At 58.3% G+C, this 274285-nt stretch overlaps 17 protein-coding genes and 6 non-coding genes across 34 annotated transcripts in view; 6 read left to right on the forward strand and 17 right to left on the reverse strand.

The window, feature by feature from the left end:
• Window positions 1–4355, reverse strand: part of LOC117650041 (desert hedgehog protein) — a 27578-nt gene extending 23223 nt beyond the window's left edge. The window contains exon 1 of the mRNA XM_034393303.1: window positions 3806–4355. Within this exon, the coding sequence (XP_034249194.1) occupies window positions 3806–4135 (330 nt within the window). The 5' untranslated portion in view covers window positions 4136–4355. The remainder of the gene's footprint in view (window positions 1–3805) is intronic.
• A 16964-nt stretch (window positions 4356–21319) lies between these two features.
• LOC117650043 (innexin shaking-B) lies at window positions 21320–41884 on the forward strand. Its single transcript, XM_034393307.1, has 6 exons — window positions 21320–21538; window positions 28397–28594; window positions 37801–38020; window positions 39404–39723; window positions 39823–40082; window positions 40276–41884. Exons 1-5 carry the CDS (start codon window positions 21365–21367, stop codon window positions 40060–40062), a joined length of 1152 nt encoding a protein of 383 aa, XP_034249198.1. The 5' UTR covers window positions 21320–21364; the 3' UTR covers window positions 40063–40082; window positions 40276–41884.
• A 1729-nt stretch (window positions 41885–43613) lies between these two features.
• On the reverse strand, window positions 43614–50639 carry LOC117650022. 6 transcript variants are annotated; one of them, XM_034393272.1, is made up of 13 exons: window positions 50421–50639; window positions 49628–49768; window positions 49204–49557; window positions 48920–49107; window positions 48595–48830; window positions 48274–48502; window positions 47463–47669; window positions 45775–46038; window positions 45494–45698; window positions 45241–45413; window positions 45062–45159; window positions 44717–44978; window positions 43614–44633 (listed from the first exon to the last, which is right to left on the reverse strand). In XM_034393272.1, exons 1-13 carry the CDS (start codon window positions 50437–50439, stop codon window positions 43884–43886), a joined length of 3126 nt encoding a protein of 1041 aa, XP_034249163.1. In that variant the 5' UTR covers window positions 50440–50639; the 3' UTR covers window positions 43614–43883. The 6 variants fall into 6 exon arrangements, with proteins under 6 accessions (XP_034249163.1, XP_034249162.1, XP_034249166.1 ...); XM_034393271.1 differs by lacking the exon at window positions 47463–47669 and adding an exon at window positions 46716–46934 and having other exon boundaries at window positions 50421–50636; XM_034393275.1 differs by lacking the exon at window positions 47463–47669 and adding an exon at window positions 46716–46934 and having other exon boundaries at window positions 50438–50635.
• A 174-nt stretch (window positions 50640–50813) lies between these two features.
• On the reverse strand, window positions 50814–54071 carry LOC117650035 (probable 4-coumarate--CoA ligase 2). Its single transcript, XM_034393295.1, has 9 exons — window positions 53921–54071; window positions 53680–53817; window positions 53053–53257; window positions 52532–52868; window positions 52175–52349; window positions 51825–52103; window positions 51426–51656; window positions 51161–51329; window positions 50814–51073 (listed from the first exon to the last, which is right to left on the reverse strand). Exons 2-9 carry the CDS (start codon window positions 53797–53799, stop codon window positions 50934–50936), a joined length of 1656 nt encoding a protein of 551 aa, XP_034249186.1. The 5' UTR covers window positions 53800–53817; window positions 53921–54071; the 3' UTR covers window positions 50814–50933.
• Window positions 54072–59627: 5556 nt separating this feature from the next.
• Window positions 59628–91460, forward strand: LOC117650042 (mothers against decapentaplegic homolog 6-like). 2 transcript variants are annotated; one of them, XM_034393305.1, is made up of 5 exons: window positions 59628–60231; window positions 70291–70344; window positions 77831–78028; window positions 87378–87620; window positions 87705–91460. In XM_034393305.1, exons 1-5 carry the CDS (start codon window positions 59787–59789, stop codon window positions 88037–88039), a joined length of 1275 nt encoding a protein of 424 aa, XP_034249196.1. In that variant the 5' UTR covers window positions 59628–59786; the 3' UTR covers window positions 88040–91460. The 2 variants fall into 2 exon arrangements, with proteins under 2 accessions (XP_034249196.1, XP_034249197.1); XM_034393306.1 differs by lacking the exon at window positions 70291–70344.
• Window positions 91461–91601: 141 nt separating this feature from the next.
• Window positions 91602–99412, reverse strand: LOC117650025 (E3 ubiquitin-protein ligase SMURF2). 2 transcript variants are annotated; one of them, XM_034393279.1, is made up of 15 exons: window positions 99257–99412; window positions 98659–98697; window positions 98465–98573; window positions 98230–98363; window positions 97886–98141; window positions 97264–97491; window positions 96842–97095; window positions 96477–96765; window positions 95970–96387; window positions 95658–95876; window positions 95403–95581; window positions 95181–95318; window positions 94915–95098; window positions 94692–94830; window positions 91602–94577 (listed from the first exon to the last, which is right to left on the reverse strand). In XM_034393279.1, the coding sequence occupies exons 1-15, from the start codon at window positions 99309–99311 to the stop codon at window positions 94393–94395; spliced, it is 2826 nt and encodes a 941-aa protein (XP_034249170.1). In that variant the 5' UTR covers window positions 99312–99412; the 3' UTR covers window positions 91602–94392. The 2 variants fall into 2 exon arrangements, with proteins under 2 accessions (XP_034249170.1, XP_034249171.1); XM_034393280.1 differs by lacking the exon at window positions 97264–97491.
• Window positions 99413–99488: 76 nt separating this feature from the next.
• On the forward strand, window positions 99489–102969 carry LOC117650030 (protein-associating with the carboxyl-terminal domain of ezrin). 2 transcript variants are annotated; one of them, XM_034393287.1, is made up of 12 exons: window positions 99489–99679; window positions 99807–100158; window positions 100240–100425; window positions 100513–100604; window positions 100693–100856; window positions 100935–101127; window positions 101204–101343; window positions 101427–101611; window positions 101695–101850; window positions 101947–102022; window positions 102100–102239; window positions 102326–102969. In XM_034393287.1, exons 2-12 carry the CDS (start codon window positions 99976–99978, stop codon window positions 102755–102757), a joined length of 1947 nt encoding a protein of 648 aa, XP_034249178.1. In that variant the 5' UTR covers window positions 99489–99679; window positions 99807–99975; the 3' UTR covers window positions 102758–102969. The 2 variants fall into 2 exon arrangements, with proteins under 2 accessions (XP_034249178.1, XP_034249177.1); XM_034393286.1 differs by having other exon boundaries at window positions 99489–99671.
• On the reverse strand, window positions 102961–105339 carry LOC117650037. 2 transcript variants are annotated; one of them, XM_034393298.1, is made up of 7 exons: window positions 104966–105339; window positions 104515–104861; window positions 104249–104425; window positions 104019–104160; window positions 103676–103842; window positions 103492–103592; window positions 102961–103241 (listed from the first exon to the last, which is right to left on the reverse strand). In XM_034393298.1, the coding sequence occupies exons 1-7, from the start codon at window positions 105113–105115 to the stop codon at window positions 103042–103044; spliced, it is 1284 nt and encodes a 427-aa protein (XP_034249189.1). In that variant the 5' UTR covers window positions 105116–105339; the 3' UTR covers window positions 102961–103041. The 2 variants fall into 2 exon arrangements, with proteins under 2 accessions (XP_034249189.1, XP_034249188.1); XM_034393297.1 differs by having other exon boundaries at window positions 102961–103415; window positions 104966–105336.
• A 179-nt stretch (window positions 105340–105518) lies between these two features.
• Window positions 105519–107722, reverse strand: LOC117650040 (protoporphyrinogen oxidase). Of its 2 annotated transcripts, none has more exons than XM_034393302.1 (7): window positions 107588–107722; window positions 107268–107398; window positions 107079–107196; window positions 106676–107002; window positions 106434–106592; window positions 106193–106356; window positions 105519–106108 (listed from the first exon to the last, which is right to left on the reverse strand). In XM_034393302.1, exons 2-7 carry the CDS (start codon window positions 107387–107389, stop codon window positions 105580–105582), a joined length of 1419 nt encoding a protein of 472 aa, XP_034249193.1. In that variant the 5' UTR covers window positions 107390–107398; window positions 107588–107722; the 3' UTR covers window positions 105519–105579. The 2 variants fall into 2 exon arrangements, with proteins under 2 accessions (XP_034249193.1, XP_034249192.1); XM_034393301.1 differs by having other exon boundaries at window positions 107512–107669.
• A 368-nt stretch (window positions 107723–108090) lies between these two features.
• Window positions 108091–133320, reverse strand: LOC117650017. Its single transcript, XM_034393262.1, has 61 exons — window positions 133261–133320; window positions 131311–131778; window positions 131041–131199; window positions 130656–130955; window positions 130389–130572; window positions 129861–130105; window positions 129162–129348; window positions 128888–129080; window positions 128320–128603; window positions 127810–128003; window positions 127460–127633; window positions 127117–127263; window positions 126960–127035; window positions 126265–126884; window positions 126037–126195; window positions 125617–125904; window positions 125196–125539; window positions 125008–125089; window positions 124754–124934; window positions 124098–124299; window positions 122841–123115; window positions 122550–122728; window positions 122276–122455; window positions 122060–122194; window positions 121851–121923; window positions 121226–121773; window positions 120774–120932; window positions 120310–120609; window positions 119868–120223; window positions 119703–119784; window positions 119439–119625; window positions 119082–119280; window positions 118442–118722; window positions 118118–118296; window positions 117749–117922; window positions 117532–117675; window positions 117329–117404; window positions 116605–117242; window positions 116370–116528; window positions 115983–116282; window positions 115494–115837; window positions 115330–115411; window positions 115069–115252; window positions 114713–114908; window positions 114310–114587; window positions 113626–113810; window positions 113356–113523; window positions 113011–113154; window positions 112731–112806; window positions 112091–112662; window positions 111818–111976; window positions 111439–111741; window positions 110971–111332; window positions 110795–110876; window positions 109991–110382; window positions 109626–109912; window positions 109359–109543; window positions 109109–109276; window positions 108881–109021; window positions 108708–108783; window positions 108091–108599 (listed from the first exon to the last, which is right to left on the reverse strand). The coding sequence occupies exons 1-61, from the start codon at window positions 133278–133280 to the stop codon at window positions 108198–108200; spliced, it is 13917 nt and encodes a 4638-aa protein (XP_034249153.1). The 5' UTR covers window positions 133281–133320; the 3' UTR covers window positions 108091–108197.
• A 1747-nt stretch (window positions 133321–135067) lies between these two features.
• LOC117650019 (integrin alpha-PS2) lies at window positions 135068–184208 on the reverse strand. 2 transcript variants are annotated; one of them, XM_034393264.1, is made up of 19 exons: window positions 183818–184208; window positions 158251–158372; window positions 155200–155297; window positions 149998–150118; window positions 146735–146796; window positions 145197–145245; window positions 144220–144297; window positions 143207–143382; window positions 142740–143055; window positions 142078–142312; window positions 141827–141993; window positions 141592–141740; window positions 141316–141506; window positions 140620–141036; window positions 140071–140432; window positions 138125–139811; window positions 137814–138003; window positions 137500–137730; window positions 135068–137380 (listed from the first exon to the last, which is right to left on the reverse strand). In XM_034393264.1, the coding sequence occupies exons 1-19, from the start codon at window positions 183985–183987 to the stop codon at window positions 137288–137290; spliced, it is 4914 nt and encodes a 1637-aa protein (XP_034249155.1). In that variant the 5' UTR covers window positions 183988–184208; the 3' UTR covers window positions 135068–137287. The 2 variants fall into 2 exon arrangements, with proteins under 2 accessions (XP_034249155.1, XP_034249157.1); XM_034393266.1 differs by lacking the exon at window positions 144220–144297.
• Window positions 184209–184677: 469 nt separating this feature from the next.
• Window positions 184678–184769, reverse strand: Trnar-ucu. The gene is given in 2 exon segments: window positions 184678–184713; window positions 184732–184769. It is a non-coding gene; the product is annotated as a tRNA-Arg (tRNA).
• Window positions 184770–184835: 66 nt separating this feature from the next.
• Trnai-uau lies at window positions 184836–184927 on the reverse strand. The gene is given in 2 exon segments: window positions 184836–184871; window positions 184890–184927. It is a non-coding gene; the product is annotated as a tRNA-Ile (tRNA).
• A 66-nt stretch (window positions 184928–184993) lies between these two features.
• Window positions 184994–185085, reverse strand: Trnai-uau. The gene is given in 2 exon segments: window positions 184994–185029; window positions 185048–185085. It is a non-coding gene; the product is annotated as a tRNA-Ile (tRNA).
• Window positions 185086–185309: 224 nt separating this feature from the next.
• Trnai-uau lies at window positions 185310–185401 on the reverse strand. The gene is given in 2 exon segments: window positions 185310–185345; window positions 185364–185401. It is a non-coding gene; the product is annotated as a tRNA-Ile (tRNA).
• A 66-nt stretch (window positions 185402–185467) lies between these two features.
• Trnai-uau lies at window positions 185468–185559 on the reverse strand. Its single transcript is given in 2 exon segments — window positions 185468–185503; window positions 185522–185559. It is a non-coding gene; the product is annotated as a tRNA-Ile (tRNA).
• A 65-nt stretch (window positions 185560–185624) lies between these two features.
• Trnai-uau lies at window positions 185625–185716 on the reverse strand. Its single transcript is given in 2 exon segments — window positions 185625–185660; window positions 185679–185716. It is a non-coding gene; the product is annotated as a tRNA-Ile (tRNA).
• A 2496-nt stretch (window positions 185717–188212) lies between these two features.
• Window positions 188213–195781, forward strand: LOC117650036 (sodium channel protein Nach). Its single transcript, XM_034393296.1, has 10 exons — window positions 188213–188314; window positions 189006–189164; window positions 189335–189529; window positions 189620–189767; window positions 189879–190012; window positions 192400–192490; window positions 192570–192855; window positions 194771–194936; window positions 195151–195248; window positions 195452–195781. Exons 2-10 carry the CDS (start codon window positions 189070–189072, stop codon window positions 195748–195750), a joined length of 1512 nt encoding a protein of 503 aa, XP_034249187.1. The 5' UTR covers window positions 188213–188314; window positions 189006–189069; the 3' UTR covers window positions 195751–195781.
• LOC117650028 (WD repeat-containing protein 75) lies at window positions 194955–205063 on the reverse strand. The gene is made up of 16 exons (XM_034393284.1): window positions 204882–205063; window positions 204432–204633; window positions 204177–204343; window positions 203913–204035; window positions 203630–203817; window positions 203386–203544; window positions 203107–203306; window positions 202822–203006; window positions 202593–202735; window positions 202329–202512; window positions 202071–202249; window positions 201819–201982; window positions 201519–201713; window positions 196149–196234; window positions 195777–196042; window positions 194955–195101 (listed from the first exon to the last, which is right to left on the reverse strand). The coding sequence occupies exons 1-15, from the start codon at window positions 205010–205012 to the stop codon at window positions 195817–195819; spliced, it is 2532 nt and encodes an 843-aa protein (XP_034249175.1). The 5' UTR covers window positions 205013–205063; the 3' UTR covers window positions 194955–195101; window positions 195777–195816.
• On the forward strand, window positions 200406–201505 carry LOC117650051. Its single transcript, XM_034393320.1, has 2 exons — window positions 200406–200820; window positions 200977–201505. Exons 1-2 carry the CDS (start codon window positions 200626–200628, stop codon window positions 201088–201090), a joined length of 309 nt encoding a protein of 102 aa, XP_034249211.1. The 5' UTR covers window positions 200406–200625; the 3' UTR covers window positions 201091–201505.
• A 252-nt stretch (window positions 205064–205315) lies between the features above and the next one.
• On the reverse strand, window positions 205316–235291 carry LOC117650018 (myosin heavy chain, non-muscle). The gene is made up of 24 exons (XM_034393263.1): window positions 234664–235291; window positions 219277–219433; window positions 218792–218922; window positions 215042–215065; window positions 213720–213812; window positions 213480–213642; window positions 212714–213396; window positions 212381–212629; window positions 212026–212299; window positions 211680–211942; window positions 211340–211585; window positions 211024–211254; window positions 210827–210936; window positions 210533–210752; window positions 210307–210458; window positions 209900–210209; window positions 209254–209799; window positions 208788–209168; window positions 208332–208706; window positions 208027–208244; window positions 207804–207946; window positions 207409–207716; window positions 207164–207327; window positions 205316–207073 (listed from the first exon to the last, which is right to left on the reverse strand). Exons 1-24 carry the CDS (start codon window positions 235018–235020, stop codon window positions 206932–206934), a joined length of 5940 nt encoding a protein of 1979 aa, XP_034249154.1. The 5' UTR covers window positions 235021–235291; the 3' UTR covers window positions 205316–206931.
• Window positions 235292–251087: 15796 nt separating this feature from the next.
• On the reverse strand, window positions 251088–252045 carry LOC117650049. The gene is made up of 2 exons (XM_034393316.1): window positions 251576–252045; window positions 251088–251479 (listed from the first exon to the last, which is right to left on the reverse strand). Exons 1-2 carry the CDS (start codon window positions 251911–251913, stop codon window positions 251407–251409), a joined length of 411 nt encoding a protein of 136 aa, XP_034249207.1. The 5' UTR covers window positions 251914–252045; the 3' UTR covers window positions 251088–251406.
• An 11616-nt stretch (window positions 252046–263661) lies between these two features.
• On the forward strand, window positions 263662–272687 carry LOC117650026 (monocarboxylate transporter 14-like). The gene is made up of 9 exons (XM_034393281.1): window positions 263662–263825; window positions 264161–266256; window positions 266392–266665; window positions 267128–267139; window positions 267715–267886; window positions 267997–268114; window positions 268217–268438; window positions 268513–268798; window positions 268908–272687. Exons 2-9 carry the CDS (start codon window positions 264865–264867, stop codon window positions 269066–269068), a joined length of 2637 nt encoding a protein of 878 aa, XP_034249172.1. The 5' UTR covers window positions 263662–263825; window positions 264161–264864; the 3' UTR covers window positions 269069–272687.
• The last annotated feature ends 1598 nt before the right edge of the window (window positions 272688–274285 follow it).

The raw sequence follows: 274285 nt of genomic DNA on the forward strand, positions 1-274285 counted from the left end.
ATCGACATCTGATAAGCCCCGCCGCCTCAAACGACTCCCCGGCCGGCGGTAGTGGCGGGTACTCCCTCCAGTGTAGGCCCGTGCAGGGCACTACGGCGTGGCGGTACCCCGCGAGGCTCCGGGCCAAGCAGCAGACTGATTCATCGCTCTCTCTCTCTCGCACCCATACGGGACGCCCCATGAGTGCGAGAGAGACAGAGCGACGAAAACGGCTCTCAGTCTGCGGGCCGACGGCGTCCCACTGTGGCGGCTAGCAGGCCGTCCCTCGGAGCAGAGGGTCCCGAGGCGTCCATTTTGAGGCCACATATATATGCGCTCGCCATGCTGGGCTGTGGGCCGGCCGCTGGGGTCGCAGGAAATAACGATTTGATACGCGGGGCGGCAACGCCGCAGCGAGGCCGTCTCCTCTCCGGGGCCGTGGCCGCCGTGCCGCCGTGGCCGCCGTGGCCGCGCAGCGTTAGCGGCCTTAGCGCGGCATTGGTGGATTACGGGCAGGTGGGCCGGCCGGCCTCAGCCAAGACGCCTCACACCAATCCTCCACACCAAATTGAATTAATTTTTCTACAATGACGCGCGGTAACTTTGAACGGCGGGCGTAGTGAGAGGGAGGGAGAGGGGGACGGGAGCGAGAGAGGGAGTAGTAGTTAAAATTTAGAAAGTGGCAGGTTTTTGTCTCGTTTCTTTCCCTTTTCAGAGCGTTGTCCAGAGACTTGACGCCGGCGGGGCAGGCGGTCCGTTTTATGGCGTCTATTTAATCCTGTTTAGTCACCTGTAATGGCGGAGTGTCGGAGAGCGGCCCCTCCGGCGCACCGAGGCCTCTCTCTCTCTCTCTCTCTCTCTCTCTCTCTCTCTCTCTCTCTCTCTCTCTCTCTCTCTCTCTCTCTCTCTCTCTCTCTCTCTCTCTCTCTCTCTTTCTCTCTCTCTCTCTCTCTCTCTCTCTCACCCTTACGGCCCCAACGGGACCCCGCGGCGGCAGTGAGGCGGCGTACAGTGTGCCCGCCGCATTACTTGTTGCAGCAGACGGATCCCGAGAGTCGTTTTCGTCGCTCCGTCTCTCTCACACCCCTACGGGACGCGCCATGAGTGCGAGGGAGACAGAGCGACGAGAACGACTCTCGGAATCGGCCGGCAGCAACAGGTCGCCTCCCTGGCCGCCGTCCACGGAAAAAAAGAATTTGTTGTGACAACGAAAATGTATGTTGATTTTAGGATAGCAAAAAAAAAGTTGTTAGACGTACTATAAATTTGTTGTGAGAACGAACACTTTGCTCTCACGACAAATTATTCGTTAGGAGTACAAACATTCATTTTTATTGTGTTTAGTACTCCTGACGATATAGTTCGTTGTCAGAACGAAATGTTCGTTCTGACAACAAATTGGTAGTACGCCCAACAACTTTTTTTAGCTATCCCAAAATCAACATACATTTTCGTTGTCACAACAAATTCTTTTTTTACGTGTCGGCCGCCGTTCCGCGGTTCGTTTTCGCAACAACCCTTCCCTCCCGGTGATTTGTTTGGACGGGGTACTATGGCTGGCCGTGCCGCCCGCGCCGCGTGTTGGCCAACAAGGCCTACAATGCCCCCCGCTGATGCGCGGCCTTTGTCACTTTTGTCACCTGCCCGATGTGATTGACACTCGCACCCCGGCCAGCCGGCCACGCAGTGCCACGCACCCAGCGGCCACCAGAACGGGGCTTGTTAGGCCAAAATGGAGAGCAATAGGATAATTTGATTACGCCGGTCCCCGTGCTACCGGGCCTGCTTGGCCTGCAGACTGACTCCGAGAGTCGTTTTCGTCGCTCTGTCTCCCTCGCACTCGTGGGGCGTCCCGCACAGGTGCGAGAGAGACAGAGCGACGAAAGCGACTCTTGGGTGCAGCGAGCGCGACAATGCCGCGGCCGTCACGCCCCATTCGTCAGACAATCACCCACACTCTGACACCGTTTTCGATCTATCGATCTCGGAGCAGCAGCGCTCTCTGCCTCTCGGGTGCGTTCCTGAAGTCAGTCGCGCGAGTCATTCGGGCGGCCGCGGTGCTCGCAAGTGGTCGAAATGAATTACACGTTATTGAGGGGAGATAAGAACACGCGGACGGGGCGAGTCTGTTTGCAGACGTGTCGGGTCGGACTGCGCTTATCTCATTGGGCGACACTGGCACGCCACTGGCACGCCACGCCACTGCGAGCAGGGCCCCGCCGTGGCCCCGCCGGCCAGTCGCGGGTGTCGGGTTCGCCTACCAGCGGATGTTGTGGGGCCGCTCTACCGTGCTACCCGCCGGGGAGACGGCCAGGGCGGCCGGTAGAGTCATTCTCGTCGCTCTGTCTCTCTCGCACCTGTACGGGATGCCCCATGCGAGCGAGAGAGACACAGCGACGAAAACGACTCTCGGAATCAGTCTGCGGGGCGGCCAGGCCAGGTAGCGTCGCGCCGGCCGCCCACGCCAACACAACTTGACGCCGGCCGGGGCCTCGACAAATACTAAGATGGGGTAACCGGAGACGAACGGTTCTCTGTCACTCATTTGACGGGCGCTACGATGCAGCGCGCTGCGGCGGGAGTTTGGACCATTTGTTTGCATTCCGTTTGGAGGCCCGGTAGTGCCCACGACCAAGCCACGGCGTGTGACGGGGCCGCCGTGACGGCCGCCGTGACGTTGTGACGCAACACGGCGGCGGGCGTCGTCACACGCGACATTTGAGACGCGTGCGTCGACCTCCAGTGTCCGCCTCGCCTGGCGTCCGCCCGCCGTCCGCCAAATGAGATGCAAATCCCTTCGCTCTGAAATCAACACTCTGCAAACACCGTCGACGCCGCCGAGGCGTCCACCACACTGTCCGCACGGCCGCAGCGGCGAAACGCGAGTCCGCCGCGTTGCCCAACAGGTCTCCAGCGCCACGCCACGAAAACGCCTTCAATTTGAATAATGCGGACCGATTTCCACAGGTTTCATTTTTCGCCCGGCACCGAGCGAGCAGGTGAGGAAATTCTCCCAGGCATCATCGCGTCTAGTCGGGCGCGCCAGAGGGATTCCTTCAAACCGTGTTTGTGGCCCCGGCGGCCCCGGCCGGGCCCCGCCGGTCCGGCCCGCCGCCCCGCGAGGACGAATGCAAACAGAAAACGTACAAGGCCCGCGCGCTCTCCGCTCTCCGAGTATGGGTGTTTGCTCAAGAAAAACCCGGTCCTCTCCACGCTCTTCCCAGTCTTCGAACTAAACGCCGAGGCCGTCAGGAGACTGATTCCGAACAGTGCGACGCCGTGGCTCTGTCTCTCTCGCGCTCTCCTGCGGAACGCCCCCGGAGTGCGAGCGAGACACAGCGGCGAATAAAGTTCTGATCGGAATCCGCCTGCAGGGAGGGAACGCCACACCGCGCTCAGAACTCGAAAAACGGGTACCTCAGGGTGGAAAGCGAAATAAATGAGAAAATGTTGGAGGTGTAAAAGGCCGAAGCGCCGCGCTGGCACTGCCACAGGCCGGGCAATGTCACCGCATACAGTGTCACGCCGGGCAACTGTCACTGAGGGTTACTGAACTGTGCGCGCGGCCCTGGCCGCCCTGGCGGGGCTGGGGCCTCCCCTCCGGACGGCCGCACTGATTCCGAGAGTCGTTTTCGTCACTGTGCCTCTGTCGCACTCACGGAGTGTGCCGTGTAGTGGCGACAGAGACAGAGCGATAAAAACGACTCACGGAATCAGTCTGCTGGCGGCGCGCCGCGGCGGGGGCGGTTGTTGACGCGGAGCTCATTGAACCGCCGAATGAATGACCGCCTCGTCGACGGCGTGGCCGCGCAGACACTGCACTCACCTGCGTCATGAGCCTGTCCGCGCCGGTGCCCTCCTCGTCCTTGAAGATGATGTCGGGGTTGTAGTTGGGCACCAGGTCCTGGAAGTGCTTGTCGTCCCGCGCGACGCGTCCCTCCGTCAGCCCGCTGGCGGCGAGCGTGTTCTCCGACACGTTGGGCACGTGCTGCTTGAAGACGAGGGGCGTCAGCTTGCGGGGGCCTCGGCGTCGCCCGGCGCCCCGGCCGGGGCCACAGGCCGCGGCGAGGGGAAGGGGCGAAGGCAGGGCAGCGCACAGCGCCAGCAGCAGGCAAAGCCTTTGGCAAAGCCTTTGGCTCAGCACCCGCACCCTCATGTCACTCGCGGCTCGGCGGGCTGCGACCGGCGCCGCATGCCTTCACTGGAAGTTACACTGCACTGTACACTGCACCGCACTGCACCTCACTGCACACGGAGTGCCACTCAGTGCCTCCACTGCACTCGGAGTGCACACTGTGAGTGCACACGCACGGCACGGGCGAGACGCTCTCTGTCGCTCTGTCCTGCCGGCACGGCGGCGCGTCCACGACTTGCGAGCGGAGCGGCCCGGGCAGCGCCACCTTCCAGCCATGGCTATCGCCGCTCCCCCTCCCCCCCCCCCTCCCCGCCGGTCGCGCCCCCCGCCATCCCCGCCACCTCGAGCGAGCAAGCCACAGGCTTCAACAGGTAGGCGGGCCGGGCGAGGCGCGGCGGCGCGGCGGCGGCGGGGGTTGGGGTGAATGGGGTGGAAGTGGCCGCACTGGAGTGAGCAAGACAAGGATGGGCAAGGACCGACAAGGACAGCACAGGTGCAGCAAGCGCCAACCAAACATCGTCTTCACACCTGCACTGCAAGTGACTCTCTTCCTTCCCGTCCACTCGCCCCATCCTCATCCCACCCGGCCCCAATTACCAACCCCCGCCGCGCGAGAAAACGGCGCGCCGGGACCGGGACTCGAACCCGTGCCATCGCCGACGCCGGCTTTTAAATTGGTTTTCGCGCGACCTGAGGCGGCAGGCGTATGCGGCGCTTGGGTCCGCTGCTCCTACACCGCCCCAACGGCCGGCCGGGACGCCGGGACTCGGCGGGACGATGCGTGGTGGGCAGGAGCCGTGCATCCGGCGGGGATCACGCACAGGAAGATGGAGGCCGAGACTCCGGGCCGAGGGCCGGCAGGGCAGGGCCGGCAGGGCCAACGAAGGGGTCATTGGTCAAGCGGCCGGGCGTCCGGGCGGGCCGACGGCGGGCCGTGCCTTGGCCTTGGCCCTCGAGCGGCCACCTGATTCCGAAGGGTCGCCTCGTCGCTCTGTCTCTGTCGCACTCGCGGGGCGTCCCGTAGGCGTGCGAGAGAGACGGGGCGACGAAACCATCCCACGGAATCAGTCTGCAGCAGCAGTCGGCACCTCCACGGGCACCTCGAACCCCGGGCGGCGTGCGGCGAACACAAACTTCTCTGTCGGCGGGCGGGGCGGGGCGGGGCGGGGCGGGGCTGGCGGCGGCGTCCTCTGTCTCTGAGGCCTCCCGCCGAACGAGCAGACAACGCAAAACGCAACAAGGGTCGCAAAAAGGCGAAAAGGCGCGCCGCCGAAAGTCACAACTCGCAGCTGCCGCCTCGGCCAGACGGCTCTGACACCGCCAGTGCGCGCCACTGCGTCGGCGAGCTCAGGCTCTGCTTTCGGTCGGCTCGGCTAGCGGCGTCCACCGGCGCCTTTTTAGGGAGGTTCCTAAACGCGCTGCGGCCTGATTCCGAGAGTCGTCGTCGTCGCTCTGTGGCTCTCGCACTCATGGGGTGTTCACTGTAGGTGCGAGAGAGACAGAGCGACGAAAAGGACTCTCGGAATCAGTCAGTGTCCTGGGAACGGGGACATGGACGCCGGCGTCGGGAGGCGCTAACCGAATTTGAGCGACGGAGTACCGCTTGGCGGCTTGGCCCGCACCGCAACCCTGCGGCCCTGCGGCGGGCGGCGCGGCGCCAGGGAAACGAACCACGCCCCGCCAACGCCCCTCGCGGTGCTGTCTGTGTGCTGGCCGCTGGCCGCGCCGTGAGAACGCCTCGAAGTGCGTCACGGCGGTGACGGACGGACGCGGACGAACGGACGGACGGACGCACGGACGGACAGACAGACGGGGGTCTTGATGTGCGAACGACCGCCAAAAAGTCGCCGGTTCGTAACCGATACGCTACCTGAGCCGAAAAAAATCCAAGGGAGGAGAAAAAGGAAGAGGATCACCAGCGAGGCTTGTGAGATCGTTTGGCCCAAGTCGGTCATCAAGGGGCGGCGGGGCGGGGCGGGGCGGGCTGGAGTTACCCGGGCACACGTCGAGGTGTAGTTTTCACGTTGGTGGTTCCAAAGTATCGCCTTACCGGAGGTAAATGATTCGATACAACACCAGACGCCCACACTGGCGAGTCGCTGCCCTGTTTACCCTATCGATAAAAATTCACCGCACTGCAACACGAAATGAAACGAACTAAATCGGGGTCCGCAGCAACCTAACCTACATTACCCGGGACTCTACGCAGCAAATGGCATGCGTCGGCCGCACCAACACACGCGTGCGTTGAGGTTGCCTAGCCCGCGCGGCGCTCGGCCGTCAGTCCACTGGTACTTGGGGTGCACGTGCACTACGGAGTGGAGTGCTGCCGCACTGAACGCAGCTCTCGCGCACGAGAAAAGCTCTCGCCAGGCAAATGCTGGCAAATGCTTTCGGGCACAAGAAATGCTCTCCGGCACAAGAAATGCTCTTGGCAGAAAAATGCTCTGGGGCACAAGAAGTGCTCTCGGCAGAAAAATGCTCCTCTGGAGCACCTGGAGGCCTTCTAGACGCGGCTCCAGTCCTGCTCCAGGTGGTGGCCGTGCCGCACGAGCCGCCGCGGGCAGTATCGATTCGAGTGACATTCTCACGCCTTGCTTGACCGCCACGGCCGCCACGTGACAGAGGACGTCGCCGCGGTTCCCACACGCCACCGGAAATGTTTCCATGTCTGGAGTCAGGCTGGACCGTGGACCGGGTTGGCTGGGGTTTCAAGAAATATGAAGCAAATGGAGGCGTGGGCCCCGTGGGCCCCGTGGCAGGGCTGGCGGGGCGGGCAGGGCTGGCAGCACACTGATATTCCGGGGGTCGTCTTCGTAGCTCTGTCTCTCTCGCACTCATGGGGGCGTTCTCATGGGTGCGAGAGAGACAGAGCGACGAAAACGACTCTCGGAATCAGTCTGCAGGGCAGCACGACGGCGACGTGTCGGTGTGGGAACGAACGCTTTGGGCCTTTGGGGGCATCGAGCCAAAGCCAGCCAAAGCCAATCCGGGAGTGGCCCTCCTCTCCTCCCTTCCCTCTTCCTCCGCTTATCTCCTCCTTTTCCATCTCTTTAATTCATCCTTTGTCCCATCAACTTTCTTCGTCCCTCTGCCTACCTGTTGCAGCAGGGCGAGCAGGACCAGCCAGCCGGCCGGCCGGCCAAGCAGCCCGTCTTCCAGAGCCGCCTCGCCTCGGCCGCTTCGCCGCGGTGCCGGTGGAGGGGGGCGCGTCAAGGACCCGCCCGCGCGCCGCCTCCCCGCCCCCCGCCACGCCCCCCGCCCTCGGCCGCGACCAATGAGCGCGCCGCCGGGCCCCGCCAGGTGTCGGGGTGGGGGGCGGCGCGGAGGGGGGCGGGGAGGGGGCAGGGCGGCCGCAGCAAAAGGACGGTCGGAGCCTGGGTGCACTGGTACAAAGATAGGCCCTAGAGGGGGTTGGCGGGGACGAGCAGGGGAGGCACCCCCATCACCCCCCGCCCCCTTCCCCCGGCGATGCTGAAGGCGACTGGCCTGGCCGGGCGATGCGATGCAGGATCTTCAATGAATGCCAGTGTTGCCGCCTCGCCGCCTCGCCGCCCAGCCCGTCCGATATGAAACACCTTTTCGAACCGGGAAGGCGAGGGAACGCCGATTCCTGCAGGAGCCCCCTCCTCCCCTCGCCCCGCCACTGGTTTTCCCGCTTAAAACCTACGCCGCGCCGGCCAACCCATATCCAGGATCTAGCGGCCAAGGCCGAAGAAAAGAAAACCCTTTTCTTTTTGGCCGCCACTTAGCGTTGCTCCTTACGGGCCAAAACATGCCCCGATGGAATGCTTCTGTGTGCGCTTGTGTGTAAGTCGACCGCCGTGAATGTCGTGCGTGTGAATGTGGCGTCGGATTTCACGCTGTGACGGGAGCGCGCTGCGCGTCGAGCGACGTAACGCCCGTAAAGCAGGGGCCCGTTTTCCACCTTTCTCGTCAAAATTTGTAACGAGGCACTAATAGGGTCTCCCCTCTCCCTTCCCCCTCTTTTCCATGTCATATCCCGGCGTTATTATCAATTCCTGGAATTCGAACCGGCGGGTGGGTAGCGTTGTAAAAGTGGCAGCGTGGAGCACGTGTGTGCGTGTGTGTGCGTGCGTGTGTGTGAGTGTTCCTTAGCGGTGAGAGATCAGACACGCACACACACACACACTCACACTCGCACGCACGCACACTGACCGACATGCGCGGGGGTGATGCTCATCCGACTGAACGTAATCAAATTGTGTGCGAGACGCGTTGTGATTCTCTCCACCTTTTGTTCTGCACGACTTTCGGCTCGCATTTCCAATTTTACGATTCAATGTTTAATTTCCAAATCAAGGGATGATAAAAGGAAAAGAAGCGCCCAGCAACAACAACAACTCGCGGTGTGGGCGCTCGTCCGGCACCTCGACCGACCGCGGCGGCATGCAGCCACACAGGCCATTGTGAATCTCCCCAGGAATATATGGATACTCTCTCGAGGCACCCTGAGCACCCCGATGGTCCTAATTTCGCGTCGCCGGCCGAGGCCCCGTGGCCCCGTCAAAGGCGCGCAGCGCGGCCAGCGCGCGGCAGCATGTGAGTCACTGTCAGCGCGCGCACCGCCTGGACCATTGGCCTGCAGACCGATTCCGAGAGTCGTTTTCGTCGCTCTGTCTCTGTCGCACCAACACGGGACGCCCCACGAGTGCGAGAGAGACAGAGCGACGAAAACGACTCCCTGCATCAGTCTGCTGGACCGCCGTGTGGGAACGGTATGAGAATGTTGCCTTCGCACATTCCGCACCCCCTTTACCTTTTTTCCTAACGAGTGCGAGGGAGACGGCAGTCCTTTCCGAAACGCGCAGCGCGCAGGCCGTGGCGCGGCGCGGCGTGCCGAGGCGGCAGGAAGCCATATGTTCTCGGAATCACCTGTACACGCAGCGCCGCGCCGCGCCACGCCGCGCCCCGCTCCAGGCCACCCCACGGCAGTAAATGTCAAAGCGGTGGGTAATGGCACTCATTCCCACAGAGGGACCGTGCTGGTGCACTGCTGCTCGTATTTGTCTGCCATTACAAGCGCGGGCAGCCAGAGGCGGCGCGGCCTGCGCGGCCCGGCCGGGCGAGGGTTCGAACGCCGCCACCGCCGCACAGTGGGCCAGAAGACCGGTGGCGGCGGCCAAAACTCTGGACGCGTTTTGAGCTCCAGAGTCGCTAAAAGGAGCACGAACCGAACGTGTGACCCCACCAATGGATTCCTCGTTCGGAGAGCAATCCATTGGTGGGGTCACACGTTCGGTTCGAATCCTGTTTGGCGACTCTGGAGCTCAAAACGCGTCTAGAGTTTCGGCCGCCTCCACCGGTCTTCTGGCCCACTGTGCGCCGGCGGCGCGCGCGGCGCGTTCTAAATCTCGGCTGATCCGCTCGCGGTCTGCGCGGCACGGCGTGGTCTACCCGTGCGGGAGCCAAGACTCGCCAGCAGACTGATTCCGAGAGTCGTTTTCGTCGCTCTGTCTCTCTCGCACCCTTACGGGACATTCCATGAGTGCGAGACAGACAGTCATGCTGCAGCCGTGCTGCTGCACTGCAAGTTGCAAAACACGCCGGCCGACTTACACCGCGTAAGCGCGGCGGACGTCGCTGCTGATCGTCGCCAAATCCGGCCAATCCGACGCAAGCCCGCGGACGCCGGACCCGCCGTGGACACGCCGGAACGGACGCTCATGTCGACGTTTCTGAGGAATCACACGCGCTTACGGACAAAGTCACGGACGGGCAAGTCACCGGCAAAGTCGCACACGCTCCACACACTGGCGCGCGTCATCGCATTAGCGCCGCTTGTTCGACGGCGTGCTCCTCGACGGCGTGCTCCTCGACGGCGTGCTAGCTCGTCTTGCACGCCGCGCAAATCCGCCTAGTGCGTCCCGATAGCGCAGTGCGGTGCGCACCAAGTCCAGCCAGGGCAGCCAGCAGACTGATTCCGAGAGTCGTTGTCGTCGCTCTGTCTCCCTCGCACCAGTACCGGACGGCCCACGAGTGCGAGAGAGACAGAGCGACGAAAACGACTCTCGGAGTCAGTCTGCTGGCCAGCAAATCTCATTAGAGCTCCATTGCAACTATTTCCCTGCTAACGGTGTTCGAGGCAATCCCCCATGTCATCGGACAAAGGCCGGCCTGGCTTCGCTGGCTTACGGTAATTGTTACAGGGTTGCAGCACGCTGCGGGGGCGGGAGGGGCAGGAGGGGCGGGAGGGGCAGAGCGGGCGCAGGGCGGAGGCGAACATGCCCTGGCCTGCACTTCCTTCCCAGGGCTTGATGCCTCTAAGCCTCCGGGGACACATGTCAGCGGGCGCGGCCTTCTTCGCCGCACCGCGCCGCCACCGCGCACCCCGGCCACCTACACTCGCGAGGCGCTAGCAGACCCATTCCGAACTCTGTTTTCGTCGCTCTGTCTCCCTTGCCCTCGTGACGCGTCCCGTACGGGTGCGAGAGGGACAGAGTGACGAGCCTGGACTTTGGGCTTAAGTTAATCTTATGGATAGCAACTAGAAACCAAAAAGACAATCATGATGCCACAATTATTTTGAAAAGTGATATTTCACAGCTTTCCACTTTACAGTAACCTTCATATTTATGAAAAAACCCACTGTGGCTTAAAAGGAGGGTAGATGAAATTTGCTGTGAAATAGTTTGCCTCGAAGTACAAAGGTTACAGCTAGTTACGGTCGCTGACCAGACCAGCGCTGACCGACGGGGAGCGCGCAGCCGCTGAAGCAGACGACGCGAGCGGCGCAGAACACCACTGCGCATAATAGTCAAAATGGCCGCACCAATCAGGTGCCGCGACGCGGGTCGCGTTTCTCCCACTACTCCAGGGCTCTAGCCTGGACCAGCCTGGCCGTGGACGTCGCGGCGAAGGAGGCCGCCGGCGACGTGCAGCTTCCGGGACGCCGTCAATGAAAGCAGCGCGCCGGCCGGCCCGGCGGGGCAGCCCCGGGTGCGATTCCGAGTGCAGCACGAGTGCAGCGGGCACCGAGAGTGAGGGGCGTCCCCGGAGTCCCAGTCGCCGTCGAGGTCGCCGAGCGCCTCGTGAGCCTCCCACGCCAGTCCACGCCTGCAGACCGGGCCGCAGATCTGGGATGAGAGGTTCCCAGAACGGCCAGGGCCGGGCCGTGCAGGCGCAGGGCGTGCGTGGCGGCGTCGCTCTGTCTCACTCGCACCCCCGCGCGACGCCCCAGCAGTGCGAGAGAGACAGAGCGACGAGGGCGCTGCTGTTCGGAATCGAGCAGCCGCCCCGGCGTGATCTGCTTACGGAGGCTCTTTGTCTTCTAATACGTTGACCCGAGGCAGGGACGGCACACTGCCGGCACTGGGCCCGGCCGGCTAGCCCGGTGAAAGTGGCACCGCACTGCAGCGGCGCGGCGCATTCACCACCCCCTCGACTGCCTCGACACAGCCTCGAGGTGTGAGGCCAGGAAGGCTGCAGACTGATTCCGAGAGTCGTTTTCGTCGCTCTGTCTCTCCCGCACCTGTAAGGAACCCCCCATGAGTGCGAGAGAGACGCGGCGACGAAAACGACTCCAGCCTGCAGTCTATTAGCAGCGCCCAGACTCGACTCTCTGCGAAGGTCGAAGGTGGATGACTCCCGGAGTCGAGCCAACGTGTGTGCCAGTGTACCGTTCCCTCGCCATCATACATTCTTGCCTGATTTTGCCTGCTCCGTCTCGTCCGAGACATAGACGCAGCGGCGTGTTCAGTGGCATCACTGGTAAAACTTAGGCGTAAAATCACACTTCGAACAAGGGTGAACTGGTCGTACACCTTTCTTGAGGCGTCCAGCGAAAACCTCCCCATGCAGTTAGAGAGGAGGAATAGGATGGTTCTGCTGCAGAACACTTGAAGAAAGACGTATCGTTACGATTTACTCTTACCGGTGATTTTGAAAGCGACGAGCCGCCAACGAACAGTTTGTGCAGAAGGCGACACGCAAGTTGAAATCTCAAACAAATCAAGCAAACCGATAAAAGGCGTCAATAAATATGACGACGCGGCCGTGTCAAAAACCTCGTAAAACCGCGGCGCCCGCATCGAAGCCACATCGATGAGCCGATCGGCGATACCCCACGCCGCGAGGCGACGCGGCTGGCTGCCCCGCAGTCCCTCGCCCGGGGAGTATCCGCAGCGCGGGGGTGAGGGGCGAAGCGGAGCCGGGCAGGCCGCCGGGCAGGTAGGCAGCCCATGTGACGCGGCGGTCGGAAGGGCAGCCGGCTGCCGAGCCTCCGGGCGCTTCCTGGCGCACAGTGGGCCAGAAGACCGGCGCAGGCGGCAAAACTCGGGACGCGTTTTGAGCTCTACAGTCGCTGAACAGGGCTCGAACCGATCGTGTGACCCCACCAATGGATTCCTCGTTCGGAGAGCAATCCATTGGTGGGGTCACACGTTCGATTCGAGTCCCATTGAGCGACTCTGGAGCTCAAAACCCGTCTATAGTTTTGGCCGCCTCCACCGGTCATCTGGCCCACTGTGTAGCGCCCCTCTCTACTCTCGCATCGCCCCAAGCTGCTTGCTGCATGAACCTCCACTTCCACCTCCACCAGCTCGGGGACTCGGGCGGGCGAGCCAAGTTCTCGCGTCTACCGCACTTGAAGTTGGGACCAAAGCTCGGCGCCGCGCTGCCAGAGGAGGCCAGCCTACCTGTAATCTTGTGGTACAGAGTGCCAGGTCGGCGCCTCGCCTCCATGCACGGACGGCTGCCTTGATTAATCATTGTTCGCGCCTATCTCTCTCTCTCTCTCTCTCTCTCTCTCTCTCTCTCTCTCTCTCTCTCTCTCTCTCTCTCTCTCTCTCTCTCTCTCTCTCTCTCTCTGCGACGCCCTGCCAAATCACTGCGGTTTTCCGCGGAAGAGCACCCCGTTGCACAATGCAATGAAGGCACGCGCGACGCGGCGGAAATGGACCGAATTTCTGGGCCGCGAGACGGCATGTGTATCACTAATAAACCAAACAACAACAATAACAACCAGCGGCGCGCGGCTGTGGCGTTTTTGTTGTTGTTTCTGACAAGTCGCGGCTCCCCCTCTGCAGGCCTCTGCAGCGGCGCGTGGCCGCGTCACGCCGCAGCCCCGCCGCACTCGTCAGCCCCCATTATTTGAGAGGGGCAATATGACATGCACGTTGGCCGCTCGCTGGGCGAGGCTGGGCGAGGCTGGGCGACGCTCGGCGAAGCTGAGGCGTGACAAAGTCTTGGCAGCGAGCGCAGTCAGAGCGGGGCCCGGCCGCTGCTGCAACCAATTCTACATCAACGACCAAAAAAAAGAATACGAAAAGAAGACTGAAGATCAATCGGCTAAAAGTGTCGCAATCACTATTGCTCCACAATACATGTTCAAGGCACTGGAGGACATATCGTTGAGAACTCGAAGGTGAGAAATTAAGCCACCCCAGAGGTCTCACCTTTCTGTATGGCGAGAATCGAAAGTCTCACCCCCTGTAGCGTTGGGAATCGATTCTGGCCATGAAGTGGTGAGAGTGTTTTCCCTCATCACATAGCGTGGTAGACCAATGAATCCCAAAAGTGAAGCCAGAATTTTGATTATCACCACAAGACGGTGAGAAATTGACAAACTTTTCTCCCCAAAACAGTTATCATCCCTCAATTTTCAGGGTAACGTAACAACGTATCTTCCATGAGTTTCCGAGATGAATTACAGCCCAATGCTGCCCAACGGCCAGCGAAGTGCAGCCAACCCGCGTGGGCGAAAAATGACAAACATCTCGGTACACTGTACGCCGCGCTGCCGGCGTGCGCGGCCACCGCAACAGGGCGTAAGTGATGGCCCGGCAGTTTCTCATAACTGCAAACAGCAAAGGCGGCGACGACACGCCCTGCCCGGCCTGCCCACCCGGTCAAATGAAGAATGGAGTGCGATGCACGGGCGATGCTCTCGCGGGCCGCCTGCTTCAGTGTGACCTGAATTAGCAAGCTATTTTTCCATCTCACGCGGCGGCGTTGCAGGGTTTACGTACCTCGTGTGCGAATCGTTGATGAGATATGGCCACGGAGAACAGGCAGTCAAAATGAACCCTCTAGTAGCGTAAACCTGCACCATTACTTGTTGACTAGTGAAAACTCTGCTTCGATTCGGGGTGATTTTGACCTCATTTTGACCTCATTTTGACCTTTTTCTTTTCTTTTCTTTTCTTTTCTTTTCTTTTCTTTTCTTTTCTTTTCTTTTCTTTTCTTTTCTTTTCTTTACTTTTCTTTTCTTTTCTTTTCTTTTCTTTTCTTTTCTTTTTCTTTTCTTTTCTTTTCTTTTCTTTTCTTTTTGGAGTGTCCTTCTGTTTTGCCGCCCCCGCGGTCGCGGGGTTAATGGGCCGCGGCACCCCGCGGTCTGCCGAGGGATTCGGCTGGCCGCGCTACTCGCTCTGTCTCTCTCGCACTCATGGAGCGCGCCGTAAGGGCGTGAGAGAGACGGGGCGAGGACCGCGGGCGGCGGAATCTTTCCGACAGGCCTGTCAGCACCGCGACGCGCCGCGGCGTCCCCGCGGCCTGACGGCGCGACGGCCTGACACGAGGCGTGCTGGGCGGGAACACCGCGCCGCGGCACGGCAGTCGCGTCGACCGGCCCCTCCGGAATCCCACTCATCATCATCAGCGACACCGTCATATCCACGCCCCTCTCGCCGCAGCGCCGCCGAACGGGCAACACATCCCCGCGACTCATCCCGTTGGGAATGCAGCGGCCCGCAGCCTCGTGGTCGCGAGGTGCACGTGCTCGACGGAGACGACGCCACCCGGACGGCAGCCCGTGTATCCGTCACCGCGATGGCGCCGGATTCCGGCGCTTCACCACCCAAGAGCACTTCCACAACCAAAGACGCACTTCTTGTCCCTGTTATTCAGCTAAAAACACGACTTGACCGCCTTCTTTGGAAAAATCCGGAATCGGCGCACAGTGGGGCAGAAGACCGGTGGAGGCGGTCAAAACTCTACACGCGTTTTGAGCTCCAGAGTCGCTAAATAGGAGTGGACCTCACGAATGGATTGCTCTCCGAACGAGGAAGCCTTTGGTGGGGTCACACGTTCGGTTCGTTTCACACTTAGCGACTCTGGAGCTCAAAACGCGTCTTGAGTTCTGGCCGCCTCCACCGGTCTTCTGGCCCACTGTGCCGCGCCTGGTTCTGCACGGGCTGCCCGCGGCGCATCCGCCCGTTTCCCGGCCGGCCGGACGCGACGTCGGCCACCTTATCGGTCCGACGGCCTGGCCTCCGGCGTCCGGACAGGGTTCGGACGTCCACACTGCCTGCAGCCCTGCAGTATGGCCCACTTGACCGCCTTGATGGCTGACGGCGGCTGTAGGCGCGGACCAGAAGGTGGACTCCGAGTGGAAGGTGTCTCTCTCTCTCTCTCTCTCTCTCTCTCTCTCTCTCTCTCTCTCTCTCGCACTCATGAGGTGTCCTGTATGAGTGCGAGAGAGACAGTCCGCCTGCAGGGGCCAGGGCCAACGACGTCTCAAAGCAGACTGATGCCGATCATGGCTCTCGTCGCTCTGTCTCCCTCGCACTCAAGGAGCGTCCCGTGGTGCGACCGAGACCGCGACGATTGCAGTGCGCGGAATCAAACCCACAGTCCCACGTCTCCATCCTCCCCTTCGACGGCCTGCAGACTGATTCCGAGAGTCGTTCTCGTCGCCCCGTCTCTCTCGCACCCGTGCGGCCTCCCTTTATGGGCGGAGAGAGACAGAGCGACGAAAACGACTCTCGGAATCAGTGTGCTGTCTGACAGTCTGACGCGGGGACTTATTGGCGCGATAAATCTGGGCGCGGCGATGGAGTGCGTGCAGATGCACAACGTGCAGCGCCGCCACGCCGCCACACGTGCATTGGCCGATGAGACAACGGCATGCGCCTCACGCCTCACGCATCGGCCGACTCGAATATTCACTCACTCGAGCAGACGACGAGGCGGGCCCGCGCCCCGCGCCGCCTCTCTGTCTCTCTCGCACTCATGGGGCGTCCCGTAGAGGTGCGAGAGAGACAGGGCGACGAAACGCTTCTACAGCCGTCTGATTCCGAACACTGCTTCGTCACTCTGTCTCTCTCGCACCCCTACGGACCGCCCGAGCGCAACAGAGACAGAGCGACGAAAGCAGTGCTCGGAATCAGACGGCAGAATGGCTCGGCTGGAGGACCCCTGCGAGGTAGGCCGGCCCGGCGCGCTCCGGTGCCGCCGCGTTGCCCACCTGCGCGGCGCTAGCCGGCCGGCCGGCGAGCAGCTGCCCGATCCCGAAGGATTGTTCGCTCTGTCTCTCTCGCACCCCGATGGACGCCCCATGAGTGCGACAGAGACAGAACGTGTGACCCCATCAATGGATTGCTTTTCGAACGAGGAATCCATTGGTCACACGCTCGGTTCGAGGCCTGTTTAGCGACTCTGGAGCTCAAACCGCGTCTAGAGTTTTGGCCGCCTCCACCGGTCTTCTGGCCCACTGTGCGATGCTTCGGAAACATTCGGCGGGGCGAGGACGCCCCCCCCCCTTCCCTCTGCCTTTCCTTCCTCGAGAAGCTCGTCTTCGCAGCGCGACGCGGAAGTATGCAAGTGGCGGCCGCCTTCGCCTTCGCCTTCCAAATTGGCTTATACGAGCATCGCTGTTGTCGGACCGAGTGCACCGAGGGCGGGGCGGGGCGGGGCGGGGTGGGGTGGACTCAGCGCAGCAGGTACGGTACGCCCTCCTCGGCGCGCGGGCAGCACGCTCGGCGTCGTCGTCGCTCTGTCTCTCTCGCACCCTTACGGGACGCCGCACGAGTGCGAAAGAGACAGAGCGACGAATGTGTGGGCTGGGCGGGCTCGCTCCGTTCCACCGGCACGGCACGGCGGTCCCCAAGGACCCATACCAAGTTGTGATCTCCTTTGCAGAGTGTCCCCGCGACATCACAAACAGTTTATCAGCGGGAAATTGATTGTATACGGTGGCGTGCCACGCGGGGCGGGACGCCGGGGCTGGGGTGCAGTAATGACAGCGCGGCTGCAATTCGGCCGAACGGCGGGGAGGAAAAAAGCCAATCGACAAATAGGAGTCAAGGACGTGTTTTCAATTGTGCCGAGTTCCGAGGACACCTTTTCCGACCATGCACCATGGTTGCACCGTGGTGGAGTGAAGGCATTACTATGCTTGAAAACCATGCACTCTTAATGTATTAACGATGAAAGGCTGCACCAAAGATATGGTGCGGAGATTTTTTCCGTAAAACAAAAAATATTCCACAAAATGAATTTTTAGAGATCAGTTACAAAGAAAAGCTGCACCAGCACTATACCCTAGGAAAAATATTCACTAAACTATGAAAAACCCTCACCCACAACAAGGCTTTCAGAGGGTGCTCGCAAAAAAAATGGGAGTAAAACGTTTAACGCGTTTTCTCTCTCCCGACTGCAAAAAGCTGCGCGAAACAGGACACGGCCATAAAACGGCGAGGCAAACCGAGGCGATATTGGATCCGGAAAGTTTGGATCGTTCGACAAGAGATGCGCCGAGATGCGGCCTCGCTGCTCGCACACACGGTATCGGTGACGACTTTTTAAATGCCGTGCACTTCTCTCCCCTCGACGTCGCGTCGCCTCACTCCCTCTGCCCTCTCTCTCTCTCTCTCTCTCTCTCTCTCTCTCTCTCTCTCTCTCTCTCTCTCTCTCTCTCTCTCTCTCTCCGGCGACGCGACTCGGCCATAAAACATAAGTGGCGGAGAGGAGGCCGGCCAGCAGGCCAGGGGGATGCATCGCCTTGCAGCGACGTGCAGTGCAGAATAGAACAGGCTAAGTATTTGCCAAACACTGCGCGGGGCAAGCCGCGCGCGGCGCAAGGCGGCGCACCATGGGGCTTCGGCCGCGCCGCGCCGTGTTACACATGTCGGGGAGGCGTGGACTGCAAACTAAATCGCGGCGGCGGCGGAGGGCGCGCGGTGCGGCCTGATGTATTGCAATATATACCCGAATAAGCCGCCGGCGAGACTGCAGCCGCCCCGCCGCCGCGAAGCACCCCTCCCCTCCCCTCCCCTCCCCTCCCCCCCCTCCCCCTCCCCTCCCCTCCCCCTGCCCCTCCCCCTCCCCTCCCTCCGCGGTGCAAGGCGCATCCCTCCAATCCTTGTCGCCGGGCAATAAGACACAGCCCGGCACGCGGGGCGCGGGGCGCTAGGCCCGTCTCGCGGTGGATTGTGCGTTATGTAGTTTTGAGCCGCCAGAGCCCCGCCGCCGTCGTCGCCGTCCTCCTCCTCGACAGTCTCGAGGGCGCGGAAGCGCAAACGCGTGTAAATCAGTTCGGCGGAGAGCGGCGCACAGTGGGTCAGAAACCGGCGGAGGCGGCCAAAATTCGAGACGCGTTTTGAGCTCCAGAGTCGCTAAATGGGACACCAACCGACCGTGTGACCCATTCCTCGTTCGGAGAGCTATCCATTGGTGGGGTCACATGGTCGTTTCGAGTCCCATTTAGCGACTCTGGAGCTCAAAACGCGTCTCGAATTTTGGACGCTCAGGCGGTCTTCTGGCCCACTGTGCGGCGCAGGCCGTGCCGCCGCTGTAAAAACAAAACGCTAAGATACTGCGCGCGCAAAGTGGCGCGGGGGGAAACCGGGACTCGCCCGTGTGGCCCGAGACCTGGTAAAGATGGTGTTATTTTGGCGTTCTTCGGACTCCAAATGTACTTCAAATTAACACCAAAAGGACCCATAAAAGCACGCTAAAATAACTCCTATTACATCGAATGCATTTGGGGTCAACCGGCGTTTTATGGAGTTTTTTTAGTGTAAAAAGGTCGTTTTTTTCACCAAAAGAACGCCATAAAAACCAAACAGAGGACAGCCCTAGAGAAAAATGACAAAAAAGAGACGGGAGGTGTTGATCCCCGATCTGCGACTCGGAAGTTTCGTGCGGGCCGCTTGGCCAGAGCGAGTCCGGGGGGACGACCGCACGGCAGCTATAGTCGTGCGTTGTGCCGCGCTCGGACTTAGCCCGAACCCCCCGGCTGGAGCCCAATCTTGTTTCTATAAACATGAACTCGTACAGTGTAGCAGACCATTACGGGTCCTGTCATGTTTATAGAACATAAACTGGAGCCCAATCTTGTTTCTATAACATGACGGAACCTGTAATGGTCCTACACTGTACGAGTTCATGTTTATAGAAACAAGATTGGGCTCCAGCCGGGGGGATTCGGGCTAATCCGGCGCGGCACAACGCACGACATATAGCTGCCGTGCGGCTCATCTTCTCGGAGTCGCCTGGCCAAGCGGTTCCGCACGAAACTGCCGTGTCGCAGATCTGGGGATCAACACCTGCCGTCTCTCTTTTGTCATTTTTCTCTATGGCTGTCCTCTGCTTTGGTATTATTATGGCGTTCTTTTGGTGAAAAAACGAGCCTTTTTACACTAAAAAAACTCCATAATAACGCCGCGTTGACACCAAATGCATTTGATGTAATTATGGAGTTATTTTAGCGTGCTTCTATGGTGTCCTTTTGGTGTTAATTTAAAGTACATTTGGAGTCCGAAGAACGCCAAAATAACACCATCTTTACCAGGTCTCGGGCCACACGGATCCGCTGGGGGTCTCGCCTGGAATGCCCCCCTGGAGGTGACGCAACCGGGGCGTCTGCCGCGGACCTGTGGAGTGCGCGTCGGCCTCGCGGGGGGCGGGCCAGATGCGGGCCGTGGATGAGCGGGGGAAGCCTGCTGGAAAATCGCAGCCAGGAAGCTGTCATGCGAACGGGGGCGAGCCGCTGTACCGTCCGAGTGGAGTGCAAGGGGCGTTACGCCGTTACGTAATACGTGGACCGGACGTCGCACCCCTCCGCGCCCCACCGCACCCCGCCCCGCCCCGCCGCGTTCCCACAATGCACTAATGCAGGCGGGTTGCCGCCTTGCTGGCGGTGCAGGCCGACGCCGCGACCCCGTGACCCGCGCGGGTAATTTTAGCGAGGCGTTTTCGGGTGAACGCCGCGGGACAAGTTTCAAGAACAAGAAAAGAAAAGGGCGGGAAGGAGCGGCGGGCCGCGGGCCGCCTCGCAAGCACGGCGGAATATGAGAGAGAAAGATGCGCCTGGCTTGTCTTATGTTTTAAATAGGATTGTGTGTGTGGTACGGTTTCAGGGGCCGAACGAACCGTGTCGAGCCGAGCGGAGCCGAGCGGAGCCGAGACGAGCCGAGTCGAGCCCGGACCAAGACGCGAGCGAAGGAGGGACTCGGGTGGGGGTGGCGGGGGCGCCGGTGGCGGTGGCGGAGGGGAGGGGGGCGTCCACGGCGTCCAAGGCGGGGGTGGCCACCTGAAGGAAGCGGGCTACACGCGGGCCACGAGGAAGGGGGAGGCTACTCGGGGCTACGACAAGCCGCCGAGGAGCCCAAGTCCACCAGAGTAGAGGTCCGCGAACCCTCACAGCCCCACAGTGCTCCCCCGGCCGGCCGGCGCAGTGTCGGTGGCTACATCGGTGGCAACGTCGGTGGCAACGTCGGCGGCGTCGTGCTTCGAGACGCCGGTCTGCGCGTCTGGTCGTCTGGGCGGGGCGTCGCGAGTCGCTGCCGAGGCAGAGCGTCGCGAAGCGCAGCGTGTGCAGTGTAGGGAGAGCTGTGCGCCGTCGCCGTGCCGTCGCCGTGCAGTCGCGGACGCGCGGATATTTGGCGTTCCGAGTGAGACGCCGGTCGCTCCGCGTGGCCGTCGTTCCCCCGTCGTGGTGCCCGTGTGCAAGTGAAGTGCAAAGTGCGATGCGTCGGCGCGGCCGCGAGTGAGTGCCGCGTGCCGCGCGCCGCGAGTGCAGCGTGCCGAGCGTGGCCATGCGGCCATGGCCGGCGCAGTGACCGCCGCGCCCACTCGGACGACGCGGACCTCCGCAAGGGCAAGGGCCGCCAGGGCCGCCAGGGCCCCGTCGAGGGCCTCGTCGAGGACACCGCCACGGCGAGGCAGGACTCGCGCAGGCCTCCACCGGCAGCCGGCCCTCAGGACGACGACATGACGGCCGTGGCGGCGGCGTGCCCGGCTTGCCGGCGGAGGCCGCGGTCCTGGTGACCCGTGCCGCCCCCGCCCCGACCCGCCCCTGGCGCGCTGGAGGCGCTGGAGGCGCTGGAGACACTCCGGCGGCTGGCCAAGGCTTGCTGCACCTGGCTGCAGCGACAGGCGTCGCGGCTGCGGTGGCTGCGGCGCGCGGCGGCGGGTAGCAGCAGCACCGCGTCGTACCGGAGGGTCGCCGCCCCCTACCCCCGCCCCTACCCCCACCAACGCCCTCTGCTGTGGCTGAGGTGCGGCGACATGCTCGACATCTTCCGGGGACTCAAGAACCTCATCAAAGTGAGCCACATCCACATCGACGCGCCCGTCTTCCGCTTGCACTACAGCATCACCGTCATGATCCTCGTCGCGTTCAGCCTCATCGTCACCACGCGCCAGTACGTGGGCAACCCCATCGACTGCGTGCACACCAAGGTACGGGTACGGATCTTGATCCCCCCCCCCTCGTTCCCGATGCCGGCGACGCCCCCCCCCCTCCCCGCCCCCAGAGCACGTGGCGCCGGGGCATGACAAGTCGCTCCGCAGACACGTCTCTTCCGACCGACGGGGGAAAGTGAAGCTTAGTGGGGCACACTGCAAAGTGTTTCCCCAAATCAGGCAAAGGGGGATTAAATCACGTTTGGCGCATAGCGAGAAGTTGGGGACTGTCGTCGCCGCCCACGCCGCCACGCCGGCCGCAGTGCGTTTGGCTTTCTGCTTTCACTTCCACCTGCCGACCGGTGCGCCGCCCCCTGCCGCCGCCCCTCGCCCCGTCAAAGTGCCAAACGTCATCCAGATTACAATCACTGCACCAAGTCTGGCCCGGTCTGGCCACCGCCGCGGCGGGGCGGGTGGGGGCGATTCGCCTGGGCTGCGTCGCGCGTGGGTTCAACACCCCGCGACGCCAGGCCTTCAACTATTTTTTTTCCGCAGTGGGAATTGAAAATAACACGGAATCGAGCTATCGAACTCGCACGGCGGCGAAGCCCACGCGAGAGGCGGAAGCCTTTCGGCTTTTTGGCACCAATTTTTCTGCCAATTTATCCCGCCGCAGATAAACAAAGATTTTATGATGCGGGAAGTAAAAAGAAAGGCCCTGCGAGGGGGTGGGCGTCGTGGACGTGGTGGCCGTGGTCGCGGACACACTGATTCCGAGAGTCGTTTTCGTCGCTCTGTCACTCTCACACTCATAGGGCGTCCCGTATAGGGGCGAGAGAGACAGAGCGACGAAAACGACTCTCGGAATCAGTCCGCTGGACGCGTTCTGGCGCGTGTCCAGCGCCTCTCGTCCGCTGCGCTCGTTTGCCCTCAAATCGACCTCAAATTTAATTCATTCCATGCTCCATGCTCGGCCCGGGCCATCGCGCCGTCGCGCTACTGACGGTGACGGCGTCCTCGGGGCTGGCCACAGTGGGCCAGAGCGAGGCGAGGCTTCGGCTCAGCAGGGCCACCACCACGACGATGGTGGTCTGGTGCTTGGGTAGGAGGCGTCGCACAGTGGGCCAGAAGACCGGTGGAGGCGGCCCAAACTCTAGACGCGTTTTGAGCTCCAGAGTCGCCAAACAGGACTCGAACCGAACGTGTGACCCCACCAATGGATTGCTCTCCGAACGAGGAATCCATTGGTGGGGTCACACGTTCGGTTCGAGTCCCTTTAAGCGACTCTGGAGCTAAAAACGCGTCCAGAGTTTTGGCCGCCGCCACCGGTCTTCTGGCCCACTGTGCGCCGGTCCTTCCGGGATGAGAAATGACACCGGACACGATCCCGGTGCAGCGGCGGCAGCGGCCAGAGGAGGTAGAGAGGGTGCCGAAATGAGGGATTGCGGATTTGATTGATCATTGTTTCGGTCTTTTTTTTTCGTGAGTTATTTTTTTTCTCCGCGGTCAGGGTTTAGGGACGAGATGACACCGAGCAGTACGTGACGTGAACTTAACTGTACAAGGGGCTGTGACAGAACAATCACGAGTCCTTGCCGTCGCCAAAGCGCCAAAAAAAAAATCGCTTTTTTCATCGTTTATTTTGCCGAAGCAGCAATCTTTGTTCTTGCCGGACGACAAAACAAACGGCTCTGGCCTCTTGCTGGTCGTGTAAAGTCAAGGCGGGCACAATACAAAGTGTGAAAGCCGCACTCCCGCGCGGCGCGCAGCCTATGCACCGCCTTGCACTTCGCGCATGGTCACGCGGTCCAAGCCCAAGCCGGCGGGCCACTACACTGCACGTATTTATAGTGCCGGCTGCCCCGCCGCGCCGCGCCACGCCCCCGCGCTCGCACGCCGCACGCCCAGGTCTGCGCCCATCAGGACCGTCAGGACCTTCACCCCGTTGGGAATGAATCCAACGGGCCGCGCCGCGCGGAGCACAATCCTCAGGTCTTTGCGAGCGCGGCGCACTCACACACTTCCTTGCCACTTTTATACTTTTTCTGCCGATATTGCTGCATCCCCCTCCCCCCCTCTCTCTCTCTCTCCTCTCTCCTCTCTCTCTCTCTCTCTCTCTCTCTCTCTCTCTCTCTCTCTCTCTCTGTCTCTCTCTCTCTCTCTCTCTCTCTCTCTCTCTGTCTCTCTCTCTCTCTCCCCTCTCTTCTCTCTTTTCTCTCTCTCTCTCTCCCCTCTCTCTCCCCCTCTCCCTCTCCGCGGTGGCGGCGGGGCGACACTTGTCGTGCGGCCACCCCAAGAGTCCCCCAGGAGTCGGCGGCGAGCGGGGGCGGTGCGGGGGCGGTGCGGGGGCGGTCGGGGTCGCGCGCCGCGCGGAATACAGAGTGCCGGGGAAAGTGGCGGTCGCGGCGTCAAGGTCGCCGTCAAGCAAAACACACGGCGCGGCCGCCGCGCCACCGGGGCCGCGGACCTGCACACTGATTCCGAGAGTCCTTTTCGTCGCTCTGCCTCTCTCGCACTTGTGGGGAGTTCCCTGATGTAGCTGTGAGAGAGCCAGAGCAAAGAAAACGACTCACGGAATCAGTCTGCTGGCTGGACCGCCGGGTGTGTGCGTGGGGGGAGGCAAGTGCGCGCAAGGGCGGATCCAGAGACAGGTCTGGGGGGGGGGGGGGGAAGCTGACAGCGGCGAAGTGCGAATCCTTGCGACTCTTCCAGGCGGCCTCCTTTCCACGCCGGTGTGCGCGGCCCGGCCAAACCCCGCGCAACTGACTTCGAACACCTCACGGCGCGCGCGGGGTATCCCCGGGCCTTCCCTTTGAAAGGCTAGGCCCGCGATAATGGCGAATGGCGGCCCCACCGGTAAACACGGAACCCGTCATGCGTTTGGAGCGACACTCTGCGCCGCCGGTCTGATCCCGAGCGTCGCTCCGTCTCTCTCGCACTCACGGGGCGTGCCGTAAAGGCGCGAGAGAGACGGAGCGACGAAAACGACTCTCGGAATCAGCCTGCCGGCCGCGCCGCTCCGCATCGCCTCCATGATTTACACGACGGCAGGCCGCGCTGGCCGGCCGGCCGGGCCAGGCCGTTGGGGCTGGCAAAACACTGTGCAGGCCTGCCTAGGCTGGCCTAGGCCCGCCGCGCCAGCCCCATGCCGCCACGCCGCCCTGCAGGCCCTGCAGTGCACGGCCTAGGCCAGCCTATCTGGGCCACTCGTGCCGCCGAGGTGGTTGTGCGTCAGGGTGCAGGTGCACGCGGAGTTTCCCTTCCGGAGGGAATTTCAACCCCGCGCGCGAAATCCATCAAACTAACTAACAAAGCGTGCAGCGGTGCTGGTGTGCTTGGGTCAGCGAGTGGACGGGAAATTTCTCATCTTCCGCGCGCGAGAGCGAGTCGACTCAATAAAGCGCGCATTCTCGGAAGATGTATCTTTGTTCAAACAAAATCAATCATTTGACACGACTAATTAGTCGCCCCTGTCGGACGCAATGAAGCGGCGAAGCGCGCCAAGAGGCCGTCCCCTTTATTCCTCTTGGTTCGCCCCATTTCTGCGTCTTTCTTCACACACACACACACACACACACACACACACACACACACACACACACACACACACACACACACACACGCCGTTCCGCTCCGTTCCCCGGACGCCGCAGCGGCGCGCCAAAAAAATGAATACTCCACGCTTATTTCTGTCCGACAATGACCGGCATCGGCGGCGCGAGCGGCGCGTCCTCCTCATGCACGCCGTGCTCGGCGTGCTGGCGCTGGCACGCCGCGGATCCGTTCCACAAGGCGAGCGTTGTGAGCGTTGCGAACGTTGTCTGAGTTGGGAGTGTCGCAGGCGTTGTGAGCGTCGCGCGTTGTGAGTGCTGTGAGCGTTGCCAGTGTTGTGAGCGTTGTGAGCGTTTGTGTGAGTTAGGAGTGTCGCGGGCGTTGTGAGCGTTGCGCGTTGTGAGTGCTGTGAGCGTTGCTGATGCTGCAAGCGTTGCGAGCGTTGCTAATGTTGCGAGCGTTTCGAGCGTCATGCACGCTAATGAGCGTTGCGAGCCGCGGCCCGGCGAACAGCCGCGACAAATTGGCCAAACTTGCTCCATGGCCGCGACCCGCGCGGGGGCTGCGGGTCGACGAGCTTGTCGACCGGGGTGCGACGCTGGCGAGGACGCCGGCCGCTGAAGTAGACTGATTCCGACCAGCATTCCGTAGCGCTGCTGTCTCTCTCGCACCCTCGCACCTTTTCGATGCACGCGCCATGAGTGCGAGAGAGACGGAGCGCTCTGCGGAATCGCTCGCTGGGCGGCTGCTGCAGCGACTTCCTGCCCCCACCCCTCCTTGATTACGGCCTCGCTGGCGGAGGCGAGCGCGGCGCCGCACGGCACAGCAGCCACGGCAGGTCCAATGAATCCATCAGCAACAGGTTATTGGCCGAGTAACACAGCGAGCCCCTCGCCCCACCGGCCCCGCCAGCCCCACCCCACCGCATTGCCACCCCCGCCGTGTTGGCCGTGTTGGCACGGGCCGCGCTGTGTACGCGAATCATAGAATCTCGTGTGTGTGTGTGTGTGTGTGTGTGTGTGTGTCTGTCTGTGTGCCTGTGTCTGTGTGTGTCTGTGGGTGTGCGGACGCGGGGGCGGCGCCACTTAGCGCGGTGACTGTACTTCCGGTCGGCCCGCGGGGAAGCAGACGAGAATGACTCAGTAGAATTTCGCTGATGAGCCAGCAAATGGTGTCCCGGGCAGGTCCCAAATGCCGCGCTGCAGCCGGCAACGGACGTGAAAAAAGAAAAAAAAGAAAGAAAAAAGCAACAAGGGAGAATATCGATGATTCCACTTGCTTTGAATTTAAGCACGCACTGGGGAAGCGGAGCGGAGGGGGAGCGGGTAAGAGAGGGCGTTAATTGTTTCTCTGTGCCAGCCCTCGGTGTGTGTGTGTGTGTGTGTGTGTGTGAGAGAGAGAGAGAGAGAGAGAGAGAGAGAGAGAGAGAGAGAGGAGTGAGTGCAATGTGTCTTTCTGCACGCCGCCGCAGAGTTAGCCCACGCCCTGCCCCTGCCCCGCTCCGTCCAACCCCGCCCGCCCGCCCCGCCCCGCCCCGCCCCGCCCCGCCCCGCCCGTAGCCGCAGTTCCTCGTTCAAAACGCCCCCCAAACGTTTGGCCCGGCAACATTTGCCGGCCGCGCCGCGCCACCGAGCACTTTGCAACATTACGTGCTGCAAACGGCGGCCCTCTGTTCCGGGTCAGAGTTAGAATGGGGGGGGGGGAGGGGGTCGCACAAACGGCGGCGCCACGACACTGGCAAGGCGGCGGCGGCGGCGCTGTGGACTCGAGGCGAATGCAGCGGCACTGCCACGGCACTGCAGCCCCACATGTGCAGCCACGCCTTGTCGCGCCGAGCGGCCGCGTGCTCCAAGAGAGGGGGAGGGGGAGGGGTGCGACCTGCAGCGCTGCCTTGGCGGCCTGCACTGCGAGGCGCGCGGCTTATTGGAAACGGAACGATTGGCAATGGGCATCGCAATCAGCTCCTCCACTGGTGGGCGTGGGCGGGCCGTGTGGGCGGGGCGTGTGGGCGGGCCGTGTGGGCGCGGCGATCGAGCATCAGGTGAGGCGGTGGGCGGGGCGGCGGGGCGGCGAGGGTGGAGCACCCCGTCGACGCATTATCGCTGCCATTCCGAAGCCGCGTCACATCCGGCGCCGGCCCTCTCCGCTCCGCCCCGCCCCGCCGCACCCCGCCGCGCCCCGCCCCGCTTCGGGCCCCGGGCCGGGCCGCTCACTAACTGCATAGCGCCACGTCGCAAGGCCCTTGTTACATCCGGAAGCCCGCGGGCACTGCCTGCTGCAGAGTGATTCCGAAGAGTCGTTTTGTCGCGCTGTCCCTGTCGCACCCGCGCGGCGTTCCGCAAGGGAGCGAGAGAGACAGACGGCGCGACGAAACGACTCTTTGGAATTCCCCGGCAGGCCCGCTGCTGCCGGCCGCCCTGGTGGTGCAGTGGTGCGCGTCCTGGCCGTCCTGGCCTTCCCAGCCGTCCCCACGACGGGCGCCGGGCGCCTCTGCAAATTGAGAACACGGGGCGGGCCGTCTGCCCACCGGGGAGGCGGGGTCGCCGATAAAGAAGGGTGAAAGTGTTTGCACTCCGTGCGGCGAAGGCACTCTCACTTTCAGATCCGAGTCGGCCAAGTCCGATACCTCGATACGTCGTCGACGTGCACCTCGGACTCGCAAACTTCGGCGTCGGCGCATGCGGGCGCTGCTGAAAGATTCGGCCGCCCGCACTCCTCGTTCTGTCTCTCTCGCACCCTTGCGGAACACTCCACGGGTGCGAGAGGGACTGCGGTGGCGGAATGGATCGACAGGGGTGCGGGCCGTGGACTCCCTCTCCCTCCACGGCGTGGAGGGGTGGAGGGGCGCGCGCGCCGTCACGCAGCGAGCCCGCTGGAGCGCCTGGCGGGTAGGCACTGCGCCGACACGGACGCGCTGCCACCCGGCGGCTGCCTGCCGTCACGGCGCGCTCCGCCGCCGCACTCGCTCGCACTCGCCGCGCTGCGCTCCTGGAAAGGGACGCTGTCGTCGCTCTGCCTCTCTCACACTCACGCGGCGCACAGTGGGCCAGAAACCGGCGGAGGCGGCCAAAATTCTGGACGCATTTTGAACTCTAGAAACGCCAAACGGGACTCAAACCGAGCGTGTGACCACACCAATGGATTCCTCGTTCGGAGAGCAATCGATTGGTGGGGTCACACGTTCGATTCGAGTCTCATTTAGCTACTCTGAAGCTCAAAACGCGTCTAGAATTTTGGCCGCCTGCGCCGGTTGCTGGCCCACTGTGCGGCGCCCTGCATCTGCATGGGTGCGAGAGAGACAGGAGCGATCGGATCAGCCGCGACAGCCCACTGAATCCGTCCTGTCTGTCTCCGCTGTTCCAGGACATTCCAGAGGACGTCCTCAACACGTACTGTTGGATCCACTCCACCTACACCATCAGCACGTCCTTCAAGAAGAAGCTGGGCGAGGAGGTGCCCTACCCCGGCGTGGACATGTCGGCCCGCGGGGAGGGCCGTGAGGGCAAGGACCGGAAGTACTACGGCTACTACCAGTGGGTGTGCTTCTGCCTGTTCTTCCAGGTGAGCGATAGATCCAGTCCGGCCGAGGCCACATAGGTCTCGTGGTAACGGTTAGGTCGTCTACAGTCCAGGCCCCGCACTGCTCAGCACGCACGCGGGCATGACGTCGACGATGACGTAATAATTGATGCGTCCCAGGACCCAGGACGAGCGGGAGCTTCGTCCGCGTCCCATTCGGCCCTCGCGCTTGAGCTATTGAGGTTGCCGCTGTAGCCAGGGTCACGTCCACCCCAAGCCGCCCCAAGCGCGCGCGCCGACCTGTCCCCCGCGTCCCCGCGCCCCCCGAGGGGCTCCGCGTAAGGCCCTTGGGGCAAGGCGGCAGGCGCGACTTCCCGCTCCGCGTCGCCTCCCTCGCAGCGACAGCGACGCCGGGGAGCACCCACAAGTGCCGCTCGCTGGCCAGCGCTGGCCTGCGCTCAGCGCGGCACGGCCAGCACGGCCTGCCGTGCACCCATAGCCGCCGCCAATGCGTCGCTCTCAAGCCGGAACTCGAAACTCGCGACGTTCTCGGCCGTGGCTTTGCTTCAGCATGTCGCCTCGCTCCTAGTGCGTCTGGACGCTCCTCCACGGCGGCGAGGGCGGCGAGGGCCATGGGCATGAGCAGGCCGGCCTATTCATAGGCCTAGACCTAGACGCGCCGCCACGCCTCGGCGTCGCGGCCCGCCGCGGGGGGCGCGCCCCGCCGGGGCCCGGCCAGGGAGGCGTTATGTGCGTTTTATGACGCGCGGTGCCCCACAATTTGACTGATGGACAGCAGAGATCCCCGCCACCGCCACACCGCGCCACACACGAAACACGAGTCAACCCCAGGGCTGCTCGTAAAGCGGTCGCCCGCCGCCCTTCCCCCCTCCCCCTTTTCACTCTCACCTGCCCGCCGTCGTCCGTCGTCGTCCGGGGGAGAAAAGCGCCCCGCGGCAGACCGATTCCGAAAGTCGTTTACGTCGCTCTGTCTCTCTCGCACCTAAAGCGGTCGCCCCATGAGTGCGAGAGAGACAGAGCGACGAAAACGACTCTTGGAATCAGTCCGCTGCCAAGGAAGCTGCAGCGCGACTCAATCCGTCAGCGACAAAGCGGCCCGAGCGCGCCGCCTCCGATAGAGCCCACGACGAGCAGCCCGATGAATCTGAACCTGAATCTCGAGCCGCGGCACAAGCCGGCCGCCGCGATAACTCAATCCGAATGTGTCTGGGCTGAGTAACGGGCTGCATGCGGTGGCGGCAAGGCGCGCCGATCGAACGGCGCGGAATATGAACGACCGCCCCGCCAGGAGGCAGTCCGAGCAGCGCTTTCGTCGCTCTGTCTCTCTCGCGCGGCACGGGGCGTCCCGCGTGGGTGCGAGAGAGACAGCGCGGCGACGGGTGCCAGCCCCGCGGCATCCGTCTTCATAATGAGCGTTCATTAGGACGACGCCTTTTCCACGCGTCTCCACAAAGGCGGCAAGCGGCGCGGCGCGGCACGCACAGTGGGCCAGAAGACCGGTGGAGGCGGCCGCCAAAACTCGAGACGCGTTTTGAGCTCCAGAGTCGCTAGATGGGACTCGAACCGAGCGTGTGACCCCACCAATGGATTGCTCTCCGAACGAGGAATCCATTGGTGGGGTCACACGTTCGGTTCGAGTCCCATTTAGCGACTCTAGTGCTCAAAACGCGTCTCGAGTTTTGGCCGCCTCCACCGGCCTTCTGGCCCACTGTGGCACGGCGCGGCCAAACGTGGAGCGGTACCACCAGGAGGGGCTCCCGCAGCGACGCGGGGACAGGTGGCCGCCGTCGGCCGCGAGCAAATCAACCCCGCGCACGCTGATTGGCTTGGTTAGCGCGTCCGCCACGACGGCGGCCTCGCGTCCCATCGCGCCGCGTCGCCGCTGCCGTCATCGGCGCCGTCATCGCGCACGTCCAGCCGGGCGGCGACGCGGTGACAGGTCGGCGACGGCGTCGCGCTGCCTTTCATTAGAGGCCCTTCGGCAGCCGGGACGGGCCTTTCGGCCGGACGGTGATAGCCATCGCCAGATGCACGCCGCGGCCCAGGCCGTCCGCACCCAGCAGACTGATTCCGAGAGTCGTTTTCGTCGCTCTGTCTCTCTCGCACTCGTGGGGTGTCCCGTATAGGTGCGAGAGAGACAGAGCGACGAGAACGACTCTCGGAATCAGTCTGTAGGCGGCGGAGACGCGCGGCACCTGCCCTCCACTGTGCCACCAACATCCCCGTGACACTTTTATGAATTATCGGCTCCGCCTCGGGCTTTCGCTTTTCACCCTGCTGCCGGTCGTTGTTGCCACACAAAGCAGAGTTGAAAACTCGCGCGATGCACCGACGTCGGAAGCGTTTGCCTTCTTGTTTTCGTTTTTGTTGCGTCACTACGCGCGTGCGCTGCTGTCGGACTTTGACCGCGCACCTCTCCTCTCCTCTCCTCGCGGCGTGACGGCTTGTTTAGCAGCGCGGCCTCAAAGAGCACCACACTGTAGGGGCGGGTCTTGTTGAGGTGGCCGACACGACGTCTAGACGTGGCAGGCTTCGAGCGGCATTTTTATGACAGCGAGTTATTGTTCAGTTTGCTTTTACCTTTCATAAGGGAGGGGAAAAAGGAAAATCGGAACCGGAAAAAAACGCCCGCGCTCTCCATGCCGGGCATCAAAGAGGAGGCCGCCGTCGAGAAGCTCGAGGTGTTTACGGCCGCGGGGTGAAAAAGGGGGGGGGGGCAGCGTCCAGCGATAGATTGATCGACTCATTGGACTCGCAGGGCGAAGGGCGGCAGGGCGGCCACCATTGAGGCTCGGCACGCTCCGTCTCTCTCGCACCCGCAAGGAACGCCCCATGAGTGCGAGAGAGACAGAGCTATGTTCGGAAATCGCTTTGCAGTGCAGGCACACCGCGGCCGCGGCGCCGCGGCAGGTGGCTCGCGGCGTGGCACGCGTGGCCCAGAATGAGAGTGAGGTTAGGAAAGTCCGCGACGCGGCGCGCCGTTTTACGATTCCCCCCCCCCCCCACTCCTCCTGCCTGCCCCCGCCCCGAAGCGTGTCGAAGCGCGCGCTCCCGATCGGACAGACAGGTCTCAAAATAGTGTGACGTCACACCTCTCTGGGGTGTCGTCCACGAAGCGCGCGCGGCCTCCGTCTACCTACCCCAACGGTCCTCGCATTCCCGTCGGAAGAGTGCAAAACAGTCCCGGCATGAAAGGCCCTGGCTTGAGGCTAGCCAATTTCTCGAGCGATTCTTCGACGGAGAGAAGGGAAGGGGGTGAGGGAAGGCCTCACTTTCAGAGACTGCCTCTGCGAATCTGTGTGGCCACTCTTGCAATTTCCATTCATCGAAATGAGGAGGAAGAGGAAGAGAGAGGCTGGGCTGAGGAGAAGCAACCCCCTCCCCTCCCCCTCTCTTCGCTTCGCGGCTCTGTTTGTTGTGGAAGACTCCCGCGCGGGGGTCAGTAGGTCAGCCGCGCTGCCGTCTGATTCCGAACACTGCTTCGTCGCTCTGTCTCTCTCGCACCCCTACGGACCGCCCCATGAGTGCGAGAGAGACAGAGCGACGAAAGCAGCGCTCGGAATCAGACGGCAGCCCAGCGTGTCGTCGCTCTGTCTCTCTCGCACCCCGTCGGAACACCGCACGAGTGCGAGCGAGGCGGGACGAAGGGAGGCTGTTCGGAAGGGGCCTTCAGGGCCTTCAGCCCCGCGCGCTGGCCGGCCGGCCTGGCCGCTGCGGCTCGCGGACGGACGCCACCGAGGGGGTATGCACTCGCGTAATAGTCGGTTCACTCTATCTGTAATAGCACGCGTAATAATACGCGTAATAGTCGCGTAATAGTCGCGTAATAGCCGAAATTGTCAAAATTTTATCAATTTTGGTGTGTTTTAGGCCGTTTTCAGCTAAATTTCGATTAATTTGTGGCGTAATAGAGCGTAATAGCGTAATAGTCGGTACACAGGTTCAGAGAGCGCATACCCCCTCGGACGCCACGCTTGCCCTGTTGCAGCCGAGCGATTCAGAAGAGTCCCTTCGTCGCCCCGTCTCTGCAGACTGATTCCGAGAGTCGTTTTCGTCGCTCTGTCTCTCTCGCACCTATACGGGACACCCCATGAGTGCGAGAGAGACAGAGCGACGAAAACGACTCTCGGAATCAGTCTGCTGTCGCGCGCAAACGGCACTCCATTGCAGTGCGACAGAGAAGTACCGCCCAGAAGTCGGGTATGAGAACTATTCGTGTCACTGCCTTGTAACCCTGATGTCCCTACTATGCAACTAACCTATGAATAATAAATCTCTCTCTGGAGTATTCCCCTTTGGTACTTGAGTCTTTGTTCTTACCCTGTGATCCTAAATATTAGAATAAAACTATTCTGACCCAAGAATAGACAGAGACAGTGAAGAATCGCTCTTCATTCGGGAGCACACGGCAGCACGCAGGGGGACTGTTTCGAGTTTGAAGGTCCGCGCGCTGGCGCGCTCCAAGCCACCCTACAGCTCGCCCGCGACACCTCGACGGACACCCCAGCAGGCCGATTCCGAGAGTCGTTTACGTCGTTCTGTCTCTCTCGCACTCATGGGGCGTCCAGCATCGGTGCGTGAGAGACAGAGCGCGACGATATCAGTCTGCAGCACCGGTGGCGGCTCGCGCGCCGTCCGCGTGGCGGTCGTCGACGTGGTCCTCGCCGAGTCGGCGGCCACGCGCACCTCGTACGTTAACGCACTGCGCGCTGCGACGCGCCGCGTGCATGCAGGCGCGTGGGGGCGGCGCGCACAGTGGGCCAGAAGACCGGTGGAGGCGGCCAAAACTCTAGACGCGTTTTGAGCTCCAGAGTCGCTGAACAGGACTCGAACCGAACGTGTCACTCCACCAATGGATTGCTCTTCGAACAAGGAATCCATTGGTGGGGTCACACGTTCGGTTCGAGTCATGTTCAGCGACTCTGGAGCTCAAAACGCGTCTAGAGTTTTGGCCGCCTCCACCGGTCTTCTGGCCCACTGTGGCGCGGGGGCGGACTAATGCCAAATCGGCGCGGGGGTGGAGGGGCGGCGCGGGGACGGCGAGGACGGGCCTCCCGAGGCATACAAATGGCTGCGTTTATAAACCCTCGTGGAGGCGGGCGCGGCGGACACGTGTGCTGCACGCTGCACCGCATTGCGGGGGCGGGGCGGGGCGGGGCGGGGCGGGGCGGGGCGGGGCGGGGCGGGTCGGCGGCAGCCTCTAAATGCATACGGCCGCTGGGTCGCCGTCACGCGCGGCGCCGTGCGGTGGATCTGCATTTTGCACGCTTTTATTTAAGCAGCCTTGCACTTGTCGCCGTCTTGGTGGGGGCGGTGGAGGCGGCGGGGGCGGCACCAGGGGTCGCTCGGGCCTGGCTCGGGGCAGCGGCACCGTCCCACTGGACCCGCCGCTTTTCTATTTGCGTGCCAAGGACGGAGGACGCGGACTTTCTGTTTTGTAGCCTTGACTCCACTCACCCACACACTTACACATAACACACACACTCACTCACTCACACACAATCCACGCACAATAGCGATCCTCTTAGCCCCGGCCGGCCGCTCCTCGCGAGCCATCACCCTTTTCCGCCCACACACGCATATACACACACGCACGCACGCACGCACGCACGCACACACACGCACACGCACACACACACACACACGCACGCACGCACACACACACACACAGCCTCACGCACGCACGCGACGACGGTCTCCACCCGGCCGGTTTAGTCGGGCAGGCCCGAGGCAGGCCCGAGGCAGGCCCGAGGCAGGCCCAGGGCCCCGGCCACGGATCGGGTCACAGTAACGTAAATAAGCGATTCGTTGAGGAACGGCTAGCCACAACAGCCCTCTTGGAGGTTGGTGTCTTTGTCGTCAGCGCGCCGCGGATAGGACACCTCAAGGGGTTCGGGTGAGAAGTGTGTGAAAGGGCATCACTCCCAAGCAGTGTCGCCACGTAGGCAGTGGCGTGCGCAGAAAATTTTTAAGGGGAGTGTCACTGAAATTTATCGCAATCCACCTACTACCTGTCAGTGCCAAAAGGGCAGCGCGCTGAGGTTGGCAAACCTGACGGGTGCTACATACGTCCTTGAACCTTGAACCCTAAAAAACAGGTTTTCCGACACACAATGGCAACTGCATCGGGTTGGCAGCAGACCCAGAAAAGCCAAGGAGCGCGGGGTTGCCAACCGAAAACAAAAAAGACTACAGACTACGCCTTGTATTTTTAACGGGTGACTCTTTTTTCAGGCGCGACACTTCGCTGCAGCGCGACTTCCGGCCGCGAGTCGCGACACGAGGGTGGGGTGGCTATCCTAGTCGCGTTGGTCTGTCGAGCGATGCCGCCGCCCGCACTTCTCGCTCCGTCTCTCTCGCACTCATGGAGTGTGCCGGAGGGTGCGAGAGAGACAGAGCTACAGACTGGTTGCGGAATCGAACTGCAGAACAGGGCATAGCGATTACGCCCGCGCGTCCACGGCATGCCAAAGACAGAGAGGGTTTGCTTGGCGTGCACGGGGGCTTCGGCTGGGCTGCACTGAGAAAAACATCTAGAGCGCAGCGCTAAACAAGATTTCAGCCTGCACCGTTAACGCAGCTACCTGAACCTCTAGCTGACAGGGCTCCAAGCTGAACGCTAACAGTGCTAGTGATTATAATCACACTCTAAATGTTGTACAGTGAAGATTCTCCATATTATGGTGAAAATGTTCCATATTATGGTGGTGCAGCTGACTTCGTAACATACCATTGAAAATCCACTGTACCTTATAGATGTTTTGACGAATTTCGTTGGTATTATGGAGAAAATCTCCACCATAATATGTTGGTGCAGCCTTGCACCGTAAGACATTTACAGTGCATCTAATGCCCAGCCCTCAGCGTTCTTCAATCGTTACGGTTTAGTCAATCGTCACCGATTGTTTCAGAGTGCCCCCGCCTAACGGTACGGCACTGCACTCTAAACAATTTAAATAATTTTTTTCCCAGTGTAAAGACCTGAAGACCGGCAGGCCGGCCTGAGAACACACTGAGCACGGCAGCACCGCGGCAGCGAGGGGCGAGGCGCAGGGAGCAGCGGGCGTGGCGCGGCGTGGCGGCGGAGAAAGCCTCACAAGCTCTAAATTTAGGTGGATGAGGCGTGATGCGAGTCGACCCGAGTCCGAGTCCGCGCTGCAGCCCGAGCCTAGCAGTGTGCCTGCTGGTGCTCCCTCCCTTTGCCTTTGCCCTCTGTCCTTAGTGCCCATCCCTGTCGCGCGTAAACCTTTCGTTCCTGGTTCGAGCCCCGCCAGGGCCAGGCCGCCGGGCCCAGGGGTGGGGGTTGCGGGTGTCGTAATACTCGCATTTTTCATTAAACATGAACCGGTTTGGGGGTCTGCTGGGTTGCCGTTGCCCAGCTCCTAAAAGGTCGTCGTGGAGGTGGAGGTGGGCCAGGGGCACGGGCCTCGGACGTGGCCTCCTCGACCACCGCCAGTGAGCACGTGTCACAACACGGGCGCGGCCGGGCGCGGCCGGGCACGGCCGCGAAAAAAATAAAAGTAACATTATTCCATCGCGCCCATAAGTCATTTGGGCATCATAACAGACGTGAACCAAAACACACACACACACACGCGCGCGCGCGCGCACACACACACACACTCACTCACAGACTCGCGCGCGCACACACACACATGCAAACACACACGCAGACCACGGCGGCGCCCGTAGTCGACTGCCTCTGCCGCTCCTCCTCCGCTGGTCCGAGTGCGCGCGGTTTGGGAAGTAAATAAAAACAGAAATCGCGGCTCGCGCGCCGCGTCACTCCAAGTCACTCCTGTAGACAAAAGCTTTAACGAGGGTCGGGCCCGAAATGGCATACGATCATGTGTGGTCCAGCCTCTAGTGGCAATGGTAAAATTGACCATGCAACCCGCTCGACGCCGCAGTCGGGCGGGCTTGCCTATGCGCTGGCCGTCGGGCGCCAGGGCGATTATGGGTTGCCACGCCACTGGTGCAGCTGGGTGACGTCCCCCACCCCCTCGCCGCTCCGGACGCGCTCGGCTGGCCCGGTCACCGGTCACAGGTGGCGCCAGCGCTATCTATCGGCCAATCAATCCACCTTGGAAGATGTCGTCAACCACTGACTGGCGAGTGTTTGCGGAGCTAGCGACATCTTCCGACGTGGGGCTGGGCTGGGGCCTCCCAGTGTCGTGGAGCCGTTCGGTGTGCAGGGCGTGCGGGGCGTGCAGGGCGTGCAGGGCGTGCGGGGCGTGCAGGGCGTGCGGGGCGTGCAGGGCGTGCAGGGCGTGCAGGGCGTGCGGGGCGTGCAGGGCGTGCAGGGCGTGCAGGGCGTGCGGGGCGTGCAGGGCGTGCAGGGCGTGCGGGGCGTGCAGGGCGTGCGGGGCGTGCGGGGCGTGCGGGGCGTGCAGGGCGTGCGGGGCGTGCAGGGCGTGCGGGGCGTGCGGGGCGTGCAGGGCGTGTGTCAGCAAGCCCCGCGCCCTGCCCTGCCCCCTCCGCTTTGCTCCGCACTCCGCACTCCGCATCCGCTGGCACGCCGCCATGCTTACACGGCCGGCGCATTTTGAAAACATTTTACCCCCATGAAAACGGGCCGGGCTGGTTTACATTGACGAATATCTGTCGTGCCGTGCCTGCCGCGCCGGCCACTGCCTGCCCGCGTTTATAGGTCAGTATAAAAGGGAACGCGATGGGTAACTCGCCGATCTTCGGGGAGCGCGGCGCCGCGGCCGGCCAGTGGCGCTGACGGCGAAGGTAGGGCCGCGCTCTTTCGGCTTGATTCGGCTCCGCGCCGACAAGTGCACCATGTTGCAAAGGGGCGCCGCGGCGAGGTCAGTCAGCCTGTGCTGCTCCACGCGCTGCTCCACGCGCTGCTCGGCCGCTCGGCCGCTCGGCCTTTATGGACTCGTTTCATATTTACGGTCCGTTCTGAGTGCGCTAATGTACCCAGACCCCTCGGCCGAGCGGACCGCGCACCGCCCAATCAGACGGCGCGCGCGTGCGGCTCTTGAATTTGCGGGAGAGGGGGGGGGGGGCTTTTCTAGTGCCGGGATCAAAGGCTGGACGCAATAAAGGCGGCGTTGCAAATGCAGACGTCGCGCGGGAATGACGGCGCCGTCCTCTCAAAGGCAAAGGCCCTCTCTCTCGCACCCTCGCGCCCCAGTGGAGCGTGCCATGAGTGCGAGAGAGAGGGACACTGTCCGGAACCAACCTCCTCACACGGCGCGCTGCCACGCTTGTTGCAGGCCATCCTCTTCTACACGCCGCGGTGGCTGTGGAAGAACTGGGAGGGCGGCAAGATCCACGCGCTCATGATGGACCTGGACGTGGGCATCTGCTCCGAGGTGGAGAAGAAGCAGAAGAAGAAGCTGCTGCTGGACTACCTGTGGGAGAACCTGCGCTACCACAACTGGTGGGCGTACCGGTACTACCTCTGCGAGCTGCTCGCCTTCGGCAACGTGGTCGGTGAGTACGGGTACACGTCGGCGGTCGGTTTTGTCGGTTTTCCGCCCCGGCCGCGGGGCGGGCGCGAACCCACGCCAGCGCTGTCGCCTCTGAGACGGTCCAGGGCGAGGGCGCCGGCCCCGCGGCGCTACGCGTCTGCTAAATTTCGCGTTTCGCCGACGGCGGCGTCGCGCTCCGCCACGGCCTGCAGACTGACTCCGAGAGTCGTCGCGCTGTCTCTCTCGCACTCGTCGGGCGAACCCTGCAGGTGCGAGAGAGACAGAGCGACGAGAGCGCTGCTGGGAATCAGCGTCCCCCCGCTGCTTTACACGTGTTGGATTGTTCCGCGGCAAAGACGCAAAGAAGCGCTTCGCGATAAATCCGCGCCTTCACTGTAAACAGGCCGGCCTGACGGCATTATTGTGTCCCCGATCAAACGCACCGTCGCCGTCCTCGTCGACCTGCCCTCCGCGGGGTGTTTGAACCGCGCGCCGGCAGACTGACTCCAAGGCCTCTCTTTCTCGCACTCACGGGGCGTCCCGCGAGGGTGCGAGAGAGACAGGCCGACGAGGGCTCTGTCCTGAACCCCTGCCCTGGCCGCCAGCGTCGTTTGTTACTCCGTGGCCTGCTGGCGGAGCGCGGAGGGTGGAGGCCGCGGGGCTGCCGCGCTGTGGCGCACGCGTCTGGCGGGAAACAGACTGCCGAACCAGAGCCGCGGCCGCGGGCTAGGTTCCCCGACACTGTCCACCGTCCACCGAAAACATGCTCTTGAAACGGGTGGACGGTGAATACAAGAAGAATGGGCCCCAAAACACGACACCCGTGACGCGGACACTCGGAAACGATTAAGTCAGCCGCGTCCGCGAAACCGCGCCGCGGTCCACGATCCACGACGCGGTGGTGTCGGCCAAGAGGAGCAGGGATTCGGCGCGCCGCCGGGCCTGGCCGGCCTAGCCGGGCGGAGCGAGGCGCGACGAGGCGCGGCGGCAGATTCCTCGAAATCAAAACAAAGCCGGGCCTCCGCCGCCACGCCGCGAGGGCCGAAGCGACCGAAGCGGCGTTTCGCGAGTCTATAACTTTGGCGCCGTGACAGATACAAAGCGGCGACACATGTCCGCGCGGCGCGGTGGCGGCGGCGGCGGCGGCGGCGGGGTGCAGCCAAGGCAGTGGCTTCGCCACGCCGGGCCGCCTCCACGCCAGGCGCGGATCCAGAGGGGTGTGGTGGTGGTGGGGCGTTAGATACACATGCCGCCCGGAAGGTAGGCAAACATCAACACTTTGCCCTGAGTCGGCAAAGAGCACTTCATTCGCCCTGCAAAAGTCCTGCTAACGCGCCGCCACGGCACCGGAAAGCGCATGCCTGCCGTTCAAACCGTGCTCAAGCAAGCCCTGTGCGTGTTGCAGGCCAGATGTTCCTCATGGACAAGTTCTTCGACGGCGCCTTCCTGCGCTTCGGCATCGAGGTCATCGAGTTCATGGAGAGCGACGAGGAGACGCGCATCGACCCGCTGGTCTTCGTCTTCCCCCGCATGACCAAGTGCACCTTCCACAAGTTCGGCGTGTCCGGCGAGGTGGAGCGCCACGACGCCGTCTGCATCCTGCCGCTCAACGTGGTCAACGAGAAGATCTACGTGTTCCTGTGGTTCTGGTTCCTCATCCTGGGCGCCCTCAGCTTCCTCACGGTGCTCTACCGGCTGCTCATCATCTCCAGCCCCAGGATACGGGTGAGTTTCGGCACGCTGCTCTTATTGGCGAGAAAAGAACACTTTGCCCCTTTTAGACGGCAAAAAGTGCTACTTTCCCCCTTCGTCCTCGTCTTGCAGGTGTACCTGCTGCGGATGCGCTACCGCCTCATCAACCGGGACGACATCGACGCCATCGTGCGCCGCTCCAAGATGGGCGACTGGTTCCTCCTCTACATGCTGGGCGAGAACGTGGACTCGGTCATCTTCCGGGACGTGATGCACGAGCTGGCGCAGCGGCTGGGCCACCACCACCAGCACCACCACCACCACAACCCCCTGGGCCGCCATCACAACAGCAACCTCATGGAGACGGCATAGCGAACGGCCCCGCGCTCCGCGTGAGTACCAAAGTACACCACACTGTAAACTAAAGAGAGTACTCAGCCCACAGTACACACTTCAGTTGACAGTGTGCTTCGGCCTCGTCATGGTGGCCTGCCTAGGGACTTCTCTGTTCTACTGTCCACCTGCCTGGATGGAACGGTATCACTTAATGGATGTTGTTGTCGTTGTTGTTGCTGCTGGCCGCAGGTGGCGCTTGGACCGCAGCCCCATCCAGCAGAAGGACGACTCCTGTCCTTGCTGAAGGGGGCCGTGTCCAAGCGACGCGCTGGAGCCCCGCGGGGCCCTTCCACACCATGGTGCACTTCAACGACGAGGCGTCATCACGACGTCACCAAGACGCCGCCAGGACGTCACCAAGAGGCCACGGCGTCACCAGGACGCCACCAAAGACGGCAGCAAGATGCCGCTTGGACGTCACCAAGAGGCCACGGCGTCACCAGGACGCCACCAAAGACGGCAGCAAGATGCCGCTTGGACGTCACCAAGAGGCCACGGCGTCACCAGGACGCCACCAAAGACGGCAGCAAGATGCCGCTTGGACGTCACCAAGAGGCCACGGCGTCACCATGACGTCACCAAGACGCCGGCCCGTTCCCACCCCACGGTTCCCTCCTACCCTGGAGGGCGAAAGTGGACGTAGTGCGAGAATCTCCTCAGAGTCGTCAAATGCGGCCGCAACGAGGTGCGAACCAGGCGCCGTCGTCGGGCAGGGCCGAGTCGAGCAGCGGTTGCTAGTGAGAGGACACATTAACTGGTGCTCGGTGCTCACAGTGTTGGGGAAAGTGCTTGCTGAAGACTTCCACGCTGTCGCCCACAACCCGCAGCCACGCCGTCGGAGCCCGACGAATTGCTGCTTCATTCAACCGGTTCTTACCACTTTTATTCCAATGATACAAAACGCGGACCGTGCCGCGCACAGTGGGGCCAGGCCCAGGCCCATACAAAGACATTTATTCGGTTAGATTGTTCCTAGTATTGTTCCAAGGACCAATAAGTAGTTGCTAAGGTGTCCGGCCGGCGGCAGCCCTCTCAGCCGTTGCCGGCATGGCATTTCGAAGGCGCGCATTTGTACAGTATTGCGTGCTTCTATGTGGTTAAGTTTTGTGTGAATGTGAGTGAGTGTATGAGGGGGGAGGGGGTGGGGGGCGCTGTCAGTCTCGTGGGGTTGAAACCAAGCTGCGGGCCGACATAGGAGTCAGTTGGCGGTTGCGCCGAGATGGCCAAGATCGATGCAGTCAGTGAGAGTGCTGTCGATAGAGATTCCGTTTCAGCGGCAGAGATGTATGTTAATTAACGGGGAGTCTAAACGATTGGCCGGAATCGAGGGGGACTGGCTGGCCGCTACTGGCCGCTAGCCAATGGAGTGCCTGGGCCTCCCGTTCGGCGGGCCATTTGAAACGGGGGCGTGTGATTGGCCATGATTGGTTGGCGCGGGGCGCCAGGCTCCAGCTCGAGACAGAGAGAGGGGAGGCCATCCTGCCCGTTAGGGGGCGTCATACTCAGGCGACCTTCGATTTCGGCTTGCGGGTGTGACTCAAAAGTTTCGTTTTTTAGTGCTGAGTTCAGATTCGTGTCGGGTTTTGCGATCGGACTGCGTCTTGATCACCCTACCCGACGATTTATGTCAAAAAGCGGCGAAAATTCGTTTTTTCCCATTGTTTTGCCCCCTTGAGTTCGGGGTGGCGGTTTCTCGACTGGATTGCCTTCACTCACTCTAGACACGACTTTTCCAACCACCAGAGCCCATGTGAGCCACCCCATTTGGAGCCTAGGCCTCAAAACATGCCAAAATTTGGTGAAAAAATGAAAATTTTCACCGTTTTTTCGACATTTTTGGGCCATTTTGAGCCCCACATCGCCCCCTTAGGTGACCTGTATGGATAAAAAGGAGGAAGGGTGTGTAGGGAAGGCAGCCCAGCGCCGGGGCATCGACCGGGGTGTCGTGGAGGGCGGCGTTGAGTCGGCAAAATACAGGATTTTTTCGAAAAATTGAAGAAAATGGTCTATGCAGCCGCTGTAGCTGTGGCAGCGAATGTGCAGGTTTGAGCTCGTTAAGCAAGTTTGCTGTGCCTACCCAGGGCCCACCACGAGGAGGTGCCTGCACGTCGAGCCCCGCCCGCCCGTCACCCCACCCGTTAGCTGCGTTTAACGCTGTTTTTTCGGCCATCGAAATACAAAGCTTCTGGTTGAGAGCACTCCGCCAGACCCGCAGCATTGGCTCCTCCCAAGACCCCCCATTTTCTTCAATTTTTCGATAAAATCCTGTATTTTGCCGACTCAATGCCGCCCTCCACGACACCCCGGTCGATGCCCCGGCGCTGGGCTGCCTTTCCTACACACCCTTCCTCCTTTTTATCCATACAGGTCACCTAAGGGGGCGATGTGGGGCTCAAAATGGCCCAAAAATGTCGAAAAAACGGTGAAAATTTTCATTTTTTCACCAAATTTTGGCATGTTTTGAGGCCTAGGCTCCAAATGGGGTGGCTCACATGGGCTCTGGTGGTTGGAAAAGTCGTGTCTAGAGTGAGTGAAGGCAATCCAGTCGAGAAACCGCCACCCCGAACTCAAGGGGGCAAAACAATGGGAAAAAACGAATTTTCGCCGCTTTTTGACATAAATCGTCGGGTAGGGTGATCAAGACGCAGTCCGATCGCAAAACCCGACACGAATCTGAACTCAGCACTAAAAAACGAAACTTTTGAGTCACACCCGCAAGCCGAAATCGAAGGTCGCCTGAGTATGACGCCCCCTACTGCCCGTCTCTCTCACTCTCCTCCCATGGCTCCAGTCCACCGCAGCTACCTATTCCATGTATAGTATGATGTCAATGCAATTCTCGCATTAAAAAATGTTACGCCACTCTAATCCTGTTGATGGGTTCCTGTGTATTGTTATTATTAAATATTGTAAAATTAAATAATGAACATAACTCTAGAAGGGAGGAGACTTCCTGTCATGTGAGAGTGTACAGTACTTGCATGTCCATGTGTGCATTTTATAAAGTATTTGATTCTATCAGATTTTCTTATGAGAAATAAAACATATATCTGTAGGACTGAAATAAAATAAATAGCATCTTATTTAGAACTGGTAAGTAGTGTCATCAAAACAAAGCATCAATTGCATTTTTTAAAAAACAAGACTTTTATTTTCTATTAATTGTGTCAATATGGTACGGGCCACATTTCTTTGTACTTTTCAACATAAAAGCTGTACAAAGCAAACAACACTATTACTAAACTATGAAATGAAAGACATCAAAATAATTTTTACATGTTTTTTCATAACAATTTTCTTATGTTAAAAATTCTTCCCTGACTCTCCTAGGTGTCAGGCCCACAGTCTATATTGACATCCTCCAGTACAGAGGCCACAGATCCCACTCTGAAAAGGAAAAAGTGGGAGGGGGTCTGGGGGAACTCGCCGCCAAATCAGATCAATGATGTTCATCAGAGCGACTCGGCACCCCAACGACGGGACACGGTCTAGACATGACAAACTAATGAAGAGAGGGTTCGATTTTGTGGTAACAGTATCTGACGGGAGCCTCTCAAACTAAGAGAATATGAGTAAAGGGCAAAACAAGAGCAATTAAACAATAAAACAAAAGGGGACCAAATGGAAAACGCAGGCATGCCTAACACAGTGCATCCCTCTCCCTGTGCACATTAATTATTGAAGATAAACATAAACTTTACAAAACACATTATTTATTAACAAATAGGCACAGAACACTCAAAATAGTATACTCAACATAAAGCTAGAACAAAGGAAGATGCTTACCTAATAACTAATTAATAACAGTCCATGGCATTGCAGTCGTCTTCACCTTCACATGGAATGGCTCTTGCTATTAACATATCATCCAAAAGTGTTTCGAGATTGCCCTCTGTATCTTTAATCCAGCGAGTTCTCTCCTTCACCAACTCATCAACTTGCAATGTGACAAGCTGACGTAAAAATTCATCAGAGTTCAATATGACCAAAGGCCGAATGGGCTTTGATATTTTGGTTTCAGGACCTTGACGGCCAGGTAACTCAGTTCCAGTTCCTAAATACACCTTTGCTAACAAGTTGATGTCTCTATCATTAAGGATGGAATCAATGACTTGATCCTGGTCTGCAGGCGTCATGTTGGGAAAGTCCAATCCGAGTTCTTCATCAAGCACTGCAAAACCCATCCCTTGGGGATCTAAATCTAAAATAGACTTTGCAGGCTTATCACTGTTCTGAAATGAGTTAAAGTCTTGGGACTTTGCTGAATCAAAGTTTGTATTAAAATCACCAATGCTTGTGCTGGTAATATCCTTCTCACAGAGAGAATTAGGAGATTCTGAGGTGTAATTTGATTGGTTTGATGGAGAGGACAAGTGGTTGAGGTTGGAGGCTGGTGGTGCTTCTGATGAAGTAGGGGACGGTGCTGAAACATTCTTTGGTTCCAAAAGACCATGTCTCTCTAATACCCCCGAAAGGGATGTGATAATCTGGGACGCTTTCTTGACAACTTCCAAATCCTCATCCTTTTGTATAGTTTCCAGCAAGACCTGTAACCAAAACAATAGCATAAGTCAAACAATATTCCAAAACATCCATAACATCAAACAGAATGATGAAGTAAACCACATACATGAAGGCATCCATTTTGAGACAGCTCAACCAGAACCTTTCTGAGGCGTTCCTGAATAGCAGCTGGAGTAAGGTTAATGATCTTTCTGTGTTCTTTGGAAAATGTGACTTGGGGAAAAACTCCATCAATCATTCCTTGGTCATTCATACGATGGTCTATAATAAGCTGCCAAAAGTTCAAAGCATTGACTTTTACTTCCCAGTGAAGATCTGACAGAACTACATTTGCCATTGTGATACACATTTTGTGCAGAAGATCTGACCTGAAAATATTCAGTAATGAATAAAATTACATTTCTATCGCACTTTTCAATAACACATGGTTTTACCAAGTAACTGAACTTACTGAACTTTGCGATGTTTGAAAACTTCACAAAGAAGTAGGGAGGCTTCTCTTCTTAAGACCCCTTCACTCTCACCATTCAGCAACCCAATCATTTTATTCTGAAAGATCAAGTAAGACAACATGATTACAATTGGACTCTCAGTTGAAATAGCTTCTTAAGAAATTTTACGACCACTCACCACCAAATCTTTGTCCATTAATTCTTCATTCCACAGACGATCAACCCGAACCATGGCTGTAAGGCACTTTGTAGCTGAAGCACATACATAGCTCTCTGCATCATTAAGTGCCAGGTGAACAACAACCTCGCACAATTTATTATCCAGGATAAGATCTTGGAATAGTGGGTACTCTAGGAGAAAAATAAAAGAATTTATGCAGTTTTAACTGGAACACACAAATTCATTCATAAATCTTCATAGGGATACATACTAGAGTTTGAAATAGTAGCAAGAGTGATTAAAACTTCTAATGAGCTGTCACGAACTTCCCAATGTGGATCATGCAAACGCTTGAAAATAAGTGTTCCAAGTTGATCAAAACTTGTTCCGCTCAAAGAATTTGTTAAAAGTGCCAAATTTGGGGGCATGAAGTTTTCTATACACAGCTGAATGAGATGCAATGCTTGAACGACCAGCTGAAAGACATGTGAGATTTATAAGAATCAGTAAGTATGTGTAAGTAAAAGCAAGAGTTAAGAAAGTTCTACTTACCCCAACTTTACTGGAAAATGCTGGATTATCAAGGAGCTCCTGAGCAAGGGTGAGCAAGCACAGCGACTCAACACTTTCTCTCCAAGTAATACGATGGGTGCGAACCAGATTAGCTAAACCATCCAAAATTGCGACAAGCAATGTTGAGTGATGTGATTGACGAAATTCCCCACCCCATCCGCCTTGCTTGGTTTCAGATTCAGCACAAAGAACAAAATGTTTCAAAACATATATGAATGACTGAAAAACCAAGACAGCCCGCTCCTGCAGAACAAATAAGATATTACAAATGTGACAAGTTGTCTGAAGCAAGATATAATATATATTTAGAAAACAAATGCATGCTTTAAAAAAAATCAACAAAATAATTTAAAATAATAGCAGATGACGTTACCCACATGCGGTATGCATGCTCATTCCAAAAATTAGTGCAATATAAGGTCATGCAAAAATAATTCTTTAAAAAATAAATGGAAAAATAAAACAACTTAAACTATCAGAAAGTGAATGGCAAACAGAAATAAAATGAAGCATAAACTAAATTGCATGTACCCTAATATAAAAGTTGTGTAGTGCCATCTAACAATAACATCAAAATTATTTCCTGCATATCCATTATCTTTGAGAGTCACAATACAAATAAATGGATGAGTATGGTCCTACCATAAGCTCTTATAATACCTTACCCTAACATGCTGATAACACCACAGATTACACCTCAACCAAAAAAGCTACAACAACTTCCTACAAGTAAGGAATGAAAAATGGAGCAACATTCAAGCATGAACGAAGGATGCGTTTCACATGCATAAAGCCCAAATGAAGTTAAAAGATGCAAAATTAAGATAAGGTTCTGCTAGCTGGAAACTCTGCATTGAAGTTGAGCATCTTTATATATGAAGAATAAGAAAGCAAGCAAAAGGATTTAAAGTATGGCTTACCCTGCTCAACACATGTTTCAGCGATCTGATAGAAGACACACCAAGCAAAGCAAGTCGTTCATTAGAACCTCTTTCAATAATGCAACTTCGAAAATTATACACCATACGGTGAACTTGATTGTGTATGAGTGAAGTCAGTTTTTGAATGAAAGCTTCTGTAATTTCTGCCAAAATGTCACATTCTGGTCCCCCAGAAATACCCACACACATTGGGAGCATCTGTGTAAAAATATCAATTTGAAAAATCTAGACACATTTCCTGTCATTTGATATTCTAACAGTAAAGAGGAAAACAAAAAACAAAACTGCAAAATTGTTGCCTGCAGCCCACCAGTGCTAGCTATAAACAGCGACCACAGGCCGAGACCAAAAACACTTTAAGCCGACAAGAAAGATTAAGGACAAGTATGTTTGAGATCTTCCTTTTGCCTCAAAAATACACCAACACAGACACAAACACACACACACACACACACAGATTGGTAGATCAAAAATGAGTGGACAGGACACGCACAATAATGCTGGATCAAACTGAAAATGGCAGGGAGCAATAGAAGTGAAATGAAGATTGTTTCAAATCTCAGGGACAAAAAAATATCTGAAAGATAGAAAAGCATTTGACAAGCCACAAATTACATATTAATAGAAGCTTTCTGTCGAATGAGTAAAGCAAAACATATAGGACAGAAACAAAAATGAACAAAGTTCATCCTACACATTAGCCCAGACATTTTAAAAAAATCTCACCAGCGATAAAACATGGGCAAGATGCATAACATATCTTGCACTCATCGCTAACCAGATATGTAACTGTTCTAGTTTCAGAACCATATTCCGGAAAGAAAATACTAAACGTTGAGACTCAAAACATATTTTATAAAAGAGTTTATAAAGGTACAGCTCCTTGTCATTTTCAGACGGCACAGTTAAAAGGCAGCAAAATATTGGCGAAAGCTGAAATATTCAAGATTAGAATTAAAATCAATGCATACACAACATTCTACCGTAATAGCCCAAATATAAGCCCCAGGCTTATATGCGGATGAGGCTTATCTTCAGACCATTGCAGTAATTAAATACCACTTCAATAATTAACACAGTTAGAATTGTATTATAATTCACAGAAACAAGACCTAGAGGATAAAAAAAAGCCTATTCTGATCCTTTTAGGAGTCAAATGTTTAAGATGATCAATTATGGAAAATCAGTATACAGGATTAATCCATGTTACTGTTGGAAATAGGAGGTAGGTTGCACCTAGATGTAACCAGCTCGAAGTAGGTTGAACCAAACCAATCCGGTTACAAGTGGAGCCACTTCCAACCGACTCTGATTGGTTACAAGTGCAAATAAAAGAAATGTACTGGTCCAACCTAGTTATAGCTGGCCAATTACAGGGTACAAGTAAGTGGCTCCACTTGCAACCGGATTGGTTTGGTTCAACCTACTTCGAACCGGTTACATCTAGGTGCAACCTACCTCCTACTTCCAACAGTAACATCCACAAAAATCTAAAACAACAAAGTGATTTTAAAAATAAGTGTTGTCAGATACAAACCTGCAGACAGAGAAGCTGGTCTTCAAACCGATACTGTTTTGCATCTCCTGCAAGGACGCAAGTCGTATCTTCATCTTTTCTTTGTATCCTGGCTACATATGCCCACTGATTATGACATAAGACACAAAGTTTCAAGACATTCTCAACACTTCCTTTATTGATGAGTTCACTGAACACATCCAAAATTTTTATACATATTGCCTTAATCTCAAGTGGTTGATGCTTTTGACTGAAAAAAAAGGGTAAAAAAAAAAACACTAGTAAAAAAATTCAAGCACAAAAATTTTAAAAAAATGTTGACAAAAATTTTGTACACCTTACCCATCTTTAACAGTGTCCAGAATGTACATAAAGACAGCTATTTTAGCTAGAAGCTCTTCCATCTCTTCACTTTTTGTTTGTTTAAGAACTTCAAGACATTTAGGAATTATTGTAGATGTTGGGTTACAAACTAACTGAGCAACAAGTGATTTAATTACATTGGTTTTGGGATCTGAAGTCAGAAATGAGCTGTCCAAAATGTCTGATATGAGGTACAAACTTGCAATCACTCTTGGCTGAAAAGAAATAGAGTAATAAAAATATGAAATGATCAATCTGAAACAAATATGTTTTCAATACACACACAAACATCATAAGAACATACAGTGTCCAAGGGAAGTTCTGGAACCAACGTCATAGATAGAAATGGTTCTAAAATACACGCTAAGACTGGTTCTGCTTCTTGTAGAGAAACCATATTATTTAGAAGTGCTGACAAAAATCTTCTGCCTTCACGAACAACGTAGATACTGGAATCACCCAGAGTCATTTCATGAACTTCTTTCCATAGTCCTAAAAAACGTAATGAAATTAAAGTATTAACGTTAGACAATATTCCACTTTCAAAAGAGTTAAAATGGCTGCTGAGTGATCAGATTGAAGCATTACCTGTATTCATTAGCCATTGCCGTCCAGACGAGTGCTTAAGCAAAGATGAAAGAAACTGTACGAGTGCGCACTTCACTGAAAAGTTTGCTGCACTCTTAGTTGTACTCAAACAAACGTCCCTAAGCAGCTGCAGAAACACGCAGGTTGTGTTACTATGTCCCAGGCACTCTATACCTGGAATTTCTGGACTAACAGCCTTCTGTATGCTGATAAAATTGTTTTCATCTTCCACAATGATTGCAGAAAGACGAAGAGCAAAGCACACGACTGATGAAGACGTCTGTCCTTGGTTCCATGACAATACAACTGAACGAGACCAGGCAACACATAGTGGTACATCTATTATTTGTGATCCTGCAAAACAACTTGAAACGTCAAGGTTGAAACTGAAACAACATACTGTATAGAACCAAACGTCACTCACCCGTTGCTTTGTCAGAAAGGTGTGAAATGAGCTTTTCAAGAATAGTGTCATCCGTCACTTTGTAGTCACTTTTCAACAACTCAAGCAGAACACACTTTAATTTAAATTTGGTCATCATATTTCCGTCCATCTTGAAATCTCCTATGACGGAGAAAACCGAGCATTAGAGGAATATGAAACAGAAATACAAACACCACAGTGTGGTAGACACCTCAAAGCAAACACGAAAGAAACAACGGGATACAAAAAGAACAATAGCGTACTAGTTCAGCTACTTGTTGACACACGTTAAGGTTATGTTTCCAGCGCACCTCAGTATCGGTCACCATAACACCACCGAAAACAACCTGCAGCCTGCAGCCATGAGTATACCAACTGTTTCGATGGGGAAAACAAAGATCTTAATCGAAGCACCTGCTCTTGTCTGATTATCACGATTTCGGCAACATTTTTAATCCAAAACAATAATACATGATGCAGAACGGTTTCTCATGATCCTTGGCCTGGGGCCTTTTCAACGCGCAGGACAGCGGGGGAGGGGAGGGGGACGGGAGGGGACGTGAGGAGGGGGAGGAGGGGATGAGGGGAGGAAGGGAACATTTTCCTTCTGCTTGCATGTGTGCTTGCACCACTTGCACCATCTGCGCCGTTTCTTTGAGCCTCCGTCCTTGTTTCCACCGAGTGGTTAACCCGAGTCGCAAAGCACACTCTCACCGCCAAATTAACATGCATCTAGAAGCGGTAGTGTCAGCGGCCAGGCCGAGCTCGTACTTCTCAACATCCCTGTTCTCACCCAAATTTTGGACTGACATTTTCGGCTGCAGTCGCCATCTGTTGCTGTTGTTGTTTGCAGCCGCAGTGTTGCGGGGGCTTCCCGTCGGAGGGCGCTACCGCTCGCTCTACCTCCACTCCCTACAACGCGTTCCGGTGGATAGGAGGCCTGTCACATGTTGCTGCATCATATTCAGGTGCTCGCGTACTTCGAGTCTAGTCACCTTTCAAATCCTTCTCTGATGCCGCGGCGATATGAGTAAATTGCTACTCTGACGCAGACGCACTTTACTGCCGCACCGTCAGCGTCAGTTTCTCATATGGATGTCCGCTCGGCCAGGTAGCCTCGCCTCAAGCTAGAGGCGCCCCTTTCAACGTTGGCGCGTAGGAGGTTTGTGAAGGGTTTGCGGCCGGCTAAAGATCTAACACGTTTATTTGCTGCTTTCATGAGAGGTACCACAAAATACATTTTACAAGCCATGTTCCTTTCAAGATGTTACAATTTTTGTTGTCGGAAAAAACATTGGGCATGTGTTCACATGTCGCAGTCTGGCGGAGGCAAAGTTCTCAGCCATTCTTTCAGATTTCTTCTATCGAGCTTCCCGTTGGAGGTCTTTGGGATTTCATCGCGGAAGAACACGCCACCTCGGAGCCACTTCTCATAAGACAGACGATCTAAAGCAAAAGACGACAAAATCGTGAACTTTTTTCTTGGGAAAAGAAAGCGTCTGACAAGAACACGAAGGATTGGTCAGCCCTTACTCTTTACAAGGTCCTGCAGCTGGGTTTCGGTGACGTCCTCCGAGCCGGACTGCTTGACGACGAAGGCGGTGGGGACGTCGACCAGGCGAGGGTGCGGCCTGCCCACCACACAGGCCTCCTTCACGGCGGAGTGCGACAGCAACACGGCTTCCACCTCAGCGGGGGCAATCTGCCGACGGACTTCAAGTTAGGGCTTCACATCCGTGACGTGGAGGGCAGGCACTAGAAGTCGAAATGAGAGCGAGGACTCGAAAAATAAACTCACGGGCACGCCGTCGAACTTGAGCGAGTCCTTGATCCTGTCGACGAGGTACAGGTAGCCGTCCTGGTCCTGGTAGGCGAGGTCCCCGGTACGGAAGAAGCCGTGGTCGTCGAGGACCTGGCCCGTCTCCGCGGCGCTGCCCTGGTACCCCGACATGTAGGCCGGGCCCATGGCGCGGACCTCCCCCAGCACGCCGGCGCCGACCACGTCCAGGCCGGACTCCACGTCCACGAGCTGGGAGGGTGGCCGTCGAGGAAAGGCCACGCAAAAGAGCAGAACGAAGACAATTAAAACAGAAGACGGTGAAGCCGCCTTGTAAGTAGGCGATACATCTCGCCCCCGTAACTTGACTTGACTTGAAAGGCTAGACCACAACTGATCTCGCGCCCCTGTCTCTCTCACCCTGAGCTGCAGTCCGGGCGTGAGGCGGCCCACGGAGCCGGGCTTGGCGGGGGGCGCGTCCGCGGCGATGATGCCGACCTCGGTGATGCCGTAGAACTGCAGCACGTCCGTGTCCAGGACCTCGGCGAAGTGGCGCTGCGCGTCGGCGTGCAGCCCCGTGCCGGACGTGAGCAGCACGCGCACGCTGGACATGTCCACCTCGGCGCCGCGGGCCCTGCGCGCGCGCGCCTCCGTGGCCAGCAGCGTCAGCCCCGGCGGCGCCAGGAACCACGTGGTGATCTAGGAAAGGCCGCCACCGTCGTCAGTCCGACGCTTCATTCAATGGACAACGCGCACTGTACCATGCCCACCTGGTGGCGCTTCAGGATGCCCAGCCAGTCCACCTCGCCGGCGTCCGCGGCGTACCAGCCGTAGACGCGCGTCGCGCCCAGCACCGTGCTCACGAGCGTGAACGCCAGCCCCGTGATCCACGCCAGCTGGGAGGTGATGAACACGCGGTCGCCGGCCCGCACGTGCCAGTCGCTCCTGCAGGGCACCACCAAGCACCGGGCGTCATCGGGGTCGTCATCGTTTCCCGCCCGACAGGAAAATTTTAGGGACCAAAGCCAAGGCATTTCCTAACCGAAGTTGGCAACCCTTCAGTGGCACTAGCGTCTCGTGGGACAAAACTGCCGCGGAAGTCCTTGTCCAGTGCGGAGTGGACTCACATGAACTGCAGGGTCATGGTGAAGGAGTAGTCGCTCAGCTTGACCATCTTGGGCAGCCCGCTGGTGCCGGACGAGAAGGCCAGGAAGGCGATGTGCTCCCGGACGTCGGTGACGTCACCGGGCTGGTAGCTTTCCGGCCGAGCCGCGCCGCCCTTGGCGAACAAGTCTGTGGCGGACAGCACCTCGGCGTCGGAGGTGGCGGTGGTGGCGACGCTCTCGGCCGTGACGACGACGTGGCGCTCGGCGGGGGTGAGCACCGACAGCACCAAGTCCAGGCTTTCGGCCTCGGTCAGCACCGCCTTGGGCGCGCACATGTCCAGGAAGGCGCGCAGCTCGGCTGCAGGCAAAGTTTTACAATGCACGCGGACCACTGGGGGAGGATCCAAGGGGCGGGCGATGAGGGCGGCCAGACTCCGGTTTGACAACAAGTCACACTACCCCTGTAGACAGGCAACTTTTGCGATATTCCTCCCCCTGAACCCGTCTCTGGATCCGTCCGTGCCGCCAAGCAGCATACTCACCCGCCGTGGAGTGCTTGACGATGGCGACGGTGATGCCCTCCAGGATGGCGCCGAAGAACAGCGGGTACACGAAGTGGTTGTTGAAGGAGAAGAGCGCCAGTGTGTCGCCGCTGGTGAGGCCCAGGGCGCGCCACCCCTCCGCGGCCTGCACCGACATCCGGAGGATGTCCGGGAACGAGATCGCGCGCCCGGACTCCGAGTCCACCTGCCAGGCGCCAGGCGGTCAGGTCAGTTCGGGGCGGGAAGAGCAGGCGCGGTTCAAGGGGGTGGGGGGCGAAGGGGCAAACGCCCCCCAGTGAGATTCCCTACACGCCTGGGGACAGGCGACCAGCATCACACATCACACACAGGTGTGCAAAATATACGCAATCGCACCCCTGTCGGAGGCTCCGTAAACCGCGCCTGGGGAGGGGGAGTTGTTGCCTACCCCTTCCGGCTGTGAAGCCTTTTGAAAAGCAGGCAAAAGGTCGCACTTTGCCCCTAAGTACGAAGGCGCATTTTGCTGTACTTTGCCTTCCCCTCTGATCGCGTCTCTGAACCCGCCGGACCCGCGGCCGGACCCGCTCTTGGGGAAGATAAGTACAGCAGCACCCGAGGGGCCATGTTTTTGTCCCGACGTGACCGCACCTGCGCGGGAATGCTGAGGTTGGCGTGCTTCTTGAGGCTGTCCAGGATGAAGCGGCCCAGGGACACGCCGGGGTGGGTCTTGGCCTCCGGGCCGACCGTCACGTGCAGGGCGGCGCTCATCGCGGCGCCGAGGAGCACCTTGGGGAGGAGCAACAGGAAAAGCGGGCGCGGCGTCAGAGATTGATTGCGTGCGCCAGTGGCGCCGATTCGTCGGTTCGTCGATACACGCGTCATTCATTACCTTGTGGGCGCTGCGATCGCAAACCTATAAAGATCCCTCCACTAATCCCGCCGCGGTGGCTGGATGGCTGCGATGACCTCCCCGGCACTGAGCACTGCCTTGCGGTCCTTGCGGCGCGGCCGCCAGGACAATCGGCAAGGAGACAGATAAGTCTCGAGAGGCACCGATTAAAAGTTGTGCCGTCATGGCAGCGCGCCGCCGAGGGTTTGAAGGCGCCAGGGCGCCGCGAAATCAGTCTTTACGGGGAAAGATGAATGAATCACTCGCGGGGTCGCGGCAGGGGTGGTTGTGGTGGCGGCCAGGGCGGCAATAGCAAGGTTCGAGGAGGCAGGGTTCAGACGTCACAGCGTCAGCCGCTAAAGAAATGCTGAGTTAACCGCCATAGGGATTGGCACGGCAGTCTAGCGCCCCGCTAGATCGGGACGGACCTGTGAGGTAGAGGTGTGAGGTACTGTGAGGTAGGTCGCTGATCTGAACCGCATCACACCGGTGGTAGACGACGGAGGTCGTGGGCCCCGTTCTTGACTGTCACAGGGGCGAGGTAGGCCACCGTCTCCACACCGGCGTATTGCCCGACGGATTGGTGGCCTACCTCACAGGCGCTACACGCGTCGAAGCCAAACGTCCGAATGACCGGTTCGGAACCTTCAGGGTAGGGTGGTCTGTATCCCCCTCCCCCTCTCCCTTCCCCCAACACCTGATGATGCCATCGTCGATTGACTCAGCACCTCGCCATACATTGTCATATCGCGATTGACTGAGTAATGTTACACTAAACGCCTCTCCGACGTTCGAAGTGAAAGTCATCACGTCACAGAGACGCGGCGCGCTAGGACCCGCGCCACCTAGCGGGTGCGCCGAGAAGCTGGCCGGCGACGCGGTGCGTGGCGCCACCGCTAGATGGCGCTGGGGGTGGCGCTGGGTGCGGCTGCGGCGAGAGGGGAAGGACAAAGACAAAGCGCATGGAACAAAACACGTCTTGAGCATACTTTGACGTATCGAGTCTATTTATAAAACTGCAAGTACCGTCTGAGTGCGCACGCGGCTGGCGCTGTCGCTCGGTAACCACCGGATTCGGCAAGGGTCCTTGTTGAGCTCTAGGATGCGCGGGGGACAACGCAAGGCCTCCTGGAGCCGAGCACCTGGCCGAAGTGTCAAAACTTTCAAAACTTTCAGGAAATTTATTTTGATGTATCAGAGTACAGTACATAGAGGTTGCCCGCGCCGCTCTTTACAAGGCGAAAGTGGAAACGCGCGGTGATCAGCCTTGGCGGCGGTCCGGCGGTGCGGTGCATGAGCATGGCGAGGTGACTGCGCCACCTGACAGCTGACGCCGCCGTCTGGGAGGGGGGCTGCAGTCTGCAGGAAGAGGCACCGCCGTGGTCGCCCTGGAACGGGAGCAGTGATGGTGGCAGTCCGCCGGGGACGCCGGGGCACTAGACGCCGGGGCCAAATGGGGGCATGGGACGACGGCGTCGCGACCGAGGTCTCGTTCCGGGCGTCCGCGACGGCGTGGCTCATGAACGGGTCGGCGCTGGCGTATTGTTCGAAGGCGCCAAGGATTGTTGACGACTATGCCGGCGCCCGGAGCCGGCGTCCCGACGCGGCGGCGTCCCCGCCGGCCCGACCGCCTTGGCCGCCGCCGCCCGCCTGCCGGGACCGGGCGGCGTCCTGGCGGCGTCCTGGCGGCGTCGCGGCGCGCCGGCCTCGCGACGTCCCGTCCCGCCATCCATGGCCCCAGTCCGGGCCGCCACTGCGCCGCGCCAACCGGAGGGGGCGGGGAGGGGCGGGGAGGGGCGGGGAGGGGCGGGGAGGGGCGGGGAGGGGCGGGGAGGGGCGGGGAGGGCGCTGCCATGCCGCGGGCCGCGGGCAGGGAGGGAGGGACCTCGCCGTCGGACGGTGCCGCGGAAAGTTTCCCCTGCACCACCACACGGGTAGGCCACCGGCGAGTCTGAGCGCGGGGAAGTCCAAGCCAGTCCAAGCCCCCCGTCGTCTCATTAGACAGGTCTGGGCGGCCGCGGGCCGCGGGGGCACCGGGTCGGGTAATAGTTAGTCTACTAGTTGGGCGTCAGCGCGGCGCCGCACTGGTGGTGGCGGCGGCCGCGCCGGCGGCGCCTGCTCGGCCGTTGGCTGCTTTTGGCCCGGCGCGCCCCGCAAACGTCGCGACGCCAATTATTCTGCAGGATGGATCACCAATGGCGTCCTCTTCGCGCCGCGACGACGCGACGCCCGTTTTTTTGTTGTTTGTTGCGGCGACAGACAGCTCCAGACGGACGCCAGCGCGCCACGCCGCGCCGCGACGCGCCGCGACGCCCTCCGCCCATCGCAGGGCAGCGCCTGGCAGCGCCGGGCAGGCGAGCGTCTGATGTGTGAGCGCGCAGACGACGCCAGAGGCAGCGGCAGACGACGCCAGCGGCAGCGACGCCACAGCAGACATCCCCCGCGCCGCCGCATCGCCCGGCCCTTCCCCCGCTGGGCGTCGCGACGCTCCCCGCGCCCCTTCGGCCCCAGTATAGCAGTATAGCGAATATACTAGCCCCCACCACCCCGCCGCCCCCACCCTCAGCTAGCCAGTCACAAACACGTACTAAAGTATACAAGGATCATCGTTCGGAAGCGGGAGTAACTTTGCGGTATTTACACGACAGGCGACGTCGCCTAGTGTGTGCGTGCGCGCGCCTGAGTGTGAATGTGTGTGTGTGGCTGTTCAGGTGTGAGTGTGCGCGTGTGCCGACCTCAGCCAACACCGCTCGTCTTAGCGCGGCCTTCCCTTCCAGGTCGGCGCGGTTCACGGCGTCGTTGCTCCCCGTCACGGAGTCACGGCCGCGGCGATAAGTGGAGGCGCTTCGCGTCGGCGGCCTCGTCGGCGGCCTCGTCGGGGCGGCGTCGGCGTCGGGGCGCCACGCGGCGGGCCGGGCGTCTCGGCGTCCCCGACGCCTTCGTTCCGGGTCGCGCCGTCCCGTCCGTCCGCCCTGGAGCCCTGGAGCCCCCTGGCCCTGGAGGCAGGCGGCGGGTGGCGGCGGGCTTGGGTGCGGGGCGAGGCGGGGTCGGCCTGCGGGATGTCTCCGTCTCCGGGTGTGCGGCGCCCGGCACTGGCGCTGGCCCGGGCCGGCGGCGGCCGGCGGCGGCGCTCCGACGGGGCAGGCGGGCCCTGGCCGCCCTGGCCCGGGCTGGCTGGCGCTGCTGGCGCTGGCGCTAGCGGGGCACCGCGGGGAAGGCGCGGCACGGCACGAGCAAGCTGGCGCCGGGCCATACGCCATGGACGCCACGGACGCCATGGACGCTGTGGGAGCCTGCCCTGCCATCCCTGCCCCAGCATGCTCCTACCCGCAGCCGGGGCCTTCCATAAAGCACACACGGCTATTTTTCGGCAATTCCCCCCTCCCCGCCGCTTGAAAAAATCGGGGGCGGGTTTGATGGATGATCCCGTCGACGTCGCGCGCTGTCCCCTCGCTCCCTCTCGCTCGCACTCGCGAGACGAATGGGCAGTGACCTGGCCAACTCGGAAACTTCGAAGGGCTCCCCGCAGGAAAAATAACAAGTCGTCGCGACAGTTAGTGGGGGCTGTGGGGGCCGCGCGTCAAAAGGGTGACATCTGCAGGCGAGTGTGATTCAGGGACAGTCGTTAACTTGAATACATACTGGCGCTACTGGCGCCTCGCCTGCCGAGCGATTCAGAAGAGCGGTTCGCAGCCCTGCCTCTCTCGCACCCTTATGGAGGGCTCCGTGAGTGGGACAGAGACAGAGCGACGAAACGACTCTTCTGAATCGCCCGGCCGCCTTCAAGGTCCGAAGACTGCCAGTACATTATTCGGCCTCCACTCCACGCACTCCCAGGGCGCTCCCAGGGCGCAGCGGCGCAGCGCGCAGCCCCGTTGGCTTTAACGACGCCGACAATGGCCTTAAATACTGCGGCATGCACTTGAAGCGCGTCATCGGGGCGCCGCGTAGCGCCGTACTGCGTCATGCACTTGTACGCGTCTAATTGTGTGCGGATTACGCACGCGCGGCTGCACTGTCTACGATGTCTGCCCTGCCCGGCGGACGAGAATGAATGCCCTCGACGGCGCCGCGCCGCGGACTCTCGGTGCCCACCTTTTGTTGCGCCGGGCTGCCGGGCCCTCGGCCCGGACGGTGCCCCACGGACTTCCTTGCTTATGACGGTCTTTACGTCCACATTATCCCCCTCCCTGCGGTATAAATGATCCCTCTCCCGAAATCAGGGCCGACGGGCCGAGTCTCTCCGTCCTCGTCGCACGCATCCTCACACACGCACACACTCGCGCCGTCCCTTTCTTTCGTCCGTGCACCGAGTGGCGCCACGGTGCAACCGCCGCTCCGGCCGCCCGCCCCTTCCGAAAGGCCGTTGGCGCCGTCCTCGTCGCCGCCGGCCCGCCGCCGCCACGCCGCAGCGCGTGCGAGAGAGACGGGGCGAGTGCAGGGCGCGCCGAGCCGCCTTGCAGGCGGACGCACCCCCGGCCGGCGCAGCGGGGAGCGGCGCGGGTGGGGAGGGGGTTTAAAGTCACATGGCTGCACAATGGGACGGTGGCGCCCCTAGCGGCAAAGCCTCCAACTCGGATGCCGGGCCGGGCGGCGGGCGCAGCGCGCCAGCAGCGCGGAGCCAGGCGCTGTGCACCTCGACCGCAGCCCATCCCATCCGGCGCTCGGGTTGGCTCGGCTCGGCCTCGACCGCCACGTCTCGGCTGCGCTCGGCTGGGCTCCGCTCGGCTCGGACGGGCCGCCGCGCCGCCCGCCCAGTCGACGGCCCGCCCGGCCCGGCCCGGCCCCCGGCACTCGGCGGCGTGCGAGTCGCGTCCCGCGCCGCGCCGGCCCGGCGGTTCAGTTGAGTTCGACCTGGCCGAGAGGAGGGACCGGCGTGTCGCGTTCGCTTCGCGTCGAGCGTGGAGTTGCCGTGCGCGTAGCGCGGCGCCAGCGAGACGGCCGGCGCCAAAATAGTCGGGCACTGCACGCCGCGCAGTGTTCCACCAGTGTTCCACGCAGTGCACCGACGCAGTGTACAGTGTAGTCACGGCCAGGGCGGCACGGCCCCGTCGTCCGATCGAAAAAAGCACCTGCCGTAAGGGTGGGCGAAACGCCTCTCACCTGTCGCGTGTCCGGCGTGTCCGCGAGTGAGTGTGTCAACGAGTGAGCGAGTGTGCGTGAGTGCAGCAAGACGAGGAGCGGCAAGCGCAGCAACCAGGATTACAGTGGAGGGAAGTCCCTCACCAGCTCGTCCAAGTTCGTCGCCAGCTTCGTGGCGGTCGTCTCGTCGGTGTCACATGCACTCCGAATGATAGCCGTCCCCGCCAAACGAGGAACCACCCCGAGGATCTCGTTGCACCGGCCGAGGATCCGCAGAACGCCGTGGAACGCCGCCAAGGCGAAGACCGCCGCGCGCAAGGCCAGCAAGGCCAGCAAGGCCCTGGTCCAGGCTGTCCAGGCCGCCAGTGCGGGCACGAGCCTGAGCCGCCTCAAGGTGAAGGTTCCGAGCGGGTTACACGTTGGCAACACTGCGGCCAGGCAGGCCCGGCCCGCCGCGACACACAGCTGCTGCGGAGGCAACGGCGGCAACACCGATCTAGTGGCCTGCCCAGCTCCTCCCGGCTCCGCCCCGGCCTCGCCTGCCTCGTCTGCTCCGCCTGCCTCGGCCCGAGGAGCGGCTGGCGGCCCCAGCGGGCCCGGCCCCTGCCTCGGCCCCGGACACGGCCCCGGGCACGGCCCCGGCCGCCGGCTGGTCAAGGGGCTTGGGCCCAAGGGGTCGGGTCTGGGCCTAGGCCGTCCGGGCGCCTGGTTGCTCCGAGCCAATTGCCGGCATTGCCCCTGCAGCGACCGCGACACCGCCAAATGCCCGACCGAATCGTGTTTCATGTTCATGTTCCGGAACCGAAGAAACACGCTCGCTAAGCGTCTGTGGAATGCCCGCGTGCTGCAGCGCGGCGACCACGCGGCGTCCCCCGCCGTCCCCGCGGCCTCGGCGCCCTCGCAGCAGGCCCTGCTCAGGAACACGTTCTTGAAGCGCCTCAAGGAGCCCCAACTGGAGACGCTGCTGCAGGCCGTCGAGTCCCGAGGGGCCAGCCTGACGAGCTGCGTCGTTCTGGACGCCCCCAGCCTTGGCCCCGGCGGCCCGCTGGCCGGCACGCCCGGCCTGTCCGGCCCGGCGCCCGCCGAGCCGCACCTGCTGTGCTGCCAGATCTGGCGGTGGCCCGAGCTGCAGCAGGGCTCCGAGCTGCGGCAGCTGCCCATGTGCACCAACAGCAGCGCCACCACCATCTGCTGCAACCCTTACCACTGGAGCAGGCTGTGCAAACCTGGTGAGTACACACGCGGCGGGGCCTTGCGCCTCGGCATGGCGCACCCAGACGCCCCCTCGCTATCAGCACCGCCCCCCTCCCCCGCGCCGCGTCGCGGTCCTGGCGCCGTCGCGGTGTGGGAGGATTATCAGGCTGTGGCCCCGCGACCCGTGACCGTGATTGCACGCAGGACCCGCGGCCTGGCGCCGCAGCAGGCTGATTCCGAGAGTCGTTTTCGTCGCTCTGTCTCTCTCGCGCTCTCGGGGCGTCCCGTGTCGGTGCGAGAGAGACAGCGACGACTCGGCCCGAATCAGTGTGCCGGCGGCCCGCGGATTGGCCGGTGGATTTGCATCGGCGCCTTGATCCTCGTCCGGAAGTGGCGGCCGACGGCGGGCCTGGCCCTTGGCCTGGCCACGAGGCGGTGGTACACTGCGGCGCCGCGACGGCCCTCGAGGCCTAGGCCTTTTTTCTAGGCCCTCGTGACGGATAGCCAGATAGCCGCGGGACCACCGAGTACCGCTCCCTAATCAAACGTCTCTTAGCGGATTACTTCGGGGGCCATCAGCTCATTATGATCCGAGAGATACGTAGTCCGGCTGAGAGAGCCTCGGAAAATGCTGCTGCAAGAGACGCTCTCACGCGCTCTGGAAGACTGGGGCTTTTGCTTGCAGTGCACAGACAGAGCGATGCCCGCTCGGCGCGCTGTCTCTCTCGCACCCACACTGGACGCCACGCGAGTGCGAGAGAGACAGAGCGACTAATCCGAGACCGTCACTTTCACACGGCCTCCCCCGCTGACAGGCGCGACGGCCCCGACCAGGATTACTGACCGACACCTTTCAACACGGTATGCAAATCTCGTCAGGGACCGTGCAGCGAAGGGTCGTTGGGATTCCGAGAATGCCGGCCTGAAGCGTTAGAAGCGAATGGCCGTTTCGGAAGAGACTTTTACAGTGGTATCACGTGGAACGAGGATGTTGAGCTGCAGTCAAAGATCCTGAGCAAGTGTGCTCCATGACTGCGTGTTGACTTCTCCTGTCTCCAGCTTCTGGATGATGTGTTGACTCGTCCCGGTGACACCTGCCCCTACCTCCCCCTTCCCTCCCGGACGCGGCGCGACGCCACCACCGAACGACACACGGCGCGTCGGCAAACATTCCATTCTTATTCCCCCACCCCCTCCCCTCGATTTACTGGTGTGATAACTTTGAGTCAACATTTGCCCCGAGTGTCAGTAGCATATCTACTTCCCCCTTCCCCCTCGCTGGCGCCCAAGCCGGTTGGTTGACCGCGGCGGCAGGTGCGCGGCGCCGGCTATATAATTCGAATTTGGCGCGGGGTTTGGTTTTCGCCGAGGAGGCTGAGGCTGCAAAGGCCTGGCCGGCCGCCGGCCTGGCCGTTCAAAGTGGTGGGGTTCGCCTTGACTCCTTGCGCCGGCCTGGCGGGGCTGACGGGGCTGGCGGCTGGCTAGGCGGTGCTGGCGGTGGTCGCGGCTGGCGCGGTTTGCTGCTGGCGCTGCGGCTGGCTCTCTGGCGTGCAGCCATGTTGGTGCGTCGCCCCGGCCGGCTCACCGTCCGTCCGTCCGCCTGTCCGTCCGACGGTCCGTCTGCCCGTCCGTCTTCGGCGGCCACGGCCACGCCGAGCCATGCCCATGCACTGCGGTGCGGCGGCGTGCCCGGTGGCGCTGCGGCAGCCGGTCGGACCCGGGGGTCTCGTTGGCCTGGTGCGTGAGCGCGTGAGGCGACTCGGCGGACGGGCCAGGAGGAGGCGAAGACCCCCCTCTCCCTGGCCGCCCCTCGCCTTTGGTGCCTTTGGCAGGCTGTGGTCGTTTCGGTGGCGGCCACGGACGCGCCTGCTTGGTGTCGGGGAAGTCCAGGCATGCCGGGGCCAGACTGTCGTTAGCATAATGACGCGGGGCGGTTTCCGGAAAGGGAGGGAAATGTCGCCCAGGACAGCACCTGCCGGGCCGTGCCGTTGCCTTGCGGTCGCTGCGGAGGCCAAGGCGGAGGCCAGGCTGCCGCGCTGCTGGCCGGGCAGGCGTGGCCAGGCAGCAGCCTGCACAGGTGCATCCCCTGTTCCTAGAAAGCTGAGCGCGCGGCGCGGAGCAGAGCGTCGCAAGCGTCGCAGCAGCGCTCTCGGTGCGCTGGAGGAGCGCCGCTGGAGCGCCGTTGGAGCGCCGCTGGAGCGCCGCTGCAACACGGCGCGCTCTCTCTCCCTCTAGCCGCCGCAGCACGGCGCGCTCTGTCTCTCTCCAGCTCCAGCCGGGCCCGTCAGGCTGGAGTGGATCGTATGGCTGTGCTGCGCTGCTGCGCTGGAATGCCTTGCAGACATAATTATGATGGAAGGAGCGGGAGGCGGGGTGGTGGGCATTGCCCAGGGCAGCCCAGGGCAGCCCAGGGCACTGGGACGGAATCGGGCCGCACTGAAAACCAAGAATCCGGCCGGCCAGGCAGTCTTGCACAGAGAACATCGGGCCAGCGCGCCAGCGGGCAGGCCTGGCTGGCCAGCACACCACCAAGAAAAAGAGGCCAAAGGGGAAAAGACAATCCGGCTCGATTCCTGATTCTTTTTCTTGCGTTCGGGGTGGTGGCGTCTGCTTGCGCGCCTCCTGTCGTACGGGCTTGCCGCATTGTTGGTCCGCGCTTGTGTGAGTGTGTGTGTGAGATCGGACGGCAGACGGCAGCACAATACGAAAGGCCTCGCGTTAAAGATATATTTAAATAATCCGCGTCTCTTTGTGCTGGTCGCACTCGGTGCAGCCGCGCCGCTCGCACTGCTGCCGTCCCTGATTATGTCTTCGGCTGGAAGGACAAAAAAGGCTTTCCTTAAAACAAGATGGCGGCGGGCTGTTCGTCGAACTCCACTTCTTATCGACGCCGAGCAGACTTCCTCGCCGGAAGAGCGGTGCACCCGTTCCAGCGGACTTATCTCCGCGGCCAGGCTCCCGGCGCACAGTGGGCCAGAAACCGGCGGAGGCGGCCAAAATTCTAGACGCGTTTTGAGCTCCAGAGTCGCTAAATAGGACTCGAACCGAACGTGTGACCCCACCAATGGATTCCTAGTCCGGAGAGCAATCCATTGGTAGGGTCACACGTTCGGTTCAGTCCCATTTAGCGACTCTGGAGCTCAAAACGCGTCTAGAATTTTGGCCGCCTCCGCCGGTTTCTGGCCCACTGTGCAGCGAGCGATGCCGAAGGATCTTCCGTCTCTCTCACGCCCACGGGACGCCCCACGAGTGCGACTGAGACGGAGCAATGAAGCGGTCCTTCAGCATAGTAAGCTTGGCAGTGGTGGCGAGTGCCGCCCCCGCCGTGACGCCGAAAACAGCCAAGTCGTCGACGGGCAGCTCCGGCTCTCCTCCCCTTGCTTGCTCGTGGTGCCTGGCGTCCGTGGTGGCTGGTGGCGTGTCTGGGGCTGGCCGGCTGGCCCGAGGGCCGGCGGTGAGGCGACCCGCTCCGGAAACGGGTAATTTCGGCGTCCTGGCCGCGGGGCTGCAGCCTGCACTGCAGCATGTACTGCAGCGCGGTGACGAGAGGGAGGTGCGCGGCCCGGGGCGGGACGTGGCGGGGCGGGGCGGGGTGGGGCGTCCTCGCACGGTGTAGGGGAGGCCAGAGCTTCATCATCGCTTTCGGATCCCTCAATACGGCAGCGCGCGGCGCAAGCAACGACGGCCACCCTCGCGCGACGTCGCCGCCACCCCGCACCGCCCGCACCGCACCGGGACGGCGGGGACGTGCACGCCACCGGCTGCTGCACCTCCTTGACTGGCTGGGCGCATCGACCGGTGGGGTTGGCGCGCCGTGGCCAGGCACGCCGTGCTCGCCGTGCTCGCCACCCTCGTGGTCCAGCTGCGGCCCTCGCCCCGTGAATGAAAGCGAGCGTACTACGGCCTGCCGGACAGATGCGGCCCGGGTTCGAGTCCCACCCACCGCCGCCGCGTCGGAGCCTTTATCGCACTGACTGTACACCCATCTTGGGTAATCAAGCCCTAGCGCAGTGTACAGCATCGGGACAGACTGATATGGGGACGACGGAGCCCGGGCCGCCTGGCTGAGGGCACCGGCGGGTACCTGACCCGACGGTATACGTACTCATACCGACGGCGGCGCAGCGCATGTGCGTGCGCGTGTGCGTGTGTGTGTTGGTTTGTGTGTGTGCGCGCGCTTGCTTTGGCTGGCGTTCGCTCGCCCGTCGAACAAGCACACAAGACGAGTTGGGTGGTCGGCCGTCCCGTCCACCGTGCGCCGCCCCGCCTCACCGCGCGCACGGCATGGCACGCCATGGCACGGCGCGGCACGGCGAGGCTCCGGCAGCGATCGCGCCCCTCTCGACGGCCGCCGCCGCGCCCCGCGCCCCTCCCTTCCGCGCCGTCGTCCGCCGACGGGGAGAGGAGAGAGGAAAGAGGTACTCGACGGCGGCGCCCCGCCCCGCCGAACCAGCCGAACCAGCCATTGTCTCGTGGAGAGGCGTGGCGTGGCGGCGCGCGGCGTCGGGGTGCACCATTGAGGCCAGACGGCGCGACAGGCCCTTGGAGCCCTCGGCAGTCCCGCCGCGCGGCGCCGCGCCCTTGCAGCCTCCCTAAGCCGGCTTTGCTCGCTGCGTGCTTGAAGGGGACCAGGGAGACCCTTTGCGTCACCCGCGCTGCTGCGCCGCCAAACGGAAGGGGAGGTCTGGAGCTTTTGTGCCCGGTGGACGTGGCCGGGCCGCGCGACGCCGCGGGGATGAGGTGGAGGGAAGCCCCGCGCGAAGCCGCCAAGCCGCGAAGCCTGGGAAGGAAGGCCGGCCGGACGTCGGGCACCTCCTCGCGGCAGGGTGCCGTCGGGCCGGCCTATCGCTCTCGCACCCGTAAGGGACGCCCCATGAGTGCGAGAGAGAAAGTCCCGGCCCTCTGCAGCCGCTGGCCGCGCCGTGGCCTTCGCCGCCCTGGCGCCGCCGCGCCATCAGCGCTCCAAGAACGCACTCTTTACCTCAGGGTGTCGGCTTTCGCTGCGCGGAACCGCGGAACCGCGCGGGGCGGATCGGTAACAACGCAGCGCCGTGCGTGTCTGCGTTTCTGGTCTGCTCCGGCACGGTCTAGTCCGGCACGGCTGCCTGCACCGGCACGGCCTCGGGCACTGCAGTGGTGGGTGGGTGGGTGGGTGGGTACACTGCGGGTAGGTACCACGCGATGGGTCCCGCCCGCCTCTATGAAGTGCTTGTCGAAATAACCGTCTCAAGCCAGCACGCCAGCACACTGTTGACAACGAGTTGAAACCAAAGTAAAACCACAGATCTACTTGTTCTTGTATATTGAATATTTTGTCGTATGGCGGTCACTGAATGGCCCCAGACACCAAGTTCGTACAAATTCTTGTCATTTTTGGCAGTGGCAGGGCCTGCATGGGAGAGGACGCCTTCTGCTGTTCTGCGATTACCCTCCTCCCGAGTGAGCTGTGCACCCCATCACATCACCCCATGCCCGCGCCATTGTATGACGCCACCTCCCCACGCGGTGGGAATTGACAAAAAAAAACGGTTTGCTGGCGCCAAATTACAGTGTGTCTTCGGCACTTCCTCTGTCACTGATCGTCTGTCTCGCCGCTGCGATGCGATCCCTTTCAGTGCCAGGTGCGGGAGAGGGCAGGGGTAAGGGGGAGGGGGAGGGGCATCCGGCGAAACCCCCTCATTTTTACACGGACCATGATTGGCCAGAGGGAAAATAATAATATCAAAAAAAAGGAGGGTGCCATCATTTTTCCGTAATTTTCCCGCACTCTTTTTCCTCTTTCTCTCTCTCTCTTTCTCGAGGGCTAAATGGTGGGCGCCAGCCGGTGTTCGCACGCAAGAGCAAGGAGGACCGCGTGTCTCGTTTCCTTCTTTCGGCGCCGCGTCCGTGATGCGATGTCCGTCGTGCAACGGCTTTGCCAAGTCCCGCCGGATCGGCGCTCACCGCGTCACGCGGCACGCCACCTGCAGGCCGATTCGGAACAGCGCTTTCGTCGCGCTGTCTCTCTCGCTCTCGCGGCGCGTCCCGCATGGCTGCGAGAGAGACAGAGTGACAAAGCACTGTTCGGAGTCAGCCTGCAGGATTACCCTTTATCGCCTGCCCCAGGCATGGGCCGTCGCGGCGGACTCGGACGCTGGCGCCTCCTGCCTCCGCGACGCCGCCGCCGTCGACGCGGACCTTGCGACCGGACGTGGGGGTCGGTTATCACTGGACTTGCCTCTGCGTCTTGGAGGACGAGCCGGCCAGCAGACTGATTCCGAGAGTCGTTTTCGTCGCTGTCTCCCTCGGACCATAGGGGACGATAACGACTCGGAATCGGTCTACAGCCGGGCCTCAGACCTCTTCCCGAGAGCACCGCGTCGATGCAACCAAGATCAGGATGCAACCCGCCCCGGCCGTCGCCGTCACACCCTCACCCCGAGGCCGAGGCCAAGGTTCGGCGTGCTCCCCATGAAGAGCACCATGCCCTTCCGAACGAGTGCACCGTTTGAATGGCTGCAGCTGCGGAGCTGCATTGAGGCTCTTGCGCTGCTTCTAGCTGGCCAGGTAACGTGGTGGCGTTGCCTGTGCCTGGCGCAGCCTGGCGCCCTGTAGGGCCGAGGGCGCCGAGGGGGCCGCCCCGCCCCGCCCCGCCTCGCCCTGCACCGCCGCGCCGCGCTCCGCCACGCCTCGCCTGTCCTCCTGGCGCCGGTTCGCCTCGGCCCTGACTCCGCCCGCAGCCCGGCGCCCGGCTCGGCTGCGCTCGGTCCGCTCGACTCGTCCCGCCTGGCTCGGCTCGGCACGGCCCGGCGCCGGCTGGCCCCCGCCGTGCCGTAGGCAGGCACGGAGCACCGCACTCTACCGGCCTGGCTGGCTGGCTGGCTGGCTGGCCCCGGGCCTGTCTGTCGGCGTACACGCCCAGAAATAACGCAGCCACTTGGTTCTGCACCGCCGTGCTGCAGTGTGCCAGTGTGCTGCAGCCCCCGCGATCCAGGCGGAGTCCAGGGCCGCCTAATCGGCCGCCAGGACACTCGAGCGATCATGTTGTTGACGGCGAGCTTCGCCTTGGGGGCGATAAACCGCGCATCGACGTGAAGCGCGGTGGTTCAAATGTTCTGCCGATGAATTGAATGCAGGCAGGTCACGTAGACTCAGTTTACCCCGTGGCGTGGGGCGTGCTGTGCCCCGTCTGCATTACATTCGTTCCAGGCGTGTAGCCTACCGCCACGGCGTACAGCATGTAGCCGCCACGGCGTGCCACGGCGTGGAGCCACGTAGACCTGCCCCGCCGCGCCCTGCCTGCCGCCGTCTGTCTGGCCGGACCCACCTGCAACTGTAATTAGGGGAAAACAAACACGGCCTGGCGTGGCGTGGCGTGGCGTGGCGTGGCGCGGACGAGGGTCGAGACGGGGGGTACCGGCGGGCACCCGGCGCCTCGCTCACAGACACACACGCGCACACGGACGTGAGCATGCGGGTGGAGGTTCCCGTGTCCGTGTGCGTGTGCCCATGTGTTCGGCCGCGTCTCACTCAGCGCAAGACGAGGCGACGCGAGGCGCGGCGGCGAACGGCGGACACGTGCAGTTTGAGGCGCCGGCGGCCGCGCCCTTGCTGGAGCCGCCCGACTGGAGTCACCAAGCCGACTTCACGTCGATTCCGAGAGTCGTTTTCGTCGCTCTGTCGCTCTCGCACTCATGGTGCGTCCTCTTCAGGTGGGAGAGAGACAGAGCGACGAAAACGACGCTCGGAATCAGTCGGCTGGACTGGACGGGGTCCACAGCCTCCAGACGGGGCGCGGCACCGCGGCGTGGGAGGTGGGCAGTGTGGGCGGGGCTCAGCAGAGCGAACTGTGTCTCTCTCGCACTCATGGGGCTTTCCGCACAGGTGCGAGAGACAGTGTGCGAGAGCGCGACAGAGCAACGAGACGCGGCACGACATCTTCGCGAGGCTGGCAGCCACGTTCGGATTTCCGCAGGGAAGTTTTCACGCTCGCTCTTTGGCTGTGTTCGCCTATGGCGAGCATCGCGCTGCTCGCGGTGGGGCTGGTTCCAAAACCGGTGCTTCTCTCTCTCTCTCGCACTCGTGCAGCGGTCCGCGAGAGTGCGAGCGAGACAGCGGCGAAGCGCCGTTGCGGAATCAGCCTGCAGCGAGTCTTATTTACCCAGACGATGCTCTCTTGGAGCATAAATAGTTCCTCCGTCGCCATCCGCGTCTCGCCGCGCGCCGCCACTCTCGCATCATATTTCCACCACTCGCCCTTGAGGCTGCGCGGGGCGCGGGGCTGCGCGGGGGCCGCGGGGCCTACACTCGACGGACGCGGCGCACAGTGGGCCAGTAGCCGGCGCAGGCAGCCAAAATTCTAGTCGCGTTTTGAGCTCCAGAGTCGCTAAATGAGACTCGAATCGAACGTGTGACTCCACCAATGGATTGCTCTCCGAACGAGGAATCCATTGATGGGGTCACACGCTAGGTTTGAGTCCCATTCAGCGTTTCTGGAGCTCAAAACGCGTCTGGAATTTTGGCCGCCTTCGCCGGTTTCTGGCCCACTGTGCGGCGGCGACGGCGTTTCGGCCTCCCCGACAAGGAAGTCGCGGCCGCCGCGGCCATGCGGGTGGAGCAGGGGGAGTACACAAACACGGCCGCCTTGTGCTGCTCCAGCACGCCGAGCACGCCTTACGCTTGACCGCGGCCTGGCTGCCTGCCTGGCTGCCTGCCTGGCCTGAGTCGTTCTCGTCGCTCTGTCTCTCTCGCACCCATACAGGACGCTCCATAGGAGTGCGAGAGAGACAGAGCGACGAGAACGACTCTGAGAATCAGTCTGCTGGCGAGGCCGGCTCGACGCGGCGTCATTCAACCGGGACCTATCGGCGGCGCGGGTATAAATTTGACAAGAGAAACGTTTCTTTTGGCGCGAAATCAAAGAAAACGAGCCGGCAATCAAGCTGCGCGACCCGTTGTTTTTATTTAGCTTTGGGTCGCCAGCGCGGAGCGGAGCGGAGCGGGGCGCGGCTCGGCGGATTTCGGAGCCGCGAAAACAAACGCCACGCCGATGATGGCGTGACGCCGCGAGAGGCCGAGCGGAGCGGCGCGCCGTGCGGGTGGGCATGAATGGGACGAAGTCGTTTCCGGGCACGGCCGGCAGGGCGGCGGAGTAAACAACCCCCTCGTCCCCACCCCTCTAACTCACCCCGTGCCGCCCCGGCCTCCCCGGCCACCCCCCAGTGGTCCAGGCAGCGGCAGCGGCAACAAGTGGTTGCCGGGCCGCGCCGTGCCGCGCGATGCCGTGCCCCTGCCCCAGTCGGCCCCAGTGCAGTGTCGCGTGGTCCGGATCGCTGGCGGTGGTCCGCGGCGTCGATGCCGCGTCGATGCAGCGGCCGCTGCCACCCATGGCTCCGTGCTATGGCTGGAAACCAGGCACGCAGCGTGACAGCGCGCGCCGTTCAGCTGGCGCCAGCGGAGCGAGCGGCGGCGCCCGCGATCGGCCAGCAACCGAGCCAGCTGCCAGCCGCGCAGCCGCGGCGCCGCCTGCGGGCATGAATGGGACGAAGTCAGCCGGGCACGCCGCGCAGGGCGCGCCGCCAGCCAGCAAGAGCAGCACCCCCCAGCCGCCCACCCGCCTACCGCCACCCCAGCCAGCCAGCCCCAGGCCAGCCCCAGCCACCCCGCCAGGGCCAGCGCAGCCAGCCGCCAGCCAGCCACCAAGCGCAGTGCCAGCCGGCCGCCAGCCGCCAGCGCAGCCAGCCAGCCCCGCCACCAGCGCCAGCCCCAGCCCCAGTCAGCCGCGAGCCGCAGCCCAGCGCGCCAGCGCAGCAGTCCAGCCAGCCAGTCCAGCACCCGCCATCCAGCGCAGCCAGCCGCGCAAGCCAGCCAGCCCCGCCAGCCACCCCAGCCAGCTCCGCAGCGGGACCAAGCGCAGCGCAGCCGCGCAGCCGCCAGCAGCCGCCAGCCAGCCAGCCAGCCAGCCCGCCAGCCCGCCCGCGGACGAAATCCAATTCCAGGGATTCCAGAAACGAGACACAATGGGCGGACGGATGCTGGTGCCGCGCCGCGCGGCCCGACTTGGAACGTCTGCGAATAGACTTGGCTAATCGTGTCCGCGGTTTTTCCTGTTGCAGAATCACCCCCGCCACCCTACGGTCGCCTCCCTGAAAAGCCGCTGAAACCTGAAGGTGAGATTCGGGGAGTGTGTTGATCATCGCCGCCGGCGGGTGGGTGATGTTTACGGAGTGTGTGGTGGTGGTGGTTGGGGGAGGGGGGAGGAGGAGGAGGAGGGGGCGTAGTAGTAGTGCCCGCACTGCCTGCCACCTCCCCGTCGAGCGTGAGGAAGTGACGTTTCCCCAAAGTAAAAATAACTGGGCCGGGATTGCCCCTACGCCACGCCACGCCACTCCGCGCCCCAGGGCAGCGCAGGGCGGCCCGGCGGGGCCCTCGGGGAGGGAGGGCGCCGCGACGACGCCGGCCGTGTTCGCGTCGTGCATGGCCACGTCCTGGACGTCGTGGACACGCCGGCGTGCCGCGCCACAATACCCTGCTCGGCCAGCCCGTCAGTCTGAGAGTCGTTTTCGTCGCTCTGTCTCTCTCGCACCCATACGGGACGCCCCACGAGTGCGAGAGAGACAGGGCGACGAAAACGACTGTCTGCCGGCCGTCAGTCTGTCCGGCGGCCGCCCGGATCGGAATCGGCCCGGGGCCTTTCACTTCCTGGGCTGGGCTGCCCCCGGGTGGTGCCCTGTGAGCCACTGTGTGCCATTACGACGATTATAGTGCAGGCGCGCCACGCCGCCACGCGGAGCCACGACCGCAAGGCAAGGCGGGCACCACGGCACGGGCGCGGCGGGCGTCGGATTCCGCTTGTTGCTAGCGCCGTCTGTATACCCCTTCCTCCTGCCAGCAGTGCGCCCCCCCCGCCCCTCCTGCCAAGTTTGGCAACTCCGCGGCGACGCTGTGGCGCCTGCAAAGCCGCCGCCGCCGCGGAGCAGTAGGGGGCTGCGGGCCGCACGACCGCGCCCCGCCACGCCCCGCCACGCCCCGCCACGCCCCGCCCCGCCACGCCCCGCCACGCCCCGCCACGCCCCGCCACGCCCCGCCACGCCCCGCCACGCCCCGCCACACCCCGCCACACCCCACCACACCCCGCCACACCCCGCCACGCCCCGCCACGCCACGCCCCGCCACACTCTTGCAGGCTCGGCGGCGGTGCTGTCATGCCCGGCGCTGACCGCAGCTGGCCGATCTGTGACCGTGGCGGCGGGTGGCGGCCGATACCAGCCGCCGCCGCTTGCGCCGCGTCAAAATTAGAACTGTCCAGGTTTTCTGGCCTCCAGGATGCCTATTCCTAGGCCGCTCGGCTGAGCCGTGGCGGTGGCCGCGCTGCCGCCCCGCCCGTTACGCGACGGTGGCCGCTGTCCGCTGCCCGCGGCATGGCGGTGACGCGGTGCGCGCGGTGGGCCTCGGCTGGCTGGCGCTGGCTGGCTGGCGCTGGCTGGCGCCAGTGGAGTGCCGATAAATGCAGATAGCGCGGCGTCCGTGGCGCCTGTGGCGGCTGGCCGGGGCGCCCGGGGCCACGGGGGCACCCTGAGGCCGGCCGGGGCGGGGCGGCGGAGGCGGGGGCGTGCCCGCCGGGGTTATTGAGTAGATGATAAATTTCGAAAGACACTGGCCGTTGCGAGCCGGGCTGCCACAGGAAAAGGCTATGGTAATGGGACTGAAAATAACACACACACAGACACACACACGCACACACGTTTACACACACACGGCCATTGTGTCCCAAACACACTTCGGCGCGGCGGCGCCAGGCAGTCCGTTTGCCGTGCGGCTGGCGGGGCTGGCGCAAGGGCTGGCGGCTCCGCGCTCCGCGTCCACACCGTAAACTCTGCGCCGGGGCTAATTTTCAGCAGCGCGTGTCAAAACAAACGGATCGGCGGGCCGCCGGCGGCGCCGTCGTCGTCGGGGACGTCACCGGGGCCGCCTTGGTGGTGGCGGCTCGGGTGGCGGTGGGCGCCCTGGCCGCCCTGGCGCGATGACTCATGGGGTTCGGGATGTAAGGCTTTTAGTGACAGCATTAGGACAATCAGGGCCTCCTGGCCGCCCTCGCCAGCGCAGCCAGCGCCGCCGCACTCAACCTGTCGGGCCGTGGCCCGGCGACGTCTGTATATCACCGCCGCGCCCCTCACCCCACCCCACCCCGGCCCAGCCCACCCCAGCCCGCCCCGCCCCGCTTCGGACCTTCCAGAAATACGGGCGCTCTTATCTCGGCCGGGGCTTAGCCGGCTGAAGACCAAAGCCATCATGGTGGTGATGGCGGCGGCTGGCAGTCCGTTCCGCAGAAATGCAGATCAGTAGCGAGTAGCGCCACCATGCCGCCTTCGGCCACGCAATCGCCGGCCCGGCCCGGCCCCGGCCGACTGCTTCCGAAAGTCGTTTCGTCGCTGTCTCTCCGTCGCACTCGAGCAGCACCAGTCAGGGTGCGAGAGAGACAGAGCGACGAGACGCTGCCGTCTGATTCCGAACACGGCTTCGTCGCTCTGTCTCTCTCACACCCCTACGGACCGCCCCATGAGTGCGAGAGAGACAGAGCGACGAAAGCAGTGCTCGGAATCAGACGGCTGCCTCGGAGTCGCTGGGCTTGGGAACGCCACGCGCGGAGTGTCGGAATCGTGACGCGGCGTGCTCCTATTTCCGGCAACGGCCGCACAGTGGTTCACAGTGGCCGCGCCACGCCGCCCCGGCCACGCCCCGGCGGGACAAAGTCGGTGAAAGTCCGCGCACACATACGCACGCACGCTGTCTCACTCGCACTCACGGGGCTGCCTATGAATGGTGCTCCTCCTCCGCCCGTGCCGCCTTGCCGCCGCCTTGCCGCCATTCACGCGCGGGGACCGCACCGCGCCACCTGTGCCATCCGTCCCCGCCAGCGCCCCGCCGCCCCGCCCGCCGCGGCGCCTTATCGGTTCGGCTCCCGTTTGAGGACGGCGGCGTTAGCGCGGCGTGCCGTAGTAAAATTAGCGCGGCGTGGTGCTAATGTGTGTGTGTGTCTGTGTGTGTGTGCGCGCGCGTGGGGTCGGGTCGGGTCGGAGCGGCGCGCGCACTCGCAGTTTTCCGGGCGCCGGTTTTCGGCAGTGTGCGTGCTGCGCGGCTTTGGCGCTGGCGCTGCTGCCGGCCCAACCCGTATCCGAACCAGCACACAGACAGACGCACACACACACACACGCGCGCGCGCGCGCGTGGCCGGGCCCAGGCCCCAGTCTCACGGTGCCAACTGAATGAAACCGGAATCGTTGACATTGGACTGGCGTTGCGGCGTTGCGTGTCGCGCGGCCGTCGCTTGTATATCCTTGTCGCGCGGACCGGTGGTGGACCGGCGGACCGGTGTCGCGACGCCGGTACAGTTCCGCGCACTTCCTCTGGCTGGCTCTCGCCGGGGTTCGTCGGCGAGGCAGGAGGCTGGGGTTCGAGACCGCGCCGCGGCTACGCGAGTTTTCCGCGGCCCTCGCCGGCGGTCGTCGCGGTCGCGCTGGTTCCCGCGGGGCGGCGCGCAGTCCGCGGACTAGCTCCTCGCTTCTCTCATTCAAATGGACTTTATATGTCGCCCGGTCCGCTGCCGGAGCGCCGCCGCCGGAGTGGCCCGCTGTGCTGGAGCGGAGCAGCGAAGCGCTGGAGCGCGGCCTGGGCTGCCGGCCGGGGCTGCTGGGCCGCTGGAGCGGACGCTGGAGCGGCGGCGGCCTGGGCAGGCTGGCGCAGGCCGGCACGAACGACTCGCCCAACAGGTTCCCGATAAAAACTCTATTCCCCGGGACTGGCTGACTGGCACAGGACTGGTGTGGATACCCCGTAATGGGCCCCCGCCACGGCGGCGCGCGTGTGCGTGTGTTGGTGTGTGCGCACGTGTGTGTGTGTGTGTGTGTGCCTGTGTTGCGTGTGAGTGTGTTTGAGTGTGCATGCGTTACTGGATGCGCGGGGCGGCTGCCACTGGGCGTTCAGAGGGGCGCTGCTACACTGCTTTTGTAGCATAGTCGCGCCGTCCCGTCCCGGTTGGCGGCTAGGTCAGGCCGGGCCAGGCTTGGCGTCGCCAGGGCGTCGCGCGGCACGGCGGCGGCGCTGCAGCAAGAGAGGAAAGAGGACGGGCAGCCGAGCGGTCGCGCAGCGGCAGCAAGCAGCCCGCCGGCCCGCCCCCTCCCCCTCCCCCTTCCCCCGGCCCGGAGGAAGTGGTGCTAAAAGCCTCGGAAATGGGGTGTGTAAGGCGATAGGCTATCGGCGCCGCGGCATACGCTTCCTCCTCGCGGGTATAAATCCCCCCCCCCTTTCCCCTCGGGCCTATCAGCGATTGAGGGAGGGGGGGGGGGCGTCCTGCGCTTCGCGATGCCCTCTAATGCATTCATCCGAGGCACGGCAGATCCGCCGCCGGCCGAGCCTGTCGCACCGGTCGTTCATTTTTATCATTTCCAGATTCTTTTCTTCTTCTTTTCATTTACGAAATGTGTCCTTTTGCGATAGCGCCGCGTCGACAGGGCCCCAGGCCTGCCTCGGACCAGGGCCGACAAAGTGTGCATGAATGGGGAAGGAACCAGCTCGGTTCGGCAATCTGGCTGGTTGGCTGGCTGGCTGGCTGCCTGGCTGCCTGCCTGCCTGCCTGCCTTTTGGGAGTCGCGGCCGGCGCTTGGCCGCGGCCCGCTGCACGCGCGGCCCTGCACGCGAAGTGACCAAGTCCATCACAATGTTGCTTTAATCCTGTCCCGCGCTGGCCGTGCTTGTCCTGCTGAATTTGTAGCGCTTGGCAAGCGGCGTCTTAATATCCGCCAGGACGAGCTGCAGAGTGATGCCGCGAGTCGTTCTCGTCGCTCTGTCTCTCCCGCAATCTACTCGGGACGCCCCCCGAGTGCGAGAGAGACAGAGCGACGAGAAGGCCTCTCGGAATCAGTGTGGTGGCGGGCGAGGCGGGCCACCCCCGTGGACGCCACTGCCGCTGACGCGCACCCCATTCCGTGTTACTTCGTTACGTCCGCGGCTGCCGGGAAAACGGAGACCCGCCGGGGGAGGGGAAGGGGAGCACCTTGGCAGCCCGCGGCCGCGGCTTCTTCGAAAACGTCGTCGACCCCCTCGGCGCCCTCGGCCCATCTGCGGGCCGGTTCCGAAGCAGCGCCTCGTCGCTCCGTCTCTCTCGCACCCCAACCACAGTGGGCCAGAAGACCGGTGGAGGCGGCCAAAACTCTAGACGCGTTTTGAGCTCCAGAGTCGCTAAATGGGTACTCGAACCGAACGTGTGACCCCACCAATGGATTGCTCTCCGAACGAGGAATCCATTGGTGGGGTCACACGTTCGTTTCGAGTCCCATTTAGCGACTCTGGAGCACAAAACGCGTCTAGAGTTTTGACCGCCTCCACCGGTCCTCTGGCCCACTGTGCCTACGGCAACGCCCCGGGCGTGCGAGAGAGACAGAGCGACGGGGCGCCGTTTCGGCATCGGCCCGTTGGGACACGTTCCCTGCTCGCGGCGCCGCACTGCCGCGGCCCGCCGGCCGTTCGGGACGTGGAAAAACATGGGAATAGAACGCGACAGGCTTGAGCGCAAATATACTCTAAGAGAAACCGCGGCTGGCCGGGCCGGGCTCTAGGCGGGGCCGGCTGCAAGGCCTCTGGGCTGCATGCTGGGTCAGGCTTTGGGCGCGCGTCCCGTTTGTTCGGGTCAACACGGGGAGCGTCCTTTGTCCGACGCCCTGGTGCGGCTGTGGCTGTGGCGCCCTCGTGCGGGGAAAGTCGGCAACTATTTTAGCCGAGATTTTTACTGCAGAAGTTGGCCGGGGCAGCGAGGGTGAAGGACCGCTCTACTGCTGGACCCACTCCAACACTGCCTGTCTCACCTGCCCCCGGCCTGCCCCCCTCCCCCTGTTCCTTCACTTCACTCACGCGGCCTGCCTGCGCCATGTCGACCGCCGCTGAACCGCCGCCCGAGTTCAAATACCGGCGGCGGCGGCGCGCCTTTTTCGTTGTTTTTCTCGTCTGCAGTCTGCAGCACCCCGCGCGGCGCGACGGCGGACGCTAGCCTCGCCGAGGGTGACGGAGAGGCGGCAGCTGGCCGTGCCGGCCGTGCCGTGCCGGCTCACCTTCGGCCGTGTGTGTTTATTCTAATGCGGAGGTGGGAGGGGCGGGGCGGGGCGGGGCGGGGCGCGTCAGATAGAGGAGATACGCTGGCGCCGGCAGGGCGGGAAGGCCGTGGCAGCTGACGGTGGTGGCGAGGCCCTGGCCGCCCTGGCCGCCGTGGCCCAGGGGGTGAAATATAGGGACGGACAAGGCGGGGCAGGGCGGGGCGGGGCGACGGCCGGCGCCTCGCTTGCCAAAGGGCCCCTCGACGGGGACGGATGGCCCATGGACAAGCGGCACTCCGTCGCAGATTCCGATCCCACGGCGGTTGACTGGCGTCTTTCAAGCCGTTCGCCTTTTAGCGGTGGAGCCCACACCTTGTCACTCTGATTCATTCATTCCGCAGCCCCAACAGGAGGCTGGGAGCGGCTGGCTTGGTGTCGCCGCACCGTGGGGGGACTCGAACGGCCGCATGGCCGACCGCCGCAGATAAGCGGGAAAGAGTGCTGAGTGAATTGTTGTTGTTGTCGTCGTCGGCCGTGCTCTTCGGCGAATCTGCAAAGTCGGCTCGAAAAGGGGCGAATGAATGAATGAATGAGTGAGGGAGGGAGGGAGAGGGAAGTCCCCGCGAGGCGCGTCGCAGTGTCGCGGGGCTGATGGGCCGCTCCCCTTTAGGACCAACAGCAGCATCCCCTTTAAGGGTGTGCCTCCGGATCCGGGGTGGCGATGGCCTTAAAGCAGATCTCTTCATGGCTGCTGAGACTCCGCGACACGAGCGGCCCGCCGACGCCCCCGACGACGTGCCCGTCGACGATAAGGTGCACGGGCACAGTGGGCCAGAAGCCGGTGGAGGCGGCCAAAACTCTAGACGCGTTTTGAGCTCCAGAGTCGCTGAATGGGACTCGAACCGAACGTGTGACCCCACCAATGGATTCCTCGTTCGGAGAGCAACCCATTGGTGGGGTCACACGTTCGGTTCGAGTCCTGTTGAGCGACTCTGGAGCTCAAAACGCGTCTATACTCTGACCAGAAAACGAAGAGCCCTGAGTCCTCGCGGTTTATGGCATCTGCCGCCTTGGATAGCATTGCAGGTAGCCCTCGACCGCGAGAACCCAGGGCTCTTCGTTTTCTGGTCAGAGTATAGAGTTTTGGCCGCATCCACCGGTCTTCTGGCCCACTGCGAATCGCCGCCCAGCACCGCCTGTCTCTCTCACTCTTGGGGCGGCCACTGTTGGAGAGCCCCGAGGCCCGTGAAGGTGCGAGAGAGACGGCGCGACCATTCGCTGCCGAATCAGTCCGCGGCCGGGAAAGCTCTGCGGGAAAACAACTAAACCGGCAGTGGCGTGCGCAGAAATTTTGAAAGGGGGGTGGGGCCAGGCCATGCTTTTTGCCTACTTACAGGGTAAAGCGACGCAATTTGCCTACCTTCCAGGCGGCTGTCTAGTGGCCAAAGGGGGGGGGGGTCCTGATTCCCCCCCCCTCTTTGCGCACGCCACTGTAAACCGGCCCGATTCGTTTGTCGCCTCTTGACCCACCCGTGCAGTGCTCTTACAACGTGTGTGTTCTTGTTCGCAGACTGTGCCCCAAGTGAAGGCGGCCATGCGGTGCAGCGGGTGCCGCCCTCGCCTCCCCGCGAGGACCCCCTGGACCCCCTGTCCCACGACGAGCACGACGGACACGCCGAGCCCTGCAAAGCCGCCGCCTGGGGGCGGACGCCCCCGCGGTGGCAGGACTGGCAGAGTTGGCAGGGCTCCCTCACGACCAATGGCGAAGGTAAGTCCATTGGCGATCCCGGCGGTCGAGCGGAAGGGCACGAACATGAAGGGGAGGCAAACGGCAAAGGATCAGTTGTGGTCTAGCCTCTCAAGTTCAAGTTCAACTCAGGGATCCAGGGCTGGCCGAGGGGGGCTCAAAGTATAGCTTTTTGCCTACCTCTCAGAGTCCAAAGGGAAAGGGGGGGGGTCTCGCCCCTCCACTGGATCCACGCTCGGCATGAACATGAAGGGGAGTGAAAGCCGAGGGGACGGCCGGACCTCCACGGCACCGCCGTAGGCACCCGTCGCCCGGACCCGAAGATACCCGAGGACACCCGAAGCGACTTGATTTCTCTGATCCTCCAGTGACTCACGTCCGAAACACGTGGGCCGGGCGGCCGGCCGCGCGCCGCCACCGCAGTGTGCCACCGCCGCCTCGTTCGCCGTTGCCCTCAGGTGAAGTAAGTCTGGGGCGTGGCGCGGCGCGGCGGGCGCGTGGGCCCACTCAGCCCGACCGGCTTATCCGCGCGAACGATAAGCGATCGTCCGCGGGTTCGAATACCGCGCCGCGCCGAGGTTTTTGGCGGGCGGCGTGAAAACGTCAGCCAGCTTGAACTCTCTGCCTAGCAGTGCAGGGCGGGACGCGACTCACCGTCCGCGGTATGCGTTCGCCTCTGCAGCGTCCGACCCGGCGGTTATCACCCCGCGTCGACGGCAGCGCCGTCGCGGCACAAACACACGGCTCTCTTACATTGGCATGAGACGGCCTGCGCCCTCAGCCTCGCTGTATCAGCGATGCCCCGGCCATGCCGCGCATCATGAGTCACGCTTCCTTCCGAGAGCTTCTTGCAACTTTCGCAGATACTCCGCGCACCCTTCCGTCGCGCAGCAGCAGAGAACACGATTCCAAACACGCTGAATCTTCGGATGCTCTCCTTTCTTTTGTCCTACAGACAAGGAAGCATCCGTCAAATGTAGTAAACGATACGAATCAAATTCAAATTTCTCTCAGGCGTTTTATTTTTTCGCGCCAAGCCGGGGCGCAGTTACTGATGTGGCAGTGCCGTGGCAGTGACTGCGGCTAGGCCGGCCCCGCGGGCTTGCGCTGGCGGGGCTGGCGGGCTGGCGCTGGCCCCTGGCGCCGTGACCTCAATATGGCTCGGCGCCCCGCCTTATCTGCTAGCGCGACAGCGGCGACAGCGACAGCCATCGCACTGGCAGAGCGGAGCGGCGGCGCGGCCGTTCAGTGCCAAGTCGGGCCCAGTGGGGCCTGTGGGCGCCAGCTAGCGCCGGCGGTGCCTCGCCGTGCCGCGCCGCCGTCGCGTCGTCCGGTGGGCCGGCGGCCCTGCTTGGCCTGGCCCGGGACCGTGTGGGCCGCGGCGGGCTGGCGGGCCTCGGGGCCACAACAACACTGATAAAGGCAGCGCCACGAGCAAAGTGCGTTGATCTCCCGCCGCGCTCTCTGCCGCCCGCGCCGCGCGCCGCGCAACGCTCTATTCGTCCATCGGTCCTGTTTGCGGAGGGCAGTAGCTATTGACCGGGTGCATTGCGTGGCGTGCCGTGGCGTGGCGTGCCGTGCCGTCCAGACGGCGAGACGTCGACCCCTGCCGTCGCGCCGTCGCGCCGCCAAGCGTGCCGCCGTCGCCGTGTCCGCCGTCGCGGCCCGACGGCGGCCTCTTGCCTCACGAGGCCATACATCCCCCGACGGTTTTAGCGCTTGTTTCCGCTGCACTTCCTCGGACGGCCGACGTCAAATCGGCGCCTTGCCACTGCTTGGCTGTTTGGCGGCGCCGCGCTGCGCCGCGCGGGGACGGCAGTATACCGGACGGGCCGCGACGACGGCGACGACGCCCCGGCCGGCCCTGACCGCGGCGTGCGACGCGGCGCGGCGCCTGGCGGCAGGAAGACGCCAGGCTCCATCTCGCTCGCCGCGGACCGGCAGACCGGCGCCGCGACGCGCGAGGCGCGCAGCGCGACGCGAAGCAGCTCGAGGCAGGGCGAAGGCCGCCGCGGTTTTGGCGCGTGTCGCCGGCAGCGGGCGCGGCGGCGCGGCGGTCGCGGTCGCCGGGATGGGATGGCATGGCCGGGTTGGCTATAATCGCCTAGACGCGTCGCGGCAAGGCGCGGCAAGGCGAGGCAAAGCGAGGCGGCAAAGCGTCGCGTCGCGCCGAGCCGAGTGGCTGCGACGCCTGCAGACCGATTCCGAGAGTCGTTGTCGTCGCTCCGTCTCTCTCGCGCTCCAAGGGCGCCCCGTATGGGTGCGAGAGAGACAGAGCGACTCTCGGAATGAGTCGGCTGGCGCCGGAATAAACACGGCAGATGAGTTGCCGCCGCTTGAGTTGGCGCTGCCGGCTGATGCCGAGCGGTGCTCTCGTCGCGCCGTCTCGCTCGCACTCGCGGCGCGTCCCGCATGGGTGCGAGAGAGGCAGAGCGACGCCTGTTCGGAGTGGCAGGCTGCGGCGCTGCCGCCGTGGCTCTGCGACGCGTCGTCGCGCCTCGCCGATCTGCGCCGCGGCCTGCAGGCGGCGCCTGCTTAAAACCAGTTAAGCCGCGACGGTGTCCCCGACGTCCCCCGGCGTCGCCGACGACGTCATCGCGCGGCGCCTCGATGTGCGAGGTGCAGGTCGCGCGGGCCGGGCCGGGCCCACCCCTGCTCTGCTCCGTCTCGGCGCCGCGCCGCCCCCGCCCCGACGTCGTGCCGCCGCCGGCCGCCGCCGCGACGCCCTCCCCCTTTGCGGTGCCGTGGCGCTGTGGCGCCGGGTTCATCAAACATGAAGTGCGCCTCGGCGGCGCGTGTTTTGTCTTTCTCCCCGCGGATCCCTCTTCCCTCGGGTGGCGCCCATTGTCATCGTCGCCGCGCCTTACCGCGCCAGACGACCAGACACAACACGCGAAGGCGCGTGGCGCACAGTGGGCCAGAAGACCGGTGGAGGTGGCCAAAACTCTAGACGCGTTTTGAGCTCCAGAGTCGCTGAACAGGACTCGAACCGAACGTGTGACCCCACCAATGGATTGCTCTCCGAACGAGCAACCCATTGGTGGGGTCACACGTTCGGTTCGAGTCCCATTTAGCGACTCTGGAGCTCAAAACGCGTCTGGAGTTTTGGCCACCTCCACCGGTCTTCTGGCCCACTGTGTGGCGGCGTGGGCGGCGCGGTGTAGGCAACCCGCACGGCGTGGCACGGCGTGGCACGCCGACCACCGCGATGACCGCCACGGCCACGGCTGGTTACAGATCTAAGTGAAACGGCCTCCGCCTGAGCGCCGCCGCGCGTCGCATAGTGTGCCGCCGACTGGCGCCGGCCGCTCCACGCCGTGCCACGCCCACCTCGCGGGACGCCCCCGCCCCCCGCCGCCCGCGACTGGCGCCATGAGCGTGAGTGTCATGTGGCGCATAGCAGATATTTCACGGAGTACATCGTCGGGAGGCACGGCACGGCAGCGGCGGGGCGCGGCGGGGCTTGGTCAGCAGCCTTGCACAAGCCTGTTATTGGCTGCGATCGGGCAGCCGGCCTAGGCGCCGCAGCCGCATGCCAAGAGGCGACAAGGAGGCGGCACGTGCACGCCCCACGTGGGGGCGGCCGGCGACGGCGAGCCCGGGGCGGAGGGCGGACGAAACCGAAAGGGGTCGTCCACGTCCTCACGCCACTTCACGTTCCTGCCCTTGTCGCCTCTTATGGATGGACTGTCCATGAGTGCGACAGAGACACCCGGACAGTTCTCACGCGCCGTCCTCCTGGCGGGTCGTCCCGCCGGCCCGGCCCGGCCCACAGTGGGCCAGAAGACCGGTGGAGGTGGACAAAACTCTAGACGCGTTTTGAGCTCCAGAGTCGCTGAACAGGACTCGAAGCGAGCGTGTGACCCCACCAATGGATTGCTCTCCGAACGAGCAACCCATTGGTGGGGTCACACGTTCGGTTCGAGTCCAATTTAGCGACTCTGGAGCTCAAAACGCGTCTGGAGTTTTGGCCACCTCCACCGGTCTTCTGGCCCACTGTGCGGCCTGCCCCACAGGGTCATTTGTGCATCGCGGCGGACGTGGACGTGGCCGTGCACCGACACGACGCGACGACCGTGCCAATGTTCGTCTGTCACATCCTTTGGCGTCCCCCCCTGACTGCCCCCCCCCTCCCCCCTCCCCCCCCGAGTGGCGCCAGCCCGACCCCCATTCGATGCCCCCTCCCCTCCCCCTCCCCCCGCCTTTCCTGGCGCGACGGCACTCCGCCACGCCCCGCCACGCCACGCGCGCTCGCTGCTTTCGCGAGTTAGGCCGCCCGCTTTCACAAACACGCTGTACTATTCTGCTATTTACGTAACTCGCGTGTGTCTTTTTTTTCCTCGGCCGCGAAGTGAAGCCGGCCGGCCGGCGCGGCTCCACCTTGCTGCTTTGCTACCTCCACGACGTACTTCGCGGCGTCCACGCCGTCCGCACCTCCACGCGGCGCGCTGTTTGATCAGGTTTATTTTTGCCGCTGGTCCGGGCCGCGCCGCGCCCTGGTCCAAGTCCCGGTTCGTGGTCTCGGGACGTCTCAGGCGCCGCGTCTGTTTGCCTTCAATTAGCCACGCGTTTACCGCGCCTGTCAGAGTCTCCGCGGCCGGTCTGGATCGTTTCGTCGCTCTGTCCCTCTCGCGCCCCTACGGGACGCCCCATGAGTGCGAGAGAGGCAGAGCCGCGACGGAACGAGCCTTCGGAATCGGGGGGCAGCGCAGGACGACGGACGCGACCGCGGAGTGACGTCACCAAGATCACGGCGGGCATGGCCATGGCATGGCGGCCGCGCGGTGTTTGGGGCGTGCACCTGCACCGGCCCCGCCCTGCCCCGCCGTCGCCGTCCTGCCTTATCCGTACGCGCCTCGACGCCGATTTGGAGACACTCGCACACAGACACACACGGCATTTGTTTACTTTGCTACTGCACCGTCGTGCCTGCCGTGCGTGCCGTGCGGCGGGCCCAGAGGCCGCCGTGTTTGCGGACGGAGGACGGACAGGGGCTTACTGTCGCCGCTCGCCGCCTCCCTGCTGGCCCTCCCGGCGCACCGACCGACAAGGGGCTGGGCAGGGCACTGTGCGGGCAGCAGGCCGATGCCGAGTCGCCGGTCTCTCCCTCTCCCTCTCGCACCGACGGGGTGTTCCGTGCGGGTGCGAGAGAGACAGAGCGCAGGGCCGGACAGGCGGGGCCGTCTGGACAGGGGAAGTGCCGCGGGCAGGCGGGCAGGGTGTCGGGGCGAGGCGAGGGCAGGCAGGGGTGTGTCCCAATGCCCTCCCCTGCCCCTTCCCCCCGCGGAGCTGGCGCCCGCTGGCGCTGCCCCAACGGCACGGCGCGGCACGGCGCGGCGCGGCACGCCCGTCCCCATGGCAGCCCTGAGGTCATCGCCAAATTTAGATCATGCATTTTTGAGTGTGGAGCCGGCGGCCGGCGCGTTGTGTATGGTATACATGCCGTGCTTTTCCTTGGCGCCGTTGGCGTTGGCGTTGGGGGCACGGCGGAGCAAGGCGCCATCGCCCCTCTCGCTCTTTCTCACGCGCGCGCCGTCATTACTCAGAGCGCTGCGTCGCGCGGCGTGGCGTGGCGCGGCGCGGCGTCGCGTCCCACAGCACCCACAGCGGCCGGCGGCGGCGGCGGCGTCGCGACGGAGGGGCGCCGGCGTCGGCCATCCCCGTGGCGTCCGGCTGGCCGTCCGGCCAGCGCCGCGCCGCGCCAGCCAGCCAGCCCGAGGGCCATAGCGGCCACAGCGCCGCGTGACGCCCTGCCCGGCTGTGCCCATGGCTGTGCCCGCCCCGCCTCCACAATGGGCAAACAAGGGCTTAAAGGGATTAAAGGAAAGGGCGTAAAGGCGCGTGCCGTTTACATTGAGTCGCAATGCGGCGCCGCACTCGCTTTCGGCCTTTCGAGTGTAGGCACGCGGCCTAGCGTGATCCGGCCTGCAGCGAAGGGCCGGCGACGTGACGAATTACAAAGTCGGCTGGCCGCTCCACCGCAAGTCGTAACCCCGCGCCGCCGGCCGCACTTTTGCTACATCAAACGCTAAGTGGAGTGAGCAGTTCTCTGACGACAGTGTCCGCGTTAGTGTCGCGCGCTCGCTGCTCGCCCTGCCTGCGCCGTGCCAAAGAAGACGTTTACAGATAATGCCGCGGTGGAAGCGCGTTCCAAATCCGCTGACGTCAGCCACGCGTCTCGTCGGCGAGGTGGTCGGAATAAATTGGGGCGGTAACGACCGGGCGGTAACGACTCGGTTCCGTTTTTGTCCTGGAACACCGTGAGGGCGGCGCGGCGCTGGGCGGCTTTCCGAGGGCCGCGAAGCAGCTGGCGCCCTGCTGCCGATACCGTTCGTCGCTCCGTCTCTCTCGCACTCGCGGGGCGCCCCGTAACGGTGCGAGAGAGACGGAGACGAAACGATCTTTCGGAATGCGGCGGCCGGCGAGGCTGTTGCGGCCTGGCGTACGTAGCGGCGGGCTGAGCGGCGCCGCGACGTCGCGCGGTTTTCGTTTTCGTCAAGGATTTGCAGGCCAAAGCGGCGATCAAGTTGAGTGCGGCGAGCCGAGAGGCCGAGAGGCCGCGAAGCCGAGAGGCTGGCCAAGCAAGCCGAGGAGCCGCCACTTGTTTACGCCCCTCTGGCCTCTGGGCTGGCTGCCCTCTGGTGGTGCGCCCTGCTTCGTCTTCGCATTTGTTTGGCGTTTAGGTCACTTAACGCCTTCTGGTTCTCGTCAACCTGCCCCCCGCGACGCACCGCGCACCGCGCAGCCGCGCCAGGGGTAAACAATGGATGGAGGATCTGCTGCGCGGAGCCCAACGAAAGCCCAGCGCAGCCCGTGCTGCCTCGCGAGCTTCGCGATACCACGAGCACCGAGAAAAAAGCAGAAAAGTGAGCCAGCCAGCAACAACGACCGGGACGGGACGTCCACCTGTCCTGTCGCCGTGGCGTGCCGCCGTGGCGTGCCGCGCGCGCTTTTGAATGGGCCTGGCTTTGCCCTGCGCTGAAGTCACCCCTTGTGCCCTTCGCCGTCCTCGGCGTCCTCCCCGACGGGCCGGCCAGTCGCCCGTACCCCGCCCCGCCCCGCCCCGCCCCGCCCCGCCCGCCCCCCCCCCGCCTGTCCCGCCCGGCGCCGCCTCATCAGACGGCGCCATTGTCCCCTTTGGTGTGTGCTCGCTGTTCGCAGCGCCCCCCTCCCCCTCCCACTCCGGCGCCTCGAAGCCGTCTGCCGCCCTCCCCCCGGCCGCCCCTGGCCTGCCCACGCCGCAAACAGCGAAGGAGTTCAAACGTATTCCGTCTGGCGATTCCGTCTGATGCACCGTCGATGCACCCCCCCCCCCCCCCCCGCCCCCGCGCCGCACCCGTCGCACGCCGGCGCCTGCCAGTGTGTCCGATGCATTACATAAATCGTCCGACCGCGGCGGCGAGGCGCGGTGTGGCGCGGCCCCCGGAACGAGGAGACTCACAAAAACGGTCCGGCTTGTCCGCGGCCCGCGTCGGCGTAGTGCCCGAGTGGGCGTGAGCGGCCGTCCTGGCCGTTCCAGCTAGACCCGTCCCGTCGGTCCGGCCCGGCGCGTCCAGTCCAGCGGCCGCGACGCGACGCGCCGCCATCTGCGGCCTGCGCTTGCCTTGCCTGCGCCGCGCTGCGCCACGCCGTGCGGCTGCGCCCGACGCAGAGCCAGTCGCGCCCGCTGCACCGCACGGCGCGGCGCGGCACGGCGGCGCTGCTGTTCGTTGACCCTTTCCGACTCCGACAGCGCAGCGGCGCAGCGCAGCGCCAGTGCCGACTGCGGCGGGGCGGCGCGGGGCGGGGCGGGGCGGGACGGGATGCACACGTGTAGCCTCGCGTCGCGCACTGCTGCGACGGTTTTTGTTTGTTTGTTGCTGTTGTTGTTGCTGTTTTTGCTGTTGCTGCTGCGGCGGCTGCAGTTGCAAGCCGGCCTGCATTTCCGCGAATCGGTATCGCGCCGGTCGTCTGATGGCTCGGCTGGCGGCGCACAGTGTGGCGGCCCGCGGCGGACGGGACTCGTATTGCGTGCCACGCATCCTTGACGGGACGGGGAAGTGCGCGACGGCCGACGACGTCTCCCAGGATCGCGGGTGGGCTCGTCTGGGCTCGTCTGCTCGACTGGAGAGACATTACTTGACTTAGCTTGGGTCGTAAATGATCCTCTGGTCTTAGGGTCCGTACGAGTGCTGCACTGCATACAGTCACAGTCTGGGGTGGAATTAAAATTAAAACGCGTTTTTCCGACGCTCCTTCCTGACCCGATGCGGTCCACTAGGCCCCGCTCGGCGGCGCAGTGCAAGTGGAGTCCGCGCGCTGACGGTGCGCCCGCACGGCGTGGACGGCGTGGACGCCCGGTCGCCGGTGGTCGGCCCCCCGCCACGTTGTCGGACTCCGCAGACTGATTCCGAGAGTCGTTTTCGTCGCTCCGTCTCTCTCACACTCATACGAGACGCCCCACGAGAGCGAGGGAGACAGAGCGACGAAAACGACTCTCGGAATCAGTCTGCTGGTGTAGACCCCGGCTCTCCAACGCGAACAGGGTCCGAGTAAAAATACCCGACTTTGACGCGTCGTCGTGTGTGGGCGCGGCCGCACTGGCGGTGCACTGGCCAGGCCGGTATTTACATTGATCCGGCACGTACGTACGTGTATTTACCTGTGGAGCACTGCCTTACGCCCCCTCACCCTCCCCCCCCGCCATGGCCGCCACCGCGGCACTCCGCCACGGCACTCGCGGCCAGCCATCCTTGCGTGCGGCGCCAGCGAACATCTAGGGAAGGCGCCGGCCTGGCGCGGGGCGGGGCCGGCGGGGCGTCGCGACGGCATGGCGTGAGCGGATCACATCACATGGCGCTCGCCGCGGCCCGGCCCGCCTCGGCTCGGCTCGGCTCGACTCTGCTCGGCTCGGCTCGCCGTTTCGGTCGACGCTGCAGCACACGGCTGCGCAATGGGTTGCCTACCCACCGGGGGCCCGCGGCGAGGCTAGGCGCCGTTCGCGCCAGGCCATCAGGCCCTAGAGGCCCTTCAGGTCACGCCGCGGGGTGGGTGGGGGCGCAAAGGCTGAAGGCGCGTCACAGGCCGCCGGATGAAGGTTACCGGGTCGCCGCGACCGGCATGCGCCCCCACGCCCCTCGAGACCCCCTGCGAGGCCTCGTCGCGCCCACGGGGCTTCCCCTGTGGCTGCGAGAGAGACAGACCTCCGTCTGGGAATCGGTCTGCTGCTGCTGCTCCCTTTGCCCCTGATCCCTGAAGGGTGCATGCAGCGCCATTTCGCTTTGACGGCGTTGGACACCGTCTGACCGCGAGGCGCTGGTCTCCGCATCCGCACTGCTTTGCCATTGCCACGCTCTGCTTTTCTGACGTGCTGTTTTGATGCTTGTTGCAGGCGCCACCGGGCTGGGGCTGCCCCCTGAGCTGCGGCCGTGGTGCCAGCTGGCGTATTGGGAGCTGGCGGACCGCGTCGGCAGGCTCTACGAAGTGCACCCGCCCTTCATCAACGTGTCGGCCGCGGCCGAGCCGTCCAACCAGGGCCTGTGCCTCGCCACCCTGGCCAACCACGCGCCGCCCCGGCCGGCCGGCACGCCGCCCGCCCTCGCCGTCGAGAGGACTCGCGCCAAAATCGGACTTGGTAAGTCACGACATGACACTACTTCGGCATCGGCTGCGTGGATTGTGTTGAAACAGTGTCCTAACGCGGTGCCGGTGCTTGCAGGCGTGACCCTGTCTCAGGAGGAGGACGGCGTGTGGGCGTACAACCGGTCGGACAACCCCATCTTCGTCAACTCCCCGACGCTGGACGACCCCGAGTCGCGCACGCTGCTGGTGTACCGGGTGCCCCCGGGCCACTGCCTCAACGTCTTCCGGGCCGACACCACCACCGAGCACTGGGAGCGCTGGCGGCGCTTCAACGAGGCCACCAACTCGGGCCCCGTGGACCCCAACGCCGTGAGGATCTCCTTTGCCAAGGGCTGGGGTCCCAAGTACTCCCGGCAGGAGGTGACGGCCTGCCCCTGCTGGATCGAGGTTCTGCTCAGTCCGTGTAGGTGACATCCCCGCCCCGTCCCCATCGCCACCCCCCGTCCCGCCCCCTTTCCCGCCCCCCTTCCCGCCCCCTTCCCGCCCCCCTTCCCGCCCCCTCGCCTCCCCAGCGGATCGGCCTGCTCGCGTCGGACGCGGCACCGGCCGTCCGTACAAGAATCCATGCATTTTGTTCATCCTACTTATTAGGAGGAAGAAGAAGAGAAGGGCCCATGGGTGAAGTTTGTGTAAACCTCACTTTCGCTAACATTTCGTCTGAGGAGATGCAGTTTGTTTTATTTGTTGTTGATGTTGTCATTTATGTTTATTTTATTTTTAACCGGTGTAGAATTGGTCTCTTCCTAAAGTTAAAAAAGAAACAAAAGTCTGTCACATAAGTGTTTTAGTTTTGTTTTGTCGACAAGCATTTGCCCATGGGACGAAGGAAGAGCAGAGGAGAAGGAGAAGATGATTATTACTGTGATTGTTCGAAACTTTATAGAATGACATTTTCGAGCTATTTCTTCCAAGAAGAGAAGCATAGGAAATTGTTTTTATTCTTTGGATGTTACCTTTTTGTTTCAGTAGATTTTACAAACATAATTCAATTAGAATACTACAAAATAATGTATCATTGCTGCAACCAGGCTTTATCATAGAACAATTTATGTCAATGACTGAAAGTTATTTTTTAATTGTAAGTTTCAAGCCTGACATGGGCTACGAGATCGAAATGTGATTGGGAGCTATACCAGCTATTCAGGACAAACCGCTACATCCATGCATAATTTTCTCCAGAACATTTCCATTTATAACCATCAACTAATTGTTTCATGAGAAGTTTAAAAAATTTTCAGAAAAGACTAAGCCAAAATTTTCCCAAACTAATTATGTTTTTCATTTGGAACAGTTGGAATTGAAGCTTTTTAGTTAAACTCCTTGTAATTTAATAAATGAGAAGATAGCAATCAGGGTACGGAAATATGTTGTTGAATGTTCATCTCATGACTGCTACATCTTTGATAATGCTCCCTTTTGGATGCAAACTTTTTATGCTGGCTTTTAAATACGTATTTGTGGGTTTTGGAAAATGTTTCCTTGCCACTTGTATTTTGTATAATTTAACTTTCAAAGCTTATATTTATATTAAAAGGTATACATAATTTAATATCAAATTTTGTGTACTGTATAGAGGAATTCAAATTCTAGCATTAATATTTAATGAATTGTGAAATAACTGTGCAATTTTGTCAGTGTGTAGACGTATGCGTAAGTTTAGTTTCAAAGCCATTGTTTAATTTATAAAAGAACTGCACAAATTTGGAATGATATGAAGTGTGGGTCCAATTGTAACCAGAAATGTATATTAACCCTCATGCCACTAAAGGCAGGGTTTCACTTTTGTCCGTCCAACAAAATGCCTAGCAATTGCTGATAATTGCTATCTTAGACTGATAATTGTTGAACAATTGTGAACAGGTTCCATGACAAGAACCTTACAAGGAAAGGCAAGCAATGGTCTTGTCAGAGTATAAAAGACATGGAAGGCACCTTGCCAGCTTGCAGTGACACAAAGGAGATAATAGTAACTAGTCCTATTTAAAATGCCTCTTGCTACAGTGACAAATTTACAGCCATTGTTTGTTACTATGGTATGTGTTTACTGTTGGGGCGTAGTCATTTGTAAGTTAAGTTTCCTCTATTTTTCCCTGAATTATTCTCTTTTTTTACAAGCCTCTATACGTATTGCCAGTGATCTTCAGGACTCTGTGAATGGTGGGACTCCAGATTAGTGACTAAGACCGTTGTAATGTTACTGAACAATGTTTATTTTACCTAGTTCCAACCCTGCAAGGTGCACTTTCCTACATTTTTCAATTTTCTTTTTCTGATTTATTTTTTCCATTTTACCTGCCTTCTAGTACAATTCTTATATTAAGTTCTCTGGCACAAAATGGAACCTTTTTCCACAAAGTCATTTCCAATCTGTTTTGAGTACTTTTGTGACATGGAATATTTTGCTTTGCTTTGCTTGATCTTCCCATGTGGAGTACAGCTGGTGAGGCTACTATTGCTACTATAAACAGTTCAAGTACTCAGAGATGTACTTCACATTCCAGCTGTAGATGAGAGTTTTAATACTTGTGTTTAGTTTCTTTAAACCATGAGAACTTTTATGTGCCAACGGAGTTTGAGTAGTTCCTGTATTAAAATGAACTGAAATAGTCTTTGCCAATTCACTTTGACGTCAAATCGTGTGTTCTTAAACCATCCTTCTTATTAACTGAATGAAATCAGTATCACATTTGGTGCCCTCTTTTTCTCAGAGCATTGTTTTGATTCTCAATATCTTTCACTGGGGCTTGTACCCACCAAGAACGGAGAATTGTTTCGCTGCTGAAAGTGGTGCTGATTTTTGTTAAATGACTACTCTCACTATTTGAACTACACCACAGCATTTATATTCCAACATTTGAAGCTATAAGTTTGGACAGTTAACCAACTCTCCCTCATTTCAGTAATGTGTGTTTATTGAACTGGAAATTACAATGCAAAGAGCAAGCAATCGAATTATGAGTTTTTCATTGCTACCTCATTAAGTAAGCCCTATAGAACTGCAAATCAGGGGGCAGTCTGAAAAATTGTTCTTCTGACAGTCTCTTTATGAGTAATGCCTGTTTCATGTACTGCATGTGGTTCTTCATACTGTTTTATTGTAGGAAACTTTGAAACAAACAGGAAAAAAATGATTGTGTCTCAAGGCAAGCCTCATCACAGTAATTCCAAGGATGTGCAGTTTTGTTGTTTGTTGAAATTTGGTTCTAGTCAAAGTATGTGCTTAGACTTTGTATGCCCTGACTATGTAGTAAATTTTGATTTTGATTTTTTTTAAAATATGGATTTACCTAATTTTCTGCACAATTTGAACTCAGTCATATGTAACACCGATGTTTCTTCACTCTTTTCTGTTTTGCTCCACATGATTTTAATATTCGGGATATTTCATTCCATTTTATTTTAAGTCCACAAATGTGTACCAGCTTTCTTATGGAATTCCTTCTGGTATTTACTTGTGGAGGTGCTAATTTGTCAAGGAATTCTTTGTATTGCATGGTATATTTTGTAATATTTGTCATTACTACATTGGATACCTCGATAGACCAACAATGAATGGTTTTTATGAACTATGTTCAACCAGCATCTATTTATGCTTGTTGAGTAAATTATTATGTCCAGCATGCCCACACATTGCCAAGTCAGGTTGAAAAGTACAATTAGAAGTCTCAAACATGCTAATTAAATGAAATCAATTAAAGTTTTGTACTTAGCCAGTGATGGATTGTAAGCTATGATCAGGACCAAGCAGTTAGCTGGTTATCTGCATCAAACTGTATAAAATGTATCTTATGAATAACAGGGGAAAAATATAAATTTCTCATCCACTTTAAAATTTGACTTCTCATCTTTTAACCTTTGACCTCCATCCACTTTAAGATGTAGAAAATTTCTACATTGTGACTTCAAATGTTGTCTGTTATCAAACCTTTCACCTATTTCACACAAGAGACACAAATAATTCAAATTCAGATGATATGTATATCAGAAGCTGTTTATTACATGAACACTCGTTCAATATGATGAAGGCTTCACAATGATGACATGTATAGTGGTTGATACATTCCAAAAAAATCACAAACTTACATATGTATATATCACTTGAATCCATTGTATTGTCCACAAGCCACAGTACATATATTGCTCACAGGAAAAGTCCACTCTTAAACACATGATTGTATTTACACTTTTATATCACAATAGAATTAGATGATCATATTTTTCTCATTACCCTGGTACCAAGCACATTGCAAAAATTACACTTCATGTCAGCATTCAAAGTGCTTTCAATAGCAACAAAGCTTAATACTGAAATGAGAAATACTGAAAACGACACTGGTAACAAAGCACATGTCTATGTAAGTACCATCTCCTGAAGATGAACTAATGTAAATCAAGCAACAAAACCTTCATGAGCAATTTAGCGATATTCAGTGGACAGGTTAATTGAAGACTGGTACAGACCATTCTTGATGTGCCAGTGCAATATAACAGACATAATACGTGAGATAAGAAACAAGATTCTGTGTGACTGAGATTCAGTTCATATCATTTCCTACACTAAAACAATGGGATAGCAGGTAGTTTAGTCCTGTTAAAGGTATACAGCAACACTTAAATTTTCTTGCAGCGTCCCAACAAGTTAAAAAGTCAAAACATATTTATGATATACAACTTAAAACCGCAGAGCAAAGATCACTTCAGAGATGACCATTCCAGTTTTCATGTACCTAAGTGGGCTACCATTTCAATAGAGAGCACATTTGAAGATGTCAGCAAAAATACTCACCACACATGATTTTAAAAGACAAACAAACCAACCAATCAATCAATCAATAGAAACCAAGGGAATTTGATAATATAATAAAAACTAGATTTATTATGCATACGAGCATTGGCCCAACATGACAATTTGAAAGCTAAACAACGTTGATAAACAATAAGCAAGTGTCCATTCATAACTCGCAACAAGCAATATTATTTTATATACAAACATTATATTTTAGTTATAACACTTAAATAAATAAAAAAATAACTGTAATATATGGTAAAAAGTTGTCACCAAAAACAATGATATGTGGTATGCTGCAATTTATAATGCACAATCAATCAAATAGGATGATCAGCACTTGATTTAGTACAGGGAATACAGGGCATTTTCAAAAACTTGTAACAGCTAAACAATAACATGAGTTGTGCTTCAATCACTTCAAAAGATGAAAATTTACTGTAAATTAAATCTCCAACAGAATCAATAATAACAAATTTAACTGCTTTGTAAAATTTTCTTTGTGGTCTTTTTTAAAGAGACCACAAGAAACTCGTCATTCACTCAACATTTTTTTTAAAGTATAAAAATATCACGGTACAGTGGTACAAGAAGGTAAAGTCTCAGATATGTTTAAACAAGAGGGTGTCATGTACAAACTAAGAAAGATACATCTGTACACAAACAATACACTATATACATGAAATGTAGAATGGTAAAGTGAGTAAATAAATAATTTTGGTACATGCAGATGAGGAAAATCATATGTATTTAATACTAAGGCCTCAAGTGAAAACACATAAGAAATCCTGATTTCCCACAAATTGATATGAAGGGATTAATTACATAAAGGGAAGTAACAAACGGGATGATGTGCAATTAAGAATGGGAATCGTACGTGGCAGTGATGGTACTCAGTCTTACATTTAAGTAGGCGTAAACAACCCAATACAGGAGGGGTTAATTGATCCACTTCAATTACTATATGGATGATATGAGGAAAATAGGTTAGTGGAGAAATCACTTCTGATGGGAACGATTTGTGCCATCACAATCATTAGTTAAAACTTACAGAGCAAACTAAAGGAATTGATACGTTTCTTGGGACCAAATAAGTCAGTAAACTACCTCTTATAAGCACAGCCATCCTTGCACAACCATCAGTAGAAACAATAATTGTTTCCCTGAATTAAAAACCTTTTTAACTACATAAAGGGATCCATAGAGAGGAGACTTTGTCATGAACTGCTCCTTCCCAAAAAACAAAATTTCACTTCCCATTCTTGACATGACTATGGCCTTAGTACAAGAAATATTTTCAGGAATAAAAGCCTGATAGATGTACTCATTACAAGCACGTCCATTAAGGTTAAAAATAAAAACCAGTAAAATACAGATTTCAATAGTAGCAAATAAAGGTGACGTAAAAACCAAATTTTTTTAGAGAGAAACATAAGATGGGGTGATAGGGTACAAACTCATTTTAAAATCTAAGACAGAAAGGAAACTAAAAAAGTTCATTGTTGCTGACCTAGGTTCCAGAATAGAACTTCAGAGCACAACTCACCAGTATTAAAATTATGAACTGCAACGCGACACAGAAATGTTAGTGATTTTGACAAGGGATCTTTGGCCTTGCCCAAGTCCTATAAAGTAACAAGTCAATAAAATTGAATACTGTCAAAAAGATTGAAAACCAGGCATGCAAACCATTTGCTATTTCACTGAAAGGTATGCTAAAATTGGGTAAATGTGTTACAATAGTAGCTGATAAAATAGAAAAGGCACCACACCTAAATCACAGAATTTCTTTTCCAAAGAAGAAAAACATCATAAAAGTACAAAAGTTTTCAAAAACAACAAAAGAAAAAACAAGCTGGAAAGGAAGTTAACAAATTTACAATGGCTGTCTGAGGAAAAGAAAACACAAAGAGAAAAGCAAATAATCTACACATCAAAATGCAAGAAGCAAGTGAAATCTTGCTTAATTCCTAATTCATTACTCTACGGCAAATCCACACGTTTCTTCGACAGCTTGGCTGAGCTTCTCATTCATTTTCTGATATGATTCATAGGGGGGTATGTCAATCCGATTGAAACAAGTATGAGCTTTAGGCAAATTTTCAACTGGAGCTTCAATGACATGAATGGTAAAAAGACGAGGTCCAGCAGCACCGGTAGAACCTACAGAAACAAAATATGATTTGAACTCTACAGCAAGAGTACTGAGCCAGATTGACTCAAATGCAAACTTTGATAGATGCAAAATGTTATACAAGATAAAAATTATATTGTTACCTTGTAAAGCTTTGAAACCCTGTAATGGCACTCTTGAACTGCCAGTTACAAACTGTAGTAACCTGGCTCTCATTTCCTCACTGTAAGACTCAACAATTAACCAGAACCATCTCACCACAGGTGTGTCTGGTGTACAATGCTAGGAAGGTAACAAATGCATTAGTATGCAAACTAATAATAAAGACTAATTTTTAAAGACAGACAAGAAAAGAATATTCATTACCTTTAGTCTGGTGTTGGCCTTCCAATCATTAATGTCTATAGTCCCAAGGCCACATATGACAAGTTCCAGCTCTCTTTCATCAAAAGGGCGCAATAGCTGAGCTGGAACAAGTTCCAAGAGACCTTTTTGGAGAGCCAAAAATTGCTGCTCGATTCCGCGCATGAAGCGATAATTTACATAGAGTCTGAAAAAGATCAACAAATCTTGCAAAGTTTCATATTTAAAGCTTTGAGTAAGTACAGCTGTTGTATATCATGAACACATACTTGACATAAAGGCCTTTGTTGTCCTCTGTGACAGGTTCATCCTTCCCTCCTGGCTTTAATTCATGAACTTTCAGGACACCAAAACTGTTCTGCTCAACAGCAAATGTAGTGTCTATTACTCCAGTAATCTTGTTTTCCCTGCAAACAATTTATGAAAGTTTAATTTTATTAGGGCTTTAATAGCGGCGTGTGTTTGTTGAGGTGAGGTCAGACAGCACTTACAACATCCAAGTTAGACTTCTATGCAGTTCCGGGTCCACTCCTTCAATGTCCTCCAAAGTGATGGGCTTATTTAACAGCATTTTATAAAAAGGTGTGGTGAATCCACCATCAATATAGTGACCATGGAAAACTGCTATACCAAGAATACGTCCAGCAAAGTGAAAGTATGAAAGATGTTCCTGCCAAAAGTACAGATACATGAATTAACCATCTCACAATACTCAAAACATTGACTTCTCAAGGAGAGACACCAACCGGATTAACACTACTGTCTGGGTTTATCTGCAAAGTGTAGTTGTCCTCTCTTGAATATTGGAATAAACCGTATTGTGGATTTAGCATCTCATGAGAAAGAAGAAACAGCCATTCACGTGCAACTCCACCATAATCTAGACCCTCTTCTCCTCGGAACTTCACCATCAACCTCTTCCGCATGTCCTTAGTGCGCATTTTCATAACAAGGCGATAGGACTCCTACAAAGTGTTAATTATTTTTTAATCATACAAATATTTTAAGTCTCTCATATTCTAAAAGACCAATGAAATAATTAAATGTATGCAACAAACCTCAAATATTTCAGCTCTGGATACTTCAAGACGGCAGTGACCGCTTTGAGGCTGCAAAGCTTGTAACTCAGCTCTGAGAATACGTTGCTTTGCTACTAGATCCCTCTTATACTTGGGCAATCCTTCACTATCTGGATCAGCAGGTGGAATAGGTATGACTGGGGTTGCTGGTACAGTGGTTGCAGTAGACTCATCACTGGCCCCATCACCAGGGGTTCTAATAAGGCTTTGAGCAGGTCTGCTATTAGAATTGTTGCTGTTGTTTAAAGAAGCATTAGTATTGTTGTTGGTAGTATTGATGTTATCTCTATCTGCTGCAGTACCAATAGGAGGCACAGAATCAACAACTGCTTCATTGGTAATAACAGTTGACTGAGGCAAAACTTGACTTGTAGCTTGGCTTTGCTGATTTTGTCTCCTGCAAAAAAAAAAGAAGTTAGAAATTTATTTTTATGTAAGTGCATTAGTTTCAATGCAAGTTTATTATCCCCAGAAGCTATGACATACTTGTAAAGCCTCTGTATGATTGCTGATGACAATCTTGGGTCAGTAAACTGTGTTGTGCGATTATTGTGATCAACATAATAAACACGACCACTTTGGGTTTGGCGCTTCTCCCAGCCAGGTGGTAGAGGACCAAGGTCAACACCCATAATTGAGGCAAGTTCAGCTCCTCCTGTTTGGTTTGCTGAGCTTGTACTGGTTAGTTCACGGGGTATTCGAGGGTCATGCCAAGTACTAACACCGGTTGGAATGTGGTAGAAATAGACTTGGCCTTGCTGTGTAGTGCGGAGCTCTGTAATGGAGAGGAAGCACAAAGTGAAAGAAATGTAACATGGTTATAGGCAAAAACGGAAAGCAAAACTCCTCACCATATCCAGGGGGCAAGTCACCGGGCTGTCCCACATTGTGCGTTCGACCATTAAGCTGCTGTTGATGTTGAAGTAAAAGTTGATGCTGTTGAGAAGCTCGTTGGCGGCTTGATCGTCGTTTGTTTGCTGGCTGAGATTGTGAGGGTGAACCGTTGAGAGGTGATAGAGCTGGTCTGGCATTCCCATTTGCTGATGAGTTGCTTCTTCTTTCAACTCCTTGGGTGCTTTCTCCAGTGCTGTTATTATATTGATCTCTAAAAATTAAAGAGGCATGAACATTGTATAAGTACAAAATTAGCATGATTTTAACAGCGGCCCTCCAACTTAACGATTCCAATGCAACAAAAAATAAAATGAAACAGGTGTACATGCGGGAAAAGTTATATTGCTGAATGTGTGAGGCAAAACAAGCTTGTGATCACCTTGAGGGTGTTGAAGGTGAGGCAGGTGAGGTGGGGGCACTGCCAGGCACACTGCCAGGCACACTGGGCTGGGACCGTGGCGGTGTGGCAGGAAGTGCTGCCTGGGGGGATGAAGGCCCTGAAGGCCCGGGAGGGGTAGCAGGGGTTACGGGAGAAGAGCAATCGGATTCCGACTGAGCAAGAATCAAGCCATTGGTAGAGCCGTTTGAGGTGGGTTGGGTGGTGGGCCTGTCAATGGAGAGCATCCACAATAATTTAGTATATTTTAGGAAAGAAAAACCAGATGAGCAAGTGTCAAGCATATGCAGCAGCATCAACACACAGTTACACTCAATGAGATATTAAGGAGAACAACAAACATAATAGAAGTTGTGAATAATGACAATGGTAATAAAGGAATGTGAGGAACCCTTGTTAGATCAACAATGAAAAAAGTCAAAGTTTAAAAACAGCAGGGTTCAGCACCCTTGAGTGGCCTCAAGCACCATGCAGAAACAGAAGTATAAAGCAAAATTCTTCTGTATTGCTAAACAAATTCAAAAAATGCATGTGCACTTAGGGAAAAAAAACACACTTCAAGCTGCCATTTGCAAAAAGAAAGAAAAGGGCAAACATTGTTTACCTGTTCGGGCGATACCACTGAGTTGTTTTTGTATGATGGTTAACATAGTAGAGGCGTCCAGCAGTGGTTCGTTTCTCCTCCCAACCCTCAGGCAAGTCCTCTGGGCAGCTAAGCCCTCCCAGTGGATCAACAACGGCATTGTGGCCACCACTGGCAACCCCACCATGACCATCCCTTGATAATAAGGATAACACAATTTCTCCTTTTACCGGTTCAGGATCCTCGGCACTGGCTTTGCACAAGTCAAGTCTTTGATCTGTGAAGGGAAGAAAAACAATTGATTATTTTGAAAGCATGATAAAACAAAACTAGAGGGTAAGTATGCATAATAGAATGATACTTACAACCAGTATCTTTTAAACGTTGAACTGTGCTAGACAGTATCCGAACACAACCTAAAAATCCACCACCTTGCTTTTTGTGTATTTTCTTATTATTCCACACACTTATAGTTATACCATCTCCTTTACCAATATATCTGCAAGGAATAATAAACAGGAAGTTAAAAAATGAGATGCACCAATCAGTCTTTTTCTAAATTTTCTCTCACAGGTACTAATTTAATAAATGTTAACTTACAAGTCAAAATGTTGGTTCCATTTAGGGTCTAGTGTAGCTTTAGAGGTTTCTGTGCTAAAACATTGTCCTGAGCCATCAACACTAATCTTTGCAAAGGGATCGGGTAGTCCTGGAATAGAAGAGAAACAATCATTACAAAAAGCTGTAAAGGGAAAGAAGCTCTTTGATGCAATCATATTTCAACAAGTGCTTACGGAATAAATCCTTTCTTGCTAAGTTCCGGGCACAGAGAACTGGAATAATAAAATTTCAAAAATTAAAATTCAGTACGATAAAACTGTCAGATATACATTTCAAATATTAAATTAATGCACGAAACATGGTTAGGAGAACACACAAAAAAAAAGGAAGAAAGGAAAAAGCAATGAATGATTGACCACAATATTTTTAAAATCAGAAACATAATGAAAGTGAAAAAATTTTCAGAAATAAGAAACGGGAACTAATGAATGATATCTAACAAAAACAGTCGTGTCAGTAAAAACATTACAGAACAGGATTATGCAAGACATTACACAGGGGGTCCAGTGCTCTCCACAGAGACTTTATTAGAGCTGATCTTCTCGAAGCAGCAATGTTCAGTAAATGGAAAAAAAGAAACATATAACAAATATACAGGGGAAATAGTGATCAAGGACCAAACAGGCCTCCTGGGAGAGGCAAATCCTTTGATATGCTTGATTAATAGAAGCCATCTTGGAGTTAAACCAAACACAATGAACCCTGCCTCGCATTCAATGCTCGCTAAAGGGGCACCTATTCCACTTTGGAACTTTTTAAAAACAGACTTACGGGTTAGTCTTATCTTCATAGCGCCATTTCTCCGGCTACAACCAGGATTTGACATATTTTCTGCTCATTTAGATGTTCGCGACGTCAATGAGCACAACGAGCACAACTACACGCACAAGCACAACAACACGAACACGTCGCTGCCTTCTACTAGTATTCGGTTCCCGAAGGCCGGCGCCATGTTGTCCTTTGGCATTGTTTTGTTTATTTACGTTGTGGAGTGGTGGGGGTGGTCGAGTGTTCTGCCAGCGCTGTGTTACAAAATTGTTACATTTTAATCGATGATTATTACGTGTTAACGTTCCTTCGATACTAAGCGGTTCTTAACTAAACTCAGTATTGTACAATTTAGCTGTTTGTTTTCCTTATTTATTTTTTGTACGCGTTTGTGTTGTCGGATTTCGTCGTGCTACAGGTTAGAATGTCAGTTTTGAAGTGTGACAGGCCACTGTAGGCTTCTTACTATTTTCCGATAAGCTGGGAGAATTGTCGTTCTATGATGTATGGCACAGTACATAGGAGAAACTAATGTTTTCCATGTATTTTACAGAACCAAGAATGTGCGTTGACATTTCTACATCAGTATTCAATGACAAGAATGTTGGTTATCTCTGACACTTGGATAGGTGTTCAGTCCCATTGAGACATTTGAAGTATTGTAGGTTTCTGTAACCATGCCCCTTTAGATTCCAAGTTATTGAAGAAATTGTTGAAAAATTATGGGGAACGAAGGGAGCATGCTGTCTGGTTTGGAACTTGACTCAAAACCACTTGAAAACACTGACGAGTGGACTCTCCATTCGGCTACCTCCACCTGCAATGGTTCTCCAACATTGTCTGTCTTTTGTGCCCGTCAGTCTCATGATCATTTGTCCAATAATTCTCTGGAAAATGCCATCAAAGTAAGTGGGTAACATATATGCCTATTTCATCTTTCATAGTAATCTGCAAATTTATGTTAACACACATTTTCCATGTTGCAGAATTTAAGGATTTATCGCCATCCTAGTATTTTAAAGTATATTTCTTCATGGACGCACCAAGGACAACTGTGTATGGCTACAGAGAGTGTTAGTCCTCTGTCTAGTGCCCTGGGTACACAGACTGTTCTGGAAATCTGCCTAGGTCTGCATGATATTTTAAAAGCTCTCATATTTCTGCATGAAAAGGTTTGTCTCATGATTTTTGAATAGAAAAAAAGATCCTGTTTGTATTCAGAAGCTTGTAACTTGAATTTTAAAATTGCTTTTTTCCAGGCCCTTTGTTCACACAATAATGTGTGTTGTGCTGCCATATATGTGACTTCAGATGGGTCTTGGAAGCTTGGTGGCCTAGAATTTTTATCCAGGTATTTTTATTTATGGGCTTTGCTACAGAGTCTGAGGTGCAGTACAAGGTAATATTTTTTAACATGTTCGGAATGACTCCATTTACAGATTAGCAGACACAACACCTGATGCCTTACAAAAGAAGCGTGCTCAGCGCTATGAAAAGGCAGTTCCTCCAGAGGAAGACTCAAGGAAATCATTTGATCCAAATACCATTGACACGTTTGCCTATGGTGTTTTAGTAGATGATGTTTTCCGCAGAGTACCTGATGGTAGATTCTTATTCCGTTAGATTTCAAACTAATGGACTTGTTGTTGTGTAGACCTGACCTGATTTTAACTGTTTTCAGATATTCAAGTGCCAGGAATTAAGGAATTCAGAGAAATGAGCCGGAAACAGCTGCAAAGCCCTGAGCCCTCGTTGAGACCAAAATTGTCACAGCTTTTAACTCAACCGCTATTTAATCACACTTTTGTTGTAGTTCATGATTTTCTATCTGAGTTACCCCTGAAGTCAGATGTGGAGAAGAGTACATTTTTCAGGTATTATTTTTTTTGTTCCTTTACCTCACAGGTTTTGCTTTTTAAATGTTCTTTTCACTACATCCCGGTTTTACAGAGGCTTGGTTGATCAGCTACGTGAATTTCCTGAAGTGCTCTTAGCTAGTCAGTTGAGTGCATTGCTGCTCAGCCGTTTGGTCCTCCTTGATAAAACTGCTCAAGAACATCTTTTACCAATGATTCTTCAACCTCAAAATAGTATGTTCCATGACAATGAAGTTACGAATATAAGGTAATAAAAAAATATTGCTCAAAGATATAATATTGTCTTTATGTTTAAGGTTCAGAGTTGATATCTAATCAGCCACTCTTCAGTATGACTATATTCCAACAATACATAGTACCTAGACTTCTTCACATGTTCTCTGTTCGAGATGCTCAGGTGCGATTACTATTGTTGGAGCATTTTGAACACTACTGCACAGCTTTCACAAAGGAGCAACTCTGTTCAAAGGTTTTGCCAGAGGTAAGATATTTTCATATGAATTTTATTTTGTTGTTGTTTTTGTTGCATCTAAATAAAATCAAATGTGTGGTCGTATTCTCTAGCTATTAGTGGGTATTAAAGATACAAGTGACACTATCGTTGCTAGTACATTGCGGGCCCTAGCCCTCCTTGTCCCTATCCTGGGGGCTGCAACTGTTATCGGAGGAAAACGAGCAAAGCTGTTTACTGATGGTAGACCTAAACAGCATGGATTTGCTGTAAGTTTTTCTTGTTTTCTTCATTTTACAATTTCTGGGTTAAGAACTTCATAAATTCTTGAAATATCCTTACATTTTTAAATTATTTTTTCTAAGCCAATTCAGTCTCCAGCTTTGACTCAAACTGAGCGAGATCGACCACAAAACAAGGAGCGCCCAAAGTCTTCTGTCGGTAAGATAGCCATTTCAAATAGAGAAATTAGGAAATTAGTTACAGACACAAAACATGTATTTTACATAATTTTGCAGTTCAAGAGGTTTCTGCTCCATTATCTTTAGTTGAGTTACCTGAAAGACCATCACCTGATGGGGGTGAAGACCTTACATCAGCAGCTCAACTGGATGAAGAAACAGATAACTGGTCAGACTGGGACTTAAATGACTCACAGGTACATGGCAGTTTTCACTACTGTCTCATTATGACAATGATAAAATGTTCCTTTGTTTCTTACAAACCTACATTCTCTGTTTCCAGGCCTCAAATGGTTTTGAGGAAGGAGCAGAACCAAGTCTGCCCATTCCTGTCAGCTCTGCTGCAACCACTGCCGTTACACTGGCAGGCTCTTTAAAGGCACCACTTTCTCTAGCACAATCATCGGTGATCTTAGCCTCAGCTAAGGCAAAACTTCCTGACATAACTTCATTAGATATCAAGAACTCTGTTGTTCCCAAGAAAAAGCAAAGTGCCCCAGAGGAAATAGACTTTTTCCAGGACATGGAGCCTATAATAGCTAAGCCCAAATTATTACATTTTGATGATGTTGAGGACTTTGTTGAAACCTCTGCTACTAAAACTAATAGTTGCTTCGATGTAGACGTGTCTGCTACTACAATGGCTGATAATGAAGCTTGGGGGGATAATGAAGACTGGGGTGACTTGAGTGATCCTGACTTACCACACAGCTAATGATTGTGAATTTGTGGTCTAATTTTTAGTGTCAAATCAAAGTTGTTTTTATCTACTGTTACTGCTTTTTTTTATCATTGTTCAAAACAATATAAAGTGCTTGGTGGAAGTTTACATTAGCTCATACTTATGACCTTTTCTGTAAGTTCTTTCCTATTCAATGTCATTGTGATGCCAGAAACCAAAATAAATAAAAGATTGAATCCAAAATTCATAAGATCAATTTAATTTAACACCTAAGTATATAATTCAATAGCTTAAAATTAAAGTGGTATCTTTTGATTTCAGTCTTGTGATTCTTCGTCCAATTCAGACAGCCTTCTCTGTTTCTCTTCATCATTTTGCTTGTGGGGTGTGGCTTCAGCTTGACTGGTTCCCTTAGAAGATCCAGTCTCACTGTGTGTGGGAGATGCGTCACCATCTGCACTTGTTCCCAGGTCAGTAGTGCTTGTTTCCTGGCTTTCACCACTCACTTCCTCTGGCACTGATGGGACAGAGAAAAAGATATCAGTCACATCTTGACTTTGAGAAGAACCTGCTGTGTTCTCATCCAAATCCTCCTCAATAAGCTCATTTTCTTCTTGGCTCATATTTTCAGCTTCATTCGCAGTCTTCTGTTCATATCTGTAACGCATTTTTCTCTTCAAGATTTTTACACCTAACGAAGGGATAGAAATGGTTGATCAAAATGAGTTCAAAAAGATTTTAAATTAAAAGAACAAGGGCTGACTTACACTTTATGAAACTAAGCAAATTTGCTTTCTCTTCACTTATAGGAGCACTGGTTTGATTGTCCCCAGACATGATTTTCTTACGAATGATTCTTCGTTCAGCACTGAAACATTTCAAGATGTTATAATGGAGGAGATTTGTGCACAAGTATCATGATTTGATTTTTAAATTTTTTGAAAATTATACCTTGTAGGTAGTGCATTCATTAGGAACTGTAATTGTATGGCTTTTAGCTCTGGCAAAACTGAGCTTGAATAAGGCAAGAGAACAATCATGGGAAGAGACTTCAAGCCACTAACTCTTCCTAATGCAGATGGTTTTCTCACCACAAGTTTAACCAGGGACCAAGCCGGCTAAAATGAAGAAAATTCTTATGAAATTTATCACATTATCACTTGTTTGGAAAATCAAATGCAACAGCACAATTTGAGAACCATATTTCAATATTTAGTACACCCGTGAAAGAGGTGAAAATTCCTTCCACTGATTATGCCTAGGAATCAATCAGTTATCATCATAATGTGCTTACCGAATCAAAAAATTGAATTTTGGCAAAAATGATTAAAAACAGATTAATATACACAGTCCCTATTCGGGCAGATGGTTCAATTTCAGTGGCTGAAGGAAGTGAAAAATACATCTTTGGAAACAAATAAAAGTTAATTAGCATCCTGTAAAGAGAAAGAAAAGCTGCAATGAATAACTGCTTGTATTTCATATTTTGAGGCAAGCTTACACAGCATCAGCTAGGTAACTCACCATGCAAGCAGGTGAACAATAAAAACAGGAAGACCCATGCATCGAAGGAAAACAGAAGGTGGAGGTCCATTAAACCCTCTGCATCTTGATCTTAAAGCATATATAGTTCGGGCTACCTCCAGGGTACCCACATTGAGACCAAGTAGGAACAAAACTTGAAGACAAAACTTCTGGCAGCTAGAAAGGGACAAATTATTGTAGAGTTAGAAATGAACTAAACAGATGGCACAAGAAAAGATAACACTGAAGATCGAGCATTAACTTACTCTATAAAATTACACAAAAATACAAAGAGGGAAAGACCTCCCATTGTAGTGACAGCTGGTTCAGTAAAACTTGAGATGGAAATATATATTTGATGTAAGAAAAATGACACTGGGGCAGTGAACAGTGCCATTTCTGAGTACATGTTTTGTTTTGATACATGAAGAGATGTGGTATTGCATTTAGGAGCTGCAGCTTGTAAAATAAGATGGAGGAGATTTCCTTCATTTGAATCCCAAACACTAGCTAAGTAAAGCACGATGGCCCACAATGCAAATACAATGCGCCAGAGAGCAATTTTCAGTCTGTGCTGATTTATTTTGGGAACAGCCTCATGAATCAATTGTGCCTGTAAAACACTGTCAATGTTAATGAAAAAGCAAAACCAGTGAAGTAATAAAATGGAGAAAGAATCTAACATATTCAAGCAGATTTGAGAAAAAAAACAATAACCTTGGCAAATTTGCTGAGCAGATTAAAGCCAATCACATATGAGACGAACGTGACAGCTATCCAAGTACATCGACGAAGTACAGGCCGACTTCCATCGTTAAATGGTAAGATATCAGTCAATGTATTAAGGTTAGTACCAATGAACTCCATTGTTTTCGCGTTTGAATGAAGAAACCTCGAGACGACAACTCTGCTTGAGGATTCTAATACCTCCTCTGGCTTCAAATAAAGTCCAAAATGAAATGATACGGTATATAATGGAAAGAAAACACGATATTTAACATTTAAAAAGAGATCTTAGAAGTTGTTTGTTGAAGTTTTGTCCGCTGCTAAGCATTTCCCTCCTGACTATTCGCAAGATGAAGGGAGTCGTATTGCATTATTGGCACCACACCGGCGCCTAGGCTGTAGGCAATAAGCAACAAGCAACTGACCAAAATGGGTTTTCCCCAGAGGACTTTGCACGCTTTGCACTTTGAAATGGGTGCTTCTTACAATATTTCAACGCTCTTTCTTGAGCAAGATGACAATGGGTTGAATTAGGGCACAAATGTAACAAATATAAAAAATTTATTTACATACATTATTTTTCAACAAGTGAATAAATCACAGATTTACAATGCCATTAGAGCAGCCTTTTTAGCAGAAAATATCACATCATTTACTCCTACTCCATCAAATGAGCTTCCAGCTAAGAAGAGAGGTAACTTATGCTTTCTTATGTAGTCTCGAATTCTCTCCACCCTTTCATAATGTCCCACGATATATTGAGGAATGCAATCTTTTAACACTGATACATGGTGATCACATGGTTCATCAGAGATTTTTAAGATAGAGCGAACATTGTCCACAGCTGTGTTCAGAATGCTCTTTGTTGAAGGTGAGGGCCCAAGTCTTGATTCGAACCAGTGTCCACCCATCATTACTGTGAGCACTGTAAAATCTTCTTGAGGAAATGAGCAAGAGTCAAAAATGACACCCAAAATTGGCTTATTCTCAGATGGTGGGATCAGGAAACCAAAAGCATTATAGTTGAGCACTTTCCCTTTGAATGCAAGATTTACAACAGCAACAGTTACACAGGGTATCTTGCTTAATTCCCTGCTCAGGATTGGGTGTTGCCTTTCTACCAAGAGGGCAAGACTGTAAAAAGCAGAGGTCGACAAAATTAAATGATTTGTTACTCTTGCTATGCTTATTCTTTGAAATTAACAATAAGAAAATTACCGCTGGGCAGGAACAGTGCTGATCACATTCTTGGCTTGTATTTTCTTATTCCCTATAGTTAGTAGAGCTCCATCTTTGTTGAAATCAATTTGTGAACAACAGGAGTTCAGCTCAACCTCTGCTCCTTGTGACTGAATACTTTTTAATAGAGTCTGAGGCAGGACCTTAAAAATCAATAACAATATTAAATTTTTGAAAGAATAACTGAGTGTGACTGTAACAAGAGTACATTTCCACATACCTCAAGACCACCTTTTAAAGACCATACACTCCATTTTTCTTGTTTTGCTTTGGATGCTAAATCAAGGTTTGTCAGACTTGCTGAAGGAGATTTGCTCCAAATTTTTTGTCTGTTTTTCCATGCAGTAGCTAAAAGTCCTTTCGTAATTGAGCCATGAGTCTGTGGGAAAAAATAAAACAATGAATTGAAAGGCAAAAATTATTAAGAAATTCAGTAAGTTTAGTTTTTATTAAGAGTTTAACCTGTTCCCATTCAAACAAGCTCTTCATCAAAAATTTGACTGATATTTCTTTTGCATCACCCGCACAAATACCACAAATCATTGGGCTTATAGCATACTCTGCTAGTTCGCGACCCAATCTTCTCTCAACAAAGCTGTAGATACTCTCATCATCCAGTGTCTTCTTTGCAGCTTTCATATCATGTAATAAGGCTGCAGCAAGTGGTTTAGAAAATGGTGCCTGTCGTAAGAAAATTTGTGGTAGGGAAGAGGGTAGAGCATGTAGTTTGCCATTGACAAATATCATTCGGTTTTTTGCTGTTGGATGGCTGCTTGGTATACCTGTCACCTGGATCGCATTGTAAATCAGTTAAAAATTGCAAAACACTGCAACCGTATAACACAAGAATTAAGACGAAACATACCAAGTTTGAAATGCCTAATTCTTCTACCAGCCGCAATGTATTCAGACCAGTTTCAAACCTAGGTCGGATAGTTCTTGGTCCTTGCTCAAACAACAAGCCATTTTTCTGTTTAGCAGTCCTGAAGGTATAAAATGTATTTCAATTTATAATGAATATGAATGTTAGACACACGCAGTAGAAGTTTCGTACCATATCCATCCTCCAACTCTGCCTCCTCCCTCGAAGAGAAGTACCTTGGCATTAGAGCCCGACTTCAAAAGATAGTGAGCGGCGCTAAGGCCACTAATGCCTCCTCCCAAGATAGCTTGCATTTTGATAATCTAGAAAGGACAGTGCAAAGTGTTTACCTTTTGTGACTAACCTAAATCAACATTGTTCCAGTACAGAGAGAACAACTCTTCAAAACAGCTGACTTGGCTAATGAAATACAGACCTAAACCGAGAACAACAATCCTCCACCCCGGTTCAAAAAGATCAACCGAGTTTTGGGCTGAAATTTGTACACTCACTCAGTTCATTTGACATTCGCGCTTTAGCGTCGTCTGCTGCTGCCTACGTCACATCTTTTGGACCGGCCTCCGACGAGGCTAGCTGTATGAGAGATTTTCGAGGTGAGTGCAGCGCTGCTGCGCTGGATGCTGGTGTTTGTGCGTGGTTTGTGGGCACTAGAGCGGGCATTTCGCGAAACGGTATTTAGGATCATCGACAAGATCCGTAGTGGGAACCAGCCGCATCTTGCTGAACGATCGGGACGCTTGGGAACTATTGGGAACATTGTAGCGCCTGCCGAGTAGGCCACCGCCCTCACGCCGGTGTGTTCCGGCACCGGCTGGTAGCCTACCTGGCAGGCGCTAGGCAGGCCAACAACAACAACACCGGGTTCTGGATGTACTTAGAGTCCTTAGAAGACTCTAGATGTACTGTTCGTACTGATTTTTCCTCGAGGCTTCGAAGATTTCGAGTTGTTCTACTTCGGGTTAGGACGAAGTCTCTGGACAGCAAACACACACCGTTTCTCTTAAAAATTGATTTATTTCACTCAACCATAAATTATTTTCTAACTTAAACCTAATCTTTCGAAGTCAAAACTCTCTAGATCTGCAGGCCTTCGCACCATCTTCACGCCGCTACTCTCTGCAGCACGACCAGCGAGGCCAAGAGCAGCAGGACGTTGGCGACCACGCCGGAGGCCGCGCTCGGCTCCTGCGTGCTGGTGGTCGGCTGGGCCGTCGAGGTGGACGGCCGCGTGGGCGGCTGGGTGGGCCTGGCGGTCGACGTGGTGGTGGGCCGGGTGGTAGGCCGGGTGGTTGGCGCCAGGGTCGTCGTCGGGGTGGTGGGCGCGGCAGTGGTGCTCGGGCCGTCGGGCAGGTCCGGGTTCGGCAGCCCCGTCAGGGCGTACAGCAAGTCTCCCACCTCGTCCTCGTGCGCGCCCTGCCACTTCAGGTTGTCGGCGACCAGCATCTGCGCCACGTTGTACTCGAGGACCTGCTGTGAGCCCATGTGCGCGATGATGGTGTTGAGCTGCAACAGCAAGAAAGAGGCACTCAGAAACGAACGAGGGGAGAAGTGGGGTGTGTACTGCTGCTATTGCTTGCACCCGCGGTACCAAACGTGCTCGCGTGCACTCACCTTCTCGTTCTGGGCCTTGGTGGTGATGCGGCTGGCCACGAGCGAGACGATGGCCTCGGTGCCGTCCATGCCGGCCCTGCGGGGGAAGAAAGGCGTCCGTCAAACAACCGGACAACGCGGTGGGGCGTCGTCAGCCTGCGTCGGCCCCACGACGGGTTTATTCAAACACTTACTGTCTGTACACGTCGATCACCCACTCGACGAGGTAGTCCAGGGCGGCGTCAACGGATGGCGGCCCGAAGCGCGACACGGACTTGAAGACCTCGAGCGCCTCTCCGCCGCGCAGGCCCGCTCTCACCGTCAGGTGCATCAGGCTGTTGGTGGACACGACGCATGTTATTCAGTCTCACGGAGAGCGCCACTGCTAATTATTGCTGCTAAAGGCGGCGCGCAGGACCCACCTCTGGGCGGTGGTGTGGTTGGCGACGCAGCCGAGGCCTCGGATGATGGCCTGGCGGTACGGGTCGACGGTCTCCTGGCTGAGCACGGCGACGGCCTGCTTGTAGTCGTCGGGGGAGCTGTTCCTCACGCCCGCGCATACCGTGGAGGCCAGGGTGTCGTGAGGCACACTGTAAAGGCGGATACCGAAACGTTAAAAAAAATTTTCCAAAACTTGCGCGGTTAAATGTGCTGCCTTGAGGGAGGGCCCACCTGTCCTTGTCGTTGATCCACATGTTGAAGTGGACCTGGGCGGGCTCAGTGCACGCGGCGATGTCCATGTCGCACGCCCACTCCATGACGATGCCTCTCGCCACGCCGGTCCTGGTCTTGTCGGAGGACTGGGCCGCGTAGCCGAGGTTGGCAATGGCGCGGCTCAGGAGCTGACCGACCCACGCCTGCAAAACCCGATCCGCGAGTTAGCCCCCCAACCAAAATAGGTCATCTTCAGATCCGCCTCTAGGAAACCATGACGCGCACCTTGTAGACGTCGTCCAGCCTGCTGCCGAGGACGAAGGTCTCGACGTTGGAGGCGAAGACGTCGCGCGCCGTGGCGAAGACCTCGTGCGTGGCGTCCTCGGCGCGGAGGTAGTCGGCGTACTGCAGCGCCGTCACGTAGTCCAAGTGGCCGGTGCGCGCCAGCGTGAGCGCGTCGTCCAGCAGCATGACCCTCGTGGGCACCTCGAGCACCGTGTGCTGCCCGGGCTCGGCCATGAACCGGGCCAGCAGCAGCCAGTTCTTCATGTCGTAGTTGACGCGGTAGAAGCCTGCGGTCAGAGAGAATCGTTGGTTGCGGTTCGTGCACTGTGCCCAAACCAAGTCCTCCACACTTGGCTTTACTCTACCTTTGCGGTCCAGGTTGACGACGAGCCACTGCGACGCGCTCTGGTCGGGCAGGCTGATGAAAAGGTCGGCCGTCGGCTTGATCCAGGCGCGGACGGGCGTCGTGGTGTACTGGTCCGTGTACTCGGTGCGCGTGGCGAAGCTGACGGGCACCCACCATGCGGCGTCCAGGTCCGCGTTGCCGGACGGCGTGTGCAGCAGGAAGCGCTCCTGCGCCAGGATGGCCGTGTCGTCGTCGTAGTCCCTGGAGACGGTCACGACCGGGTAGCCGGCCCGCTCCACCCAGGGGCCGAGCACGGTGGCCACGTCGGTGTCGATCGGCAGGACGGAGTGCGTGTCCACGCCGGACTGCAGGGCGGCGAACAGGGCGGACGGCGACACGCCGGACATGTTGCTGCAAGGAGGGCAGGCCGTGAGGATAGACGTCAAGACGGTTCCAACGAAGCACCCCACAGTGGGCCAGAAGCCGGCGGAGGCGGCCCAAACTCTAGACGCGTTTTGAGCTCCAGAGTCGCTAAATGGGCCTCGAAACGAACGTGTGACCCCACCAGAGGATTCCTCGTTCGGAGAGCAATCCATTGGTGGGGTCACACGTTCGGTTCGAGTCCCATTTAGCGACTCTGGAGCTCAAAACGCGGCTAGAGTTTTTGCCACCTCCACTGGTCTTCTGGCCCACTGTGTACCCCCAGCCTTTGTAGACTCATTCCGAGAGTCGTTTTCGCCGCGCGCTCCGTCTCTCTGAGGCCTATGAGGAACGCCCCGTGAGTGCGAGAGAGGCAGAGCGCTGAAAACTTGGAGCCACTCACTTGGAGTCCATGTACGCCTTGAGGCCGCTCTCGAAGGCGGCCGAGCCAAGGATGTACGGGATGCTGTTGATGATCGCGCCACCTAGCGGGACAAGGGAGAACGATCTTAGAGCGTGACAACGGGGGCGACACACGAACGCGGCTCTGGCCGCCGCCAGGAGATTTCTCCGACTCACCCTTGAGCGTGGGGATGTCGCTGAGGGCCTTCTCGATGCCGGCGGTGGTGCCGTACACGTAGTGGTCGTTGAGGGCCTGGGCGGACTCGAGCGAGTCCTCCGCCAGGGCGGGCGAGATGACCCTGGACGTGAAGGTGGCCGGGTACAGCATGTCGCTGCCCGCGGCCGCCTTGACCTGCGACGCCGCCCTGTACTGGAAGTACGTGGCGAAGCCGTCCGTGAGCCACACGTTGTCCCACCACGCCATGCTGACCAGGTTGCCGAACCAGTGCTGCGACAGGCGGTGCGCCACGGTCGTCAGCCAGAAGATGTCCGCCTCCGCCGCCGACGGCGACTCGTCCATCTTGACGAGGGCGTCGTTGCTGGAAAAGAAAGTCATAAGGTGAGTAGTCAGTGGTGGTGGAGTCACGGTGTGGGTGGTGGGGTTCGTGGAGCTTGAGCTCTCGCTTGTCACTTTACGCGACTAACCGGATGACGTCGATGGCCCAGTTGTCGGTGCCGTCCACCAGCAGGTCCTTGACGCCGACCATCGCCATGGAGTCGAGGCCGGACGGCGTGCCCGTGATGTTCTCCAGGATGGCGAGGAGGTCCTTGGCCGCGGCGAGCGTAGGCTGCGCCTTGGCGACCAGCTTGCGCGTGCCGTAGACGGAGACCATGTTCTCGGGGGCGGTGGCGGACTGCAGGCCGGGCGACACCACGATGGTGATGCTGTGCGTGGGCAGCTTGGCGGTCTTCTTGAAGGTGACGAGCACGCGGTTGCCGATGGACGGGCTGAGTGCAGGTACAAGGTCAGTACCAGTCACGAGAACAGTCAGCCATTACACGCAGAGGCAGGCGCCGTACTTACTCGGGGCTGGAAGTGGACTCCACCGCGGTGTTGGACAGGACAACCTCGCTGTCCAGCCTGCCGACGGTGACGGTGAAGGTGGCACGGAGGGAAGGCTCGTCGAAGCAGGGGTAGAGGCGGCGGGCGTACGTCGGCGCCAGCTTTGTGGCGGCGATGGTGCTGCAAAAGCATCCGCGGTGAATTCACGAAGGTTCTCCGTAAATTTACGAAGTTTACGATATTTTCCCTCCCTTTGTTTCTTACGGTGAATGTTCTTTTTCTGCTGCAGCTTACCTGCCGCCGTCGTTGGACAGGAAGAAGCCCTTGAGATCGCTGCTGAACTTGCCGGTGTACTTGACGGTGATGAAGTACGAGGCGCCTTCGATCAGGTCCTCCTCCAGAGTGATCGCCACCCACTCGTACAGGCTGCTCCTACTGATGTAGCTGATGGCGGCGGCGCTCTGGCTGGAGAGCGCGATGGTGACGTCATCGTCGGAGAAGTCGAGTCCCTCGGCGTGGAGCTTGATGACGTTCGTGGCCTCGGTCGCGTGGACCTGGATGGTGACCTGGCCCTCGAAGGTGCCCATCTTGTCGCCGGACAGGTAGGGGATCACTTTGAGCGTGTAGTCGTCGGGGACCACGGTGCCGGGCAGCCTGGAGTCGTTGGTGGGCGGGGCCAGGGTGGGCAGGGTGGGCCTCGTGGGGGCGGGCGAGGGCGTGGGCGCGGGGGGCGCGTCGCCGTCTGCGGCCTGCAGGAAGTCGATCACCAGGCCGAGCTGCTCGTCCGCCCACTTGAAGGTGCTCTTGGCCGACTGCAGGACGACTGTCATCTCGATGCAGGGGTCCTTGGCCGTCAGGGCGGCGATCTAAGGGCAAAACCGCAACGAATGTCACGTTTCGTTTGGGCGAGTTGTTTTCCCCGCGCGACCCTCACCGTGTTCAGTTGGTTCTTGGTGCTGATGCGGTCCGCGACGAGCTGCAGCACCGCTGCCGTGGCCTCCACGCCGACGCTGTGGAGCAAGCAAAGACTCAGCACCCTGTCCACTACGCCCCACCGTCCCGTCCCAGCCAGCCACCTGATTCGGAAGGACGCTTTCGCTCTGTCTGTATCTCTCGCACCCCAACTGGACGTCCCATGAGTGCGAGAGAGACGGAGCGACGAAACGATCCTGCGGAATCGAGCGGCTGTGCCAGCAAGCGTCGTCACGGCATACCTCTCCTTGATGGTGGCGTAGTTCCTCTCCATGTAGGTCAGTAGCTTCTCGACGCCATCCTCCATGTGCACGAGGAACGAGTTGAAGTAGTGCTTTGCCTCGTTGGACTTGATGCCTTGATGGGTCGTGGCGGCGAGCAGCACGCTGCAAAGAGTTGAGAGCGACGTTCAGCACAGTGCTTCCACAGCAGACTGATTCTCAGAGTCGTTTCCGTCGCTCTGTTTCTCTCGCACTCATAAGCCGTCCGGTACAGGTGCAAGAGAGACCGAGCGACCGAAATGACTCTCGAAATCAGTCCGCTAGCTCCGCCTCGACGCTTCGCTCAAAAATCAAGCCGCATCTTACTGGTCCCTGTTGGCGGAGTGGCAGCCCAGGCCGTAGAGGTAGGCGCTGCGCACTGTGGGGTCCTCCTCCTCCAGGAACCGCGACCAGACGACGGGGAACCAGCCGCTGGGCATGGTGCGCATGCCCTCGCACAGTGTGGCGGCCAGCGTGTCCGGGTTCACGGTCAGCCTGCCGGGGGAGAGAGACACGGACAGCGGATCAAGTCCCGGACTCCGTTTTGCGAAGAGGCCAACAAGCGTCTGTTCAATTTTTAGTGTAGTGGGCACTCACGTTCCTCGGTACCATCCCTCGAAGTCGAAGTTGGCGCTCCTGAGGCACAGCTCGTGTCCCGAGGTGCAGGCCAGCTGGGTGAGCAGGTCGCGGAGGAGCTTGACGTTGTACTTCTCCACGCCGCCCCAGCGCATGTCCCAGTCCACCTCGGTGTAGGTGGGGGTCACCAGATCGGCCACGAATCTCTGCCAACAGATTTCAACGGTGGGTGAGGCAACCGCGACCAACCTACAGTGTCGACGCCAGGACCACGGGGCAGCGTGGTGGCTGCTCGAGGGCGCTGTTACAAATGCGCTGCCTTGGCCTGGGCAGCCGCCCTCTCCTTGAGAAGCGCACCGCGTGATTGGGCTGGAAGCGCCTGCGAGGTATGCCACTGCCTCAGCTCGCAACGCACTGAAGTGGAGACGGTGGCCTACCTCGCCCCTGTGAAGTGAAGACGACAGGGGCGAGGTAGGCCACCTTCTCCACACCGGTGCGCGGCTTGGCGGAACGGAGGCCTACCTCACAGGCGCTACAGGCCGGTTGATCTGCTCCAGGAGTGCGGCAGCAAGCCCCGTGCCAGGCGGCAGCGAAACCAAACCCTCACGACGAAACAGCGCATTTGTATCGTTCTCGAGCAGCCACCACACTGTGGCCGTGGCCACAAAACAAGGACGCAGTGGCGGCGGCGAAGGGCGTGCTTACGTCGAGCAGGCCCACGGCGTCGTCGTTGTGGGACAGCAGGGCGCGCAGGCGGAACAGGGCGTTGCGGGCGGCGACCCAGGGTACCAGGCGGGTCTCGGAGGGCAGGCCGCTCTGCATCACGGAGAGGGGCACCCACGAGTCCAGCTGGCGCGCCAGGGCGAGCGTGAACGAGTCGTCGATGAGGGCGGCGCGGGTCTCGGCGCTGGTGATGGTGCCGCGGGGCAGCTGCAGGTTGACGTAGATCCACGTCAACAGGTCGTAGTTGACGCGGTAGAAGCCTGTCGACGGGACGCTTTGTTAGTGCACTCTGGGTACGCGCCTTTTAGTGTATCCGAGAGAAGGCTGGGGTGGCCTGGTGCCTCCACTGTCAACGCCTCTAAATTTGAGTACAGCAACAACTCACCAGTTTGCCCTGCGTTGATGAGCACCAGCTTGAAGTCGGTGTTGTCCAGCAAGATGGTCTTCTCGGTCTCGCTCTCGAGCAGCACGTCCGTGTAACCGACGGGGACGTCCTGGCCCTGCACCCACACGTTGAAGGGCACGTGCCAGGTGGAGGACATGTCGGCGTCCTCCGTGGGCTCGTGGCTGAGGAAGCGGCGCTGTAGGAAGGGAGACGACACTGGTTTAGTTGCCGTCCAGCCGACCCTTTCCCCCCTGTCACCTTCCCCTCTTTCCCCCTTCCCCTTCCTCTCCCCCTTCCCCTCCCTCTTCCCCTCCCCCTTCCCCTTCCCCTTCCCCTTCCCCTTCCCCTCCGCGTACCTGCGACAGGGTGGCGAGGCCGTTCACGCGGTCGCGGATGACGGTGACCACGGGGAAGCCGGGCTTGGTGGTCCACGAGTCGAACATGTCCTGCACGCTCACGCCCAGCTTGTTGGGGTTCATGGCGTCCTGCTCGTACTGCAGCGCGGCGGCCAGCTTCTCCGGCGTGCCCCAGTAGTACGCGCTGCGGGCAAATCGTTGGCGGTGAAAAAGCAGGACTGGTTAGACGAAGTTGCCACAGAGAACGTTGAATAATCTTACTTCTGGTTGATGTATCTGCTGAGGCCAGCCCGGAAGGCGTTCTCGGTGACGTAGGTCAGCATCATCCTCAAGAAGCTTCCACCTGAACAGCAAAGTCAACCGTCTAGGATCCGCGACACCCGAATAACACAGTACTCTACATCACCAATGTCTCCCCAAGTCACCTTTAGAGTAGGTGATGGTGCTCATGTGGTCCGAGATCTCGTCGGGCGAGCCGACGGTGGTGTTGGTGAGGATGTCGGCGCCCTCGCGCGAGTCCACCAGCATGGCGGGCTGCACGTGCTCGTACAGGATGCGCTTGTAGCCGCCGTACTTGTCGTCGTCGGCCTTGTCCAGCATGTACAGCTCCAGGAAGCTGGCCATGCCCTCCTTGAGCCAGGCCGCGCTCCACCAGTCGATGGTCACCAGGTCGCCGAACCACAGGTGCGAGAGCTCGTGGGTGACGACGCTCGCGCACGAGTAGGCGTGCTCCGATTTGGCCTTCTTGGGGTTGATGATGTAGTCCTCCCTGCGAGTAGTGAGCAGTGAAACCATGGTAAAAACATGGTGGTTTTTATTAAAACCATGGTGAAAACATGGCGGTGGTTGAAAACGGTGAAACCCGGCTAGACGAAAAGGACATCCTCGGTGACAACGTCGTGGCCGGCGCTCACCTGAACGTGACGAGGCCCCAGTTCTCCATGGCGCCGATGGGGAAGGTCGGGATGGCGACGAGGTCCACCTTGGGCAGGGGCAGCTTGAAGGCGGTGAAGTCGCCCATGGCCTTGATGACCTGCGGCGCGATCTCCGCGGCCACGCCGGCGTCCGCGGCCGCGTTGGGACGCACCCAGACGTTGACGTTGGAGGCGCTGGTGTAGACCTGCTTGAGCTCGTGCACGATGAAGGCCACCAAGTAGGTGGGCATGCTGGGCGTGGTCTCGAAGTCGTCCCAGACGCGTCCGTCGAGGTCAAGACTGGACAAGTAGAGAGCGTCGCTTAGGCCCGAGCTGTTTCGGTTACTGTACACTGTACAGCGGAAACATGGCGGAAACGGAGCTTACTCGGGGCCGGAGGTGCGGATCCTCGGCATGTTGGAGAGCGCCGTCTGCTCGGGCAGGCGGGCCACGGAGATGGCGAAGGTGGCGCGGAAGCGCGGCTCGTCGAAGCACGGGAACGCCTTGCGCGCGCTGGTCGCCTCGAAGTGCGTCGTCGCCATGTACCTGGACACGCAAAGTCAAGGCGTCACTGTCATTCCAAACAGCAAAGTGTCGCCTCAGCCCAAGGAACTCTGCTTACTTGAACTCGTTGTTGTCGATGTAGCTGCTGACGTAGAAGCCGAAGTTGTCCTGGCGCAGTGGCGCGCCGAACTGGATCGAGAGGTTGTACGCGACGTTCGCCGTCAGGTTGGTGGCCAGGTTGATGATGAGGAAGTTCTTCTCAGTGTGGACGGCGTAGTCCTGCACGGGTATGACGTTGGCCGTCTCGGCGTTGTAGACTTGCATGTTGTCGAAGCCCTCGTCCGTCTGATTGGGGAAGGTGAGGTCCCTGGCGTGCAGCGTGATGGTGTCGGTCTGCTCCAGGGCCAGCAACTTGATGGTCACTTTGCCCGTGAACGTGAGGTTGTCCAGGAACGGCACCATCATGAGGTCGTAGTGCTGCGGCGCCAGGCTGCTGGGCAGCCGCCACTCGATGGCGGGGGAGTCGGGCGACTCGGTGGGCCCGGGGCCGGGGGTGGGCGTGGCGGGCGAGGCCGTGGGCAGCGGCATCGGCTGGGCGGGCTGCGGGGCCGGGGCGTCTGGCTCGACCCCCAACTTGGCGGCCAGGTAGTCCTTGAGGGTGCCGGCGTGGGTGTAGATCCACTGCACGTTGGCGTCCGCCACCGCGACGGCGTCCACGAGCTTGGGCGAGTAGCTGATGTCCTGGAGGATCTTCAGCTGCGGGAAGAAACCGGAGTTTAGGTGGGGAACAATCCTCGTTGACTTTGCAGCCACTTCCCCCAGCAGCCGGACGACGTCGTTACCTTCCTGTACTGCGAGTCGGTGTGGGCCCTCTCGGCGACGGTGAGGACCACGCCCTCCGCGGAGCTCTGGCCGAGGCTGTCGGGCAAACAACGCATCGCCGGCATGAGAACGAGAAGCTTCAACCAGTTGCACACGTAAGTAGGGGTCAGTTGGGAAGGAAAGTAAGTAGTAAGTAAGTAAGTCTCACTGATAACTTGTTTACCTGGCGGCCAGCTTGTCGAAGTTGGCCTGCACGTAGTCGACGGCCCTGTTGACGCCGTCGGGGCTGTTGTCCAGGACGGACCGGAACAGCGGCAGCACTTCCTGCGGCTCGAAGCCCTGCATGGTGCCGGCCAGGTCCAGCAGCCTGCGAGAGAAGAAACGCGACTCGTGTCAAACACTTTCCAAAGTACGAGTACGCTTGGGGGAAAGGCACTCACTGGTCCACGAGGGTGTTGTTGTGAAGACAGCCCAGGGCGTACACGATGGACATGCGGCGCGACCGCTCGGTCTCGGCCACCAGTTGCTCGAACAAGGCCGTGTACTCGAGGGTGGTGCCGCGGCTGATGCCCTCGCACAGCGTCGCGGCCAGGACGTTGGGGTCCACGCTGGCCCTGCAAACATTCAGGCACTCAGGCATTGTTCTCCTTCGACGCCACGCCGAGATTGTTCTGCTGACTGATTCCGAGAGTCGTTATCGTCGCTCTGTCTCTCTCGCCCCTATACAGGACGCCCCATGAGCGTTAGAGAGACAAAGCGATGACTCTATCGGAGTCAGTCTGCTGTTGCGATGTCGCCACGTCACTTACGGGTCCTTGAAGTAGCCGCGGTAGGCCTGCAGGGCCTTGGCGCGGCAGGGGGCGTACCCGACGGCGCAGGCCAGCTTGGTGGCGTAGTCGCGCGACACCTTGCCATCGACGTTGCCTCGGAAGCCGTCCCAGGTCACGAACTCGTAGCCGTACTCGGCGACATTGTGTCGCAGGTATTTCTGCAATCAGACAAGCCCGTCGTCGTTACTCTGAGAAAATGAACGTGGTGAGTGAAGCTCGCAGGAGGTGCAGACCCATCACCTGTTGTAAAACAAGTATATGTCTCCTCTCATACCATTTTTTTCATCCCGCCAGTGTGTTTACCTGGAACATTTTGTCCGTCTCGGGGTCGCCCTTGGCGAGCGCCGCGTAGGAGCGCAGGCCGTTGTAGGCGGCGATCCAGGGCGCGGCGTCAGCCTCCTGGATGAGGTCTCCCTCGAGGAGGTACAGCGGCACCCAGGGGTCCAGCTGGCTGACTTTGGCCAGCCCGAACGCGTCGTGGATGAGGCCGGCGCGGTAGATGGGGTCGGTGAGCGTGTGGCCGTTGGAGATGGCGGAGCCCAGGCGGATCCAGTTGAGCAGGTCGTAGTTGGTGTAGTAGTAGCCTGCGGCAGACAGGCCCGTTTCACTCTGAACAGTGGGCAAGTGGGCAAAACTTGCCCCGCACAGTGGGCCAGAAGACCGGTGGTGGCGGCCAAAACTCTAGACGAGTTTTGGGCTCCAGAGTCACTAATCAGGGCTCGAACCGACCGTGTGACCCCACCAATGGATTCCTCGTTCGGAGAGCAATCCATTGGTGGGGTCACACGTTCGATTCGAGTCCCGTTTAGCGACGCTGGAGCTCAAAACACGTCTAGAGTTTTGGCCACCTCCACCGGTCTTCTGGCATACTGTGCCCCGCCCCCAGGTGCACCAGTGGCGAAGTTCTTTATTCGCCGACGAGGATTGAATTGGACTGTCCTACCTCTCGACAGCCAGTTGCCGAAGATGACGCCGTTCCTGGCGGTGCCGCCGAGGAAGAAGGACGCCGAGGCCTGGCTCTCCAGGAGGTAGCCGGTGGCTCGCTTCGGGGGGCTGCCCTGGTTGAAGAAGATGCTGAGGGGCACGATCCACTTGGAGTCGCGGGCGCTTTCCTGCGACGGCTCGTGCGCCAGGTACCTCGACTGAAAGGGCACAGAAAAACAAATATAAATCGGTGCTTGAACCCGGGACTTTGTCTTGATGCTTTGACCTCAAGGCATCGAGCCGACCCTGTAGCGGCTCAAGGTTGCTGGACAGCAAAAGCAAAGGCTCAGGGTGCGACTGAAACTTGTTTGCGTACCTGGGAGGCCTCGACGGTGTTGTCGTCGTAGTTCCTGATGAGCGTGATGACGGGCAGGCCGGGCTTGGTGGACCAGGAGTTGATGACGTCCAGGAAGGTCGTCCCGGACGGCAGCGCCGTGTAGTTGGCGTCGGCCGCCTCCTGCAGGGCGGTGGCGTACCTCTCCGGGGTGGCGGTTCCGAATTTGCTGCAGAAGGGAATGCGTTGGTGGGTAAAAGCGGAGAGGGAACGGTCCTTGCGGTGGCGGCATGGCAAAGGACTTACTTGTTCGTCAGGTACTTGTTGAGGCCGGCTTTGTACGTCCCCTCGCCGAGGAGTCCCATGAGCATGAAGTGGAGGCCGGCACCTGCAAGGAAAGGCATCGGTCACCTCCAAATAACGACAAAAGCGAAGCGGGCGCGCGTGGCAGTGCGCGGTGCAGCATCGTACCCTTGGTGTAGGTGTACAGGCCCATGTGCTCGGCGATCTGGTCCTGGGTCGCCACGCTGTCGTCGGTCAGGGGCTCCGTGTGCTCCAGAGCGTCGTCGCGCATGCCGTCGAAGACGTCCTCCACGCCGATGCGCGAGAGCGGGTACCAGGAGGAGCCCTCGCTCTTCATGACGCGCTCCAGCACGTAGTGCTCCAGGAACTCGGCGAAGCCCTCCTTGAGCCAGCCGGAGCTCCACCAGTCTAGAGTCACGTAGTCTCCGAACCACAGGTGCACGAACTCGTGGGCGATCACCTCGGCGACGAACATCTTGTACTCGCTGGTGGCGCTCTGCTCGTCGTACAGCATGCGGTTTTCCCTGCGGGTCGAATGCGGCCATCACCGTTCAAATTGAAACTTGAAAACGAAACGCAACGGGAACAACCGGACGGGTGGCCTACGCACCTGTAGGTGATGAGGCCCCAGTTCTCCATGGCGCCGAAGTAGAAGTCGGGGATGGCCACGAGGTCGAGCTTGGGCAGGGCGTACGGGACGCCGGTGAAGCTCTCCAGCTCGGCCAGGATCTTGGGCGCGAGGTCGGCGGCCAGCGCGGCGTGCTTCTCGGCGTCGGGCCGCACGTACACGTTGATGTTGGGGTTGGAGGTCGGCACCTTCTTCAGCTCCGACACGATGAAGGCCACCAGGTAGGTGGGCATGGGTGGGGTGGTTTGGAACGTCACCATGCGTCGGTCGCCAAGGTCCGGACTGTCGAAAGAAAGCAACGCCTGTTTAGATTCGGCTCAAAGAGAGGCAGTGGCGTGCACAACGGGCCAAACACGGGGGCGATGGGGGCGTTGCTTTCCCACAAAGGCGGCAAGGCAGGCAACTTTCACCCCCTGAACCCTTGGGGCCAATTGTACTGCACTTACTCCGGGTCCGTGGTGGAGCTGATGGGCATGTTGGACAGCGCGATCTGGTTCTCGGTGCGGGCGATGCGGATGTTGAAGGTGGCGCGGTACTTGGGCTCGTCGAAGCAGGGGAACGCCTTGCGGGCGTACGTCTGCTCGAACTGGGTGGTCGCCATGTACCTGCCGATCAAGGCTGTTAGCAATGTGGCTTGGGGCTGAGGTTGGGGTTGGGGTTGGGGTTGAGGTTGGGGTTGGGGTTGAGGTTGGGGTTGGGATTGGGGTTGGGGTTGGGGTTGGGGTTGGGGTTGGGGTTGGAGCTCGGGTTGGGGTTGGGGTTGGGGTTGGGGTTGGGGTTGGGGTTGGGGTTGGGGTTGGGGTTGGGGTTGAGGTTGAGGTTGAGGTTGGGGTTCGGGTTGGGGTTTGGGTAGGGGTTGGGGTTGGGGTTGGGCGTACAGCAGAAACGGGGCACTCACTTCCACTTGACGCCCTCGGGGTAGTCGCTGAGGTAGAAGCCGAGCTTGTCCTTGAGCAGCTTGCCGGTGAACTCCAGCCCGATGACGATCTGCTGGCCGGCCGTGACCGGCTGCGTCAGCAGCAGGGTGTACATCTCGGAGGCCTCGTGGAAGACGGCGTCCGTGATGCCGACCTCGCCGTCGCCTGCCTCGTTGTTCACGGAGTAGGTGATGACGTTGAGGCCCTTGTGCTTGTGCAGCACGATGGTGTCCGTGTCGTTCTGCACCGTGGCCGAGATGACGACGGAGCCCTCGTAGTAGAAGTGGCCGTTGGCCGTGTCCATGTAGGGGATCATGGTGAGGTCGTAGCTGGTGGGGATCACGTTGCCGGGCAGGCGGTAGTCGGTCGGCACCAGCGGGGCGGGCTTGGCGGGCTTGCGGCCCGCGTACACGGCCAGGTAGTCCTTCACCTGCCCCAGCTCCTTCTGCGCGAACGCCAGGCTGTTGGCGGCGGAGCGCTCCGCGACCGTCGTGTAGATGGACGGGTCGGAGTCCGCGATTTGTTTCACCTGCAAGAGGTCGGGGGTTGAGAGCAGGCGGTGTGCGAGACAGTGACATGGCGCGGTGTGGACACTGCAAGACTCACCAGGTCGTACTGCGCCTGCGTGTGCACTCGCTCGGCCGCCATCTGCAGCAGCGCCACCGCCGTGTCGGTCAGACTGCAACACGCGAATTTCCGGGGTCATTCTCGCGCCCTCACTCTCGCGCACTCATGGGGCGTTCTGCGTTGGTGCGAGAGAGACAGACACTGTTCCATAAACGGCCTGCTGCGAGCGGGGCTTGCGTTCAGCTTACCTGGCCTTGACCGCCGCCCAGTTCTGCGAGAGGTAGTTGAGAGCCTCGTTGATGCCGCCGTGGGTGAGGACGGACTCGAAGAAGGGTTCGATCTCGTTGGATTTGAAGCCGCCCTGGTGAACTCCGGACAGCAGACTGCACAGAGATTGTGTTGGTTAGGTTGTGGCTTGCTCGAGTTCTCACTCGTATCAACTCCCTAAAAAGGTCGTGACATACATGTCGCGGCTGTCTGAGTTGACGATGCAACCCATGGAGTAGGACAAGGACAGACGCTGGTCGTAGTCCGAGTTGTCTGCGAACTGCGCCAACAGGAAGCCGATCGCGAACGGTTCGTAGTCCTTGTACAGGAGGCAGTTCTTGGCCCCGAAGCTCTCCGGGTGAATCTGGTAGCCGGGCCTGTAATGACATCATAGTGGTCATTGCCTGCCCTCACGGCCGAAGGTCATCCCATCCCTGCACCGCCGTCGCCGAGGCCGTCGCGAAGACTCACAAGATGCTCTCCATGCGCTCCGCCACGGCGCTGTTGACGCACAGGGGCTCCCCGGCGTCGCACGCCAGGCGGCTCACGATCTGCCGGACCTCGTTGGTCTGCACGCTCTCCTCCCAGCCGTAGCGGTTGTACCAGTCCACGCGGCCGAAGGTCTCGGCGGTCAGGTCGCTCACGAAGGTCTGCAGAAGGAGAAAGGGGTTGCCGTTAACGGCGTTGCCTCGAGTGCGAAGCAAAGGATAAGCGGAAAGAACCAGGTTCTTTCTATCTCGGCCGACGCCGCGCCGCACTCACGTTCAAGTCCTCGGAGGCCGTGGCGTCGTCGGCCAGCACGGCGCGCAGGTGCTGCACGCCCTTGTTGATGGCGCCCCACACGGGCAGGGTGTCGTCGCCGGCGGCGCGCTCCAGGACGTACATGACGACCCAGGGCTCCGTCTTGCGCGCGCGCATCAGCGTGAGCGCGTCGTCCAGGATGGCGCCGCGCTGCGTCGCGCTGCCGATGAGCTCCTTGCCCAGGGCGTCGCCCAGGTAGCGCCACGTCGCCTGGTCGTAGTTGACGCGGTAGAAGCCTGCGCAGGCGTCGTTTCAGCCGCTCATTCCCAGCAGTGCATTTGTCGCTGTCTCTCTCGCACTCATTCTACAAACTCAAGTGTGTACATAGTACACTCCACCTGTACATGCATGTACTCTCCACCCTGGAGTGTGCATGCATTTACACTCCAACCTGGAGTGTACTTAGCATGTACACTCCAGGTTGGCGTGTACTTGCCAAGTATGTACATGCCAGGTGGCTCATACCTGCAGCTAACCTGCAGCAGGGAGCCAGCAACAGTGTACCTGAAGGGGTGTGTACAAGTACACGCCAACCAGGAGTGTACATGCCAAGTACACGCCAACCTGAAGTGTACATGCTAAGTACACTCCAGGTTGGAGAGTACATGCATGTACACTCCAGGTGGAGTGTACTATGTACACACTTGAGTTCAGGGTTGTTAACGTTAAATTAACGGTTAACGGCGTTACGACGTTAACGTTAAAGTTAATTTAACGTTAACGGTAACTCGTTAAACATTCGGATAGTCCGTAACGTTAACGCGTAAACGTTACGCGACCCCTGTAACTTTTAACGACGTTAAAGTTAAATTACGGCACTAATTATGCAAAATATTCGGTCTAAAAATGACTTGGAAGAGATTTTGACATGCATTTGGGTCAACTAAACCTCCTTATTTCCGTATTTTAACAGTCAAAAATTAACATGACTCATTTCTTAAATCGTCCCACAGAGGCATTTTTGGTAGATTTAGTAAACAAACAGAATTTTTCATCGTTTAAGTAGAAGCAGGGTTAACTTTAACGGGCGTTAAACGTTACGCGTAACGTTAACGCGTTAAACTTTTGCTGATACCCGTAACTTTAACGCGTTAACGTTACGGGTCTCTTGGTTAACGTGTAACTTAACGCATTACGTTTTAGATTTAACGTTAACAACCCTGCTTGAGTTTGTAGAGCATAGGTGCGAGAGAGGCAGAGCGTGATCAGCGTGCGTACCTTGCTGCTCCGTGTTGCAGACGATCCAGGTGATGCTGCTCTCCACCTGCAGCGGCAGCGGCACGGTCTCCTGGCTGGCCTGCAGCACGCGGTCGAAGCTGCGGCGCCCCGAGCTGTAGAGCTGCTCGCAGTGGTACGGCACCAGCCACTGCTGCGCCGCCACGGCGGTAGCGTTCGCCGGCTCGTAGGACAGGAAGCGGGACTGCAACACGGAGAAGGGGTGCGTCAGCAGCATGCCTCGTCGCTCTGTCTCTCTCGCACTCGTGGGGCGCCCCGTGTAGGTGCGAGAGAGGCAGAGCGACGAAACGCTGTGCGGAATCAATCCGCTGCGAGTACAGAGCGCAGCGCGGTGAGCGCCTGCGGAAGTCAGGGTAGGCAGCGCGCTCCACTCCACTGTGCGGCGGGCGGCGGGTCCGCGAGAAAGTCATTGATATTGCGATTGCTATTGCTACATCTTTTGCTATATCTATTGCTATTACTATATATATTGCTGTTGCTATATCTATTGCCACCTATTGCTTTATCTGTTGCTATCGCGATTGCTATTGCTATATCTATATTGCTATTGCGATTGCTATTGTGATATTGTGATTGCTATCCGTATATTTATTGCTATTGCTATTACAGGCTCAACCAAGACTCGATGGTCGACCAACCTGCTTCACGACGTAGGTGTCGTCGTTGAGGTAGCGCTCCACGTCGAGCAAGGGGTAGCCGCGCTGCAGCGTCCACGAGTCCATGACCTCCTGGATGGTGACCGGCAGGGAGAGGCCGTCGTCGCCAGCGGCCTCCTGCAGTGCGGCGGCCAGGTCGTCGGGTCCGGCAGTGGAGAAGGCACTGCGGGTGGAGGGGGTGAGTTAGACGCACGGAGGAAGGTGAGTCATTGAGATTGCAGAGAGGAAACACTCACTGCCGCTGGAGGTACTTCCGCAGCCCCTTCCACAGCGTGCTCTCGCCGATCATCGCCTTGACCATCCTCAGGAAGCCGGCACCTGGGGACAAGCAGCAGCGTCTCAAACACTGCAGGAGAAAACAAAACACGTTGCCCCCCCTCCCAAGGCCACCTCCGTACTGTGCGCCTGCACTGCCCACACCTACCCTTGTTGTAGGTGAGCTCCCCGGAGTGCTCCTCGATCTCATCGGGGCTGCCGACGGTGTGGTTGGTGATGGCGCCAGCCGTCTCCAGCGCGTCGTCCATCAGGCCCTGCTCGATGCGGTCCACGCTCTGGCGCGCCACCGCGTCGTACTCGGAGTCCGTGGTCTGGTCCAGCACCCAGGCCTCCATGAAGGCCGCCATGCCCTCCTGCTGCCACAGCGAGCTCCACCAGTTGTTGGTGACCAGGTCGCCGAACCACAGGTGCGAGAACTCGTGCGTGATGTCGCGCGCGCAGTTGAACCGCCGGTGCGCCAGCGCGTTCTTCGGCGTGCGCAGTACGGTGTCCCTGACCGCCGCAAAGCAAGCCGTTACTCACACTTCATTTACATGTTACGTAACATCCTCCGTCTCTCTCGCACTCACTTGAAGGTGATGAGGCCCCAGTTCTCCATGGCGCCGGGGGCGAAGTCCGGGATGGCGGCCAGGTCCAGCTTGGTGAGCACGTAGGGGATGCCGGTCAGCTCCTCCAGCTTGGCCAGCACCTTGGGGGCCAGCTCCGTGGCCAGGCCCACTTCGTCCTTGGCGTCCGCGCGCACCCAGATGCTGATCCTCGAGTCCACCTTCACCTCCACCAGGTCGGATACCAGCATCACCACCAGGTAGGTGGGCATGAGCGGCGTCGTCTCGAAAATCGCCTTCCTCTTGTTGTTGCTGGGGAACATGAAATGAGGTTTGTTACCAGTGCAAACCAGTGTAAACCGGTGCAAACCAGTGTAAACCGGTGCAAACCAGTGTAAACTAGTGCTGGCTGGCCCTGCAGCCAGAGCTTCGCCCCGCGCTTACCCGGCTGCTCCATCGCTCTTGCGCGGCATGTTGGACAGGGCGCCGTGCGTGTCGGGGTGCGTGATGGTCACGTCGAAGGTGGCGCGGTACTTGGGCTCGTCGAAGCAGGGGAACGCCTTGCGGGCGCTGGTCTGCTCGAACTGGGTGACCGCCATGTACCTGCACACGATGGCGTTAGTCTCCTCGTGCATTTGCCGCGCACACCCCACCATGCTGCACCGCACTCACGAGGTGACGCCGTTACTGGCCATGTACGTGGAGAGGTACAAGCCCGCCAGGTCCTTCTTGAGCGGCCCGGTGAAGGCCAGCGACACGATGTACTTGGTGCCGACCTGGAGCTGGTCTTGCAGGTTGATGGTGAGGAACTGCCTCTTGGCCTCGAAGTCGGGGGTGCCGACGACGGCCACCGGGACGTTGTTGTTCGCCTGGACCACCCTGGCGTTGCTGACGGTGAGGCTCTCGTGGCTGTGGAGGACGATCTTGTTCGTGGCGGCGACCACGCTCAGCGTGATGGCCACCGTGCCGGTGAACGAGGAGGTGTCCACGTCGGCGAGCGTCACGTCGACGGCGAGGTTGTAGTTGTCGGGCCACAGGTCGGCGGGCAGCAGCCAGTCGTTGGTGACCTGGGGCGGCTCGGTGGGGTGGGGCTCCGCGGTGGGCGGCACGACGGTGGGCTCGGTGGTGGGCGTCACCAGCAGGGGCGCGTGCGGGGGGCCGACGCGGACGCGGGCCCACACCCACTCCTTGAGCTCGCGCAGGTTGCTCCCGGCCCAGTCCCTCGTCGCCTGGGCCACGGCCAGCACGTCGGCCATGGCGGGGCTCGTATCAGCGCTCGCGATATTCTTGAGCTGCACCACAAAATTCCACTTTTAGTTTCAATTTGTTAATTTTTGTTGCGAAATTGAGTTGCGGTGTGGGCCGACCTTGGTGAGCTGGTCGTCGTTGTAGATGCGTGTGCCGATCTCCAGCACGATGGCCCTCAATCCCGCGACGCCCAGGCTGGAAAAACGGCAGTGACGTCAGCGCGGAGAGACACAAGACGCGGCAAGAAGGCGCAAGCCAGAGGGAACGTCAAAGTACTTGGTTTGGATGGTGTCCTTGTTGAGCTGCACGTAGCTGAGCACGGTGTCGCAGCCGTCCGCGCTGTTGTCCATGAGCGACTTGAGCGCCGACAGCGCCTCGCTGGAGGACAGCCCGCTGTCGTCAGCGGTCGCGAAGTCCAGGACCCTGCGCACGGCACATCGAAGCGGTGGTTAGCCCTGGCAGTGGAAGGGTCCAAGTGCGGATCCAGGAAGGGACGGCACGAGGCCAATCCCCCATTCACCCCCAGATAGCCGCCTGAAAGGTAGGCGAAAAGGGCTACTTTGCCGCCCAGTAGGCCGGCTCTGGATCCAGGATGGCGAAGGAGTACGGCAACACTCACTGAGAGACTTGGTTGCTGCCCCGGACGCAGCCGACGCCGCGCAGCAGGGAGGCCCTCATGGTGACGTCCTCGACGGTCGTGATGCGGCTCAGCGTCTCCTCGAGCGACAGCAAGTCGAAGGTCTTGGCCGCCTCGCAGAGCGTGGCGGCGTACACGTTGGGGTCGGACTTGATCCTGGAACAGGAGCAGCACAGCTGGAGCAGCGCGTCGGGAGGACACGGAACGGCCCAACCCTGTCACGTCGGCGGAAGGTGCGGATCCAGGGGAGGCGGAGGGAGGCAACTTTTGTGACACCTCCCTGAACCCGTCTGGATCCGCCTTTTTGGCGAGGCTGGCGCCGGCGGACTTACTTGCCGTCCACGACGCTGATGGTCTTGGAGGCGGCCAGCGCCTTGCGCCGGCACTCGGGCATCCCGGCCTCGCACGCGAGCTGCGTGAGCACGTCGCGCACCACCGACTTCTTGAAGCGGTTGTAGTCCATGTCGAAATCGCTCTCGAAGCCCACGGCCTCGAAGGCGGTGGTCAGCATCTTGGTGATGTAGATCTGGCGCGAGCGGGCAGGCGGATAGTTTAAGTAAAAGTAAGCTAAAAAACAGGACGTGCTGGCGGCGCACAGTGGACCAGAAGACCAGTGGAGGCGGCCAAAACTCTAGACGCGTTTTGAGCTCCAGAGTCGCTAAATGAGACTCGAATAGAACGTGTGACCCCACCAATGGATTGCTCTCCGAACGAGGAATCGATTGGTGGAGTCACACGTTCGGTTCGAGGCCTGTTTAGCGACTCTGGAGCTCAAAACGCGTCTAGAGTTTTGGCCGCCTCCACTAGTCTTCTGGCCCACTGTGCGGCGCTGCGGCGCTCACCTGGTAGTAGGTGGCGAGCTCCTTGTCGGCGCGGGACAGCGCCGCGAAGCCGCGGATGACCTTGGCGGCGGTGAGCCACGGCGCGATGTCGCGCTCGCCGCTGTTGGACGTGTCGGAGAGGGTCTTCTCCAGGTAGAAGAACGGCAGCCAGGTGTCCACCAGGCCGCGCCGGTTCAGCGCGAACAGGTCGTCGATGAGGGAGGCGCGGGTGGCGGGCTCGAGGCGCGAGGCGCCATTCGCCAGCAGCATCCAGTTGTGCATGTCGTAGTTGACGCGGTAGTAGCCTGCGGGGAGACAAGGGTCATGCCGTGACGTGCGGTGGAGGCAGCGTGCTCACTCCGAACAGTGGTTTTCGTCGCTCTGTCTCTCTGCAAGCGCGGGATCCAGTAGGAGGACGAAAAGCAGGCAAAAAGCCACCCTTTGCCCCTGCAAGTAGGCAAGACTCACGCCTTGACCGGCTCTGGACTATCTAATGTCTCTCTCGTACTTCTACGGGACGCCCCGCACGAGCGAGAGAGACAGAAACACTGTCCGGAACGTGCCCCAGTTGGAAAGACCCCGTGCTTACCGTTTTGCGCCCTGTTGATGTACGCGAGCACGGTGGGCGTCGGCATGTCGGTCACGGTGGCCACGGAGCCGTCGTCCGGCAGCACCTGCGTGAAGGTGTCCTGCTTGCCGTACAGGCTGTTGACGGCGTACGGCACGAGCCACTTGGTGTCGGCGGCCGACTTGTCCGCCGGTTCGTGCGACAGGAAGCGAGCCTGGAAGGAAACGCAGGCGAGTTCATCAAGTTCGTACTTCGAATGAGAAAAAAAGTCAGGATGTTCGCATTGTAAGCACACCTGGGAGACACTGGCGGTGCTCTTCTGGTAGTCGCGGTGCACGGTCAGCACGGGGTAGCCGATCTGGTTGCCCCACGAGTCGACGAGCTGCTGCACTGTCACGGCCCCCGGCAGGTGGCGCCCGGCGTCGTCCACCGCCTTCTGCAACGCCTTGGCGAAGTCGTTTATGTCCGTGGAGGTGTACGCGCTGCCGAAGCACACAAGCACGAATTAATTCTTATTATCTTGCAGGGAATGGGGTATAGGTGCTCTGGGAATAGTGTTCGAAAATTCCCGGGAACAATCATTCAGGGGAATATTCCCGAGACTTCCCGGGAATTCCCGGGAATATTCCCACTTGGCCGGGAACATTGCTTCATATGAAACCCATCACATTTGATAAAAGTTAAATTTTTTAATACGAAATTTTTTGATAGAAAACTAATTTTTGATTGCAAAACGTTTTGTTTTGTTCCCTTCTGAAAGACAAATGGAAATACACTCATGTGTTTCACAATTTTTACTTGATACCTTGCGTGTTCTACATTTTTCCTGCAAAAAAAAAACAGCTGTTTTTAGCTATTTTTTTAAATTCCCGGGAATTTCCCATTTTTGGGGTCTGATTGTGCCCGGGAACGTTCCCGGGAATTCCCTAAATTCCCGGGAATATTCCTACCCTTTAGAACACTATCTGGGAACTGAAGGGACTGCGGGACGTACTTGGAGGTGAGGTACTCGCGCAGACCGCTCCTGTACACCGACTCGCCCAGCACGTTCATCAGCATGAAGTGGATGTTGCAGCCCTTGGAGTAGGTGATGGTGCCGAAGTGGTCCTCGATGCTGTCCGGACTGTCGATGTCGTTCTTGGTGAGGGGCACCGAGTGCTCGCGCGCGTCTACGTCCAGGGCGGTCTGCACTCGGGTGGTGCCGAGCCGAGACATGAGGTCGTAGTCGCCATCCGTCGCCTGCCAAAGCCAAAAACCGGGCACTGCAGTGAAAATGCATCGGCGTGATCTCGTGCCGTTTCAGGGGCATGAATAAAATCCCCCCCCCCCCAAAAAAAAAGAAGACAGAAAAATGTGGTGACAAAAATCGACGAGGCTCAGAAGTCAAGCCATTTTTCGGCGTGACTCCCCTTTCATGCCAATTTTTGGCAAGTCTTTTACCATAAAACGTATTAACACCAATCGGCATGCTGAATTCTGGTCTAGCCGTTCATCGGCGTGATTTTCATGAGTTTTGGCTCACCTTGTCCACGATGTAGGACTCGAGGAAGGCGGCCATGCCCTCTTGCTGCCAGATGGTGTTCCACCACTTGAGGGTGACCAGGTCGCCGAACCAGAGGTGGGCGAACTCGTGGGCGACGACGCGCAGCGAGGTGGCCGTCCGGTCGGCCGTGGACACGTTCGCGGTCACGAGGAGCATGTCCTCCCTGCAGAACAAAGGGGCGTCAGCGCGTCAGCACCGGAGCAGCGACGCGCTACCGCCGACGCGTCTCCTAGCGAGGCTCCCTACTTGTAGGTGATGAGCCCCCAGTTCTCCATGGCGCCGGAGGGGAAGTCGGGGATGGCGACGAGGTCCAGCTTGGGCAGGGGGTACTGGACGCCGGTGAACGTCTCCAGGGCCGACAGCAGCTTCGGCGCCACCTCGACGGCCTTGGACACGCCGTCGACGGCGTTCCTCCGGACGTAGATGTTGATGTTCTCGTTGGCCGTCGGCACCTTCTGCAGCTTGGACACGATGAAGGCCACGAGGTAGGTGGGCATCTTGGGCGTCGTCTGAAACTTGACCCAGCGCCTGTTGCCCTGGTCGGGGCTGGCGGAGAAAGAGAAGATTTGATTGGTCGTCAACGTAATCGACAACGTCTGAGTATCGCGAGAACGATCAGTGCTTCACTCACTCGTAGTCGGACGTGGACTCGACGGGCATGTTGGACAGCGCGATCTGGTCGTCCAGCTTGGCGACGGAAATGTCGAAGGTGGTGCGGTACCCGGGCTCGTCGAAGCAGGGGAACGCCTTCCTGGCGCTGGTCGCCTCAAAGTGCGTCGTCGCCATGTACCTGCCAAGCGCCGGGAGGGAACCATTTTCGTGTGAGTCCGTTGTTGGGGGAACTTTGGGGGGTAAAGAACGCAGCTCTGCCTCTCTTTCGAGGAGGGTGACGGTGACTCACTCGAAGCCGCCGTCGATCGCGTACGAGCTGAGGTAGAAGCCGTGGTTGTCCTTCTTGAGCGGGCCGCTGAACTGCAGCGTCAGCAGGTACTTGCTGCCGATGTTCAGCGGGGTCTTCAGCATCAGGATGCACCATTCGTAGGTCGGGGCCGTCTCGATGTCGGCGAGCTCGACCACGGTCTGGGTGTCGATCTCGGTGACGGTGGCCGAGGACACCGCCAGGTCCTTGTGCGCGTGCAGCGTGATGCGCGGCGACGTGTGCTCCGGGTTCTTGACGGCCGTCACCGTGATGTCGACCGTGCCGCTGAAGCGGTAGTTGCCCGTCTCCAAGAAGGGCACGATCTTGAGGTCGTAGTGCTCGGGGGTGACCTCGCCGGGGAGGCGGTACGGGCCGCCCGGCTCTTGGCCGCTCGCTGCGCCGAGGAGCAGCGCGAGCAGCGCCACTGCCAGGAGGCAGGGCTGCGCCCATCTGCCGGCACATTTTCAATTGTTGGCGATCACTTCGTCATTTTTTTTGCGTCGGTCTTTAGGGGCCATGTTTGCTTTTTTGGGGGTGGGGTGGGGGCGTGTTTGCTTTTTTGGAGGGGGGGGGCATGTTTGCCTCTGTGAAGTAGTGGACTATGGGATGGAAGGCGGCTTTGTTTTACCACAGCGGAGTTGCATCAGAAATATCTTTAGCAACAGTGTAAGTGCCGACGGATATTGCGTCCATGCAACTATATGTGTGTGTACTTTGTAAAGTGGTTTTTTTTCTGTGTCAAAACCACTCCTCGATTGGCACGCGCGCGGCGTGTCGCGCTTTTCAATCCCGTCAAAGTCCCGCGGCGATCGACTTATCTCCACCACTGTCATTCAAACTGCTGTACCCACTGTCAGTAAAGTTTACAGTGAAAATGTACTTAAAAACACAATAAAAATTTTACAGCGAAATTTTTGCAAGGAAATGAGTACAAAGGGTTCTTTTCCGCGAAAACTTAAGGGTTGGTTACAACAAGTGTAACAAGAAAATTATTGCTCCCTGAGCTGCGGTAAATCCGATAAATCGTGGGAGTTTTAAAGTTGGTTACGAAATGGAACGAAAGTACTGCAAAACGAACGACAGTGATTCCCTCTCTATCGAATCCTTCGCGGCTGTGATTCTCTGTCGGATTCCGGTCGGCCGGTCGGCCGGCCTGCTGGTCATGCAGGTCCTAATCCCGGTGGGGCCTCCGGCGGTGCTTGGCCGCCCAGCCGCGCCGCGGGGGATTACCGTGCCGCGATCCCTGCAGACAGTGCAGGCCCTCTAGGCCTAGTCCACGGCGGCGGGTCTGGCGCCAGATAAGCCCCCGCCTAAATCCAGGCTTATCGACACAAAGCGCGGGGCTCGTGACTAGCTTTGCGGCGCTTTGCGGGCATTACGCCACGAACCGCGATCTTCGCCTCCAACGCGCCGCGGCCGCCGCCGAACCCACCCCAGGAGAAGCGCAACGAAATGTCGAACAAGGCGCACAGCGAATTTTATGTTTACAAAACATGTCCAGCAGGAGAAAGAAAACTGTCGCTGTTGTTGCGAGAGGCGGCACCCTCCGGCTACATATTGCACGCTGTCTTCTTCCCGTTTACTTTCAATGGCATTCCTACAATGTTGGAGCTTTGCGAGAGTCGTGAAGCAATGGTCTCGCACGCAGCATCAAAAGATCTCCGACCGAATCGCCACTTTATTTTTCCTGAGGGATGTGCTGACCCAACCAGCTGTGCGCAGACTGAGGAGGATACGATGCGAATGTACCCCAGTGCACCCCGTACAGTCGGTGAATCAAGCCAAGGCCACGAGAGGGTGGCCTGGAAGTCCTGGAAGTCCTGGAAGTCCTGGAATCGGGAACTCACTAGGCCACTGTGACCTCCACCCCACCCCTTGCGGCTGTCGGGGTGGTCAGGGTGGCGGGGGCGGTCCAGGTGGACGGTGCCTTACCTGACGTCGGCGACCGCCATGCTGACGGCGAATCAGTCCTCGGGGACGAAGACTAACCCTGGCCGGCGGAGTCCGAGCCGCAGCCCGTGTATATGTAGACTCGGAAGCCTTCCCCACCCTCGCCCTCCCCTCCCCTCGCCCCAGAGGATCGACTCCGGCCGCGTCACAGGTGGATCAGCAGAATGGCCCCAAGTAATCGGTATCGGGCATATCGAGAATTATCACTTTGTTCTAAGCTCGATCAGCAGAGGCAGGCACGCACACACGGTGCGCAAGGCCAGTGGGACACCCTAGGGGAGCGTCCGTAAATCACACAACACGACGGGGGTGCCTCCGCCGGGACTCCAGTCGACTCCAGTCCGCCGACAGAGCTAGGCTGCCCCCACGCAGGACTACCAAGCGTCTTCGCGGAGGAGCTCAACATGTCATTGTTTGTGGTAGGCCACGCCAGCGGCGGCCGGCGCAGTTGACAAAAGTGACACGATACGGAAAACTGGTGTGTATAACTCGTAAATGGTAGAGCTTTGCGGGTGTTGTGCTTCAAGTAAGCTTGCTGAGACACCGGTATTTCGTAGCGGGTCACTCTTCTCGCCTGTGGCGCCTGGGCTGCAGGACGAGGACGGTGCGCAGAAGTACAGCTAGTAAGAAGCTGCGGGCAAGGTAGGCCGCCGTCTCCACACGGGTGCGTTGCCTGCCGGCTTCGTTGCCTACCCCGCCAGGCGCTCCAGGCTCCCTGATTAGACTTAAGAGGTCAGGCTCCAGGCCTTCGTGTCTGCTGTAAAGCTTCCATCTCATCTCCGTTAAAAAAAAAAGAATCAAAACAAGGGGGCTTGAGCTCAAGGCGAGGCCTTTACGGGTCCACCGCCAAACGGGACCAACTCTTCATACATTTTCATCTCATTGGGGGGTTGAACCCAGGTCTATTCTCGGGACGGTCGCTACCTTAGCCATCTGACCCACCGAGACATCTAAATGACTCCTGCCCAAGCTTAGACTGCTCTGCAAACTAAAGTGTGTACATAGTACACTCTTATTAGAGCATGCTTCCAAGCACACTCTTATTTACAGCATTCTTGCCAGGCACACGCTAAAGTAGAGTGTGACTGGCATATACACGCTAAATAAGAGTGTACCTTGCAAGTACACGCAAAATACTCTTGATTAGTCCTATCCAAAAGCATGGGCCAGTTTAAGTGTACTTGCCAGGTACACTCTTACACTCTTAGCGTGTACATGCAATGTACACTCTATTTTAGCGTGTGCCTAGCAAGTATGCTGTAAATAAGAGTGCGCTTGGAAGCATGCTCTAATAAGAGTGTACAATGTACACACTTCAGTTTGCAGAGTGCTGATGAGCGATTTGGTCCGACCTCGACGCGACTCGAACGCTTGTTGCCCACTTTCCGTCGGTTACATAAGAATAATAAGAATCCCTGCAGCCGGTGCGCGGCTTCTGTATTGACGCCAGTCCAACGCGGCACGCGGCACTCGGAATTCAAGTCTCCGATTAGCCATCTAATTCCTCGGATTTTTGATACCCTAGCGCGCGGAGGCGAGAGATTCCGAAGAGTGGCTCCGTCTCTCTCGCACCCCTAAGGAACGCCGCACGAGTGCGACAGAGGCAGAGCCATGGGACGACTCCTCGGAGTGAGCGTGCTGTGATGTTGCCCCTCGGCTATCCTCCTGGTATTCCCTGTCACGTGCACGCTCGGCTGTTGCCCCCGCCCGCGCATTTCCAAGTCCTGGCGCCGACGCAAACAGGGTGATCAGTTTTGAGGATATCGGGAGTGGCAACAAAAGTGGAGCATTCAGTTTGTCAGTTTTACGTCCTTTATTTACATCAATAATTTGGTTTAGTAAACACATTATAAATGTACACAACAAAAATTAAGTCTTTCATTAATTTATTTTTATAAATACGCTAATTTTAATTCTATAACCAGACAGGACTTTCAGTCACGAGGTGGTTGTCTTTGATGTTGAAAATAGTCCTTCGTTTTGACTGAGACAACCAGTATGTGATCTAAGTGTTCAGGAAAAAAAAGTATGAATACATTCAGACCTAGGCTCCAACTGTTCGCACAATACAATACCTTATCTGTTACAACTAATGACTTCAAAATCAGATCCCCATTGAGGTACAAAACTTTTTGAATGCAATTTTCTTTTTGTTTTATTGCAGAGGCCTTGCTCATCCAAACTTCATAAAATTATTAATGAGCATTAAGGTCACCTTTGGTCCTTGTGTGGCTTTTTCTTGACACATTAAAAAAAGACAAGGAAAAAAAGACACAACATAAAGTGGCTGCAGTGTGTAACATAAGTAAACCTAGTGATCACAAGTACCCTTTGTGGCTTCAGGCAGTGGAAAAATAACAAGAAAAAGGATTTAGAATGGGATAATTGGCACAAGGAGCATTGTTTCCTCCTAACAGTAACAAATCGTAAAAATAGAAAGCCACAAAGAGCAGAAATAAAATTAATTATGAACAATTGCTTCATAAAATACAAATATTTCACATCACATTATTAAGTCAAATTTGAACAGCTGATTTCACATATTTTAGTGAGGTAAAAAAAATTATTGTGAGGAACTTGTAAGTACAAACATCTTAAACTTAAACAAAATTCATTTTCTTCTAATAGAGCTAAACATTTAACAAGACAACGTTATTATTAAATAAGCAACAAATTATTCACAGATTGTTAATTAATCGAACTAAAGAAAAAAAGAAGAAGAATAGAGAAAATCCAAAGGGGTGTTGTACAAGGCCTTTCGTTGTTACAAAAAATAATTCTGACTTGAAATTTTAAACCATTGGTAGCAAGCATCAAACTATGACAGGTTGCAGCACAGATGCCTGTTTGACTTACATAAAGAATGTGCAATGTGCTGAAGATATCTTTGTACAAACATTCCTTAAATGTGAAAATGGCTTTTGAGATCCTATAAGCACAACAAACTAATACAGTATCTCTTTTGTGGAAAAATGACACAAAAGAAAATGTGTCAGAACTAAGAACAGACATACTTTAGAATCATCCAATATATGAGTCAATATTTAAAACTTTCTTGTATGTCCAATGAATGGGCTAGGTGACAGAAAGCGGTTTTGCACAGAAAACTGGCCAGTCTTGAACAAGTCAAAATGTTCCAGCAAAGAGCATTTTTTGCTTTCATGACTAAGGCATTCTTTGGATAGATTGTTTTGAGCTATACAGCCATCTTCTGTCCGAAAATGGTTATAACACCAAAAATGCTAGTCGATGTGTGCCAACTTCACAAACTCAACATGAACCATAAGTTTGCTTTCCTTTTCAGCTGCCATGATGATGTTTGAAAACAAAACAAAGCAATACAAACAAAATAACAATTCAGTAATACAATGAGACAAGAAAAGAGTCTCTTACTTAAATTTTCAAGGAAGTCTTTCCTGGTTCTGCATAAGACATCTTGAATAAATTGTGATGTTTTCAATGTGACATTTAAGTCAAACCTTTTCTCTCATACTGATTCCTTCTCTCCAAAATGATTATTTTGAAGAGATTGATGATGACACAATTGTTAGTGAAGAGAGTACAGTTTTAGTAAATGCCTCTAATTCAGTGTAATGCACAATGCAAAACGATTTAAATATTAAAATTGATGGCACAACAACTTGCACAAGAGCACCATGGTTATCGTTTTAATAGATCACAGAATCATTCATTCAAACACACAACCTCACACACATTTATGTAAACTTCTTCAACTGAAATGTACAACACAATCATTCTCTTTCACAAAGCTTCACACATTCAGCTATATACACAAAAAAATCACACAATTCACTCATACCATTCATAAATTATTAGTTGACTAATTACTGACATTTACTGGTGGTCCCGCACCAGTCAGTTCATAAATACCAAACAGCACAATTTAATTGTGCCGATTCGGAGAGAGGTAAATTTCCCATCTTCATGACCAAGGAAATATCAAAATTTGCACACACCCCTGTCTAAATGGGTGCAGTTAGAAACGCTGTCACAAAGCTTCATCACCATTATAGTGGCCATTTCGATTAAGTGGCTCCTTTTCAGGAGCATTACTTGGTCGGTTGCGTTTGAAGAACCCACACTGGAAGCAGAAAAGGAAAATAAATCATTTGTGGACAAACAGGAGGTATTTTTTGGAGCAATAAGTGAGTTGATGCTATGAGGTAGTTTGTGTTCATCACTCAAAAGAAAAACACTTACCTTCCACAGTAAGAATATCAGCAGCAAGAGAATCAGTGTTCCAGCAAATGCTGAGAGCACCACAACCCACAATGGAACTATATCTGACTTGACAGCCAGGTCTGATGGAATGACTTGAGTGAAAACTTCTCTTTGCCGTCTTACTGAGTTGTCAGGTTCACCTATGTGAGGCAGCCGAGTTATCCGTGCAGACAAAAGTGATGATAATCTCAGCTCCTCGGTCGATGAGATCTAAATGGGGCAAACAAATTATTGTAACACCAATAAAAGGCAAACAAAAAATCTCTAATAGCTTTTTCCATTCCATCACACACCTTTTTCACTGTGCCAACCACCAGTCTTGAACGGATTGCAACATACGCCTCTTGGTCTCTCTGGAGAGGGCCAACAGTGCACCTGAGATGGACACACTTGACTGGGTTACATTCTGGAAGATCCAAGTCATTTCTCGCTCTGAATGACTCTTCTTCGGTTTCTCGACGAATTCGTTGGTACAGCTTGAACCTAAAGCACAGAAAATTAGACCGCACATTAAATTTCCATGAACAGATAAAATGAGGGTTTTCTGGAGATACTCTAACTGGTAACTTCTTCGAAACTGTGACGTCAGTGAAAAATAATTTACCTGTTTTGTACGTCAGACGACCTCGCGTCGACGAGTCCGTTTCCGTCGTCGGCGTGAGTCGAGTGCTGGCTGCTGCTGCTGCCGCTGTAGTACTTGGCCTCCTCGCGGCGCTGGTACTCCTCGTCCTTGCCGTGTGCCGCGCCGTGTCCCGCGCCGTGCTGCGAGGACGACGACGACCACCACTCGCGGCGGCCGCCACTGTACTGCCCTGCCGAGCCGGAGGCCGCCGCGGCCCTGGCCTCTGCCTCGTCCTCGTACTCGGCCTCGTACGTGCGGGATCCGGTGACGGTGACAGAGCCTTGGCGTTGGCCTTGGCCGTGGCCCTGTATGGCGCCGCGCAGTCCGGCCGCGTCGACGCCCAGGTCCAGCACCGTGGTGTGCGCCGGCGTGCCGTAGGGCGTTTTGCCCGCCGCGGACGACGGGTTGAGCGCCGCCTGCTCCCACGCGAAGTGGCTCGTGTCGGTGGAGCCTCCAGACGCCCCGGACGCGTTGCCGCCGCCGCGCGGTCGCAGGTTGGCCACGCTGTCGGAGCCACCGCCCACCGCCGCGGCCACGCTCACCCCGCCACCGCTGCTACTGCTGCTGCTACTGCTGCTGCTGCTGGAGGCAGACGACGACGACGCGGAAGACGACCGGACGGATCCGTAGCCAGCAGCAGCCGCCCCGGCCGCCGTGCCGCGGCCGCCCTCGTAGTGCCTGGCGTAGTCCACGTGGCTGCGGCCCTCGGTGCGTCGCCGCTCTTCCTCCAGGCGTCGGCGCTCCTCCTCGGCGCGGCGCGTCTCCAGCTCGATGCGGTACCGCTCCTCCTCCACGCGCCGGACCTCCTCCTCGTGGCGCCGCCGCTCCATCTCGTATCGCCGCCGCTCCTCCAGCTCGGCGTCCGCGTAGCCCTGCGTCGACGAGCTGCCCTCGCGCACCACGCCGTCCTCCTCGGTGCGCCAGGACGACGCGCTGTGGACGCGCGGCCTGCCGCCGTCCTCCGAGCTCCACGACGAGTTGCTCGAGTGCGAACGCTCGTGGGAGAAGGTCCGGCGGCCGCCGGCCACGCCGATGCCGCCCGCATTCCTGGACGCGCCGCCCTGCTCGTAGCTTGCCTCGTATCCGCCTTCGTATCCCGTGCGCCTCGACGTGGAGGAGGCCGTGGTCGCGGACACGGAGGACTGGCCGCGGAAGGAGGACCCGGACTCGACGGTGTGGTCCACCACAACAGTGCGGCTTCCTCCAGCCTGCGCACCGCCGTACTCGACGCGGCGGTCGCCCCCGGCCTGCGAGGAGCCGTACTCGGCCTCGTAGCGCCGGCCGCCGCTGACGTGCGAGGAGCCAGCCTCGGCCTCCACGCGGCGGCCGCCAGCCTGCTGCGCCGTGCTGCTGCGGTACGAGCCCTCCACGATGGTGGCGCCGCCGGCCCTGGCCGCGCCGCCGCTGCGTTCGTACTCGGCCTCGTAGGAGCTGTCGACGCGAGCCCCTCCGCGGCCGCGCTGCCTGGAGCCGCCCACGGCCACGCCGGAGCCCGCCCCCGCGCGCACGCCCGCCTGGCTGGAGGCGCCGACCGCCGCGCCGCCGCGGCTCTCGAAGTGCGACTCGGAGCGGTAGCCGCCGCCGTGCTGCCGATGGCCGCTCGTCTCCAGCACCTCCTCGCGGTGCTCCTGCGCGATGCTGATGCGCTCCTCCTCGGTGATCTCGCCACCTGGAACACGTCCATGGGTCATTCTGTGCCTTACGCGACTTCATGCTACTCAGACGGCCTAGTAAGGACGGCCATGTCTCGTTTTGCAGTGCAGGCGGGCATGTGTCGGGCCCGAAATGGCATACGATCATGTGTGGTCTAACCCTTAATGGTAATGGTAATGAGCGCCTGCCGGGCAAACACACCTCCACGCAGCACTGTGCTGGGGTTGCCTACCCGCCAGGCGCTCCTCGGCACCTCCACACCGCTTCACACCTACCTCTCCTGCCGGCACCCGAGCCGAGCGAGCCGTACAAGCCCGCGGCGCCGATGGACTCGAGGAAGGACTTGCCCCTGCGCTCGATGACGATGCCTTCGAGGTTGATGGCCTCGGCGAACTCGCACTTGACGGGCCCGCTGGTCTCGGGCTGCTCCAGCAAGTAGAGCAGCGGCTCGCCGGACAGCGTGTAGGCCGGCCACAGGAAGTCGGCCTGCGCCTCCTGGATGCCGGAGGGGCCCTTGTTGCGGATGCTGTACACGTGCACCACCTGCGGGCCCACCTCCGTCTCGCTCACGCCCGCCGCTAGCGCCTCGCTGCGGTACTGCGTCGTGTTGAAGTGCAAGTCGGACGGGTGCGAGGTGCTGGCAACACAAACAGGGCACGTGTCATCGGGGGTTCAAATCCCATCTCGGCTAAAAAGGTTCCTAGTTTTCCCGGGTAGCTTATGGTAAGACATAGGCAATTTCCAGGGATTTCCTGGGAAAACCAGGCACCGTTTTTCCCGTGATCTTCCATGTTCGTTCAGCCCTTGCTGAGCTGACGCCTTACCCCTCGAGGATGAGGTCCGTGTCCACCTGGATGGGGATGTTGATGTTCTTGATGTTGTCGGCGACCGAGTTCTTGTTCTCGGGGTTGGTGCTGTTGACGGACATGCTGAGCTCGTAGCGGGGCTTCATGCCCTCCCGGTGGAAGGGCTGCAGCAGCACCTTGAAGTGGACCCTCTTGGCCTTGGGCAGCGGGTTGCCGATGTCGCAGCGCAGGGTGTTGTTGTTGGTGGCGCTGGGCGGAGAGCACTGCACGGGGATCTCCCTCTCGGACTTGTCCAGGCGCTGGATCCTCTTGTAGTCCATGCCGAGCGGGATCTTCATCTCGTAGGTGGCCTCGAACGCGTCCTCGCCCTCGTTGCGCACCTCCACGTCGATGGCCAGCAGCTGCTCCGAGTCGAGCAGGTAGGTGCTCACGTTCCTGCGTGACAGAGAGGGCCGATTACGAACGGCGGAGGCGGAGGGAAGTCCACCGGCAGCACCGCGCCACGCCACAGCGTGGTGGCGCCGCCTGGCGGCCGTGAGCGGAAGCCTCACAGAGGTGGCACACTGGTCCACTGGGACTGGGTGTACTACCGTGTTCAAAAGAATCCGACCGTCGCTACCCCGCGCGCAAGAGACCATCCATAAGGCCAGCGTTGTAAATCTCTGACGCGTGGAGTAGTGACGGTCGGATTCTTTTGCACACGGTAGTACTCACGAGTGGGCGACGAGCTGCAGGTCGGGGATGCACACGTTGTCGCGGCCGCAGTTCTTCTGCACGCTGATGGAGTCCCTCTGCACGGGCGCCGTGTCCTGGTCCAGGATGGGCGGCAGCGAGCTGGTGCGCCGGATGTTCATGCTGTAGCGCATCTCCGCGTCCAGCGGCGTCAGCTTGTCGCGCAAGTCCGGCTGCGAAGAGACGGGGCGCGCGTTGAAGACAGGAATACACAGGGTGAAGACGTCTCGGTCAGGGGGGAAAGGCAATCATACGCACCTTGATGTACACGAACATGCTCTTCTGGAAGAGGACGTTCTTGTCCAGGCGCACCGTCTGGTTCATCACGTTGCGGCCGGAGTCGGACACGAAGAACATGCGGGGGCTCTTGGGCTTGCGGGCGTCCAGCACGAACTGCACCTCCAGTTCTGGAGTAGGAACAAAATCATTACTGTCGCGGACACGCGGCGTGCCAAAAGTGCGGCGGCGACGGGGATCGAACGCGCGGCCTTACCGATGGAGTCGTCGACGTTGACGCCGCCGTACTTGAGGAAGGCGTTGAGGGGCACGCAGGGTACGCGGGTGCCGTCGCGCAGCGTGCAGTTCTTCTGCTCCAGGCTGATCTGCTTCGAGTCGATGCTGAAGGCGACTTGGCCCGTCATCTGGACGACGGGGCGAGACCTGCAACATCGGTTCATGTTCATGGCTCGTCACGGTGCGCATCGATCAGGATTCCGTCCAAAGATCAGTGCCTGGCTGACGAACCTGAAGAAGACCGCTGAATCGGACTCGTAGGCGCCGACGGCCAGGTCGGGGTACTCGTTGTTGTCCAGGTCGTGACCGCCCGACATGGAGAAGCCGAAGGTGGACAGCTGGTAGTTGATGTCTTCGGCGAAGATGACCTGCGAGGCCTTCTCCAGCACGCCGTCCTTGGAGCCGTGGAAGATGTAGACGGCGCCTCGCTCGCGCGGTCCGTCGTACGGCGCACCCACGGCGAAGTCTGCCACGAAGAAGCAGTCAGACGCCGACCCAGCAGTGCCACCGAGTGCCACCCTCCCTGACCAAGTGAGCGAATCCGCCCCCCGCACCTCTCACTGTCTCTCTCGCACTATGGAGCGTGCCGAAGGGGTGCGAGAGAGACACAGCGAGGAGTGCGCGCACCGGCGCGCACAGTGGGCCAGAAGCCGGTGGAGGCGGCCAAAACTCAGGACGCGGAGCTGCAGAGTCGCTAAATGGGACTCGAACCGAACGTGTGACCCCACCAATGGATTGCTCTCTTGGTGGGGTCACACGTTCGGTTCGAGTCCCATTTAGCGACTCTGGAGCTCAAAACGCGTCTAGAGTTTTGGCCGCCTCCACCGGCTTCTGGCCCACTGCGGCGCGCCGCGGAAACGCTCGACACGACAGCCCGCCAGGCGCCAACTTACCTCCAAAGCCGTCCTTGTTGACGTCGCCCATGGAGGTGAGCGCCAGGCCGAAGCGCGCCTTGGAGTTCTTGCCGTCCAGTGTGGTGACCTCCCGGAACTTGGACACGCCGCTGCCCTGGTAGATGACGTACACGCGGCCCGTCTCGTACTTGCCGTCGTTGTTGTCGTAGTGCGTGTACAAGGGCGCGCCGATCACCAGGTCGTCCAGGCCGTCGCCGTCCACGTCGGAGGTGCACAGCGAGTACGCGAAGTAGGAGCCCATCTGGTCACCGGTGCGGTTGAACAGGTTCACCATGTTCCAGCTGTAGACCACGACCTGAACGAGCAGAAAGGTTGCCATAATTATTTATTTTATTTTGTTTCCCTTGCCCAAAACCAACATGCCCTGAGATCCGTAGAGACCCATTCAGTCGTCGCCAACCAAGTGAAGAACAAAAGCGATCAAAAAGCCAGGAACCATCACTCACCCTGCCGACGAGTGAGCTGCCCCTGGGCATGCCGACGGCCACGTCCACCTCGCCGTTGCCGTCGAAGTCCCCCGTGGTGACGGAGTAGCCCAGGTACGAGTCGTCGTCCACGGCGGAGCCCTCGCTGGTCGCCACCACGATCTGGCTGTCCTTGAGGGACTGCGAGTGCACCTGGCCTGCAGCACCACGAGCACGCGTCAGCACACGCGTCTTTCTCTCTCTTCCCCGGCAATTTTGAACTTGGAACCGTTGACGCTCAAGTACCAGTGCTGCCACACAAGTAGGCAAAATGCTGATGCATACCGGGATTTTTTGCCTACTGGTGTGGCGACACTGCCGGACACTGCTCAAGCCCAAGTCAAAACTGCCGTTTCGTCACATTCAAATGCATGTATAGTAGTTAGGTAGGCAAAAGGCGAGCTGCGAAGCGGTTTAGGTTTAGATTTGCGCTTAGCTGTCACAGCAGATAAAATAAAACCAGCAGAAAAATAGCCTCTACAAAAATCAAAAAATAAAAACTGAAAAAGAAGCAGGAATCCCGCCACCCTGTACAAGGCAGGGAAGTCCCATCTGCGGCCTGCAAGACAATCCACGTTAGCAGAACACCAATCACCACACCACAGCACACCACACCGTCAAACGCGCCGCGCTACTATGTACAGCAAGGAAAACAGCCTGTGGCTCCGATGGGTCTCGGACGGCAGAGCACCGGCTGGAAAGTCAAGCACTACACCATCACGCACCTATGTACAAGAGGGGTTTTGGTTGATTATTAGGCCACTATGGTATGAGTTCTCAAACCTGGGTTACGTTTCTCTCACCAAGCCTCGTCGAATTAATCAAAGAAAGGAAAACAACTACACCTTTTAGGGGATTAGTATTTTCGCTATACACGTATTAGGGTCCAAATGGAAATTCTTTTATAGTCAGAATGATGCCCAGAGTTACTGGTTACAATTGACGCTCTTGTGCTTTTTTTTGTCAATCTTTCTTTTCTATTCTTTCGTGTTTACCTGCGCCGGAGCCGTACGGCAAGTTCCTTGACGGAACGAAGGGGAACTTGTACGCGGTGTTTACATAGTAGGCCTGGCCTGCAAGCAAAATGTTTCCTTAGCAATCCATCACACACTTTTGATACAGAGTCCTCGGAGCACCGCCACCCAGCCATCTGTCGAGGGAAAAGGGTCTGACGCGCGCCAGCCGACCACAAAAGACCGAGGGAAATGGAAAAAAGGGGGAATTTAATTTCAAGCGATTTCTTCCAGACTGCAAATCACTCGGTGAGACGGAGGCTATTTTACGCGCCTCGCGTTCGGCGTTGTCCGCGTCGTCCGCGATTTACTGCCGCATGCGCTGCGGACCGATTCCGAGAGTCGTTTTCGTCGCTCTGTCTCTCTCGCACTCAGGGGGCGTCCCGTGCAGGTGCGAGAGAGACAGAGCGACGAACACGACTCTCGGAGTCCGTCCACTGCCGCGCCACTCGGAACTCGAATGCTGCGCTTGGTGTGGTCGGCCGGCCAGTCGGCCCCAGAGAGAATAAAGAGGAATAAGTGACAAGATGAGGCAATAGGCAATCGACATGACACCGCCAGCGCGCCCCGCGGGGCACTGCACTGCCAGGCACTGCCCTGCACTGCTCGCAGAACGCACAGCAAGCGCGGAGGAGGATAGAGCGACACAGCCAGCGATAGAGCGCGCTAGTATTCACAACGGCGAGCGCCCCACGAATTTCGCACTGTATCATTCACGTCCGTGAGTCCCTATTGTCGGGGACAGACTCGACAACAAACAGGCCCACCCGCAAGGTCGACAGGAAAAGCAAGAACCAAGGGATGGACCCGGAGACACAAAGCGCCCGTACCGCCAGCCTTTACACAGTGTACAAAAACACGACACGTAATTACACCAAACATCCTGGTACGTTCGAAGTTGCATCAACCCAAGTCGTACTACATGACGACGCCCCGGTCCCAGCGTCTCGGTCCCTTACCTTGCCAGTACCAGCTGCCCGGAGCCCCGATGAAGAGTCGATTGCCATCCTGCAAAAGGGACACGGACGCACGTTAGTGAGACACTGTAAGTCAGCAGGCCGATTCCGAAGCTTGCTCCCGTCGCTCTGTCTCCCTCACACTTTGTATGGACGCGAGAGAGACAGAGCGACGAAAACGACTCTCGGAATCAGTCTGGAGAATCAAGAGGTAGGGACGGGAAAGATCGCGTCGTGGCTCTACCCCACGCACGCGAGGACCGCGTTAAAGGTTACTCGCACGTGGGGTATCGTCGCCCGGTCACACGCCACGTTCGGCTAGAATGCTACGATACGACCAAGGAGCTGATTGCCCTTCAAAGATTGCCAGTCATCGAATTGGAAGCCTTGGCCGCCTGCGAGGTAGGCCGCCCATCCGTCTCGCAACACACCGGTGTGGAGACGGTGGCCTACCGTGCCCCTGTGGAGACGACAGGCGCAAGGTAGGCCACCGTCTCCACTCCGGTGTGTTGCGAGACGGATGGGTGGCCTACGTCGCAGGCGCTACAAGCCCACGACCCACGCGTTCGAGCTCCATTTAGCGACTCGAGAGCTCAAAACCGCTCAAAACGCGTGTAGAATTTTGGCCGCCTGCGCGGGTCTTCTGGCCCACTGTGCACCTTGCTGAACCTTATGGAGAACCGCGGCCTCTGACGGAAGCGCCGCCGACGAGGGCCGCGCCGTCCCGCCGGCATTGCATTCCCCGCTAATGCGCGGCGCAGGCCCTAAACGCCGTGTGTCTGGCCGATCGCTTTTATCGTCGCCACATAAAGGGCTTAACAGGCCGCCGCGGCACGGCACGGCACGGCACGGCGCACAGTGGGCCAGAAGACCGGTGGAAGCGGCCAAAACTCTAGACGCGTTTTGAGCTCCAGAGTCGCTAAATGAGACTCGAACCGAACGTGTGACCCCACCAAAGGATTGCTCTCCGAACGAGGAATCCATTGGTGGGGTCACACGTTCGGTCCGAGTCCTGTTCAGCGACTCTGGGCTCAAAACTCGTCGAGAGGGTTGGCCGCCTCCATCGGTCTTCTGGCCCACTGTGCGGCGCGGCACGGCAATGCGAGACCCCTGCCTGGCTGAAAATGTTTTCGATCCAGAGGAAGGGTCTTCTTTCTTGGCGGGATTAACCCCCAGAAGCGCTTCTAAAAGCGGCGCGCGGCCGCCGCCCTCGACGAGGCCGTGTTTGTGGCGGCGATATTGTAAGGCGAGGCGGGCCGGTTACAAGGCGGCGCAGCGCAGCGCAGCGGTTCGATTCCGAACAGAGCTTCGCCTTCCTCTCTCTCTCTCTCTCTCTCTCTCTCTCGCACCTCATCGGGCCGTCCCATGAGTGCGAGAGAGACACGGCGAGGAGGGCGCTGTTTGGAATCGAGCTGCAGGGCGGCGACGGCGCCATTCCCGCGTCGCGACGCGGCCGTAAAGGCGTCGCCCGAAGCTATAGGGGTGCCACCTGGCCCTCGGCATGCAGCGCCGCCGCTAGGGCTGCCACCCGACTTACGTACCTTGGAGATGGCGGCGCCGAGGCCCGCCTGGCAGGAGCCCTGCCGGTGGTAGCCCCAGTGCTCTGCAACAAGACAAGAACAACAAGGTGGTGAGAAGACGAGACGAGACGGCTACCGGTGTCGCGGCCGGGGCTGAGAATTCAAAACACAATGTAGAGCGGCAGAGCCTCTCTACAACACTACACTGTGAGGACGCGGGGGAGAGCACGGCCGATCCGCACTGTTGCGGGAGACAAGACGATTTGGGGGAAGCGGCGTCGCGCGGCGCGCGGCATAACTGCTGACCCTAATAGAAAACCCTACCGCTACTGATCAGCCGCGGACCGCGGAAGCCGAACAGGGCGACAGCCGAGCCGAGTGACGGGCGGCCGGTCAGTCGCCTGGAGGAACGCTTAGAGTAAGGGTGTGTGTGTGGAGCCAGCAGGAACAGTGTTTTGGAATATAGTCTTACGTCTTGAACCACAATCTCACTCGATTTATCGAATCCCGGAAAATACACAACCGCAACAGCACCGACCAATCCGAGTGGAGACAGGTCCTAACGGAGCGCGGCGCGCGCGCCATGGTCGTTACAAGGCGCTTTTCCCTCGGAGCACCGCGACCCGCCGAGGCGGACGTCATACCTCCCGTCAGACAGGACGTCTTCATCAGCGGCCCTTGGAGGGCCAGGCGCGGGCCGGCCTGACAGATGGGCACCCCGGGCAGACCGCGAGGCCGCGACGGGGCGACGACGGCGTGGTGAGGCGACAGGCGCCGCGAGTCCCTGTTGGTCCCCGATGCAAACCGCAAGCACGCACGCGCCGCCCTGGCCGCAGACCGCAGACTCTAAACCCGGCGAATGGCATGCACGGCGACGACGACGGTCCGACGGCGGGGCGGTGCGCGGTGCGGCCGGCCGGCGTGACAGCTCTCATCAGGACGGTCATTGTGTCGGCCGAGTGCGCCGCGCCCGCCCGCGCCATGACGGCCATGACGGCGCAGTCCCCCAATTTGGCCGTAATGAAATCATGGAATAACTGCAGTTCGGTCCTCGGTCCTTTGGGCTGGCCGGCAGCGGCACCGCCCCGCCGCAGGGACACGCGGCGCACGCAGTCCATGCAGTGCTGTGTTGTCTGTCCAAACAACGCGGGCCTCGCCGCCCCGCCGCCGCGCCCCGCCTATCTTCACACGGCCGTCACGCCGCTGGATGTGACGTGATGCGCGTCTCGGAGGGGCCGCGGCGTGGCCGTCGTGGCCACTGCAAGGGGGCCGAAAGCCGAAAGGATGCAGGGCGCGATAGCGGCAGCGGCGCGACGGAGATGATGCAGTCCGCCTGCCGCCTGCAGACTGATTCTGAGAGTCGTTTTCGTCGCTCTGTCTCTCTCGCACCTAATCGGGACGCTCCATGAGTGCGAGAGAGACAGAGCGACGCAAAGGACTCTCGGAATATGTCTGCTGAAGGTTCCGAAGCATCGATCTGTCTCTCTCGCTCCCCGACGGGACACCCCGTGAGTACAAAGAGAGACAGAAAAAGGATCCTTCGGAATCAGGTGGCTGTTTGCTGAGCGTTTCTTGTTTTTTTGCGCGCGGCGCCACGAGGCTACTTGTTTCTCATTACGGGCCGCTTGTCTCTGCGCCCTGCCGACCTCACTTCCTCTTCTCCTGGCACCTCTCTTCGCGCGCACCCTCCTTCCGGTAGTGCCCCTCCACAGCCCCGCCCCGGGCCGTCCCACGGGAACCCAAACGCAGCGCGCGCGCCAGGAGCACCCCCTGGGGGGCATAGGCTGCAGACTGATTCCGAGAGTCGCTTTCGTCGCTCTGTCTCTCTCGCACTCATGGGGCGTCCCGTATAGGTGCGAGAGAGACAGAGCGACGAAAGCGACTCTCGGAATCAGTCTGCAGGCAGGGTTGCTGTCGACCGACGGGTGGATGCCGCGTGCGGCGTTTGGAGCTTTTCTAGCAGGCCAGCCAGCGGCCCGCGGTTGGCAACGTCCGCTCGCGGACTGGCGGCCTAGCGCGCCTAGCGCACACACGGCGGCGTGGCGTGGGCAGGAGCACGGGATCGTGTGTGGGCAGGGCATGGCTGGGCGGGGTGGGGCGGGCTACCTCTGCCCTCCCGCCCGTGTGGGCGCACGCTCGTCTCGCTCTGCGCTGCACTGCGCCTGCCGCCCGATTCCGAGGGACCATCTCGTCGCTCTGTCTCTCTCGCACTCATGGGGCGTCCCGTTCGAGTGCGAGAGAGACAGAGAGTCACCGATGGGCGAACAGTCACTCCAAAGGGCTATTAATTCACGTCCCAGGTTAATGATGGCCGCAGAACCGCGCGCCGACCTACAGCGGGCTGTCTCCGAACGGTGCTTCGCCGCTCCGTCACTCTCGCACCCCTACGGGCCTCCCTCGAGTGCGAGAGAGACCACGCGTCGAAGCACTGTCCGGCATTGCCCAGCAAGCAGTGTGCGTCTGCCTGCGGCCGAGAATGCCGAGTACGTCGGTACCCCCTGCGCGGATATGCCTAATGAAGCTGAGGCGCGGAGTATGGCCGCCGCAGCGCCACTGGTCAAACTTCAACTTGCAACAGGCTGGGATATCCGGCGAGGGTTGGGTTACACGCAGGCAGGCCAGCGATGCGAGGGCAAGGATTAGAGTGACGGATTTGAGGAAGTGCACTCACTCCCTGGCCGGCCGGCGCGCCCCCTCCCTTGTGAGTAAGCAGCAGCTGCTGCTGGAGCACATCCACGGCCTCCGTGTTTACTCACACGCCGCACATGCGCCCCGCCACGCGCAGCGCGCAGCCATGGCGCAGTCATGGCGCAGCGCAGAGGCGTCCCGCCCCGCCCATTCAAAAGAAAGCCAAACAAAAACATCCATTTTCCTCGTTTTGAACCCTTGTCGCGGCCACGCGCAATTGCCCGCGATGCTCTGAACGCCGATTTCCGGAGAGTCGCCTTGTCTCTCTCGCACTCATGGGGCGACCCGCACGGGTGCGAGAGAGACAGAGCGACGACACGACTCTTTCGGGATGGCTGGGTTGATAAGGCGGCGAGGACGCCGTCAAAGGCCGGCGTCAACCGCGCGAAACGGCAACACGCGTCGCGCCGACCGCCAGGTTGACCCTCCGCGATGAACCGGGAGGCGAGATAGGCGGCAACGGGAACGCGCCGCGCGCCGCGCGTCCCTGATGCCCCCCGATGGCGGCTGCAGCTGCAGCAGGGACGACGCCGCCGAGGCCCTCGGGCTGGGCGTCCTGGTGTCCGGGGCCGAGGGGGTCATCGAGGCGTACTTACTCGTCCTGCAGGGCGCGTACTCGGCGAAGTCGGAGAAGCCCTCGCGCGACACCCAGCAGGTGCCGACGGGGTCCTTGCGGTTCACGGAGTTGGCGAAGTACACGTATCTCGGCGCGCAGGCCTGCGGGGCAGAAGACACAAGGGAGAAAGTCAGACGGGCTGCACACTGCCAAAGCCCTCCAAAAACCCTCCCATATCGAGCGAGTGCGGTAGCAGACTTATTCCGAAAGTCGATTTCGTCGCTCTGTCTCTCTCGCACCAGAGCGATTCTCACGTTTCGGGGTAGTTTTGGCGTCTCTGATTTGCCGAAAGTGAGAAATATCCAATTAAGTTTTTCTGATTATTGGGGTCCTGGATGATACTAGAGTTATGGCAATGGTATTTATAGTAAAGACCTTGTACTATCTTCCTAAAAACATGAGCCATAAGGTATTCCCATACGTTTTAGTGGGTGTTTTGATCACGGAAATTACGTTATCACGGAAGTTACAAAGTGTGAAAATCAGCTTTAACGGCTGACTCGGGCTTGCTGTGGCTTAAAAGTCGTTCCAGGGTCAAATGATGCTCTAAGCCCGACATTTCAGCGGAAAATTTTTTCACCTAGTGCTGCTGCAACATTGGGTAAAGGGTGCCACGGAAGTAACAGGTAATTGTTGATACACGCCATTTTATAATGCTCTAGCCCGCTTTGAGACCGTGTACAGCATCTTAGATTTCCGCGACCCATGCAATTATATCCCAGGGACTCCACTTTAATGGCTTGTGTCATGGAAAGTTAAAAGTTTGGCTTGGGGAGAAGTCCAGAGCTGCCTTTTCGAAATTTGTGTAGTTAAATTGAATATACGGAGGACATTTTTCGTTGCAGCATAAGTACCTTTGAAAGAAGTCTGGCGTATTGGTCTTCGGTTGAAATTAGCTCGAGACATGCCAAGCTTCGAATCCCCATCGACAGTGGGCAGCATTTTCGAACCACACCGCCACACTGGGGGCGGAAAGTTCGAGTATGTTCTCTTTGGACAATCACGGAAGTTACATTTGAGGTATTCCAAACGCTACGTAGACGAATCCAACGAACGAGAACTTTTCGAAATGTGTGCGTTTAGTGGGCAATGGCCCTCCCTAACATCAGAAACAAACCCCATGTCGATATCTGCGCTCGTTTGGGCACAGGAGTCAGAAGAAACGAAACTACCCCGAAACGTGAGAATCGCTCACCAATGGAGTGCGAGAAAGACAGACGGAAACGACTTTCGGAGTATCAGTCTGCAACGGCCGCGCAGGCGGGAGTCAGGCTGAGACACTGCACTGGGGCGCTCAGGTTGAAGGCGGCTAAGTTTAGCTCGGATAGGACCGCGGCGGAGAGAGTACCGGGGCGGCGCCAGGCGAGGCGGCATCATGCTGGTGGCGACGCGGCGCGACACGGAGGCCCTCACCTTGGTGGACGGCCACGGCCGGCACTCTCCCACGGACGGGGCACCGGGACACCGATCGCGCAGGTCGTGGCCGATCCGCTTTTCGCCACGCCGCTCCGCCCCGCCCCGCCCCACCGCGCCGCGCGCGCAAGCGGCAGAAGACGGGAGAAGGATGGCGGGCACCTTTATGGCCTGGGAGATCTCTCGTGGCCCCGCGATGCTCTGCGAGTTATTCCTGCCGGGGAAGGGTCGGGGCGGGCAGTCCATACTCGGGGCGTACACGCACACACACACATACACACAACGCGCGCACAAATAAACACCGGAGCGGCCGCACGCGCGCGCCGAGCGCGCCAAGGCGCGGGGGTCGCAGCGCAGCCGAGGGCAGGGCGGGGCAGGGCAGGGCCGAAAAGGAGGAAAAGAAAAAGAAAAAGAAGAAAGATGGGCGCGCCGACGAAAGCGAAGAGAGAGGGAGAGGAACCGGGCCGCATTCCCAGAGCGGGGCGTAAAAGCAATTAATCAATTAACATTTTGCCGGCCGATCGACGCGACACACACACACACATACACACACACAAGCGCACACAGAAACAATGCACCGCGGCCTTCCTGGAAGCGGGCGCCAGGCGCGGTGGGCGCGGTGGGCGCGCTCACGGGGAGCATCTCCTCTCCTGGGCGCGCTGGGCGCGCAGGATGTTTTCGGAAAGACTTTATTTCCGTGGAGCCGAGAATGAGCACTCCGTCTCCGTCTTCCACGGGCAGGGCCGGGCCTGGTCGGCCTCCCTCACGCCCCCGCGGCCCGCGCGGCACCGCGCGGCACGCATGCACGCACGGCGACGCGGCGACGCGATATGTGGCGCTAAGGTAGGACTGCAACGCCTGCAACGCCCCCGTGCACCCCTTTCCCATTCGTTTTTCATCGCCGAGACACACACTCACTCACTCACCAACACACACACCAACACACACACACACTCGCCCACCGACTAAGAACAATGGCGCGTGACAAGGACAATGGCGGTCCTTCCAGTCCCGACACGGCCCGCCGCTGCGGCGTGCTGCTGGAGGGCGCGAAGGCCCTGGCCCTGCTGTCGCCGCCGTCGCCCTGCCGGCGCCTCCTGGAGGGCGACGAGTCTGACCCCTTCTGCAAACAGCATCAGTGAATGCACTGCTCCTCGCTGGATGCAACTCGATATGGAAAGTGGCTGGACGCGGACCGCCGCACCACCCCGTCGACGACGAGGTCCTCGCCGTCATCCGCATAGCAGCACGCCGTCGAGGCCGCCGTCGCCGTTGGCGGTGCTTTTCGCAGGGGCGGAGGGGGAGGAGCAATAAAAAGCAAAGAAAAAGCCGCCAGAAACAAAACGAGCCAAAGCCGGGTTGCGCCAAATTCGAGTGTGGGAATCCGGGGGCCCAAAACGGCGGGCAGGGGGAGCCGCGCGTCGTCTTCGTCGTCAGGAAAGGGCCTTTCAATAATTTAGTGTGGCCAGGAATGTTATTGTGGACGCAGGGCAGCGCAGGGCGGCCACGCGCGCTCGGCCTCGCCGTCGGACCCTCGCCGTCGGACCCTCGCCGTCGGCCCGTTCCGGGAAGTCGGCGTGCCCTGAGTGATTGCTGATTGATTGACGGATTGCCTCATGTCGCATTTCGGGGAAAACAAGGAATACGAAATGCGGCCGAGTCTTATATTGCAGTGGCGCGACAAAAACCAACCAGCGGCGCGGACCCGCGGCGGCGACAAGTCCGTCGAGGAGGCGGCGGCATCCCGGAGGAGGACAAGACGGGAGCGCGCCTGCAGACCGATTCCGAGCACTGCTTTCGTCGGTCCGTCTCTCTCGCACCCATGTGGGACGCGCCATGAGTGCGAGACAGACAGAGCGACGAGGGCAGTGCTCGGAATCGGTCTGCAGAGCGTTCGGAACGCACTTTGCCTAGCGAAGCCGATGTCCGTGGTGCTGCAGCCTCCGAAGGATCGCCGCTCTGTTTCTGTCGCACTCATGGAACGTCCCGTGGAGGTTCGAGGGAGACAGAGCGACGCGAACTGGACAGCGGGTTTAAATGCCCCACTCGGGCGCGCTGCTGCGCTGCCCTATGGCCCGCTCGGCTCCATGACCCCCATGGGGCCGGCCGGCCAGCCGTCATGGGCCCTATGGCCGCGAGGGTAATTTGTTCCTTGTCTCGATATGACGCGCGTCCCATTCGTCAGCGGCTCACTAAATTAAGAGGAAGGAGGCCCTCGAACCGCCGGGCCGTGCCGAGCCACGCCGAGCCGCACGACGCTCTTCGCTTCGCCAGCGCTTCACTTCGCCACCAGGCGGCGGCACCGTCGCACGCCCTTCGCGCTGTAGTCCTTTTGGCGCGGATTCGCCGAGGCGGCGGCGCCTTACCGGCCTCACAGCCTTCACGGCCTCACGGAGGCGATACGATGCGGCAACACGCGACATCCCGTCCCAACCGAACCACGGAAGGCTCTCAGCAGCGGCACGGCGGCGGCGGGGCGCTTGTGTACCAGTGCACCACCTCCGGCGCCGCGCCAGCCGCCTGCCGGCCCTGTCGCCGTCGCCGCGCTGCTTCTGTTTTTATTCACCCGCCCGCAACCGATTCCCAGCGTCGGTTTCGTCGCTCTGTCTCTCTCGCACTCATGGGGCGTCCCGTATAGGTGCGAGAGAGACAGAGCGACGAAAACGACTCTCGGAATCAGTCCGCTGCAGCCGGCATGCTCGCAGATATGAAATAAATAAACATCGAGCCGATTCCGAGAGCCGTCCGTGGATTCGGACTCCGTCTTCAGGGAAGTCCACGCCGGCCGGCGGCGCCGCGACAAGGCGATAGATCTACATTGTTCTGTCTGTGTGTCTGTCCGTCTGTCTGCCTGTTGGCTGTCGGGCTGCTGCGCGGGCCGTACCATTGAGCACAATGCATGCTGTGCCGGGCTAGCAGCCTGCTAGCAGGACTGCCGTGCTCATTGCATGCCTTGTCTCCGCGATATCTTTATCATAACGGCGATTGTGCACGGCGGCCACGTGCGCCGGCCGGACCCGCGCGATGCGACACTGGATAATGGCAAGGCGGCCCGGGTTCGAATACCCGCGCGCCATCGACCTGTTTTCGCAGTCATTTTTTGCAGGATGTTTATTTCTTGTTTTTGCCACGTTTAGACGTGTTGATGTTCAGAGACCTCTTTGACCAAATTTTCTCCGTTGTACTGCCACATTAACAAAACACTCACACATACGCGTATTCTCGCTCACTCAATCACCAACACACACACACAACTATACACATGCGCGCGCGCAGGCACACATACACACGGACACATAGAGCCTGCGGCCGCGCTGGGCTGCTGGAGGAGGCGAAGCAGACCACGCTGACGGACACACAATGGCCACTGTGCACACGGTGCTCTCAGGGCGCGCAGGGCAGGGCGACGCGCACTACGACAAATGCACCAGATCGGCCGACAGATACATGGCGTGGAGACGAACACCGAGAAGGAGGAGAAGAAGGAGGAGCGAGACTGGCGTGACAAACACGCATGATCACGCCAGTCGTAAATAAATTGGTCTCGCGTGCAGCGCGGTGCTTGCTGGCTTGGGTGCCCCGGCGGAGAGGGGGGGGGGATTTAACAGGAGTAACTGCTACCGCTTGGCCGCGTTGGCCGGCCAGGGCGACGGCGGCCCCGGACACGGAGAGCGAGAAGAGCGCCGTGGCGGCAGGCAGCCCGGGCACACGCGCGACCGCGGGTTGCCTACCCAGCACGGCGGCCGGCCTCTCACAGTGCAGTACTCACCACGACAACGCCGTCGTCGCCCGAGCTGTACAGCGTGGCGCCGAACCACTGGTTGGACTTCTCGTCGATCTGCTGGCCCTGGGAGTTGTTCTTGGAGCCTGCGGACAGAGGAAACAGAGGTGGACGTCATCAAGATGGTCGTCGTCAAGTTGGCGGGGGCCTTCGCGCGGCCCTCTGCGGCACTTGGCACTTGCGGGGCTCGGCTCGGATCGGCGGGCAGTGGCGGGCTGCCAGGAGCCCTCTGGTCAAGCGTGCGCGCCGGCCCCAGGGCCCCAGGGCCCAGGGGCGGGATCCAGGAGGGCATTGTGTGGTAAACGCACGCAGCGCGGCCAGCGCGGCGCAGGGCATGCCGCCGTGCATATGGAACGCGGGGCGAAGGCAGCGAAGGCATGACAGCCCTTCCTTGCCATCTGAATTAATACATTTCCAGCAGCGGCCAGCGCCAAAGCCTCGGCCGAAGCGATTCGAAAAGGAGCCAGCGGGAACGAACGGAACGGGAGGGAGAGCGGCGGCGCGGCGGCCGCGCCTGCGGTGCCGACGAACACGCCGACAGGGCAGACCAAAAAGTAGAGTGTACACGACGTAAGTACAACATATTGTTTTCGCGGCGCACGCCGCCGCGCGCTGCATCCGCTTTCTTTGCAGTGGTGTGTCGCGCGTTAGGTCGGGCGTTATCAGTGATTGATGGGTCGGCAGTAGACAACCGGGCGGTAGCGCCCATGCCGCAGTCTGCCGGCAGCAGTGCGGCGAGCGCGGATCGCGGAGAGAGCGCCCATCGAGTGTAGTGCAGTGTGCAGTCCACTGAAGTCGCGCAGCGGCGGCAAGGTCCACGGTTCGAGTCCCGGCGGGGCGGAGCCGAGGTGGTGCTGCGGCTGCGGGGGAGGGCATTTCCTTTGTGCGCCTTTTTATAGCCGGTTTGGCATTCACTCCGGGCGCACATTCTTCGCCGTACGACGTCTCGGCGCGTCATGTCCGGGTGCACGCGGAGTACACCGCGCCGATCAACGGGCCGATCACCGCGCCGATCAACGCGCCGATCACCACGCCGATCAACGGGCCGATCACCGCGCCGATCACTACGCCGATCACCACGCCGATCAACGGGCCGATCACCACGCCGATCAACGCGCCGATCAACGGGCCGATCACCACGCCGATCACCGCGCCGATCACCACGCCGACCACCACGCCGATCAACGCGCCGATCGTCCTCCGCGAGCCGCCACACTGCCAATCAGACCGAGCGGTGGACTCTTCTGATAAGGACGTCGCCGAGTCCCTGGCGGGATCCTCCTGTCCTTGGCTCCGGGGTGGATGGCCTTGACGCGGACCTGTCTTTCTAGTGCGCTGCGCGCTTGTGCGTGCAGGCACTTCCCAGGGCCGGACCGCTGGACCCGTCCTTGCCTTTCCCATCGCGCACCGGGGCCGTGCCCTGGCCGTGCCCTGGCCGTGCCCTGCAGCAGACTCATTCCGGATGGAGGTCTGTCCCTCTCGCACCCATTCGAGACACCCCGTGAGTGCGAGAGAGACAGGTCGACGAAAGCCCTCGGCCAGGCCGCGAGCGCGAACCGCGCGGCGCGGTCATCCATCCCGTTGTCGCGCTGATCCTGGGCGTGGCGCTGCGAGGCGAGTCGAACCACGGCGTCGAACCGCTCCACCCTGCGTCTAGATCAGGCCGCGTCCGTCGCGACGAAATCAACTCAACTACCCCTGTCGAGCAATACCGCCGCCCGCACTTTTCGCTCTGTCTCTCTCGCACCGCCACGACACACTCCGCGAGTGCGAGAGAGACAGAGTGAGAGGCGCGGGCGGTGGAATCGCTCGACTGACGCGTCTCTTTCGCTGCAGCAGCGCGTCGGTTGCATTTTTGAGCCGCAAGTGGGGCGGGGCGGCGCCGGGGTCGCCGGGGCAGTGACCACAACGGGCAGCAGACTCGCCCCGAGTCCTAATACGGCAGCTGAGGCCGAGGCCGGGCGGACCGCGCCGGAGCAGGCCAAGCAAGGCCCAGGCAGGTCCGGCCCGGCGGCGCGGCCAGCACCGCACTGGCTGTCGGAGCACGTCGAGGAACGCGACGCCGCGACGAGCTGTCGCTGAAACACCGAATCGTCCGCGAAGCGCCGACCGCCACCAAGGAGCACGCGCTGGTGTTTTTTCCGGCGCGCTAAATTCGATTCGAACGGCGCGCTGCGCGGCGCTGCGGCGGCCGATGGCCGATTTCCGGTGGCTGAGTCACGGACGCGCGGCCAGGGCGGGCCAGGGCCCCGCGGGGGTCACACGGCTCAATCAGGGCAAGTGGCGCGCGGGGCCGCGAGGGCCGCGGGGCGAAAGGAGCCACCCAAACGGCGGGCCGCCACGCCAACCCCAGGGCGCGGCGCGGGGCAGCGGCGTAGCCAGAGGCGTGGCGCCGTCGGCGGGGTGCTATCGACGGCGAGGCAGTGATGCCACACAAGCGGGCCCCAATTCCCACGATGCACCAGGGTGAGTGTAGACAGGGTGGCCAACCTCAGCCTGCGTACTGTACTGGGCCTTGCTCTCACTGAGCAGAGTGGGCGGTGGAGGTTGGCAACCCTTTCGACATTGATGCAGTGTGGGACTCTTCGGCGTCCGAAGGCCCGAAAAGTGTGCAGAGCGACCGCTCGCCGCGCGGCGAAACGGCTAGCCAAACTCGCTGCGGACCTCGCCTCCAAGCACTTGACGCACTTTGAGGCGGCCAGCCGCCCGAGTCCGAGGGATTCGTTCCGTCGCTCTGTCTCAGTCGCACTCATGGGGCGTCCCGTAGGGGTGCGAGAGAGACGGAACTACTGTATCCTCGGAATGAGGCGGCAGGTAAACAAGGCGGGTCCGGCCGCTGTTTGCGTTACCCGGCTGGCCCGGCGCCAGGGCACGCCAGGGCGCGCGGGGGAGGTCATGACTCCCAGGTTGGTCAGCGCGCGCGGGCAAGCGCGGATCCAGAAGGGGAAAAATCACAATCCCCCCTCCCCAAATAGCCGCCTGAAAGGTCTACCTAGACAAAAGCTGCGCTCAAATGTTCGAAAAGAGTGACAGACTTACCGGTTCGGTCGAAGGGGATCTCCTGGCAGTGGTCGGCGCCGCGGGTGTCGCAGCGGTACACGGCGCCGCCCCGCGACACTCCGGGCTGCCCGGTCTGCGCCTCGGGGGCCCCGACCAGCACCCTGCAAAACAAGCATTCGATTAGTCGATTAGCTCGCGATGGCTATCGGCGATCGAGTATTCTCGGTGCGCGGCCTGCGTGCGTGCGCGCGGGTCGAGCCTCTCGGGGACGTGGCTCCGTGACGCGGCCCCCGCCGAATCGGCAGCGCGTCGTCGTCCGTCGCCTCCCCTCCGAGAACAAGGTGGTCATCGGGATGCGCCGCGCGCCGCGCTGCCCCCGCTTATCGCCGCTTATCTATTCCACTTTCTTGCGGGGAATATTTTAACGGCGCCGTAAAACCGTGGCGCTCCGGGCCTTACAGTGCGTAGACAGTGCCAGCCACTCCAGCAGTGGGTTAGTGCTGTGTGTGTGGAAACGACGCGGATAGCCGACAGGGAAGTCCAGGGCTCTGTAGACTGATTCCGAGAGTCGTTTTCGTCGCTCTGTCTCTCTCCTTCTCTACAAACGCAAGTGTCGACATAGTACACTCCACCTGGAGTCAACCTGGCATGTACACTCCACCTGGAGTCAACCTGGCATGTGTACACTCCACCTGGAGTCAACCTGGCAAGTACATTCCAGGCTGGAGCATGCTTGCCAAGTACACGCCAGGTGGCGTTTACCCGAAAAGTACACTGTTGCTCTGCTTTACGTGCAAAGGGTAGCCACAGTGTACATGTCAGGTTGACGCCAGGTGGAGTGTACATGCCAGGTTGACGCCAGGTGGAGTGTACATGCCAGGTCGTGCCAGGTTGACTCCAGTCCAGGTGAAGTGTACACATGCTAGGTTGACTCCAGGTGGAGTGTACTATATGTCGACACTTGAGTTTGCAGGGTACTCATAGGGCGTCCAGTATAGTTGCAAGAGAGACAGAGCGACGAAAACGACTCTCGCAATCAGTCTTCTTCTGCTCTGCTTCCTTCGATTCTCCAGCGACGACGCAAGGTGTCCTTCGACGCGGACCCCTCCGCCTCCTCCTCCCCGTGTCCACCTCCTCAAGGTGGCGGGACTCAGATCGTATCACCCCTTCCCCCCTCCCCGCCCGCCGAGCCGTGTTTATGAATGTCGAACATGCATCCTGTTGAGCTCATTAGTAAAACCGTCCACGGCGCCCCATCATCTCTAACCCATTCAGTCGCGCCGCGCCACGCCACGCCCCGGCACGTTCCACGCCCCGGCCCGGCGGGCCCGGGTTCGAGTCCCGTCGCACGCTCTTTGTTTTTTCCTCTCTTTTTTAGGTCAAGCGTATCAAAGCTTGAGCTATTACTCGCAAAATGTGCGAGGCTGTGTGTACAGTTTGGTCAGAGGCCTAGGTTTGGGAACTGTGGAGGCTGGGGCTGGGGAGGCCCGGGCTGAGGCAATGTACACTGCTCAGAAACATACTAAAAAGGAATATATATATATAGGGGGGGCCCGAGCGTGGCCGTCGCCGTGGCCGTGGCCGTGGCCGTTTTTCGACTTCAGGCCTACCAGGGTAACAAGAAAGCTGAGGAGGTCGACAGTTCCTTTTGATGCAGCCTGCACCATATATGCCCTCCTTCGGACCGCGGCCTGCGTGACCCCTCCGGCCCCTCCCGCGCACAGCGGCGCGCGGCGCGACAGGCCCGACGCCCCCCTCCCCCTCCCCCTCGGCCGCGCCGCCGCGGCCCCTGTTCGAGCCGTCATAAACGGCGCTCAGCGAGTCCCCAATTTTTACGGCCGTCAATATGGAAGACTTCAGTCTTCGCGATGCATTTTGTACGCAACCACACCAATTGTTTTGAGAGTGTGACAGGCCAATAGCTCATGATGAGACGGCAATTTTGATACCAAGCAACACAAAAATGTGACGGTAGGGAATATTCAGCGTGCGTGATGCGTTCTGTGCGCAATCACGGGCATCAGTTCGCAAGTGAAACAAAACCGCGGCCACAGCTAGGCCGAAACAGAGCCCGGCGCCTCCCGGCCAACGCCACCAGGACCGCGGCCGCGCACACCCTAGCTTGACCTGGCCCTGAGCTGAAGCAAAGCTCTCAGCAGAGGTTTTTTTTTCGGTGCCCCAACAGCAGCAGATGATTGTGCGCACCTGCCGTGTACGATTGTGACCCGCTGGGCCGAACGCGAGGACAGCGCGACGGTGCGTACTACTGCTGGATGGCCTCACTCACACATACACACACATACATACACATACACACACACACACACACACACACACACACACACGTGCGGGAGATCCCGATTCGGAAAGGTAACATTTGGCGCGTTGCTGCGCGTTGCACGTTGCGCCACACACACACACCTTGCTCGGGTCATTACTCAGCACCTCGCTGAACGATGAACGAAACGGCCCCGGGCAGTTGAAGGAGGAGAAGAAGAAGAAGAAGGAGAAGGAGCGGAAGATACACAATTTTTTTTGTTTCACTCGCTGCATGTGGCCGGATTATGGCCATATTGCTGCTGTCACGTCTTGGGGCGTCCGATGCTGTGAGCGAGAGTAGGGGGGAGGGGGAGGGGGGCAGAGAGTTACATACGGAAGGAGAGGTCGGTGCCACCATCACAGGTCATCAACCAAAAGGAAGGAGAAAAACTGTCCAGTCATATTTGATCATAAACGGCGGCAAAAGAAATGAATGAAATTTTTTCCCCCGAGTGCGGCACTTACTTTTGGCGCGAGTCGTTCTCGCCGCTCTGTCTCTCTCGCACTCATGGGCGATATCGGATAGGTGCGAGAGAGACAGCCGAAAACGACTCCCGGAATCAGTCTGCAGGGGCTCTATCGCTTCTGCTGCGATTCTGGACATCGCTTTCGTCGCTCTGTCTCTCTCGCACTCATGGGGCGTGCCGAAGGGGTGCGAGAGAGACAGAGCGACGACACGCTGTTCGGAATCATGCCGCTGGGCCGGCTGGCTGGACTTTTGATTTATCATGCCAGTCCTGGCACAGAATGCGGGTGCATACAGTGGTGGCGCAGAGCGGCCCGGTGTTCCTCCGGGGAGGGTAACTCGCAGGGCAGGCAGCTGGCGTGAGGCATAAGGTCACTCACTCCCCGCCGCGTCCCGCGTCCCGCCCTGCCGTGCGTTTAATAATAACGTAACGACCTCTCGGGGCGTCCAAACCGTCCCACAGTGGATTTGCCCGAAGACCGGTGGAGGCGGTCAAAGTCCCGGACGCGTTTTGAGCTCCAGAGTCGCTAAATGGGACTGGAACCGAACGTGTGACCCCACCAATGGATTGCTCTCCGAACGAGGAATCCATTGGTGGGGTCGAGTCCTTTTTAGCGACCCTGGAGCTCAAAGCGCGTGTACAGTTTTGGCCGCCTCCACCTGTCGTCTGGCTCACTGTGCGTCCGAACCCCCAAGCGGACCCCCGCCTCTTCCTCCCGCAGATGGCGCCACAGTTCACACCTTCTGCGCGGCCAGGCCCATGCTCCAGAGGATGCCGCCAGCAGACTGACTGCGAGCTTTGCTTCTGTCGTTCTGTCTCTCTCACACTCATGGGTCTCATGGGCCATGCCGCAAGAGTGCGAGAGAGACAAAGTGACAAGCAGGTACACGGTCCGTGCAGGCGGCGTGGCGGCGTGGCGGTCGGGTTATGCTCTTTGCCGTCTTTCCCGCGCTGCAGCTCTGCAGCTCTGCTCCGCGACGTCCCAGCAGCGCGAGCCGCGGGCCGCACCGAGCCCCCCACGGCGCGGCGGCGGGGCTAGGCCTCTAGCCTCGCGAGGCGGTAACCGGGTCACTGTCAAGTTTGCCCGCGCCTGCACTGTATGGCGGCCGTGCCCGCGCGGAGGATATGCAGAAACCGTAGCGAGACCCGGCAACGCATACGACCCATCCTTGTTCAGTTCGGGTGACGAGTCACGGGTCCCTCCGCGTGGGGGTTTGGTCTACACACCGGAGCACAGACCGTCTCACGCGCACGCAAGGGCAACGAGAGAGAAAGAGAGAGAGAGAAGCAGGCGCTGAGGTCGAATCTCACCAACCGGTGCGGCCCTTATATGGACGGCTTGCCTTGGATCGGGCAGCGTCTGGACAGACGGACGGACAGACGAGGCGAGTGGTGTGGGCAGGCCTATCCTATCCTCCTGCTGGCCGTTGGCCGGTCTCCGCTTTTTGTAATAAGGACCAAGGGCGGATCCAGAGACGGGTTTGAGGGGGGGGCACAAAAGTTGTCTGCCTGCCCAGTGTGAAAATTTGTAGTTACTTTATGACAAAAACGTGGATGACATTTTCATCACTTTCAAATGATGACAATCTCATCACGAATTGATGACGTTTTCATCAAAGCTCCTATACTTATTGCATGGGCGTGACAACAATGTCATCAACTTTTTTGATGACATTGTTGCGCATTGTTGTAAGGAAAATTAGCCTTGAAATTGTCATCAAGTGACGACTCAAATTTTAACAGTGCAGCGGCAAAGTGCGACTTGCTGCCACCTACTTTTCAGGAGCGACGCCCTCATCGCCTCCCCTGGATCCACCCACACTCCGCGGTCCAGCCCTTCGCGCCACATCCTGGTCCTTTTCGGTGAACTTCGCCAGCGAATGCTTCCCTCACTATCGCGGCCAGCAAGCCTTTTCCGCCGCGCCCACGCCCCCTAATCACTTTCCGTGCAAATCATTATCAACTCGCTGCCGAGTCCTTTCTTCCTGATCGCCGCGCCCGTCGCTCTCTCTCTCGCTCGCACGCCTTTGGCACTCGCGGCGGCCCACGAGCGCGAGCGAGAGAGACAGCGCGACGACATCCTTCTGCCGGTAGTGCCGATGACTCAGGAGACCCGCGTCACCCTGCCGCGCGATTCAGACGGGCGGTTTGAAGCTCCCTCGGGAGCCCCGTGAGTGCGACAGAGACAGACCGACGAAACGAGTGTGTTCCGAATCGCTCGACTGACTCACGCCCCGCGCCCGCGAGGCTCACGGTGCACCCGCGCGTCCATACAGTGCACTGCACGACTGCAAGCGCGCGGCCAAGGGGAAATCACTGTGAATTTCGGTGTACAAATCCTATGAAGTTCAGTCGAAATTCGATGAACTTTGGTCGAAATTCAATGAATTTTAGTCGAAATTCGATGAATGACTGCACGCGTGCGGCCAAGGGGAAATCACTGTGAATTTCGGTGTACAAATCCAATGAATTTCAGTCGAAATTCGATGAATTTTAGTCGAAATTCGATGAATTTTAGTCGAAGTTCAATGAATGACTGCACGCGTGCGGCCTGCGCACGGCGCAGCTCACTTTGGTCCCTGATTTCGCGCGCGGTTTCGTTCTCAGTCTCAGCTGGCGGTGCTGGCGGTGCGTCGTCGCGGTGCCCGAGGCCAAGGCCGCCGTCGAGACTGATACGCCGACTCGCCAGCCGCCTGACTCGCTCCGTCTCTGTCGCACTCGCGGGGCGTCCCGCGCGAGAGCGAGAGAGACAGAGCGACGGGGCGGCAGGCCCGGACGTTATCTCCGCGAACACACGCGGCGGCACGCGCCACGCCACTGGAGTCTGCACCCGGCGGCCGGCAGGTAGGCAGCCCGCGCGGCGCGGTTAGCAACACGGCGTGCCAATTACAGAACAAACACAACACGCTCTGTCTCCCTCTGGCGCACGGCACACTGCGATGCAGCTCCTTTTTTGGGCCGCTGTACGACACGGCCGGGCCGGGCCGGCCGGCCGGCGGGGAGTGGCGCTGTGGCTGTGAATCAGACGGGCCGGCCGCGGCGGCAGACTGATTCCGAGAGTCGTTCTCGTCGCTCTGTCTCTCTCGCACTCATGGGGCGTCACTGACTGGTGCGAGAGAGACAGAGCGGTGACTGTCGGATTCGGTCTACAGCGCCAGGTGGACCGGCGGGCCGCGCCGCCACCGCCGCCGCCCACGCCCCGCGGGTACAGTCCACACCGAAACGCCAAACGCGCGACGCCGAGCCGCCAAGGGCTCGTTCGCACGTCGTCCTCCAGAAGGCCATTACCCAGAGGGGGCGACACCAAAAAAAACGCGGGCCAATTAATTCTGGCGCTCGAGTCATCATTTTCGGGCCCACAATAAAAATGAATTGTCCGGGGGAGGCTAATGCAATAAGTGGAGTGCAATTAACAACGATTTCATCCGTTTTAGTCGGACTGCCTCGCTCCGCTGCCGCGCTGCCGCCCGCGATTCCGAAGGGTCGTTTCGTCGCTCTGTCTCTCTCGCACTCATGCGGCGTTCCGTAAAGGTGCGAGAGAGACAGAGCGACGAGGACGACTCTCGGAACCAGCCTGCGATGACGGCGCCGCGGAAATGCACTTCCCGTGTCGTTTTGGCTAATTAACAACCGAACTGACCACGCGCCGCGTCGTCTACGTCGGCTTGCTCCCTTCGCACATCGCTGTCTGAATTACGATGCGAGAGGCGTCCAGTCCGCGGCGCCGTCGTCTGTCTCACTCGCACTGTCCAATGGAAAGGAATCTATCGGCCGCGATGCATGTGCGTCCAATCTGTGTACGTGTGAGTGCATGTGTGTGTGCAGTCGTCCAGCAGTTAGTCATCTGATACCCGCTGGACCACTCCCCCCCCCTCCCCTTCTCCCTCCGTGCCCGCGACGCCCACTGCTCATTCAAGAGCTCGCTGTTGTCCGCGGCGGCGCGGCCGGCGAGGCGGCGAGGCGCGGGTGTGGCCAAACACGCCGGGCACGGAGCAACGCACACCGCACACTGAATCACTGGATCACCCACGAGACCAGACCGCGCACAGTGGGCCAGAGAGCCGGTGGAGGCGGCCAAAACTCTAGACGCGTTTTGAGTTCCAGAGTTGCTAGCCTCGAACTGAACGTGTGACCCCACCAATGGATTCCTCCGAGGGGGCAAAAACTCGCGCAATCATGTGTACACGGCCCCCGAAATCACATGCGAATCATTGAGAATCACGCGAAATCAAGCAATCCGAAATCAACCAAAATCACTTAATTCGACCGAAATCAGGCAGAATCTCACGAAACCAGGCAAAATCAGTCCGAAATCATTTCTTTCCGAACACAATCACACACAATCCCGCTCAACATCACCCTGGTGCGTTGCGAAATAAGGCGAATCAGCCATGAAATTATTGCGTTTTCCGAATCATGTGTACACCAAAATCCCGAGTTTTTGCCCCCTCGGATTCCTCGTTCGGGGAGCAATCCATTGGTGGGGTCACACGTTCGGTTCGAGTCCCATTTAGCGACTCTGGAACTCAAATCGCGTCTACAGTTTTGGCCGCCTCCACCGGTCTTCTGGCCCACTGTGCCACGCCGCCGGCCGGCCGGCCTGCTGCGGGACGAGGAGGCTGCTTCCGAAATGGAGTCCAGCAGTCAGCTGCTGGAGTTCACTCGAACACTCGTCACTGTAAGCTCACCGCGCCGTGGAGACCGGACACTAGAGGCCGGAGTCCACTAGCTTGGAGTCAATGAATCTTGCTGCCGAGTGCAGCTCACTACTGGAGTCAAGTAAAGCTCGGGCTGCTTCGCCGAGGAGAAGTGTTGGCCGACTGCGCCCCGACGTGGCGTGGCGTGGCGTGGCGTGGCGTGCCGGGGGGCGGTCCGGGCTGCTCGCTTAGTCCAGACAGACTTGCACTTTTGCACACGCGACCGGGGGTGCGGCGCGGTGATCGCGGCGGCGGCCCAACAGGGCGCACTGCACTCGGCTGCACTCGGCCTGATTGGCGGGCTGCACGGCCGTCCTGGTGTCCAGCCTTCGTCGCGCAGTGGGCCAGGAGACCGGTAGAGGCGGCCAAAACTCTAGACGAATTTTGAGCTCCAGAGTCGCTAAATGGGAGTGGAACCGAACGTGTGACCCCACCAATGGATTGCTCTCCGAACAAGGAATCCATTGGTGGGGTCACACGTTCGGTTTGAGTCCCATTTGCGACTCTAGAGCTCAAAACGCGTCTAGAGTTTTGGCCGCCTCCACCAGTCTTCTGGCCCACTGTGCGTCGCTCTGTCTCTCTCGCACTAGTAGAGCATCCCGTAGGGGTGCGAGAGAGACAGAGCGACGGTCCGGCCTGATTTGCCTGGAGGAGGCAAAGCAGTGCGTTGGCGGCTTCGTTGCCGTCGCCATGGGTGGGCCGAAGGTCCAGGACGATCCAAAACGCATTTCCTACTCTTGGCCCCGAGTTCGGTGGTTCGAATCCCTCCTCACGGCGTCAGTTCGTCCGCGTGGCGAGCCGGCACGGTGTCGGCGTGCGAGGGAAGCGAACGGGGTGGGCGGACACCTCTCTGCCTTAGCGAGCCGCCCAACGCCGAGCCGAGTCGTGGTGCCGTGGCAGTGCCGTGGCAGTGCCGTGATCGCCAAAGCATTTGCATGCAATTTTCGCTCAAATTACGGTGTACCCCCGGGGATGCCTTGCCTGCCTTTGCCTCGCCAGTGCTCGCGGACGCGGCCGACGCGTCAAACGGAACCACCTGGCCGGCCGCGCCGCAAAAAAAACTGCAAGGATATCGGAGGAATGCAAGTTCGCCTCGGCCAAAACGGCAAACGGCACCGTGGCGCTGCTGCAGCCTCTGCAGCCCGCGGGCAGATTGTGTCGCTCTGTCTCGCTCGCACCCACACCCAGCATAGGACGGCCTGTGCGCGTGAGAGAGACAGAGCGAGAGGAGTCGCGTCGCCTCGCCGCCACGGCAAACCATTGCCGCGGACCACCGCGACAGGACACGCGTGGGCACCGAAGAGGCCAGCGAGCCATCAAGAAGAATCTTTATTCACGAACCGATTTTCAGGGCTTGGTTTTCAATAAAGGGGGCTGCGCTTGCATATTATCGGATGATGTGCATCGAAAATTCCATTTGCCCCACGTGTGTGTCCACGCGCCTGTCCGTGTGAGTGTTGGTGTGTGTATCGGTGTGTGTGTAGATCATTTCGAACGCTGTTATTAATTGCCCCTTATCTTTTTTTTTCACTGCCGGGATCAGTAGTATAGTAGTACGTGTACACTGGGTCCGACTGAGTGAGAGATTTGATCTCATTTCTGGCCCGTCCACTAGTATATAGGGGCCGCCAGGGCGGGACGAGAGGCACAGAGTCAACATTGTGAGCGAACAACACAGAGGCCGGCGTGTAGTCCCATTTAATTTGGATTCCAAACATCCTCCAGGAAAGGCAGCAAAAAATAAGACACGGCGGATAAAGGCACTGTATAAACTGACGCGAACGCGAACGCGCCTCGGACAACGCACAGCGACAAGTTCCACCAACAAGCACACTCGGAAAAACAAACGACTACTCCACTGATTAGCATGCTGGAATGAACCGCTCGCCACCAACACACGCTGCGGCTCCAGCAGCGGTCCTGCGGCGCAGGTTCGGCAAGGCAGTAGGCCCGTAACGCATGCGTTCTCAGTCAAGTCCCCCCCCCCTCCACCTCCCGTTTGCTCTCCTGGCCGCGCCTGGCCCACATGGGTCGCCTACGCGCCTACCGCGGCTACACACTGCCCATTCATGCCTCGCGTCCAGGCGCCGCGCCGCGCCCCGCCCCGCCCCGCCCCGCCCCGCCCCGCCTCGCCCCGCCCCGCCCCGCCCCGCCCCGCCCCGCCCCGCCCCGCCCCGCCCCGCCCCGCCGCGGATGTCATTCAGGCCGGCAAGGAGTGCCGCGAAGGGGTGTGACTGGCGGAAGCGGCGCGCCGGCGACTCCTGCAGGCCGCGCTGGAGACCATTCTCCTCTAGACAGCCTTCTCCAGCAGCTCCAGCAGCAAGGCGACTGCTTGCTGCTTCCAGTGGCGTGGTGTTGGTGTTCCTGCAGGACGCACCGAGGACGATAAATCACGGGCAGCCAATCAAACGAGGCGAGCAGCGCGTCGAGCACCGCGCCGCGGGGGTGGGCGTCGCACAGCGCACCACGCACCGCGGGGTGACGGCCAGGTGACGGCCGCCGCGCCGTCACGAAAGAAAAACATTTCTCAATATCGGTACGGGAGGTGTTAGGACGGGACTGCGGATCCGCGCGCAGTGCTGCGGGGCGGGGCGGGGCGGCGGGGCCCGACCTGGGCGGATGTTACGCCACTCGGTCCCCACACACGACGCACCCGCGCGACGTGGCCGACGTGGTGCAGTCCGCGCCCGAGTGGGTGGCTGTCTGTCTGGCAGCCTGCCTGTCTGTCTGCCTGACTGGCTGCCTGTCTGGCTCCGAAAGGGTACGCGCGGGTAGCGGCGGCGAAAGTGATGGCTTGACACCTGGCCGACATAGGGATCGGGTCACCAAACAAAAGCCCACCGGAAAGAAACTAAAAACAAAACCGACACACCAAAGTGAGAAGTGCAAGGCGAAGGCAAAGGAGCAGGCGATCGGGAAGCCCTTCCCGTTGGTCTTTACAGCCGCAATGCAGCGGTGCGCCCACCAGTGTGTGACCCTTGCCCTGCCGGCTTATGGCCCTTGAGGCCCTCGAGGCGCACACGAGGTTCGCGTTGTTCGCGCTGCTCGCGCCCATGCAGGGCGTTATCGTGTTAGCGACGCGGACGTGCGAATGAGCCTGGCACCGTTGGACGACGGCGACGAAGACCACGTGGCTGGCGGCGACATGTATCCATACGGACGACCGCGCTGCCCGGCGCTGCCAACATTCTCACCCCATCTTTTTTTCCGGAGGTAAATTTGCTCTCGCGGTGACGCAACCTGTCCACTCCACACATAAGTGCGCTTCTGTCTCAGCCTCACCTTGACGCCTAGCCCCGCGCGGTGCGGCGCGGTGCGCGGCGAGGCTCAGTTTACCGACCGCCACGCTCCGCCACGCTCCGGGGCGCCGTCCGTCACCACCGCGACGACCGCCGCCGCCGAGGTGTGGTCCCCATCGTGGCCGAGCAGGCGGGCGTGGGGACCGGGGACCAGACCGGCAGAAAAACATTTTGAAAAACACCCGCGGGGAAACCGAACGGGGCTCCCAGTTTCGTGGTGTAGCGGATCTAATCAGCGCAGGGCGTATGCATGCATGCAGCTGGACCCAGCCGTCTGTCTGCGCCGCCGCCGCGCTCCGCCGCGCTCGTCCGCCAAGCCAGTCACCGTGACAAAAGCCACCGCACTGGGATGCACCTGGTGCAGATGCAGCTGGGGCCGACCGGGCCGCCACGGCATAATGCTTCTCTCGCGCTGAGGGGCGTACCGTAGACAGACCGGCCACCGGGTCGCACTTCGAGACGCTCGGTGCGCACGCTGATGGCCGGCGTCGCCGCGGGCTTGGCGCCGCGAGCAACACCTCGCCGTCGAAGCCGGCCGGCCGGCGCTGCCGCTGCCCCCAACGCCCTCAACACAATGAGCGCCCGGCAGACTAAATCCGAGTGGCAGGTCTCTCTCTCGCACTCATGGGGTGCCCCGAAAGGGTGCGAGGGAGACAAAGCACTGTTCGGAATCACTCTGCTGCACGGTGCAGTGCGGGCACCACGTCCCAATTACGGCCCATTAGAGGACCCCGGCGCGGGTTCGAGTCCCGGCGAGGGGCGCCGGGGAAAAAAGTTTAATAATCTCGTTTATGGCTCGGCTACTTTAAAGCTCGCCTCGTTCGCTGCTTGTCCCGCCGCCCGCACTCCCCGCCCCGCGTTTGAATCTCCCGCCGGCCAGTCGCATGGCCTCGGCCCGCCGGACGCCGTGGACGCCGTGGACACACTGGACGCCGTGGACACACTGGACGCCGTGGACACACTGGACGCCGTGGACACACTGGACGCCGTGGACACACTGGACACCGTGGACACACTGGAGGCCGTGGACACACTAAACACCGTGGACCGTGGGCATCGTGAACATCGTGGCTCGCATCGTGGACACCGAGGGCATTCTGGATACCAACCCGTGTTCAAATCTCCCGCCTGGGAGAACCAGGACGCTTCATCCCGCGGGACGCCGCCGTTGACAGCGAGGCGGAGGGGCGCGCGGCGAGGCCCCCGTCGTGGCGGGCCCTGGGCCCTACACTGCCTCGGCCGCCAGCCGAGCTGATGGAAACGTTATGACTGGACTTGATTTAGGGAGATGGGCCCCGCGCCGGGCCGCGCGCTGTCCGCTGTCGCCGCAGCCGCCGTCGACGTCGAGCTCCGGCATGAGAGCTTTCCATACGACAGTACGCGCAGAACGGGGCAGCCCGGGCCGCCGCCACCCGGAAAGTCGTCCCGCAGTCCTGGAACAGCTGGACAAGTATGACCGGAGCGCGGCTGGAGTCCGCCGCGGCCGCTACATTTTCTGCATTTTAAATCCTCGAAATCCCCCCCAACAGCGTGGCGGCGGCGTGTCGTCTCGCAGTTTACTGCCCGTTGCAGTGTCCCAGCTGGGCGCCCCGCTCCCGTGTGGCAGCCACATCTCTCCTCGGTACAGCTGTTGTTGTTTTTGTTGCTGCCACTGCACCGCTGGGGCATAACCGCATTTCCCTTAAAAGGTGCAAGGCTGCTGTCCGAGTCGTAAGGCTTCTATTGGCGGAGTAAAGTATAGTGCTACTGTGTGATCTATACGACGGCGGTAAGATTTGTCGGCTGGTGTCTGCTAATAACACTGACACACACACACACACACACACACACACACACACACACACACAAGCGCTCGCCCGCACACACACATACACACACGCTTAATTGTGTTGGCCTTGTGCTGTGCTGCGCCGCGAGCCTCGCTTGCTGTGGACCTGTGGACCAATCCGGAAATTTGGTTTCGCGTCTCCATTCGTCCACGGCGTCCACTACGTCCACAGCGCGCGAATGCAGGTGACCGCGTAGGCGACCCAATAATAGCACAAAGTCGCCTGACAGATAGGCAAAGAGAAAATACCGTGCCACTGTAAGTGGTCAAAAAGAGTATTTGCCCCCTAAGGTCGCCTCTGGATCCGCCACAGCAGTGTCCACGGCGTCGTGCCACTGCAAGTGGTCAAAAAGAGTATCTGCCCCCTAAGGTCGCCTCTGGATCCGCCACATCAGTGTCCACGGCGTCCATTGACAGCGTCCACTGTAAGTGGTCAAAAAGAGTATATCTGCCCCCTAAGGTCGCCTCTGGATCCGCCACAGCAGTGTCCACGGCGTCCATTGACAGCGTCCACGGCCTCGGCGGCGATAGTGAACCGCGACGAAACGACGCCTGAAATCTGAAACGTCGTCCCCGAGTCCCAGGGCCGTTCCCGTTCTCGTTTCCGAGTCGTAAAAGAACTAAAAGAGCTAAGAGACGCGCGTCGATCTGAAACAAAGTGGCCGCTGTGTCGGCCGGCCCGGCTAAACGGCCGCCGAGCCAATCAGAAGGGCCGGAACGAAAATCGGGCCATCGGCGGCCAATCAGCAGCGTCACTTCGAGTTTCGCGCCAAAACGGGCCGCCCCCATTGGCTGCTCGGCTGCAAGTAATGCGGCGGCCGCGCGGCGCATGCCGAGCCAAAGTGCAGGGTTCGGTGTTGTGATGACATTACAGGCACGCACACAGAGGCAGCAGCGCGTCACACACGCACGCACACACGCGCGCGTGACCAGTAGGCCTGATGACCCGGTACGGCGGAGAGCCCATAAACCGATAAGGCGTGCGTAGGGCTGCAGGCTGAGTCGGCGGTCTCTCTCGCACCCGTGGGGCGTCGCGTATGGGTGCGAGAGAGACAGACCGACGAGACCTCCCTCTCGTACCCCAGCCCGCTGGGACCGTAAACGTGCTCTATGCCTCCGCGGCGCTCTGGCCGGCAAAGGACCATGAATCAAACGGACGAGTGGCCACTCTAGCTTGGCGAGCGGGCGGGCGTGCTCGCGCGCGCAATCGGCAGGAGGATGACGAGTGGACACCGTACACGGAGAGAGGCTATGGCGCCAAGTGATCGCTTCCGGCCGGACACAGTGCTTCCAACACAACGCGACGCGGAGAGAGTGAGAGAGTGCCGCCGTCGGCCCAACGTCGGTCGATGACATCTTGCACCTCAAGCAACAGGCGCGCTTTTGGCGCTCACAAGCAGTGGTGCCACACAAGTAGGCGAAAAGTCCCGCGACGCAGTGTTGTTGAAAGAGTTGGCAACCCTCGGTCTGCCTACTGGGCAGCTTCTCGAGAGCAAAGTGCGCGTTCTGCGTGCAGTCCGCCGGCCGGGGGCGCCGACGCCACACCCAATGGCCAGGCCGACTGGTCAGGCCGACTCGCACAGGCAGCACTGGGCCACTCAGTAGCCGCCAATGTAAAATTAGCCCGCCACAATCACGGCCCGCGCGGCGCCCTGACACAGACACACAGACACAGACAGACAGACACACAGACAGACACACATACACACACAGCGAAAGTAAAAGTGATGATCGCGCCATCGACGGCCATCGGACATGAAGACATGAATCGGTGAGGCGACCAGGCCGCACCTGGCCGCACCTGCTGAGCGCGCCGTCCGAGGCGCCGTCACACTGTGAAAGGGGCGCGGGGCTTTGGCGGGGCTTTCGCGAGGGCCTGCCGCACGACAAGAAGGGCCTCTCGGCGCCCTCGACCGCCTCGACACAGGGAGCGCGGAATGCGCGAGTGTTTATTGATTGCTCGGCCACAAACACCGCACTCACACACACACTCCAACGCACACTGACACGCACGAACACACGCACACAAACGCGCACGCGCGCCCGCCAGTCCGTCTGTCTCAGCAGAAAGGAACTTCTCCTTTTTTACCCGACCTAATTTCGAGCGCGTTACACTGCACGTCGGCGTGCTGCGTGTATTGCCGCCCCGAGTACGTCGGTCGTGCCGCACCGGGGCCGGGCGCTGCGGCGGGGGTCCTGGCCCTTGAGGTTTGGCGGCTAGGAATAGCAGGGTCGTGCCCATGCCGCCGCGCCGACGCCGTCCTGGCCGGCCAGCTACTCGGCGCCCTCGAGGGCCACGCCGAGCAGGAGGAACTGGGCCACGACGCGCCCCCGCCAGACCGCCGCGCCGCGCCCCGCCGCCACGACAGACAACGCGCACGTCAAACCGCGGCGCGGCGGCGACGAGGGACCTGACCGCGTGTGTCAGCGCGTCGGGGGAGGGGAGGGGGCGTTTGGAAACGTGCCACCGGGCCGCGGCCCTGCAAGGCCTATTCAGGCCGAACCCTTCACGCCCTGCCGGCCCGTTGGCCCGGCGTACTCAGCACTTCGACCCCGGCCCCGTCAACGGCCCGGCTCTGGACACGCCGACGCATTTCCAGCCCCGTCATGTGTGCAAATCACACTCGCGGACGACAGGTGCTGAGTGGGCGTGGCTGCACGGCCGCGCCGTGGCGGCACTGGTGCGCTCGCCGTCGTCCAGGAGGCCGCCTCGCACCTGGACAGACGGACGCTGGAAGAAGCTGGAGAAGCCGCTGGAGAAAACTCTCCTCGCAGTCCGGACCGCCCGGACCCACAAAGGCAGACGGCGACTCCAGCGCGGCGCAATCAAACTGTCACGCCGAGGTCGTCGCTCAGCACGGGGCTCCGGGCACGGCCAGGGCACCGCCAGGGCACCGCCAGGGCACCGCCAGGGCACCGCGCTCCGGGTCGCCGCCAGTGAAGGCGGCCAAGACGGCGAAGGGGAGCGGGGCGGCCAGGACACTGCCTGGACGTCGCGCCGGATGAGCGGGAATGCGGAGTGAATGTGCGGCATGCCGGTGCCGCGCGGCCCGGCGGCAGGGCGGCGTCAGGATGGTGCGGGACACGGAGGGGCGGCTGCAAAGGCCGTGGCCGGCCGGGAGCGGCGCTGGGAAGCCCCACGCCGTACGGCCACGGCCGCGCCGGACAGCCGCAAAGCGCTAATGCCGCCCGACGTAATACGGCGAATACGGCTGGCGCTGCGTAGCCGCGTGGTCAAAGGCGTCAACTCCTAAGCCACACATCCCGCGTTCGAATCCCCGCAAGGATTGAGCCTGAAAATTGTTTTCTACCGGCCTTAGGCCGCCATGGTGACATCGCGCAGGTGCAAAATCGGGCTGGCCGCCCAATGAATCAGAGTGGGGTACTCCCAGCAGCCTCACGCCGGGCGGGGCGCGGCGGGGGCCTCGGCGCGGCGGAACCACCCGAGTCTATTCATAGCGCGGCGAACCGGCGCTTATTTTCGTTTTCGTCGGCCGTCGCTGCGAGCGCTGCGAGTTCGCGCCGCGGCGGCGGCATGGCGGCGCTGCACCACGGACCGCGGCGGCGTCGCGGCGCCCGGGTGGCAACAGGCGCCATGTGACGTCACCGCTCCAGCACCAACATCAACAACAACAAGGGAGGCGAGGTGGCCGGCGTGGCCGGCGTCGGGGCGCCGCAGGTCGCCGTCAATGTTGACATACGATGCAGCGGCGCGGCGGTGCGGCGGCGTGTGACTGTGATTGGTTATCGACCCACGCTGCGCGCCGCGCACGGCGGCGCAGGCCCCAGGTAGCACCGCGAGGCCTGCGGGCTGATTTCCGAAGCGTCGTTTCGTAGCTCTGTCTCCGTCGCACTCGTGGGGCGGGCCGCAGGAGCGCGAGAGAGACAGAATGGGGCTGGCGGCTGGCCCCGGGGCGTCGCGCTGCACCGGCTATCTGATTGGCCCGCGTGCTAACGACCAGAAGAAATGCAGTCAGGCGGCGCGGCGGGCCCGGCGTGTCCCTATGGGAAGTTAGGATGTTCTGGGCGGCGACCGTCGCCTATTTATTCAAACAGTCTTGGCCAGACGGGCCGGTCCGCCCACCACACTCGGCCGCACCGCCCTGCCCTGCCCTGCCCGCGGTTTCGTCCGGATGGAGACTGGATCGGACTGAATTCAGCCTGGAGTCCGCCTGGAGTCCTGGAGTCCTCGCGCAGACCATGCGGCCATCCAGCCTTCCAGGCCATGCTGCTTCCGAGCCGCCGATCCGTCCCGCCGTCCTTCGAGTGTCCAATATGGCCTGGAATTGGCCGTGCCGCTCCACGCCGCTGTGCCCTCGGCTCTGCCAGGCTCTGCCTCCCTCCATCCGCCGGCCGGCCGCCCACTGGCACTGCCGCGCCGCGGCGCTGCCCGCGCGACGCCGCGGACGCGAGCCGCCGAACCGCGAGCGCAGCGCGCCGCCGACAGAGAGCACGCGATCGGATCGGATCATCCCGCCCCGCGGTCTCATTTACATGGCCGGGGGCCTTTCTCTGTTCCTGCGCGCTCTGCCTGCCTCGCTCCGCGGCCTTGATCCTTGATTCGATTTGATTCCAGCTGACAGTCCGTTGCCGTGGCGACGCGTGGGGATTCCTACAGTACCATTTCAACGCGGAAAGCGACAATGTCACCAGACTGCGGCTTGGCGTCTTGGCGTCTTGGTCGGCGACGCGCAGTCGAGGCGCAGCGACGTAATGACGGCACAGCGACGCCTGGCGTCCACTGGCGTCCCGGCCTTGATACAAGTGATCTGAACATCTGGCGGCCCCGCCCCGCCCCGCCCCGCCCCGCCGCGCCCCGCTCCGCCGCGCAGACCAGTTGGCGCTTCATTCAAACTAGACCGAACCTATCGCGCGCTATCGCCGCGCTTTGTTTCGTCCACACATGGGGTCAGCGACTGTCTCTTCGACTGCTGGCGGAGGCTTGGTGACACGGGGAAAAGGGTCAACGTTCTCCACTCCTCGGCAGCAGCGTTACGTCATATATGGAAGACAAGATTCCCCCTCCCCCATCTCGGTACGCTTTACTTCACGCAGCAATAAGCGCCGGTCCACAATCAGGCGACGATTCAACACCGCCTGTTAATAAGAACAACACCCCGGCCACGCCCGGCCACGCCCTGATTGCCGGCACCGCGGTGGGAACGCCACGGTACGCCCCGGAACGCCCGGAACGCCCGGAACGCCCGGAACGCCCCATGGAACGCCTCGCTGGTCGCCGTCCGGTGCCGCCACACCCCAAGGGAGGGAGAGACTGAGGGCAGACTCGCAAAATGATTCCGACGCGTGTTAACAGGTGGCTTACTGCCTTTATAAACGGAGTGGTTAGTGCGGCCGTGTGATGCCCTCCCCCTCCCCTTTTCCCCCGAGGGGCTTGGCGAGGCGCGCACGACGGCTGGCGCGGGCACGCACGCGCACACACACACTCAAACACACGCACACACACACGCCAGGTGTGAGGGCGTCACCTCCGTAATAAAGGGCTATTCCAGTCGATGCCCCGCTAAGTGGGTCATGATCGCCCCACACCCGCCAGTGCGGGGTGCGGGTCCGTCGGGGTTCACCGGGCCCGTCTTCCGGACGACATGACTTCGACCGCACGGCCAGCAGCGCACAGTGGGCCAGAAGACCGGTGGAGCGTCCAAAACTCTATTAGACGCGTTTTGAGCTCCAGAGTCGCTAAATGGGACTCGAATCGAACGTGTGACCCCACCAATGGATTCCTCGTTCGGAGAGCAATCCATTGGTGGGGTCACACGTTCGGTTCGAGGCCCATTTAGCGACTCTAGAGCTCGAAACGCGTCTAGAGTTTTGGCCGCTCCACCGGACTTCTGGCCCACTGTGCAGCGGCTCGGCTCATTTCCGAAGAGTTGCTGTCTCTGTCGCACTCATGGGGCGTCCCGTGAGGGTGCGACAGAGACGGAGCGACGCGATGCAGTGCCTCGTGCGACGGCAACGGCCCTGCATGTGTCCGCGCCGTGTCCTGTCGTCGTCCGGAGCAATGCATGCATCGGGCCGCCAGGCCGCGCATCCCCCGCCGTGTACTTACAAAGCAACATGCAGTGTACAAAGTGCGCAAAGCGCGCACTGGGCCGGTCACGACCACACGTGCCCGCCAGCACACTGCTTCCGAAAGTCATTTTCGTCGATCTGTCTCTCTCGCACCTGAATGGGACACAACATGAGTGTGACAGAGACAGAGCGACGAAGACGACCGCTGGACATGAACAGCCTAGACAGCCTGGACGGCCATCGCGTCCCTCGGGGCACCAAGGCACCACGCCACCATAACCATCCTGACCGCGATGAAACGGCGCAAGTGCGCCGAAACCGCGGGGCAGATACACTGCCGCGTACACTGCAGGTACACGAGGACGGCGACGACGTGGTGCCGCCCGCCGTGCTTTTACGGGCAGGGCGTAACGCGAAGGGGAAGTGGGGGGGGGGGTGCCAATCCGCGCGTCCAATGCCATTAGGGCTCAGGGGCCGGCCAGGCAGGCAGGCGGGCAAGACAAGCAGGCAGCGCAATAAGCGAGTGCAACATATTTCCATCAGCGTTTCTAGTGGCGCGGGCGGCGCGGTGGCGCAGCTTGGGCGCAGCGCGGTGAATCATGGGTGTTTTACGGCCCCTCGGCCTCCATCGCCCTAATTTGCGCGACTGGCCGGCTCTCCGATTTCCTTCCGATTTCGGGTCGCGGCCACGCCCCGCCACGCCCCGCCACGCCCTGCTGGGCCGGGGAGGCCCTGCGCGCCCTGCGCTGCTCCCCACAGACAGGCCCGCCACCCTTCGCTTCGCTTCGGAAAGGTCGCGAGCTGACCCCATTCGATTGAGCCGTCCCGTGGCGCTGCCAAAGTCGAAGATGCTTTTGCGGGGGAAAAGGTTACAAGGTGTATCACCAGCAGACACACACCCCTTTGGGACGTCTCTTGTTTTTTGTTCTTTTTTTTGGAAGGGGGTGTTGTTGTGTTGGCAGTGCTGCGACGAGCGGCCTTTTGTAACAGTGTGCGTGCAGTGCAGCCCGCCACCAGTGTGGGCGCCGCGGCCACCTCACCGCCGCGGTCCGCCCGGCGAAACGGCTGCAGTAAATCGGGTCTGCCAAATGACTGTGCCGCGCCCAGGGCCCCGCGACCCGCGCCCTCCGCCCCGCAACCCGCCACGCAGATAAGCGGAGATAAGCGGACGGGTCCGTCGCCTGGAGTCCAGAAGCACGCCGATAACGCGGCGTGTCCTGCGCGTGACATTTCGCGCGACCCAAAAATATGTGCAGTGGCGGATCCAGAGCCGGCCTGAGGGGGGGGGGTAAAGAAGCACTTTTTGCCTACTTGGCCTACTGATAGAGACAAAGTGTGGCTTTTTGCTAACTTTTCAAGCGGCTGTTTGAGGCTCAATCGTCCTTTGTTGTCTATGATAGTCCTTCAGCCCCCCTTGCCCCCACTGGGTCCGCACCTGCAAAGACACACAGCACACAGCGACCACCGAAGTCGTCCATATCGCCGTTGCATCCTGCTTGCCCTGCAGACGGAGCTGCGAAGCGCGCACCGCACGGACCTGCTGCCTGCCTGCCCCGGCGGGGCGGCGGGGGCCGGCCGCCGGGCGACCAGATGTGGCGGCCCCTCACCCCTCCCCTCTCCCCTCCCCTCGCCTCACCTCCCCCGCTCGGGACCGATCTCTTCCCAGGAGCCGCTGCTTGCCGCTCCGCGCGGCGTAGGCTTTCTGGCAAAGCTGGCAAGGGCGGAAACTTTTCCGGAAACGACACGGAACCCCCGGCCGGCCGGGCAGCGCCGGGCAGCCTGGCTGCCGCCCACGCCCCTCGCCATCCGGCCGCAGTTACACGAAACGGACTATATACGCATAGGATACACGAAACGAGAACGAGAGACACTGTGGGACTCGTTGTCCTTATCCTTTTACACGAAATGAAGCATACATGAAGTAATGGAGAGTGTACACGAAATGGAGTATACACAGCGAACACGTGACACAAATTCTGCCGGTACGGTGCTATTGTTCTGCCAGATGCTACGCTAGCTCAACGAGTACCACGGTTGTGCCACGGTGCGCCGCCCGCACCCCCACTGCAGGGAGGGCGGACAGCGGCCCCCGTTGTGCTTGCGTTGCCATAAACGCGCAGCCCGTGCGTGCCGACGGCGTGCAGCCAGACTGATTCCGAGAGTCGTTTGCGTCACTCTGTCTCTCTCGCACCTAAAACGGGATGAGTGGGAAAGAGACAGCGCGACGAAAACGACTCTCGGATCACTTACCACAACTCGCGCCATGTGTTCGGGGCGCGGTGCGAACCGAACCCAAGCGACCTCCACCTGCGCAGCGCGAGCAAGCAAGCAGCGCAAGCAGTGCTGGGCCAGGACGCCAGCCTCCTGCCCTGCCTCCTCGGCACGCGGTGCGGCGGCATGGCGGTGCCGGCGGCGCTCATGGACTTCGTCGCGGACCTCCGAGCGCAACGACGCAACGTTGCGGCAGGTCGGGCAACGCCAACGGGACACAGGACGACGCGACGGCCGCACCGCGCCTCCGAGATCGGTCGTCGTCGCCGTCCTGGACTCTGGACGCCGTCCCGGACTCTGGACGCCGTCCTGGACTCTGGACGCCGTCCCGGACTCCTCGACGCGTGGCGTTTCGAGTGGAGGTGGTTTCCGGATCGAAACGCGCCGTCAGTGCCAGTCCGACAGGCGGGAAGCAAATTAATCCTCGGGACACGAAAATAACGCGGCGGGGGGCATCGTGCCTCTGTCTCTCTCGCACCCTTACGCGACGCCCCACGAGTGCGAGAGAGAGAGAGCGCGACGAGGGTCGAGCTGCTGGCTGCGCCGGTGTCAAAGGGTAGCAGGGCACGCTGGCCGCCCCCGGGGGGGGGGGGGGGGGGGAGGCGTCCGACCGTTCACTCATTCATCGTCTCCATCACGCTGCACATGACGGCAGGGCGGTTGTAGTGTAGTGCACCACGCCGGGATTCATCTTTCATTTTTTTTCTGTTTTTGTTTTTTGCTGTTGGTTACAGCGTACGCACTGCGCCCACGGTCTTGGAATGTGGTGAAATTAGTTGAAATTTAAAATCCCCGGCACAGCTATAGCTTTTTCGTCCACGGTGGCGTGGGATAGGGTTGCGCCCGCAGTCACATCGTGTCACGCTGTGGCAGTGGGGCGTCGGTACGGTCGGTACCCAAAGGTACCCAGAGGCCGGAGGTGCTTCTTCCCGGCCACGACGGTGCCACGCCTGAGCCACGCCCACCTCTCGTTTAGTGCACAAAAGAGCCCGCGCTTGCCGAGGTCGCCGAAACACTCACGCACACACACACACTCATACACACTCACACAACACGTGTGCCCGTCTTGGAGTTCTTCGAGTACAACGCGGCGGAACGAATGCCTCAGGGAATCGCTGCTGGCCAGGCCGGCCACCATTCGACTCGTCATTGTCCGCGACATGTGTGTGTCTGCGTGTCGCTGTGGAGGCGTTGTATTCACGAAATAAACGCGCACTTCGCATCGCATCTGCATCTCTCCTCCGCGCGGGAAGGTCGCACGGTGCGCCACAATGCGATCACGCGGCCCGCGGCAGACTGATTCCATCGCTCTGTCTCTCTCGCACCTACACACGACGCCCCATGGGTGCGGGAGAGACAGAACGACGAAAACGACTCTCGGAATCAGTCTGCTGGATAAACACACAACTGCACTATCCGAGTCCGCGGGCCGCGTCAAGCGCTTCGGAAGCGTCGACGGAGGAGCTGCTGGCGGTCTTTATCTGCACCGCGCTGTGCGGCGCTGGGCCGGAACGGGAACGGGAGGCCCCTATCGAACTGATGCAACGCACTCGTCGAGGAAAAACGAAAAGCACTCCATCGAGTGCTTCCTTCCTTCCTTCCGCGCCGCCGCGCCGCTTGCTATCGGCCAGCCCGCCGGCCGCCGTCCAGCCCGCGCAACCAGGAGACTGACTCCGAGAAACATTTTCGTCGCTCTGTCTCTCTCGCACCTAGACGGGACGCCCCATGAGTGCGAGAGAGACAGAGCGACGAAAACGACCCTCGGAATCGGACGGCAGTGCGACAGGGAGATTGTGTTTTGCGGCGTTGTTGTCCGTCAAGTACTGGATGGTGTAGTGACGGGACGGGCCGGCTGGGCCGGCTCCTTTCGCTGCTCGTCGTCGGCCAGCGCGATTAGCGTCGCACGCTGTGAATGGCCGCCCCGCCTCGCCCCGCCTCGCCCCGCCTCGCCCCGTCCAGCCCCACACCGTCATTTTCAGGAAATCCGTGAAAAACAAATGCACCGTCTCATTTATCTTATCATCCGGGTGCCCCGGCTGCACAGAAACGTTGCACGTAGCACATATCACGGGAGCCTTTGTGTTGATGTTTTTTGTTTTTGCCCCGCGAAAAGCTCTTTCTCTTTCGCACTCCTGGGGCGTTCCGTTTCAGTGCGAGGGAGACAGAGCAACGGACAGACGCCGTTGATGTTTCCCTCCTCGCGAAAAGCACGCCTCGCGCGGCGGGTGCGGTGAGGCAGACTGTCCGGGGCCTTATCAGGCAGGGAGTGCTGCCTGAACAAAGGATACAAAGCTCCGGCTACAATGCCACCTCGCGGATGGTGCACTCGCAAATGCTATCCGCATGGCAACTTTATTTTGACACACGGCTTCTACGTGTTGTAATGCTATTTATAATGGTCGTGGCGCTCGTCGTTGACGAGACACTGAAAATCGGATTCGGCATTCACTGCCCGCTTATCAGCAGGCCGCGCGGCGGGGGCGGGGGCGGGCGTAAGCCTGGAATGGAATAAGAGAGAGCACGCCGACGACCGCCGCGTCTGCCTCAGCGGGAAAGCCAGCGCGGTGACGGGGCGGCCGGGGCGCGTCGACGGCGACGTGCAGTGTGGGCCCGGGGCCCCAGCGCGACCCTCGACCACCCGGCCGCACGGCGCGTGCCGCGTGAGGACGCAACACACTTACGTTCGTCTCAATCCGATCGAACAGCCTGCGGTTCGCGAAGAGATGCACCGCCGCCAGCAGCACCGCCTCCAACGAGTCCGACGGGCCGGACGCTGCGGCCCAGCGGCAGGAAGGCTGGACGCTAGGGGGTCCTGCTTGTTATGGAACACCGGCCGCGCGCTGCGTCGCGCTGCGTCGCGCTACGGCGTCGTGATGGTCACGTAGTCCACGACGCGCCATGAGGAGCCATGAGGAGCGCGCGCCGCCCGAACGTGGATGGTATTCCAGGCGCGGAGGGCGGCCAGGACACCGTCAGGACATCGTCAGGGCGGCGGCGGCGGGTTCCCCGAAATGGGCGGCGTGCTCTAGCGCGCTCCAAGCAGGGCGTCAGCCGGGGGTGTGTCCGCTCGCGGAAATACATACTGCCGGAGCGGGCGGATTCCGAACAGCGCTTTCGTCGCTCTGTCTCTCTCGCACTCATGGAGCGTGCCGCAGGGGTGCGAGAGAGACAGAGCGACAGCCCGCAGGGGGCCGCGGCCCCAGGGGACACGCGCGACGCCACCTTGCGTGACACGCACGCGACCGGGGAGCAGGCACTGCAGGCAGGCCCGCATGGCCGCTGCGGGCTGATTCCGAACAGAGCTCCGTCTCTCTCCCACCCTCGCGGCGCCCTGTAGGGACGCGAGAGAGACAGAGCGACGAAACGCTGCGCGGAATCACTCCGCTGGAGCCCCGACGGCCACGTCCCACTTGTTGGCAGCCAGCCCGCTCCACTCCGTCAGGACTCCGTCCGGCCGCCGCGCGCCGACCTTGGCGCCAGGGGTGCGCGCCGGCACCGCCAGGGCACCGCGACCCACCCGCCAATCGCCGTGAGCTTGGCGAACGCCGAACGGCACGGCGACCAGCAAGCCGCAGGCTGTCTCTCTCACACTCATGGAGCGACCCGTAAGGGCGCGAGAGACACAGCGACGAGAGCGTCGCTCGGAAACGGACAGCAGGCGGCGACGTCTCAGCTTGGCGCGCTCGGGCCTTGGATGTTGCATTCTCGGAGGAGCGCATGGCACGGCATGGCATGGCTGCCCCTTCGCGCCGGCCCCCTCGCCGCGCCATGCCACGACCAGCGTCACGGAGGCCATGAAGCTATCAGCTGTGTTGGTGTGTGGGAAGGAACGCCGAAAAGCGAACCGGCGGCCGGGCGGCCCGGGCGGACAGGGCTTCTGGTGTATTATGTGGGTCCTGGCGGCCATGCCTTGCGGTGCAGGCTGCCGGCGTGCCCTGCAGTCCGTCTCTCTCGCACCAATAAGGGACGCCCGATGCGTGCGAGAGAGACAGAGCGACGAGAACGACTCTCGGAATCGGCCTGCCTGGACAGCCTGCACACCACAAGGCGCACACATGGACACATGCCGCCGGAACACCGCCGCGCTGCCGGAACAGTGAGGCGAGGAGACACCGGACGGACGCGCTGAGCGTTGGCGCGTTGCTAGGGATGCATCTGGATTCCGGACCAACCGTTCCGCCCATCTTCTGGGTCAAGTTCAAGCCTAGTCCAAGCCGTCCTTCCCGGGCCGGGGAAGCGGAGCGACGCAGTGCAGAGACTGCGGTGTAATCGGATACACGGAGGCAAGCGGTAAGAGGCCCACCCGCGCCTTCCAGGAGGGACGCGGGCGAATTTAACGAGCGCCGTGCCGAAAAGCGGCGCCGGGGAGGCAAAGAAAGCCCGGGTGGAGGAACGCCTGGCAACGCGCGGCGACGCTCGACAACGCTCGGCCGGCAACGCTCGAGCCACCAGGTCGAGGTGTGCGTGGTGGCGCGGCCCGCGCAAAGTATTTTTGGCATGGAGCGTGGGCGGCAGTAGACGGCCTTCCTCCGACTTCGACTTGGGTTTCCACTCAAGTCGGGCCGTTCCCGTTCCTGCAGGCCGTGGGCCAGGCGCGACGCCGACGCCCCGCCACGCCGCGCCACGCCGCCATCTGCTCGACAACTTGGCTTCAATGGACACCGAGAGCACGGCCAAGTACGGCATGTTACTCACCAGCTCTGGCCGCGGTCGCGGTGCTCGGCGACGGTGAAGCCGAACATGGATCCATTGACGCCGCGGTAGGGCACCGCAGACTCCACGTCCACGTTGAAGGCAAATCCATGTCGGGGAAGTACCGCCAGCACGGCGAGGCACAACACCACGGCCCACGTCATGGTAGTCATGGTGGGCGAGCACTGACACTGTGACACTTTGACACTCGCACTCTCTCACACACACACAATCGCTGCGATGCACTATGCACTCTTCACCACTCCGCGCGCGCACATGTTGCTGTCGCGAACACTCATACACACATGCACTCCCACAGGGGCGTACCCAACCCTACCCGACCGGCGGCGCTATGCGCTCTACTCGTGAGGAAAGTCCGCTCAAGACTGGTCGGGAGCGGGAGAGTCAGTCTGCCGCGCTACGCCACGCCGCGCCGGGCCACACCGCGCCACGCCGGGCCCGGGAGTGGGGCTGCCAGCGAGGCGGGGCGGCGGGGGAGGGGCGGGGGAGGGCCGCCGGCAGGCTGCACACACCGCCCCACACCCCCACGCCAGCCCTCAGCCCCTCGGCCCTGTCGTCGGGGCGGAAGCACCTCTCATCTGTCTCCCCGTTGCCAATTTCATTAGAATAATATAGTGTAGTGCAACGGGCGAGGGGCGCGGTGGGGCAGTCAGGACCTATGTCCTGCGTGTCTGCGTGCCCCGCGTCTGCGTGCGTCTGCGCCCCCTTCACTTCCGTCCTCAGCCAACCGGACGCGCCCGGGCCGTGGCTCTGTAAGTCGGGCCGCGCGCACAAACAGATTCGAAATGTGCAATACGACGAAAAGAAAAGAAAGTTGAGCCCACGAGAGGTAGAAAAATATTTGCCCCAGGCGAGGCTCGAACTCGCAACCCCGGCAACACTCACAGACACTGACCTAGAAGTACAGTGCGCTAACCGATTGCGCCACTGGGGCTCTTGAGTGGCTTTCTCTAATCTCGGATTGCGATTTTTGAGAGGTAGAATATGAGCGCAAAAAGTATGCCCCAGGCGAGGCTCGAACTCGCAACCCCGGCATCGCTCACAGACACTGTCGTATAAGTACCGTGCGCTAACCGATTGCGCCACTGGGGCTGATGAGTCTACAAGAGTTTTCAGGTCGACATGTGAGAATTCTTCAAACTAGGATCTGAAAAAATGTGCCCCAGGCGAGGCTCGAACTCGCAACCCCGGCATCGCTCACAGACACTGTCGTATAAGTACCGTGCGCTAACCGATTGCGCCACTGGGGCTGATGAGTCTACAAGAGTTTTCAGGTCGACATGTGAGAATTCTTCAAACTAGGGTCTGAAAAAATGTGCACCAGGCGAGGCTCGAACTCGCAACCCCGGCATCGCTCACAGACACTGTCGTATAAGTACCGTGCGCTAACCGATTGCGCCACTGGGGCTGATGAGTCTACAAGAGTTTTCAGGTCGACATGTGAGAATTCTTCAAACTAGGGTCTGAAAAAATGTGCCCCAGGCGAGGCTCGAACTCGCAACCCCGGCATCGCTCACAGACACTGTCGTATAAGTACCGTGCGCTAACCGATTGCGCCACTGGGGCTGATAAATCTACCAGGGTTTTCAGGTCGACATTTGAGAATTCTTCAAACTAGGGTCTGAAAAAATGTGCCCCAGGCGAGGCTCGAACTCGCAACCCCGGCATGGCTCACAGACGCTGTCGTATAAGTACCGTGCGCTAACCGATTGCGCCACTGGGGCTGATGAATTTACCAGGGTTTTCAGGTCGACATTTGAGAATTCTTCAAACTAGGGTCTGAAAAAAGTGCCCCAGGCGAGGCTCGAACTCGCAACCCCGGCATCGCTCACAGGCACTGACCTATAAGTACCGTGCGCTAACCGATTGCGCCACTGGGGCAGATATTCTACGAACGGCGAGTTGTTATTGTCGGCTGGAGTAGAGGTCGAAGGTTCAAGGCGGCGGTGACATCTGCACAAAACAACCAGCGCACGCCGCATCCTGGTCACGGGCCGCCTCGCCTCGCCTCGCCTTCCCTCTCGGCCTCGGCGTCGCCGTGGCGTCGCCGTGTCGTCGCTGACGCTGCGCCCGCTCACCAAATGCGACACGCTTCACCGGGCCGGCCATAACCCAGGACGCCAGGACTGCCGGCAAGGAGACGGGGCGGCGGGGTGACGGGGCGGCCGGCGTGAGCACGCCCTCTATCAGCCGAGTGATTCAGAAGATCGCTTTGTCGCTCTGTCTCTCTCGCACCCTTACGGAGTGCCCCATGAGTGCGAGAGAGACAGAGCGACGAAACGACTCTTCTGAATCGCTCGGCAGCTGCACGGCGCAAGGCGCCTTCATATCCTCCCGCGCCGCGCCGGCCGCGCCTCGCCTCCCCGCGTGGGACCGACGCGACGCAGCAGACTCATTCCGAACTGTGCTTTCGCCGCTCTGTCTCTCTCGCACTCGCAGGGCGTTCGGAGCGCGTGCGAGAGAGACAGAAGGGCGAGGGCACTGTCCGGAATCAGCGCGAGGCGCCGTCATTGGCAGCACTGCACACTGTTTCCGGGAGTCATTTTCATCGCTCTGTCTCTCTCGCACTCGTGGGGCGTCCCGTGTAGGTGCGAGAGAGACAGAGCGACGAAAACGACTCTCGGAATCAGTCTGCTGGTGTAGCAGCCTGAAGGAGGAAGGGCTGCCACTCCCACGACACGAAATAATCGAGGAAGACTCATTCCGTGTCATCCCCGCCCATCCCCGTCCCGTCCCCGACCGCCCCGCCGAGCGAGAGCAGATTCAGAGCTAGGCGGCTAGGCCGGGCCGGGCCGTAAGGGCCGTAAGCGGGGCGATGCATGTATAATGCATGTTTGGAAGTCGCTCGCTACCGGCCGTCCAGCCGCACTGCTGCAGCAGGGGCAGCATGGGCTGCAGCGGGAGCACCTCGCCGGGCACGGCGGACGCTGCGCGTCCTTCTGGGTGGCCCACTCCTTCACCTCCTTCACCGCGTGACCCCTCGCTCGACGGATTCATCATCGGTCGGCCGCCTGCCGCACTCATCCTGGCCGCGCATTCAAATTGGATATTTTTTTCCAAACCGGAAATGAATAACCGGAAGTAGCACACCGTACGTGTTCATGTCGGACATGTGGCTCCGGCGTGCTCGGCCACTGCCGCTTGCAACACAATGGGCCGCGCGGCCACTTGCCACCACTGTAGGGCCGCGGGCAGGGCGCAGGGCGCAGGGCGGCGCGGGCATGCGGCAGGACATGTGGAGCGGCAGCAACAACAGCGCGGGAGGTTCGTTGACCAGCGAAACGCTCGGATGGGATGGGATGGAACCGACGCCAGCAGGCCCGTTCCAATGCCGTCTCCAGCTAGCTGTTCCAGGTTTCCAGTGTGTGTGCTTGGCGTGGCGTGGTGTGGCGGAGCGGGGCGGGGCGGGGCGGGGCGGGCATGACGCGGTCGTGACGCCTGCTCCAGCAGACGACAGCATCGTCCGACCGTCAATCCAGAGAGTCCGGCCGGCCGGGCCGACACGGCGCCTCTCAAGCGCCTCTCGACTTGTTCCGATGATTTGTTCTAAGTGATAATAACGATCCGGTAATGACCGCGTAGTGACGGCATATGGCATTCTGTGAGGACTTATTCCCCCCCTTTCCACACACACACACACACACACACACACACACACACACACACACACACACACACACACACACACACACACAGGCGGACGACCACGCACGATCGTCCCACACACTCAGGTGGCGGTGAGGAGGCTGGAGCCGGGCCTAGCCGCGGCGACGCGGGGCGGGCGGGCGGGGCGGGGCGGGGGGCGGGGGGGGGCCCCCTGGGCGGGGCGGGGCGCGGCCGAGCGCGAACATATGGCGGGCTGCATGGGCGTTCCGGCTTGACTCGCATTCCACACAATAAGCGCGCTGCGGCGGATATGACACGGCGGTGCAGCGCCTCGCCGCCTCGCCCGTCGCCTCGGCGCCTCATTCATTTGCACGGCCGTTTACCTCGTCATCGTCGGTGCACCGTCAGTGCTCCGCGCCTTTCCCGACGACGCCTTTCCAGCAGGCCGGCCGGCCGCGACCCTACCCCGCGCTGGAAAAGCGGCCTGGCGACGGGCGTAGTGCCGCGACGTGACGCTACTCCCGGCCCACGCCACGCCGTCCTCCCCTCCCCCTCCCCCCCCGTCACCGGGAAAATCGGCGAAAGGCAGCGCAGGGCTGGCGGTCGTTCTTTCTATCAGATTCGCATTAAAAATTGACGACGGGCATCCCGTGGCGCTGCGGCGCTGTCTCGATGCCATCTCTGGCTGCCCCCGTCCCCCCTGCCCCTGCCCCTGCCAGTGCTGGTGCTGGATGGCTGAATAATTGAGCGCGTGTCCATTGGCTGGGCTGGGCTGGCTGCACGCCGTCGAGGCCGTCACCGACACTCGACGTTGGACATTGGACGCCCCTTGCCGCCGAGCGCCGGACGTGCAGGCCTGCTGGACGCTCTAGGGTTCGTATCGGACGGGGAAAACCGGGGAAAGGCCCAGAACCGCATCCACTGTTCGATCACAGCCAAAGCAAAGCACGCCGACTCCAACAATTTCGGTATTTGAGCCGATTCCTGCACGGACAGGAAGAACGTCAAGTCTGATCCTAGAGGCACCCTCTTTGCCGTGTAGTCGGCGGGTGCCGAGACTCTCGGTTCGTGAGCAGCGTCCAGGGCTTTCCGTCGCGCTTCTTGCTTCGCTCCAGGACTCTACGCGCCGCGGCCGGCCGCCTGGAAGGCAGGCAACCCATTCGACAGACGCGCGGCCGACTTGCCTACCGGGCTGACTGCAGGCGCTCGCCGCGGCCACCGCACAGTGGGCCAGAAGATCGGTGGCGGCGGCCAAAATTCTAGACGCGTTTTGGTCTCCAGAGTCACTAAATGGGACTCAAACCGAGTGTGTGACCCCACCAATGGATTCCTCGTTCGGAGAGCAATCCATTGGTGGGGTCACACGTTCGGTTCGAGTCCTGTTTAGCGACTCTGGAGCTCTAAACGCGTCTGGAGTTTTGACCGCCTTCACCGGTCTTCTGGCCCACTGGGCACCGCGGCCCAGCAGAGGTTTTCGTCGCTGTCTCTCTCGCATTGTAAGGGTCGCCCCCTGGGTGCGAGAGAGACAGAATCAGCGTTCGTACAGTGACTCACGTGTGTGCAGGCCCCCGCACCCCGCCATGTGAACTCCGTTTCGGCCGCCGCAAGTCTCGCCTCGCCTCGCCAAAATGGGAGTGTTCGGCGCCGTCAGGGACTTCCTCAACAACACATCCCTTCACGGGCTGCGATTCGTCGCGCAGAAGGAGCGCCACTGGACCGAACGGTGACTATCTCAGCGATCTCAGCGGTCCGATTCCGGGTTGGGATAAACCCCTCTTAAATTGAACTTTAAATGGGGTCACGCACCCAACTTTTCTTCCTCTAGCCGTTTAAGCGAGAGAAATAATGTCGATTGCAAAAGTGTAATGTTTGCTCGCCTCGCCCCGTTGGCAGAGTGTTCTGGCTGGCCTGCTGCCTGGTGTCGTGGGTGTCCTCCGGCTGGCTCATGTTGGCCTCGTGGGACGCCTTCCAGAACAACGCCATCAGCTTCGTGGTGGAGAGCACCTACCTGGACTGGGACACCACCTTCCCGGCCATCTCGGTGTGCGAGGAGGACAACATGGAGCGCGTGTACTTCATGAGCGCCAAGTCAGTCAAAGTCTATGCATTGTGTTTCGTAATGTTGCGATGAATTTCATGCAAGAACTTTGGCGTGTCTTTGGTGTTATTGCGACACAGGCTGTACGGCGAGGACCATGACTTTAACCTGGATGAAGTTCTGAAGGAGATATCGTACTTCCGGGGCTCGGCGTACTACATCAAGGAGTTCTGCTTCGACGGCCACGTCAAGTGCCCCAAGTCCAACTTCACGAAACTGGCGAAGACGGTACGCATCCATCCTGGTACACTGCACGGCCTGCACGCCGCACCGCGCGCCGTCACACCACGACCCCGCGCAATGCTCCTAACGACGCCGTCCCCCACACTGTCCACACAGATCCGCAGCGGCTGCCCCGAGATCTTCTCCGAGTGCAGGGTCAACAACGTGGCCTTCAACTGCTGCGACCACTTCCTGCCGCTCGACACCGAGATCGGGACGTGCTTCGCGCTAAACTCGGAGCAAGGCCTGAGGTAGGCGGCGGCGGCGGCGGCCTCTCCGAAACCGTATGCGTTTATTTCATTTGCTTTCGCGCGTCGGGTCCACGTCGCCGAGGCCGCCGTCGTCGCATCGTGGCGGGAGTTCGGGTCTCCCCTGTCAAAGCGCCGCGCCGTTCGGAGCGGCCAATCCGAGCGGCCAATCCGAGGGGCCAATCCGAGGGGCCGAGGCCGCGGCCGGTCACTTGTTGGCCCTGCTCAGCATCTGGTGCAGGCGGCGCTTGAGCACGGCCTCCTCGGCGCGCAGCAACTCGATGTCGGCGCGGAGCCGCTCCTGCGGCCGGGGAAGACCAGGACCAGGGTGACGACAGGCGGAGGCAGACGAAGGCCTGCACGTTGGCGAACCCTAGACAAGCGGCCCTCACCTGCACGCCCTTCTGCTGTTCCTCCTGGTCGAAGTACTCTTGCCTGGCGGTGCCCAGCTCCCTCATCATGGTCGTGGTCTTGTCGGCGAGCTCGGCGCACCGCTCTGCCTGGCGCGCTGCGTCGTCGGCGCTGCGACGCACGCTCGGCGCGCTCTCGTACCTCTGCATCACGCCGGCCCACGCCTCCATGCCGTCGCGGTAGTGCTCCATGTCCTCGGCGGCGCTGTCCTCCAGGCCCTGGTCGGTTCGCCACGCGGTTAGCGGTGGGAATTCGCGTCATCGAGGGTTCGACTCCGCGCCGCGCGTCCGTTTTCACGCTTCACCTCGACGTGCTGGTGGAAGTAGCGGCGGGCGCGCACCCTGCCGAGCACGGCCACGCGCTCGCGGACCACGCCGTCGAGGAAGCGCTGCACCAGCTCGCGCGGGTAGGCCCCCGAAAGCAGCGCCACGTTCTCGGGCTTGATGTTCCACACGTCGTCCTCGTCCCTCCGTGCGGCGCGGCGCGGCGTCTCCACGGACACGGAGGCCTCGACCTGGGACTGGGACGCCTCCAGCTCCAGCTCGTCCAGGGCCAGCGACCGCCGCTCCGCTCGCGAGCGCCGGCCGACCAGCCGCTCGCGCAGCTTGGCGAGGAGCTCGGCCTGCTGCGGCGACGCGCCACTCGCGTCCGAGTCCGGCCCCAGCGACATGGCCGACGAGTCCTGTGGACCGACAGGCTGACAGTGCAGGAAACGCACCCCGGCCCGGACCCTCCGCACCACCTTCCAGTGCCCTTGCCTTCAAGGAGGCGATGAGCCTCTCCAGCGCGGGGTTGGGCCTCGCGGGCTCGCTCAATGCTCGGTCCAGGTCGCTGATCAGCGAGTCGTAGAACTCCAGCAGCTGCTGCCGCTGCTCGGCGGGGGCTCTGCCCTCCAGCACCCCACCGAGTCCTGCAGGCTGATTACGAACAGTGCTTTATCGCTCTGTCTCCCTCGCGCCCCTACGGGCAGCCCTGTGAATGCGAGGGAGACAAAGCGACGAAAGCATCTGGCCAGTATCCGGGCAGTTTATGAGACGGAGACACGTCCTCACCTCCCGTTCACGTCCCCGTCCGTGTCCCGCAACGCTGGCGGGGCTGGCCACCAGTGGCGTGGACGAGGCCTGCGGCTCCTTGGGGCCCCACCCCGGTGTGGCCTGCGGCCGGCCCTGGGCCCCGCCGTCCCAGTGCGGCCCCGTGGGGGCCAGCGACACGGCGAGGTACCCGAAGGCGCCCCTGCCCTCGGGCAGCACCTGGGTGGCGAGGTACGTGCGGTCGTCGGCGTCGCCGCAGCCCTGCGGCTTGGCGGGCTGCGCCGTCCCGCCGGCCGCCACGTCGTCCAGCCAGGCCGTGGCGCTGAGCGCCGGGAACACGTCCTCCGGGGGCCGCAGCGCGCCCTCGGGGGGCTCGTCCAGGAACACGGCGTCCAGGCGGCCCGACATCATGCCGTGGTACAGCCGGCTGAGGTACTCGTTCCTGTCCCGGCGGGCGCTGTCCACCAGTGTGGGCGTCAGGAACAGGCGCTCCAGCCACAGCCGCACCACGTCGCGGTGCTCGGGGAGCGCGGCGTACACGGGGTTCACGAGGGACGCGAGGAAGACGAACTCGTCGTCCAGGACCTGGGCAGCGCCCGACATGCTCCCCGGCCCGTCCCGGTGAGGTTAGGGCCGCCCCTCGCACTGTCAACACAGCCAATCGAAAGGAAGGCCGCCTCTCGAAGCCCCACTGTTGTTTCGGGAAGGCGCTGCACTCGGGGCGCACTCAGGCGCACTGGGGCGGCAGGTGGCAGCGGACAGTGCCACCCCGCCAACCTTCTTACAGTGTATAGAGCTCCACAGGCGCCAAGCCGCGACCCCAAAATATTTTTCTGCGACCCTTCGATGGGGCTGACTCCCACGGTGACTGGTTTTGAGAACTATCGTGACCAATCGAGGGCAGCGTACTCGCTCATGTTGAACCCTAATGCCGGCTTGCACTTTCAGGGTGAACGGCAAGAAGGACATGATGCCCATCTTGGCGAACCGCAAAGAACCCAAGGCGTCCGTGTACTTGGAGCTGCGTGTGCAGAGCAACGTGAGTTCTGAGCGTGTATCTCGCGAGAGCCAGGTCGCCGGTTCGAATCCCCGTGCCGAACGCCCATTTCCCCTTCCAGGTGCACATCCACTCCGCCGAGGACGTGCCGTTCCTCAACTCGCTCAGCTCGGAGGTGTTCGTGGCGGCGCCGCTGATCCACAAGCGCTTCGGCATCGCGGTGCGCGAGATCGAGAACGAGCCCGGCGTCCGGGACACGTCCACCATGCAGCGCAAGTGCCAGTTCGACGACGAGAACGACCTGTCCGTGTACCGCTACTACTCGTACTCGGCCTGCATCACCGAGTGCCGCAAGAAGGCCCAGCTCGCGCAGTGCAACTGCACCTCGCACCTCATGCCCAACGCCAGTGAGTGTCCGAATAATACTTGTGGAGACGCGCGTGAAGGGGAGCATCCCGCATACTACTTTGGAAAGATACTGGACTGGACAAGGGTCACACCCCTACGACACAACTTCCGACCGGAAAACTACTGGACAAAGGCCACACCCCCACTTACTCTGGTCCACCCTATCCGACTGAGATATAACGCGACGGACGGACTAGCGGAGGGGCAGTTGGAGACCGGGACGGAACCAGACGCCACGCGGCACGGGACGAGACGCTACGGAGACCGCGGAGAGACCGACGGAGATACGAGAGACTGTGAGTGGATTTCGGAGGCCGAAAGAAATTTAGAGTATGGAGAGTGTATACCATTCAAAGTGTTGTGTTGTTATTCTCCCTGTGCCATTTCGTTCACGCTCGACTCGTAGCACTCAGAGGATTAACCCATAGCCTATCAGAACAATAAGTACAGCCATGGGCCGGCTGCTCCCGCTCCCCTGTGACTGTCAGTGTAGTGTAAAATCCGAAACGGCAAGTCCCGGACGTTGCTGCTTAAACGCAGCCGAAAAGGCTTGTCCCGGACGGACCGAAACGGCAAGTCCCGGACGTTGCTGCTTAAACGCAGCCGAAAAGGCTTGTCCCGGACGGACACTCGCGGGCCGGCGAAGGGTGATAATGAGCTTGAGCAGCGCGCCACACTGGCGAAAGTAAAACACTAGCAAAACACCCACACCACAAACTGGTGGCAGCGGTGCTGAGCTGAGTGTCATACCGCTTTTTACTTTTCACTACCGTACTTGGTGGTCCTAGGTTTATTATTAATTCATTACATCTAAACCTTAAACTTGCTCCAACCTTACTCCTACCCTAGCTTCTAAAACTAAATTCCTAACTCTAAAGCCTGCTCCCCCTCCTTCCGAAGCAAACGTCCTCGTTTCTAAAACTGTCTTCCTTGTTCAACAGTACCGGACAGACTCTGGACACAGTCGAGCGTGAACGAAATGGCACAGGGAGAATAACAACACAACACTTTGAATGGTATACACTCTCTATATTCTAAATTTCTTTCGGCCTCCGAAATCCACTCACAGTCTCTCGTATCTCCGTCGGTCTCTCCGCGGTCTCCGTAGCGTCTCGTCCCGTGCAGCGTGGCGCCTGGTTCCGTCCCGGTCTCCAACTGCCCCTGTAGTCCGTCCGTCGCGTTATATCTCAGTCGGTTAGGGTGAACTAGAGTAAGTGGGGGTGTGGCCTCACTGAAATTCCAAACGCCATGAGTATTGCACGTATGGTGCAATGCGTCGAGATATCGCACCATACGTGCAATGCCTCAGCCATATTGCACCTTACGTGCAATGTCGCCGAAAATGCCCTATGCTAATGCATGGGAATGGGACATTGCACTTATGTGCAATGCTTTTGCATTGCACCAATTTACGCTAATCAAGCGTTGGATCTCAGTGTTTTCCAGTAATCTGGTCGCACCATTGTGCCTCAGGATATGACACCTTGTCCATCCATTATCTTGCCATGGGAGTAGGGCGGTACTGCATCCTTAGTCACCCCGGCTGGCACAAATGGTGCCGCTGTAAATCGGTTTCGGACTTTTCACTCTTCTCCCAAGTAAGGGTGCTGCGCAAAGGCGGATACTGCCTCATTTGTGTAGGGGTGTGACCCTTGTCCAGTCCATTATCTTTCCAAAGTAGTATGTGGGACGCTCCCCTTCACCCGCGTCTCCACAATACTGTATGTTGTGTCCGCTTGTAAATCGTGTTTTCGGTTTACTTTTCACTCCCCCCCCCTCTTCTCCCCAAGTAGAGGGTGACTGCCGCAAAGGGGACACTGCCTGCATTTGTTGAGGTTTGCTGAGTCCCTCCTCCCACCCCAATCCACGCCTTCTTTTGATTGGAACTATGTAGCGTCTTGACTGCGCTTGCAGAGGAATCAGAAATCTGCTCCCTCGAGGGGCTGATGTGCCTGTACCAGCACTACACGAGCTTCTCGGTCCTGAAGACCAGCTGGAGCAGAAAGGAGGGTCTATCTTGCCCGTGCGTGCCCGCCTGCACGGAGCCAGAGTACAACATCGTGACACAGGAGTCATTCGGGTGAGGAAAAAGACACCATTGATTCATTGATACAATTTATTGTAAAAATTTTAACAAAAGTTCATAAATTTGTCTCAACAACATAATTTCCGAGTCATCAGTGATTTTCTTTTCCTTCATGTCGAACGTCGATGTAAGGGCCCGAATGTTCCGACCGCGCTCAACCTGAAACACGAAAAAGGTGGACGTGTTAATCCCTTCGTTTGTTCGGCAGCATCGCGCACAACACCTCGCGCATTGAGCTCATGCTGGATCGCCTGCCCAGCGAGCGCTACAAGAGGAACGTGGTGAGAGGGCGCCTCGACATGGTTGGTGAGTAAGCTTCCCGAACAATCCCTACGGCTGCAGACTGCAGACTGATTCCGAGAGTCGTTTTCGTCGCTCTGTCTCTCTCACCCATGGGCAACGACGCATGAGTGCGAGAGAGACAGAGCGACGAAAACGCCTCTTGGAATCCGCCTGTCAGGCTGAAAAAAGCCAGTCGATTGACCGCTCGAACTTGGGACCCCCGACAGTGTCCATGGGCGGTGCGGCCGGCCTGTTCGTGGGCGCCAGCCTGCTCAGCTTCGTCGAGCTCTTCTACTACTTCTCGCTGCGCCTGTGCCGCCCGGACGACGCCGAGGAGGAGGAGGACAGCAAGGAGAAGAAGAGCGACAAGCTGGACAAGGCGTCGGCGCTGGTGCCGGTCATGGTGGGGCCCACGAGCGGCGCCGCGTTGCGCCCCAGCCGCACCGGCAGCACGGGCCACTACGCCAACAACCTGGTGCACGGCCCGCTGCCCCCACAGGACCCCAGCTACTACTCGCGCTTCTAGTGTGGCTGCGCGACCACCTGACCCACCTTCCAGTCCACGGCCTCGGCCTCGTCCGCGCGGCGACCGCTACAGCAGCAGACTCTCAGCCCAGTCCAGGCGCTCCGACAGCACCTTCTTCAGGACGGCCTCCGCGTCCTCCACCTGGGCGACCGTCATGGCAGCCATCGCGGCCACCGCTGGCTCCTCCTTCTTCTCCACCGAGACGGCCTTGTCATCCTCGTCGTCGCTCGAGTCCGAGTCCGCAGCGGCGGCGGGCTCGCGATCGTCGTCCTGCTCGGCGTCGCCGTCCGCGCTGGAACAAATAAACATCATGACGGCGCGTCGCAGAAATAGTCCAGAGGGAAATAGTCGCGGGTTCAACACCACGACGAGGCGCGGGCTTGGCGCGCGATGCTCACCTCGTCGTCCTGACGAGGAGGGACCCCAGGATGCCGCCGCAGAGCAGATGCTGGGGCGGCATGGTGTGCGCGGGCGCGGCCAGCAACTGCAATGGAAAAATAAAAAGGGTTACACACACTGGTGGCTTCTTAACTCATTAGCAGCCCCATCCAATCACGTCGGCTCGAACTGGTTTCGGCTGTCACTTTCCGTCGCGCGCCAGAGCTCACAATTGCCGCCGACTTGGACCAGTATTTGGCGGTCGCGGCGCAGCGCTGCGTCGCCCAAGCGCACCTGCACCTTGATCAAAATGACCTGGATAGAGATGCAACGTGATTGTGGCGATGAGGGCGGACAGCGGGGCAGGCAGACACGCGGGCAGACACGCGGGCAGACACGCGGGCAGACACGCGGGCAGACACGCGGGCAGACACGCGGGCAGACACGCGGGCAGACACGCGGGCAGACACGCGGGCAGACACGCGGGCAGACACGCGGGCAGACACGCGGGCAGACACGCGGGCAGACACGCGGGCAGACACGCGGGCAGACACGCGGGCAGACACGCGGGCAGACACGCGGGCAGACACGCGGGCAGACACGCGGGCAGACACGCGGGCAGACACGCGGGCAGACACACAGACAGATAGGCAGACGGACAGACAGGCAGACAGCGGCGGTCCCGGTGGCCACCGATCCAGGCTCCGTCTCTGCTCGGCCAGGAGACGCGACGCCGCGGCCGCGCCACGCCAGGCGGCGCGACGACGTTGTGCGACCCACTTGTTAAAGCCAAACCACGCGACGCGACGCGAGCCAAGCCACCAACGACGACGGGACACACACTCAAGGTCCCCGACTTGCAGGCCAGCCCCTGCTGTTGCCCGGCGCTCTCGGCTGACCCGGGTTCGAGCGCCGGTCAAACCGAGCAGGTCCAATTTTGATTTTTCTTCTCCGTTCCTGACCCGGGCCAAGCGGGCACCCTGGCCGAGGCCTTCAGCAAGCCGTCGGCGGCCACGCACGTCCAAATCAATAAACCCTCCACGTTAGCGTCGCCGCCATGGCAACTGTCACGGACGGCCATATCACGTGGCGTGATGGCACGGTGGCGTGGATTCACCAAATTGCCGACGTGCTCCAAGCGGAGCTCCAAGCGGAGCGCCGCCACGCCACTCGAGTTTCGACGGCCATTCGCGACGATAACGATCTACATGGCGGTGGCGCGCACCCCCGGGGGACAGGCGATCGGTGGCGTGCGGACCTTGCAGGCGAAGCACCCCGACAAGGACGGCATGCGCTATCACTCGGCCACATCGAACGACAACCAGGGAGTCCACTGTGCGCCCACCCTAGCACGCGTCGCAGCAAAGCTCGTCGCTGGTCCAGGCCGCTTCGAGGTTCAAGTCAGTGTTGCCACAGGTGCAGGCAAATTCTTTCAGGACGCACCCTTGTTGATAGGGTTGCTGACCACAGCCCGGGCGATATCAGGGCAATCGCATCAAAAATTTCCGACTACAGGAGGCACGCTGAGGCTGTCAACCCTTTCAACGTTGGCGCGTGGACTTGTGGCAACACTGGTTCGAGTCGAGTCGGATTGAAGTTGCGCGCATTGGGTAGGGTCGGCGTCGGGGACACGTCGGGGATGTTGGCGGCGGCCAGCTCCTGCCAGAGTCAACAACGAACGCCTCAGGCGCGCGCGCCGCGGGGCTGGCCGGCTCGGCGTGTCGCGTTGCGTTGCGCGATGAAGCGGATGCAGCGAAGTGCCTGATGAGAGCCGGTCAACGCCGGTCACTGCGGCGACGCCCCCGCCCCGCCCCCGGCCGACCGCGCCGTCAATCATCATAGTGTGACTCAACGTGTTGACAATGAGTAACCAGCCGCAAACACCCCCACACCTTCCACTTCCTGGGGCCCGGCCGGGCCGGGGTTCGATTCCCGGCAAAGTGACTCCGCCCCGGCCGCAGGCGGCCGACTGGTTCCGGGAGCCGTTTTCGTCGTGCTGTCTCCATCGCACCCATAAGGGCCCCATGAGTGCGAGAGGGACAGCGCGACGAAAACGACTCTCGGAATCAGTCTGAAGCGCCGCGTAAACTCCGTTTAGGTCCATCAAGCCGTGAGCCATCTCGGCCCGCCAGCGCGCCGCCGCGCCGCCAGCCAGACAGCGTAGCGGAGTACGGGAGCACGTGCCCCGCGGGTGTACGCGGACGGACGCGGCGGAGGCGGCCGACGCGGCGTCGTGTCTCGTCTTCCCCGAATCACGCCGAAAGCACGCCGACGCCGCCAACGTCCCCGACGCGACGAGCGGGCTCTGGCTCGAGCTGGTGCGGGAGCCTGCGCCTGGGGCGCCACACAGTGGGCCAGAAGACCGGTAGAGGCGGCCAAAATTCTAGACGCGTTTTGAGCTCCATAGTCGTCAAAAGGTACTCAAACCGAACGTGTGACCCCACCAATGGATTGCTCTCCGAACGAGGAATCCATTGGTAGGGCCACACGTTCGGCGCAAGTTCTGTTTAGCGACTCTCGAGCTCAAAACGCGTCTAGAGTTTTGGCCGCCTCCACCGGCCTTCTGGCCCACTGTGCGCCAGCCACGCCAGCCCGGAGTGCCTCGTGTCTGCAGACTGATTCCGAGAGTCGTTTTCGTCGGTCTGTCTCTCTTGCACTCATAGGAGGCGTCCCCTATAGGTGCGAGTGAGACAGGACGATGACTCTCGGAATCAATCTGCTGAAAGTTTGTCGAGGGAATCCGCCGCCCGCACTCCTCGCTCTGCCTGCACCCCTTCGGCACACTGCATGAGTGCGACAAAGACAGCGCAATCGCTCGACAGGAGCAGGAGCCGCCAAACGTGGCCCGGCTGCATGTGGGGCACATGGCAGCGACCGGGCGAGGCACAGTGGGCCAGAAGACCGGTGGAGGCGGCCAAAACTCCAGACGCGTTTTGAGCTCCAGAGTCGCTAAATAGGACTCGAACCGAACGTGTGACCCCACCAATGGATTGCTCTCCGAACGAGGAATCCATTGGTGGGGTCACACGTTCGGTCCGAGTCCTATTCAGCGACTTTCGAGCTCAAAACGCGTCCAGAGTTTTGGCCGCCTCCACCGGCCTTCTGGCCCACTGTGCGAGGGGCGCGACAAGCGCTTTCGTCGCTCTGTCTCTCTCTCTCACACTCGCGGGACGGCCCACAAGGGCGCGAGAGAGACGGAGCGGCGAAACCCCTGCTCGGCATCAGCCTGCAGGCGTGACTCGGGCACCGTGATGAGGACGGATGACTTGCGGCCGCGCCGCGCCACGCCTCCAAGGGCCATCCCTGCGCCGTGGCTCCGCCATGGCGGGGTGCTTGAACTGAGCAGTCGTACAGTCCGACTCAACAGCGCCGCGTTGGGCCGGCCTGGGCCGCGCCGCGACGCGCTCCACCCAGAGCCTTCCAGAGGGCGTGCTGTCCGGGCGGGGCGCCGGGCAGGTAGGCAACCCTAGGGCACGCGTGCGCTACAGGCGGGTCTACCCGGACCGGCGCTCCAGCCGGCCGGTACCGCGTTGCGCGGCGAGGCTCTGCCGCCCGGCCCAGCCCGACGTCCACGAGGACGACGCGGTGCGCGGGATCGATCCCCGCCATCGACGGAATCTGCCAGGGCAGCGGGTCCTGCAGGTCCTGCGACCCGATTGTGCCTACGTGACGCGTCGTGACCTCGTCCCCGTCCTCTGCTCTAGTCTGGCCTGCTAGAAAAGAGCCGGGCCAGCCTCTAGGCCAGCCAGGCCGGCCAGGCCAGCCAGGCCAGCCCGCAGCGACCTCCCGTGTCACTTTGGCGTCTCATCGCGACGCGGCGGCGCGGTCAAGCGCGGCGTGGCGCATCGGAGTGCAGTGCTATGCGGGCGGGGGCGGGGCAACGCCGCCGCACCTGCAGTGCTGCGTCTCTCTCGCGCGCACGGAAAGCGGGACTGTCTCCTCCGCAGTGGTGCGCGTGCCTTGCGTGCGCAACGGAGGGGCGGATCAGGCCGAACCCCGCGTGCCCGTCCCAGGGGTACGACCCCCGCCCCACCGCCCTACAAGCCCTCCCCCAGTACCGCCAGGACCCGCCAGGACCCGCCAGGGTCACTGCAATATCGCCGGCTAGCTGCATAGCATAGGGGCGAGCGGCGGGGCGAGGCACCGGCACCGACTTCGGAAGAAGGGGAGGGGAGGGGCCGGCGGGGTGGGCGGGCAGGGCAGGATAGCGGGCTCGACGCCGTGGCCGCTCCGCGCTCCGCCTTGGCTTTAGCTTGCACGTTAGTCCGCGAGTCTGCCTCCTTCCGGCCGCAGCCCTCTGCGTCCTGCCCGCATTCAGTCCAGTTTCGCGGCGTTCGCGAGGAGAGGCGCGCTTCTGACTCCGACACCAGACACCGGCTTCGCCGTCGAGCCCCCGGCACGGCACTACCCCGCGCCACCGCCATCCTGCCGGTCCCCAAGACCCCCAAGGCCCTGGCTGCCACCGAGGAGCTCGCCCGCGCCGCGGCCCATGGCGCGATGGGCGCGGGTCCGGGTCCCGGCCCACTGAGGACGTCCAGGACCTCGCCTAGGACCCCGTCCAGAGCCTCGTCCAGGACATCCGCGCCGCTGCTGCTGCCCGCCTCCCTCCTGGCAGTGCTGGTGCTGGCGCTTCTAGTGGCGCACACCACTCCCGCACGAGCCAAACCTATGGCCATGGCCAGCCCCGACCAGGTGAGTAAATGCCCCAAGCACAGGGAAAACATACTGTAGTAGCCAAGTAAAGTTTCACTGTAGCCTACAAGAGCTGGAAAAAAAAATATCTTGAGTTCAGCTTTTGAGCAACATGCAGTGAGTCAAAATAGAAAATAATGCCATCTTCTGTTTCAGGTTCTAGAGAACATGAAGCAGATACCACAGTGGCATTGCTTACGCTATCGTAAGTTTGATCTTGTCACCCAGCACAAAAGGTGTCGCCATTTTCGAATTGATCGGAAGCATTGACCAAAGAAAGTCAATACAAAAATCATCACTATGAATTACTTATTTGTTGTTGTATGTAGGCCGTATGAGGGCCTTTCATTAATTAAGTAGGGTATGTCGTTCTTTTTTTTTATGCCAAAGAATGTGTCAGTGAGAAGCCATACCACTAATAAAAGCAGAAGAAAGATCGATCTCATTAGAAATTGTTGCTGCATTTATGAGGAGTTATCGTGCAAAATGTAAGAAAAGAAAAAAAAATCCCTTATTACAAGCCCAAATGTGAGATGCAGAAAAATATCTTGCGAACAATTCCTCCTCTAAATTATGTTTTCTTTTATGTTGCAATTAGGAGGGTGTAAATATTTTTATATTTGTAGTATTTTTCACAGTATGTTAGTTCATATGACTTGTTTAAGAATAAATATGAAAAAATGATGAGGAGTACTCACTTCTTCCAGTTCCTTTCTCCCAGCTAATCCTAATTGATTGTGCTGGGTTCCGGCTTGAGCTATCGCTGAGGAGGAAGTCTGCTTTGCCACAAGAGAACTGAAAGGAGTCAGAGCAGGAGCCCACTCTGGAAGGCCTTCTAAACCAGACTCAGTCACATCAGTTATTTCTTTGGCATTCTGAAGGGCAAGAAGCTCCTGGAAGAAAAACAATGCATTTGAAACTGATCCCTTCTCTTCATAACTTTCCAAAACATAAGATAAGATGATATAAAAAGCACAGCAGTGCACAGCAGTACATACCTGATTTGAGTCAATAAAATAAAGTTGGCTTGAAGCTTGCCAAGAACCATCAGATTTTGGATTCATTCTAGGTGCAAACGTTGCACATAAAATTCTAGTACCACTGGGACAAATATCTTGATGCCTAAACACTGGTTTTGACTCCTTTGGAGAAAACACATATACTAAAAGAAAAAAAAAATGAAATTTTTTTAAAATTTTGAGAATAAAATTAATTTTTTTAAAGTCAATGAAAAAAAGGTGAAATCTCACATGTATTGTCTTTAGTAAATGCCGCCATATATTTGGAAAAGGGGTCTTTACATAAAATTGTCAGCTCAAGAGGAACAGTCCACACGATTGAAAGGGTAAGAATGCTCCATACAGTCAACCCTTCTGAGGAACCAGCAACAACTAAATGACAGCAATCTCTGCTGCCAAACTGGATGGACCTGAAACCAGGAAAGAAGTGATGGATGAAATGGGTGATACGCAGCAATTCAAATGAAACAAGATGACTGAGCTCATTACATAATGGGAGGGCCCTTGGGAGTTGCTGGAGAAAGACTACACTGAAAATCACAGCTATCAGGGTTCCATAAAGTGAGAGTGGAATCAAAAGAAATTCCAAGTACTGAGCCATCACTTGAAAAGGCTGCATCTCGAACAGATAGATCACGATAGTGACCCATACTTATACAATGCCAGTGTTTCCCTGAAATAATATTTGTATTAATACAATGGAATCCTAAAGCATTGGTCCTGGTGGAACATCAAAAGGAAAACATTTGGTACCTGATGCCAATCCCCAAATGCGAAATTTCTTATCTGCACCTGTGGTTACAGCCATTAGCATATCATCATTTTCAGCAGGGCGGAATCGAAGTGCATACACTCGACCATCATGAGGTAGGTTAATGGAAGTATTTAGTGAATGCCTGTCCAAAAAATAAAATGTAAGATGGATTTATCAGAATGCCGTGTAAAGATTTTTTTTAATGCAATAAAAAAAATCAAGACTTACCTCTGAGTGGTGTGATTAAAGGTATAGAACTTCAAAGAAACCTGCACAGTCATTTCTCCATTGTCAATGTACTCTACTGTTGATAACCATTTTCCACAATTGCTCAAAGCAACACATATAACTTCAGTATTAATTATTTCTACATTTCTTTCTTGAGTAATGTAGTTTTGAACAGTTATATCCAACTAAATATTTTTGAATGGTTGAGGGGAGAACAAAGGTTTATAGTTGTAATGTTAAGAACAACCACTAAACGGACAAAAGTGACAAAGAGGATATACATACATTATACAAAATGCTGTGAGTGCGTGGACTATAAAACTGAATATGTCCTGTGCGACTATTCAGAACCAAGGAATGAGTTCTTCTGTCAAAATTGAGTCCTGCAGGGAATAATGGGAGGTCATGCCCAGCAGATTGAACTCCCCACGAAAAATACTGTATTCTTTTGAAAATTTGACGCTGAGGATCAATTAGTTGTATGGCTAAGAGACAAAGAGGAAATAAATCAATTTACATTTTTCTTGTACATACAGAACACAGAACATGTTGTAAGACTCTTACCATTATCTTGAGTTGATGCAGAAACAATGAGATTGTCCTTGGATGTATTCAGGTGGCAAATAGGTGCAGATAGGCGAGGCAGAAAACTTTTGTCATGAGGATTATCTAAACGCCATTTTACCAAAACGCACTCTCCCCCTCCACTAAAGAAAAATGAGCCTGAACAAGATAAACATTCATTTGTTTTCAAAGGGAAGGTTAAAATTTAAGACCACAGGGCTTCATTAGAGTAAAATATAAATACCTGATTGAGAAAAAACAACATCAGCTACAGGTAATGTGTGCCAGTGGTAAACAGCCTGAGGGGGTGCTGGGTTATCAATGATATCTCTCCATATCAATACCCGTCCTCTAGCATCCCCTGTGGCCACACAACACTCAGTTGGATGGCAGGCAACACAAGTAAGAACTGTTCCTTTTGAAACTCGGAACCTAAAGAATCAAGAAAGAGAAAACATTAAAGATGCCAAAGATAATTTAACGAGACATATAAGCTACTTCAATACATATATTTTAATGCTACTTACCAGTTACCTTTATTTCTGGCCAAATCAGTGGAGTACAATCTATCTTTACAAATGGCGGCTACATATTTTCCATTAGAGTGGCAGCCAAATGCAAAAGCAACACTATGAGTGCCAATATCTATACTAAAAGTTAAAGAAGAACCAAAAAACAAAGGATAAAGATTAAAACACAAACAAAACACAGACAAATACAAAATTACACTTTACATTCATAGGTACTCCAATTGAAACACGCATGTTATCTCATTATTTTTAGAGTCTCACCTAAAATTGAAATCAGTTTTGTGTTTCCCCTTGGATGAAAAAACAGATAAGTTAGCTTGTCTAGAATTTTTCTTCTGCCATGTTACAAATATATCACAATCACCATCCTCTGATGGAAGCAGATTGAAGCTGAATAAATGATCACATTGAGCAGCCACCGATAATTTCTGTTCGGGAGGGTTGAAACTTTATGATGCCTGCTTCAAAAATAATTTTAAAAATTTAAAGAAGGATAAGGTAAAATTAAAAACTCACCACTGTCAACATGTGGATACCCGAATCCTCCCGCCATGCCATCATTTCCCCTGATTCTGACACTGCGACCACCAATTCTGGTCTAGTAGGGTGGAGTTGAACACCAACCGCTGGTTGTGACAGACCCTTATAATCTCTAACCAGCTGCCCGGTGCGGGTGCTGTAGGCTCGAATGATTTGGCCATAGACAACAAACAAAATTCTGTAACGATCAGGAACCAGTGTTTACAATGAGAGAAGTTCTTTTTCAGATCATTAAAATGGTAGAGAGATAGAAAAAAATTCAGTCATGAATAAAAAAGCATAAATAAAATAAAATTCAAGGATAAAAATGAAAAATAAAGGGCAATTTCAAAATGAAGTCCTCTTTCATAAAGTCCTAACATGGTCATAACCTCCCTTCAGACCAGACCTACCGAGAGGTTAAATCAAAACTTTACGGGTACTTACGTGCCGTCAGGGGAAAATACTGGTCTACGGTCAACAATGCTACCTCCTCCGATCCTCTGCACAACATATTTGTCGTCTGTTTGGGATAAATTGACATTTTTATCTTGCGCCATGTGTAAACTAACCACCATGGTGCAGCATTGACTGTAGGACGCGTGCAAATAATGAGACCTGCCTGTGGATAAGCAGACAATTTTTATGCGAATAGCTCCAGTGTCAATAAGAACCTCACAGGTATGTACAGGACGGAATTGGGTTCAGTTGGAGCGGGAACTACGAAACGCCTCCGTTTTACTTGAGTGACCAAACAATTTCCTTTCTCAGTCTCTTTTGGCAATGACTCACATCATCAGCATATCCTTGGTAACTCATGAATCTCATTTGTCTTAAATGTTGGAGTGCATGGCAAAGGTGGAAAATAGAAAGAACACTTGTTCATAATAAAGTCAGGTTTATTCAGAAACAATGGTTTTCAGATGAAATCAGGGACAGAGTCTGACTTCACATTGAATTTATTAGAAAGCCAGACTTCATAACCCATACCTGTAAGACATTTCATTTGTAATTACATCAATTTTATCCGGTTATGGTTATAAATCATTTAATTATTTACAATTCTCTATCACTCTCACATACACAACTTTTAACAATTTCACATTCACTCATTCATTCATTGATTTGCAGCCTATATCAAGATATTAACTTTTAAAAATGTTGGTAGACAAATACTACACCACATACACATAAAGAGTTAAAACATTTTGAAAATATCTAAAACAATTTATACACATTTTAATACAACACAGACAAGACCACAAAATTGGTTAGTTTCAAGTATTTCTGATCATAAAATAACACATGATAAAAATACCTAAAATTGCATCAGTTGAGCCCGAAGGGTAGGACACAATGCTGAATTTCCAGCTTTGAAACAGGAAAGGAACTGAGAGACATGTGATTAAGTCTTTAAGATGCAGAATCAGACAGAAAAATGACAGTCCCAAATTACATGTGCAAATACTAATGTGTACTTGTACACCACCTTGAACCTCCACACTGCAACCAATGGCACAGCACACGGCAACATGAGAAGTCTCACAAGGTATTTTCAAAACTAGCTGCAAGTTAAGATGTCAATGCTAAATAAGCACCTTGCTAACTATATTTGACTTTTTAAAAAAGAAACAAACAAAAAAAAAAAAACATGGCAGTCTCTTTCAATAACTGGTCCTCCAGATCATGGTTATTCTGAATTGCAAAATTGATTCACAATACATTAAAATAATTTAATAGTGTTAGTTTAACAAAAGCTAACTCAGCATCAAAACTATCTTTCATTCGATTGTTTTGGAATGACATTTTAAAAAGTGAAGCCCAAAACCGGGGGAATGTACTGTAACTCCACACACCAACTTCAGATCTCTTATTACTTTAAACATGATTCAATAAGTTAATGTAATTAAGACTCTTACAGCATGGTCAGTCATAGAAAATGCCATTGTAAGTAACAAACCATTAAGAAGAATCCCTTTGGATAAGTTCAGTGTTTAAACATCATGCATGGTATTGTATGTGACAAGACTATCCACATAACTGTCATTATGTGAACGTGCCATAATAAGAGAAACAAGGCAATTTAGCTAATTGCAAGACTTATCTTCTCATTCATGGTTAAAACCTTAACCTATCTACAAATGCACAACTGAAACAAGTATGTTGATGAATGAAATCATACAAAAATATGCTGTGGATTGAACCACAATAATTATGACAGCGTACATGAGGCACCAAGGAAGACAAGGCTGGCGATCCACACCAGAGCACATCAGTCACTATACTTTCCAGTTTTATATAAAAGAAACCAAGTGGTATAAAAAGATATAATACTACATCTGCAGCACAGCGCAGTGTTTACAAGAATGTTCCAAGTTTTGGAACACTCCAATATTAACAACTTATGGCAGCAAACTTGAACCAAATGTTCTCACAGTAGCATTTAGTAGTTACTTCAAGAGGTATTAAGATTCATAAGAAACAATGAATAGCTGATCTAATTGGCAGATTCTTCCCCATCAATAGACTCATCCTGAGCCATTGAGTCATCTGCCCCACCAGTTGGAAGAGAACCTCGTTTAGCTCCACTAAGTCTCGAACCGACCAGACCACTAATGCTGGTGCCAGTACCACCTCGTCTGTAAGTACAAATAAGAGGGAACTTAAAACAATGAGCAAAGACGGAATAATTAATTAATAAAATTCAGATTTGTTGAAAAAGCACTTACCGTAGCTTATTTTTAAGATTGGTAACCTCTCGTGACATGGACTCATGCGATTCCATCATGTCTTCCATTTCCCGCTGTGCTTTCCTCTTCTGAATCTTCTCTCGGGCAATTTCTTCTTCAGCTTCCTCAATCTGCCGCTTGAGCATTTTAACCTTGGTATTTACCTGAAATTGAGATAAATAATGTGATAAGATAATGACATTAATAATAAAAAATTTCAATATTATTATCAGTTTGATACACACCTTCTCCACTTGCTCCTTGTATTGGTCAGCATGTCTTCGTTCATCTTCAAGCTGCATGGCCAACTCCTTCAGTTTCTTGTCAAGTTTACGGTTCATTTTCTGTTGAGCAAACCGTTCTTTAGTTTCATTATCAAGCTGCTCTTCCAGATTGTTAATTTTCGACTCAAGTGTAGCAATGGTGGCCTTTGTTTTGGTTCTCTGGTTAGTCTCCATTTCTGTCAGCTTAGCCTTGAGTTCCTTGTTCTGGCGTTCCAACAACATACGATGGCTTTCCAACTTTTGTGTAGTTGAACGCTCAGCCGCCAGATCTGCCAAAAAGAAAATAATACATTAGAAATTGATTAGAGCCATTTAACCAACAGACACAAAAATGTAATGAGGATATGTAAGTTTACCTGTTGTGAGCTGTTCAATTGTGATCTGTCCCTTTCGTGCCCTATCCATGAGGATCTCTGAATTACCCTGTTCCTCCTCCAATTCTTCCTCTAGAGTGGCAATGCGAGCCTCCAGCCGCCTCTTCTCATCCACCAGCAAAGTACTGCAGGAGAAAGAAAAAGACATCAATAACATACCTATTGAAGTAAAAAATACAATACCTTTGCAAGTAACAGCACTAACCCCTTGTTGGCACTGTTGTTGATTTCCTCTTGAAGTTCGTCTCTCTCAGCTTCAGCAGCTCGTCGCCCCCTCTCGGTGCTTGCGAGGTCCTCGGTCATCTGCAGCATCTCCGCTTCAAGGGATTTCAACTTCCTCTCAGCTTCCTTGGCGACAGTGGCAAGCTCATCCCGAGCAGCACGGGCCTCCTCAGCATCGCGGGCGCTGTCCTTGGCTTGCACCTATGAAGAAATAGAGAGAAATTCATACCAAACAAAACACAAAACAGAAAATATGACCAGATTACTTTTAGTCAAAGAAAAAATTACCTGTAGTTTCTTCAATTGCTTCAGAGCATCCTCCTTGACCTTATTGTGCATTTCAAGTTGCTGCTCCATGTCTTTGTAGTCTGCCTCCAGCTTCTTGCGGGAAGCCAAAGCAGCAGCACGCTGTTTTCGCTCGTCCTCAAGTTCTGCCTCGAGATCGCGAAGCTGCTTGATGAGACCTCTACGCTTTTCTTCAGCTTGCTCTTCCTTGGCCTGCAGCTCACGCTCAAGCTGAGCACGCAGTGCCTGCATATTGACTTCCAATCTCAGCTTAGCGTCTTCAGTCATTTGCAATTCATCTTCTAGTTCTTCATTCTGGGCCTTTTGCTCAGCCAGTTGGCTCTCCAATACTCTCTTGGCTTTCTCCAGCTCATGTACCTAAAGAAAGAGAGACCATCAGTAAGTTGCAATGGATAAGTGCGTAACAGATTAATGGGTTGACCTCCTGAAACAACATACATTTTTATCTGCTGTTCCCTGGTTATTGGCTAATTCATCTAGTTCAGCCTGCAGCTGCCTCCTAACTCTCTCAAGCTCCTCGATCTTTTCAATCTGGTCCTCCAGCTCCCGAGTCAAGGAAAGGACTCTCGTTTCCTTCTCCCGAGCTTCCCTCTCAGCAGTATCCCTCTCGGCAGCATGCTGCTCAGATATCGCTTTCTCTTCAGCAAGAACCTTATCAAAGTTACGCTGCTTCTTTTCAAGCTCTAGGACTTTAGCACGTTGAGTTTCCAAGTCAATGTTGGCATCCTCCAATTCAGCCTGTAGCTTGCGCTTGGACTTGTCAAGTTTATCATTGGCTGCCTGCAGCTCTTCAACTTGTCTCTGGAGACCTTCAATATCCTGCAATTAGAAAAAAAAATACGGAATTTAAATGCAAGGTAAAACAAGCAATGCAAGTAAAAGATTGATTGAAATCCTTCATTACCTTGGCGATTTTCTTCTTGCTCTCCTCAAGCTGCAACACTTGTTCAGCTTCCTCATCGGCACGTTTCTTCAGGTCTAAAGCCTGTTGTGTTAGGGCAATAACCTGCTTCTCTAAGTTCTTCTTTGCTTCTTCCTCTTCTTCGAACTGCTCATGGAGTGCTTCTTTTTCGCTTTCAATTTGACGAAGGCGAGAGCTAAGGGCTAGTTTTTGGCGAGTTTCTTCCTCCAACAGGGCTTGGGCCTCTTGGAGCTGAGTCTCCATTGTGGTGGCACTCTTTACAGCAGCACTGGCCCTAAGACCAGCCTCTTCCAGTTGTGCATTAATTGAGTCTGCTTCAGCCTGAAGTTTGGCAGCACGTTCAGCAAGCTCTGCTTTGGCTCTATCAACTTCAGCAACCTTTGCTTGCATTTCGGCAAGTTGACCCTCAGCTTGTTTCCTACGCCTTTCTGATTCCTGACGACTAGCACCAACAGAACGCAGCTCGGTGGCAAGGTCAGCATTTTCAGCTTCTAGTGACTGTTTGACCTTTTCAAGCTGCGCTTTGGTCTGAAAATTTAAAAAAAAAAGTAAGGTACCGATTAATTATTTAAAAAAAGAAACTCAAAACACAAGAAAAAAATACACTTTAGATCTCAACACTACATACCTTCTTTAAGACTTCTAATTGTTCATTAATGCTTGTTACTTCCTGGCTATGTTTATGCCTCATATCAGCAATGGATACTTCATGTAACTGAGTTTCTTCCTCAAGGGTCTTCTTCAGAGTTGCTAGTTCTTGCTCCCGTTTGCTTCTTAATTCTTGCTGTGCTGCGGTTGTGTCTAAGGAATCCAAAAGTTCGTTCTTCAAAGCCTCCAGCTCTTCATTAAGATCGCGCTTCTGCTTCTCAGCTTTGCTGCGGGCTGCCTTTTCAACCTCCAGATCCTCTTGGAGTTCAGCTAGCTGGGACTCGAGCTCCCTGAATTTCGGAAAAACAATGGGACAAGATATTATTTGTTAAACCTTAATGAAAAAAAACCATCCAGACACTAAAAACAAATAACCGTGCTACATACCTGAGGGCTTTTTGAGATTGAGCTTTGCCTGCACCCTCTTCATCAATTTTCATAAGGGCTTGTGTGAGTTCTTCTTCACGCTTTCCTAATTGTAATTGTAACTCTTCTACTTGTGACTTACGTTCATTCAGTTGCTCACGCAAATCGTTTACCTGAAAATACAGGATGGCATTACATATTGGCCACCTTCTCCAGCTACTAATTAACAGTTCTATCTAAATCGTACCTCAGTCTCTACTTTGCGCTTGCTGCGGTCCATTTCTTGTCTTTGTTGGTGATCCTTGAGAAGTTTCTCCTCAAGCTCAGCAATAGTGGCTTCATGTTTGGCTTTTAATTTTGCTAGGTGCTTGGCTTTTTCTTCTTCCTCAGCTAGGGTTTGGGCCAAGTCTGAAGCTCTCTCTTCTAAAATTTTCCTCTCCTTTACAAGTTTTTGATTTGTATCATCGCTGCATAACAGAAAATAAATTGTTAGATTTTGACTAGGATCTTGGCTGATAAGTCAACAAAGCTAGATAAATACCTAAGGGCTAGGTCTTCTTCAAGCTTCTTTAGTTTGGCATCACACTGAACTTTTTCCAACTGAAGCTTCTGTCTTGCTCCCTCTTCCTCTTCTAATTGTTCTTCTAGATCCTGGAATTCCAAATAAGTGTAAGTGCTGTTAAATGTCTCTTAAGCATAATTCACTAAGTTAATTAAAGCATTTCAAAATTAATCTACCTGGATATTGAGCTGCAACTTTTTCTTTTCATTGCCTAGATTGGTTGATCTTTCTTCCTCTTCTTCAATTCTAGCTTCCATTTCATGCAGTATATCTTCCAGCTCTTGCTTTCTTGCAGCAAGGCGAGCACGCATCTCTTCGGCCTCTGCACATAGTTCTACTTCAGCTTGCAATTGTTCAGCAAGCACATTTTTCTCTTCAACCGCATTCTGCAGTCTTTTCTCATATTCCTACAAAGAACAAATAGTTCAGAAAAAATTCTTCCAGAAGCATTATTAGATTAGATTAAATTAAGTAATAATTGTACAAAAATACCTGAGAACTGCGCAGCTGCATGTCCAACTTCTCACGGATCTGTTTGAGTTCATCTTCTTTCTGAGTCAGCTTCTCTTCCTGCTTTGTCACTTCCAGAAGAGGCTTCACCTTAGTGTACAAGCGCCACCACTGCCAATTTCTGAGTTTCAAGTATGCAGAGCAATTCCGCTGGATAATGCGGATGGCATTGAGTTGCTGCAGGCGCTTTTGATAGTTGCGCCGAGCCAAATATCCTCTGCAGAAGGCCTAAATGAGGGATACAAAGGACATGTAGAAGATTGTGTTTCTCAAAAATTTCACAATGTCAAAGAAATCTCAAAATTAAACGCATGTGCCATACCTGGAAGTTAACAATTAGATCTGTGATCTTGTAATCACGCTCCTCTTCCAGATGAGCAAGAACACCAGCCCGGAAGAAAATCTTTGACTGACCAACACGGAAAAGGTTAGGATCAAGCTCTAGGGCTGTGATCATCTTTTCGCAAGCCTTCTTTCCATCCATGAATCCCTTGGGTATGACATTAGGAGTAAGAAGCTCATACCGCTGTCTGAATTCTTGGAAGGGAATACGGTTGGGGAAGCCCTGTCTGCAGATACGGATTCCTGAAAGAGCCAACGGACTTATGAGACATCAATAAATGGAAAAGAGAATGCATGATCATAGAAACATGTGGAAGAACACCTACCTTCCAGAACACCATTGCATCGCAGTTGGTCAAGAACAAGAGGAGCATCAATTTTACCAGCTCGTTTCTCATGATTGGGAATAATACACCTAACAAAATTGGGGTTTGTATTGCGGAGGGTGACCATGAGTTTTGCCAACTGTTCTTTGTACAGTTGTGACACAGTACGGAACATTCCCTTGCGAGTACGAGCTCCAAACTGGGTGTCAGTCATGGCCTGCTGAGCCATTCCAACAATTTCAGCATCCTTCCAAATGTGCATCACAAATGGATCCTTGAAGAAGAAAACAAATGTTAGTTGATGCTCCAATAAGCTACAATAAAATTCTTTGTATTCAAGTGAAATCAACTTTACCTGTGAGTTTTGCAGAAGTGAAACCACATTTTCATTGAGTGGGTCCATGTTCTTCATGAGCCATTTGTCAGCCAAGTAATCTACTTTACCAGCATAGTGAATAATGGCAAAGTCTGCCTGACCTCTGAAGTCAGTCTTCATGAACTTAGGATGTACATTATGAGTACCGACTAACTTCTCCACAAATGTTTTGTCTGTAGCTTTAGGGAACCAACATTCCTCATCTAACAAGGCCATGATACCCATGGGCTAAAAAAGAAGAAGCAAATGCCTATTAGTAAATGCTACATGAAGAGGGAAAAATATAACAAGATTTTTCTGTTATTCAAGTACCTTATCAATGAGGTCAATTGTGGGCTGAAGATCAAGTCCAAAGTCAATGAACTTCCACTCAATACCTTCTCGTTGATACTCCTCTTGTTCCAAGATGAACATGGTGTGATTAAAAAGCTGTTGGAGCTTTTCATTTGTGTAATTGATACACAACTGTTCAAAGGAGTTCAACTCGAAAATTTCAAACCCAGCCATATCCAGAATACCAATAAATGATGCACCTTGACGTTTCGTTCTGTCAAGAGATCTATTGATACGATTTACAAGCCAACGGAACATGCGCTCATAGCATGCTTTGGAGATGGCTTCTACAGCAAATTCAACTTGCTCTTTAGTCTGTGCTTTAGTTACAAAGTCACGACCGACTTTGATACGTGGTTTCAGGAAAGCCTTGGTCATTTCTGTGACTCCTAGACCAAGCAGATGAGCTACTTTCTGAGCAACAGTATTGTCAGGAAGGGTAGCCTGGTCTGAATTACGCTCCTGTTTGAACTGCATGCTACCAAAAAGCATAACAGCTGAAACAATTTTGAAAATGGCAGAAAGATCTTCAGCTGTCATGCCCATGATACCCATAGCATTCATGGTGGATCTGAATTCGGCGACCTCATCCACTCCAGGCACAGCGAGCATGCCTTGAGACAGGAAGGGATAGCTCTTTGCATCTTCAAGAATATATTCCTCTGTAACACGCACACACACAAAAAAAAGTTAGAATAATAAAATTCAATAAAATAAAAGAATGTTCTGAAGCTATGAAACTTACTTTTCTGCTCTGGTGTAGCACCAGCGAGAATTTGATAGAAGATGTGAAACGTTCTCTCATCTTTAGCTTGTCTGATGGCACGTGACTTCTCAAGAAGATATGTTTCAATGTTAGCTCCAGCAATAAATCCGGATGCATCAAAGTTGATTCGAATAAATTTACCCTAAAAGAGAGGATTGTACTTAATGCATGGACATAAATACAAAAAATAAAGGCACCATAGTATCACCATTTACTTACAAATCTGGAAGAGTTGTCGTTTTTGACTGTTTTGGCATTACCAAAGGCTTCCAGGATGGGGTTGGCTTGTAACAGTTGTTGTTCGAGTTCCCCCTAAATAACAGAAAGTTAACCAGTGAGATTGGTGGTACATTAAAAAATTAATAGATGACACAAAAAGGCAACAACAAAATTAAAGACGTTAGAGAAGCAAATGATCAATATTGCTAAAAGTGACTCATTCTTTGCCTTCAGGTGACATAAACATAGTGGCACACATTATCTAGAGGGCAAGTAAAAGAACAAGTAATAAAAAAAGAGTAAGAGTCTAATGAAGGCTGCCTTTAAAGAAATGCTCACAAAAGGCCTCAGTTTGAAAAGGGGAGAAGAAAAAAAGGAAACAAAAACACAAAATCATAAGGTTATGGTAGCTAATCAAGCCAAAGAAACATAGCAAAGTTAAGGTGATAAAAAGTTTCTATAGATATCCAATGTCAGCGATTAGAAAGTGTTAAAAGGAGAGAGAGAAAGGATAAAAGACTGAAAAGAAAATTTTGCATGCATGTGTCGAAACTCAAATCGTATGCTTACAGTACAGACGAACAGAAGCAAATGGTAAAACTATTACGCAACATATATAAGAGAGAGCAACAATTGCTGGTAATGGTTCAATTTTTTTTCCAAAACTACTGTCTTTGCAACAAATATTTCAAAACATTATGCAAAAGTAAAATGCATTGTGATACATTCAAAATATAGCATGCAGGTAATTAGTGCAGTTACTTTCATATCACACAAAACACATTTTACCCTTTTGTTATACCTACCGCAAAATTCGTTGTCTGCTAAGCAAGCATGAAACAGATGTTAAAAATTCTTTTAGTAATAAGCAAAAGTTTTTGTCAAAAAAGGACGGAAACTTTGAAATATAAAGTTGTTTCCAAAACAGTATCAATTTTGTACACTCATAATGCACAACGAATAAATTAATTGTCTGATAACTTAATCTACCTGCAATTATCACTAATTCAAACTTTAAAAAAAAATGATGAAGAGTATAGATGAAGTTCTTAGGGTATAGGAGATGAGCACAGAACGTAGCTACAATGTAAGAAACATGTAACGGAGCAATAAAACCTAAATAAGGATGATGAGTAGGAGTGTTGTAGAATAATGTGATCAAGCAGTCATGCAAACATGCAAAGAGGACCAGAGCACCATTTATTATTAGATTGTGGAGGACTTATGACTGTAAAACACTAAAGATTAGACAATGGGGAAACATTAAAATCTACAGGACAAGAGGAGGTAGGAATCTATCGAATAATTCCAGCAATACTTACGATGATTAGGGCAGGACTTGGTGGCTGCCGTGATGAAACAGAGAGGCAAGGGAGATGCGGTGCATGTACACCCATCCACCAGAATATGCAAGAAAACATAAGCCAAATAAGTGAAAAAGCAGACAAATTTCAGACCCATTCACAAGCACTTATAAGTAGTAGTTGGACTGAAAGAGCCTCAGAAGGAAATGCACTGCCACTGTCAGTGCAGATTTGTTTCTTATAGGGTCATTCTTAGATTGAATTAAGTTATTTTCCTTAAAGTTAAGATTTAAAAAAAAATCAAAACAGACAGACAGTAAGAGGATTCCAATCCCACTGTTGGTTACTTGATTTGTATTTTTTCAAAATGGTGGCGGGGAAGGGGGACTGGCGTTTATAAAGTAAAGGAACTAGAAATTAAGCTTGACAAGTCAATAAGACAAATAAAACTACAATTTAATTTGCCCAGGGAGCCTAGGCCTACTCATGCTCGGCGTGGGCATCGCGCATGCAGTATGCAGCTTCAGTGCCTCCTGCGAGAGGTACAGTCCCACGGGCCAAGGGTTTATCGCGCGAAAGCCAAAACGCGATGACCGGGTCGGAAAATTGATTTTCATGTCCCATGCCTCATGCCCAGGCGGGGATGCGGTCACGACCTGCAGTGCCCTCGGCCCCTCGCCAAGACGAAGGTTCAGGCATAGGGGCGCGCACACGCGCACACACACACACACGCCACGGAGCACGCGACACGCGATAACCGTCTCCCGATAAAGAGAATGGGGGAGGACTCAGACGGCCCGCCGTGTATGGCTTGCCTTGCCTTGCCGCCGCCATCAAGCAGACGGTCTGCCCTGCCTGCCTGGCGTGCCCTTGTAAGGCCAGCCTCGTAGAGAGACTCCCAGGCCGACACTTTCCGCCAAAATATAATACGCCCTCATTAACGGACACCCCCTGCCCGCCCCCCTCCTCCTCCAGCCCAGCCGCGAGAGCAGGGCTTGCAGGGCCTAGTGCAGCGCCCGTCGCCTTGTACGGACTCCACTTTCTTCCGAGCCTCGTTGTGGTGGAGGGCCACCAGGGCGGGGCGGGGCGAGGGGGAACACTCGCTCCGAACGTAATGCTTCGGCTACTAGTTCGCAACAGCTGTGCCATGGCTGCCATGGCTGCCCAGCCAGGCCGCGCCAATGTGCACCATATGGCTCCATCAGAGGGCCTTACATCGCCGCGGCGCTCGCGGTCGTCGCGAAGGGGCGGGGGGAAGGGCGAGGGGACAAAGACTGCAGGCGCCTGGGGCCCGGCCGGCCCGGCCCCACTGGCGGGTCGGGTCGAGGACTCAATCAGGGACTTCCCTGAGCACGCGGCCACACAGGCGCCAAAGAGACGACCCCCCCCCCCTCCCTCCCCGCTTCCCCCGAGATTCCGGCGAGGCGATGGCGATGCAGGCCCCGTGGGACACGAGCGACGACAAGGAACAGGTGGTGTCGGAGGGACGGGACGGGACGGGACTGGACTGGCGAGCCAAGTCGATCGGTCGCCGCGCACGCTTCGTGGATTAGGCCTTACATGGCCTGGCTCTGCGCGGCGACCCCTCCCCCCTCCCCACACACACATGTGCGCCGCGGCCGTACTGCCCCTACTGCCCTCGTTCGCACGCCACGCTGCGCCCGGCCGCGCCACCCCTTACAAGGAAACGCGGACTCCTCCACCCCGTGCCGTCCACCATGTCGGCCGCGCCGCGCACGGCGGCGGCGTTCAAGTCTCCTCGTCGTCCTGCTCGTCATCGTCGTCCTGCTCGGAATCAGGCCGACCAGGGCGTGTGCTGTTCGCAAGCCAGCGCCCAGACAACGCCCGGACCATTTCGTTTTGCAGTGGCTGGCTGGGCTGGCGGCCCTGCGAGGGACCGTCCGTCCGGCCGAGTGATTCAGAAGATCGGCTAGTCGCTCCGCCTCTCTCGCACCCTCACGGAGAGCCCCGTGAGTGCGACAGAGACGGAGTGACGAAACGACTCTTTTGAATCGCTCGGCAGGCTGCGCGCTGCGCGGCATGGCCTCGCCGGGCCGACCGGGCCCCGGGTCGCCCCGCCGGGTAGCGTGGTGACGAAGTGTTTAACGAGATGTCAAGACCAACGCACAGCGCCGCAGCAGCGGCGAAGCCCAGATTCAACGCCCGACGCACTGCTCGGATGCTGACTGGCTGGCTAGGCCTACAGTGTACGGAGAAACGGGAACCTCACTACCGTGCCCCCTACTTGGCATAAATTAGATTTTCAATTAATAAATTAACAACTCCGTCGAAATTAAATGAGAGGGGTAGGGGAGGGGACTCGCGAAGACAGGACGCGTCGAACCAGGGCGCTGCAGGGCGGAGCGGCGGCGGGACGAAGACGACCGCGTACTGCACGGCCTGCCGCGGCGACATCGGCCGCCGTCGCTACACCGTGCCGTGCCGTGGCGCGCCATGCCGTGCCGCGCGCGGAGTCTTGTTTCAAATAGCAGCGCCATTTAAGGCAACAACCGCGGCTCGAAAACAAAACCGATGGCGGCGGCAGCGGCGGCGAGCACGACAAGTAGGCCAAGGCAGTGCACGGCGGCCCGTCAGGCCGTCACCACCCCCTGCGTCGGCCGGCCCGCGGCCCTCGGCCCCAAGCCCTCGGCCCCAAGCCCTCGGCGCACAGTGGGCCAGAAGACCGGTGGAGGCGGCCAAAACTCTGGACGCGTTTTGAGCTCCAGAGTCGCTAAATGGGACTCAAACCGAACGTGTGACCCCACCAATGGATTCCTCGTTCGGAGAGCAGCCCATTCGTGGCGTCACACGTTCAGTTCGAGTCACATTTAGCGACTCTGGAGCTCAAAACGCGTCTAGAGTTTTGGCCGCCTCCACCGGTCTTCTGGCCCATTGTGCGGCACTCGGCGCGCCAGTCATCCATCGCCCTGCCGACTGATGCCGCGAGTCTCTTTGTCTCATGGTGCGTCCCTTATGGGTGCGAGAGAGACAGAGCGACGAGAACAAACGAGAAGAGTTTCGCGATCAACACCCCAAAGAAAATAACACCGGTCTGAACATCTGTTGGTCTATCCCCCGCGAGTCAACCCGTATAGGGGCATCCCGATCTAGAGCGACCAGTGCGACTTTTCCCAGATTTTTTGCGGGAGTCTACAGTGTACATAAACAACTGGCGCTCGCGTCGCGTCAAACCGCCTGTCACGCGGACACCCGAGGCAGACGCGAGATGCTAGATACCCCATGCCGCGCGACGACCCGTCCCGTCCCGTCCCAACGCATCGCTTCGCATAAAATTGATGGCTCCTACACACACATCCCGCGGGGCGCAATCAATTGGCGGAACCCCTCCTTCCTCGGGGCCCAATTCAATATTCATCACCGAACCTCATCAGCGAGCAGCCCGTCGTGCGTCCAGTCAGTGAAAGAGTGTGTGTGCGTGCGCGCGCGCCCTACAGCCTACTTGGGACATTTTTCCAAAACAATCGGCAGCGCGTTCCACGCCTTTCCCTTCCCTTTTATCAGCGGCGCGCCTCCATGCCGGCCCGCCGCGACGGGTTCCGAACGGGGTCTCTCCCTCTCTCTCGCACTCGCGGGGCTCCCAGTCCGGGTGCGAGAGAGACAGACCGCCCGCTCGGAATCATCGGGCCGCCGCAAGACTCCGTGCCCTCCGTGCAGTGCACTGTGCTCTTATCAGGCCATCCCGCCGGGCCGAGGCCCGTTCCAGTCCGGTGGCGTTCCACTGCGTTCCACTCCCGGACCCATACTCACCGCGTAGGGGGATGTGGAGCTCTTGGGCTTGGACGCCGCCACGTAGGCCAGGTACTGGATCACCTTCTTCGTGTTCTCCGTCTTGCCGGCGCCGGACTCGCCGGTACACAGGATGGACTGGTCCTCTCGGTCTGCAAGACAACACACACCCGTTTTATTTTGACCAATTTAGACCACCGCCGTGGTGGTAAGAAGAGTGCATTTCCCGTGTCCCCCACCCCCTTCTCCTAGACGGGGCAGCCCGCCCACTGCAGCACTCCCAAAGCCGACGCCGATAAGACTCTACCCCCCGCCCCCGCCCCCGCCCCCTTCCCGGGCGTGGCCGTCGCCGCGCCGCAGCAAGCAGTGCACGCGCGAGCACACCCCACCCCTCCAAAATTGTGGCCCAACTCGCCAACCGAAATAGCCGGGCCCCTTGCCGCGTCGAGTGCAGTGCAGGCCACAGTGCAGTGGCGCACCACGCACGCGCCGCCTTCAGACCTCACCTTGCAGCATGGAGCGGTACGCGGAGTCCGTGATGGCGAACACGTGCGGCGGCACCTCGTGCCTCTTGATGCCCTTGTAGCGCTCCATGATGTTCTCCGTGTAGATGGGCAGCCTCTTGTAGGGGTTCACCACCACGCAGAAGAGGCCGGAGTACGTCTGCAACGGAAAAATGAAAAGAGAATTAGTCCGGCGTGTTCAGGCGGGCCTCGGTTGGAGACGAGGACGACGGTGTCGGGTTTTCCCCGGTCGCCATCCTGGAGACACTCACGCAGGCGCGCCATCGCCATCCTGGGGGCCGCCGGCGTGGACGCGGCGGTGGCGGTGCGGCCGCTGTTTACCAAGCGCGCGCGGCCGCGTCTTTGAGTAGACGGGGGTAGAAAACGACTTGCGCAATTGCGACGACAAGGCGAGTGGCAGAATGTCGAAGGGGAAAGTGAGGCGGTGCCAGAGCACCAGGGGCAGCAGGGGTCGCAGCAGGAAGCCATCTGCTCCGCCGCGGGTGACCCCGCTGACCCCCCGGCGGCGGCCCCGCAGTGGCGCACCGCGACCACCCCGAGCGCGGCGGCGGTGGCGTGGCCGGGGAGGGCCGCGAAAACTCGCCGCGCGTCCGAAGAGCGCACGCGAGCAAAACAACGAGGGGGGCCGGGCGGGCCGCCGCGAATAGCGAAGAGGGGGGGGGGGGAGACAGCCACACCAAGGGCGTGAGGCGCCAAGGGCGGGGCTGCAGGGCCCTGACCCCCCGCCGCCCCCCTAGAGCCATTCCCTACCGCAACGTGGCGAGGGTGGGGCCGCCACCCAATCGCCACGGCTATCAGCGGACTAATTCCGAGGGCCGTTTTCGTCGCTCAATCTCGCTCGCACTCATGGGGCGTCCTGTAAAGGTGCGAGAGAGACAGAGGCGACTCTCGGACTCAGCCTGCAGCACCACGCCGAGCCGTTCGGCCCGCCATCATTACGGCAGGGAGATAGGGGTCTCCGTCGCACTCGCGGGGCGCGCCGTCAGAGTGAGAGAGTGAGGCCGCGCTAGTCGTCGCTAGTACGCGGAATCAGGCAGGCAGGCGGCCGGCCCGCCCCAGACACGTCAGCGAAACCCCATTCCATTCCCGCGACAAAGCACGGCACATCCGCGTCGTCCACGTCGTCGCCGTGGTTGACGTCGGCCGCCCCCATTCCGCCCGCAGCAGGCCATGCTCGCCGTCGCCGAGGTCGTGCACTTCCAGCCGACAGCCCCTGCTTCTGAAGGACCGTGTCGACCATCTCCCTCGCGCCCTCTGCGGCACGCCACACGAGTGCGACAGAGACAGAGCGAAACGATCTTTCTGAACGAGGCGGCGGCAGGCTCCGAAAGCGCAGAGACAGCGGCCTCCTTCGCCAATGCCGCCGCGGTCTCTGGGCTCCACTCGCAGCGAGCATTTCATAACGCGGCCAGGTCGGCCCCGCCGCCAGTGCAACGGGCGAGCACCTCCGGGGCGCGGGTTCGCGTCGGACAACTATCAGCGTTTTTCAAATTTTATCAGCGAACTTTTCCGCCGGAGCAAACACTTTGGGAGGCAAACAGCGATAAGTGCGGCAAAGACGGCCCTGCGGTTCTTGCCCCTCCACTGCGGACCGCAGGTGGCGACGCCATAGTTCCATTTCAATCATCCCGTCTATTTTTTCGCCCGCCACGGCCACGACGCGGCACTGCAAGCGCGACCAGAAGCCAACGGCGCGGACACGCCACGCCACGGGTAGCTGCACCTGGGACACACACACACACACTCGCAGGCGCGCGCGCCGACACACGCTCATGACATCATCACCAAGCGCATTCCTGACCCACTTGAACTCCGGTGGAGAACAAAGAGATAAGTCAGCCCGAGCGAACTGGCGGCCTGGCGGGGCGAGGTGACCGAGGTGGCGGCGACCCCCCGCCGACAGCGGGCCGATTCTCACAGACACTAAAGGCTGCGCTGTGCGGCCGCGCTAGGCCCGGCCGGCATCCTCCGGCGCAAGTGCGAATAACGAAAACGAACCTCTCTCTCTCTCGCACCCTGACGGGACGCTCCACGAGTGCGAGAGAGACAGAGCACTGCGAGGCGGTGGTAGCGCCACAATGACGCAACGCGGGGTGGCAACGCGGGCGGCGGCCAACCCCCGTCCAAACAAAACAACAAATCCAACAAAAACACGACAGGTGGCGGCGACCTCTGCATCGCGAAAGAAGGGGAGGGGGCACCAGGACGGCGTCGTTTGCTCCCCGCTTTGATCGCGGCGGCCGCGGCGCCGCGGCGTGCCGGCGGGGTCCTGGCCCTAGGTCCTGGCGGCCAGGGTTCACGACCGAGGGGACCGACGCCACCACAACGAGATGGCCCGCGGCCAGGCCCCGGCGCGGCTTGCCGAGCGGCTTGCCGCTTGCCTCGCCTCGGGACGCCACGGCGCGCCACGGCACCTTGGCGCTCGCGGCGGCCACCATTCAAGCCCGGCAGGATCAGGACCGGCACGAGGCAGGCCGGCGCCGCCGCACGGCGCACAGTGGGCCAGAAGACCGGTGGAGGCGGCCAAAACTCCAGACGCGTTTTGAGCTCCAGAGTCGCTGAACAGGCCTCGAACCGGACGTGTGACCCCACCAATGGATTCCTCGTACGGAGAGCAATCCATTGGTGGGGTCACACGTTCGATTCGAGTCTCATTTAGTGACTCTGGAGCACGAAACGCGACCAGAGTTTCGGCCACCTCCACTGGTCTTCTGGCCCACTGTGCGGCGCAGCGCAGCAGGACGACCGGACCCGGCCCGCCAGAGCGCCGTGCAGGCAGGCACCCCCGCGACACAGCCGCGCCAGCGGGTTGCCTACGCGCCGCTTGGCAGGCTGACCGGGCGGCCGGGCTGGTTTGCTGGCTGGCGGATGGGCGGGCCGCGTGCATACAGTCCGCGCACTGCGTACTCGACTCGGCCGGCGAGAAAAAGACGAAACAGCCGAGCGGGCCGGCCAGCAAGCTAAGCCAGCAAAGCCCCTCGCGTCACGTCACGTGGCCGTCAAACAAGCGGACGGCAAACACCGCGTCCGGCCACAGCCAGCCAGCCAGCCAGCCAGCCAGCCAGCCAGCCAGCCCGGCCACCCGGCCCAGCGCTCCCCCGCAAAGTTTTTCAAGCGTCCCCGTCTTGGCCTTTCTTGCGTGGCCAAAAAGAGCCGGGCGTGGCTGGGTGGGCAGTGGAGTGGAGGCTCAGCCGGGCCGCCCAGCGCCTAGCTCAGCAACCGAGACGGGCGGACGGCCAGCCGGGACGCCTAGCCGGGACGGCCCAAACCCATTCGGGGCAGAGGCGCAGCCTATGGCGCAGCCAGCAGCGACCAGCGTCGCGGGGCGGATATGTTCTGCTGAGTAGAGAGTGCGGCGGGCCGTGGCTTGTGGCGCGGCGCGGCGCGGCGTGGCCGACCGCCACGGCGGCAGGGCGGGGCGCACCGCGCGGACTGGCGCGGACGCGACCACTTTTCGTTTCTTCGGGGAATGCAGTCGAAGTGGCGGAGTCGCGCGCGGAGAATCGCTTATCCCGTCCAACAACGCCGACCCGGCTGCGGCCGGTAGGGCCACACGGCTTGGCCCTGGCAGGGCTCGGCCGCCGACGCCGACCCAGCCCCGAAAAGCGCCCAAAGCCCCCGACGCCGCAGCCCTTGTTTGGGGCCCAAGTCACGATCCAGAGCAACATCCCGGTGACAGCACCCAAAGGCTCGCGCCCCGCCGAGCAGCGATTCCGCACCGCGTCGATCTCTCTCACTCGCACCCACGAGTGTGGCAGACACTGTTCGGGACCAGCCAGTCCACCACGACGGCGGGGTGCTTGTCCACGCGGGCGGCCGGGCCAGCGCCACGTCTCGGCGCGTACGGCCATACGGCTCATCTCTAGACTCGGCCATGCGAGTCCTCACGCTCAGCGCGGGGCGGGCGGGGCAGGGCGCGGGGCAGGGCGCGGGGCAGGGCGTCGCAGATGAGTCACCAGTCCAGCGACCCACAGCCACGGCGGGGCCCGAAGGGGGCCTGGGCACAACCGCCATGGCACCGCCTGGGCGGCCTGGGCCATGTGGCCTGCTCTTTTTCTGCGCCACGCGGGTTGCTTTCCTCATGACGGGGCGACTCAAACTGCCCCCCCCCCCTTTCCACCACACCCACACCGCCTGCCACGTTCGCGCCAAAGAAAGGCCCGCGCGCGGAAAAATACCGCCAGGTTTACGCCGCCGCCGTGGCCGAGGCACCGAGACCGTGGCCAGCAGACTAAGCAGACGTCTCCAGGCAAACAAGAGAAACTACGTGCGCAGTACTGTGTGCCGCCAAACGCAAGACGGAACTCGCAAAAAACGGACAACACAATTTTATAAGTGTTCAAATTCCAGCGCGTAGTAGTTCGATGTTTGTTTCTCAGACGGGCACCTCACAGATTTCCCCCTCCCCCGGCCCGATATAGACCAGCAAACGAGGGTCATGAACCACAACAAGGTCGGCACAACCCGACTGCCCCGATTAGCATACATTGGCGCCCCCCTTCCCCCTCCACAACTCACTCGCCAGCGTGCCCATGGCGCTCATGGCGCCGCGGCCCAAGAGCCAAACAAGCTTCCCGTTCATTTTCCAGCTTCCCTCAGATTGGCGCGGCGCGAGGAAAGCCCTCGTCATCGCGGTGCTGCAGCGCGGCGAGGCCCTGCAGTACTAAACTCATTCCGAGAGTCGTTTTCATCGCTGTCTCTCTCTCACACCTGTAGGGCGCACCGCATGGGTGCGGGAGAAACAGAGCCGCGAAAACGACTCTCGGAATCAGTCTGCAGGCCCTGCTGCAGCACGACCGGGCGGCGCAATCTCGTCGGCCCGATTTATCCATTCCACTGTAAATCGCGCAGCAGCCCGCCGACAAACGGCGCCGCGCCACGCCATGCCGCCATCGCGGCGCACTGCACCCCGAGCAAGCGGAGCAGCACCCCGTCGTCCACTACCGGCACCGAACGGCCAGGGCATGCCCTGGCCGTTGCAGCCAGGGCCGGCCAGGGCGGCGCAATCGCGGGGCGGCTATCTGGCCGCCGCCGTGACGCCATCGGCCTTCCGGACGGCCAGGTCGCCGATAACGGCCGTCGCGGTGGTGTCACAGTACAGTGTCGCGCGGCCGGGTGAGGCACCGCGACGAGCACCGCGTCGAAGGAATGCCGCCGCGGCCGGTAATCTCCCCTCGCCGTTAATTAGACCGGCGCGGCCACGCCCCGCCACGCCCCCACCCTCACCTAGCCCCGGTGAGGCGTTAACCCCGGTTAGCACCGCCGCGACGGCCGCCGCGAGAGGTGACCCGGCAGCCCGGCACCGCGGAGCCGGCAGAGCCCGCGCCAATCCAACGGGCTCGCGGACACCAAATTTATGACGAACCGGTTCACGGCGCGGCCGGCCGACGCGACCAAATCACTCAATAAAGCCAGCCGGCCGGTCCGGATAGAGAGGATGGCCGGCCGCTGCAAACCACTACCGGGCGCACCAAACCAATTTGGGGAGCGGGAGAGAGGGGGGGGAGGGGGCGTTCCGCCGGAAGTCGGCGCGCACGCCGCTGCTGGCGGCAGGTGGCGGTGACAAGAAGAAACGCAACGCACCTGTCGCCCAACCCGGCGCAACCCACCACCTCCTCAATGAGTGCGCCAGCCCGGCCGCCAACGAGGAGAAAGGGGAGGGGGTCTATTTGCATACCCCACTCCACTGCCAGGACCCCGGCGCACCTTTCGCGCCCCGGCGGCGTGCAGGCGTGCGCCGTGCAACCCCGCGACGCCGAGGCTGCGCGCCGCGCTCCCGAAAATCATTGACGGCGTCCTAATCGGCGCCAGGCCGCCGTCACGCCGGTGAAAGCAGTGTGACGCACGCGCAGCCCGCGCAGCCCGCCCGCCTGACTCACCGCCCCCGCACTGCCGCTCCTGGGCGAGCAGGAGGGCTCGGCGTGGAAACACCCGCACCGCGCGCCTCGAGCCTTCCCGGAACGCCACGCCACCCCATGCGCCTCGTGTGATGCAGGGCGGGGCGGGGCGGGGCGGGGCGGGGCGATGATGCACTCCAGCGTCTCCAGCGGGCCCACTGACCGGACGGCTGGATAACTGCAGAACTGTACGACGGGACGCCGCCGCCTTTCGCTCCCGTTCAGCCCAACGGTTCCCAAAACAAACACGCGCACAAAAAGCCCGGCCCGAGTGCCGTGATAACGAGTGGACGGGCAGACAGACAGGCGTTCGGGCAGGCGGACAGACAGACAGGCGGATGCACGGACAGACGGGAAGGGTCACGAGCCGGCCGGAGACAAGGTCCCGGCTCACGCAGCTTCACCACGCAGCCCGCCGGCTGAGCCGTGGCGGCCGTGGCCCGGACTCCCGGACCCGGCACAGCTCCGCCGAGGGGTCCTCCGGGCCTTTTAGCCGCGGAGCCTCTGGAGTGAGCCGCATTCCGGGAGAGGCGGTCTGCCCCCCTCTCCTTGAGCGTCTCCTTGAGCGTCTGCTCCCTGCCCGCCGCGCCGCCGGGCCCCGCGGCGGGCCATCGCCGGGGCACCGCGCGTCAGCAGGGCCAGGGCCTTCACGACCACGGCGACGACGACCACCGCGGCGCGGCCGGGACTCGAACCCGCAGCTCCGCAGCTGGAGTGTGGGGGCGGGCGTCACGTGAAAAACGGCGCCCTGCCCGCGTTGCCCGCGTCGCCTCATTGCCGGTAATAAATTACACCTCAAAGACACTCACTCACACATACACACGCGTATACACACACGCACACGGCGGGACGACGCCTCGGCCGGAAGGGCCGGGCCGGACCCGGTCGGATAGCATTTCAATACCAGCTAGGCGGCCTGCCCCTCGGCCTGCCCTGCCCTGGCCGCCGCGGCCCCCTCCAAACGCGTGGGCAATGAGGGATGTCCAGCACTGCACCGCGCGGTGCCGCGCACAGTGTGCCGCGCAGCACGGCCAGGTAATTGAAACGTCCGCCGGCAAACTTGAACAAACAGACCTGGCACTCCCCTTCAAAACAAAGTAAGTAAATACATGCTCGAGTCGCAGCGATCTCCTTAGCCTGTGCCGCATGGCGTAAACGGGCGCATTTTTCATTCATTGATCATCGGCATTCCGCGCCTGCTTTCGTCTCTCTCGCACTCATGGGGCGTTCCGTAGGGGCGAGAGGGACGGGCGACTGTTCGGAATGGCTCCGCCGCTCTGCCGATCGCCCAGTGCGACGTGCCCCTCAGCACATCCCGCAGCACGCGTGGCATTCGTTATCGAACCGCTCCTGCGCCCGCACAACCAGCGCCTCATCGCGCCAAGGCTGGGCGAGGCGGGGCCCCCGGGGCCCCTACACGCAAAAAACAACAAAGCTTGCATTTGAGGAGCCCCGTCGACGTGCAGCTGCCTCCATTCCTCCTAGGCGACCCCGCGTCCCCCTCCTTTCACTCCCATTGCTTGCACAGCACGGTCTGGCACTAGTACGTGTCGCGCCAGACCATACGCCGGCAGGCTCGTTGCGAGCGGCGCTCCGTCCTCTCTCGCACCCCTACGGGCCGCCGCGCGAGCGGGAGAGAGACAGAGCATCGTATAGCCTGCAGTGCATGCGGTTTACGGCAGCAGGCAGCACAAGCACATTCCCCGGGCGTGAGTCACATTTCGCCCAACAAGTGGCGCACGTTGGCCGTATCACAGGCGTGGCCCTGGCGGCCCTGGCGCACGTTCGCCCAGGTGGCCCTCGAGAGGCACGTCAAGGAGGCCCTTCTCTGGGCCTGCAGGACGGCCCGGTGCTGCAGTGCAGCGCGGCGTGGGAACCGGCGCACGTCCACACCGCCGGCCTGGGGGTCATCGTCCGCGTTCGCGCCGCCGCGTCGCAGAGCCGCAGCCTCGGCCGGTCAAGCCCAGCGGGGCGTCCCGAGATGCTCACTCATAGCGCACCGCGTAGCGCGCGCCACACCGCTAATTCGCTAATAAGCAATAAAGGCAATCTGCATAACGCGATCGGATCGCCATCAGCCGGCGCGGGCACCGCCAAGGCACCGCCCAGCCGAGCCGAGTCCGCCCAGAGCGGCGCCATAACAGGTAGCGGGCAGGGCAGGCCGAGTGGCCGCGCGGCGCCCACGCCGAACCGGCAAAGCGGCCCGCGCGGGGCGAGGCGAGGCGGCGCGGCGCGGCACGGCGCGGCACGGCGGCGCGATGCAAGTGTTCGTTAAAGACGGCGACACGCGAGCGAGGTGGGCGAGATTCGCCGCCAAAGGTCAGGCCAAAGGCGGCGAGCGCGGCGCGCGCACTCGCAAACAACGTTTCCAGCAAACGCACAAAACGACGTCGTCTTCGTCGTCCCCGAGGAGCAGCGTGTTGCGCCACCGCCCGCCCCCCCGTCCGAATCCGTGTCCAAATTTGGTCACAGGCAGCGCGCGTGGAACGGGCCGGGCCACCAGGCCGCCTGCAGAGCGCCGCTCCGCCTCTCTCGCGCCCTCACGGGGCGCCCCGCGAGTGCGAGAGAGACAGAGCGACGAAAGCCCAGTCCGGAGTCGCGGCGCGCTGCGCGTGTCTTTCACCACAAGCAGCTCCATTCAGAGGTGACGGAGAGAGAACAATAAGTCACGACGGGCGGCGCGCAACACGGCGACACGGCCGGGAGGGGAGGGGAGGGGAGGGGGCACCCATGATCCACATCGCGGACCTCGCCATCGCTTCCGACAACCCCTTCGGCTTCTAGTGCTCGAGTTTCTAGGCGAGCGGGGTCTGGCGCTCGAGTCTGCTTGTCTGCTTCAGACCAGCCTCGCTCCCGTACCGCGGGGCGCGCGGCGGGGTGGGGAGGGGCGGGGCGGGGCGGGGCGGGGCGGGGCGGGACCAGACGCGATAATGCAAGTCGTGTCATCAGGTTGAGCAGCAGCCGGTCAACGACTGCAGCGGAGCGGCAGAGCCCCGCCCCGCCCCGCCACGCCCCGCCCGCCCCGCCCCGCCCCGCCCCGCCCCGCCCCCCCGCCGGGGTGCGGCCGGCTGCCGCACTGTCTGTCCCGCGGGCCGAAGGCCGAATTCCACGCCAAACCGCAAGGCGGCCTGAAGGCGGCAGTGGCACCGCACACACCGACTGCAGGACACACCGCGCAGGGAGAGCTAACGGTTTCAATTTTCCTCTTCATTCTCCACCTCCGCGCTCCGCCCTGCACCGCGCGCGTGTGTGTGTGTGAGTGTGTGTGTGTGAGTGTGCCCCCCACCGCCGCCGATTCCCACAGGAGGCCGAGGCAGCCAGACCTCCCGCCGCCGCGCGCCGCGCCGCAGTAAGGCCCCCGGTTGTACACTTCTTCCTATCCAGGACGACCTTCCTCGCGGCCAAGGACAAGGCGGACAAGGCGCCCGGTCGGCACACTGAGAGTCGCTGTCTCTCTCGCACTCGTGGGGCGTCCCGCGTAGGTGCGAGAGAGACAGAGCGACGACAGCGACGTGGCAGTGTAGCGGCAGCACGCACGCCTTGCGACTGCCGCGACGTGTGCACCTATCCAGCCGCAATCGCCACTTGATTCCGCGTGCGTCTTTTTCCCACGCCGTGACGCGCGCAGTCCGCCAGCAACACGCGCCGCTCTGTCTCTCTCGCACTCGTCGGACGTCCCGGACAGATGCGAGAGAGGCAGAACGACGAAAACGACTCTCGGAATCAGTCTGCAGCCCGCCACCACGCCAATCGCACCAAACGAGTATCATCGGCGGCCTCGGCCCGGGCCGGGCCGGGCACACTGCGAGCTGCTGGCAGCCTGCTGCTTGAGCTGCTTGCTACCGGCGGAGAAACAGGGCCGGTATTTTATTTCGTATCTATCGGGTCGTGGACCACGACACCAGGCTGCCACGCCGCGCGCAGGTCGCTTTCCAGGTCGGAGCCCTTCAGCTCGAGTCCACCGCACCGCCAGCCTCCCTCCCTTCCTCCCCGCACGCCGCCGTCGAGGCCGCCGTCGAGGCCGCCGTCGCTGCCGCCAAAGCAGAGATTCCAGGCGACAGTCGCCTACAGCACAAGGAGGCCTGCCGCTCCTGCGATGAACCCTCCAGGCGACACACTGCCGTGACTGCAGCCGCGTGAATCCGAAGGACCGTATCGTCGCTCCGTCTCTGTCGCACTGGGCCTTCCGGAGGTGTGCGAGGGAGACAGAGCGACGGCAGGCACACTGCAGCAGGCTGCAGGCGGGCCGCGTTTTGCATTGGCGTCGACGGCAAGGTCAGCGCGGTCACCCCCGCGGCCCTCCGCCACATGCCCGGCTCGACGGCGCGCTGCTGCTGCAGCCCATTCAATCACATTCCCAGGCAATCAGGTGAGGCGGCCATGCTGACCCCGTCACCACGTCACGCCGGCCCAGTGCACCGCGTGGTCGGCGTCGGCCACATGTGCGGCCATTCCGCCTCAGCGGCTTACGTTACGCGCGCGCCTTTGAGAGTGTGTCAGTGAGACCGTGGCGGCCGACGCTCGTCGCGTCTCGAGGCACAACACGCCTTACATGGACATAAAAGTCCCCGGCCTGCACCGACGGCCCCCCAGCAGGCCCCGCCCCCTCCCCTACGCCCTACAGCACGGTCACTCCGAATCGGCGCTTCGCCGCTCCGTCCCTCTCGCACTCGTGGGGCGTGCCGTAGGGGCGCGAGAGAGACAGAGCGACGACGCGCTCGGAGTCAGCCTGCAGGCAATCATCCGCAGTAGCGCGCACACCGTTGGCGCACAGCCGGCCGCCCTGCTTCGCCCTGCTGCCCCAGACACACCTGTCCTCGCACCGCGACCCTTCCCTTCCCAGTGCAGTGGGCGCGAGTGTGAGTGAGGGCGGTGCCGCGGTGCCGGCGGGGCGGGCCTTGGAACCAGGACGAGAGTGTTGACACCGAAACAGCGAGAAACTGCCGGCGCGGCCGACAACACACACCGCCGCTAAGCGGATTCCACGGCACTTCAAGAGGTTTCCCTCCCTTCGGCCTTCGGCGCCCACCCCACCCCACCAGCCCCTAGAGGCAGGTCAGCAGGGCGACGGCGACAAGGGGCGACAACGCCCACGCCTGGACACGGCCACGGCGACCACCCCAACAACGTCGCACCCCGCACACCAGCCACCCCCTCGCTGCCCTAGAGTGATCCCGAGGGTCGTTTTCGTCGCTCCGTCTCGCTCGCACCTGGACGGGACGCCCCACGAGTACGAGAGAGACAGAGCGACGAAGACAACTCTCGGAATCAGTCGGCTGGCGGCCGTCCAGAGCAACACGCTGGCCGCGCGGGCCGGGCCGCCAGTTTGGTTTATGGAGGAAGCGGAAATGTCGCCCATATTGCAGGCCCGCCCATTGCGACTTGGGGCCGAGTGCGTGCACTGCACTGCGTGGTCGCGGCGCGGCTTCTGGCCGCTCAAAGGACCGCCCGAGTTTTGGCCGCTTTCCCGTGCGCCTGCACCGCGAACTCGGCGTCGGCGGCGTCGGCGCGCTGCAGCGTCCCTGGCGCCTAGAAGAGGAGGGGAAGCGCGTCCGGCCGCGTGCACATGCACGTGTGAGGCGCAAGGCCGCGTCCAGCGGGCCGGTTCCGAGGGTCGGCGTCGTCGCTCTGTCTCTCTCGCACTCATGGGGCGTCCCGTGGAAGTGCGAGAGAGACAGCGCGACGAAAACGACTCTCGGAATCAGTCCGCTGGGCTGTGACTCGTCCTCCCTCCCGCCGAACGGAAGAGCGCGGCAACAGTTCGGCATTCGCTTCCTTCCCGCCATGCTGCGTAGAATACGCGCGAAGAGTGAGTCACTCGCCAGGACCGGCCGCGGCGAGGCGAGGCAAGGCCCGAACAGTACAGCCTCGGCCAAGAGCGCCACGGGTCTGTACGGGCCAGCCACGCCCGCTACATGAACATGATAGGCCGGCAAAGTCCTGTAATCTTGCTGCTGGTTACCACACGTTCGAGACTTCGTGCGCAAGCATTGGAACACGGCAAGGTTTTCTCGACTAGAGTGTCACGGGTGTTGTCCGGCCGGCCGATTCGGACCGAGCCAACCGAGCGATTCCGAAGGACAGCCTCGTCGCTCTGTCTCCGTCGCACTCGTGGTGCGTCCAGTCGGGGAGTGAGAGAGACAGAGCGACGAAACAATCCTATCGCTCGGCCGACGGCCACCAATTAGAGTGCGGGGAGCACGGCCCGCTTGGCGTGCTTGGCGTCGCCGCGGAGACTCCAATGCACTGACCCAAATACAAAGGCGAGACGAAGTGCGCCACGCGCTCGGCCGCGCCAACAAGAAGAGCACGCACTTCCCCGACGCGCGACGCGCTTTTAGCGCCCTCAGGGAGATAAACCATGCCACGTCGCCGTAAGGCCGGCGCGGCCACCACGGCCAGCGCGCCGCGCGCGGCCACGCCACTGGCGGACAGCCACGCCGCGGACGCGCCGCGCGCAGTCAAGAGGTCAGTGACGCTGGGCGCGCTGGGCGCGCGACGACGGTAGACGCGCACCCCCACCCTCTCGTCGCACCCCATCAACAAGCCGGCCGGGATGACGGGGCGTGCCTCCGCGCCTCTCTGCGCTGCACCACGCAGCGCCGACAGACCCGCACTAGACGCGCCTTCGCCCTCGGGGGCTTCCCCGACGGCTGACGGGGGCGTCGAACCGTCGCCGTCAACAAACAGTGCGCCGTCCGCTGACGGACGAGAGCATCGCTTCGCTGCGCGGACGGCCCCGAGGCCGCCGACGAGGTCGCCGACGGCAACCCGGTGCTTCCCTCCCGGGGAACAAGGCATGGCCGCGGCACGGGTCGGGCGACGAGCGTCGACGGGGTGGTTTTGGGGGAAGATTATTTCTGCAGCGCGGGCAGGCCCGGGGCAGGCAGGCCGACGTCGGCGCCCAAGTGAAGAAAGACGCGGCCAGAAATAGCCGCCCCTAGCCGCGGCGGGCATAACCATCGCGTTAGGGCGTGTTGTCAACGCGGCCCGACCTGCCCCACCGTCAGGACCGTGGCCATGCTCTGGCCGCCCTGGCCGCCCTCCGCCCACCGGCCGGACCGCCGGACCTAGCCCTGCGACGCGGTGCAGCGGTGCAGCGCAGCGGGACGCGGCGCAGCGCGGCGCGGAGACGACCTTGGGCGTCGAAAGTGAAGATGAACTCGGCAGTGGTAGCATCTCGCCGGCCGCACCGCGCCCCGCCGCCGCCGGCCGCCGCGCCCCCAACCATGCCGTCGACGTGTACCCCGCTGCACCGCGCAACACCGCAGCGGGGCAGCAGCGACCGGTGAACCGACACCAGCGCTGCCGTGCCGAGCCGCACCGCGTCGCAAGCACACCGCGCCGGTGCCGCGTCGCGCCGCACCGCGCCCTGGCGAGCCGCGCCAGCCGCACCGTACAGCCAGGAGTGCCGAGACGAGACCCGGCCCTGCCATGGGGCTCTGGCCCTGCCCTACCCGGCCAGGCGGTACTCAGGCGGTACCCGCACGGGGCACCGCGGCAGAGCCACGACCCGGAGCACGGAGCACCAAACAGGGTACCGAGGAGTACCAAGGCTGCCCGGCCGCGCCGCGCCCCGCCGCCGCCCGCCCGCCCCGCCACGCCCCGCCCCGCCACGCCCCACCCGACGCACTCGGAGCAGCTGTCACAAGTGGCCGCTGTCATTGGCTTGACCTGTCAAATTCCCAGCATTCCCTCACGCCACACGACTCCCAGTGGCGGAGCCGTGTCAGCATGCAGTGAATCCATCTGCCAATGCATTCCACGTCAACAGGTTGCACCGCCGACACGGCTGCAACACTTGGCACAAGCAATGACACTTGATTCAGGCATTTGTTCGTTCATTGACTGATTCATTCGTCCTGGACCGTCACAGGGCGAACCCGGACAATGAAGAGGGCGACAAATTCAACAGGTCTCAGCGCCTAGTATACGCGACAGCCTCGAAAGAAATGCCAATTTCTCATCGGGCACGAAGCTAGAGCTTTATCTCTAGAGTGGGCCCCACCCACTATCTACCGTTTCCTGGCAAACAAACTGTACCTAATACTCATTTCACCAGCCCGCTGAGCTGTCAAGCCACCGCACGCCTCACGTCGGCCCTGCCTAGCCCTGCCTAGCCCTTCCCTACGAGGCCCGGCCCTCAGAATGCCGCTTTCTGATTCAGCACAGGCCCTCCACCCACAGCAAAGGCAGGCGACGATTCTCGACTTTACAGAGCGACGCCAAGAAGGCCGACCTCACACAGTGGGGCTCTGTCTCATGCCCCCCTCCCCCTCCCCCGCCGGAAACTACGTGCTGTCCACGACCACCCGCCCCTACTCACGTTATGTACACAGGCCCACGAGCGGGCACACGCATTCCGGGGCCCCGAACAGTCCCAAAGGGACAGAACGTACAAGAAAAATAAAAGTGTCCAGTGACGGAAGACTAAGGACACATTTTCAGTCCTAGATGGCATTCTGACATGAAACACAGACATCAATTGCAGTGAGAGATCAGCAATCACATAAAACTCTTTGAGAAGCAGTAACCATGCAACGCCAAACATTAATTCAACGGTATAAAATTGAATCAGGAGCACACAACTCTTGACAATCAGAACTCAAGAAACATATTTTTGTTTGAATGGATTAGAGTAGATCAAATGGTATGAATGGCATTTGAGGCGTGGAGGCCTGGCCCACAGTTCAGATTAATATCTGACAGCTATTATTGCTTTACTTTGACTGCAAAATGATCCAGAACATAAAACTATTTAGAACTTGAGAGTTAACTGTTGACTTTGACGTAATACTTGGTATGTGGCAGTAACTCGTATTTTGGACTTGATAAGAGATTTACATTTATCCGCCAAAACCTAATCTATGGCTCTTCGAGAAGAAGAATGACGTCCACAAAACAAATATTACAACGCAGCCACCACAAAGATGATGGTGCGGACAAACCACGTCTCATTCCAACACGCAAAACATAGTCCATTCATTCCGTCCCCACCCCTCTGACAAACCCTCTGAGTAATCCCCCTGTCACCGATACTTGAACAAATCCCAGCTGGGGAACTGGCCACCGTGCCCAACTCTACATTTCACTCGGGCCATCCCACCGCACAAAGTAAATCCCTAGATCCCACAGCGGCCGTGCGTCACGCCACGGCAGCGAGGTGCATCGTCAACATTGTTAGTGGGATGGAATCCCGCGTCCTGCGCCTGCAGTCTGCAGAGCCATTCTTTGGCAATGCCACTCGCCGGGCTTGGGCTTCTGGCTCTGCGAATGCGAGCTTCGCGCTTCGCGCTGCCAGGGCGGCCTGGGCCCAGGCAGGCTAAGGCTGCTAAGGCAGGCAGGCCCCTTGGCAGGGGCGGTGACCGGTATGCCGAGCCGGGGCCCCTCTCGGGTGGGGACCAGTCAAGACGGCACGGGCGGGTCCGTCGAGCCGAGCCGGCGGGCGTGACGTCACCTAACCTATACTCACATAGATCAAGCCGGAGTAGTAGCGGTCCTTGATGTTGTGCAGGACGGAGGCCTCGTTGAGGCACGTCAGCTCGGCCATGTCCTCCACCTTGTCGAACTTGGGCGGGTTCATCTTCTGGATGTCATCCTTGGCGACGAAAATCCTCTTGCCCGTCTCCGCGATCTCCACTTCCACTTCATCGCCGCGCTCCCCCTTGATGCCGGCCGAGACGAAGCCCTGGTTCTCGTGCGGCACCCACACCAGTCTCTTCTGTGTCCACTCGGCCTGCGTGGCCGGGTCATTGAAGGCGGATTTGTCCACTGACAAATATTTCAGGTCCGGATCGGACCGGTCCACTTTGGTGTCAGGCTCCGCCATGATAGCGTACAGGCAGGCTCTGGATTCCGGCAACACTCAGGTCCGGCGTCGGCTAAACACCATCCACACACGCGTCCCACCGCACTCGGGGACTCGGATCGGCAGCCACGACGTGCGCCGCGTTAGCAGGACGGTAGATAACGACTAAATCTTGAGATAAACATTTAGAAAACAAAACACACGGCACAACAACACTTGGACACTGCGCTGTTTCTACATGGACTACACGACTTGACAGATCCGGCGGGAGTGCTGACCGAAGACTGCCGAGCCGGCCGACGCCCGCTCGTCCAGCTACGTTCGGGTCACGTGACCGCCTCGGCTCCGCTCGGGCGCGTGACGCGCCGCGCCGCCGCCAGAGCGCAGCACTTGCGGGGCACAGAAACCACCTGTCGTGAGACTGGCGGCGGCGGCGGCGTGGCGGCGCCATGCAAAGACTGCAAAGCCGCCGTTTGTTGCCGTACGCGGTCGCGTCGCGGTACGGAGAGCCCCGGCAGCCCCGGCCCGGTCGTGGCGGTCTTGGCCATTCATGGGTAATCTTCTTGAGCAAGGACTCGCCTGGAGTCCTGGATCTGGGTGCCACCATATGGTCAGATTAAGGCCAGCCGCAAGCCAAGCAGCCCAGGGGCAGCAGAAGAAATATGACGACCGGCTGCAGCGGACAGACGCGCGACAACTTGCGCCTCATTCGCACATCGGCCATTTTAATCTTACAGGAATTACCAGGAGCGCGGTTTCCGGAACGAAAGAACTCCGTTTGTTCCAAGTGTCCGGAAACCCTTAGCTCTGCGCCGCGAATGCTTCAGCGACACGTCTTTCAGTACGCATTGGCCGTGACCGCAGTCAACCGGCACGCCATATCCATGGCACTGGTCTCATGGCACAACATTGTCTGGACTTTGTTTGGCCCAAATTTGGACATGACATAAGCGCGGGACGTCCCTGAAGCCCGAAGCCCGAGGCACCTGAGGCCGCTCATCGGAGACAGTCCTGCGTCTCGAGGCGCGGGGTGTCGCCGGGAATACCCCCTGCGCGCGGTGCCTGCGGCCAGGAGGTTCCGATTCCCGCCGACTGAGGGCGCCACTGCGCGCCTGGCCGCTCGGCAGAGGAAGTTGCTTTTGGCGGGAAACTCTGAACAGAGGCGCAGCGCTGTCGCTGCGTCGAGGGTTGCCTGCTTCACCGGCGCCCCCTCACCTAGGCTTGAGTTGAGAGCGTGCGACCGCGCGTTCAAGTCTGCGTTATCGGCGGCGTGAACAACAACAACAACAACAACAACAACAACAAGAAACAAAACTCTAAGTTATATGCCATGCGTGTTTACTAACTGCTTTGCAAGAATCTTGAAAGTCGAATGCGCGTAAACGCGCGCGTGAACGTGTGTGTAATGAGAATAAAACTCGACATCGCACTAGAATATTCGGTTCTTCAGGTTGAAAACGTTATAAACAGGCTTTTCGAAAGGTTTCCTCTTCGATACGTTCACGTTTGGTTTCACGTTTGGTTTCGAGAGTTGAAAAAAAACAAAAGAAACAAGAGACACAAAATATTCTAGTGCGATGTCGAGTTTTATTCTCAATACACACACGTTCACGCGCGCGTTTACGTGCATTCGTGCATTCGACTTTCAAAATTCTTGCACTAGAATATTTTGTGTGTCTTGTTTCTTTTTTTTTTCAACTCTCGAAACCAAACGTGAAGAAATTTGTCGTGAACGAGGAAACTCCCACGATGGAGGGAGGGAGGGAGAGGGAGATAGACGATTGCATGCCGCGGGCGGATCCGACCACGGGGACGGCCACGAAGACTACGCGATTACACGCGTGCTCCGTCGCCAACTATTTCCATATTAATCAAGTTCCGCGGCGCGCGGCGCGGCACTCTATGTAATGGAGCGGCATGCTGCCGGCAATGCTGCACGGCACGGGGCTGCATGCGAGCGTGGACTGGGACCACAGGGGGACGGGGGTGGGGGACGGGGGGATGCGCGCGAAGGTCGTATGGCCTCCTTGTGACCTCAAAGGGTGCGGTGGTGTGGGGCCGCGGGGCCTGCGCTTCCGAAAGTCACTACCGGAGGGAGCTCTCTTCCTCCCCCGACCCCCCTCCCCCTCCGGTGTCCCGTCCCGGACTGGCATTCTGACCGGTTTAAACGGGTTAGATTCTGTACACGGTACGCTCCCACTCCATGCCGGCGGCGGCGACTCAGTACCCCTCCCTCTCGACCAACTACCCCATCCCCGGCGATCACACTGCCTGTCCCGCACTGCTCCCTTCCCCTCTCTCTGTCTCTCTCTGTCTCTCTCTTTCCCTCTCCCAGGCAAGGGGCGGTGGTGCGCACCGAGTCGAGCCCCCTAACTCGACGTGATTGGACCAATACTGCAGACTGATTCCGAGCGTCGTTTTCGTTGCTCTGTCTCTCTCGCACTCATGGGGCGTTCCGCACGGGTGCGACAGAGACGCAGCGCGACCGAAACGACTCTCGGAATGAGCCGCTAATATGGGCCTGTCTGCCTGCTTTCAGCACTGAGCGCTTTCGACGCATTGAGTGGTGCTTCCATCGCTTTCAGAGCCGCTGGCCAATCGGAGCACCGCGACCCCGCCCCGTCGAGTGGCGGACTCGCCGGCCAATCGGTGAATCGTTCACCTAAACACCTGACCTATCGAAACACCGTCAACTATCTTCTCCGTTATGCTCAGAAACAAATTCTTAATATGCACGACTCCCTAGAATTTGAAATTTTTGATGGCATCAAAATACATACTCTATTATTTAACAGCTGTCAATTGTGTTAAAAATATGTTGAAAAGTATGCTTCTAGTAACCGACAACGTGCCCTCGAAGTTTCATTTCGACATCTCAGTTGGTTAGCGGCCTGCTCGTCCTTTTACGTTTCAAAAACATGGCCCCTGCCAATTTTCAAAAATTTCCAAATACACTAGTTTGGGGACGAGTTTGAACTTAACCTAACCTGTGGTAAATCGGGTGGCAAATCCGCACCAGAAATGCCCTTGAAGCGACCTTGGACGCGCCTAACCCGACTATGGATGATATGCATCCTCTATTAGCCTCTCCGCGAGCTGGACGACCCCCCGCGATCCGAGCCGTGAACCACCCCGCGCGTGCTATCCGTGCTATTCAAGGTGGTGACCGCCAAACCTCCCCCGCCCCCTTCCCCTTCCACAGCGCGCCGCAAGGTGCAAAACCCCCAAGGCGTCGCGGCGTCGCGTGCCGGCCAGCACTGAGGTACCGAATAAATTAGACCGCGAACGTGTCAAGTTAAAAGTTAGTTGCGCCGTACTCCGTAATGCCACGCTGTTTTATAGCGTTTGTACTATCACACCGTGCCGTGCCGTGCCGTGCCGTGCCGTGCCGCGAGCCGCGCCACGCCGTGCCACCGCGGGGCCCCGGCGGCAGGCTGGGTCGCGGTTTAGAATGGGTGGGTGGGGAAGGGTAGGGTGGGTGGGCGTCGGCGTGGGGGAGGGGGAGGGGGAGGCGTAGTAGATGACGGTCAAGTTCACGTTCAAGCGAACGCGGCCGAGCGGCACACGGCGTTCACGCCCGGTCGGGTGCTGGCGAGGCGCGATGCAGCTCAAGTAGGTCGTGGCATTCCCTGTGGTTCCCCGCCCCGTGGGCCCCTCGGGGAGCCGCCGTCGTCGTGGACTTTGTCTTGACTTTTAAAACGCCCCCCGGGGAATACCCGCCCTTGCTGGCAGGGGCTGGGGCGCGAAGGGGTGCAGCAGTGCAGATGGACAGGTGGTTGCAAGGGGTTGCACGAAAGGGGGGCAGTGGGCTGGCTGCTGTTGTGTCGCCTCCCCTGGCCTGTGTGTGAGTGAGCGTGTGTGTGTGCGACGGAATGGAGGGGGCCGTACTCGGCGTGCCGGGAGGGTGGCCGCGGTCCTCCCTCGAGCCCTCGGGGGTGTTGAAGGGCCGGTCACGGGCGGCACGGCCCGCGCGAGGGCCCGCGCCGCCCCAGGAAGGGAAGAATGCAGAATGCCGCATGGGCCGAACGGCCGGCGTCCCCGACTGCTCCGCCTGCTGCAGGCGGGGAGGAGGAGAACGAGACTTCGGTGGTGGAGGGTGGAGCGGGCGGCCAGGGCCCGGCCGTGACGAACGCCCCTCGCCCCCCCCCCCCCCCCCCCCGCACTGACGTCGTTGGTTTGCGCCGCCTCGATCCGGACTAAACCGCCTCTCGCACGGCCCTCCCCTACCCCACCCCTCCCAATGGGGGAAGGGGCTCGTCTAGAGCGTGGCGGGGCGCGGTGCTGCGCGGCGGGGCGTGGCGTCGCGGGGCGTCGCGGGGCGTGGCGGGCGTGGCGGGGCGTGGCGGGGGCGGGGCGGCGCGGCGGGCGTGGCGTGGCGGGGCGTGGCGGGGCGTGGCGTGGCGCGGCGGGGCGTGGCGTGGCGGGGCGGGGCGGGGCGCGGCGGGGCGCAGCAGCAGTGTCACGCAGGGTGACGCTTATGCCCCCGCAGGTGTGCTTTGCATGCTCCGCATGCTTTTGCATGGTGTATGGTGTTGCGACGGGTTGCGGCGGGTTGCGACGGGTTCCTATCGCGGCGGATGCCGTTGCTTCGAGGGGCCGCCTGGGAGAAGCGTTTTGTGCCCAGGCCCCGGGGCCCAGCCTCATGCAGTTTTCAGGGCAAGAGTCGCTAGAGGGCCAGAAGCGTAGTACGGGACCCCTCCCACCTGATACATTGCCGTACTCTCCGCCTCACCTGAGTCGGAGGTATAAAAGCGCCACAAAACGTTCACAACAGTCTGCCTACGCCCCAGCGAATCGGCGAAATGCCCCTCTCAGCAATGAGGTTTTTTGTCGCGACGACCAGGAGGTCCCTTCCCTTTTTGTGCGGGCACACTGGCCGGCGCCAAGGCATGCCGTCATCAGCGATTTGTTTTATTCAAGGACGGGTGACGCCGACCATCCCCTCCTGCATACGCCGCGTTCCTGGAAAGAGAGTACAGTGTCACGGCGGCCCAGGGCCCGGGCCCAGCAGACTGATTCCGAGAGTCGCTCTGTCTCTCTCGCACCTATAAGGGACGCCCGATGAGTGCGAGAGAGACACAGCGACGAAAACGACTCTCGGAATCAGCTTGCAGGCGGCCCCGCCCCCACTGTACCAAGCACGGGGTGCGCGACGAAGGCCGGGGCTCGCGGCGGGGCGTTCCGTAACCCGTGTGGAACAGATAGGCTGAATGCAAGCTGAACCGCGTCTGAATTTTCAGTCCGTTTTCAGACGCCAGTCAGGCCTCAGTCAGACCGCGTTAAGACGAGATTCAGGCCGTTCGCGACACGAGCAAGGTATGAATGCCGTCTGACGAGCGTCTGACTGGTGTCTGCAAGTGGACTGAACGCGGTCTGAAAAGCGGCTTAGTTTCAGACCGCGTTCAGTCCGTTTTCATTCCGTATTCAGTCCGTATTCAGGCCCACGCCTGGCCGCCCGAAAAAAACGTCGACAGCGTCCAAAACGAAGACCTGCCGGCCGAGGCCTGGTGTTGAACTCCGGACAAGGCGCATGGAATACCGGTGCGTGAATCCGCTTGGCCAGAGCGACTTCTGTGGAGAGATGTGGGACGCTGCGATCCCATTCTGCTGGCCAAAGCTTGCTGATACGTATTACGCTGCGGAGAGAACTACTTGGAAGAAAGGCTCTTTACGTTTTAAAATGGCACAACCCTAAAAATCATAGCCACGGAAAAGAGTAAGATTGTTCTCCACTACAACACCAGACAGAGGCAAACCCGTTTCTACCCCACTTGGAAAAGGTTTAACTCACACATCACATGTCTCAACCGTATCAGCAAGCTTTGGTCAGCAGAATGGGATCGCAGCGTCCCACATCTCTCCACAGAAGTCGCTCTGGCCAAGCGGATTCACGCACCGGTATTCCATGCGCCTTGTCCGGAGTTCAACACCAGGCCTCGGCCGGCAGGTCTTCGTTTTGGACGCTGTCGACGTTTTTTTCGGGCGGCCAGGCGTGGGCCTGAATACGGACTGAATACGGAATGAAAAACGGACTGAACGCGGTCTGAAACTAAGCCGCTTTTCAGACCGCGTTCAGTCCACTTGCAGACACCAGTCAGACGCTCGTCAGACGGCATTCATACCTTGCTCGTGTCGCGAACGGCCTGAATCTCGTCTTAACGCGGTCTGACTGAGGCCTGACTGGCGTCTGAAAACGGACTGAAAATTCAGACGCGGTTCAGCTTGCATTCAGCCTATCTGTTCCACACGGGAAACACCTGCTGGCCGTGCTGGCCGTGCTGGCCGTGCTGGCCGGCCTACAATGGTGATAACGACCAGGACCGCGCCGCAGCGACAGCAAAGGGGTGGCATTGTACATGCGCATTTTTTAGGGGCGGCGCTGAATTCAAGGCTAGCAGTGGCGGGGCGGAGCGGGCAGTTCACCGGGGCAGGGGCACTGACTACCTGACTATCCCCTGCGGGGTGATTCCGCGCAGCCCGGCAGTCGGTCTATCTCTCTCGCACCCTTGCGCTGCGGGGCGTCCCACGAGTGCGAGAGAGAGTGCGCCTCCAGCGCGGAATCAATCTGCCGGCCGCGCTTTTCGTCTCACCGATCCGCGTCCGAGTCAAGACCCTCGTGAACCTCATCATGCGACGCAGCGCCGCCACGCGCGGCCGGCGCCTTGTGAGGGGATGTCACGCTACGACCCCCTTCCTTCGACCGCCCGCCCCGCCCCGCCACCACGCCGAGGTCGGAGGTCGCAGGCCGGAGGTCGCCGTCGTGCGCATGCCGGGGCCGCCGGGGGCACGGGCCATATGCGTGCTTCCGCGCCGTTCGCGAACTGCCCCGCCGCGCTGCGCTGTCCCACGGCAGTCTCCACGCTCCCCGGCCTGATATCGATCACCGCACCAGGCCGCCAGGCATGCCGATGTCGATGCCATCACAATAACGCGGACCGACGAGTGCCGCCCCGCCGGGCCGCGCCGTGCCAGAAGACAAGACGGTCGACTCTGTCGTCGTTTCGTCGCTGTCTCCGTCGCACTCATGAGGCGTGCCGTAGGGGTGCGACAGCGACGGAGCGGGGCAGCGACTCGGCTCGAGGGCCCCCTCGCACAGTGGGCCAGAAGGCCGGTGGAGGCGGCCAAAACTCCAGACGCGTTTTGAGCTCCAGAGTCGCTGAACAGGACTCGAACCGAACGTGTGGCCCCACCAATGGATTCCTCGTTCGGAGGCCAATAATCCATTGGTGGGGTTACACGTTCAGTTCGAGTGCTGCTTAGCGACTCTGGAGCTCAAAACGCGTCTAGAGTTTTGGCCGCCTCCGCCGGTCTTCTGGCCCACTGTGGGCCCCCTCGACCCCTGGCACGACGGCACGCCACGACGGCGGGAGGACGACGACGCAGTCCACCACAGTCGCCTGATTCTCGTCCTTGTTCCAATCGACAGGAGTGGCGGCCCGTTCCGTTCACCGACCCCAGCAGACTGATTCCGAGGGTCGCTCTGTCTCTCTCGCACCTGTACGGGACGGCCCGTGAGTGCGATAGAGACAGCGCGACGAAAACCACTCTCAGTCTGCAGCGCATGCCAGCCCCAAGCCGCAGCCCCTGGACGGGCACGCGGGCAGCGCACCCTCACCTGCACGCCGGGCACGCCGGGCACGCCGTGCTGCCCACAAAACAGATTGGGTCCCCCTTCCCGCTCCGCCTTTCCTTTCTTCGCCGCACGCGAACGGGTCCTGCAGACTGAGTCGTTTTCGCCGCTCTGTCTCTCTCGCACCTACACGGGACGCCCCGTGAGTGCGAGAGGGACAGAGCGGCGAAAACGACTCTCGGAGTCGGTCTACTGGCGCGGTCGTGGCTCGAAAACTTGCCCAGCGCGCGTCCAGGGCGCACAATGGCTGAATGGGAGCGACGTGGGAGTGCAGCGAGGAGGAAGAAAGGGAGAGAGGGGGGGGGCGTCTTGGAAAAACACCGAGAGGGGCTCCGGAGCAGGGCGGAGGCGGAGCGCCACCGCCAGGCCACCGCCACTCGCGAAGATGACAAATGAAGCAACGCGACTGCAGGGCTTCTTCTCCGCCTTCTCCTTCTGCTCCTTCCGGCGCCGCCTGTTTGCTGTCAAGACCGTCAAGAGCGTCAAGCCGCCGCCTTGTCTTTTGCAGCGTTGAGAAACCGTCCCGTGTTTTTCCAGCCAACGCGGCTAAAAGGAGCGGCGCAGCTAGGCAGGCCCGCAACGCGCGGCCCGCGGCCCGAGCGGGACACAGTTTAATCAGGCAGTACAGTGTTGCGGTGTTGCGCGACGGCGTGCGCGGTATACATAGTCCTTCCATTGTGGCTCCGAGAATAGCCCAGAATAGCTCATTCATCATCCGCGGCGACGCGGACAACGGACAGCGAACGGAGAACCGGCACAGCGATACTCGGAAAGGCGCCACGTCGCCGCGTCACCGCGTCGTCGCCGTCGTCGCACAGTGGGCCAGAAGACCGGTGGAGGCGGCCAAAACTCCAGACGCGTTTTGAGCTCCAGGGTCGCTAAATGGGACTCGAACCGAACGTGTGACCCCACCAATGGATTGCTCTCCGAACGAGGAATTCATTGGTGGGGTCACACGTTCGGTTCGAGTCCTGTTTAGCGACTCTGGAGCTCAAAACGCGACTAGAGTTTCGGCCGCCTCCACCGGTCTTCTGGCCCACTGTGCGTTGCCCAGTCGTCGCCCCCGCGGCGGCCAGAGGAGGGTTGCAGCGGGTTACGCCACGTTGCAGCCATCGACAAACACGAAACCACCCTTCAGTGCCTCGCCCTCCCGCCCCGACTCGGCGAACACCAGTTTAGCGAACGTGACGCCACGGTGCTGTACGTTTTGAGCTCTCTTCCTCGAGGGATCGAATTAGTGCACACTCGAATGAAACTCGATACCAGTACTGAGAATTGCCCTTCCAGGAACGGAAGAAGGGATACTTCACACTCTTTAAGGATTTTCGGTGAAACAAGATTCTCTCATGGTACAAAAATTGTCCGAGAAAATTTCTAGCAGTATTTGGGAAAAAATCCCACAATAGTGTTCAACGTCAGACATTTTGAGTGCAGTGCCCTCACGTGTTCCATTAGTTCGCCCGCCTCGCCCCGCCCCGAGTCAGGGTTCGCAACTTCGCCGTGTGCGTGGTGCGGAGGGCGCGGTGCCGTGGTTTTCCGGCTCCGGCTGGATTCAGGGGCCGAGTCGGGCCAAGGTCCTGCTGCGGTGGAGCGGATGTTTCCGGTTTCAAAGCCGCGGGATGCGAGGTTTACTCGGAGCAGCGAGGAAAGGGGAAAACCCGAAAGCGCCAAAATTCAAGAACCCGTTTATAGCATAATGAATGAGGGTAGACGACCGATTCCGCTCAGCTCTTCATCGCTGTCTCTCTCTCTCGATTGTGTGGGACCCTGCATGAGTGCGATAGCGGGAGAGAGAGAGAGCTACGAACAATACGGACGAACAGCGGTGTGCGGAATCAGTCGGTATGGCTGTGTTCCATGATTACTGCCAATAGCTGGCCTGGCGCGAGCGATACGCGTTTGAGCGGCCACAACACATATCGGTCCGGGGTGTTGGCTGCGGGGCGGGGCGGGGCGGGGCGGGGTGGGCGCCAGTCGGTCGTAACGTGCTGCTCACGTTCCCGCAGGGACACCGCGCCGGGTGTGGGGAGGCCACGTTGTGAGGGCTGCGGCGCGCGGCGACGAAAAGGCCAGGAATTTAATTTCTGCCCTCTTCCCCTCCCCTCCCCCTCCTCCCTCCGCCCCCTCGTCCGGAGAGCGATCCTGCAGGCCTGCAGCGGAATGCCAAGGCTGTGCGGCGCGGCGGGGTGCCCTTTGTGCTTGTGCTGCAGTGCAGCGTGGAAGCGAAGCGCCCTCAGACAGGCACCCGCATAAAGTAGAGGTACCCGCATAGCGGTACTCGCATAGAGGTACAAGCAGGGAGCCCGCCGCCATGGAGGTACTCGCGAAGATATTTCGAGACATTCTCCCACGATTTGACCAACTTTCTGGCTCAACCAATCCGCGTCATACCCTTTCAGGGGCATGGCAAAGTGCTCAGAAACGTGCTTGAATCAGAGAGTCGGCATCCGCTGGTTTTCGCCAGGAGGGTTTGTTTGCCCCAGCGAATGAGAACGCGGCGGCGAAACCTTTCAAATGGGCTGTCCGCCGCAGACCCGCCGACCCGCCGTGATCGCGGTCTCGGTCTCGGCGTGAATGGCGCCGCGGTCTGGCGGCGCGGGCGGCGGCGCTGTCAACACGCGGTGCAGCGCGGCGGGGTGGGGCGGGGCGCGGCGGGGCGCGGCGGGGCTTGGCACGCTAGCGGGGTCCTGGCGCTGGCGCGGGGTTCCACGGCCCCTGCGCCCTGCACCCCTCCTCCGGGAACGCGGGGTGGCGGCATGGTGGCGGTGGCGGGAGAGGGCAGGCCGCGCCGTGCCGAGCCGCACCCTCGGGGAGGGGGATGGGGGTGGAGTACGCAGGGGTGGCGACGACGCGCGCAGGCATGGTCAGCTGTTCGATACTCGCAGCGCCCCACCACCAGCCCCCCACCACGCCCCACCGCGCCCCACCGCGCCCCACCGCGCCCCACCGCGCCACACCGCGCCCCTCCGCCGGCGACGCAGCTCCTGGTGTCCTGCCTGGCCGCGTCAAACGTGTGCGCGCTGCCGTCGGTGCTGGTCGCGAAGCAGGAGTAGACACCGGTCCAGCGACCCCCTGACAGTCCAGCTCCAGCCGGCCGGGACGAGACGTACCAAGGCGTGACCGAGGCGTGACATCCGGGCCGTGACGGAGGTGCCATGTGACACAGAGGCCTCCAGCAGCGTAGCGGCATGCCCCCAGCCAGCCGGCGTTCTGCCCGGTCTTGTTCTAGCAGAGCATCCCCGAATGCGAGAAGTGAGTAGTGGCTGCACGCACACCGTAAAAGGGAGGGGGCTGCACTGGTGCACCCCCCGCACGCAGTGGGCCAGGGGTGGCATCCCTAGGCGGGGCTCGTAGCTCAGCGGCCCGCCGGTGCGAGGAGGGACAGGAGGGCGGAACGGACTTCCAGAAGCTTCGTCTCGTCGCCGGCAGCTCTTCCCTGAGTGCCTCCCCCGGCCGCGCCGTGCCGCCCCCCGCCCCCGCGGCCGCAGGCTGCCGGTGCATCCCGGGCATCCCGCAGGGCGCTGCAGCGGGGCAGCGGGGCCCCCGGATAGCGAGCGTGGCCCGGGCGGCCCCGCACCTCGCGGCGACACAGCGAAACAAACAACCACTCGCCTTATTCGGCCTGCATGTGCATGCCATGCAGCCGAGTGCAGCAAAGCCAGCAAAGCAGGCGAACTGTTGCGGCGGTGCAAGGACCTGGGAGGGGGCAGCCTCGACGAAGCTTTATGGCAGCCTTGGCCTTTGCCGGGGAGGGAGGGCGGCGAGGGCAGCGAAAGGCGGGTCAACACAACACCCACTGCAGAATGCGGTGCTAACTATGCCCTTCATCTTGTGGTGGGGGAGGGCGCGGCGGGTCGGCGGGGAGGGTCGGCGGGGAGGGTCGGCGGGGAGTGTCGGCGCGGCGGGTCGGCGGGGAGGGTCGGCGAGGAGGGTCGCATGCACGCACGACACGCACGTTGCACCGCGAGGCAACAGGGGAGGGACGGGGGTCAACAGGTTAATGAGGATGCGAGGACCTCTTCGAGCGCAGTGTAGTGCAGCGACAACAGCGGGGCGCAGAGAGGCCCTGGAGCGCCTCTTGCAGCACCCTTGCAGTGAGGGCGCGCCGGGCGGCCGGGCCTGCACTGCCAGCATCGAAGGGCCCCGATAAACAAGGCGAGGCGACGGGAGAGCTGCGAGCGTACGGCGCAGGACGCAGGCCGGAATGGAATCGATAGACAAGGGCTCACGAGGGCTCCTTACTCATACTACGCGTCGCCCTGCCGAGGCACCGAGGCGCGTGCGGACCCGGCAGGGCAGGGCGGACTGGCGGGGAGGCCAACTCGATAGTCATCATTTATTTTCGTATACAGTCGGGATTTTTTTCGGAAAGCCCGTGAGCTCCCGTCAGTGTTTCACTTGCCTGGCCACTGTTCCTGTGTAGCCAGCGGTGTCGAAACTGTCAAAACCGAGGGGGGGATGCGAAGCAGCTCCCCACATTCATTGTACAAAATATCGACACATGCCCCGCTGTGGTGGAATGTACAGGCCAAACCGGCAGGAAACCGTCTAGTCAGAGCGCCCACTCGCGGATATTTCCGCTCCCCGAGCGAGAGCGAAGTTGGCTAGTTGCCCCATAGTTGGCCGGTAGGCAGGCGCGGGCTGTGGCAGCGCTGTTTTAGCAGCCTAACTCCTCTCCCTCCCTCGCTCGCGGGGTGGAGGTCTCGGTGCCTCTTCCTTGAGGTCGACTCGGCGGCCCGCTCGGCGCTCGGCGGCCCCAGACCGTCCAGACGCAATCCATTGTGCCTCCGCCGCGCCGAGACGCGCCAAGACGGCATCGATTAGTGAGGGCTTCTTCGCCTTCCTGCACCAATCCGCCCTCTATCTCCAGAATCTCTCCCTTCCCCTCTGCGCCCCTGCGGCGCCCCAGGCAGTCCAAGGCAGTCCAAGGCAGTCCAAGGCCGGACCGGCCCCGCAGGGCGCGGCCTCGCACGCGGCCTGCTTGTAGTGCTCGGGGCGCTGTCCGCCGCCGGCTGCGTCCTCGCGGGACAACAAAGTCGCAGAGTGCATGTTCGCGGAGCAGCGACTGCCTCTGAAAGTCCTTTTCGTCGCTCCGTCTCTCTCGCACCTACACGGGACGTCACGTGAGCGCGAGAGAGACAAAGCGACGGAAAGGACTCTGGGAATCGGTCCGCCGCACGCCGTCCGCGACACGCGGCCCGGTGGCGGACGCTGTCATTAGCTGGGCGGGGTGCTCGTCGACGTCTCGGCGGCGTGCTCGGCCGCACCGGAAGTCGCCCCTTGGCACCTCGCCGTCGACCAGGTCCGGCAGGCCCGGCAGGTCGCACCGCGGTGACGCGACTCGAACGAGCTGCGCAGAATTCCGGGATCGGGCGGCCACAGCTCGATAACCCGGCGCCGCGGACGAAATTATGTCTTTCGGCCGCTGCCCCTCCGCTCGCTACTACTCGCTTTCCGACGAATGAAGGAAATGGCGCAAACATGAGCAGATTTCTTCGTATTACGAAAGTTTGTCCTTGTTTCTTCACAATGAAAATCGAAAAAGGATTCCTGTAGGAGAATTTCTGCTTCGTGCAGGGTGCCGGAATCACTGTGTTACTGTCGGTTACTGTAGCTAAAATTTCACTGTAAGATTTTTAGGGTGTACTAGGGTATTTATTTCACGGCACCCTCCTACCCCTCCCCGCCCCACCCCCTCGCGCGGGGGCACGGGGCTCGTGGCCAGCCCAGCCGGGGCACTCCCCCTCCCCCCACCCCCGCCGCTCCTTGTCTCCTTTCGGAGTTCGGAGGTCAAGGCCACCGGTGCCTGGTGCGGCGCGCCCTCCTGGAGGCCCACGTCGCGGACGGCCGGACAGGTCACGGTGGTTGAAGGCCAGCAGGCCGCCCCGCGTTCGGCAAACACCTCCAAACGACCGCCGCCAAAGGCAGCCAAAGGCAGCCAAAGGCAGCAGCCCCAGCAGCCGAGGGCGGTTCCGAAGGATCGTTTCGTCGCTCTGTCTCTCTCGCACTCGGGCGGGGCGACCCATGAGTGCGACAGAGACAGCGACTGCTCGGCAGCAGCCCGGCGGCCGGGACGCCCTCCTCTCCTACAAGGAGTGGCCGGGCCATATGACAGGGCTTTGTGTCCGGGCCGGCGGGGCGTTAGCGCGGACGAGGGTCGCCGCCGTGCTGCCGTGTCCGTGGCGAAGGCGGCGAAGGACGTGCTGCTGGAGAAAGGGCAGCGGGACGGACCGAGCAGCCAGGCAGCCAGCCGGGCAGCCAGGCCATTACAAGCATTGTCATCATCTCGCACCCTCGTCACGTCTGTGGCGCCAGCAGTCACGTCCGTGACACGCGGTCCGCACGGCCACACTCACACAACCAACTGTCATTACTGCCGCGCGAGTGTGTGTGTGTGCGTGCGCGCGCGTGCGTGAGAGACTGTGTGACTGTGTGAGTGTGTAGGTGTGGCGAGCGTGTGTGAAAGTGGGCGTGCGCGCGCGCGTGTTGCTAAATCAGATTAAATGTGAGTGAGATTTCGCCGGTGACGTTTCGCCCTGCTCGCGAGCGCGTTGTGCCGGCTGGCTGAAGCCTTCAGCCTGAAGTGTGCCCGCTGGTGTGTGATCCATTGGCAGAGACGAGTCCCTCTCCGCCTCCAACTCCAACCCTTGTCAGTGCCACGCAGCCGCACAGTCCTCGCCGAGCGCCCCGCCCCGCCCCGCCCCGCCCCGCCCCGCCCCGCCCCGCCCCGCCCCGCCCCGCCCGCCCCGCCCCGCCCGCCCCACTGCATGCCACTCCGAGCAACAACTCAATTCAATCCACGCAAAAAGACTCTGCAGGTCGGATCTTCGGGTGTCACTGTGGTCTCAGTAAATTGCAAGTTACGGGGAACAATTTTCGAAATTCATGATCGTTGGGGATGTTGCGTGTCGTAATATTGAGTTCAATGTTGTCAGCTTGCAAACTTGTGGCGGCTAGCTTAGGAGCAAAGGTTAGACAAGGTGAGAGTGAGATCGAGTTTCGGGTCCTATTTCAAAGGGTCGCTCTGTCTCTCTCGCAATCGATGGGCATGCCGCAGGGCTGGGAGAGAGATTGTGCCTAAGGCAAAATGTGACTACGTAAAGTCAATTTGTCTTCTCGTGTTCCAAAATCAATGCGATACCTCCTAGCAATAGACACGTACTTCGGGCACGCTTGTCAAAACTCACGTACTTTCGGCAGCTTGTGCAACAAACACGCAGTTTCGCCATTTCTAGTCAAAAGCACGCAGTTACCGCATTTTCGTCCTAGCGGGCACGGAATGCATTTTGGTATTTTTCATGGTAAGTGGGCGTGCGCGCGCGCGTGTTGCTAAATCAGATTAATGTGAGTGAGATTTCGCCGGTGACGTTTCGCCCTGCTCGCGAGCGCGTTGTGCCGGGTGGCTGAAGCCTTCAGCCTGAAGTGTGCCGCTGGTGTGTGATCCATTGGCAGAGACGAGTCCCTCTCCGCCTCCAACTCCAACCCTTGTCAGTGCCACGCAGCCGCACAGTCCTCGCCGAGCGCCCCGCCCCGCCCCGCCCCGCCTTCCGCCCCGCCCCCCTCGCCCCGCCCCGCCCGCCCCGCCCCACCCCGCCCACTGCATGCCACTCCGAGCAACAACTCAATTCAATCCACGCAAAAAGACTCTGCAGGTCGGATCTTCGGGTGTCACTGTGGTCTCAGTAAATTGCAAGTTAAGGGGAACAATTTTCGAAATTCATGATCGTTGGGGATGTTGCGTGTCGTAATATTGAGTTCAAATGTTGTCAGCTTGCAAACTTGTGGCGGCTAGCTTAGGAGCAAAGGGTTAGACAAGGTGAGAGTGAGATCGAGTTTCGGGTCCTATTTCAAAGGAGTCGCTCTGTCTCTCTCGCAATCGATGGGCATGCCGCAGGGCTGGGAGAGAGATTGTGCCTAAGTGCAAAAATGTGACTACGTAAAGTCAATTTGTCTTCTCGTGTTCCAAAATCAATGTAGGTATTGTGACTGTTTCGGCACTGAGGCCCCAGTTTCATTTGTGCAGCTGTTCACTCATGATCTGGTGTCTTCAATTCCCGCAGCAAAAAGGGGTCATATTAAACAAAGAATAAAAGCAAACTATTATAATTGGAATTTTGAGAGAGAAGAAAGGGGGGGGGGTGTCGATGGCGGACGACGTCTTGGAGAGGCACCCACGGGTCGTTGGAGAGGCACCCACAGATCGTTGGAGAGGCACCCACAGATCGTTGGAGAGGCACCCACGGGTCGTTATGGCGAGGCCCAGGGCTACGAGAGAGACTGTGTCTGAGTGCAAAAATGTGACTATGCTTTAAAGTCAATTTATTGTCTTCTCGTGTTCCAAAATCAATTTAGAGTGACTGTTTCGGCACTGAGGCCCCGGTTTCCTTTGTGCAGCTGTTCACTCATGATCTGGTGTCTTCAATTCCCGCAGAAAAAAAGGGTCAAATTAAACAAAGAATAAAAGCAAACTGTTATAATTCGAATTTTGAGAGAGAAGAAAAGGGGGGGGGGGGTCGATGGCGGACGACGTCTTGGAGAGGCACCCGCGGATCGTTGAGGCACCCACGGATCGCTGGAGAGGCCGGAGGCACCCACGGATCGTTGGAGAGGCACCCACGGGTCGTTGGAGAGGCACCCACGGGTCGTTGGAGAGGCACCCACGGGTCGTTGGAGAGGCACCCACGGGTCGTTGGAGAGGCACCCACGGGTCGTTGGAGAGGCACCCACGGGTCGTTGAAGAGGCACCCACGGGTCGTTGAAGAGGCACCCACGGGTCGTTATATCCAGGCCCCGCCGCGGGGCCGCGACAGGGCACTGCCAACGCTCTCCAGCGGAAGGGTGACGATGAGCCTACGTAGAAGGCGTACAAGGTATCGGTATTCCGTCCGCACACACAGGGTCACGATGAAGCACACAGGCAAATGGATGTTGTTGAGGGAAACTCACTTAAACTCCATATGCCAGCCAGGCACACTCCTCCTCGAAGTCCTCGTGCAGGAACAAGGAGGCCTGCCGCCAGTCCTCCTCGGCGTCTGCAGACGCCGCTGCGGCGCGTCCGGGAGCCGCTTGGCGGTGGCGGTGTCCCTGGGGATGGTGGCTGTGGGGATGGTGGCCATGAGGACGGGCGGGGACTTCCGCGGTCGCTGCGCCTCCCGGACCGCCTCCTGGGCGGGCTGGATGCTCGGCTGGATGGCCTCCTGGCGCCGCCCGTCCTGTGGCGCCCCGCCTCGCGGCCCGCACTCGCCGCTGGGCAGCACGATGATGTCTGGAGTGCGGCCGGGCATGACGGAGGCGCTGACTTGATGAACTGGGCAGCGGGTCTGTGGCAAGACAGAGCGACGAAAAGCCTCTTGGGTCGCTCGTGTTGATGCAGCCAGCACAACGTCGACGCGGCGCGACGGGCCGACACGAAATGCTACTCTGCAAACGCCTTCTTTGCCTTTTGCCTTCTTCGCGCAAACGTGTGCAGCGTGCTGACTCGACCATTAGCGCGTCGCGCGCACGCACAAAAACGCCACACTGTGGCCACAGTGCCTAACAGACACTCAGACAGACAGACAGACTGACAGACAGACAGACAGACAGACAGACAGACAGACAGACAGACAGACAGACAGACAGACAGACAGACACGCACACCAACCTACATATTCACGCTCACACGCTCACGCCTTCAAGTGCAACAGGCTTCCCCTGGAGCCCTGCCACCAGCCGAAACTTATGACCAACTCTTTTTATCTGGGTCAGCTCGCTTTCTCCCTTACCCCGGGACGGGACCGTGGGTGTTGGGAGCTTTCCCCAGTGGGCCGAGAAAGCGGGGTCCCAAAAAAGGGTGTTCCCCACGGTACCTTCCCCGATGCACCACGAGGCCAGGGCGAGGCCCCCCAGCACCCCTTTGCGAACCCGGAAGGGGTTTCCCCCAAAAGGGGGTCAGAGGGGTCGGGTTCCAAAGAAAAAGGGTGGGCCCCCCAAAAGGGGGTTTGGGGGCCGGCAGCATGTCCGCGTAGGGCGGGGAAACACGGGGTGGGGGAGGGGCGGGATTCGAGGTGGAGGACGGGTCCCATTACCGAAGGCCTCCACCCCAGCCACACCTGAAGCCACAGCGCTTCTTGTTTTCAATTTCCCCGGGCCGCCCATTGCCTTTTACAAGTCTGGACTTACAACGCCGGCTTGTTTTCCTTCCGGGGGGGGCCCCTATCCGAAAACGAAAAAAGAAGAGTATTGCGACATCGCTCCCCCCCCTTCCTTTCCCCAGGTCCAGGTCCGCGGTTTCTTTCTCCAGTTACAGAAACAATAATTCGCGCGAATATAAAAGTTTACGATAGACCTGAGGCTAGAACCAGATTCTAATTATAGAACGCCATCCTCTCATAGAAACCAGGACTTTGCAGGACTTGGAAAGCCGCGACATCGTGACCGTCACTCCTCTGAATAGCAACTTGGTGGCGTGCATGGAGAGTCATCACATGCGCCGTTCTGCATCGCGTCAAAGGCACCCCTTTTTGGACCCCCTTCGCGTGAAGAAAAGGGGTCCACGTCCGTTGGAGGACCCCCTGAGCTTGAGCAGCAAAAAGGGGGTACTGAAAAGGGCCCCTCGTCTCTTTGAGAGGAGAAAACGGGGTCACGAAGGGGTTCAAATGAACGAAGAGGGTCGCAGTGGGTGGTTTTGGTCAAAAGGGGTATGAAAAGGGGCGAAAAAGTGGTCCGCAGTACCACTTATCGACCACCTTCCACAAATCCATTTCTGTAAGGGCTCTCGCCTCGCTACTCGCCGGCACCGGGACCGCTGGGAGTTAGGGAGTTACGCCACACTGGCCGCCGAGACGCAAGAACGGGGAACCTCACAAAGAAACGCGCGCATGATTCCGCAGTTCATTACTTCCCCGGGCGAGGCCAGGGCGAGGCCAGGGCGAGGCCAGGGCGAGGCCCTCGTCAGCACTTCGCGAACCCCGGTCCAAGTTGCCGGCCTTCGGCAGGCCTTCGGAGAAGAGGGAAGTACAGAGGGCGCTCGAGAAGCACTCTCCAACTTGGATGAAAAATTCAGCGCCGGTTTTTGGCGCTCCACCGCTAACTGGGATGGGATCCCGGGCCGTTTCGCGCGCTGTCCTGGCCAGCAGTGTGCCAGCAGTGGGTCTGGATGAGCACGGCGATGAGGATGAGGGCCTGGAGAACGAGGTGGAGGACGGGTCCCATTACCGCAAGGGCCTCCAGGGCCTCCAGAGCCACGGAGGCAAAACGGGTGCCAACGCCACACCCGGCGCTTCTTGAATTCTCAATTTCGGGCCAGAAATCACCATTCGCCTCTCCGGCCTCTCCGCAGCGGCTGCAGCTGCCTGAGTCCGAAGGACAGCTTCGTCGCTCTGTCTCTCTCGCTCTCCTAGGGGGCGGCCCATGAGTGCGACAGAGACAGACGAAACGATCCTCCGAAATCAGACTGCTGCTGCAGAAGCAGAGGCGAGGCAGAGGGATGGGGAGAGTGCTTCCAAGGAGCGCGCCGTGTAGTGCTGCGAGAGTGCCGGGGACACTCTCTCGCGCGACGCTGCCTGCTCTCGCCATCCGGGGCGCATCTTTTCTTTGCCCCCTTCCCCCTCCCCCAACCGCCCTGGATCCTGTCTTCCTCTCAGGGAGGCGGCAGCAAGGCGCAGAAAACGAGAGAACTTAAACACTCGAACGGGAGTGCTGCTGCTGCTGTCATAGCCGCTTTGAAACGCCCCCTTTCCCCCTTTCTTTACTGCCCCACCAAAGAAAAGTATTGAATTACCAAAATCAGATGAGCACGCCTGGGGTCGCCGCCTGCCAAGCGACGATTCCCCCCGCCCCGCCACGCTGAAGTTGCTGGCGTCCTTCCCTGTGGGGCAGTGTGAAAGGACCCTCATTATTTCTGGCAAGCGCTTATTATTTTTGAGAAGAATCGATTGACTTTCCCTGCGAACTTTATTTTTTCCGGCGAACTTTTTCCAGCAACTCTGTTTTGGGGCGCGCTGTGGGCGTGTCTGTGTATGAGCGTGTCGTCTGCGTGTCCGTTTCGGCCCTCGGACGCAGTCAATCAGTGGAACGACGCCCTCGTCGTCTCGGGGTCCGGGGCCTCCCCCATGATGCACCCCATGGGGGTACGTCCATGACGAGCCGCCCCCCCCCCTCCGCCTCGCATGGCCAACGAGGCGCTCGCTAAACTGGTCTTTACCGCCTGTCTCCATAAACGCGCGTGGCCGTCCGTCGCCCCATTCCTCCAGAGAGGGCCGCGGGGCCGCGCCCTGGCCGGCCGGCGGCCCTGGCCTGCGTCACGGGTCACGGCGGCCTCGGGGTGCTTGTCGTGGCGTGGCGCCGTTTGATGGCTCGCCAGACGCCAGCTTGACGTCGAGGACGACGCAGCCGGACGTCAGCACGCCTGACCTGTTGCGGCAGGCGGGCCGGGATAACAGGTACCCGACTCGGAGGGCACCGTCGTGGCCGTTCAAGGACCAAGGACCCAGCTGCACCTCGAATGAGAACCTCTTTTGCAGCGAGCTTCCGGGGCCCGGAACCAGCGAGGGTAGCAGTAGCATCCTTTTGCAGGGTCAAAATTCGCCGAGGGTCTAAATCTGAGGCCGGCGTCATCCGGCCGCTGGACTCGAGGCCGGGTCGTCGTGGCGTTGATTGGGTTATCTCGGCGCCGCGTCTCCCCACCGCCCGCCCTTCCCCTCGCCGGCCCTGCCCTAGGAGGCCCTGTTGTTCCCCAGGGATCTCCTGAGCCGCACGGAGCCAGGCGGAGCCAGGGAACGCGTGGCTGGGCAGGTATCGGGATGATTCCGGATGAAACTGGTTCGAACTGGTGCGCCCTGGTCCTTCGTGGCCTCGGAGACCCGGGGGGGACGCCCGGAACCTTAACGAGGGTCCCGCGGCGCAGGGCGCAGTCACAGGGCACCTCGGCCTCGGCCTCACCGAGACCCTCGTCCTGGCCGAGCCAACGCTGCGCAGCAATGACAGGAACGTTGGCAAAAATGCGGACCCTCCGCACACCGGTGGCGGCGTGTCAGCCTTCCAAGTAGGCAACCGGGTGAACAGACGTGTCGAGACTTTGCCTAATCGGCAGGCTGTTGTTGTGGCTGAGCTCCCTTCCCCGCGCCGTCCGCCGTTATATTTCTGGCCGAAGCGTTTCCAGAAACCCGAAATTCCATGAAAACTAATATTGGCACCGCTCCGGAAGGGGCGGCAGCTTCTGGGCCTTCGCCGGCCTTCGCCACGACGGCGGCCTTGGCCCGGCGTCGCCTGTGGGGCGTAGCGTAGGGCCCAGCAGGGCCCCGTAGGGCCGTGGTGGCAACACAGGAAGTGAAAGTAAAGGGCACTGTGAGGCACACGCCAACAAAGCGGCAGCAAAGTCCCCCACCCCCTCTCCCCCTCTCTAAGCCTATTACTGTTCGGGCCTTATTAGATCGGCCGCGGCTCAGCCCGGACCAGCCATGCTAATGGCGCGAAAAGCAAAAATCGAAATCACGTGAAGCAAACGCGCCCATTTGGACGCCAGAGGCTGCGGGCCACTGTGTCGAGGGCGGGGCGAGGCGAGGCGAGGCGGCGGGGCGGGGCGGGGCGGGGCGGGGCGGGGCGGGGCGCCGTGCCAATGCCAAGTGCCAAGTATACGTGCGCCGCACGCCGCGTCCAGGGGTGGCGGCGCGCACACAGGCGTATACTTACATACTCATACACAACACACCTACAACACACACACACACACACACACACACACACAAACACACACTTCACCGCTGCCATGCCGAGGCCCGGCGTGTCACGTGGCCGCCTAGGTGTGCCAGCTGCGCCGCCCGCACGTGCCCCAGCCCCAGCCCCCCGCCCAGGCCGCCCCAGCTGTGCCGTTCTCAGCCACTACACCTGCAGGTGGCACCGCGCCGCGGCGTCGCCTCGTCGACCTGGGGAACCTAGGCGACTCGCTGCGGCGATGTGGCGGTGCGGCGCGGTGCGGGCACCGGGCACTAACTTACACCTATCGGTGTGGATGCGGCTCGGTGGGCGCATTCGAGGTATTGAGGGGGGCGGGGTTCTTGGTCTCGGAGCGGCACCGGTTCAAACCGGAACGGTGTGGTGGTAGCCTGCCGTCTGGCCTGCCTAGCCCAATGCTCGTCGGCGTGGAGGAGGCGGGCGACGGCGACGGCGATGGCTCCGGCGGCGGCGTGCGCCTGGCATGCGATGCATCTGCCTCGCCCCGCCCCGCCCCGCGGTAACACCCGGTCCTCTTCCCGGCTCCTCGACTGGCAGCTCCTGTCGATGAGGCTGACGCGCTGCACGTGCACCGCGAGGCCCCAATCAGGATGCCGTCGATGAGCCTTGGCGGTCGCGGCAGCGCGGGGGAGAAGGGTGGAGCCGCCGCTAACTGATTCCGAGAGTCGTTTTTGTCGCTCTGTCTCTCTCGCACCCTTACGGGACGCGCCATGAGAGCGCGAGAGAGAGACAGAGCGACGAAAACGACTCTCGGAATCAGTCTGCAAGCGCGGGCTGCGCGCGTGCCGCAACTGCAGGCTAGCCGATCAGCACCACCATGACGCGGCCGTGGTTCGAAGCCTGGTGAAGCGTGCGCATGGCGGCGCCGGGGCCAGGCACAGGCAGGCCGTGCATGCATTGTCGCTCATGGCGGCGAGCAGATCATTGTCGCGCTGCCAGTGCAGTGCACTTCCACAAAGGACGAGCGGGAAGGGGCAAGGGGGCTCCGAGCCAATCGCCCATGCGGCCGTAGGGGCGGCGCCTCCGCTGTGGTCGTGAACATGTCGGTATAAATACCCCCTGCGATGCACTCCGCTAGCTGCTGCGGCACAGCGCTGTGGCGCCCCGTCCGGGGGGTGGGGGTGTTTTTGTCCAAGGGCACGGCGTCATGTGCAACGACCGAGGGTTGTGAGTCTGGCGGTCTGGCGGTCTGGCGGACGGAGGGGGCACTGCCACGACGAGTGGCGAGCTAGGTCGTGGTCGTAAGAGTCCTCCTGCCTGCTGCTGGTGATCGAAGCCAAGGCCATGAAGGCCGTGAAGTATGTGCGGGTTCAAGGTTCAAGGTTTCAAGGGTCAAGGCTGGACGAGACAGCAGGCACAATATTTTCGAATACATACCTCAATATACTTTAATCATCACAGTTTAGGTACCGAGACGAATACGAAAATCCTGGCGTGGGAGTGAAGTGAATGAAAACCCCCTCGAGACGCCGCATGAGTGCGAGAGGGAGAGAGACCTCCCAGTCGGGCCAGCCTGCAGTGCCTCACCTCCCCGCGGCTAGCGGCGCCCGCCCGGCTATATTCGCTTCCCGCGTGACACGTGCGATCGAAATACATACAACGCGCAGAAATAACGCGACGCGCTGCGTGACGTCACGAGGACAACACGCGGCGCTGCCCTTGCACCATGCCGTCGCTCTGTCCTCGTCGCACTCACGGGGCGTTCCGTCTCGGTGCGAGAGAGACGGAGCGATGAGAGGAGCCGCAAGCCGCAGGCCGCAGCGTTGCGCAAAGCCCCCGGCGCACAGTGGGCCAGAAGACCGGTGGAGGCGGCCAAAACTCTAGACGCGTTCTGAGCTCCAGAGTCGCTAAATGGGACTCGGACTGAGCGTGTGACCCCACCAATGGATTGCTCTCCGAACGAGGAATCCATTGGTGGGGTCACACGTTCGATTCGAGTCCCATTTAGCGACTCTGGAGCTCAAAACGCGTCAAGAGTTTTGGCCGCCTCCGCTAAAGGTCTGCTGAGGCCTAACAGCGCCGATGACGATGACGATGACCGGTCTTCTGGCCCACGACTGTGCGCCGGGGGCATACGATCATGTGTGGTCTAGCCCTTAGTGGTAATGGTAATGGGGCGGGCCGGCCCGCAATACGCGCAACCGTGGCGGCTGCCTACCTTCCAGGCGCCCTCGAGCAAGGCCGCCGGAGCGAGAGTGTCTCTCACACTCGTGGGGTGTGCCGCATGAGTGCGAGAGGGACTGACGGGCGGGGAACTCCAATTGGGACCGACCCGCCTCCCTCTCGAAGAGAGAGGCAGGTCCCCGAGCTGCCATCCCGGGACGGGACAGGGTGCTCTCTCGTCTCGTCCCAAATCCATATCCTCCATCCCTCGGCCTCCGCTGGTGTTCCGCGACGTAATGGTGGATTCGAGTGACGCGCGTGACGGAGAAAGAAATACAGCTCTCCAACCAGGACCAGGACCAGGGGGCGGGGGCGGGGTAGGGGGGTGGTGTTGTTGGGTCCTGCTGGCACGGCCAAGGACGGAACATCGGCGGTGCGGGGGTGGCGGAGGGGGAGAGGAAGGGGAGGGGGTGGCGGGGGCGCGCCGCGAGATCGGCACGCCACGCCGCTCGCACGCACACTTCGTGATGAAGCGAAATCGGCGTCGCCACTGCCTGCGCCAGGTGCGCGCAGAGGGGCGGCAAAACGCGGCGGCAACGCCACTGGGAAAAGTGTTTCCGCAAGGCGTGGACGCGGCGGCGTAGGCCGTTTCTCTGGAGGTCACTGGATTTGGGGGTGGGGGTGGGGAGGGGCACCGGCCCGCCCCTCTCGCAAGGGCACCAGCCGGATATCAAGGCGAGGGGTGGGGTGGGGGCGTAGCGGGTAGGTCAGCCAGTGCGGTGCGGTGCGCAGGAAGAAGGCAGCTATGCTGAATGCCACCACTTCTGATGATGGACTGCGGTTCGGCCGTTCGGCGGTCAAGGTGACCAGCGCGGCCGGACATGACTATATACAGTTTCCATACTGCGTCCAACGGATCATCTACTATGTGCAGTAGGGTCATACTGCATCCAACAAGAAATATGTTATTTACAGTACGGCTCGGAAAATTCGTAAACTGCACGGAAGTGCTTAAAAATTAACTGCAGTACAGCTATACTGCATCCAACGAGCGAATCGTTATGTGCAGTGTGGCTCGGAAAATTTCCATACTGCATGCAAATGCCCAAAAATTAACTGCAGTATGGCCATACTGCATCCAACGAAAAAATTACTATGTGCAGTACGGCTTGAAAAAAAGAGTAATTCTGTTCATAACTGGTAAATGGATTACTTACTGCATCGTCTGCTAAATACCTTATTCACAGTGCGATGTGGAAAAGAGTATGATCTGAAAGCCACAGCCCGTTCACATTTCTTTTCAAAGTAACCTTTCCTCCTCCACCACTATCGTCGCCATAGATGCCATTCAGACATATGCTGGGGTGGTTTGAATGGTTCAAGACTGAGGGAATCTAGCAGCATTGCGGTGCGAAGGCTTACACAGGACAACGTACCAGAGTTGTGTTGCCGAGCGCCAGCAGCGTGCGAGGAGGGGAGGAGCGGAGGATGACCGTGCGCTCCGACGGGAGGCTTCCCAGGCTTCCGTAAATTTTAAAACTAAATCGTCCTTACCTATCCTAACCTAACCTAACGGGCTCGCGGCAGATCTTACTCTACTCTGGACAGATCTTACTCTACTGGGGGCAGATCTTACTCTACTCGGGGCAAATCTTACGCGAGAGTTCGGGCCTAACGCCAAAAAGTTGAAAAAACGAAATTTTCTATCGGGTTGCGAACCCGCACTGGTAGCATGGTAGCCGCGATCGTGTCCACTACGCTACCGCTGGAGTTGCTGAAGGTTGGGGTGCCGCAGCTGGGACTTCCCGCCGCGTCGGTGCCACCTGTGCGCCCGCGCGCGTTACCTCCTCCCGGCAGGCGGCTGCTTTTGCCGCTAATTATTACATCTTATGAATTTTGTTGCGTCAATGTGTTGAAAAATTGCTATTACTCATTTAACATTACACCCAACTTAATCGTGTTCAATTTTTTAACGTCATTAGTAGGCTCCGCAATTTAAGAACTAGCCTGCCTTAATATCAATTTAATGATAGTTATTCTTTGCTCCTTGTTTTATCTTCAATACGATATTGAAAAACTAAGTAGTGAAAGCATACCGCGAGTAAAGCCTCTGGCAAAATGTGCAGTATGCAATTTTTTCCATAGACTATGATTTTTCCGAGCCGCACTGTACATAATGACTATCTCATTGCATGCAGTGTGGCTGTACTGCTGTTAATTTTTGGACATTTGCATGCAGTATAGAAATTTTCCGAGCCACACTGCACATAACGATTCTCTCGTTGGACGCAGTATGGCTGTACTGCAGATAATTTTTAAGCACTTCCATGCAGTATACGAATTTTCCGAGCCATACTGTAAATAATATATTTCTCGTTGGATGCAGTACTGCTGTACTGCGTATAATATTTTTCCACTTGGACAAAGTATGCAAACTGCGAATAACTACATCCAGCGCGGGACAGCGCGGCCTGGACGCCGCCTGGCCTGCATGACAAACGATTCCAATGCGGCAAGGGGAGGTGGGGGTGGGGGAGGAACGGGGTGCATCCGTGCGATCCACGGCGAGGGAGCAACAAGGCGCCTTGTACTTTGTACGGACTCCCTGCAGGATCCAATTAGGCATTAGGCGGCCCGACGGCGCGGCGGCAGCGCAGCGCCAGAGACTGTACGGTTCGGCCGGCGCCACGCCAGGCGACGCCGCCGATGGACCACCGAGTGCCGAACAGTGGCGCGGCGCCGCGTCCGGCGCCTGGCCCACCCCTTCGAGGCCGCGCCCACCAACACTTTCCCTTTCTCCTCGGCGTGTACAGTGCACTGCCACCGCACAGCAGTACGCAGTGTAGTGGCCGCCTCGAACCGCGCCGCCAGTGACGCCACCATCTCGGCATGCCTGCAGGCGGCAGGCCCGACAGCCGCGGTGCTGCCGTCAGATTCCGAGCACTGCTTTCGTCGCTCTGTCTCTCTCACACTCATGGGACGTTCCGTAAGGGTGCGAGAGAGACAGAGCGACGAAGCAGTGTTCGGAATTCAGACGGCTGCATGCTGTGCTTGCTGTGCTCTGTGAACGCCACAAAGCCGCAGCGCCGCAGCGCTGCCGAGCCGAGGGCGGTGCGGCGGTGCGGCCTAAGGCAGCAGGTGGACCTGGGCGGCAGCGGCGGCAGTGACGTCACGGACCCACGAATGACGTCACTGGGGGGCATCGATTCGACGTCTGCAACCCCACCCCGCCCCTCCCGACAGCCAGACCGCACTGGTTCACCCCCACGGCGGCGCCTGCCGGGTCCCCTGGACTGGATCTCTCTGTCCCTGTCCCGTACCACGTCGGCCTGGAGGGATGCCCGTCGCACCTCCGCACTGCTCCACCCCGTGACCCGAGCGGCCGTCTCCCTCGCACCCTTCAGGACGCGCCATGAGTGCGAGAGTGACAGAGCAACGAGAGGCAGCGCCCGGAGTCACCCTTGGGCCGTGCCCTGCCTTTACTTGACCTGCCGCTAAAGGATTGTTTCACCGCTCTGTCACTGTCGAACTCACGGTGCGAGAGAGACAGAGAGACGAGACGATCCTTCGGAGCAGTGGCGTGCGCAGGGGGGTCATGACCCCCCTTTGACCACTAGACAGCCGCCTGGAAGGTAGGCAAATTGCGTCACTTTCCCCCTGAAAGTAGGCAAAAAGCATGGCTCGACCCCCCCCCCCCTTCGAAATTTCTGCGCACGCCACTGCTTCGGAGGCGACGCTGGGCGCGCCCGCCCGTGCGCCAGCCTCTCTAGTCTGGTGTGCGCCGTCCTGATCAAAGAAGAGCACAACGTCGCCGTCCTCGCAGGCTTCTGCTAGTTTCTAAATTTGCTCTGCAAACTGCGCCAACCATCGAGGCAGGCCGCCAGGAGGACGCCTCGCCAGGCTTCGCGCTTCGCCCTGCCGGTATGCGGCCGGACCGGCGCGTCGCGGTGCTCGTCGCGGTGTTTTTCCATTCCGCGTTCGCGGCGCTCGCATTCGGTGCGGCCATGGCCGTGAGTCACGGCGCGCCGTGCGCCGTGCAGTCAGGCAGCGCCGAGAACGCGAACGCGCCGCTCAGCGAGTCAGCCAGGCAGCCCGACGCGGTGCGTGTGCAGCCGCCTGATTCCGTTTCGTCGCTCTGTCTCTCTCACACCCTTACGGCCCGCCCCATGAGTGCGAGAGACACAGAGCGACGAAACGATCCCTCGGAATCAGGCAGCGGGGCGCGGGGCGGGCCACCCCTTTGGGAACGAGGGCGAGGCTGGACGCATCCCAGCTGCAACCGGTACGCTAACTTTGGACACCTTGTAAACGAGCCGAGCAGCCTGTACAAAGTCAAAGCAGATTATTTGAGCGTTCGAGGAAAGTTGGGGCCGCTGTCCGAAGTTGGGGTAGTTGACGGTACAAGGTGTATGACGAGCGCTGGACCGGCATGCCGAAGGCAGGTCCCGGGACCGCCTCGCTCAGCAAATAAATCTTTCGAGTTGCCCTTTCGGAAAACGTTTAAAAAGGTGCAACGGACATAGGTATTTCGCGACACTTTTTTGTGCCTCATGGCGTCGGGCGAGCCATTAGCCTTTTCCATGGGCCATAAAACCAAAACCGGCGCGGTCCGGCCTCGGCCAGCGCGCGGTGCACGGTGTGCACGGTGTGCGGTGCACGGCAAGGGTCGACGATCGCCGCGCAGGTCACAGAGAGTCCGAATACGTTGGCGGCTTTGCATATCGCCGCGAGCAGTCTCGAGACTCACGAACTAAAGACGTGCGGTCCTGCCTCCCAGTCGTCACGCCATTGCCGGTGACGGCTTATCGTTCTTGTCGTTGTTGTTTTTTCGTTTTTCTGTTCCGAGCGCACCCGTCCCCTTCCTCCGCCTCGTCCTCCTCCTCCTGCACGGCGAGGCTCGGCCCGGCTGGCCTGGCTCGCGTCTTTCCTTTCCGGCAGTCATCCACCGAACCTCGGCCAGGGAGGAAGCCTTGCTCTAGCACTAGCTCGGCCAGCCGCCAGCCGCCAGCCGGTCGCCGACGTCGTGGTGCCCGTGCCTTCCCCGTTCCCCGCGCGGTGCGCGTAGCTGGCGTCGCGGTGGCGCTCCCTGCTCCCGCGCAACCCCTTCCGCGCCCTGCCTTTCCGTTTCCAGCGCGAGCTTCCGCCACCCGCCGCAGCACAGCAGGCGCGCTGCCGTCGCGGTTTGCTTCTGCTTTCTGCTGGGACCTGGGGTCGGTAACCTGTCAACTCCCTTTTTCTCTCTCCGCGATTTGTGAAAGAAGTGGACTCGCACCGCGGTCCCGTGTCGCGGAGGTGACCGGTGGAAGGCCTTTGCAGCTGGGCGAGGATGTGGAATCGAACAGCGACGTCGGCTTCGGGTCTGGAACTTGAAAGCGAAGGGGTGGGTTCCAGTCAAGTGGGGGTTGTTTGTCTAGTGTTTGTAAACGACGAGAATTATGAATGAAAACTTGTCTCATGTTCAAAGGGCCATAGTTCTCGAAGATTTTCTTAGTCGCGTCGTGCGTTCTTCCCCTGTTTGGTCCGCCGCTGTCGTTGTCATGCTGGACCAAACTTGTCAGTATTAGTTCGGTGCTCCTTGGGCTCGGCCGTCAATGGAGGCAGAAGCAGAGTGCAGGAGGGGCCCACCCTGATTCTTGTGGCCCCTGTGCCTTTGCACAAGACAGCATAATTGCTTTGCATTTTTACTGACAAATCTTTTGTTTTCTTTTGTTGCAGGTGTAAACATCAACTTATATGGTACTGCCGATTTATCGCAGTAGCGCTTCAACTACTTGGCGCTGGCCCACCTGTGCAGTTTCCTTCGACAGCCACTCGTTGGCTCTGCTCTTTTCCTCAAGTGTCCTCACTTGCCGGTCATTGATGAGCAGTCTGCAGCCCCGTTCGATCCCATTCATCTCACCACTGTCCTGTGTCGCTGGTACTTCAGAAAGTGTTTCGTGTTCAACAGAATCTTGGAAGAAGAGACAATTGTTAAGTGATCAGTTATTATCGCGGTTTTCCCAAGATCTTCAAGGTTGGCCTCGAAGATGGACACAGACTGAACCCTCTCACGAATTTTGTAGAAATCAATTTATCTTGTAATTAGCTCAATTTAAATTGTCTTAAATTTATTGGCTGCAGTTTTTCTTCTCTTATTATATTTTTCTTGAGTTCGTAAGAGGTTTAATTGTAGTTGATCAAACAGTGGAGTCAACATGCTGCCATTTTAAATTTCATAACATCCTGTGATAAACCTTTGATATCTGTAAATATTAGGATATTGTCAACCATTAGGACAAGTGGTATTTTTTGTTGTTGTTGGAAACCTCAGCTGTGATAAAAGATACAAGTAATATCTGAATTTTTAAGTGCTACATTAGGAAGTGTATTACAAGGAAATATCATATTATGAACAACAAATCTTAAGCTGCTCTTCAAGAATGGAACCAACTGAAGTAAGCGAGCAGACAGGTACCGCACCTATTGTACGATGGAACAATGGCTCACCCACTGTCAGCCCTATTATGCCCACAAAGTCGGCAAATCCATCAGCCCCTGGATCACCAAACAAATCCATTAGTAGTAGTGGAATTGGTAGAGAGTCTCCAACTCAAACAAGTCCAAGTAATTCGCTCACATATTCACCTGCTCTTTCAAGTGTTGGGGATGAGCCCCCTAATATACCAGCCACTCCGCCACCTGCATACAATGCAGTGTACGATGGAGATGATTTGCATCGCTCTGCAGCGAGCTTGCCAGAAAAGCTAGAAGCAGAGTCTCCCACTTCTCCAAGGGGAGATGGAGATTCTCCTAACAAAAACTCGTCAGACAAGGAAGAAGAAAATAATGTACGTTTTCTCGGGGAAGATGGAAACGTCTTGCCTCTTGATGATAATGACTCTATTATGAGCAGCAAAAGCCATCAATCTGATGATGAAGAGGATAGTGAAGATGAGAAGAAGCCCAAGATCCCTGATGGGGGTTGGGGTTGGGTTGTTGTTCTGTCTTCTTTGTTCATAAGTATGGTTGCTGATGGCATATCATTTTCATTTGGACTTCTCTACGTAGAGTTCTTAAACCATTTTCAAGAGAGCAAAAGTGTAACGTCTTGGATAGGTAGTCTTTTTATGGCTGTACCTCTTTTATCGGGGCCTGTTGGTAGTGCACTTGTTGATCGCTATGGCTGCAGAGTCATGACAATGATTGGGGGCCTCATTTCTGGAATCGGCTTTGTGCTTGCTGCGTTTTCCAATACAATTGTTGAAATGTATTTCACTTTTGGTGTCATAGCCGGCCTAGGATTAGGTTTATGTTATGTGACGGCTGTTGTGAGTATTGCATTTTGGTTTGACAAGAAACGCACCCTTGCAACTGGTTTGGGTGCTTGTGGCACAGGCATCGGTACGTTTGTGTACTCCCCAATGACAACTTTCTTTATTGAAACTTACGGGTGGCGTGGGACAACTCTCCTCCTTGCTGGCACATTCTTTAATATGTGTGTTTGCGGAGCTTTGATGAGAGACCCAGAATGGTACACCCTTGAGCAAAACAAATCCAACTTGCAACGAGGCAGCAAATCTCTTCGAGGTGCCTCATCATGTGGCTCAATCTCAGGACGCAGTCAGTTTGAGCAAGACTTTCCAGGTGTAGAGGAGTTGAGGCGAATGCTGAAGACTGGACAAACGCCTGAGTATCTTCTTGCTGGACTCAACACAAGCACTGGTGGAGTACCCTCACATGGGGAGATCCCTGAAAAAACTTCAAATGGGGATATGGCTCCATCTTTCCACTCTGTTGTAAATTTGCCAACATTTGTTCGTCAAAGTGAAAAGGTAAAACAATTTTCTTAAAGGTTTAGAACTAAATTATTTTTATTGACTTTTTCAATCCCAATTTTGTATTTGAAATTTAGCTCGATAACTGTTTCTGGAAAATGCATGTTTTTTTGTTTTTTTTTTTGTCTTCAGGTGCCTTTGGAAGTTCTAGAGTCATTGAGCTCCAATAAGCGCTTATTTAATGTGGTTCTTGAGAACTATCCTAGTCTTCTCTTGTGCCGCTCATCAAGTCTCAACAATCTGAATAAATCTCCGGTGGAAAGTGTAAGTGGCCCTACCCGAGTCCCTGTTACAATGTCCATGCGTCTCAAGCAAGCCAAGAAAGCTGTCGCTGCAGCCATCACCTCACCTGGGGCTACATCACCACCTACATCGGGTGTCATGAGCCCTACTTCAGATCCAGCAGGTATGTGCTGCCCTAATGATGTCTTGCCGAATTTATGTGATCTATGGGACAATGTATACTCCATTGCATTGTTAGTAGTTTCAACAAAACAGGCTGTAGTGTGTGTCTGCCAGCTGACCTTCTTATAGCAGCAATGTTGCAAAAAGTGTATAAAAATATGGAACGCATTGCATTTCTTGCAAATTTCTCTGTGACAATGTGGATTGCTTCTTATTATTAGCTATTAGTATTTTGGTTACAATTTATGTATTTTTGTGCGCTTTTGAAAACAATATTTTTGACTTAACGTTTTGTCTTTTGTTTTTGAGACAATATTTGAAAGTTTTTGTCCCCACTTAAAGTGGTTCTGAAATCACTTGTCTTTTGTTTGATACAATATGGTCACTGCAAAAAAAGATAATTACTTTCTTTATTCAAAGATTAAAGAATTTGAATGGGTAATTATCTCTTTGCATGCTTCAGGACCAGTCCCAGGTAAGAGTTAATATGGAGTGGTCTTCACAGATGAATAGAGCATATCTACACTCACAGCAAATGTATATTGCTGAATCACCAAGTAGTCGCCTCATTCAACAGCTTTGATGTCATGCTGCTTTGTATCAATTTTTCAAATTCACAAAATGTAGGAAGCTTATGTTGTGCTTCAATGCTTAGTATGTTTTAGAGTCTGTGTCACAATTTGTTAAAAGTTGAATTTAGTGTTGAAATTGGTCATGGCGAGACAATTAACCAGTGTTTTATTTGTATTGGGATACTATGTAGCTTCATACCAGACTTTCAGTTTGTGTATCTCAGCTTTGGTTTTATCCTGAATTTTCTATAACATTTTCTACCATCTTCATTCATTGGTATCAAATCATATAGAATATGTATTAGTACATTCTATAAATTCATGTACATTTAATACATCTATGTACAGTTATAGCTCATTCTCAGTAGAAATTTATATTTATTTGCAATCCACATTTAACTCTCTATAAACTAGATGTGTTGTGGCACCGTGATTTCTGGTAGTTTTATCAATACTAATATGTCTGTTCACATTACAGGTGTTCCGCTACTTTCTCAAAGTGATGTCAAGCCACAATTGGTTAGGTCTCCATCAAAACTACCAAAGAGCATTTTAACAAAGCCTCCCCCAGGTGACACACCATGGCTCAAGAGGCAATTTTCCGTGAATACTCCTCCTCAGAACTACCTAAAAAATATCAGAGTTCACAGGTACCATAATTATGCCCCACTGTTTCCTCCTTCTTTCCTAGATAGATGTGTCCTAGACACATCTGCCTAAACACACCCACAGATTTGTTCATTTGAAATTATTGTTGCAGAAATTCAGTCATGTACCGTGGTGCTATGCTGAACATTCATAAATATCGTCTTCGAGCATCATCTTGCCCAGACATATACCGTAACTCAATGACCACTATTGCCCGTGAAAATGATGAGGTAATGTACATGAATCTATTCATCTCCTTGTTATATTAAAAGTAATCAGGTACTTGTTATTTTCTCTACTTTCTCTAAAATAATATTTATTTTGATTTATAGAAATGGTATGACCATATTCTGGAGCCTTTCCGAGGAATAGTAGATTTTTCCATGTTTCTGGAGTTACATTTCTTGATGATGTCCTTGAGCACAATCCTTCTATTCACATGGTTCATTGTACCATATTTCTACTTGGCGGACTTTGTTGGCGACCTTGGTTATGAACCCTCTGATGCCTCAACACTACTCAGTGTGATTGGCATAACTAATACCATTGGCATGGTGAGTTGATTGAGGGCTCCGTTAGATATTTTTGTTTTGTTTGTCCTGTATGTCATTAGTGACTTTTTTTGCAGATTGTGCTTGGGTGGGCTGGCGACCAGCCTTGGATGAATGTCACAAAGACTTACGCCGTTTGTCTTGCAATGTGTGGTCTAGCAACTGCAGCTATGCCTCTGTGCATCAAATCATGGCCATTGCTCGTCACAGCATCTGCTCTGTTTGGGGTGTTTTTTGCCTCAACATTTTCTTTTACACCTGTTATTCTTGTTCAACTTATACCTTTGGAAAGGTTTACACTAGCATATGGTCTGATTCTTATGTGTCAAGGAATTGGCAACCTAATTGGACCACCCATTGCAGGTAACTGCTTTTTATTTTTCTCTTTGAACTTTGAAGTATTGCTCTGTGAAGTGGTGTTGCAGTCAAGTTTCTATGGATTTTATGTGAATTCCATTTCTGTATTTTTCAGGATGGCTATTTGATGTCACTGGTTCGTGGTATACATCCTTCTACATGGCTGCCGGCTGGATTGTTGTCTCTGGAGTGTTATGCTATATCATACCAATCACCAAAAACAGAAGGATTATTGGACATGCCACATTAGAGAAGGATCGAGAAAGCATTGCTTAACTAAATTGTACAGTGCATTCAAATGACAGACTATCCATAATTGTACTTAATGCATCAGCATTATGCAATCTTAATATTTAGTTCAAGCATTCTGCTGTATGTTTCATTCTATATATGATGAAAGTTACTTAAGTATTGTTTAAGTATTAAATTTAGGCATGTAATGGTTTGAGTAACATTTTGTCAGTGAGTGGAGGAGAGAAAGAAATTTCAAAGTTGATTTTACCTCTTAGAAGAACTTGCACTGTATTAGATATTATTCAAATATTCTCTCACATCCTTTTCTCTAAAGTAAATAACTACTTTTTACTTGTTTCAAATTTAACTTGTAATTGTGAACCTTAATGGTACAGTATCTTCAAGATAAATTATTTGTAACATTGTCTTTAGATAGTAATTAAAAACTGCCAAGAGTTATTCTTCCATTTCATGATCTAAATAATCTCATGACATTGAATCCATGACCTTTATGTTAATATTTAGAGGTTGTAAGGTTTTTCTCATAGAGACGTACCCTTTTTTGTGATCCTAATCTCGCAATCAATGTCTACAGATTAAGTACCTCAACTACGTATATTGTGGAATGATAAAATATTCATTTTATAAGGAATTATCATGCAAAAAAAAAAAATTGGCCCTGGATTTCCTTAACATGTTTTAAGTATTTGGTCTTGAGCTTCTCTATGTAATAAAATGCATCTCAATTAAGTAAATTTATTCAAAATGACGTTCAGAAGAACTTTCCTAAATAATGTTTTGTTTTATTCTTTCATATATGTGATGTGTAGTGTTGGCCCTTCTGTATTTAATGATCTGATGACATTCTACCTTCATTCAGAGTTTTCAGTCTCAGATTCTTTGATGTTTTGAATCTTTCATCTATGGATGGTGCTTGTGTTGTTCTTTTTTGTACGATAGGCAATCATTTTGTCTCTTAATGTGATACAATATTTGCATATTAGTTTCCTTTTATTTTCTTGTTAAGTGTTCTGTATTATACTAACTCGCTAGGTCTTATTATTATCACACCTGACCTATTATATTTGAGTTGATTAATTTTAGTCAAGTCTTACTGTTGGTAGAGAGACCAGTACCGTAGTGAAAGTAAAATTAAAAGCTAAATGCATTACATGGATCGAAAGAAGTTTGATGCTTTTTTAGGTGAGAGAGAATGCACACTGACAATTCTCAATTTTGGAAGAAATTCCTTCTTCCAGTTGTTTATATTCAGCAATTTCCCCCTAAAAATTTAACAAAGGAACAATAAACAAACAAACAAAGCTCTCTCCTTTTAAAAAAATCAATGTTAAAGAGACTTATTAATTATGTATGCCTAATGTCATTGCTGTTTAATCTGTGTTCTGAATTTGCAAATTTAATGCATAAGTATCTCAAGTAGATCTCCTCAGTGTACAAAATTTTTTGAAACCTATGAAGAGGCTTTTAAATGTATCTGAGAATTTTTACTTGGGATCTTCATAAACAATTTAAAACATCCTTAGTAACCACTTGTTCAGCAATGTGAAGTGAAATGGGTGAATAAACCTGCTATGGGTGCTATAACTATTTGTTAATAAATTAAATTAATAGGAATGTTGAACGTCATCAATGTATACCAATGTTCTCATCAGGGTCATGTGACATCGCTGAAGATGTTTCCTTCAGGGTTTTTTGTTTTCTTTTGTCAATGTAGGAAAGTTGCACTACATTGATCTCTGCTGGTCGGTAGATTCAGCTGTCTGCTTTATTAGCACTTATTCTGCATAGTGTTTAAACTTGTTGATATAGAATGGCATTTTTAGGAGTTGAATCAGATTACTTCAACCACCAAAATGATTGAGAAATGCATGTGTTTGGTGTAGTTGAGTGTGCAGATCACGAGTCAAGTTGTTACACTATGAGCTTTATTGGAGTTGCTGTACTGTCTAGATCTCATACTTTGTTTGTTTCTTTCTACTTATAGAATATATGTTGTGTTGATGCATAGGCGAATGAAAGATTTAATTTATGTTGTCATGAAGTGTTTACGAGATATTATGAGTGGCTTCAGAACATTTTCTTTTGAATGACAGAACGAACGAAAAACAGGATATCTGAACTAGCATTGTGGAAGGCATTGCGATGAGTGAATCTTCTATGAAACTATGTTGGTTGTGATTCATTTGTTAGATTTTTAACTTTTACGTTCGATAAACTTCGTAGAGCACATGAATCAGTAAATCAGGCATGTCTATTTTGATACACTCTTTTATGCTGGTGGGAACATTTAATAGTGGGTTTACTCTTAAATGCTTGTTAGCTCCTGATGCAACCTTCTTAACTTCTTGGTGATTATGACTGCTGTTTTCTGAAAGATGTAGCTGCTATGATTATTCCTTGAAGTCTCATACGTCATTTAAGTATACTGTATGATTAGAATAGCAATATTATAAAAGTCTAAATGTATTACTCATTCATGCTTTTGGATGCAAATGCTCAATGTTCTGCTTCTTCTGCACTTTTTGTGATTTTTGTTTTGTGTGTCCATTTTAGACCATTTTTATTTCTGCATAAAAACTAGTGACTGAATGTTTTCTAAAATTTGCTACAGGACACATCTGCAATCAAATGTACCAATCCAAGCGCACATGTAAAGATCCTGGTTTTGATTGATTTGCTTGACACAACATGATATCATGTTTTTGTGATCAAATTCTGTGAGAAACTGTAGAGCTCTGCTTTTTGCAGCGAGATGTGCTGTGGGTAATTCCAGCTCAACCAAAGCAATACTGTCTCCGCCCCGTTGCTGCTTGATGTAATCACATTTGTATTGTTTTTTTTGTTTTTTTTTTAATGTTCTCCGAAAAATTGTGAAGAGCACATGCAAAAATCCTCCGCAAACAAAGCTAAAAATTCATACATATTAATATTATACTATCATTTGTTCTTTACCCATAAGTAAATTCTTCATAGTGTGTAAAATTTTCAAATATAATCCTTTAAAAATGTTCTGGAGGTTGTACAGGAATAATGGAATTTGAATGTGAGCTGAGAGGAAGTGTAAGAGTGATGTAAGGCTGATGGAGTTGAGAAGAATGTTATAACATCGGAGACTGTTGTTGTTGACCCTCTGTTTTCTTCCACATCCAAAATAAACGATTAGATTTAAATCAAACTTAATAGGACTGAAATGAAAAGAATGCCTTGAAGATGTCACTAAAAGTTTTGCCATTAGTGGCTCTTGTGACATAATAGATATGTTCATATATATATTCTTTAAAATCTCTTTAACTTAATATCATTTTAATCTCATGTACTGGCATCAAATATACTTTAGAGTGTAAGTTTGTTACAATGTGTAGTTTGTGACAATGTAGTAAAATTCTTTTCAAGGGCAAATGTATGTATCCTAGAAACATTTAGAATACTATATTTGCTTGATTTACTAGCATTCTGTTTTAGATACTATGTTTTATTTTTCACACTTTTTTTCTAAACTACCAGGTTGGTTGTTATAGGGCCAGGTATGAAACAATCTGAAAGCAAATAATTTGTTTTTACTGTTCGTTTTCAATGGGGCAACCTTTTCTGAAAAGATATAAATAAATTTGTCCTCAGAAATAAACAACACAAAGTTGCACAGATTCTATCACTGACTTCCTGATCCCTCACGTTTTGCCTTGGGAGAAATGAGCACGATCTTCGTCCACAGCATCGAATCAAGAGTAAAACTAGGGAGATGTATTTTGCTTGGATTTCCAAATCTGGAGGCATGTTGCTCTTGCCGTTTGCAAGTGGCCTCGACATCCGAGCACAGCTTCCGACGCTGATGTCTCTCTCACCCCATCAGTGCGAGGGAGACAGAGCCTGCAGTGATTCAGCATCCTCGCGCTGGCATTCCCGGGGTAGGCTGGGTAGGCCCTGTGGACTGTTTCCGAGAGGAGCTTTCGTCGCACTGTCTCACTCGCACCCATACGGGACGTCCCACAAGAGCGAGGGAGACAGAGCGAATCAGTCTGCGAGGCAAGAAGGGCGGGGCGGAAAAGAAGAGAGGGGGATGGGGGTTCGGCTCACATGACAAGGAACAGAACAAGTGACTCCAGATGAAAGGGAGAACGCTGCACGTAGAGGCGTGCCTGCCTGGCTCAGCCACCGCCAAGTGTGAACCGACGCGGGGCGCGGGGCGTAGTGTGGATGGATGGGCGCGCGGGGCAGCACGGCAGGGCAGGGCACGGCAGGGCACAGCGTCCCCGCCAGCGTCTCGCGAGGAGCGCGCGGCAGGGGCATAGGGGCATGCAGGGTGTCGGCGCGGCGCGCGGCGGGGTCGTGACGGCATGTGGACGACACCGAGGTGGGGGTGGGGCAGGGGAGGGCAGCGGACGCCCGGGACACACATGGTGCCCTCCCGGCGGTCGGTCCAGTCCCGCGGCTGCGACATGATAATCCAGAGGCAGCAGTAGGAGCAGCCCGAGCTGCCGTGCCGTGCCTGTCCGGACGACGCGACGCGTCCTAGACCGGGAGTCGTAGTCGTAGTGTAGTGGCGGCGAGTGGAACGCGGAGTGAAGTGGCCAGTGAGGGTGGTGTGAGCTTCGCGTCGTGCGTAGTGGGGTTGGCGTTGTCCTGAGTGGAGTGGAGTGGAACCTCGAGTGAAACGAAGTGAAGTGACAAGGTGGCAATGAGTATCACGTGGTGGCGTTGAAGACCGCCGTGGTTCAGCCCAGACGACGCAGTGCAGCGCGGCCGAACGCCGAACTTACTGCTGCGGACGCCCCACGGATTGCCGCGGGGCCCGTACGAGCGACCATGGCCGATGAAGACCATGGCCGATGACGAGGATGGCCGAAGTGTCCGAGGGCCGGGCGGTGGAGGCGATGCCGGCCCCAGGCCGGGCCCAGGCCGAGCCCATGCGTGCAGGATTGGTGCCTATTAGTCCCCAGATTGATATGGATTAGAGCGGTGTGTGTGTGTGTGAGTGTGAGTGCTGTGTGGACCAGCGTGTTTGTGTGTGTGTGTGTGTGACACGCAGGACGCGCGGCCCCAGCATCCTGGGCCCTGGCCAGGCCCTGGCCCTGCTGGCCGGGACACGACGGACACGGCGCGACGCGACGCGGCGCGAGGACCCAGTGACGTCGCTGCAGCCTTCGGTTCGGAGGTAAACACGCCGCGGCCGAGGTCGAACCGCGAAGCGCGAAGCGCGGCTACTGGATCTCGAACACATCGGAAGGCGGGGTGGGGCGG

The sequence above is a fragment of the Thrips palmi genome, unplaced genomic scaffold (genome assembly GCF_012932325.1).
Source record: "Thrips palmi isolate BJ-2018 unplaced genomic scaffold, TpBJ-2018v1 HiC_scaffold_4, whole genome shotgun sequence".
NCBI classification, from domain to species: Eukaryota; Metazoa; Arthropoda; class Insecta; order Thysanoptera; family Thripidae; genus Thrips; species Thrips palmi.

Coding starts and splice junctions, on each gene's coding strand:
- LOC117650043 (XM_034393307.1), top strand. CDS start 21,365: ATGCTCGACATCTTCCGGGGACTCAAGAACCTCATCAAAGTGAGCCAC. Junction 21,539..28,396: donor TCGACTGCGTGCACACCAAG/GTACGGGTACGG, acceptor CCGCTGTTCCAG/GACATTCCAGAGGACGTCCT. Junction 39,724..39,822: donor TCTCCAGCCCCAGGATACGG/GTGAGTTTCGGC, acceptor CTCGTCTTGCAG/GTGTACCTGCTGCGGATGCG.
- LOC117650026 (XM_034393281.1), top strand. CDS start 264,865: ATGGAACCAACTGAAGTAAGCGAGCAGACAGGTACCGCACCTATTGTA. Junction 266,257..266,391: donor TTGTTCGTCAAAGTGAAAAG/GTAAAACAATTT, acceptor TTTTGTCTTCAG/GTGCCTTTGGAAGTTCTAGA. Junction 268,115..268,216: donor TTGCCCGTGAAAATGATGAG/GTAATGTACATG, acceptor TTTGATTTATAG/AAATGGTATGACCATATTCT.
- LOC117650022 (XM_034393271.1), bottom strand. Junction 45,414..45,493: donor TGCTACTATTTCAAACTCTA/GTATGTATCCCT, acceptor TTTTTCTCCTAG/AGTACCCACTATTCCAAGAT. Junction 45,160..45,240: donor TAATGGACAAAGATTTGGTG/GTGAGTGGTCGT, acceptor TTGATCTTTCAG/AATAAAATGATTGGGTTGCT.
- LOC117650025 (XM_034393279.1), bottom strand. CDS start 99,311: ATGTCAAATCCTGGTTGTAGCCGGAGAAATGGCGCTATGAAGATAAGA. Junction 97,492..97,885: donor CAGTGGTATCGCCCGAACAG/GTAAACAATGTT, acceptor CTCCATTGACAG/GCCCACCACCCAACCCACCT. Junction 96,766..96,841: donor TGACTTGCCCCCTGGATATG/GTGAGGAGTTTT, acceptor TCTCCATTACAG/AGCTCCGCACTACACAGCAA.
- LOC117650018 (XM_034393263.1), bottom strand. CDS start 235,020: ATGGCGGAGCCTGACACCAAAGTGGACCGGTCCGATCCGGACCTGAAA. Junction 211,255..211,339: donor TGCAGCTGCGCAGTTCTCAG/GTATTTTTGTAC, acceptor TGTTCTTTGTAG/GAATATGAGAAAAGACTGCA. Junction 208,707..208,787: donor AGGGAACAGCAGATAAAAAT/GTATGTTGTTTC, acceptor CTCTTTCTTTAG/GTACATGAGCTGGAGAAAGC.
- LOC117650042 (XM_034393305.1), top strand. CDS start 59,787: ATGTTCATGTTCCGGAACCGAAGAAACACGCTCGCTAAGCGTCTGTGG. Junction 78,029..87,377: donor CCTCACGACCAATGGCGAAG/GTAAGTCCATTG, acceptor TGCTTGTTGCAG/GCGCCACCGGGCTGGGGCTG. Junction 87,621..87,704: donor TCGCGCCAAAATCGGACTTG/GTAAGTCACGAC, acceptor CGGTGCTTGCAG/GCGTGACCCTGTCTCAGGAG.
- LOC117650037 (XM_034393297.1), bottom strand. CDS start 105,115: ATGGAGTTCATTGGTACTAACCTTAATACATTGACTGATATCTTACCA. Junction 104,862..104,965: donor TGCTCAGCAAATTTGCCAAG/GTTATTGTTTTT, acceptor AGTGTTTTACAG/GCACAATTGATTCATGAGGC. Junction 103,416..103,491: donor TTTGCTTAGTTTCATAAAGT/GTAAGTCAGCCC, acceptor TCCCTTCGTTAG/GTGTAAAAATCTTGAAGAGA.
- LOC117650051 (XM_034393320.1), top strand. CDS start 200,626: ATGGGCGCGGGTCCGGGTCCCGGCCCACTGAGGACGTCCAGGACCTCG. Junction 200,821..200,976: donor CCATGGCCAGCCCCGACCAG/GTGAGTAAATGC, acceptor CTTCTGTTTCAG/GTTCTAGAGAACATGAAGCA.
- LOC117650035 (XM_034393295.1), bottom strand. CDS start 53,799: ATGAGCGCCGCCCTGCACGTGACGGTCGGCCCGGAGGCCAAGACCCAC. Junction 52,104..52,174: donor GCATCCTGAAGCGCCACCAG/GTGGGCATGGTA, acceptor GGCCTTTCCTAG/ATCACCACGTGGTTCCTGGC. Junction 51,074..51,160: donor GCTGCAGGACCTTGTAAAGA/GTAAGGGCTGAC, acceptor CTTTTGCTTTAG/ATCGTCTGTCTTATGAGAAG.
- LOC117650019 (XM_034393264.1), bottom strand. CDS start 183,987: ATGACTACCATGACGTGGGCCGTGGTGTTGTGCCTCGCCGTGCTGGCG. Junction 141,994..142,077: donor GATTCAGCGGTCTTCTTCAG/GTTCGTCAGCCA, acceptor CCGATGTTGCAG/GTCTCGCCCCGTCGTCCAGA. Junction 141,741..141,826: donor CAACGTCGACGACTCCATCG/GTAAGGCCGCGC, acceptor TTCCTACTCCAG/AACTGGAGGTGCAGTTCGTG.
- LOC117650030 (XM_034393287.1), top strand. CDS start 99,976: ATGGGGAACGAAGGGAGCATGCTGTCTGGTTTGGAACTTGACTCAAAA. Junction 100,605..100,692: donor GGCCTAGAATTTTTATCCAG/GTATTTTTATTT, acceptor CTCCATTTACAG/ATTAGCAGACACAACACCTG. Junction 101,612..101,694: donor GTTCAAAGGTTTTGCCAGAG/GTAAGATATTTT, acceptor CGTATTCTCTAG/CTATTAGTGGGTATTAAAGA.
- LOC117650017 (XM_034393262.1), bottom strand. CDS start 133,280: ATGGCGGTCGCCGACGTCAG. Junction 119,281..119,438: donor ACACCGTCGAGGCCTCCCAG/GTACGCAAACAA, acceptor GTGCCCTTTCAG/TCGAGGTACCTGGCGCACGA. Junction 109,277..109,358: donor TGGATCAACGACAAGGACAG/GTGGGCCCTCCC, acceptor CCGCCTTTACAG/TGTGCCTCACGACACCCTGG.
- LOC117650040 (XM_034393302.1), bottom strand. CDS start 107,389: ATGCAAGCTATCTTGGGAGGAGGCATTAGTGGCCTTAGCGCCGCTCAC. Junction 107,003..107,078: donor AATTAGGCATTTCAAACTTG/GTATGTTTCGTC, acceptor AATGCGATCCAG/GTGACAGGTATACCAAGCAG. Junction 106,109..106,192: donor AGCACTGTTCCTGCCCAGCG/GTAATTTTCTTA, acceptor TGCTTTTTACAG/TCTTGCCCTCTTGGTAGAAA.
- LOC117650028 (XM_034393284.1), bottom strand. CDS start 205,012: ATGGTGGTTAGTTTACACATGGCGCAAGATAAAAATGTCAATTTATCC. Junction 202,736..202,821: donor TTTAATCACACCACTCAGAG/GTAAGTCTTGAT, acceptor TTTTTTGGACAG/GCATTCACTAAATACTTCCA. Junction 202,513..202,592: donor CATTTGGGGATTGGCATCAG/GTACCAAATGTT, acceptor ATATTATTTCAG/GGAAACACTGGCATTGTATA.
- LOC117650049 (XM_034393316.1), bottom strand. CDS start 251,913: ATGCCCGGCCGCACTCCAGACATCATCGTGCTGCCCAGCGGCGAGTGC. Junction 251,480..251,575: donor GGCTGGCATATGGAGTTTAA/GTGAGTTTCCCT, acceptor CCTTCTACGTAG/GCTCATCGTCACCCTTCCGC.
- LOC117650036 (XM_034393296.1), top strand. CDS start 189,070: ATGGGAGTGTTCGGCGCCGTCAGGGACTTCCTCAACAACACATCCCTT. Junction 190,013..192,399: donor AACTCGGAGCAAGGCCTGAG/GTAGGCGGCGGC, acceptor TTGCACTTTCAG/GGTGAACGGCAAGAAGGACA. Junction 192,491..192,569: donor AGCTGCGTGTGCAGAGCAAC/GTGAGTTCTGAG, acceptor TTCCCCTTCCAG/GTGCACATCCACTCCGCCGA.